The 259647-nt window shown below is 28.5% G+C and overlaps 9 protein-coding genes and 1 long non-coding RNA gene across 27 annotated transcripts; 3 read left to right on the top strand and 7 right to left on the bottom strand.

Moving 5' to 3' along the window:
• Positions 1-7179: 7179 nt before the first annotated feature.
• On the top strand, positions 7180-18677 carry LOC123266190 (hyccin). 5 transcript variants are annotated; one of them, XM_044730254.1, is made up of 8 exons: positions 7185-7265; positions 7320-7516; positions 7600-7853; positions 8002-8136; positions 10110-10453; positions 12325-12716; positions 16069-16509; positions 18114-18677. In XM_044730254.1, the coding sequence occupies exons 3-8, from the start codon at positions 7704-7706 to the stop codon at positions 18536-18538; spliced, it is 1887 nt and encodes a 628-aa protein (XP_044586189.1). In that variant the 5' UTR covers positions 7185-7265; positions 7320-7516; positions 7600-7703; the 3' UTR covers positions 18539-18677. The 5 variants fall into 5 exon arrangements, with proteins under 5 accessions (XP_044586190.1, XP_044586188.1, XP_044586187.1 ...); XM_044730255.1 differs by having other exon boundaries at positions 7180-7516; positions 16069-16555; positions 18114-18312; XM_044730253.1 differs by having other exon boundaries at positions 7182-7515; positions 7594-7853.
• A 5543-nt stretch (positions 18678-24220) lies between these two features.
• Positions 24221-29048, bottom strand: LOC123265616 (kinetochore protein Nuf2-like). Its single transcript, XM_044729409.1, has 3 exons — positions 28726-29048; positions 26676-27420; positions 24221-24289 (listed from the first exon to the last, which is right to left on the bottom strand). Exons 1-2 carry the CDS (start codon positions 28879-28881, stop codon positions 26749-26751), a joined length of 828 nt encoding a protein of 275 aa, XP_044585344.1. The 5' UTR covers positions 28882-29048; the 3' UTR covers positions 24221-24289; positions 26676-26748.
• A 6034-nt stretch (positions 29049-35082) lies between these two features.
• Positions 35083-47264, bottom strand: LOC123264596 (splicing factor 3B subunit 1-like). 2 transcript variants are annotated; one of them, XM_044727929.1, is made up of 6 exons: positions 46880-47264; positions 46429-46694; positions 43539-43665; positions 41806-41885; positions 39218-39388; positions 35083-38367 (listed from the first exon to the last, which is right to left on the bottom strand). In XM_044727929.1, the coding sequence occupies exons 1-6, from the start codon at positions 46905-46907 to the stop codon at positions 35086-35088; spliced, it is 3954 nt and encodes a 1317-aa protein (XP_044583864.1). In that variant the 5' UTR covers positions 46908-47264; the 3' UTR covers positions 35083-35085. The 2 variants fall into 2 exon arrangements, with proteins under 2 accessions (XP_044583864.1, XP_044583865.1); XM_044727930.1 differs by lacking the exons at positions 43539-43665; positions 46429-46694; positions 46880-47264 and adding an exon at positions 42241-42470.
• A 2426-nt stretch (positions 47265-49690) lies between these two features.
• Positions 49691-56327, top strand: LOC123264684 (centrosomal protein of 131 kDa). The gene is made up of 3 exons (XM_044728102.1): positions 49691-50225; positions 52759-53582; positions 55354-56327. Exons 1-3 carry the CDS (start codon positions 49941-49943, stop codon positions 56243-56245), a joined length of 2001 nt encoding a protein of 666 aa, XP_044584037.1. The 5' UTR covers positions 49691-49940; the 3' UTR covers positions 56246-56327.
• Positions 56328-56409: 82 nt separating this feature from the next.
• Positions 56410-61130, bottom strand: LOC123264685 (GTP-binding protein 128up). Its single transcript, XM_044728103.1, has 7 exons — positions 60936-61130; positions 60550-60849; positions 58362-58601; positions 58132-58300; positions 57927-58056; positions 56753-56875; positions 56410-56529 (listed from the first exon to the last, which is right to left on the bottom strand). The coding sequence occupies exons 1-7, from the start codon at positions 60975-60977 to the stop codon at positions 56427-56429; spliced, it is 1107 nt and encodes a 368-aa protein (XP_044584038.1). The 5' UTR covers positions 60978-61130; the 3' UTR covers positions 56410-56426.
• Positions 61131-63381: 2251 nt separating this feature from the next.
• LOC123266160 (surfactin synthase subunit 1-like) lies at positions 63382-81450 on the bottom strand. The gene is made up of 16 exons (XM_044730189.1): positions 81320-81450; positions 81128-81253; positions 79609-79819; positions 79068-79540; positions 77488-77665; positions 77210-77431; positions 74173-74402; positions 73937-74090; positions 71292-71311; positions 71087-71212; positions 69689-69899; positions 66593-67062; positions 66356-66533; positions 65352-65573; positions 65053-65282; positions 63382-63610 (listed from the first exon to the last, which is right to left on the bottom strand). The coding sequence occupies exons 1-16, from the start codon at positions 81338-81340 to the stop codon at positions 63446-63448; spliced, it is 3237 nt and encodes a 1078-aa protein (XP_044586124.1). The 5' UTR covers positions 81341-81450; the 3' UTR covers positions 63382-63445.
• Positions 81451-83464: 2014 nt separating this feature from the next.
• On the bottom strand, positions 83465-88486 carry LOC123265400 (luciferin 4-monooxygenase-like). Its single transcript, XM_044729123.1, has 8 exons — positions 88376-88486; positions 88188-88313; positions 87832-88042; positions 87298-87770; positions 85795-85972; positions 85490-85729; positions 85186-85415; positions 83465-83720 (listed from the first exon to the last, which is right to left on the bottom strand). Exons 1-8 carry the CDS (start codon positions 88397-88399, stop codon positions 83556-83558), a joined length of 1647 nt encoding a protein of 548 aa, XP_044585058.1. The 5' UTR covers positions 88400-88486; the 3' UTR covers positions 83465-83555.
• A 2114-nt stretch (positions 88487-90600) lies between these two features.
• Positions 90601-97758, bottom strand: LOC123265995 (cytochrome P450 6k1-like). Its single transcript, XM_044730022.1, has 5 exons — positions 97017-97758; positions 93730-93954; positions 92998-93272; positions 91077-91257; positions 90601-91013 (listed from the first exon to the last, which is right to left on the bottom strand). Exons 1-5 carry the CDS (start codon positions 97675-97677, stop codon positions 90826-90828), a joined length of 1530 nt encoding a protein of 509 aa, XP_044585957.1. The 5' UTR covers positions 97678-97758; the 3' UTR covers positions 90601-90825.
• Positions 97759-100695: 2937 nt separating this feature from the next.
• Positions 100696-254335, bottom strand: LOC123265993 (disintegrin and metalloproteinase domain-containing protein 11). Of its 13 annotated transcripts, none has more exons than XM_044730012.1 (25): positions 253842-254335; positions 196511-196561; positions 185720-185868; positions 185529-185585; positions 185370-185449; positions 174829-174898; positions 174547-174693; positions 172623-172829; positions 170081-170155; positions 169808-169980; positions 169314-169483; positions 165995-166158; positions 165604-165771; positions 163435-163739; positions 160560-160679; positions 160353-160431; positions 160051-160146; positions 158290-158458; positions 146260-146365; positions 125486-125638; positions 120286-120348; positions 119368-119519; positions 113933-114368; positions 102148-102348; positions 100696-101844 (listed from the first exon to the last, which is right to left on the bottom strand). In XM_044730012.1, exons 1-25 carry the CDS (start codon positions 253924-253926, stop codon positions 101187-101189), a joined length of 4134 nt encoding a protein of 1377 aa, XP_044585947.1. In that variant the 5' UTR covers positions 253927-254335; the 3' UTR covers positions 100696-101186. The 13 variants fall into 13 exon arrangements, with proteins under 13 accessions (XP_044585947.1, XP_044585943.1, XP_044585945.1 ...); XM_044730008.1 differs by lacking the exon at positions 146260-146365 and adding an exon at positions 136479-136617; XM_044730010.1 differs by lacking the exon at positions 146260-146365 and adding an exon at positions 136479-136617 and having other exon boundaries at positions 113933-114359.
• Positions 241390-251842, top strand: LOC123265996. The gene is made up of 3 exons (XR_006509709.1): positions 241390-241624; positions 247742-247745; positions 251830-251842. It is a non-coding gene; the product is annotated as an uncharacterized LOC123265996 (long non-coding RNA).
• Positions 254336-259647: the final 5312 nt, after the last annotated feature.

The following is a 259647-nucleotide window of genomic DNA, read 5'->3' as shown; positions in this document are numbered from 1 at the left end:
ATACAAGGTCATTTCTTAAATATTGACATTTTTAAATATATAAACTCATATTAATGTTACACTCATCAAGAGCTTTCATTTAAGTGTCCACATGGCATTTTTTATATATTTTATATATATGATATTTATGAAATATATAAATATATAAAATATATGAAAAATTGATGTGGGTACTCAAATGAAAGGTCTCGATGATTGTAACATTGGGATGAGCTTATATTTTAAAAAATATCAATAGTTGACAAGATACAATGTAATTTCTTAATTATTGACATTTTTTAAGATATAAACTCATTTCGATGTTACACTCATGGAGACCTTTTCATTTAAGTACCCAGATGGCATTTTTTTATATATTTTATATATATGGTATTTATGAAATATATAAATATATAAAATATATGAAAAATTGATGTGGGTACTCAAATGAAAGGTCTCGATGATTGTAACATCGGGATGAGCTTATATCTTTAAAAATGTCATTAGTTGACAAGATACAAGGTCATTTCTTAAATATTGACATTTTTAAATATATAAACTCATATTAATGTTACACTCATCAAGAGCTTTCATTTAAGTGTCCACATGGCATTTTTTATATATTTTATATATATGATATTTATGAAATATATAAATATATAAAATATATGAAAAATTGATGTGGGTACTCAAATGAAAGGTCTCGATGATTGTAACATTGGGATGAGCTTATATTTTAAAAAATATCAATAGTTGACAAGATACAATGTAATTTCTTAATTATTGACATTTTTTAAGATATAAACTCATTTCGATGTTACACTCATGGAGACCTTTCATTTAAGTACCCAGATGGCATTTTTTATATATTTTATATATATGGTATTTATGAAATATATAAATATATAAAATATATGAAAAATTGATGTGGGTACTCAAATGAAAGGTCTCGATGATTGTAACATCGGGATGAGCTTATATCTTTAAAAATGTCATTAGTTGACAAGATACAAGGTCATTTCTTAAATATTGACATTTTTAAATATATAAACTCATATTAATGTTACACTCATCAAGAGCTTTCATTTAAGTGTCCACATGGCATTTTTTATATATTTTATATATATGATATTTATGAAATATATAAATATATAAAATATATGAAAAATTGATGTGGGTACTCAAATGAAAGGTCTCGATGTTTGTAACATTGGGATGAGCTTATATTTTAAAAAATATCAATAGTTGACAAGATACAATGTAATTTCTTGATTATTGACATTTTTTAAGATATAAACTCATTTCGATGTTACACTCATCGAGACCTTTCATTTAAGTACCCAGATGGCATTTTTTTTATATTTTATATATATGGTATTTATGAAATATATAAATATATGAAAAATTGATGTGGGTACTCAAATGAAAGGTCTTGATGATTGTAACATCGGGATGAGCTTATGTCTTTAAAAATGTCAATAATTCACAAGATACAACGTAATTCCTTAATTATTTATCTAGAGATAGAGTATTTTTTGATGTAGCCTACTTATCATAAATTGACTATCGGTGAGAATGATATTAAACCTCGAAAAGGCACAAATTTAAATCAAGACCTTTGCAATGACACTAAATTTGCAATTTTTTTAAAAATACCGATTTTATCAAATGACTATCCTAGATACAAAATTTTTCTTATTCTCTCAATACTATAGATCTCAGAAACTATTGAAGAGTTATTTTGATAAATTGGCTTTTGTTTAGGATTTAACAACATACATAATAATTTTTGAGTTTTATTTTTTTAGTTAAGAAAAAAATTTGAAAAAATTTTCTTTTTCAATTTTAATTTTAAAAATAGCAAAAATAAATTTTTAACAAAACTTTTAAATTATAAATTTAACCATTTTTCAAATCAATCATAAATTTAATCCTTAAAAAAATTTTTTTTCCAAAATTAAATATTCTGACAAAAAAATTTATCCAAAAAAATCTAAAAAGAAAAATTAATAAATACTCCAAAAAATTAACGAAATAGTTTATTTCTCAAGTATTTATTACATTATAAAATTTATTACAAATCCCCTTAACATAATATCCTCCTTAAAAACCTAACTCCATTATCATAATATAATAAAAACATAATCTTACCTCCTAAAAAAACCTCACAATCTTGATAATTAAAAACTATAATACACACACATATTCCCTCCCTCCCTCTCAACTACCTAGTCCCCAGATCATCCTCATCCGCACAAAGCTCCCCATCTTCAAAATACGCCCTGAGCTTAACCGAAGCTTCATAAATCTCATCCATTAACTCAGTTTTCAGGGTAACTTCATTTTTCAAATCAATGACCTGCTTCTGGTACCTCATGAGATTAATCCTGAGCTGATTCCCAGTGAGCTTTTCCTTCCTGAGCTTCTCCGTAAGATCCCGGTTAATTTCCTCCAGCTGTTCTATCTGCTTGTCCTTTTCACTCAACCTCAACATCAGCTCTTTAGCAGAAGACTGGCTGTCCTTGAAGTTCTCCGCGGCAGAGATTCTAGACTGGAGCTCTATATCTTTGCTTCTTTCCTTCATCTTGTCCATCATACCCCAAAAAATATCAGCCATTATACTTACACTGCTAAATTGATTTCTTCTTGATTTTGTTGACTCTGTTGTAGTTGATACTAAATTTTCCGAAATTTCAAATGTTTTTTTATTATTACTATTATTACTACTACTGCTACTACTATTATAATTATTATTATTATTAATAGATTTTTTCTTAGGTTTAAAATTAATTTTTTCATCATTATTTTTACTCGTAAAATTAATTTTTTCCTCAAAATTTTTTCCCCCAAAATTAATTTTTTCCTCAAAATTTTTACCCCCAAAATTAACTCTTGAATTACATGCTTCATTTTTATTAAAATTATCCTGAATAATCTCATTACTCTCCATTGAATTATCAAGACTCTTAAGCTTTCCAGTTTCTTCACAAAATTTTCTGACTTTTTCCTTAAAATTTGTATCATTAAGCAATTTAGGATCCGCTGCTTGCATCTTAATAGTCATTTTTGGAGAAGTTTTAATTAAACCATTTAAATTAGCCCCTTCATTTAAATTCAATTTTATTTTAGGCAGCTTGTTGATGTCATCTATATTCTTGCTCACTCTCACTGGCTTTACTGGGGTATTTGTCGTGGTAAAAACTGGTGTAGTTACACCGTTAATACAAGGAGACTTGCTGGATGGATTGTCGTCGTAGGTACTCTTCGGTCGGACTAAAATTACTTTGTTGTTTAACACTTGCTCGTCGAGCTTCTTGAGTTTTGTGGGTTTGCGCCTTCGGGGAGGTCTTAGACGGTCGTTCAGGCGGAGCAGTGGCGAAAGCTCTTCTAGTAGATCGGTACTTAGTTCTTGCTCTGGGTCAGTTGGTTCTAAATACTCGAATGATGTCTCTCCTAGTGATTCGAGGTTGGTGGAGTTTTTGGTCATTTTTATTTGAATGTCTCCGGGAGGTAAAAAATCACACTCGGGCTTTCTCTTGGCCATTATTTAGAAACTTTTGGTAGATTGGTCTGAAATATAGTTTAAAATTTATTTAGATTTTTATAAAAGTTAAGTTAGACATGAAAATTAACTTAGTATATATTTAAAAATTTTATAAAAAATAAATTATGACCAAAAAAAAATTATTAAAAAAATTGACATGCAGAAATTAAATGCAATTTTTTTTATAGAATTTTTTTGTTAAATAAAATAAAAAAATTGTTAATGAAAATTAAGTTAGTCGACATTTAAAAATTTTTAGAATTTTTTATTTATTGAAGAAATCATTAGAAAAAAATAAAAAAAAAATTTTCACTTGTAAAAAATTTTAAAAACTAAGTGGAATTTTAAAAAAATATTTTTTTGTTCTAATTTAATTATTAAAAAAAAATCAAAAAATTAAAATCGTCGGCTAACTTATGAGAATTAAATTGTTAACTTTATTGTCATAAGTTAGACATTTTTATTTTTTTAATTATTAAATTAGAACAAAAAAATAATTTTTAAAAATTGCACTTAGTTTTTAAAGTTTTTTACGAATCAAAATTTTTTTTAATAAAAAAAAATTCTTAAAATTTTTAAATGGCTAACTTAATTTTTTAGAATTTTTGAAGATAAAAAGTATAAAAAAAATTGATGATATTTAAGCTAGCAGTCACTTAAAAATTTTCCAATTTTATTTAACAAAAAAAATTGTTTTAAAAAATTAGATTTTTTTTTTTTTTTAAATTTCTACATGTAAATTTTTGTTATTTTTTTGTCATAATTTATATGATATTAAAGTTAGTAGTTACTTGATCATTTTTTAATTTTTTTTTTAATTTATTAAAATTTCTACATGTCAATTTTTTTATATAATTTTTTTTTGCTGTTATTTATTTGTTAAAAAAATTATTAAAATTTAATAAATATCTTCTAAATTAATTTTTATATAATTTATTTTTTATAAAATTCTTAAAATTATTAAATACATGCTAAATTAATTTTCATAAAAAATTGACAATTAGAAATTAAAAAAAAATAGAAAATGCAATTTTTCGAAAATTGTTTTTTTGAACAAATTTGTTTATTAAAAACAATTACAAAATGATTAATTAACAGTTAATTTTAATGAAAATTAATTTATTAGAAATTTTATAACTTTAATACTGTAAACAATAAATTATGGTAGAAAATTGGCATGTAAAAATTTAAAAAAATAATAAATGCAAATTTTTGAAAAATAATTTTTTGGAACAAGTTTGTTTGTAAAAAATGAGTTAAAAAATTTTAATATTTTTTAATTAATTATTGTTATGTTAAATAAAAAATAAAAAACTTTAAGAATAACAATACTAACCTCTAAATAGTATTTTTATCAAATTGGCTCCATCTTGAAATCTAAAACTTGAATGGTAGAGTTAAAGCACACTTATTTAGTTAGTGTACACAAGTTTAATGATTATCTTTATTGTTTATTGCAATTATTTATTTTGTTAATTTTTTTATACAATAATATTTTGTTTTGTTGCTATATTCATAATGTAAACGATGTAAACTATCTGTTGAATCTATTTTATCTATTGGATACTCGGTTAGTAAGATTGGATATTTGCTTACCAACAAAATGACAGATGGTGGGAATTCCATTTTAAGGTAGTACCCTCGCCAGAGTCGTTTTCTTAGGATTTTTTTTTAACTTCGGCAGATTAATATTCATATAATTCTGCGTCGATTGGCGCAATTTGAAAATTTTTGACCATTTAGTTTCAGAGATATTTAATTTCAAAGTTTGAGTTTTGAACGCTCTTTTACATTGCGGTATACGGGATATCGAAAAGTTTACCTACAAACATTTTTATATCTCAGAAACTTTTCTTAGGATTCTTTTAAAAAACTAGAGTAACGTTAACTAACAACTAAACAATTTTTTAAAAATAATTTCATTGATAATTACCACACAGTTTCAGAGATATTTATTAATAAGTAATGAAAAATTTACCAGACTTTAGCCGAGGAGGGGATACGTTAATAAAACTGTGGCAACAACGCAAGTTTTGTGAGCCGCGAAAAAAATATGAGACGCGCATGCGCTGAAAAATTTGAAAAGTTTAATTTACTTTAAGTGTAACATTATAGTTATTAATTTTATTTATTTAAAAAAAAAGTAACAATGATTATTTTATGAAAATAAGTATTTTTCTATATTTATAAAAATTCAAAAAGTTAATAAGTTGAATATAATAATATATATTAATCTTTCATAAGTTATAAAAATAATAGTCAGATGAAATAATAAAAAATACTAAAATTTAAAATCCGTAAATACATCAACATAAAAATTCAATTAATGATTTTTCTGAAAAAACAAAACAATATTGTCAATTATTTTTTTTCTATTTGTTATTTGCATATTTGCTAGTGATTTCTGTCGTTTTTCAAGGACTTTTTTTTATGAATCGTCCTTTATAAGTCAATTTTTCAGACATTGTAATTATATTTCCGAATAAATGTATGTAAATAAATAAATAAACGCATGTGTCAAAACAGAGGTTAATCTACAGTTAGTCCAAAACACTACAGTATAACCACTATAAAATATCTTAACGCTCACGCAGTGTTGCCAGACTTTTCAAACGATCAGTTTCTCGTTTGTGATTGGCTAAAATAAGTACATAAACAGCAAAAAGTTTTAGGCTTGTCAATAATGACTCTAAAGTATATGTACCATACACTCTAGCACAAACTTTTGACGACGGAAGTCGCGAGGGTACTACCTTAAAATGGTGGAAATAAATATTTTTTGCCCTCCGGGCGGAAAGTGGCAGCTTTCGTCCCGCTGCGCTAAACAAAGTTGCCGCTTTCCACCTTCGTCGGACAAAAATAGTATACACTCCACGGGAAGTAAATAAAGCCTCAGATCACATGTTTGTTGACCTCGGCTTCGCCTCGGACAACAATTACATGTGATCTGGAGACATTTCTTACTTACTTCCCTAGGTGTGTAATATACTATTTACACGCTTTATATAAGCTTCACTTGTATGTCAGTTAGTCAGTATGTCAGTATGTAACTCTCCGTGGGTAATTTGCGCGCCTGAATATTTTTGATAATCAACAAATAATAGTTTAAAAACTAAAAATCACGCTTTTATAAATAAACCAAACTAAAAGTAAAAATAAATAATAGTTTAAAAACTAAAAACACGCTTTTTATAGAAAACCAAACTAAAAAATAGAAAATAAATTTAAATTAAGAATAGTGTTAAAAATTTCAATAAATATAAATTAATAATAGTGTAAATAAAAAAATGCATTTTATTTTAAAAAGCGTGGGGTGCTTTTTAAGATATTATCAAAATGATAATCACTCTACTCATATCTGTCAATAAAATATTTATAACTATTGACACCATGCACCTCACGCTTTTTTTAAAATAAAATACATTTTTTTTATTTACACTATTATTAATTTATATTTATTGAAATTTTTAACACTATTCTTAATTTAAATTTATTTTCTATTTTTTAGTTTGTTTTTCTATAAAAAGCGTGTTTTTAGTTTTTTTAAACTATTATTTATTTGAATATTTCGTTTGAATTCACGCTCTCATAATAGATGACGCTCTAATAACAGGTAGCGTCACCTGTTGGTGCATTACATAACAAATTTATTCCAGCGGGAAATTCAACAGAGTGAAGTTGTCAGTATAAAAGTGACCGTCAGCTGGTACAATCCACAAATGACAACAGCTAAGATATAAAAGTGAGTAAATTCAGTCAGAACGGAGTATAAACTTTGTTCATTACTGTTCATTAGTCAATAGGCCAACTATATAGGAGTCGTGAGCGGAGAGAAACGAGGAAGAGGAAGAGAGTATTGAGTATAGAGCTAGAGCAAGACTCGAGGTGAGAGGCGAGTGTCAAGTTAAGTTTCTGATATTTATTTTATTTATTTAATAACTCAGTGACAGAATTATGGAGATTATTTGTGTTTGCTAGCAGCCAATTAAAAAGTAAGTCATTAATATTTATTTAATTATAAATTATAAATAATTATTTTAATAATTAATTATATTTATTAATGAGTACAGGTTGTATTGGTCCGATCACCTGTCAAGGTATCATGATATTTTTCTGGATGATATTATAAAAAATAAATCAAGATTGAAATATTTAATAAGACAGGTTAAATAAAATCAAGATGACAGAAAGTCTTATCAATGAGTGGCTAGCAGACTACGCTGATGTATCACCAGCTGAGCTGTCTACCTTTGCAAATACTTTGTCTCAGGACAACGAAATAGTAAGAGCTCTGTACGTGCTTCTTGAGGAGCGGAACAAGTACTCAGAGGTGATTATTTTTATTTAACTATATACTTACCGGATGTTAAGATAAATAAAATTGTTAGTGGTTTATTTAAGTTTGAGACTGATGATTCATTCTTGACCACAGCCTATTTCTTTTTATTAGTAGTTGTAATTTTAGTTTATTTTTTCAGCTGATTGATCCTGTTTGTAATCAATTGTTCAACTTCTATCGATCGAGAGAAGTTCAGTTACAACGATTTACATTGCAATTTGTTCCTACGCTTATTTTTATTTATCTTAATGCTCTTGCACATGGTGATATTAAGGTAAGGTATTTTTTAAAATAAATAGAATTTTGCTTTATTAAATAAATTGCACGTAGTTTCTTAAATATTGACGTTTTTTAAGATATAAGCTCATCCTGATGTTAGACTCATCGAGAGCTTTCATTTGAGTACCCACATGCTTTTTTGATATATTTTTCATATATACATGTATATAATATATATTTTTAAAATATAAGCTCATCCTGATGTTAGACTCGTCGAGAGCTTTCATTTGAGTACCCACATGCATTTTTTATATATTTTTCATATATACATGTATATAATATATATAAATATATAAAATATTTGAAAAATTGATGTGGGTACTCAAATGAAAGGTCTTGTTGAATGTAACTTCGGGATGAGCTTATATCTTCAAAAATGTCATTACTTGACAAAATACAAGGTAATGTCTTAATTATTGACATTTTTTAAGATATAAACTCATTCCGATGTTACACTCATCGAGACCTTTCATTTAAGTACCCACATGGAATTTTTCATATATTTTATATATATAATATTTGTGGGATATATGAATATATAAAATATATGAAAAATTGATGTGGATACTAAAATGAAAGGTCTTGTTGAATTTAACTTCGGGATGAGCTTATATCTTCAAAAATGTCATTACTTGACAAAATACAAGGTAATGTCTTAATTATTGACATTTTTTAAGATATAAACTCATTCCGATGTTACACTCATCGAGACCTTTCATTTAAGTACCTACATGGAATTTTTCATATATTTTATATATATATGATATTTGTGGAATATATGAATATATAAAATATATGAAAAATTGATGTGGGTACTCAAATGAAAGGTCTCGATGAGTGTAACATCAGGGTGAGTTTATATCTTTAAAAATGTCATTGATTGACAAGATACAAGGTAATGTCTTAATTATTGACATTTTTTAAGATATAAACTCATTCCGATGTTACACTCATCGAGACCTTTCATTTAAGTACCTACATGGAATTTTTCATATATTTTATATATATATGATATTTGTGGAATATATGAATATATAAAATATATGAAAAATTGATGTGGGTACTCAAATGAAAGGTCTCGATGAGTGTAACATCAGGGTGAGTTTATATCTTTAAAAATGTCATTGATTGACAAGATACAAGGTCATTTCTTAACTACTGACATTTTTCAAGATATAAACTCATTTTGATATTGCACTTATCGAGACCTTTCATGTAAGTACCCGTATGAAATTTTTCATATATTTTATATATATGATATTTGTGAAATATATGAATATATAAAATATATAAAAAATTGATGTGGGTACTTAAATAAAAGGTCTCGATGAGTATAACATTATGATGAGCTTATATCCTCAAAAATGTCATTAGCTTGCGAGATACAATGTTATTTCTTAATTATTGACATTTTTTAAGATATAAACTCATTTCGTTGTTTCACTCATTGAGACCTTTCATTTAAGTACCCACATGGCATTTTTCATATATTTTATATGTATGGTATTTGTAAAATATATAAATATATAAAATATATGAAAAATTGATGTGGGTACTCAAATAAAAGGTCTCGATGAGTGCAACATCGGAATGAGCTTATATCTTTGAAAATGTTAATATTTCACAAGATACAAGGTCATTTCTTAATTATATTTCTAAAAAAAAGTTAATTTAATAAATTGATAAAGATAAAACATATTATAAACGATAAGCCTAAAAATAAATATTATGATGATACATATATAATAAATTACCAATTTTATTATTCACGATATTACATAATATAAATGACTAGCAAACTACAAAGATTAAAGTGCTAGTATATTAAAATATGAGATCACGTCATCTTGAATAAATACCACACAAATAAAATATAACAGTAATTAAATTTGTCCTTACAAATGACTAGTCAAACAAGCATTTATTTATTTTTTATAAAAAAAAAAAAAAAAAAAAAAAAAATAACAGAATTGCCGATCGGTGGAGACGCTGCTGATAGGACTTTACAACCTAGAAGTGGTGAGCGAGACAGGAGATTCAAAGACGGTGTCATTTAGGCTGCCCTCGCTGGCGATGCTGTCGATCTACCACGAGCCCTCGAGCCTGACCCACGCTTCGCTGACCGAGAGCGCGGTGAGACATTTTGAAGAGTGCAACTCCAAGCTCGTCTGCTGGGGACCTCTCCCGCAAATTGAGACCCTCAATGCTCAGAACCGACTGAAAGTTATGACAGCGCTTCTGTTTATTTACAATCAGCAGCTGAGTTACATCCAGAAGTCTGCGCTGGAACAGTTGTGCAAAGTTGCTACCAAGTGCGTTAATTAAATAATTTAATTAGCTTATCTATACTAAGTAATATAAGTCAAAAATTAATTTATATAATTAAGAGACTAAGAAAAATTTTTAACGGGTATATCTTTATCGTAAATTGGGTTTGATATTTTTTCAGCGATAGTCATTTATGATTTAAATAATTGAGAGAGTAAGGAAAATTTTTCGACGAGCATATTATTATTTTTAAAGGAATTTTTGTAGTTTAATTTGGTATCATCAGAAAGGTCGAGATAATAATTAGTGACTAGGTTTTATATATTTTTTAGAAAATTTTTTATTTAAAGTTTTTGGAGGAGTTTTTAATAGTTTGTTGGTTCTATAAATTTATCCCGTCACATTTGTCCATTAAATTCTTTTTAATTGATCTTGTGATAGCACTATTATTTTCAAAATTTATTTAAAAAGTACCCAGACTATGGATAGTGTCATAAATATCAAAAAAATCATTAAGCCTAAATTTTCTTAATTATAATCCGCAATTTTCGGTAGTCATGTAGTGACTGCCGTGACTTGTGAACTATAAATGAATAAAATTTTGCCTAATTAAATAATGAATTTTGTTAAATTGCACTGTACTTTTTTAAATATTGAGGTTTTTAAAGATATAAGCTCATTCCGATGTTACACTCATCAAGAGCTTTCATTTGAGTACCCACATGCATTTTTGATATATTTTTCATATAAACACATACATAATATATACTTTAAAGATGTAAGCTCATCCCGATGTTATACTCATCAAGAGCTTTCATTTGAGTACCCACATGCATTTTTGATATATTTTTCATATATACATATATATAATATATATAAATATATAAAATATATAAAAAATTGATGTGGGTACTCAAATGAAAGGTCTCGATAAGTTAAGTGTCAGGATGAGCTTATATCTTTAAAAATATCAATAGTTCACAAGATACAAGGTCGTTTCTTAATTATGTTAAATTGCACTATTTTCTTAACTATTGACGTTTTTAAAGATATAAGCTCATCCCGATGTTACACATATCAAGAGCTTTCATTTGAGTACCCACATGCATTTTTGATATATTTTTCATATATATATATATATATAAATATATAAAATATATAAAAAATTGATGTGGGTACTCAAATGAAAGGTCTCGATAAGTAAAATGTCAGGATGAGCTTATATCTTTAAAAATGTCAATAGTTCACAAGATACAAGGTCACTTCTTAATTATGTTAAATTGCACTGTACTTTCTTAACTATTGACGTTTTTAAAGATATAAGCTCATCCCGATGTTACACATATCAAGAGCTTTCATTTGAGTACCCACATGCATTTTTGATATATTTTTCATATATACATATATATATATAATATATATAAATATATAAAATATATAAAAAATTGATGTGGGTACTCAAATGAAAGGTCTCGATAAGTTAAGTGTCAGGATGAGCTTATATCTTTAAAAATATCAATAGTTCACAAGATACAAGGTCGTTTCTTAATTATGTTAAATTGCACTACTTTCTTAACTATTGACGTTTTTAAAGATATAAGCTCATCCCGATGTTAAACATATCAAGAGCTTTCATTTGAGTACCCACATGCATTTTTGATATATTTTTCATATATACATATATATAATATATATAAATATATAAAATATATAAAAAATTGATGTGGGTACTCAAATAAAAGATCTCGATGAGTGTATTGTCGGGGTAAGCTTATATCTTTAAAAATATCATTAGTTAACAAGATACAATGTCATTTCTTAATTATCGACGTTTTTTAAGATGTAAGTTCATCCTGATGTTGCACTCATCAAGAGCTTTCATTTGATTAATCACAATGTATTATTTTAATTATAGACTCGTAACTCAAGGATTCCCGAAGCCAGGTCACCATCAACGTGCTTCGTACAACGAATCTAGTTTCGTTCCTAGACTGTTACCTCGTATTCCTGTCACAAATCAATTTCTTCTAGAGTTCCTTCACGGAATTTACTTCGCGATGTACAACGACTGCTGGTACGTCGGATGTCAAGCGGTGGATGATATTCATAACCGCGTGTGCTATGATGGCTATGCTGATGTGATGCTTGTGACAAACGCAATACGTAACTCAAGCAGTTCTGGACCCTCTGGATTGCTGGGTGATGCTTCGCTGGGAATGAGTGTCGCCTTGTCACCGGCTACGACAACTCCCACGATATCCAAGTCTATGATAACTAATGCATCTTTCCGTACAAAAAAATTGCCAGGTAATTTTATTTTTTATTTTTTATTATTCTAAAAATTATTTGTGAAAAGTAAATATTTGCGGTAGAGTAACTAAAAAAAAAAAATTTATTTTTAAAATTTTATTTTTCAAGTTTTTATGCCAGAAGGTAAAAGCCCCAATTAATGACAGAGGTCTAAATATTGACACCCTAAATTATTTTTAAATATATTTAATCATCTGTAATAAGAATAACTATCATATAAATTTTTATATAATTCTAATTAATTAAAAAATTGAAGAAAATTACTGTCAGTTCAAAATATTAAATATTAATTATTAAAAAAAATAAAGTTACCATCAGTTCATCAAACCAGCTTACGAACGTTTATTTTCTTAACAACTTTGATTAGAAAAGCATTTTTTTAAATGCCGAGTTTAAATTCATTTCTTCATCTAATAATATCATCTTTTGTTTTTTTTTAATTAACAATATATGAAAAATTTATAAAATTGAATAATCGAAATTAATTGTATGCTTTATAATATTTAAATAATGGGTGTCAATAACTAGTTGATATTTTTTAAGTTGAATCTCATATTGACAGCCATTCGACAGCGCTATCACGCCTTTTTTGACTTTTATCTAAAAAATTAACTGTAAGAGTTTTAACTCTTCTGATTAAATAAATTATTTTTAAATCAATTTTTATATTTTTAAAAGTAATTAATTATTTATGAAAATTATCATTAATAAACTTTAATACAATTGATTATTTAGTAAGGTAAAAGCTCCCATTATTGACAGGGGTTTAAATATTGACACCCTAAATTATTTTTAAATATATTTAATCATCTGTAATAAGAATAACTATCATATAAATTTTTGTTAAATCCTAATTAATTAAAAAATTGAAAAAAATTACTGTCAGTTCAAAATATTAAATATTAATTATTAAAAAAAAATAAAGTGAGCAAACAACTTAACAACTTAACAACTTTGATTAGAAAAGCATTTTTTTAAATGCCGAGTTTAAATTCATTTCTTCATCTAATAATATCATCTTTTTTTTTTTTAATTAACAATATATGAAAAATTTATAAAATTGAATAATCGAAATTAATTGTATGCTTTATAATATTTAAATAATGGGTGTCAATAACTAGTTGATAATTTTTAAGTTGAATCTCATATTGACAGCCATTCGACAGCGCTATCACGCCTTTTTTTCACTTCGACCTAAAAAATTAACTGTAAGAGTTTGAACTCTTCTGATTAAATAAATTATTTTAAAATCAATTTTTATATTTTTAAAAGTAATTAATCATTTATGGAAATTATTATTAATAATCTTTAATAAGATTGATTACTTGATAAAAAGTTTGGATAAATAAGAATAAGCAGATGATTATAGGCATGCGAGGTATAAGTGTCAATAATTGGGGTAAAAAGTATGTCAATAATTAGATCAATCAGTTTTTTAACCTGCCAACAATTAGTGTATCCGGATAGTCAATTAAATTATTTAAAATTAGTTAGTCAATCAGTTGCAAGCCCCAATTATTGACCGGGGCCTAAATATTGACACCCTAAATTATTTTTAAATATATTTAATCATCTGTAATAAGAATAACTATCATATAAATTTTTATATAATTCTAATTAATTAAAAAATTGAAGAAAATTACTGTCAGTTCAAAATATTAAATATTAATTATTAAAAAAAATAAAGTTACCATCAGTTCATCAAACCAGCTTACGAACGTTTATTTTCTTAACAAATTTGATTAGAAAAGCATTTTTTTTAAATGCCGAGTTTAAATTCATTTCTTCATCTAATAATATCATATTTTTTTTTTTTTTAATTAACAATATATGAAAAATTTATAAAATTGAATAATCGAAATTAATTGTATGCTTTATAATATTTAAATAATGGGTGTCAATAACTAGTTGATAATTTTTAAGTTGAATCTCATATTGACAGCCATTCGACAGCGCTATCACGCCTTTTTTTGACTTTAATCTAAAAAATTAACTGTAAGAGTTTGAACTCTTCTGATTCAATAAATTATTTTTAAATAAATTTTTATATTTTTAAAAGTAATTAATCATTTATGGAAATTATCATTAATAAACTTTAATAAAATTGATTACTTAATAATAAGTTTGGATAAATAAGAATAAGCAGATGATTATAGGCATGCTTAGTATAGGTGTCAATAATTGGGGTAAAGGTATGTCAATAATTAGATCAATCAGTTTTTTAACCTGCCAATAATTGGTGTATCCGGATAATCTATTTAATTATTTAAAATTAATTTGTAAATATCAATGATTATCATTTTAAAAAATTTGATTAGTAAAAACATTACTTGAGACATTACCACAAACAAAATTCAACAAAATTGATATTTGATTGCTTAAAAAAAATCAAATCATAACTTTGTCTCTTATAGTGTCAATAATTGGGGCTTTTACTTTAGTTAAATTAATTTCAAAGTAAAAAATATAATTTTGTTGAATTTTTTATTCAAATTTTTCAATTATTAATTTATAGAGAAATTTTTTTTTAATTATGAAAAAACAAAAAAAAATTTTGTGATTTAAAAATTTGTAAATTGTAAATTTATTTTTAAAAAATTTGTAAATTTTTACGTTTACATTTTACATTTTTTTCTTTAAATTTTATATTCTGTATTAAAAACAGAATTAAATAAAAAATAATATTCCAATTTTTTTTAGACAAAAAAACTCAATAATTAAAAAAAAAAAAAATTAAGTTAGTACATGAATATTTCTTGAAAAAAATAAACATATTTATATAGCACGACTAATTAAAAATTAGTAAAAACATTACATGAGACATTACCACAAACAAAATTTAACGATATTGATATTTGATTGCTTAAAAAAAAATCAAATCATAATTTTGTCTCTAATGTCAATAATTGGGGCTTTTACCTCAAATAATTTTTTTTTAAGAAAAATTTATTGAAAAAAATTTCCTGAGTGCTTATAATTCCTCCAATTATTAATTGAAGTAATTAAAATAAATAAAATAAAATTTAGATAATTAAAAATTACCTACCGCATATATTTTCTTGTGAATTAATTTTCACACCGCTAATATATAATATATATAACCAGCACTTTAGATTTAGATTTAGCTTTAGATTGAACCCTAATTTTAAGATTTATTTTTAAATTTTAATTAAATTATTTTAAAAAACAATTAAATTAACTAATTAATTTAATTAAAAAAATTCATTTAATTTAAACTAATTAATTAAAATAAATAAATAACTAATTAATTAATTAAATAATTAAATTAATAAAAAAAAATTGAAACTATAAAAAAATGTAAATAAAATAAAATGACCGGAAAAATTAGACGACCTGGACATAAACTTATTCGAAGAAGAAGTAAAGAGCATAGACGAGAAAGAAAAATTACCGCGACCATCCCCGAGTTCCGGAAAGCGTCGTGCCTGGTTGAGAAAGCACATGCCCCAGTCGCTGGACGAGGACGAAGTGCTGCAGATCCGCAGCGGAGGCTCTTCAGTGGACAACTCCAGGCGAGAGAGCCTGGCTAGCCAGGCGAGCGGATCGCCGAGCCGAACTTCTCCGAAGAAATCTCGGGATCGCAAGGTCGTGTCCCAGGACGACGTGATCCGCAGGCCTCGCAGAGAGCGCAGTGACTCTCCAGGAAACGAGAGCCGACTCAGCGCTGGAGCGCGGCTCTATCGCGTGCTGGAGGAGCAGGCTCTTGGCGAAGTGATCGTTGCTTCCGCGGAGGGACTCTATATCAATGGACTCAGAGCCATTGAACGAGGCAAGCCAGGCAATATCACTGCTGGCGCACTATCAAGTCACTCACGGTACCAGTTGTTGTCATTTCCGAGGGTTCATCATTTAAACTCTCGCTATCAATTAGCACGCTACGAACAAATTTGTAATCAACGCTTACACGTTAATTTTTTCACAGCTGGGAGTAATTTATTTTGAAGCACTTCTGTATTATATTTTTTTAAAATATTTATATTGATGGATATTAATCGTGCATGCTAGTTTAATTACACGGTAATTATTAGCACGCTATTGAGATTTTCAGGTTCATGATGTCTAAAATTAAGACTATCATGCAATCGGCCGATTAGAAAAAATTTTATATAATTTTATACTGGCAATTTTGCAGTCACTACGTGACTGCAAGGACTTATGAAATTTTACTTCATTAAATAATGAATTTTGGTAAATTGCACTGTACTTTTTTAAATATTGACGTTTTTTAAGATATAAGCTCATCATGATGTTATACTCATCAAGAGCTTTCATTTGAGTACCCACATGCATTTTTGATATATTTTTCATATATACATATATATAATATATAAAATATATGAAAAATTGATGTGGGTACTCAAATGAAAGGTCTCGATGAGTGTAATGTCGGGATGAGCTTATATCTTTAAAAATGTCAATAGTTCACAAGATACAATGTCATTTCTCATTTATTGAAATTTTTCAAGATATAAACTCATTTCGATGTTATACTCATCAAGAGCTTTAATTTGAGTACCCACATGGCATTTTTCATATATTTCATATATATGGTATTCGTGAAATATATAAATATATAAAATATATGAAAAATTGATGTGGGTACTCAAATGAAAGGTCTCAATGAGTGTAATGTCAGAATGAGCTTATATCTTTAAAAATGTCAATAGTTAACAAGATACAACGTCATTTCTCATTTATTGAGATTTTTCAAGATATAAACTCATTTCGATGTTATACTCATCAAGAGCTTTAATTTGAGTACCCACATGGCATTTTTCATATATTTCATATATATGGTATTCGTGAAATATATAAATATATAAAATATATGAAAAATTGATGTGGGTATTCAAATGAAAGCTCTCAATGAGTGTAATGTCAGAATGAGCTTATATCTTTAAAAATGTCAATAGTTAACAAGATACAATGTAATTTCTTAATTATTGACATTTTTCAAGATATAAACTCATTTCGATGTTACACTCATTGAGACCTTTCATTTAAGTACCCACATGTTATTTTTTATATTTTTTATATATTTTATATATATGGTATTTGTAAGATACATAAATATATAAAATATATATAAAATTGATATGGGTACTCAAATGAAAGCTCTCGATGAGTGTAACATCCAGATGAGCTTATATCTTTAAAAACGTCAATATTTAAGAAAGTACAATTTAATTTAACAAAAGTCATTATTTAATAAATATATTTAATTATATAAATCTTTTTTACTCTGGTACACAAGAATATTTAAATATATAAAAGGGTATAGCAACTCCAATTTTTTTATCACTAGACCTCTCAAAAATAAAAATAAAAAATTGTAAAAAATATTAATAATAATAATAAAACATTTATTTATAGATGATATCCCAATCGTGGCGAAAGAAGACGGGACAGCTGACAAAAACTTGGTATCGATATCAGAAGAGCAGGATTCAACGGAACCAAGTCGCATTGGTTCGCTCCGCCAGGGTAAAGACAAGAGCTCCAAGATCACAAACTTCAGTTTGACTAAAAAGCCTCGAGAAAAGGACAGCAGAGCGAAGAATGGAATGGTAGAGAAAGAGAAGAAATCAGGACAGATTAAAGACTCCAAGAGCCGGATTGATGAAGAAGTTAATGGTGGAGTCAAGAAGAAAAACGACTCGATAATCAGCGACGGGAACTCGAGCTTCACTGAAGCGGGATTAAATGACACCGCTGACCTGGAGCTGGAAAGTGCCGTGGCTAGCATGAGAGCCCTCGATCCAGACCTTAATTCTTCTGTCCAAGTCAGCTCGGTTTAGTCTCTGTTTATTTTTTTTTAGTTAGGATTTCTGAGGCTCTGACGGGAACAATTAAATATGTTTTACGTAATTAATGTGCTGTTGGTTGTTGACTATTATAAGTGTTGTTAATGATGATGAAGATGATGATAAAGAAGAAGTTTATGATGGCAATAATCTATTTAAAGTCTGTAATTTAGGTTTTTTAAGTTTAATCAATGCATCCCTGGTGCCTAATATTTATTAATTAAATTAATATGTAGTTTATTTTTATTAATGTGTATATTACTATTATTATTATATTCAAGTACAGATGCCGTAAAAGTGTTCTTTAGGTTAGAAAGTTTATTAGTTAACTGGAACCAATCAGCGAAGCTGATTGGTTAATCATTGATCTGAAGTTTGTTAGATCAATGAAGAGACTTTTATTAATTTACACTCGAGTAAATTTTATTGTATTTAAATTTATTGAAAAATTGTTTTAACAGTCAATTTTTTAAGACCAGAAGAAAAATTAATTATTAAAGTACTGAAATTGAGGAAAAACTAGCAACGCAGTTCACAAGTCACATGGTGACTTGTGAACTATAAATGAATAAAAATTTTGATTTATTCAATAGTGGCTTTTGGTGAATTGCACTGTACTTTTTTGACTATTGACGATTTAAAGATATAAGCTCATTCCGGCATTGCACTTATCGAGACCTTTCATTTGAATACCCACATGGCATTTTTGATATATTTGTCATATATATATATATATATATATATATATATATATATATATATATATATATAAATATATAAAATATATGAAAAGTTGATGTGGGTACTCAAATGAAAGGTCTTGATGAGTGTAATATCAAAATGAGCTTATATCTTTAAAAATGTCATTAGTTGACAAGATACAATATCATTTCTTAATTATTGATATTTTTATATATAATATATATAATATATATGTATATAATATAATATATATATATATATATATATATATATATATATATATATATATATATATATATATATATATATATATATATATATATATATATATATATAATATATATAAATATATAAAATATATGAAAAATTGATGTGGGTACTCAAATGAAAGGTCTTGATGAGTGTAAAATCAAAATGAGCTTATATCTTTAAAAATGTCATTAGTTGACAAGATACAATCTAATTTCTTAATTATTGACATTTTTTAAGATATAAGCTCATTTCGATGTTACACTCATCGAGAGCTTTTATTTGAGTACCCACATGGCATTTTTTATATATTTTATATATATGGTATTTGTGAAATATATAAATATATGAAATATATAAAAAATTGATGTGGGTACTCAAATAAAAGGTCTCGATGAATGTAACATCGGGATGAGTTTATATCTTTAAAAATGTCATTAGTTGACAAGATACAATCTAATTTCTTAATTATTGATATTTTTGAAAATATAAGCTCATTTCGATGTTACACTCATCGAGAGCTTTTATGTGAGTACCCACATGGCATTTTTTATATATTTTACATATATGATATTTGTGAAATATGTAAATATATAAAATATATGAAAAATTGATGTGGGTACTTAAATGAAAGGTTTCGATTAGTGTAACATCAGGATGAGCTTATATCTTTAAAAATGTCAATAGTTCTCAAGAAACAAGGTCATTTCTTAATTATGTTTCTAGACCTTTGCAATGATACTAAATTTTACTAAAAAACCGATTTTATCATATGACTATCCTGGACACAAATTTTTTCTTTTTTTTCTTTATATAGGTTATATACTTTTAGATTATAAAAATTCTATGATACTGAAGTTAGCTGACCATTGTAAATTAAAAAAACATTTCCACTAATATTTTTTTGTTTAATTTTTACACGTGGAATTATTTTAAATAATATTTTTAGTGCTATAAAATTCTTAAAAATTTCAAAGTAAGCTAACTTAAATTTTAGATGATACTTAAATTATAAGACATTTAAAAATTTTTTTATTAATTGAATTACAATTAAAAAATTGTTCTTTAAAAATTGCACTCATAATTTTGAAATTTTTCTACAAGTGTATTTTTAAAAAAATTTTTTCAGCAATTTAAGTTACAATAAAAAAATTCTTTTTAAAAAATTGCACTTGTAATCTTCAAAATTTTCTATAAGCGGAATTAAAAAAAAAAATTTTTTTATTAATTAAATCACAATTGAAATTAAAATTAAATTTCCTATGAGTGGAATTAAAAATAAATATATTTTGTAATAAATTTTAACTAAAAAAATTCTTAAATTTCTACTAATAAATTTTAAACACATTTACGGCATCTGTTCTAATAAATAAATTTAGATCACTTTTTTTTTTTTAGTATCAGCCTATTATCACTGCCATCCGATCTAGCGTAGATGGTGTCCAAGACACATATTTTTATGATTTAAAATATCACAAAAAAATCAACTTGAATTTATCAGCAGAAAAAATATTTCAATAAAAAAAAATATCAATAACTATAACCATAAAATTGAATCATAATCACTCTTTAATTAAATGATTTTTATGATTGATATATTTTTCCTACTCGAGCTTAAAAATATCAAAACAAAAAAAAAGATAATAAATCTGGCGAAAGTGCAAAGTATCATGCTTATGCCATTGTTTGAAAACTTAATGAAAGAATTATTGATATAAATTTTCTCGATACGAATACAATAGGTGTATATAATCAATATGTTTTATGTTGTATATTTTTCTCCTATAGTCTATCACTGTAAAAAAAAAAAACAAAGAGAAAAAAAGTAATAATATTGTGCTCTAGTTTAAAAAATTGTTGACTCTTGTTCTATATTATATAATATATATTTATGAGAATGTAAATACGCGACTATTTCACAAATATATATATATATTTTTCTTCATATTAGCTTAGAAATTAATTGTAATTAAATTTAATTATTTTTAATCCGTAGCTGTTTCATTTTTCTTGCTACGGCTTAAAAATTAATTATAAATTTTAATTAGAGATGCCAAAATTTATTTATTTTTACAACTAAATATTCGGCTAGTTTTGTGAAATAAAAAATTTATTTTACTTTAATTACTGCATAATTATCTACTTAGTAAATTAAACATCTTCTAAGTGTTCGACAAAATGAAAGTTATTGTACTTAATTATTATTTTAAAAAATTTTATTTATGCACAGTAATTAAATATTTTTGAATCATTCCACTGTACTATGAAGGTTACTACCGAAAATTACTCCGATTAATTTTTTTATTCATAAAAACTCATTTCGATGTTATACTCATCGAGACCTTTCATTTAAGTACCCACGTGGCATTTTTCATATATTTTATATTTGTGGTATTTGTGAAATATATAAATATATAAAATATATGAAAAATTGATGTGGGTACTCAAATGAAAGGTCTCGATGAGTGTAACATCGAGGTGAGTTTGTTTCTTAAAAAATGTCAATAATTAAGAAATGACATTCTATTTTGTCAAATAATGATATTTTTCAAGATATAAGCTCATTTCGATGTTACACTTATCGAGACCTTTCATTTGAGTACCCACATGACATTTTTTATATATTTTATATACATGGTATTTGTGAAATATATAAATATATAAAATATATGAAAAATTGATGTGGGTACTCAAATGAAAGGTCTCGATAAGTGTAATGTCAAGATGAGCGTATATCTTTAAAAATATCATTAGTTGACAAGATACAAGATCATTTCTTAATTATTGATATTTTTTTAAGATATAAGCTCATTTCGATGTTACACTTATCGAGACCTTTCATTTAAGTACCCACATAACATTTTTTATATATTTTATATATATGGTATTTGTCAAATATATAAATATATAAAATATATGAAAAATTGATATGAGTACTCAAACGAAAGGTCTCGATGAACTGTAACATGGGAGTGAGCTTATATTTTAAAAAATATCAACAGTTCACAAGATACAAGATCATTTCCTAATTATTGATATTTTTTTAAGATATAAACTCATTTCGATATTACACTTATCGAGACCTTTCATTTAAGTACCCACATGACATTTTTTATATATTTTATATATATGATATTTGTGAAATATATAAATTATATGAAAAATTGATGTGGGTGCTCAAATGAAAGGTCTCGATAAGTGTAATGTCAAGATGAGCTTATATCTTTATAAATATCATTAGTTGACAAGATACAAGATCATTTCTTAATTATTAATATTTTTAAAAATATAAACTCATTTCGATGTTACATTCATCGAGACCTTTCATTTAAGTACTCACACCGAATTTTTCATATATTTTATATATATGGTATTAGTGAAATATATAAATATATAAAATATATGAAAAATGTCATGTGGGTACTCAAATGAAAGGTCTCGATTGGTGTATTCACGGGGTGAGCTTATATCTTTAAAAATGCCCTTATTTGACAAGATACAATATCATTTCTTAATTATTGATATTTTTTAAAATTCAAACTCATTTTGATGTTACACTCATCGAGACCTTTCATTTAAGTACCCATATGGCATTTTTTATATATTTTATATATATGGTATTTGTGAAATATATAAATATATAAAATATATGAAAAATTGATGTGGGTACTCAAATGAAAGGTCTTGATGAGTCTAATGTCGGAGAGAGCTTATATCTTTACAAATGTCAATAGTTCACAAGATACAATCTAATTTGCTAATTATTGACATTTTTTAAGATATAAACTCATTTTTATGTTACACTCAACGAGAGCTTTCATTCAAATACCCACATGGCATTTTTTATATATTTTGTATATATGGTATTTGTAAAATATATAAATATATATATTATATGAAAAATTGATGTGGGTACTCAAATGAAAGGTCTTAATGAGTGTAATGTCGGAGTGAGCTTATATCTTTCAAAATGACAATTTTTTACAAAATACAAGATCATTTCTCAATTATTGACATTTTTTAAGATATATTAATACTTCTCATTTATAAAAAGAAATAAAGAAAATTTATTTTTTAATTAAGGCAATTCATAATTAAATAATTATTCTAAAAACTTAATTTTAACCAGTCTGTGACCATCATAATTTTTACTTATTATTTAAACTGTATAATTATCACAATTCAAATAAACGCGATCACCCAGTATTAATTTTAAACTAACTTGATGAAAAAAAAAAAAAATATGATAATGTATAACAAAAAATAACAAGCAATATATCCCAAAAATATAATACTGGATAAAAAAAAAGTTAATCTAGAATTATTTACCTCCTATTAAATACATATAAAAATAAAAAAAATAATTTACTTTTAAACTAAATTTCAGGAACTGAATTGACTTTCGAGCTTAACTGCTCAAGAAATTCCTTTCGTTCATTCATAAAATTCCTAATCTCTTCATTGTACAACTCCTTACACTGCTTCAAAAATTCTTTTGTTTTGCAATTGCTCTCAGCAACTTTCCCTCGCATTTTATCTAACTCCGACAAGAAATCAAGCTGCTTGGTCCTGAGCTCGTCTATTTTTTCTTCAAGCACTTTCTTCTCCGAGGTTAACTTGGCTTGAACACCGCGCAATTTCATGAGATTGTTCTCGTGCTCGGTTTCATATCTTTTGACTTCTTCCTGCAACAAAGCTTCATCATCTTCGTGAGATAATTTTTCATCGTTGCTCACTGCCTCTTTTAATTCTTGCAGCTGACGATCCAGAACTTCAAAACGCTTTGATTCTTCCCTAAAATTAAAAATTTAGTTAATTAAAATTCTTTTCTAGTTAAAAAAAAAAATAATTTAATTATTGTTATTATTTTTAATATTTTTATTTTTTCTAAAGACTGATTTATAATACTTTTATATATACTTTTCTGACGTAAGTCATTGAAAATTTTCAGTTTATTAGCTATCTCTAATGACAAATTTAGATACGAATTGAAAAATAATTGTTTAAGCCTGGAGGGAATACAGGCTCACAATATTATGGATAATTAGAGAAAAAATTGCTGTATTAGACTGGATAGCCAATAAACTGAAAATTTTCAATGACTTACGTCAGAAAAATATATATAAAATTGTTATTATTATTATTATTATTATACCAATTTTATCCGAATTTTCATTATAAACTTATTAAGAATAATAATAACTAGCAACCCTGCAGTCACTATGTGACTACCGTGACTTGTGCATTATTAATAGATAAAATTTGGTTTTATTAAATAATGATTTTTGTCAAATTGCACAGTACTTTCTTAACTATTGACATTTTTAAGGATATAAGCTCATCCCGATATTACACTCATCGAGACCTTTAATTTAAATACCCACATAGCATTTTTTATATATTTGATATATATGGTATTTGTCAAATATATAAAATATATGAAAAATTGATGTGGGTACTCAAATGAAAGCTCTCGATGAGTATAATATCGGGATGAGCTTATATCTTTAAAAATGTCAATATTTCACAAGATACAAGGTAATTTCTTAATTATTGACATTTTTTAAGATATAAACTCATTTTTATGTTACACTCATCGAGATCTTTTATTCAAGTACCCACATGGTATTTTTTATATATTTTTCATATATAAATATTTATAATATATATATATATATAAATATGTAAAATATACGAAAAATTGATGTGGGTACTCAAATGAAAGCTCTCGATGAGTGTAACATCGGGATGAGCTTATATCTTTAAAAATGTCAATATTTCACAAGATACAAGGTAATTTCTTAATTATTGACATTTTTTAAGATATAAATTCATTTTTATGTTACACTCATCGAGATCTTTCATTCAAGTACCCACATGGTATTTTTTATATATTTTTCATATATAAATATTTATAATATATATATAAATATGTAAAATATACGAAAAATTGATGTGGGTACTCAAATGCTCTCGATGTGTGTAACATCGGGATGAGCTTATATCTTTAAAATGTCAATATTTCACAAGATACAAGGTAATTTCTTAATTATTGACATTTTTAAGATATAAACTCATTTTATGTTACACTCATCGAGATCTTTCATTCAAGTACCCACATGGTATTTTTGATATATTTTTCATACATAAATATTTATAATATATATATAAATATGTAAAATATACGAAAAATTGATGTGGGTACTCAAATGAAAGTTCTCGATGAGTGTAACATCGGGATGAGCTTATATCTTTAAAAATGTCAATATTTCACAAGATACAAGGTAATTTCTTAATTATTGACATTTTTAAGATATAAACTCATTTTATGTTACACTCATCGAGATCTTTCATTCAAGTACCAACATGGTATTTTTTATATATTTTTCATATATAAATATTTATAATATATATATAAATATGTAAAATATACGAAAAATTGATGTGGGTACTCAAATGAAAGCTCTCGATGAGTGTAACATCGGGATGAGCTTATATCTTTAAAAATGTCAATATTTCACAAGATACAAGGTAATTTCTAATTATTGACATTTTTAAGATATAAACTCATTTTATAGTTACACTCATCGAGATCTTTCATTTAAGTACCTACATGGTATTTTTGATATATTTTTCATATATAAATATTTATAATATATATAAATATGTAAAATATACGAAAAATTGATGTGGGTACTCAAATGAAAGCTCTCGATGAGTGTAACATCGGGATGAGCTTATATCATTAAAAATGTCAATATTTCACAAGATACAAGGTCATTTCTTAATTATGTATCTAGACCCTGATACTAAATTTCACTAATAAAACCGATTTTATCATATGATTATCCTAGAGACAAATTTTTTCTCATTTTCTTAATCATAATAATAATAATAATAATGACCGTCTAATTAGCAATTTGTCTAACTCCTTAATTTTTAGAGGGTGATTTTTAACACTTTGATGCAGCAATAATCCAATTATGAATTATTTGAATGATTCAAACCTAAATATTATATCTTTATCAGATATTAATGATATTAAATGGTTTTTTAAAGTAATAATAAATTGTGAACTAATTGTTTTTTTCGTACAAATAGAAGATTCTCTAAAATGGAGTTAGACAATTTGCTAATTAGAACGTCGATAATAATAATTAGAATTATAAAATATAATTACATAACACGTTTCTGCCATTTAAAAGTATCCGGAAGTTTACTGTGCGATTGCTGAATAAAATTAAGCAATTTTTTCAAAATGCAAAATAACAGGTTTCTTTTTGCTGAATAGCTTCCTCAGTAGCAGCTTTATTTTCTTCTTTCTCCACCTGCTCTTTCATCAACTCCTGCAACCGGAGTCGTTCTTTGCTAGGATCATCAACAATTTTAGCCTTCAGTTGCAGAGAAATAGACTCGAGTTTGCTGACCTCATTGCACTTGTTAGAATAAGCCTCCCTCAACTTACTGCAAGTCTTCAGAAGATCCTCGTTGTGTTTTCGAGTTAGTTCTATTTTTTCCTGTCTTCTTTTCATCCTGGCTTTAATTTCTTCGGATTTCTTGTTATTTGCCTCAATCTGAGCCATCATTGCAGCCATGTCTGCGGCCTTTTTGTTCATTTGTTCTTTCATCTCATCCGACTTCTTCTTGGTGTTCTCAATCTCCTGAGCCTTTGCAAAAATCTTGTCCGTCTCTTCTTGCATCTTGATGGACGCACCCTCGGCATACAAAGCGAAGTTAGCGAGGAATTTTATTATTTTCCGGGTGCGCTTAGCTCCAGGAGCTGTGATGTCTGTCACAGAAAAGTCTTTGACAAATATTTTTTCACCGATGATGCTGATCACTTCACTTAGGTTCAATAGAGCTATCACATGAGATGCGTTTTGATCACCGGTGACTTTTAGAAGCTCAACTTGCTCAAATGCCAGCTATAATTAATGAATAATAATTAATTTGTTAATTAATTGATTTATTGGATTTTAATAATATTAAAATCAGCTGACATTTGATAATTCTTGGAATTTTTATGACACATCAATTATTATAGAAAACATTTTTTTTTTTAATTTCTTCATAGGAAATTTTTCGTTTAATTTATAAAAATTTATTTAGCAGTTACTTAATAATTTTAAGAACTTTTTTTACTATATAAATTATGACAAGACAATTGACATGTAGAAATTAAAAAAAATTAAAAATATGACATCTAAGTAAGCTTACTTGACAAATTTTTAATTCTATTTAACAATTAAATTAATTTTAAAAAATCATTTTCAAAAAATTGCATTTATAATTTTTTTTTTAATTTCTACATGTCAATTTTTCTATAACACTAAAGTTAGCCCACATTTTTAAATTTTTGATTTTTTTTCAATAATTAAATTAGAAAAAAAAAATATTTTTTAAAAATTGCACTTAAAGTTTTTCAAGTTTTTTACAAATGACAATTTTTAAAAAAAAATTTTTGCAATAATTTTTTTAATGAAAAAAAAATTTTTTTAATTTTTAGATGTAGGCTAACTTAATTTTCATAATTTTTTTTTGCTATAAATTATTTGTTAACAAAAGTTTTAAAAATGATTAAATATCTGCTAAATTAATTTTCATATTAAAAATGCAATTTTTTGGAGCAAATTTATTTGTCAAATAAAATTAATAAATTAATCAAGTGATTGTTAACTTTAATGTCATGCAAAAATTTTTTTTTATTTTTATTTAACTGTCATAAAAATCTAAAAAATTAATGATACTGAAGTTAGATGACAATTGTCAATTTTTTTGATTTTGCAACAAATAAGATGCTTCTAAAAATTTTTTTTTATTTTCAGATATGAAATTTTTTTGTCAATTATTTTTCATAGTAATTTAATTGTCATAAAATATGATACTGAAGTTAGCAGACGTCTAAAAATTTTTGATTTTTTTTTATTAATTAAATTACAACTAAAAAGATTTTTCTAAAAAATTGCACTTATAGTTTTTTAAGTTTTTTACATGTGACAATTTTTTTTTAAGTTTTTTAATTGAAGATTTTTTAATAAAAAATTTCTAAAAATTTTGAAATGTCGGCTAACTTCATTTTCACCATAAAATTCTAAAAAAAATTATTCTAATTCATTTAATTTTTTCTAATAAATTTAGTCTAATTATAATTAGTCTGTCAACTTTAGTGACGACATTGTTAGGTATCTATTAAATCTACTATTATAAATTTTGTAAAAATAAAAAATTACTTGAGTCAGTGTCTGGGCATCAATGTGAAATCGTTGGCAAAAATCCGTCAGAAATTTAATCATAAATGGTTCAGTTGGATTTTTAAGATCTTCCATGGTAACTGGGAACCCGAGCTCAGTTAGCAAAGAATAAACAGATTCTGGTGAAAAATCCATTTTAATCAGCTGATTTTGTTGTTTTTACTATCACTTTTTGTTGTTTTTTAATTTTTTTTATTACGCCTTTTTTTTTTGGCTTTTAAAACTGTTTAATCACTATTTTTATCAAAATGTTTATGAGAGCGTTTGTTGTGACCGTTGGATTTGAAATAATACATAACCATAAAATCTAAGCAATGTTTTTGAATGAATTTTTAGAATTTACTAAAGTGACATCTGTTGTTAACTAAACGCGCGAAAATTTGAAATATTTGTTTTAAAAATATTTATTTAATTGTATTTTAAAAATAAATATTTTTTACACATTTTTTTTTAAATAATTAAAATATTTTATATTTACAATTTAAAAAATATAAGTGCAAGTTTGAAAAAAATAAAATTTATCATTTAAAATAATAATTATAACAAATCAATTTAAAATAATAAAATATTAATTATACAAGTTAAATTTAATTTTTTTCCAATTAATCAATTATTATAAAAGAAATATTTTCAAAAATTCTCACCTTTAATTTTTTTAAATTTCTACATGTGAAATTTTTCACAAAAATCTAAAAAATTTTTTCAAATTATAAAAAATAAAATTCATTTTTTAATATTTAATTTAATTTAAATAAATTATATTAACGATCGTATGATTTCAAATTACAGTAGAACCTGGTTATCCGAACAAAAATAGTTTCACTGTAAAAAAATCGCGCCAAGTCCACGTTCATAAGACTATTAAGAAAAAAAAAAATTTTTTTTTTCTTTACAAAAAGATATAAAATAGAAAAATTAAAAAATCCAAGTAACCGATATGATTGTATATGATTTTCGGAAATTAAAAAAAATTTTGTTGTAAATTTAAAAATTAAAAAAAAAATTTTGGAACGTATTTAGTGTGCGTGGTTGCAAAATATTTTACTTTTAATGAAATTCGTAAAATCTATTTACTAGGACTTAAAAAAAAATTGAAATACACAATGACGCACACCAAGTACATTCCAAAATTTTTTTCTTAATTTTTAAATTTACAACAAAATTTTTTTTAATTTCCGAAAATCATATACAATCATATCGGTTACTTGGATTTTTTAATTTTTCTATTTTATATCTTTTTGTAAAGAAAAAAAAAAATTTTTTTTTTCTTAATAGTCTTATGAACGTGGACTTATAAAAAAAAAAAAAAATCGTGAAGCGTTCCACATTTTTACAAATATAAATAATGCTGTGAAGCGGGAAAGAATAGGAGTTACGGTAATTATTACGTGAAGCGTTCCACATTCACGTAACAGGATATTGGTAGGGAAGGATTGAGAAAGGAATGTGGAGAGGATCATCTTAATGTGAGTTTATAGAATATGCAAGAAAAAATTATTAGATAGCTCGGACTGGGATTCGAACCCAGAACCTTCCGAAGACATGTCGGCTACTCTACTATTTGAGCTATCCGGTCTATACTAAATTTCCTTTCGCTTATTCTATATACATTAAGCCACACCGTCCATCTTACGGTAAGCACTTTTACAAATATAAATAATGCTGTGAAGCGGGAAAGAGTAGGAGTTACGGTAATTATTACGTGAAGCGTTCCACATTCACGTAACAGGATATTGGTAGGAAAGGATTGAGAAAGGAATGTGGAGAGGATCATCTTAATGTGAGTTTATAGAATATGCGAGAAAAATTATTAGATAGCTCGGACTGGGATTCGAACCCAGAACCTTCCGAAGACATGTCGGCTACTCTACCATTTGAGCTATCCGGTCTATACTAAATTTCCTTTCGATTATTCTATATACATTAAGCCACACCGTCCATCTTACGGTAAGTATTTTTACAAATATAAATAATGCTGTGAAGCGGGAAAGAGTAGGAGTTACGGTAATTATTACGTGAAGCGTTCCACATTCACGTAACAGGATATTGGTAGGAAAGGATTGAGAAAGGAATGTGGGAGAGGATCATCTTAATGTGAGTTTATAGAATATATGCGAGAAAAAATTATTAGATAGCTCGGACTGGGATTCGAACCCAGAACCTGAAGACATGTCGGCTACTCTACCATTTGAGCTATCCGGTCTATACTAAATTTCCTTTCGATTATTCTATATACATTAAGCCACAATCGTCCATCTTTACGGTAAGCATTTTACAAATATAAATAATGCTGTGAAGCGGGAAAGAGTAGGAGTTACGGTAATTATTACGTGAAGCGTTCCACATTCACGTAACAGGATATTGGTAGGGAAGGATTGAGAAAGGAATGTGGAGAGGATCATCTTAATGTGAGTTTATAGAATATGCGAGAAAAAAATTATTAGATAGCTCGGACTGGGATTCGAACCCAGAACCTTCCGAAGACATGTCGGCTACTCTACCATTTGAGCTATCCGGTCTATACTAAATTTCCTTTCGCTTATTCTATATACATTAAGCCACACCGTCCATCTTACGGTAAGCATTTTTACAAACATAAATAATGCTGTGAAGCGGGAAAGAATAGGAGTTACGGTAATTATTACGAGAATACAGTAATAGGCAAGCTACTTTAAGATCTGCAGTAATATTACTGCATTTAGACTTCTTTTTAAATGCTTATTATTTAACGAAAATATTTGTTTCTCTGATTGTTGATTTTATTTTTGGGTTAATGAGTCAAACTTTTGTTGAAAAAAAAAGTTATTATTATCTTGAGAAAATTTTATAAAATGCTTTCGAAGTGAGACTTACGAAAAAAACTGCAGTAATACCCACACTTACCCCAGTGGTTTTTTGTGTATATGTAGTACATATTAGAGTAACTTATAAAAGGACTGCGGGAATAATCTCCTCAGCGAGAACCGAAAAACGTTGTCAGTGGAACTGTAGTGAGGAAACCATCCCGAGAAGAGTGAAAAAAAATTGAGGGGAAGTAACTTATTTATTTATTTATTTATTTATTTCCTATTTTTAAACCCAACAACCCAATGGGCCATTAACAGGGTTACACTATCACATAATTATATGAAGGTTACAGAGTAAATAACAAAGAAAGTAATCTAAAAAAAAAGAATGAATACAAATGAAAGAGAGAAGTAACTGACATTATTAATTAAGTAGTTTTATGTAATGCTGCGTAACGATTGTACAATATTACTGATGCAGTTGGCAGTGATCGGATAACTGAAATCAAGGAGATCAAAGTCAGCTAAATTATTGTTAGCCGCAATATAATTACAAATATTTATTAGTCTATACAATGGTGATGACTGTTCAAAAGCTGACCTGGCAAGTGGACAGCGAAAAGGGTCTGTTGATCGCAGATTCCGTAGAGGTGAATCAAAAGGAAGAAGTCCCAGAAAGCTCGGGCAATATATCTTACCCTTGATAACACCAACTACAAAGCACTGCTGCACATGTCCTCCTCTCTTCAAGGGTGAGCATAAGAAGCACAGGAGCAAAGTGCGAGATAATCAGCACCACGCTCAGGATAGACACCATTTCTTTTGTACTCTAAGTATTTTAAGAATCTCCTCTGAATTTTTTCAATTTCCTGCATATGTTTTTTAAAAATCGGTGACCAAATTACTGATGCATACTCTAATCTTGAACGAACTAAAGCACAGTATAAGGTTTTAATAGTATTGAGGTTTTGAAATTTTTAGTCGTCCTAATCACAAATCCCAGTATTTTAACTGCTGAGGAAGTGATGGCAGCATAGTGAGCAGTAAATGTTAAACGATTATCGAAAACAACTCCAAGATCCCTACAGGTTGTAACATATTTAAGAGGGATAGAATTAATAGAGTAGGGAAATTCAATTTGAGGCTGTGTTCTGCTAAAAGACATTACTATGCATTTGTTTACATTGAGCTGAAGCTTGTTTTCTTTACACCAGGTTGCTAATGCTTCAAGATTTCTCTGAAGCACAAGACAATCAGACCATGTTCTAACACACAGGCAGTATTTAGCATCATCCGCAAAGAGCTCGAAGGGACAAGTTATTACTTTTTCAAGTGGATTGATAAATATGAGAAATAACAGAGGACCAAGATTCGAACCCTGGGGAACACCCGAGGAGGATCTAAAAGTGCTAGAGCGGAAGCCATTGAATAATACACTGTTAGATCTATTTGTGAGATAAGATATCAACAGTGTGAGCAAATATGATGGTATGCCCAAGTCACAAAGCCTGTGTATCAGAATAATAATATCAACTTTGTCGAAAGCTTTGGCAAAGTCGGTTTGAATAACGTCTACCTGATCACCGTTTTTCATATTACTATTTAGGTACTCAGTGTATGAAATTAAATTGGTCACTGTCGAGCGACGGCAGAAGAAACCGTGCTGCGCATTACTGATAGTGACGCTGACATACGGCAATAGTTGGTCGTAAATATACATTTCAAAAACCTTTGCGAATACAGAAATAACCGATATAGGTCTATAATTTGTGATTAATGTAGGATCATCAGCCTTGTGAATTGGACAAACCTTAGAATGTTTCCATAGTGAAGGAAAAACTCGATACTCAATGCAAGACTGAATTAGACGTGTCAGGGGAGACACGAAACAAGTAGCGGTGTCCTTGACTATGGTACAAGGTATGCCATCAGCTCCAGCAGACATTTTGTTTGGTAGTTGATTAATATATTTTAAAATGGTCGCCTCATCTGGTAGTAGGATGCCCCCCAGGTAGTCACTTTTGGGGCATATTTCATCAAGGTTGACGGACAAATCAAAAGGGTTGAATACACTACTGAAATACGTTGCAAATTCATCAGCAATAACTTGAGGATCAGAAACACTCTCATTATTTATACAGAAACTAGTAGGAAACTGATTCTGTCTCTTACCATTACTGATGAATTTCCAGAACTTTTTTGGTTCACTGTATAGACTTGCTTCAGCTTCTGTCTGGAAGTTCCTATGTGCAATTTTAAATCTAGATTTTAGTGAGCTTCTAAGGGCTTTATACTGAGCTTTATAATAACTTGTGGGATTTTTTCTTAATTTGAGTCTATATAATTCTTTAAGTTTGTAATCACTGATTATATCCCATGTAAACCACATGGGATACTTATTATTAATATAAGTAGAATATGCAGCAGTCCTTGGGAGCGACCGATCAAAGGCGGATTCAATTAATTGATAAAAAACTTTACACGCATCATCCGGATGCATATTATACATTAGATCCCAATTCAGGTTATTAAGGCTGTCAGTGAGTATATCTTTGTTATACCTATGAAAGTTGAACTTGCTCACTGACATCTTACAACTATTTTTACCACGATCAATAATAATCTGGAGTGAGATCGATAGTGCCGGATGGTACGGGTCAAGTTTAAGTATAGGCTCAGTGACGATCATGTTGACATATTTAAGAGTACTAAACACTAGATCAAGCAGTCTGTTAATTGAGTTTACAATACAATTGAATTGTTTAAGGTTGAGAAAGCATGCAAAGTAATTTATCACCTCAGCCTTTGGACAAACATAACCATCATTAACATAAGCTAGATAATTTGGTGAGTTAAAGTCACCGATCACCACCAGCTCATCTGCATCAACAGAAGGGTGCGTTAAAAGGACATCCAGGAAATCAGTGTATACCTGAATATTTAAATCTGGAGGTATATAGAGCCCAATAATATTCATAGAAAGATTTAATCCAACAGTTACACAAGCTATATCAATTTGTGGAAATTGCTCTATTATATCATCAAGGTTACAAGACCGAGCAGGTAATGAAGCATTACATGCTATTAAAACACCTCCACCTGATTTCCTGAATGTCTCACGCCGGTCGCATCTAAAAACATTAAATAAATTCGAATCAAACAATTCAGAAGAAAATATAGTACTATTAAGCCATGTTTCAGTAAAAATATAAATATCATAATCAATAATGGAGGTATTATACAATACATTACGCAACTTTGTCTTAAGGCCCCTCACATTTTGGTAATATATATGGTTTTGCCAGGTTGTACTGAACTTATAGCCAGGTTGTACTGTATAAAAAAAAAGTCATTATAATTTTCAAGTATGATTAGTTTATTTACCATAAATTAAAAATATAAGCTAACATAAATCAATTACAATAATAAATCGTATTAATAAACCATGTCTTGTCTAAAAGCTTGGAAAAATAATTAATATTACGCCTATACACTTTAACTTAATAATAACATAACCTCTACAAACCAAAAGTTACTTCTCAAACTTTCCAATTCACAAGACATAATCAAGCTCATATCGAATATATTGATTCTTCGGATCATTCATGATCCTCGGATACCCCGCCACAAGTGCGTCTTGCCCACCAATATAAAGCGAGTTATAAATCTTCCAATAAACATCCCTAACCTTCCTAGCAGGATGAAACAATCCCTGAAGGGTGTACTGAAGAATCTTGATAGGTCCCAGCGCCACCCTAAGTCCATCCACAGCATCCATGAAAGCCTGAACCAAATGCGGCGAAGTTTCAAATACATTCGGCCAAACGTGGTTCAACAAATGAATCAGCGCATCTTCGCACCCAAAGCCATAAACTCCAAGCGCCATGTGTTTGATAGCAGCGCAAGCGGTCTGCCTATGAACCAAATCCCGGTCCATTAATGCGTCTTCCAACAGCGGACTTACCGCGTAGATGTAATCCTTGCCCATCTCCCCAATGTACTCAAATAAAAACGAGAGCGACTTAAGCACTCCATTTTGGACATTTAGTTCCGGAACCCGATACTCGTTCATCAGCGCCGGAAGGACCGTGAACGGACTGCAAGTTTCCGCGACAATTGCAATAGCAACAGTGGTGCAAACTCTGTTCTGTCGCTCCTGAACCTTCAAATTGTTCAACAATGTCGCTAAAACATCATGTGGACCAATTGCCTTAGCAATGTACCCAAAAGTGTTAACAGTCGCCCGGCGGATTGCTTTTTTGTGTGCTTTTAACAATTCTAGAAGCTCGAAACAAATTCGCATCCATTCTCTAGCAGAAACATACTCCGGCCCGCGGTCAGCTATCCTTCCCACCAAATCAATACAATTCTCCTGAACCTTCTCGTGTCGGTTCTTTAAAATGGGCGTCAATCTAGGCAACAAGTCTTTAATCGGTGGCGTCATCTTTGTCATTCCAATGACATTAACTATAGCCTTAAGCGCTCCTAAAATGCTACCCAAAACCTCTGGGTACTCTTCACCGAGATATTCATACAAGACTACACCCAAATGGCCCATAAGCTTTTCTTCCTGACAGGTTTTCATCACTACCGCGATCCTAGAGATCAAATCAGCGGCCTGCTGTCTCACTTTAGCGGACTTGTTATTCAACCTCCACAAAATGGTTCCACAAATCTGAGGAAGGTAAGGCTTAACACGCTTTCCCAAAGTATTAACAATAGTTCCAAAGCCATTGAGCATAACAACGTCCTCTGTAGTCTGTTCCTGGAACGCGTACAGAATGCCATCTATCAACTGTTCCTCTAACCTCGAGTCTACATCAGCAGCTCCTAAATTCCCCATAATTTTCTCTATAGTCTCCATAACCATTTTCCGATACTGCTCATTCTCATCTTTAAGATCATCTACAACTCTGTTTATTATCTCAGAAGCGCCGACTTTATTCGCAATCTCTACAGTAGTATCTACCAACTGTCGGTAATTCCTTCTGTCCAGTGCCATGCGGTGGTTCCAGAAGTGCTTAAAAAAGTGCGGGAGAATTTCATCTTTTATATACTGAGCTTCAACTCCGTCCGTTCCACAACACTGCTTAACAACCTTAAGCACAATCTTTTTCATTTCCTCATCAGGAGACTGAAACTCTCTAATTAAAATCAACATTACTTCTCTGGTATAGTAATTAGCGTACTCAGCGTCCATTAAGGGAATCAAGTACCCAATGGCTTTTAAAAAAGCAGCCAAACCTTTTCCTCTATGGGTTCTAATACCCTTCCACAAGGGTTTCAGCACCGAATCAAAGCTTTCTATACCATAAGGTGTAGCAGCTTCGGCTAGCGCTGCGATCGCTAAGGCAGTAATCGTCCTTACCTTCTGCTGCTCATCGACTAATCCGTGCTCTATAATCTCTACCAAACTCTTTAAGTGAGGGAGAATTGCACACCCCATTAAGATAGCAATCTGCTGTACGATTTTAATACCAGTGTGCCTAGCCTGCCAGGATTTCTTGCTCCTGCAGACGGCTTTTAAGAAGGGGAGTAGTGAGGGGATTCCCAGGGCTGAAGCTACTACTGCAAAGGCTCTAGCCGTTGTGTTTCTTACATACTCATCTATGTTATCTATGTCTGGCCTCATTGTGGAGATCATAGTCGCTAATCCTGCGGCTTTAGCAAGGTTAGAAATGATCTCTCTACCTTCAACTCTAGCGTAGTAGTCTTCGTCAATTAGCAGCGGTTCTATCACTACCAAAATTTTGTGGACGTAAGGACGCACTAGATCATCAAGTTTGTAAAGAATTCGATCTATGACCTTGACTAACAGATGGCGCTCTTGGTCTTCTAAAGTAGGGGACATTAATAGGGGCAGAATTTGGTTGAATAAAGGACCAGCTCCGAATTCTCGGGCTTTGTCGGTAATTTGTCTCAAAGCTGCTTTCCTCATCGGAGGAGTTCCGTTTTTGATTTTAAGCAGTAGCTTCATTATTTTTCTCTCTTTTTGCTCCTCAGGGCTTAGAGACTCTTCATCAACGTCAACTAGAAGTTTATCGAAGTACTGAGCGTCTTCGGGCTTCATAAAAGGAAGGTTGCCTTTAGGCTGGTTGTCGACGTATTTAGCGCTTTTGTCTTCCGTTTGGATAAAGAAACCTTGGGGAGTTCCTGCCATTGGCGTGGGAGTAGCTGTTAGCTTCCTAGCGGGGGTTCGGATGGGAACATAACCTGCTGGAGGCTGGAGAATTTTGTACCCTGGAGGGAAAAGTGAGTCTAGCTCGTCGTCGGATAGGGGGCGGTTTCTTTCGTCGATTTCACGCTCCCAGCGATAAGCTTGGAGTTGTTCGGGGGTTAGGGACATTAGGTGGCCCGGTGTGGGGGTGGCGAGGCCCATGGCTTTGGGCCCGGTTGGGGTTACGGCGCTTGGGGTCATTATGGAGGTTTGGTGCGGGGTCGTTAAGGGTGTCGCTGGGGTCTGGGGGGTCATTGAGCCCGGGGTTTGGTTGGAGGGCGTTTCGTCCCAACGGCTACGTCGCTTGGAGGCGGAGGGTGTTGGGGTTTCTTGGATTAGATCGCCGGCTACGCGGTCGGTTCGGGGGGTCTCGGCCCAGCCACTGTTGTGGCCCGGGGTCTCACGCTCGGTTTTGGGGGTCTCGTCCCAACGGTTTCGACGGCTGGAGAGTATTTTGTCGTGCGAGGGAGTCTCGCGGCCGGGAGTTACTGCTCCTGGGGTAGCGTGGCTGGGGGTTGAGTCCCACATTCTGGTGCTGACTCCTGGGGTCGCGCCTGGGGTCTCACCGCCTTTGCCGTGGCCTGGGGTTTCGTCCCATCTTATTGCTGCTGGTGTTACCTGGAATTTATGATTAATTAGGCTACATTTGAAAATTTATCTCTAGATACTTTATTAAGAAATGATATTGTATCTTGTGAATTATTGAGGTTTTTAAAGATATAAGCTCATATTGATGTTAAGCTCATCGAGACCTTTCATTTGAGTACCCACATCAATTTTTCATATATTTTATATATTTATATATTTCATAAATACTACATATATATAAAATATATAAAAAATGCCATGTGGGTACTCAAATGAAAGGTCTTGATGAGTGTAACATTGAAATGAGTTGATATCTTAAAAAATGTCAATAATTAAGAAATGACATTGAATCATGTGAATTATTGACATTTTTAATGATATAAGTTCATCCTGATATTACACTTGCCGAGACCTTTCATTTGAGCACCCACATCAATTTTTCATATATTTTTTATATTTATATATATATATGTATATATGAAAAATATATCAAAAAAGCATGTGGGTACTCAAATGAAACCTATTGATGAGTGTAACATCGGAATGAGCTTATATCGTTAAAAACGTCAATATTTAAAATAATAAAGTGCAATTAAACAAAAGTCAATGTTTAACAAAGCAAAATTCTATTTATTTGTATAAGCAAGCTCAATATCAATTAATGGAATATTGAATTGAGTAACAAACTTTTTTGAAATAATAACTTAATAAAAAGACAACCTAGTTTCTAACCTGGGGATTTTTTTTTAAATAAAAAAAATTATTGTTGATTTTTTTCTGGCTAAATACTTAGATAATTTTTCAATACGTTAACAGTGTTAAGATGAGGAAATAATTTTTTAACTTGATATTTGAAAAAATAAAAAAAAAGAACTCTTACGTCAGTGTTATCCCAGGAATTAGGTGTTGCTGCAGTACCAGCAACTTTTTTGGCCGCTGGCGTGTCATCAGTTTGATCCCAACGGCCACGTTTCTTAGGAGCGGGTTTGGGTTCACCATTAGTAGCTTTGAGTGTTCCATCTTTAGCTTTTTCTATTATTTTTTTACGTATCTGGAATCATAATAAAAACTCATTAATTATTTTAAATACGTTAAATAAGTTTATATTTTACTGATTAGTAAAAAAAATTTTTTTTAATCAATTAGAAAATCAATTTTTCTCTCCTAGTAACTTTTCGGCCGTACTAACTTGTATGCGGGTCAAATGTTGTTTTAATAGTTTTAACAACAAATTCAATTTATGTTTGTTATTGACTAACATATTTATTATTATAGTTTTAAGAACAAATTTTGTTTATGTTCGTTATTAATTAACACCTAAGTTTATCAAGATCGTGTTGTCAGCATGCTAAATCCTTTATTTGTGTTTTTTAATTATCCTAAATAATTTATAGTTAAATATATAAACAATAATGTTTCTAAGGTTGAAATAATATAAAAGTCTTTTTAATAAACAACTTGATGTAGACATTTTGTACTTGTCCCGCCAGTCACAAATGCTTGTCCCACCAGTCACAATAAAAACAAATTTTTTTAATTGTTTCTACGTAGATAATCAGTCTAATTCTTCATAATATTGAATGTTTGTAGGATAAATTTTGTATTGAGGGAAGTATTTTTTAAAAGTTTAGTGGTCGAACTGAAATTGGACTTTAAGTATACCTTTGGTAAAAGAGAAGGATTTTTTTTATGTCCCACCAGTCACACTCAGTCAAATGATAATTACGAGAAATTTAAAAAGTAATGAAGGTTTTTGATAAACGGATATTGTTAATTAGTTATTCTTCTATATTATAAGATAAATTTTACTATAGGGGCATTCCATGCGAAATGGAAAAATGAATAAAATTTAAAAATTTCTCTGATTCATTCTAATTTAGTCCTGATGTATTATTAAAAGTTTATATTTTACTAATTTGTAAAGAAAATTTTTTTAATCAATAAGAAAATCGATTTTTCTCTCCTAGTAACTTTTCAGCCATACTAACTTGCATACGGGTCAAATGTTGTTTTAATAGTTTTAACAACAAATTCATTTTGTTTGTTATTAACTAACATATTTATTATTATAGTTTTAAGAACAAATTTTGTTTATGCTCGTTATTAATTAACACCGAAGTTTATCAAGATCGTGTTGTCAGCATGCTAACTCCTTTATTTGTGTTTTTTAATTAGTTTTTTTTAATTATCCTAAATAATTTATAGTTAAATATATAAACAATAATGTTCCTAAGGTTGAAATAATATAAAGGTCTTTTTAATAAACAACTTGATGTAGACATTTTGTACTTGTCCCACCAGTCACAAATGCCTGTCCCACCAGTTACAATAAAAACAAATTTTTTTAATTGTTTCTACGTAGGTAATCAGTCTAATTCTTCATAATATTGAATGTTTGTAGAATAAATTTTGTATTGAGAGGGAATTATTTTTTAAAAGTTTAGTGGTCGAACTGAAATTGGACTTTAAGTATACCTTTGGTAAAAGAGAAGGATTTTTTTATGTCCCACCAGTCACACTCAGTCAAATGATAATTACGAGAAACTTAAAAAGTAATCGAGGTTTTTGACAAATGGATGTTTTTAATTAGTTATTCTTCTATGTTATAAGATAAATTTTACTATAGGGGAATTTCATGCGAAATGGGAAAATTAAAATTTAAAAATTTCTTTAATTCATTCTAATTTAGTCCTAATTATTAAAAGTTTATATTTTACTTTGTAAAAAAAATTTTTTTTAATCAATTAGAAAATCAATTTTTCTCTCCTAGTAACTTTTCAGCCGTACTAACTTGTATCCGGGTCAAATGTTGTTTTAATAGTTTTAACAACAAATTCATTTTATGTTTGTTATTGACTAACATATTTATTATTATAGTTTTAAGAACAAATTTTGTTTATGTTCGTTATTAATTAACACCTAATTTATCAAGATCGTGTTGTCAGCATGCTAAATCCTTTATTTGTGTTTTTTAATTAGTTTTTTTTAATTATCCTAAATAATTTATAGTTAAATGTAGAAACAATAATGTTTCTAAGGTTGAAATAATATAAAGGTCTTTTTAATAAACAACTTGATGTAGACATTTTGTACTTGTCCCACCAGTCACAATAAAAACAAATTTTTTTCATTGTTTCTACGTAGGTAATCAGTCTAATTCTTCATAATATTGAATGTTTGTAGGATAAATTTTGTATTGAGGGAAGTATTTTTTAAAAGTTTAGTGGTCGAACTGAAATTGGACTTTAAGTATACCTTTGGTAAGAGAGAAGGATTTTTCTTAGTCTCACCAGTCACACTCAGTCAAATAATAATTACGAGAAACTTAAAAAATAATGGAGGTTTGTGACAAAGGGATGTTGTTAATTAGTTATTCTTCTATATTATAAGATAAATTTTACTATTATTTAGATTGAACCATAATTTTAAGATTTATTTTTAATTATTAGATAATAAAATAAATATTACCTCTGATTCTTCACCTCTGACCATCTGCTCTTTCATAATCTCGGTGTAAGTACGTGAACCAGCATCTGGAGTTTTACCACCTGTAACCAGGAATCAAACGTCACGCAAGCGTAACAATTAGTATGATTAATTAAATAATAATAATCATAAATATATTATAATAATATAATAAAAGAATATTAAGAAGAAAAAAAATTAATAAAATTGTTATTAATAAAATGACTTCCTAGTCCAGTTTAAACTTTTATGGTGTTTCAATGTCCGATAATTGGTATTGAAGCTACTGAATTCACTCTCGCAAATCATTTAAAGTTATTAAATAAAATAAACTCTTCCGATAAAATCTTTATTAAAATAACGATCGATTATTAAATAACAGTTAAAATAATTATTAAGAGTTTTGTCAGTAGCCCAGGGACATTATTAAATACGTACGTGAAGGTTTATGGCCATAGGGGAACACTCGCCTGCTCAAATGTCTTCCACATCGTTATAAACTTTTAGCCATCTAAAAATTAACTCATTCTCGTTATTAATAATATTTGCATTCAAAACCACTCATACTAAGAGAACTCAACTGAATTAATTTAACGGTTGAACCCAAGCTTGGAAATTTATAAAACTTTTCTGTCTTGGATGGATTTTTTTTAGGATAAAAAAATATTAAAAAAAAAAAAAAAAAAATTATTAAGAATAAATATTTTTAAAAATTTAATAAAAAATTTTTGATGAGATTTTTGGGATTAATTTTTAATTTTTTTTAATAAATATTTTTATATGCAAGAAAGAAAAGTTTGATTGCAAGCTTTGGTTAAGTATAACTACAATTCAATGCCGGTTTATGTTAACCTTCGACAAAGTATCCTGGGAAAGTGGATGATTCCAAATGTGTTGATCGTCACTAAGATTGAAAAAAAATTCATACATTAGTATGGTTTTCATTTGATAACAAACACACAATCATTCTTCGGGCATTCATACTTAGATAATATTATTGTAGTGGTGATGTAAATTATGAACTTTAAAAATTTTTATTTTTTTATTTTTTTTTAATTATAATATTAATTTGTTTTATCATATCTTTTTTTTTTATTTTAGGAGCTTTAAAAAATAATTTTTTTTTAAGCAGAAATATTTTGGAAAATTAATTAAAAATAATTTATTAAAATAAATAGTAATTTTTTAATACTGTGGTCCAAAAAACTTTAATAAAAAAATTTTTTTTTGTAAAATTTATTAAAAATAGAGTTAAAAAATTGTTTTTTTAATTTATTACCGATTTTATTAATGATTTTTGGTCGAAATAAAATTTTTGGTAGCATTAATAGCTTTAAAATAAATTAAAAAAATTATTTTTATAAATTTTCATAATTATTATTAAAGATCTACTTAAATTGTTGATTTTTTTATTTTTTATGACAAAAAAAAATCAGATGACCATGAAACTAAAAAATTATTTATAACTATTTTAAAATAAATATAAATTTCAAAATTTAATTAAATGTATTGATAAAAATTTAAGAAATAAAAAAAAATACAAATTTCTAAAATTCATATTACTCACTACTTACAATTGATAATTGAATAATTAAAACTTTGACTTAGAAAAAAACTCTAAAAAAAGCGTAAGATAAATTAGCGAAATAATTGAAAGTTTAAACTTTAATCAACGAGCTCTTTTACCTTTAGAAAATAAAAATAAAGTTTTGCGAATAATATAAAAATGTACAAACCATCAGCAAAAGGATCAACTCGATCCGGCGAAATGATCATGTGGCGACGTTTCTGACGATATTCATCTTCACGATCTGCTATTTTTGGTACTTTGCGATCGGCGAATGGATCATAATCTCTGTCGCTCTAAAAAAAATATAATTAAAAATTAGTAAAATGAATAATTAATCAATAACACTCAAGTTAGCCGAAGTTTTTAATTTTTTCATTTATTAAATTAAAAATGATAAATATTTTTTAAAAATTGCACTTATAGCTTTTCAATAAGAAATTGTTTTTTTTTTTAGGTAGATTTCATAGAAATCAATCTTTTGCATTGGTTTTCATGTCGGAATTTACTCGGAATTTTGTCGTAATATCTTTCAATTAGTCGAGTAAAGCTCAAAAATCTAGATGAAAATTGTTACACATATTCGTTGGATAATAACCTTGAATGAGCTCGAAGATGAGCGAAATCCATCAATAAGTTTAGAAATTCCAGCTCTTAAAAATTATCAAAATAGTGAAAATTTAATTTGACGCATATAACATTGATATTTGACAATTTTCAATTATTCTATCAAAGTTAAGAGTTCTATTGAACCATTTTCAGACATTGTGAAGTACAACCGACTTATGAATGTTATTCTGTCGAGAATCCTCATCAGGGTGACCGTCTTTTATTTCTCATGCAATAATTACCGACGACAAAATTTCTCAGCAAAAATTTTTTATGCAATATTTTATCCTAGCAATATTTTCTCACACACACAAAAACCATGATCAAAAGGCCATTTTATTGTTGAAGATATATAAGTATTTTTGTAAATGATGATTAATTTTCGTCAGATTAATTTATGTTGTGATAAATTTTGGTTTTGTACTTGAGATATTTTTGTATGAGAAATTTTGACATGGGTAATTTTTGCAGATTAATAAAGGCGGGGAGCCTTCTCAACAGATCCTAAAGAAATTTAGTATATAGATTCCTAGGGCAATTAGCTTGCATGAGCCTTAAAATGAGCGAAATCCTTCGATTAGTTCAGAAATAGTAGCTCTTCAAAATGATAAAAATTACGTTTTCGGTGACTTGATTTATGTATAACTTTTAATAGCAAAAAGATAGCTAATTTTTGATAAATTTATGTGAAATCTCATAAAATTACTTCTAATTTGTCGTATATAACGTTAACTTTTTGACAATTATTAGTTATTTTATCGAAGTTAAGAGTTCAATTGAACCATTTTCAGACAATGAGTAATACAACCTACTTATGTATGTTAAAATAAATTTCATTTATTTGAGACAAGATGATAATTCATTCTATGAAATCTACCTTCCATTTCGGGTGTGGCCGAATGGCGTATTTTTTAGTAGATTTCATAGAAATCTAACTATTGCATTGGTCCTCATGACGGAACTTTTGAAAAATTTTGCTATATTTCGACTCAGCTCGTCAAGCGGATTCAGAAAATGCATATGGTTCAAAAGTTTATATATATATATATATATATCTCGTTACGGTATAATTTTATAGACCAAAAAAAAATAAGTTTCTGAAACTTTTAGTTAAAAATTTAAATTTTGAAAGGTCGCTCATAATTTTTTTTTTTTTTCTTTAATTAGTCATATCGCCGACTTTAAGTGTTGGGAGTGGTACGTTGGGGTCTTTTTGGTTTGAAAAAATCTTAACCTACGCGGCAAGGTCAAATCTCAACCAAGCTGGTTTCTAAGACCAGCTTGGGATTCAAACCCACGCTTGGCAGTTGATTAAATAAAATTATTAATATTAAAAAAAAATTATATTTTCTATGTTGTGCTTGATTTTTAGTTCATTTCGTGATGTATTTTTATCGATTATTGTACTAAATAAAAAAAAAAAAATGCATGGAATTTTAATTTGAATAGTAAAAGGTCGCTTGAAAAAATCTAAACAAATGCACTAATAAATTGAAAAAAATTATGAGCGACCTTTCAAAATTCAAATTTTGAACTGAAATTTTCAGAAACTTATTTTTTTTTAGTCTATAAAATTATACCGTAACGCTGTCCTTTGGAGAGAGCTCTTAAAACATCAAAAACTAACATTTTTTTCACTCGAGACTTAAAAAAAAAAAATAGTCGGTTTTTTTGCGCCACCCTAATATATATATATGATATAATCGGCATTGTCTCTTCTCTAACTCTCGTAATTCTGTACGGATCTCAATAAAACGTAACATACTTATTCTTAGGACGATTTCCGAAGTTAAGTTCTAAGATGAACCAAATCTGTCGATTAGTTTAAAAATGAGAGCAATTCAAAAATTTTCAAAAATCGCAAAAAATTTTCACTTTTACCTTATTTCCGTGCAATAACAATGGAACGCGACATCCTATCGGATTTCTGTAAATTGCATTTGAAAGCTTATTTAATAAGCTTCAATTTGTGTACTTATTTATTTCTCTAAATTAAATAGTTTAAAAATAATAGCAATTCAAAAATTTACAAAAATCGCATAAATTTGCACTTTTACCGTATTTTGGTGCAATTACAATTGAACGCGATATCTTATCAAAATTCTATAAATGGTATCTGAAAGCTTATTAAATAAGCTTTAATTTGTGTACCTCATTATCAGTCTAGGCCAAAAATCACCTACTTTCTCAGACAGATATAATGAAATTTTACTTTTGCATTCGTTTTGACGTCATTGTTGTTTAATCAGACAGAAACTTTTTTTTTTTTTTTCGTATGCAACCCTAGTAGTATTTTTATTATCCATCATGAAATCTACTTCCATTTCGGCTGCCGAATGGCTTTTTTTTTTTATTTTGCAATAATTTTTTTATTAAAAAAATTTTTTAATTGTCGGCTAACTTAATTTTCATATTAACAGACAATTAATCAATAAAATAAAATAAAATACCTGAGCAATATCATTAAGCAAAGCAGCTGGTGGATTGTATCCAGCCCTTTTGTTAGAGCTGAATGTACTTGGTTCATAATCATCATCGTCGGCTTCATCATTAGTCGCAATAGATGTAACGTAGCCTTCAAATTTGTTGTTGGTTCCATCGTAAATATCTTGATCATAAAATCCCGTTTTTCCCAATCCGACTTGTTCTTTTTCGGTCACTGCAGTTTGGATTTCTTTTTTCTTGGACTGAATCTCCCGGATCTGAGCCTCGATATCTAGAAAAATTTTAATACAATAATTAATAAACTTAACCTCAATCTCAGACGTTTTAATACACAGTTTGTTTGTAAATTTTTTTCAGCAATTTTTCGAGTCAAACAATTGAAAAAAATATTCTTCAATTATTTAATTTACAAAAGTTGAGTTTTTAATTATTGAATAAAGAAATAAATTGAATTACCTTCGTGAGTACGTGGAATGGAGTCCATCGTAATGCTGTTTGTGGTTTAACCAATTACAGCGTCAAGTCACGAATTTATCTGGTTGTAATTACAGCCAAAATATTCGGCGATTAAATTGAATTTTAATTACTTGGTTTTTATACACTTATTATTGTTAGATTTATTGACTTGTAGCTAATTGTCCATCGTCAATTCTTCTGACGCAGATGCACAAATGCAAATGGCATTAAAACGTTTAGCTTCGTTTAATTTCACTAATTTACAGCCAGTGTGGGAGAAAGAAAATGGCGGGTTCGATTTTATTGGCTATTGGGTTAGTAGAGAGTGATAAGTTTTGGCGCCGCCACAGGTGGCGCTAGTGTCTTAGTCTCTATTTTATAACGTATTTTCTGTATTTTTTGACGACCTGTTAAAGTTGACAGTTACTAGATGAATTTTTTATTTTATTTAACAAAAAAATTTGTTCTAAATTATTTATTTAAAATTATATCACACTAAATTTGACATGATATTAAAGTTAGTAGTCATTTGACAATTTTTTAATTTTATTTAACAATGAAATATTTTCTAAAAAATTTTATTTTTAATTTTTTAAAATTTCTACATGTCAATTTTTTTTCTACGTTTTTTTTTGCTATAATTTAATTGTTAAAAAAATTGTTTAAATTATTAAATATCTGCTAAATTTATTCTCATGAAGTTGACAGATATTAAAAATTTTTTTAGAATTTTATAATAATTAAATTGTTATGGAAAAAATTTATGATACTAAAATTAGCCGACACTTGACAATTTTTGATTTTTTTTTTTATTAATTAAATTAGAACTAAAAAAATAATTTTAAAAAATTGCACGTATAATTTTTAAAATTTTCTGCATATAAAAATTTTTGTTTTATTTTCTAAAAATTATTTTCCAATAAAATAAATTATAAAAATTTTTAAATGTCGGCTAACTTTATTTTCATAAAAATTTAATAAAAAAATTCCACATGTAAAAATTAAAGAAAATTATCAGTGAAAATTTTTAGAAGCACTTTTAGTATTGTCATAAGAATTTTAAAAATTGACAGCTGTCAGCTAACTATAGTATCATTAAAATTATTTATGGAAAATTCCATTTTTAATTTTTAAAATTTTTATGTATCAATTTCTTTTCTAACAATTTGTTTTTAATTGATTTTCATTAATTTCTGCTGTCAAAAAAATATGGATTACAGTGTATATATGACCAATTCATTTAAATTATTTTTTTTTTAACAAAGAAAGTGTTTTAAATGAGAATAAAGTTAGCCGACATCTAAAAATTTTTAGAATTTTTTTTATTGAAAAAATTATTAAAAAAAAATTAATTGAAAAAATTTCATATGTAGAAAATTATAAAAATTATACATGCAATTTTGTAAAAATATTTTTTTTTGTTCTAATTTAATAAAAAAAAAAAAAATCAAAAATTGTTGAACGTCGGTTAATTTTAATATCATGTGTTTTAATTGTAAAAAATTTATTTTATTATATTTTTTAGTAAGTGAAGAAATGTTTTTTTTTTTTTTTTTTTTTTTTTTTTTTAATTTGTGGAATTATTTGAGTTTTTTGTCGGTGAAAATTGGTAAGTTTGTTAAACAAAGTTCATTACAACATTAAAAATCAAGTGATAATGAAAATTAAAAGACTTTTTGGATTTTTATAACTAAATTATTATGAAAAAAATTTAATAAAAAAAATGATAATAAAGTTAGGAGATATTCAATAATTTTTAGAATTTTTTTTAACAAATAAATTGTGGCAAAAAAATCAAGAAAAAAAATTGACATTTAGAAATTTAAAAAAATTAAAAATGCAATTTTTTCAAAATAATTTTTTAGAGTTAATTTAATTGTTAAATAAAGTTAAAAATTTGTCAAGTGACAGCTAACTTTAATGTCATATAAAAAAATTACTAGTACAAATTTTGAAAAAATATATTCTCTTTTTGTAATTAATTTTTATGACACTGGCCAACTTTTAGCTGTCAATTTTTTAATTTTTTTAATTTTTAGAAGTGGAATTTTTTTATTAAAACTTTTTTACAATAATTTAATAGCTATAAAATTTTAAAAAGATTTTCTAATGTCTGTCAACTTTTCAGTGTTAATAATTTTAATAAAAATGAAAAAATCTATCAGATGTCTTTTAATTTCAGTATCATAAATTGAAAAATTGGCTTATTAAAATTTATTTTATTTTTGTTTCAGTGAATTTATAAATTTTGGAAAAATTTATTAATTCTGACATTCGATCAATGATTAAGAAGGTATGGGATAATTTTTCAAAATTTTTATATATTTTTTTCATATAATGCATCAAAAAATAAGCAAGTAAGTATTTTTAAATTTTTCAAACTTGAAAAAAAATTTTAATATAAAATTTCATAAACTTTTTATAAAAGATTCACAAGATAGGTATAAAAAAAATTGCTGGTAGCTCAATTTTTTAATTTTTTATGACCGGAAAACGGTGAAGTTTCAATAATATTAAAGTTAGCCGAGATTTTTAATTTTTTTTCATTTATTAAATTAGAAAAAAAAAATATTTTTAACAAATTGCACTACTAGTTTTTCAAGTTTTTTCCAAATGAAAATTTTTCTTTATTTATTTGTAATAATTTTTGAATTAAGAAAAATTCTAAAAACTTTTAGATATCGGCTAACTTAATTTTCATCAAAAGTTTCATACTTGAAAAATTACTTTACTTTATTAAATGAAAAAATAAAACTTTTTCATAAATTTTATAAAATAATAACTCTATAATTATTAATACTAATAAAATAAAAACATATTGAATTTAAAATAACACCGATGACACATCACGATTAAAATTAAAAGCAAATAAATAAATTATTTGGCACGGTAACCTTAGCAACGGCGAACCCCATCGGTCTTCAATCTATTTTCTAAGCTGAAAAAAGAAAAACAATTGTCCGTTCACTTTCACCGGCTACCTCACTTACTCACTAACAAGCTTATTTATCAGAGTAAAGTAGAGAGTAGAGTGCAACTTGTTACACTGATTAAAATCACTATGATAAACATCGTGCACCAGAAAGTAACAAGCAAGCCGCCGATAAGCCAAAAATTTACAAAATCACCCCAAAATGCGGGGGCAAGAGAAAGAAGTAGTGAGAAAAAAACTAAAGAAGAAATCAAAGATTGCAATCAGAATATAATTGAGACTGATTCCTGCTCCTTGGACCAGTTGTGCAGTATGATAAGCGACCTGGAGCAGAGTCTTGTCCAGGAAGTAGTCGCTGTTGAAACTTGCACTTTTCCCGCGGAGAATCCTGCTGCTTTTATTGACATGGACCATGTGAGTAATTATAAAATAATTTTTTGATAAAAATAAAATTATTAAAAATATCTTTCAATTTATTACTGACTTCAATATTGACTTTAAGTTAAAATAAAATAATTATAAGCATTAATAGCTTTAAAATTCATTTTAAAAATTATTTTTATAAATTATTATATAATAATTATTATTATTTCATTATAATTATTATTATTTTATAATAATTATTATTATTATTATTATTATTATTATTATTATTATTATAATTATTATTATTTGTTGCTGTAAGATGGACAGCGAAGTTCTCGGTCCACCTCACTTACTCCCTCCCTGAGAATCAGGTAGGATCTCAGGGGAGTAAAGTAGGTGTAATCTGTAGTAAGTTAGCAATTAGCTATTGGCTACTTGCAACTGTCAAATTGCCATTAATTTGTTGCATTTATCACAAGTCCACTTGAATTATACATATTATTATGAGAACAAGAAAAATTTTGTCTCAAGGATACTCATATAATAAAAATTTTTTAGTGAAATTTAGTGTCATTGCAAAGGTCTTAACTTGAATTTGTGCCTTTTCGAGGTTTCATATCATTCTCACCGATAGACAATTTATTATGATAAGTATTTAGGCTGTATTCAAAAGTGCTCTATCTCTAGATATATAATTAAGAAATGACCTTGTATATTGTGAACTATTGACATTTTTAAAGATATAAGCTCATCCCGACATTACACTCATCGAGACCTTTCATTTGAGTACCCACATCAATTTTTCATATATTTATATATATTATGTATATGTATAGATGGAAAATATATAAAAATTTATGTGTGTACTCAAATAAAAGCTCTTAATGAGAGTAACATCGGGATAAGCTTATTTCTAAAAAAATGTCAATAATTAAGAACTGACTTTGCTATCTTATCCACTAATGATATTTTTGAAGATATAAAAGCTCATCCCGATGTTACACTCATCAAGACCTTTCATTTGAGTACCCACATCAATTTTTCATATATTTTATATATTTACATATTTCACAAAAACCATATATATAAAATATATAAAAAATTCCATGTGGGTACTTAAATGAAAAGTCTTGACGAGTGTAACATCGAAATGAGTTTATACCTTAAAAAATGTCAATATTCAAGAAATTACATTGTATCTTGTCAACTTATGACATTTTTAAAGATATAAGCTCACTCCGACATTACACTCATCGAGACCTTTCATTTGAGTACCCACATCAATTTTTCATATATTTATATATATTATGTATATGTATAGATGAAAAATATATAAAAATTGATGTGTGTACTCAAATAAAAGCTCTTAATGAGAGTAACATCGGGATAAGCTTATTTCTTAAAAAATGTCAATAATTAAGAACTGACTTTGCTATCTTATCCACTAATGATATTTTTGAAGATATAAAAGCTCATCCCGATGTTACACTCATCAAGACCTTTCATTTGAGTACCCACATCAATTTTTCATATATTTTATATATTTACATATTTCACAAAAACCATATATATAAAATATATAAAAAATTCCATGTGGGTACTTAAATGAAAAGTCTTGACGAGTTTAACATCGAAATGAGTTTATACCTTAAAAAATGTCAATATTCAAGAAATTACATTGTATCTTGTCAACTTATGACATTTTTAAAGATATAAGCTCACTCCGACATTACACTCATCGAGACCTTTCATTTGAGTACCCACATCAATTTTTCATATATTTATATATATTATGTATATGTATAGATGAAAAATATATAAAAATTGATGTGTGTACTCAAATAAAAGCTCTTAATGAGAGTAACATCGGGATAAGCTTATTTCTTAAAAAATGTCAATAATTAAGAACTGACTTTGCTATCTTATCCACTAATGATATTTTTGAAGATATAAAAGCTCATCCCGATGTTACACTCATTAAGACCTTTCATTTGAGTACCCACATCAATTTTTTATATATTTTATATATTTATATATTTCACAAATACCATATATATAAAAAATTCCATGTGGGTACTTAAAGAAAAGGTCTCGACGAGTGTAATATCGAAATGAGTTTATACCTTAAAAAATGTCAATAATAAAGAAATGACATTGCATCTTGTTAAATATTGACATTTTTAAAGATATAAGTTCATCCTGATGTTACACTCATCGAGACCTTTCATTTGAGTACTCACATTAATTTTTCATATATTTATATATATTATATATATGTATATATGACAAATATATCAAAAATGCATGTTGGTATTCAAATGAAAGCTCTTGGTGAGTCTAACATTGTGAAGAGCTTATATTTTTAGAAACGTCAATATTTAAGAAAGTACAGTGCAATTCAACAAAAGTCATTATTTAATAACGCAAAATTTCATTTCTTATAGTTCACAAATCACGGCAGTCACGTAGTGACTGCAAGATTGCTATTTAATTTTTTAATAAATTGGAATAAATCTAAAAAATCATGAAGATTATAAAATAAATATAAAAATTAATAATAAAATTCTTTTTTTAATTCTAGATGATTGATAAAGAAGATTGCGGACTTAGCGGAACTTCTGCTTCAACTTACGACGACATAATGTCTTTTTTAGGAACACTGGAGCAAGATTGTCCAGTAGTAGACTTCGAAAGCTCTCCTAGACCCGAAAAACTCCCAGAAGAAATCTACCAGCTGCAATCTTTGATAAAAAATCCCAACCAAGCTTTAAGCGACAAGACCAAAGACGATCTAGCAACTGCATTGCTGCAATTAGAGGACCGCGAGGCTACACTAAAGCTTCTGAAAGAAGAATTAAAGAATGAACGAAAAGCTGCCTGTGATAAGTTAGATTCCCAGAGAAAAGCTCACGTTACTGAATTGCAAACCCAGAAGACAAAGTACCAGAATATAATCCGCCGGCATCAAAAATTTGTCGAGCAGCTGATTGAAGAAAAGAAGCAGCTGAGTGACAAGTGTAATAATTTAGCGATTAATATTAAAGACATGGAGATAAAGTATCAGAAGGAATCAAAGCTAGCGATGGAAAAACACGCGGTGGAAATCCAGAGGACGAAAGAAATGTGTTTAGCGGGTGAGAAAGTTCGGAGAGAAAGGTGGCTTGAAGCTAAGAAGAATAAGATTAAAGAGTCGACTGTTAAGGGCCTGGAGCCTGAATTGAGGAACATGATTGACGCGCATCAGAAAGAAGTCCTGGAGATCCGCAGCGCGCATATGAAAGAGCTCCAGGATGTTGAATTAAGAGCTATTAGACGCGCTAATCAACAGCTGGAGGAACTTAGGTTGGAGTTGACTGCTAGCCATGATAAAGTCTTGGCTGGAGAGAAGGAAGCTATGAGGCTGAGGTACGTCAAAATTTTATTTTATTTAAGGTAAAAGCCCCAATTATTGACACTAAGAGACAAAGTTATGATTTGATTTTTTTTAAGCAATCAAATATCAATATCGTTGAATTTTGTTTGTGGTAATGTCTCAAGTAATGTTATTACTAATAAAATTTTTTAAAATGATAATCACTGATATTTACTAATTAATTTCAAATAATTAAATAGATTATCGGGATACACCAATTATTGGCAGGTTAAAAAACTGATTGATCTAATTATTGACATACCTTCACCCCAATTATTGACACCTATACTAAGCATGCCTACAATTATCTGCTTATTCTTATTTATCCAAACTTATTATTAAGTAATCAATTTTATTAAAGTTTATTAATAATAATTTCCATAATTGATTAATTACTTTTAAAAATAATTTATTGAATCAGAAGAGTTCAAACTTTTACAGCTAATTTTTTAGGTTTAAAGTAAAACAAAGGCGTCTTAGCGCTGTCGAATGGCTGTCAATATGAGATTCAACTTAAAAATTATCAACTAGTTATTGACACCCATTATTTAAATATTATAAAGCTGACAATTAATTTCGATTATTCAATTTTATAAATTTTTCATATATTGTTAATTAAAAAAAAAAAAAGATGATATTATTAGATGAAGAAATGAATTTAAACTCGGCATTTAACAAAAATGCTTTTCTAATCAGAGTTGTTAAGAAAATAAACGTTCGTAAGCTGGTTTGATGAACTGATGGTAACTTTATTTTTTTTAATAATTAATATTTAATATTTTGAACTGACAGTAATTTTTTTCAATTTTTTAATTAATTAGAATTTACTAAAAATTTATATGATAGTTATTCTTATTACAGATGATTAAATATATTTAAAAATAATTTAGGGTGTCAATATTTAGGCCCCGGTCAATAATTGGGGCTTGCAACTGATTGACTAACTAATTTTAAATAATTTAATTGACTATCCGGATACACCAATTATTGGCAGGTTAAAAACTGATTGATCTAATTATTGACATACTTTTTACCCCAATTATTGACACCTATACCTCGCATGCCTATAATCATCTGCTTATTCTTTATTTATCCAAACTTTTTATCAAGTAATCAATCTTATTAAAGTTTATCAATAATAATTTCCATAAATGATTAATTACTTTTAAAAATATAAAAATTTATTTAAAAATAATTTATTGAATCAGAAGAGTTCAAACTCTTACAGTTAATTTTTTAGATTAAAGTCAAAAAAAGGCGTGATAGCGCTGTCGAATGGCTGTCAATATGAGATTCAACTTAAAAATTATCAACTAGTTATTGACACCCATTATTTAAATATTATAAAGCATACAATTAATTTCGATTATTCAATTTTATAAATTTTTCATATATTGTTAATTAAAAAAAAAAAAAAGATGATATTATTAGATGAAGAAATGAATTTAAACTCGGCATTTAACAAAAATGCTTTTCTAATCAGAGTTGTTAAGAAAATAAACGTTCGTAAGCTGGTTTGATGAACTGATGGTAACTTTATTTTTTTTTAATAATTAATATTTAATATTTTGAACTGACAGTAATTTTTTTGCAATTTTTTAATTAATTAGAATTTAATAAAAATTTATATGATAGTTATTCTTATTACAGATGATTAAATATATTTAAAAATAATTTAGGGTGTCAATATTTAGACCCCTGTCAATAATTGGGGCTTTTGCCCCAATTATTTTTTTTCTTTACTCAATTTTCTTATTTTTCCAGGTACCAAGAGAAGTTTGATGAGCAAGAATCGATGATTCAAGCTCAGCAAAGGAAGTTTTTTGAAGATCTCCAGTTAGAAAAGAAGAAATTTGCTGAAGAGTTGGAGAGAAGAGATGCTGAGAGGGACGCTGAGCTTCAGCGGGTCATTAAGCAAAGCCAGGAGAAGGTAGAGAAGTTGACTAGGGAGTTTGAAGCGGATAGGAAGGCACTGAGGGAGAATTTAGAAGCTGAGAGGGAGATCTGGGTGGAGAATTTTAAGAAGCAGCAGAGTTCCAAGTTTGAAATGGCTGAGGCGAGGGTTAGAGACGAGTGCAACAGGGAGAGAGACAGACAAATTGAGCTCGCGATCTCGAGGATAGAGAAGGAGACGAGAGAGGTTAAAGTGAGCTTGCAAAAGAGTGCGGAGAGCAAGCTCAAGAGCTTGAGGGAGAAGTACGAGGCTGAGTTGGAGGTAGCGAGGGAAAGTGAGCGAGTTGTTAGGGAGAAGTTGGAGTATTGTGAAGGTGAGGTTGGCGGGTTGGAGAAGGAGTTGAGGAGGGTTGAGTGCAAGTTGAGTAAGTGTTTGGTTGAGCTCCAGGATTTGAGGAAGTCGGAGGAGAAACTTACTGAGGAGCGAGATCACGCGAAGAAAATTGCGAGGATGGAAATTGAGAAGGAGAAGAAAGCTTTAGAGGATAAAAATGATGAACTTTACAGGGAAATTGAGCGGATTAATTGTAATAGGGATTCTAATTTAGCGCAATTGTACAGTAGGATTAGGCTAATTGTTACGCAGAAAGATGTCGCGATTAAGAGTCTTAGGAGGGAATGTGATGAGGCGAGAAATAAGTGCGATCATTTGGAAAAATTGATAGATCAGCAGCGGAAGGAGTATGTGTTGAAAACTCTGTAATTTTAAGAGGGTTTTTATTACTGTAAATAAGTAAATTTATTATTTGTGCTTTCTTTTGGAGAGTATTTTTTACAATTAAAAGTAAGCTGGTGAAAAAAAATTTGTATAAACATTCAATGCTTGATGGTGATAGGTCAAGACTTGTTTCATTGATAATATTTTTAGGTGTTATCATTGTCATTCAGACTTTCTTTACAACTTGTACAACATCTTCGTCGCTTAGGACGTGATCTTTTCCGACTTTTTGGGGCTGGTGTTTTACTGACGATCCCCAGACCAGCGCGCTGAAAAATTATTTTTGTTATTCAAAATTTTTGACATCAATTTTAGCAATAAGGTAAAAGCCACAATAGATGATCAGGTACCAGTATATGATCATCTATGGGGATTGTACCTTACTTAAAATTTTTATTAATTTTTAAGTATAAAATTGCTTATGATCCAAAATTTTATGATAAAAATTTAAAATTTTTATAAATAAGATTATTTTTGTAAATGGAAACTTACTATTTAAATTCCTTAGCAATAGATCGATGGAGTTTGTTACAGAAATCTTCAACAGTTCGTCTTTCTTTATTCAACACAACAGGCGAATTGTAATCAGGAAGCTGACCTTTCGGTTTAGTGTAACTAGAAGAAATATTAATTGATAATAGTTATCTATATTAGTAGATAAGACTATCGACTTTTTCAAAGATATAAGCTCATCCCGACATTACACTCATTGAGACCTTTCATTTGAGTACCCATATCAATTTTTCATATATTTATATATTTCACAAATACTATATATATAAAATATATCAAAAATACCATGTGGGTATTTGAATGAAAAGTTTCGATAAGTGTAACATCGAAATGAGCTTATATCTTAAAAAATGTTAATAATTAAGAAATGACCTTGTATCTTGTGAACTATTGACATTTTTAAAAATATAAGCTCATCCTGACATTACACCTATCGAGACCTTTCATTTGAGTACCTACATCAATTTTTCATATATTTTATAGATTTATATATTTCACAAATACCATATATATAAAATATATAAAAAGTGTCATGTAGGTACTTAAATGAAAGGTCTCGATGAGTATAACATCGAAATGAGTTTCTTTCTTAAAAAATGTCAATAATTAAGAAATGACCTTGTATCTTATGAACTATTGACATTTTTAAAGATATAAGCTCATCCCGATGTTACACTCATCAAGATCTTTCATTTGAGTACCCACATCATTTTTTCATATATATATATATATATATATATATATATATATATATATATATATATATATATATATGAAAAATATATCAAAATGCATGTGGGTACTTAAATGAAAGGTCTCGATGAGTATAACATCGAAATGAGTTTCTTTCTTAAAAAATGTCAATAATTAAGAAATGACCTTGTATCTTATGAACTATTGACATTTTTAAAGATATAAGCTCATCCCGATGTTACACTCATCAAGATCTTTCATTTGAGTACCCACATCATTTTTTCATATATTTATATATATTATATATATATATATATATATGTATATATAAAAAATATATCAAAATGTATGTGGGTTCTCAAATGAAAGCTCTTGATGAATGTAACATCGGGATGAGCTTATATCTTTAAAAATGTCAATAGTTAAAAAAGTACAGTGCAATTTAACAAAAGTTACTTACATTCTAACAAGTTGGAGATAATCCCACATTTTTTCCAGTAAATCATCAAAGTTCCATTTATGATGAGCAGAAATTGGAACACAGTGAGGAATTTTATAAATAACATCTAGTTCTTCGATACTTATTTGATCTATTTAATCATAATAATTATTATAAATTAATTACTGATGAAAAATAATTTTTTCTACTAAAAAAAAATAACTACCTATTTTATTCAGTAAATAAATGCAGGGTACGTAAACACGGTTGCCTTCAATGACATCAATGAGATCATCAGCACTGGCGTCGTATCTCAAAGTAATATCGGCATTATGAATTCTGTACTCAGACAAAATTGATTTAACAGTATCTAAGTCAAGTTCTGACTGTGTACACTGGAATTTAATTAAGTTATTAATATAACTGGTTAATTTATTTAGAAAAAAGGAAACGTACCATAGTTTGTAAGTTTACACCTCCTTTTTCTTTCTTCCTGAATGTTATATTAGGTGGTTGCTTATTCAGTCTCAGACCGAAACCTTCTAACTCGTGCTCAATGAGCTTCTTGTGCCCTAGAGGTTTCAGTACGTCCAGGACTATGAAGATTAGACTGCAAGTACGTGCCACTGCTATTACTTGTCTACCTCGACCTTTACCATCTTTAGCGCCTTCAATGATACCGGGTAAATCTAAAAGCTGAAATTATTTTATTTATTAAAAAAAAATATTTTGGAGTCAAAATTATTTTAATAATATTAAATAAAATGCAATTTTAATTAACAAAATTTATTATGATAAGTATTTAGGCTGGATTTGAAGATGCTCTATCTCTAGATACATAATAAAGAAATGATATTGTATCTTGTGAACTATTGACATTTTTAAAGATATAAGCTCATCCCGATGTTACACTCATCGAGACTTTTCATTTGAGTACCCACATCAATTTTTCATATGTTTTATATATTTATATATTTCACAAATATCATATATATAAAATATATAAAAAAAGCCATGTCGGTACTTAAATGAAAGGTCTCGATGAGTGTAATATCAAAATGCGTTTATATCTTAAAAAATGTCAATAATTAAGAAATAACATTGTATTTTGTCAACTAATGATATTTTTAAAGATATAAGCTCACTCCAACATTACACTCATCGAGACCTTTCATTTGACTACCCACATTAATTTTTCATATATTTTATATATTTATATATTTCACAAATACCATATATATAAAATATATAAAAAATGCCATGCGGGTACTCAAATGAAAGCTCTTGATGAGTGTAACATCGAAATGAGCTTATATCTTAAAAAATGTCAATAATTAAGAAATGACTTTGCTATCTTGTCAACTAGTGATATTTTTAAAGATATAAGCTCATCCTGATGTTACACTCATCGAGACCTTTCATTTGAGTACCCACATCAATTTTTCATAAATTTTATATATTTATATATAGTATATATATGTATATATATATATAAAAAAATATATCAAAAATGTCATGTGGGTACTCAAATGAAACCTCTTGATGAGTGTAACATCGAAATGAGCTTATAACTTAAAAAATGTCAATAATTAAGAAATGACTTTGCTATTTTGTCAACTAATGATATTTTTAAAGATATAAGCTCATCCTGATGTTACACTCATCGAGACCTTTCATTTGAGTACCCACATCAATTTTTCATAAATTTTATATATTTATATATAGTATATATATGTATATATAAAAAAATATATCAAAAATGTCATGTGGGTACTCAAATGAAACCTCTTGATGAGTGTAACATCGAAATGAGCTTATAACTTAAAAAATGTCAATAATTAAGAAATGACTTTGCTATCTTGTCAAATAATGATATTTTTAAAGATATAAGCTCACCCCGACATTGCACTTGTCGAGACCTTTCATTTGAGTACCCACATCAATTTTTCATATATTTATATATATTATATCTTTAGAATATATATAATATATATATGTATATATGAAAAATATATCAAAAATGCATGTGGGTACTCAAATGAAAGCTCTTGATGAGTATATCATCGGGATGAGCTTATATCTATAAAAACATCAATATTTAAGAAAGTACAGGGCAATTTAACAAAAGTCATTGTTTAATAAAGTAAAATTTTATTTATTTATAGTTCACAAGTCACAGCAGTCACGTAGTGACTGCAAGGTTGCTAATTTAATTGTTAAACAAATTAATGTGAATTAATTTAGCAGATATTTAATAAGTTAAAAAAATTTTTTAACAAATAAAATATGGTAAAAAAAAATTGTCTTGTAGAAATTAAAAATACAATTTTTTAAAAATAATTTGTTTGTTAAAGAAAATAAAAAAATTGTCAAGTGACAGCCAAATTTAATGTCATAAGTTAGCCAACCTTTTCAATTTTTTTAGAAATGAAATTTTTTTATAATTTTCTCAATAAAAAAAATTCTAAAAACTTTTAGACGTCTGTTAGCTTAATTTTCATAAATATTTTGCTTTTTTAAAAATTAAAGTTAATTAAAATAATTATTGACATAAATTTTAATACAAATTTTTATAAAAAAATTATCAAATATTTGCTAAATTAATTTTCATAGCTAACTTTATTATTTCAATCTTTATATCTACCTGAATTTTAGCGCCCTTGTATTTAATACAACCAGGAACAGTTGTCAGTGTCGTAAACTCATAAGCTGCAACTTCGGAATAAACACCAGCCAAAGTACTCAGCAGAGTAGACTTCCCGACACTGGGAAACCCAACAAACCCAATCCTAGCATCTCCAGTCTTAGCGACTTCAAAGCCCTGTTCTCCGGCACCTCCGCCGCCTCCTTTTGGAGTTATCAGCTCGCGTCTCAATTTAGCAAGCTTTGCCTTCAGAGTTGCCAAGTGACCTGACGTAGCTTTATTTTTTTGCGTGCGGCTCATCTATCAAAAAAGTTTATAGAGTGTAAATAATTTTTAAAAATATTTTTAATTATTAACATTGTAATTTTAGGTCGTCTCTAGGTTACCTCCGACTCGATGGCCGCAATTTTCTCCAGTATTGTACTCATCTTGGATTTTTATTTATTTTAAACTCCCGGTATTTATATTCACTATAACAATTATTTTTTTCCGACAATTACTTATCTCAATAATAACATTATAATTTTTATTATTTATTATTTATTACACGTGTCCGCAATTATTGTGCGGTTGGAAACTGAAAAGAAGTAAATGAGCATAATAATGAAGTATGTGCTGCCATCTAGCGGCTAAATTTTGTAAGTATTTTTTTACCAGTTCATGATATTGCATGAAAATTAATTTAACAGCTGTTTAATAATTAAAAAAAAATAAATTATAGCAAAACAAATTTCAATTTAGAAATTAAAAAAAATTAAAAATTTAATTTTTTTTAAATAATTTTTTGGAAAAAAATAAAATTTTAAAATGGCTGCTAACTTAACTGTCATGCGCAGTTCTGAGAATTTTAAATTGAAAAACGGTCAAAAGTCTAGACTCTTACAATTAATTATAATTATTTATAATCAAAGTAATAAAAAAAATTTTTAAAGGTATTAATTGTAAAAAAAAGAAAAAAAAATTTTTTTTATTTGTTAAATTGATTTCTTTTAAAATTCTATTTTAAATATGAAAAGTTTCCGCGTAAAAGTCGTTGCGACGCCATTTTGTATTGTCACCGAACAAAAAGACGGGAACAAACGTACTGAGTGACGTTTCGCGTAATTTTTGTTGATTTTTTATTGTTGTCACGCGTAATTTTTGTTTAAATAATGTTTTTATCTAGTAAATAATGAGAAGATGATTTAAATTATAAATAAAAATGATTTAATTAGAGGAAAGTTGATGATACTCAAGTTAGCCGACATTTTTGACGTTGTGATTTTTTTTTAATTTATTAAATTAGAACTAAAAAATATTTTTTTTAAATTGCACTTATGATTTTTCAGGTTTTTTACCCACGAAATTTTTTTATTTATTTATTTTTAATAATTTTTTTAAGGAAAAAAAAATTATAAAAATGTTGGTTAACTTAATCTTCATAGAAAGTTGATGCTCCAAATTGATGGTTTGGTGTCGCTTCATCAATCTTTGTGCTGTTTTGAGTGTTTCGGTAAATTGAGTGTCAAATAATAAGTGTTTTATGAAAGTTGTTGATTAGTTATGTGTTAATTATTAGTGAGTGATTATTATTATTATTATTATTATTATTTTTGATTAATGTGCTGAATGATGAGAAGTGATCAAATCGGATACTTCAAGAACTCAAAATGGATACATGAAGAAATGAATCATCTGTAAAGCTGAATCTTAATCTTCAAGGTATTTTAAATTTATTTAATAAAAATAATAATAAAGTTAGCCAACATTTTTAATTTTTTTTTATTTATTAAGCTGGAACTAAAAAATATTTATTAAAAATTAATGAAAGTTAAGTTAGCCGACAGTTAAAAATTTTATAAAATTTTTTTATTGAAAAAATAACTACAAAAAAAAAAAAGAAAAAAAATTGTCAATTGTTAAAAACTTGAAAAACTGTAATATTTTTTTGTTCTGATTTAATTATTAAAAAAAATTAAAAACGTCGACTAACTTTAGTATCATTAAAAATTAATGCCGTTATTTTAGCAAATATTTGATATTATTGACAAATAAATTATTGCAAAAAAAATTGACATGTAGAAATTTCAAGAAATTAAAAATGCAATTTTTTTAAAAATAATTTTTCAAAATAAAAATGCAATTTTTTTAAAAATAATTTTTTAAAACAAATTTTTTTTTAATTTTAGGTTTCAAGTAATTCAATAAGCATCAGTAAGTGCTAGTTAAAAAGTTTTTAGTTTTTTTATGAAGTTATCGGTATATTTTTAGTCAGTGATAAAAATTAGTAGTAAGTGTAAAGTGTGTAAAGTAAAAAGTGTTTATTAATTAAAACTTTCTCAATGGATTACATGAAGAACTCCAAATGGATTAGACGAAGAACTAAAAAAAATGTCGTGCTGAATCCTGAAGGTAAGTAAAATTAGTATTACAATTAAAAATCTAATTTACAATCCAATAAAAAATCAGGGACTATATTTTCTAGACATATTAATTCTAAATGAAAATTTTAAGTACACTGATAGAACGATTTGTTTATAGTTAAAAATAGTTGTTAATATTTAACAAATCATTTATTAGAGCCCACTTTTTAGTCCTTAACAAATATTTCTTAGTATTTAAAAAGATTGAGTAATATTGAATGAAGGAATATCAGATTTATTAAATACAAACAAATCATTTTAAAGACTAAGAAATATTTGTTTGATACTAAAAGTGGTCTTCAATAAATGATTTATTAACTATTAACAAATATTATTTAATACAAATAAATCCTTCTATCAGTGTAATCAACTATTTTTATTTAAATAATTGAAGGAATAAGGAAAGAAAAAGCGGTAAGATAAAAATGAATAATTTTTATCCAATTATATTTATCAAAAAATAGTACTTAAAGTACAATAATACTACAAAAAATTCATGCTTTCTTCGCCATATTTTTTGCCATCGCTCGAAGTTCTCTTTTAGAAATTTTCTTTGAAATCGTATAAGGCATCTTGTCCAAGAAACAAATACCACCGCGGAGTTTCATTCTATCCTGTAAATTTTTCTCTACAGCCTCATGAATTTCAGTCTCGGTAACCTGGAACAAAAATCGCAATTATAAATAAAAATGAGTAAAAAAAATACTACTAAAGTTAGCCGAAATTTTTAATTTTTTAATTTCTTTTTATTTATTAAATTAGCATAAAAAAATATTTTTAAAAATTATACTTAAAGTTTTTCAAGTTTTTTGCAAGTTTTTCTCTTAAGAAAAAATTTAAAATATTTTTAAATGTCTGCTCATTTTCTTTGTAACGTTACATTTTATGTAGTGTTACAGTAGTAGTATATTTGTGTTATATCGTGAGTTTTATTGTGTGAGTACGGTAATTTCGGAATATTGGGAACTATCGTGAGAGTGTGCTTGTGAGATAGTTGTCTCGAGGATATCGAGCTGCACTGCGGAAAAGTGACCGATGTAACGTGTCTCCCGGTCAGTTACCGATGACTGAACTTAGGTTCAGCCTCTTGGAGCGAGGTGATTATCGCGGAGGAGCGACTGAAATGTCGTCGCCCCGAAGTACGGGAGTTTGGCAGGCTCATGCGGTAGCTTGCGGTTGACAGGCCTCGATTGCTGGATGCTCGAGGGTAGTCGCGAGTACTGTCAAGGCTCCCAGGGGAGCGGAATCGCTGGTAGGTCTGGGACACTAGTTGTGTGAGTGGGAATGAGTGTGGAGTTTGTATGTCTGGGAGTAGCGTGAAAGTGAGTTGAGCGCATGTAGCTAATGGTATGAATGTAGTAGGGGTACGGTGAGAGGCAGTCTGGCTGGAGTAGTGAAAGAGTAAGGTTTGGTTTTGTGTGGAAGTCCAGCTTGGGACCAGATTAAAGAAGGGTCTGGCTTTGGGTCCTCGTGGAGGACGGACGTGCCGTCGCTGCTAGGCAGCGTTAGTGATATACCGTGAAGGGAGTCAGTTACGAGCTCTCGTAGAGTGAGCATCGTGTTTGAGAGTCGAGTTGGTCTCTCGTATCGTAGCTGGCGTGCCTCACGCTTGCTATTTTCGTAGACAATGGCCTGAGCTATAGTCTTTGTTTCGTGTTCGTTTGGGACTGCTTCCGCGATATATTTTAATATCGATTTATTTTATTTTATCGGTTAATAAAGTTGGGTGTTAGTTCGAAGTACCGATTATGGTACTAGGTATCGTTTAGTCCCGTTTTGTAAAGAAATTGCTTCCTCTGAGAGACCGAATCACGACCCTCTCTCCATAACCTGCATAACTGAGCGACACCGAGGTATTCCGTTACCGTCGAGGCTGCTCTTGGTCTTCTGGGAACATAAAAATTAAGTTATCGTTTCCCTCTTGCCGATACCGGTGAAACAAAAGTCGGCTGGCGCCTGTCGGGGTTCCTGGGGATCGAGAGGTGGCTGAGATGGACGAAGTGTAACGTAGTGAATTATGAGTTACCGTGAAAATTTACCGCCTGAGAAAATCTACGTTACATCTTAAAAAAATTGTAGCAAAGAATTCTAGAAAACTAACCTGCATCCCAGGAACTCTGGTTACAAAAGCCATTGGAAGTTCTAGATCTTCAAAACTTGGCTTTGCAACAACAGCTACTTCAGCGATCCCTGGAAGCTCTTGTATCACATTTTCAATAGCTGCTGGGGGCACATGATGAAGGCGATATTTTATCAGCTCTTTTATTCTTTCAACAATGAAAAAATCGCCGTCTTCGTCGTAGTATCCTAAATCTCCAGTGTGGTACCATCCTAGAACCAAAAAATGCTATTTTATTCTTCTCTTGAAGCTTAGGGGATAATTAAATACTCGCAATGTACCTTCAGAGTCAATAACTTCTTCAGTAGCTGTTGGGTTGTTCCAATAGCGAGTCATTAGCATCAGAGTTCTGCAACACAACTCGCCTTGTTCATTTGGTCCCATGATTCTATTCGTTTCAGGATCAACCACTTTCACTTCTGTGTTGAAGAATACTTTTCCGCAGGAAGTTAATTTTGGAGCGTCGACTTTTCCACCTGTTGCAGCTCCGCATTCCGTGCTTCCTAATCGAATGAATTGTATGACGTCTAATTTAATATTCTAGTAAACTTTACAGAGTTCTATAATTACTTAAAGAGTTTTTAATTTTATAAAATTTAACTGGAAAAGAGTAAAATATTTTTTTTTTAATTTCACTTTTGCTTTGAGATAATTATTTTTAATTCAATAAATTCACTCATTAATTTAAAAAATACATTTTGAAGAAAAAATTTATTTTGAAACAAATGTAGCAATGCTCTAATAAAAAATTAATTTTATTTTTTAAGTAAAGAAATAAAAATTTTTTTCACAGTATAATTTTTTGATGACAAAAAGTTTCCTAGATTTGAAAAAAAAAAAACCAATTTTAAACAATTTGCAAATTTTCATTCAAAATTATTTTTTTTTTCTAGAAAACTATTTCTTCTGCTAAAAAATAAAATTTTTTTTAATTTCCAATAAATTAATTTTTTGTCATAAAAATGCTCATTTTTTTCAAAAGAAATTTTTTCTCTAATTGTAAAACAGTTTTACCAAAAAATCTGAATTTTAAATTTAAAAATTTTTTTAATTTATAAATTCTTTAAATTTACAAATTTCATTATTTTGAATCGAGTCCAGAAATTCACAAATTAAATAAAATTTACTTAAAATAAGAACAATTTTTTACTTCAATATTTTTTACTTGATTTAAAATGATCAAAATTTTCAAAACGATATTTTTGATCCAAGATTTTTTCTCTCAAATCAAATTTTTTTTTACGAGTGAACTCTCGTATAATATTGATAAATTAAAAAAAAATACCATATGCAACATAAATGTCTGCATTCTTAAATAAACTTTTCAAAGCTTCAATGACCTCTTTGATAGCAATTCCTCCTCCATAACTCACAATCTTCAGGGAAGATACATCATACTTCCAAGCTTCTTTAGTTTTGCTAAACCTATTAGCTGTGCTCGCTCCCATGGACATCCTCGTAACCTAAAACATTTTTTCTCAATTAAAGTCTCCCACTTTGCAAGCAAAAAAAAAAAACAAACCTTATATTTTTCAACTAGTCTGCAGGCGTCTTCTTCGCTCAAATTATGATAAACAATCATGGTGGCTTTGGCCATAATTGACCGAAAGACTGCTAGCAGCCCTGACATCCAGCAAAGCCCGGAAAACCAGAGAACAATTTGCGGTGTAGTGTCAGGCCGGTGGTAACTTATCATACTAACGAATGATTGATAAGTGTGCAAAGCTCCCTTGGGGTAGCTCGTTGTTCCCGAGGTGTAAAGAATAATCATCGGGTCCTCGGCTTCTATCTTGGTGCATTCAAATTTATTTACTTCTTCAGCGCTTGGAGCTTTTAGAATGTCTTGGAAAGGCATGTTGAATTTTTCACTGAAGAAGACTACTGGCAGAGAACTTTCCATTTTTTTTAGCGCTTTGATTATTGTTTCTGCGTTGTCTTCGTCGCAGAAGAGGACTTTTGGGTTAGTTGTTTTTACAAAATACATTACAAGGTCTGTTTAATAGAAAAATTGTTTGATTAAAAATTAACAATTAAAAATTATGTTTAATAATTATTAGAAACTAGACGACCCGGTGAACTTCGTATCACCTACATATATTTGTGAAAAGTATAGTCAAATCTTAATACAAAATTCTTATTTACATTCAATGCACTATAGTTATACACGGGAAAAAATTTCTGGGAAAAATTACGATACAACTATTGTAAAGCTGGACTATACTTTTATTACTATTAATTGTCAAATATTTTAAAAGAAAAAATACTATTTATTCATGAAAAAATACGATATTACTATTGTAAAAAGTAAGAGATGAAAATTTCCAGTGCTGCCTCTGTATCTATCCAATAGAACTATAGCAAATTTTACAATAGTTGAATTGGAATGTTTCTCAATTAATGTGAGTGATGGCCGTGCACAGCTCTAGACTCCGAGTTTATGTAAATGTTAAAGGATGTGTAGTGGGTCTTAGTTTACCTCGGATAGCGTAGAGGGAGAGTCTCTGGCTGCCAACACAGAGTTCTGGGTTCGAATCCCAGATAGCACGAAAAAGTCGGCTTCTTTTTTCGATTACTGGACAGGTACCAATTAGTCCAACCTTCTATCTCTCTCCCTCCCTAATATTTCTTTTAAAAAAACCAACTGTGAATTTTTACAATAGTTGAATTGTAAAGTTCACAAACACATATTGTATAATTTGCTCTATAGTATTCGACTTTTTAGAACTCTTGCTAGTCTTATTTGTTGGATAAAATTTACAATAGTAGATCGTAAAAATTACTAAATGAGAAGTATAGTCTACCGTTACTATTTTATTTAGTAAAAATTACAATAGTAAAATAGTAAAAACTCCTTCAATTTTCTTTCCGTGTACACTTAATCAATTTAAAGTTTTTTGATGGACTACATTTTTTATCTTTTTTGCGGTGCGTAAATATATAAAGATGATGGTTTTTCGATTCACGAACACAGGACGTATAATTTCCCATGCACGAAACAGGAAAATTCCGATTTGATTCCGCAAATTTTCAACGACTGGTCCGGCGATTTATTTATGATTGTCAGTGCGGTTTGAACGTGAGATAGCTTGTCCCACATCTCATTAACTTCGATGACCTTAGTCAGGTCGTCTTCTCCTTGGTATTTTGAAACAATAACAATAAAAAAGTTCTTGCGCACTGACAAACTGATGATAGATTTTATTAATTGGCTTGAAATTAATAATCAAGTGTTTGAAAAATGCATTCATTTTTAACCGCAATCATAAAATCGATTAATTAGTTATGTGATCAGCAAAAATAACATGTATGAACTATTCTTAGTCCGTTAACTGAATAACTACATGTCATGTTAAATTATGAAAACCTTACAATGACTTTTTCCCCGCTGCCAAAGAGACGATTGTTGTAAGGAAATTTTTATTAAATGTTATTGAAGTTTAATAGATATGTCCTAAATTTCATGTCTCAAAAAGTCCTAGTTTATGAACAAAAACATTTTTTTACATTCTATACTCACCACTCTGATACAACCTACGTATCAATTGAATTATCACGAAATTCGTTTTTAGTTGAAATCTAATCATTGAATAAGAAAAATATTTAACTCGGTTGACCTTGAAGGCCATCCCTGTAATATCCTGTATCTCTTGAGGTTCTTTAAATTTTATATGTAGGAACTGTATTTGAAGAACATGAATTTTTTGACAATTAATACCCCCGAACTCTTATATGGGGGAGGAATTTCGTAAGATCCTATTCGAGATGATTTTTACATTATAAATAAAAGATTCCTACAAAACTTCGACTCCATAGAAACTATTGTTTGGAAATGATAGTTTTTCATAGCTAACGCCCCCGCAATCCCTTTTGAGGTTAGAATTTGATAAAATCCACTCTTAGCTGAACTTAACATCATACACGAAGATTCCTACTAAATTTTGAGTCTGTAAAAGTTACAGTTTGAAAATGAAAAGTTAACATTCTACCACCCACCCCCGCAATCCTTATTGGGGGTGGGTTATAGTAAAATCCGCTCTCAGATCATTTCCGCATCACATATGGGAGATTCCACCTAAATTTGCCGTCTGAAGGATCTACAATTTGAAAGTTAAAAATTTTCATTGTTAATATCTACCCCCGCAACCCCCTGTGGAGCGAGCAATCGTAAAATTCGTTCATAGATTATTTCTATATCTCTTACAGAAGATTCCTACCAAATTTGGGAACTGTAGGAGCTATAGTTTAAGAACGGGAATTATTCATTGTTTACGCCCCCGTAATCCCCTTTGGGGGAGGATTTTTTAAAAATTTTTTTACATACAAACCTTCGCCTAACAATTCTGAAGGCAACAAAACAAAATTTAGCTCAATCGGTCCAGCCGTTCTCAAGTAATGCGTGGACATACATGCGGCATTTTATTTTTATTTATATAGATAAATTTATCGAAAGTTTTAATGTATAATCTTAAATTTAAAATTTTTAACTTAAAAAAATTTCTGCATTCCTTAAAAAAAAAATAAAATTTTTTAAAATTAGTTTCTTGATTTAAGATTTTTTCTCTTGAGCGAGATGAAAAAAAATTTCTTAAGACTAGATTAAAAATTAAATAAAAAATACCTTCATTTAAACAACTGTCCCACCAGGGGTTGGAAATGGCTCCCAAATAAAAAGAAGCTATCATTGGAATGCAACTATCCATATGATTATTCGAACACAACCCAACGACATCTCCACGACCTACTCCAAGTTCTTTCAGCCACAATGCGCATCTGATACTTCTGTCGCCCATGCATTCATAAGTGTCCTTTTTCCCACTTGCGCCATCAATCTGCAGAAAAATTATATTATTAAGAGAATAATTAAGAAATGACCTTGTATCTAATAAATTATTGCTATTTTTAAAGATATAAGCTCACCCTGACACTACACTGATCGAGACCTTTCATTTGAGTACCCACATCAATTTTTCATATATTTTTTATTTATTGATATATTTTACAAATACCATATATATAAAATATATAAAAAATGCCATGTGGGTACTTAATTGAAAGGTCTCGATGAGTGTAATATCGAAATGAGTTTATATTCTCAAAAATGCCAATATTTAAGAAATGACATTGTATCTTGTCAACTATTGATATTTTACAAAATATAAGCTCACCCCGATGTTACATTCATCAAGACCTTTCAATTGCGTACCCACATCAATTTTTCATATATTTATATATTTCACAAATACCATATATATAAAATATATAAAAAATGCCATGTGGGTACTTAATTGAAAGGTCTCGATGAGTGTAACATCGAAATGAGTTTATATCTTAAAAAATGTCAATATTTAAGAAATGACATTGTATCTTGTCAACTATTGACATTTTACAAAATATAAGCTCACCCCGATGTTACATTCATCAAGACCTTTCAATTGAGTACCTACATCAATTTTTCATATATTTTATATATTTATATATTTTACAAATAACATATATATAAAATATATAAAAAATGCCATGTGTGTACTTAATTGAAAGGTCTCGATGAGTGTAATATCGAAATGAGCTTATATCTTAAAAAATGTCAATAATTAAAAAATTACATTGTATCTTGTGAACTATTGACATTTTTAAAGATATAAGCTTATTACCCTATATATAAGAAATGAGTTTATATTCTCAAAAATGCCAATATTTAAGAAATGACTTTGGATCTTGTAAACTATTGAAATTTTTAATGATATAAGCTCATCTCAATGTTACACTTATGAAGACCTTTCATTTGAATACCCACATCAATTTTTCATATATTTATATATATGTATATATGAAAAATATATCAAAAATGCATGTGGGTAAAAACGTTAATATTCAAGAAAATACAGTGCAATTCAACAAAAGTCACTATTTAATAAAGCAAAATTTTATTTATTTATATTTCACAAGTCACGGTAGTCACATGGTGACTGCAAGTTTGTTAGTTATTCTCAATAAATTAATATTAATCACAAATTACCTGTGCAACGAAATCAGGAAACTTTTTAAACTGAGCGTAAATTTTTTCACCAATTTTAAAAAATCCTTCTGGCAAACTTATTTTAAAACCTTTCCAAATCCTATCCACACAAACCGGCTTTGGTATCTGTAATTATCAATTAATTAATAAAACACAATATTGTTTAAATTAATTAAATAAAAATTAACAATATTTTTCTACTCACTTCTCGAGTTTGCTGCTTCGCTGCCATGTCAGTAGCGTTTCAATTAGCGAGACAGTTTAATTAAAAAACTTTCAATGCTCGGTCGTCAGAAATAACTCGTCACTCAAGACAGATACAGTTCACGATACAGTTATCTTGCTTTTTATTTTATATTTTATTATCGTGCAAAGTTGTACTAATCTATAAGATAATTATTCATTATGATTTTAATATTTGTACTTTTTTTTTCCATATCTTTAATAGTACGATGATAAAACATGATTTTCTACAAACAGCCACCTCTTTATAAAATTTGAATTACTAGCAGAATTTAATCATGCGCAACATAAATTTATATTGTTTAAGTTAGATAGTGTTTATTTTTTATTGTAAAATCCAGTTAAATATTAATTGGATGATAAAAGTAAGTAATGATAACGATAACTCGTAAATGAAAACATATTAAGGTCAGAACAATGATTTATTTGTATGCAGTTTTTTACGAGATTAAATAATTATTATCGAGAAAATTGAGAATTTAAAAGAAAAAAATTTTATGCACATTTTTATCGCGAATGCAATTTTTTCATTAAGGCGATCCACGCGAAGTAGTCAAATTTTTTAAAACTTCCTGAAAATTTGTAAATTCAATCTACGTAGCCTAATAATTAATAAAAAAATTAAAAAACAGATTTCCGGGATATTTAATGAAATAATTAGGTTTGAAAATTGTAATTTTTACATGTGAATGGAGATTCCACCAGCCGTGTATTTGGTTAAGAATTTAATGCAATTAATGATTTTAAAAAAATATTATTTTCATTGAATTTGATTGAAAAAATAATAAGCTTGTATTACGGAGATATTTTATATTTTTTATGAAAAATCACTCGGAACTTCCGTCCTTAAAGTCGGATTGTTTTTTTAAAGGAGGCATTCCATAGTGACTGGTGGGACATTTGACTCTGGAATTCCATTAATTATAACCTACACGGAAAAAAAATCCTATGAAAAATTACTATAGTAACATCGTAATTCAGGACTAGACTTTCAGTATCTCGATTTTTACGATGCTGCCGTCTACAGAATACAATTTGAACTATTGAAAATTACGATGTTATTCAGTAAATTTTTTTTCCGTAAGAGCAAGTGAATAAGGACGCATACTATACGTTTTAATAAAAGAGAGACAGAGTCTAGTAGTTTGCGACGCCACCACCGAAAGATGACCAGCTACTGTAATGAGGGTCTTATTATGCGACTGAACAGAAACTTCAGATAATCCCTCCGATAGCGTGAGGGGATAAACCTTAGACTTGAGGCGGAGAGGACACCGGGTTCGATTCCTGGATACATAATTATTTTTTCGGTGACCTAAACTTCTTTTTAATTTGAGTGATAGAAATTTACGATGTTGCATGGTATAAACTACGATGTTTGAGTTCTGGTCCGGCACTGCAATATCCTACACTAAAAATTACGTATGTTTTCATTGTAATTTTTCGTACAATTTTCTTTCCGTGTATAATTATGTGAATGAAATTTATACTATAGTAAAATTTATCTTATAATATAGAAGAATAACTAATTAACAACATTCCTTTGTCAAAAACCTCCATTACTTTTTAAGTTTCTCGTAATTATCATTTGACTGAGTGTGACTGGTGGGACTAAGAAAAATCCTTCTCTCTTACCAAAGGTATACTTAAAGTCCAATTTCAGTTCGACCACTAAACTGAAAAAAAATACTTCCCTCTCAATACTAAATTTATCCTACAAATATTCAATATTATGAAGAATTAAACTGATTACCCACGTAGAAACAATTAAAAAAATTTGTTTTTATTGTGACTGGTGGGACAGACATTTGTGACTGGTGGGACAAGTACAAAATGTCTACATCAAGTTGTTTATTAAAAAGACTTTTATATTATTTCAACCTTAGAAACATTATTGTTTATATATTTAACTATAAATTATTTAGGATAATTAAAAAACACAAATAAAGGATTTAGCATGCTGACAACACGATCTTGATAAACTTAGGTGTTAATTAATAACGAACATAAACAAAATTTGTTCTTAAAACTATAATAATAAGTATGTTAGTTAATAACAAACATAAAATGAATTTGTTGTTAAAACTATTAAAACAACATTTGTCCCGGATACAAGTTAGTTAGGCTGAAAAGTTACTAGGAGAGAAAAATCGATTTTCTTATTGATTATAAAAAATTTTTTTACACATTAGTAAGATATAAACTTTAAATAATAAATTAGAATTAATTAGAGAAATTTAAAAATTTTAGTCATTTTCCTATAGTCATTCTTTATACTAAGAGGGTACTTGAATCTCCTTAAAAAAAAATAAATTCATAGTTTAATCAAAAAGTTTGGCGAATCCAAAAGTGCACGCTCATTTGTTCGATAAAAAAAAATACTTAATGTTTTGAAAAAATACTTTTTTTTTTAATTTTATTTTAAATATTACTTTCCTTTTTTTTATTTAAATATTACTTTTGCAATTTGCTATTTTTTTTTACTTTTTCAATACAATTTCTTATTTATTTATTATTTATAAATATATTGTTAAGCACTCTCTGATGCTTCGCTGAGTCGTGCAATAGAATGATATCTAAGAAAATTTAAAATAAAATTTATTGTCTAACAAATAGTTTTCGCCAAAGCGTAAAGTCGATGCTTAGCAATTTTTTTCGAAGGTGTACATGGCATTTTATCTAAAAAACAAACACCGCCTAAAAGTCTAACTTCGTTTGATAGATTTCTTTCTACAAATTCGATTATTTCCTTCTCCGTAATCTGAAATCGATAATTACAATTAAAAGTTATGAATATTTGTATTTATTGTTTGGAATGAAAATTTTTTAGTGTCAAAACTTGCATGCATTCCAGGAATTTTTGTGACAAAAGCCATTGGAATTTGGTAATGTTCAAAGCTTGGCTTAGCAACGACGGCTACTTCTGCCACTCCTGGACACCCTTCTATCACGTTTTCGACAGCTCTTGGTATTACATTAAATAAGTAGCATCTTATAGAATCTTTAATTCTGGTTTCAATGAAGAAAACCCCGGCTTCGTCATGATATCCCAAATCTCCGCTGTGGTACCATCCTGAAATAAAAAATATTCTTTTAGTCTGATTCGGGAAAAATCGGTAAAATAATATACTGAGAAAACAGGAGAGTATAGAATACACCTGCAGGACGAGAGCCATCAAGTACTGGGAAGATATACTGGTAATGAAAGAGGGTAGATGGCCGAAAGTATGTCTGATGGAGGAGATGAGATGTATTATCAATAACAGACCCACGAAATGGGGATGCAAAGTGATGGAGAGACTACAAGAGATGGAGACTAGAGATGGAAGTTTGTCATTGGATCTGGGAGGGAGGTAAAGAGGAAGCAGTAATAAGGAAGCTAAATGAAGGCCTCAATAAATGGTAGAAACAGGAGCTAGAAAAAGAATGGTGGAAGATCGTGGACTCGGAATACAACCCGCTATACAAAGAAATACTTCCAGGCCCAAGAGGAGGGAAATATTTAAATGAAGAAGCTGAGAATAAAGAAGACAAAGAGACCTGGGCCAGACTCAGGTGTGGAAACGTAGGTAGAGCGAGGAAAGGCTTCAAAGAATGGAGCTGCAGGTTATGTGGAGCAGCCACAAAGAATCTAGAGCATATATTCAGCTGCAATGAAATAATGAAGCTACAGAAGAAGCGGGTTGCAGAGTATATACACGCATAAAAAAATTTTGTTAAGATAACCTAAGATATGTTGTGGTAACAAATGAATTTGTTAATATAGGGATAACAAATTATAAGTTAAAATAACAAAATTTAGGTTATAACAAAGTTATTGATATGTTATAACAACAAAACAGTTTCGTTACTATAGCAAAATCTTTAAGTTGATTCGACAAAATCCTTTAGTTGGTATAACAAATTTTTTTGTTGAAACAGCAAAAAATTATGCTATTAAAATAACAAAGAGACATTATTGGAGTAACAAAGACAATTTGTTAAAGTAATTAAGAAAATATATAATTTAAAAATATGCTATAATCAGTTTTAGCTGATTTGGAAAATATTTTAGCAACAAATTAGTTTGTTTATTGCACCAAAATCATTTTGTAATAGCAACAAAGTCATTTTGTGACAGTAAAAAAATGATTTCGTTAGGGCAACAAATTGATTTTGTGAATTAACAAATTGGTTTGTTAGTACAACTTGAAACATTTTGTTAATGCAACTAATGGATTTGTTGCTATAACTACACTCATTTGTTACCAGAACAAATTTTTTAGTTATCCCGTCTTTTGTTATTTCAACAAAATTGTTTTCTCATCTCCGGGCGGAAAGCGTCAATTTTCCTCCCGCTGCGCTAAACGAAAATGCCGCTTTCCGCCTCCGTCGAGGAGAAAAATAGTATACACACCACGGGCAGTAAATAAGAAAGCCTCAGATCTCATGTTTATTGACCTCGGCTTCGCCTCGGACAACAATTACATGTGATCTGAGACATTTCTTATTTTACTGCCCTAGATGTGTAATATACTATTTATCAAATTGGAAAGGGGAAAAACTAGAAAATGAGTTGCGTTGGCCAGTAATAGAAATGTTGAGAAGACTAATGATTTAAGAGGTTTGTGAGTATATTAGGAAAGTAGAGAGTAAATGGAGAGAGAGAAACTGTTAAAGTGAGGGGAGAAATGTGTGTATGAGTGTATATCTGGTCATTATGATTTAAGACTAAAGATTAAAATATAATGTATAGTAGACTGTAAGAAAATTAATGTATCAGTAACATGTGTGATAACACAAAGTGTATTAAAACCATGTAAAATGTTGTAAGGAAAATGCAAATGCTCTAAGAGTATGCATTGAAAAATAAATAATAATAATAATATACTGAGAAAACAGTTTGTTTGATTTAAATTCGTAGATTTATTAAAAATAACTTAAAAATACGTATTTAATATGAACAAATTTTTTTGATTTAAATTTGGATTACTTTCAACTAAATACTATTTTTTTTTGGTTTATTTGATTGAATTCGCCCATTTACTTCATTCAAATAAGATTTGTTAATAGTTAACAAATCTCGTTTGAAATAAATCATAAGACGTTTGTGTCGCTACTGTCGCTATTTGAGTTATCGTAATTTTAATACCTTTATTCTCGCCTGTTATAATTGAGTAACTTTGTATGTATACATAAATTTTTGATGAATTTAATAATGAAAAAAAAACTATAAAAATCCAACTCGGATCTAATAATTTTAGTTTATTAGAAGATACCCAAATATAAATTATATAAATAAACTCATCCTCATTGCTTTGATAACCCTAAAAATATGTCAGATATTATTTACTATATTACAGAATTTCTCCGAAATTTTTCATCAAATCAATTTTTTTGTTTCAAATTTTTTATAGAACTCAAAAAACAACATCGATCGCCGCCAATCGCGTGAAAATCGGTTTATTTATTCAAAAGTTACAGCAGTTTGAAAATTTTAAAAATCGTGTTTCATCGAATTTTGATAAGATTTTTGAGCTCGAAGAGCTCAAAAACGTCATAAGTACAATTTTAAGCACACAGTAAAAAATTTTTGCGTCATTGCGTCAAAAAATTATGTGTTAAAAATTTTTGTGTTAAATATTTAACACTTTTATGTGTAAATTTAACATTAATTGTGTTAAATTAACACAGAAAAATGTTAAATTAACACAAAAAAGTGTAAAATATTTAACATAAAAATTTTTAACACAAAATTTTTTGACGCAATGACGCAAAATTTTTTACTGTGCACCTAGGTATGGAATTAGCGGGAAGTTGCAGGGATGGCCTTCAGGGTCAACCGTTTTTCTAATTTTTTTTTCAGTGTATATTTATTAAAAAATTATTACAATAACATACCATCTGAATCGACGATTTCTTCAATTTTTGCTGGATTTTTCCAGTAACTAATCATTAATTTCGGACTTAGGATGCAGAGTTCCCCTTTTTCATTTGGACCCAAAATTTTATTAATAACTGGATCGATAACTTTGATTTCTACGTTGAAAAATACTTTTCCGCAAGAGTCAAACTTATCAAATCTTGTTGACCCAATTGTCGCGGTACCAACTTCGGTAGCACCTATAAATTTTTAAAAATGAATAAAAATCTAAAAAATAAATAAAGATCAAAGATACCGTAACGAGCAGAAATATCCGCGTTCTTGAACAATCTTGGTAACATTCTTATAGTTTGTCCATTGGCCGCTGCACCGCCGTAAGATACCAGTTTAACCGATGATAGATCGTACTTTTCTATGTCTTTTATTTTAATGAATCTATTTAGTATTGGTGTTCCCATCCATAGTCGAGTGACCTACATCATTTTAAATAATTATTGTTTGGTAATTATATATTGTGAGGTTCAAATTATTTTTAGCTGTAGAAAAATCCTCGCTAATTTCACTACATTAGCGGGATAGTTATAAATTTTATGTCAAATCAAAAAATCTTCATTTTATATTTTTAAAAAATTTTACCGATTTCTATCTTTAATCCGTCTAAGAGTCAAAAATATTAATAACAATGAACCATTCTGAACGTTGTTTTTGAATCAAGTATTTTTCTCTTGATTCAAGTTAATTTTTTTTTTTCAGAGCATTTAATGTAAAGTACCCAGTACTTGAACACTTATAAAAATGGGACCAGTACTTGAACAGACTTTTCGAATTGTTATAATACAAAATCCGTAAATTTATTATGAGTAATATGCGCATATAATAATTATTAAATGATACAGTAAATGATTTCTGTAAGTTTTTTCAATTATAAATCAAAACAATTATATTTTTATTATCTTAAAAGTTGACATGTTGAGAATTGCCGATGGATGCTATTTTTTTCATCAAAAAAGTACTAAATCGTAAACCGAACAATCAGTAAAAAAAACGGTATATCATCATTTTAAGTAAAAAAAAAATTGTATTATCAAATGAAATAGTATTTTCTAAATAACATATATTTTTTGCAAAGACATAAACTATAATTTTTATATTAAATTTTAGCGTTCAACTATACCTCGAAATTTTCAAAGCGGTACCCATAACCTGAACAGGTTGAGGCCGTATAATTTTAACAGCACTATAACCTCTAATAGGTTTATAGACTAGTGATCAGCATTGTAATTTGTATTAATTACTGCAATTTAAATAAGTTTTATGACTAAAAATTAGTGTAGTTAAAAATTATTGAACGTTTTAAATAGAGTTTTTTTTATTTATAATTGAAAATTTGCTTTGTCATTCATAAAAAATGTAATTAAAAAATTAAATACAAATATTTATCATTTTTAAATGAACATATTAAATATTCACAGTATTATTTTTAATATCATTCAATAATATTTTATATTTGTTTTGATATTTCAATAAAACGTTGAAAATTTTTGGTGTGCCTATTGCCATATGTTTCATTAGTTCAACTACTGCTCCCGGAGTGTTCAATTACTGCGGCTTGTCAGAATTGATTGTTCAACTACTACTCCTTTCATAGTCTTTTTTAAAAACGTCGTCAAAATATAAATAATCAATTATCTGCGTTATTTTGCGCTTCAATCAATTTAAAATTGTTTATATTTTCATAAAAATCACTAATTTGAACTAATAATTACATCTTTATATATTAAAAGTAGGGTCAAATATGTTTTACTTTGAAACATGTTCAACTACTGGGTACTTTACCTTAACTATATTAAAAAAAAATTTTTTTATCTAAATGACCTTATACTTCTCGATGATTTTACAAGCATCTACTTCTGCCAAATTATCGCTAACAATCATGGTAGCTTTAAATATTATCGACCTTAATACCGTCCTAGTCCCAGATATCCAGCAGAGTCTAGAAAAATAGAGATCTATCGACGGTATGCCATCATCCGCGTAATATCTGAGCATATGAGCAATAGAATGATAAGAGTGCAAGACCCCTTTCGGAAAACCTAACGTTCCAGAAGTGTAAACTAAAAAGACTGGGTCTTTCGGTTCCACTTTCGTACATTCAAATTTCTCTACATCTTCATTAGTTTGCGTTTTCAGTAAATCCTCGAAAGATAAATAACCATTTTTTCTTCCAAAAATTACAATTTGTAACGAACATCGCATCTTAGTTATTGTTTTAATTATTACGTCTGCAAAGTTTTCGTCGATGAATAAAACTTTCGGCTGGGCCGTTTCGATTAAATTCTTCACGAGTTCTGTTGAGTAAAATTATTTTTATCCGATGGTTGTTAATTATTATCAAATCGAATTATAAATAACAAACCTTCGTCTAAACAACTGTCCCACCAGGGGTTGAAGATGGCTCCGATGTAAAAAGAAGCATACACAGGTATGCAACTGTCCAAATGGATTTTTGAACAAACACCAACGACATCTCCAGGAGAGACTCCTTGTTTTTTGAGCCACAATGCGCACCTTATACTTCTATCGCCCATACTTGCATAAGTGTCTTTTCTTCCCGTAATTCCATCGATCTAAAACACAAACTTTTTGTAAGTGATCAAAGTTTAATCTATATTATTAAGGGAATAAGCAAAATTTCGTGGCCAGTGTATTTACATGATTAGATGGGTTTTTATGGTTAAATTTGGTATCGATCAAAAAGTCTTGACCTGGAGTTGTGCCTTTTCAAGATCTCATATCATTCTCACTAATAGTCAATTTATAATGATAAGCATTTCGGCTGCATTCGAAAATACTCTATCAATAGATACATAATTAAGAAATTACCTTGTATCTTGTGAACTATTGAAATTTTTAAAGATATAAGCTCATCCCGATGTGACACTCATTAAGACCTTTCATTTGATTACCCACATCAATTTTTCATATATTTATATACATTATATATATGTATATATGAAAAATATATCAAAATGCATGTGGGTACTCAAATAAAAGCTCTTGATGAGTGTAACATCAGGATGAGCTTATATCTTAAAAATGTCAATAATTAAGAAATTACATTGTATCTTATCAACTATTGACATTTTTGTGGATATAAGCTTATCCCGAACTTACACTCATCAAGACCTTTCATTTGAGTACCCACATCAATTTTTCATATATTTTATATATTTATATATTTGACAAATACCATATATATAAAATATATAAAAAATGTCATGTGGGTACTCAAATAAAAGCTCTTGATGAGTGTAACATCGGGATGAGCTTATATCTTAAAAAATGTCAACAATTAAAAAATGACCTTGTATCTTGTGAACTATTGACATTTTTAAAGATATAAGCTCATCCCGATGTTACACTCATCAAGACCTTTCATTTGAATACCTACATCAACTTTTCATATATTTTATATATTTTACAAATACCATATATATAAAATATATAAAAAATGCCATGTGGGTACTTAAATGAAAGGTCTCGATGAGTATAACATCGAAATGAGTTTATATCTTGAAAAATGTCAATAATTAAGAAATTACATTGTATCTTATCAACTATTGATATTTTTGTAGATATAAGCTCATTCCAACATTACACTCATCAAGACCTTTCATTTGAGTACCCACATAATTTTTTCATATATGTATATTTATTATATATATGTAGATATGAAAAATATATAAAAATGCATGTGAGTACTTAAATGAAAGATCTTGATGAGTGTAACATCGGGATGAGCTTATATCTTTAAAAACATCAATAATTAAAATAGTACAGTGAAATTTAACAAAAGTCATTATTTAATAGTGCAAATATTTATTTATTTATATTTTACAAGCTAGTTAAATTATTAAATAATCTTATTAACATACCTGTCCAACGAAATCTGGGTACTTTTTGAACTGATTAAGTATCCTTTCTCCAATTTTGTAGTATCCATCGGGCATTTCAACTTTCCCGCCTTTCCAAATTCCATTTTCATAAGTTGGTTCAGGAATCTTTTATAATAGATCAAAGTTAATAAATTTTTTAGTTTTTAATGCCGTAGTCAAAAAAATACTTACTTGAATTATTTCTTCAGACATGTTAGCAGCGTTGTAGTTTTAATTTTGAAAAGTACAACTTTGGCTTATCTAAACTCAATCTGTGGCTTATATACTATTTCTAATTAGCTACTGCGCAAAAAATTTCTGTGCAAGCATTTGTTGGAAGTTGACAAACAAGTTTTTTTATTTTTATGGAGGGTAGAGCAGAGATAGACTTAATGAATTATAGCTTAATTAGCAGCTCGCCTTGAAAAACATGATTTTTTTTATCACTATAGCAATTATATTAGTATTTATTTCTGTGTAACATGCTTATTGATAGTTTTTTTTTTTTTTTTTTTTTTTTTTTTTCATTAAATCGTTCTTTAGTAAAAGAAAAACAAATTTATTAGTGAATAATGATGATGTGCAATAATTAGATAAGGAGGTATGTAAAAAAAAAGAAGTTATAAAACGACTTTTTAATAAGATTTCTTTCTTAGTGATCAGCTTTGTTGTTCAAAAATCAATTAACAATCATTATCACTTTGAGCTTTAAAATTTGTAATTAACAGAGCAAAAATTAACAGGTGGTAATTAATTGTCACATATTTTAAAGAGAATAAGGTAAAGCCCTAATTATTGTCAGGGGTCTAAATATTGACACCATAAATCATTTTTAAATATATTTAATCATGTGTAATAAGAATAACTATCATATAAATTTTTATTAAATTCTAATTAATTAAAAAATTGAAAAAAAATTACTTTCAGTTCAAAATATTGAATATTAATTATTAAAAAAAAAAATAAAGTTACCACCAGTTCATCAAACCAGCTTACGAACGTTTATTTTTTTAACAATTTTGATTAGAAAAGCATTTTTTTAAATGCCGAGTTTAAATTCATTTCTTCATCTAATAATATCATCTTTTTTTTTTTTTAATTAACAATATATGAAAAAATTATAAAATTGAATACTCAAAATTAATTGTATGCTTTATAATATTTAAATAATGGGTGTCAATAACTAGTTGATAGTTTTTAAGTTGAATCTCATATTGACAGCCATTCGACAGCGCTATCACGCCTTTTTTTGACTTTAAACTAAAAAAATTAACTGTAAGAGTTTGAACTCTTCTGATTCAATAAATTATTTTTAAATAAATTTTTATATTTTTAAAAGTAATTAATCATTTATGGAAATTATTATTGATAAACTTTAATAAAATTGATTACTTAATACGGTAAAAGCCCTAATTATTGACAGGGGTCTAAATATTGACACCCTAAATTATTTTTAAATATATTTAATCATGTGTAATAAGAATAACTATCATATAAATTTTTATTAAATTCTAATTAATTAAAAAATTGAAAAAAATTACTGTCAGTTCAAAATATTAAATATTAATTATTAAAAAAAAATAAAGTTACCACCAGTTCATCAAATCAGCTTACGAACGTTTATTTTCTTAACAACTTTGATTAGAAAAGCATTTTTTCAAATGCCGAGTTTAAATTCATTTCTTCATCTAATAATATCATCTTTTTTTTTTTTTTTAATTAACAATATATGAAAAAATTATAAAATTGAATACTCAAAATTAATTGTATGCTTTATAATATTTAAATAATGGGTGTCAATAACTAGTTGATAGTTTTTAAGTTGAATCTCATATTGACAGCCATTCGACAGCGCTATCACGCCTTTTTTTGACTTTAAACTAAAAAAATTAACTGTAAGAGTTTGAACTCTTCTGATTCAATAAATTATTTTTAAATAAATTTTTATATTTTTAAAAGTAATTAATCATTTATGGAAATTATTATTGATAAACTTTAGTAAAATTGATTACTTAATAATAAGTTTGGAGAAATAAGAATAAGCAGATGATTATAGGCATGCTTAGTATAGGTGTCAATAATTGGGGTGAAGGTATGTCAATAATTAGATCAATCCGTTTTTTAACCTGCCAATAATTGGTGTATCCGGATAATCTATTTAATTATTTAAAATTAATTAGTAAATATCAATGATTATCATTTTAAAAAATTTGATTAGTAAAAACATTACTTGAGACATTACCACAAACAAAATTCAACGATATTGATATTTGATTGCTTAAAAAAAATCAAATCATAACTTTATCTCTAATAGTGTTAATAATTCGGGCTTATACCTTATGTAAAGATTGAAAATTTTATTTTTTACTCTTATAAATATCCTGATAAGACCAGATCAATCTATAGGTCTGATATGAAAGTAAAATTGTTAGGATTTTTCAACTAGAGCTCTAGCCATTCTACGGAGTTCTTTTTTTGCAATCTTCTTCGATGCTGTGTAAGGCATTTTGTCGAGAAAACAAATACCGCCTCGAAGTTTCGTTTTGTCATGTAGCTTTTTTCCTACAGCTTCATGAATTTCATCTTCAGTTATCTAAAAAAAATATTAAGAAATCTTTAAAATTTCTAAACTAGAATTTATATAATTAAAAGAATAAGGAAAATTTTGTCTTCGGAATATTTATATTATAAAATTAGTTTCTTAAATTAAATTCAAGAATTGGAAAGGTCGAGATCTGAATTAGTGTCTTCAATGTTTCAAATGTTTCAACATTTCATAGAAATCAATCTTTTGCATTATTCTTCATGTCGGAATTTACTCGGAATTTTGTCGTTATATCTCTTAACTAGTCGAGTAAAGCTCAAAAATAACGTTAGTTAAAAAATTTATATATGTATGTAATATATATATATATATATATATAGTATATATATATATATATATATATATATATATATATATATACGTAATATAACGCAGGATGTTGCCGCGATTGTGTCTACAGTTCTTGACGGATCTAGATGAAATTTGTTACACATATTCTATAGATAATAACCTTGGATGAGTTCGAAGATGAGTGAAATCCATCAATAAGTTTAGAAATGGCAGCTCTTTAAAATTATCAAAATAGTGAAAATCACGTTTTCGGTGACTTCATTGATGTATAACTTTTGATTGAAAAGAGATACCTAATTTGTGACAAATTCATGTAAAAGCTCATGAAATTACCTTTAATTTGACGTATATAACATTGACATTTTGACCATTTTTAGTTATTTTATCAAAGTTAAGAGTTCTATTGAACCATTTTCAGGCAATGTGTAGTGCAACCGACTTATGAATGTTATTCTGTTGAGAATTCTCAACAGATCCTAATGAAATTTAGTATGCAAATTCTTTACACAATTAGCTTGCATGAGCATTAAAATGAGTGAAATCCTTCGTTTAGTTTAGAAATAGTAGCTCTTCAAAATGATCAAAATAGTAAAAATTACGTTTCCGGTGACTTTATTTATGTATAACTTTTAATAGCAAAAAGATAGCTGATTTTTGATAAATTCATGTAAAAGCTTACAAAATTACTTCTAATTTGACGTACACAACGTTAACTTTTTGACAATTATTAGTTATTTTATCGAAGTTTACAAAAAATTGAAATCTACCTTCCATCTCGGGCGGAGCCGAATGGCTTACTTTTTATATTTTGCAATAATCCAAATTTCTTGTGTGTAGTTTTTTATCCGTTAAAGTTGGGAAGTTAATATTGAAAAAAATAATTAAAGTCTCGATAAAAGTTTGTCCGCCATAAGAGCCCGTGTATAAGGAGATAAAATATGTGATTTTTAAAATTTAATATCTAACTAATTAAACGGTGAATCTTTTTTGAATTTTGGGATTAGATATATGACGTATTTATTTATACGTATACTTAATTTCAAAGCTCAAAGTTGGAATTTATTTTTTACATTAGATTCGCTCGAACTTCCTTAAATTAAGTAATGCAGTAATTAAAGCATAGTTACTGCAGGTTGCTAGGACCATATTATTGAAAACTTACTTCCATTCCAGGAACTCTAGTAACAAAAGCCATGGGTTGTTCTAGATCTTCAAGGTTAGGTTTTGCAACAACAGCTACTTCAGCGACACCTGGTAGCTCTTGTATCACATTTTCAATGGCCGCTGGCGCTACATGATGAAGGCGATATTTTATCATCTCTTTCATTCTTTCAACAATAAAAATATCGCCGTCTTCGTCATAGTATGCCAAATCTCCAGAGCGGAACCAATCTAAAATAGAAAACTATCATCAAAATGTCAATTTCACTATTGAATCCCAGGGCTGGGTACTTTTCTAATCCTACCATCCGAATCAAAAACTTCTTCAGTTGCCGAAGGATTATTCCAATAGCAAGTCAATAATGTTGGAGCTCTGCAATAAAGCTCTCCTTCTTCATTTGGACCCAAAATTTTGTTTGTTTCTGGATCGACGATTTTTATTTCCACATTAGCTAACGCTCTTCCACAGGAGACTAATCCTTTAGGAGCAATCACTTTAGGTGAATTGGGTCCTGTTACTACTGTTATTCCAAATTCGGTGGTACCTGTTGAATAATTTGAATAATTTGAAGTTAAATCATGAAATGTGGATAATAAATGTAATTAGTACCATAAACAACGTGAATGTCAGCGTTTTTGAACAGTTTATGGAGAAATTTAGTTATTTCTTTTGATAGAACTCCTCCGCCGACCATTAATAAACTTAGCGAGGATAAGTCATAGTTCCAAACGTTCAGTCTCTTGCTGAATCTGTTGGCGAAACTCGTTCCCATTATTATTCTGGTAACCTATAATGAAAAACATTGGGTTAAAGTATTTTTTAACATACTTAAATGTAGTTTGGTATAACATTTTATAAATGCACATTGAAAAAAAAAAATTAAGTGATTGTAGAGAAGGTCCTTTCAGAATTACTGTGACTCTTTTGTGATATCATCATTACGTCTTTAGTAGAAGCTATACCGATAGAACTATTAGATGCGAGTTTTCTAGATCTATTTAAAAAGAACATGTTTGAATATTTATTATCAATTGATCTCTAATGCCGATTCGACGCCTTTATTATAAATTTGCAATACATGCTATCTAATCTATTAAGTCAGCGATGTAGTTCAATTCAAATCTTTCTTAATTTAGTGCGTTTTTACAATAATTGGTCTTGTTTTAATCTTATTGTCTAAATTTTACTATTAAATCTAAATTTTATCTTATTAATCAAACTTTTAAATCAATTACCATGTTAACATTAATTTTGTACCTTTTCTATATTTTTATTTATTTATTTACTTATTCACTGATAGAAGGATTTGTTTATAGTTAAAAATATTTGTTAATATTTAACAAATCATTTATTAGAGACCACTTTTTAGTCCTTAACAAATATTTCTTAGTATTTAAAAAGATTTATTAATATTTAATAAATGAATATCTGATTTATTAAATACAAACAAATCATTTTAAATACTAAGAAATATTTGTTTGATACTAAAAAATGGTCTTTAATAAATGATTTGTTAACTATTAACAAATATTTTTTTAATACAAATAAATCCTTCTATCAGTGTTTATTTAAACGCCAATCGGCTTTGTACATATTGGTAATACAAAAAAATTTTTGAGAGAATTTAATATAAATAGAATTATAAAAGAAACTAGACTAATCTACAAAAGAGAGAGTATTGCAGAATTTCGGAATTACAATTTTGGAACCATCGAAAAAATTTATGTCAGTGTGATATCTATTAATGAGAGCTAATATTCTGTTTTTGGACAATTGGTGACATAGTTTTTATTGGACTTCGTTGTTTTCAGTACACGATTATGCCTGAGGTTGAGATTTTTTTCAATGAAGTCGAAGCAGTTTAATAAATAAGCAGTTTTATACTATTATAAGTAATCATTGTACTACTATTGTGTATATTTTTTTCAAAAAAAATTTTTTTCATTGAAAATACCTAAAAAAAACAATATTTTGTTTAAATTTAATCTAAAAGGTATTTGAAATTTATTTTTGAACGTAAAATTTTTACTGAATATTTAATAAATTAAAAAAGATCAAAATTTTGAGAATAAAATTTTTTTTTTATTTAACAAAAAAATGAATAAATCATACCTTATATTTTTCAATGAATCGACAAGCAACTTCTTCACTGGTATGATGAGAATTTATCATAGTATATTTGTAAAATATCGACCGCAACGTGACCATTATCCCCGATATCCAGCAGAGTGTAGAAAACCCCAGAATAATTTGTGAAGTGTTATCAGTCGGATAATGGGACATTATATGAGCTAATGATCGATTAGAGTGCAAAGCTCCTTTGGGATTACTCGTTGTACCCGAAGTGTACATTATTATCGCTGGTTCTTCAGCTTTTGTATCCGTACACTCAAAAGTTTTCACTTGTCCATCATTTTGAGCTTCTAAAATGTCTTCAAAGGATAACAGACCAGTTTTTTGTCCAAAAACAACAACAGGCAATGCATAGTTATTTTTTTCGAGTGTTTTCATTATTAATTCTGCAGATTCTTCATCGATAAACAACACTTTGGGGTTTGTTGTTTTCAAAAAATAGATAACCAGTTCTGTTGAGAAAAATATTTAAAATTTGAATGAATCTTAATTCAATAGAACAATCAAAAATACCTTCGTCCAAAGAACTGTCCCACCAAGGATTGAAAATTGTATCGATAAAAAAAGAAGCAAAGAAGGGTATGCAACTGTCTAAATGGTTCTTTGAACAAAAACCAATTACATCTCCGGGTTTTATTCCTTGTTTTTTGAGCCACAATGCACACCTTATGCTTCTATCGCTCATCATTTGATAACTGTCTTTTTTTCCACTCGCACCATCAATCTAGAGTTAAAAATTTAGCGTCATTTCGTCAAAAAAATTTGTGTTTAATATTTAACAAAATTTCTCGATGCAATTATGCTAATTTTTAAACTATAAAGCAGTCAAATATTTTTTAGTGTCTAAAAAAAATTAATAAATTACAAACCTGTCCTATAAAATCAGGATATTTTCTAAATTGTTCAAGAATTCTTTTTCCAATTCGATGGTACCCTTCTGGAAAATTAATTTTTGTTCCTTTCCAAACTCCATTTTCGAAAACAGCTTCCGGTACCTTTAGGATTACAAAATTTCAAATTACTTAGAAAAATTTTCGTGTTAAAAAAAAAAAATAACCTCTTTTCCACTTTTTTGTTCCATGTTTGTTAAAATCGGTCGATTAATTGTAACTGAATAATGCAACTGTTGCTACTTGGTATCAAAATAACTTATTGCATGATTTATTCATTTATTTATTACATAGTATAGTAATCATCTTTTTTTGTAAATCTTTTCGCAATACTTTATTTTGTTTACTCTCTGTTATCATATTAAATGTTCATGACTTTCATTTTTAACTGGTACGGTGATATATAAAGCCGATGCAATAAGTGTGACCTTGATCAGTGTAATCAAAAAATGAGTAACGTGAAAAAAAAATCCATTATTCAATATTTTTAATTTATGAATAATTTTAGAAGCACTTAACGATCCTTAAAGAATAAAAAGGTCCTACATTAATGATTGACAATAATTAATTATTATATAGGGGAACCTGGGGCACGAAGGCCCACCCTGGAGCACGACGGCCCCCCTCAAAAATTAGGTAAAATTTTTTTTTTCAATTTCCCTCAAGTTATGTGTGTGTGTGTGTGTGTGTGTGTGTGTGTGTGTGTGTGTGTGTGTGTGTATAAGTATGTAAGTATGTAAACCTCTCATAACTTTTGAATGGCTCGACCGATTCGATCGCGGTTGGCGCCATTCGAAAGGGCTTATCCAAACTTCGATTTTGGATACAATTTGGATCGATTCGGACCGATAGATTTCGAAAAATCTAAAAAAAACTGAAAAAAAAATTTTTTTCAGAAGTGGTTTTTTTGGAATAACTCGAACGGCTTTATCGATCATCTCCAAAAATTAATCAGCTCTTAACCTTAAAAAAACACGTCGATCGCCGCTAATCCGGTCAAAATCGGTTGATTTGTTCGAGATATATCGTGCAGGAGAGAAAACCCAAAAAAGTGTTTTTTCGGAATTACTTCGAAATTTCTAGTTTGATCAATTCAAACTTAAAAATTGTTCATAAGGCTTAAAAAACTGCGTCGAATGCCGCCAACCGCGTGAAAATCGGTTCATTCATTCAAAAGTTATTGCGGTTTGAAAACTCAAAAAATAGTGTTTTATCAACCTTCTATCGAACTTTTGAGCTTGAAGAGCTCAAAAGCATATAAAAGTTATCTTTTTGAGCTCGGAGAGCTCGAAACAACATATAAATTGTATTTTTGAGCTCGAAGAGCTCAAAAACGTCGTAAATGCAATTTTAAGCGCCCAGGTATGGAATTAGCGGGATATTGCAGGGATGGCCAGGGTCAACCGTTTTCCTAATTTTTTTAAAAATTTAAAAAATTTCAATGATTAATACCTCATATACTATTTATTTTTTAACTTTAGGAATTTTTATGGGTTTTTTATTTTAATTTATCAAATATTGAATACTACAGTTGTTGTGACTCAACTGGAGCGAAAGGACTTCCTTAAAGATCAAATCGTTGAATAACTAATTTTAAACAAATATTTGCATCCGTTGAATCCCATTTAATCAACGTTAAAATTGAACTGTTTTTACCGTCTGCTGTAAAATTTTCTAAATGTGGGATATGTATTAGAATGGCAGTATCGATAATTTACTATTAAAGCTTTGATTTAGTGAAGTAGCAAACTGGTTTGTTATTTCAACTTTACTAATAATTGTTAAAGAAACTAATGGATTTATTGCTTTAAGTATACTCATTTATTACAATAACATATCTTTTAGTTATCTCGTCTTTTCTTATTTTAATAAAATCGTTTTATGCATAACAACACCCATGGGTATGAAATTAAGGAGGGAAGTCTATGTAAAAGCCTCAAAATTGTTCATTTTTTAAAAATATTTTTGAAGGTGATAAAATAATTTTATTGTTTTTAAACTTTAAAACAACTTTATTGAACCTTTCTAGAGTACAAAAGTAATTTTTTTTTCCTGTCAAAATGGCGACTCAGGATAATATAACTTTTTGTTTGGTGCCACTGTTGTGAGGTCCCAAGCTGCTCTATTTATTACTCATTGACCATTGATTTGAAACAAAAAAATTAAAGTATTTTCTGTTTAGAAAATATTAACGGAAAGGATAAACTTTTAAAATTAAAAAAAAAATATAAAATAATCCTCTGAAAAAGAAATCAGAATTTGAGGCTTTTTTTGACATTTTTGACCTCAAAAAAGTATTTTATCAACTTAAAATATCTGAATTTTTGGTTTATCCTTCCGCTCCATTACAACAGCTATAACTTCGTTAATATTCAAGATTTTATTTTTTCCACTCGTCAGTACATGCTCAACATATTGAATTTTCAGATAAAAAAAAAAAAAAAAGTTGATTTGTTGAAAATTTTACATAGACTTTCCCCATGATGTATAAAGAATATATATTCAACAATTAGGTGAAATGAAACATTTTTGTAACTAAAATCACCAGATCAAGCTTTTTATTACCTTAATTAAAAAACTATACATAATTAAATTTAATAAAAAATTTGGAACGCATTCATAGATCAATAAATTTATTGCAGCATTTTTTCAATGGTATGAATTCAATATTGACTCCATTGGCAGATGCAGTGAAAGTTGACCGTCTGTCCACGTCATACATTTCTTCTGGGTTCCGATAGATTTCATACTCAGCCAAAATCTTGGAAAGCACGACTTTTACATGCATCTGTCCGATTTTTTTACCTGCAACACAATACGTCGGTATAAAGTCCCTAATTCAAGCCTATTAGATTATTAACTACTTACCGATGCACATTCTGGGTCCTCCGCCGAACGGAAAATAGGCGTCATTTAAATTGGCAGCGTCACTAAATCGTTCGGGGATAAAACTTCTCGGGTTTTCAAAGTGCTTTAGATCAGTATGCAAACCGTATACCGATACAAAAATAGGAGTCCCTTTTTTTAGAACAAGATTCGTGTCGGGTACCTGAAAAATAAAAATTAATATGACTGGTGGGACATTTGACTCTGAAATTCCATTAATTATAACCTATAATTATGTGAATGAAATTTATACTATAGTAAAATTTATCCTTATAATATAGAAGAATAACTAATTAACAACATCCCTTTGTCAAAAACCTCGATTACTTTTTAAATTTCTCGTATTTATCATTTGACTGAGTGTGACTGGTGGGACTAAGAAAAATCCTCTTTTACCAAAGGTATACTTAAATTCCAATTTCAGTTCGACCACTAAACTGAAAAAAAATACTTCCCTCTCAATACAAAATTTATACTACAAACATTCAATATTATGAAGAATTAGACTGATTACCTACGTAGAAACAATTAAATATATTTGTTTTTATTGTGACTGGTGGGACAAGTACAAAATGTCTAGATCAAGTTGTTTATTAAAAAGACTTTTATATTATTTCAACCGTAGAAACATTATTGTTTATATATTTAACTATAAATTATTTGGGATAATTAAAAGAAAACTAATTAAAAAACACAAATAAAGGATTTAGCATACTGACAACACGATCTTGATAAACTTAGGTGTTAATTAATGACGAACATGAACAAAATTTGTTCTTAAAACTATAATAATAAATATGTTAGTTAATAACAAACAAAATGAATTTGTTGTTAAAACTATTAAAACAACATTTGACCCGTATGCAAGTTAGTATGGCTGAAAAGTTACTAGGAGAGAAAAATCGATTTTCTTATTGATTAAAAAAATTTTCTTTACAAATTAGTAAAATATAAACTTTTAATAAAACATCAGGACTAAATTAGAATGAATCAGAGAAATTTTTAAATTTGATTCATTTTTCCATTTCGCATGGAATGCCCCTATAGTAAAATTTATCTTATAATATAGAAGAATAACTAATTAACAATATCCGTTTATCAAAAACCTTCATTACTTTTTAAATTTCTCGTAATTATAATTTGACTGAGTGTGACTGGTGAGACTAAGAAAAATCCTTCTCTTTTACCAAAGGTATACTTAAAGTCCAATTTCAGTTCGACCACTAAACTGAAAAAAAATACTTCCCTCTCAATACTAAATTTATACTACAAACATTCAATATTATGAAGAATTAGACTGATTACCTACGTAGAAACAATTAAAAATATGTGTTTTTATTGCGACTGGTGGGACAGGCATTTGTAACTGGTGGGACAAGTACAAAATGTCTACATCAAGTTGTTTATTAAAAAGACTTTTATATTATTTCAGCCTTAGAAACATTATTGTTTATATATTTAACTATAAATTATTTAGGATAATTAAAAAAAACTAATTAAAAAACACAAATAAAGGATTTAGCATGCTGACAACACGATCTTGATAAACTTAGGTGTTAATTAATAACGAACATAAACAAAATTCGTTCTTAAAACTATAATAATAAATATGTTAGTTAATAACAAACATAAAATGAATTTGTTCTTAAAACTAGTAAAACAACATTTGTCCCGGATACAAGTTAGTACGGCTGAAAAATTACTAGGAGAGAAAAATCGATTTTCTTATTGATTAAACAAATTTTTTTTTACAAATTAGTAAAATATACTTTTAGTAATAAATTAGAACCAAATTAGAATGAATTAGAGAAATTTTTAAATTTTAGTCATTTTCCCATTTCGCGTGGAATGCCCCTATAATAGAATACAGTTCCATAAATTTTGAATAAAAAAAAAAATTTACTTTGTAATCCTGGCGAGTGCACCGATCAAGGTGGACAACAGGAGGGTACAATCGGACACCTTCAGCGATACAGAGATCCAAGTACTTCATATTATCAAAAGCTTCGAAAGTCCATCCATGCTCAGCAACGGCTTTTTTAACATCTTCTCGGGCGCGGTCTTGATACTCTTTATTCTGTGCCAACTCCATCAAGACCACAGTTGCTGTTGTAGTACTTGATTCGAATCCGGAGAAGAATAATCCTGATTGGAAGAAAAGATTTTCACCTTCGAATTCTGTAACACAATTAATTCATTGTTATTCCATGGCTGTATGTTAAAAAATTAATCTCTGCGTTTTTTATTGCATCAAAATTGATTTATTAAAGTGCTATAGTTATCGAAAAAATTTGATAAGAAAGTTTTTTATTACATAACTTCGAAACTCCGCATTTTTAAAGTATTGTAGTTGAAAATGATCAAAAAAACAATTTTTCAAGACAGTTTCAAAATTTTCGAGCACAAAGTTGCATTTTGAGCGTGAAGAGCTAAAATTTTTGCAATGGAAAAGTTTTTGAGCGTTTTTTTGAATTTTAATATAACAAGAAGTTCCAGAGACAGCCTTAAGAGTCAACCATATCCAGGATTATTTAATTTTTACAATAATAAAAAAATTTTTAATTGTAACATTAGTGACAATTTTAGAAAAAAGGTCAGGATTTTACAAAATCAAAACAGATAAAAAAAAACTTACTCCAAAGAGGATTTTGCTTATCATTTTTTAACTCAATGATCGAATCAACGTAATCTCCTCTTTTACCACCGCTTTCTTCTCGAGATTTGATAGACTTTTGGAAAATATTTTGCAAGTATGTCGAGTCGAATAATATTTTGCAACCAATTATTTCTACAAGTTTGGGTATGAAGAACACCGTGACCAATGCTATCATGCGTTTAAATCCTCGGAAGAAGCTCATAACTGAAAAAAACACACTTTATTATCACCTAATAATTATCTATTGTATCAAATGTATACTTGTAAACTATTATCTTTATCTATTTTTGATGGTCCTGAAGGAGCTTAGAACTCCAGGATCAAACAAAATCTATTATCTATCTACCTATCTAATAATTATCTAGACGGAAAAAAGTAAACTGTAATAAATAATAGCTGATTTATAATAACGACGGTCTTATTAGCAATTTTAAACGAAACGCTAAAAATCAAGCTATAATTATTGATTTGCTTGGACTGGTAAAATATATATTTTAAGAATAGAATTTTTACTGTTTCAAATGTTAAATTCTTCGAGTGTGAGACGTTCCCCTTCTCCTCATAGTATAGACTATATATTGAAACAGTAATTTTTACTGTTTGAAACTGTAATTTTTTAAGATGAGAGAGTCGTTATTTACTATAGTGACAGCTACTAATCACATTTTCGATATTAAATTATAAATTGTGCACGTAAAAAAGTAAACTGTAATAAATAATAGTCGATTTATTATAAGTAATGAATTATTGGAAAAAATTACCATTTCAAACAGTAAAATCGTGATTTTAACAATCACTATAATATTTATCATTTAAATGCTACCATTTATTTTTTATATGGAAGAAAATACTATTTCACACAGTAATATTCGCTATATAAAAGTCAAAAATGTTAAAGTATAATAATTAAGAATTTTGACTTTGATATTTATCATTTCGTACCTTAAAAATGATCTTATAATATGTAAAAAATATAAACTACAGTTACTAAATTTCTATACAAGCAACGTCAATATTTACAGAGTAAAATGGTCAATTTTGAACGCAACGCTAAAAATCAAGCTATAATTATTGATTTGCTTGGACTGGTAAAATATATATTTTGAGAGTAGAATTTTTACTGTTTGAAATGTTAAATTCTCCGAGTGTGAGACCTTCCCCTTCTCCTCATAGTATAGACTATATATTGAAACAGTAATTTTTACTGTTTGAAACTGTAATTTTTTAAGATGAGAGAGTCGTTATTTACTATAGTGACAGCTACTAATCACATTTTCGATATTAAATTATAAATTGTGCACGTAAAAAAGTAAACTGTAATAAATAATAGTCGATTTATTATAAGTAATGAATTATTGGAAAAAATTACCATTTCAAACAGTAAAATCGTGATTTTAACAATCACTATAATATTTATCATTTAAATGCTACCATTTATTTTTTATATGGAAGAAAATACTATTTCACACAGTAATATTCGCTATATAAAAGTCAAAAATGTTAAAGTATAATAATTAAGAATTTTGACTTTGATATTTATCATTTCGTACCTTAAAAATGATCTTATAATATGTAAAAAATATAAACTACAGTTACTAAATTTCTATACAAGCAACGTCAATATTTACAGAGTAAAATGGTCAATTTTGAACGCAACGCTAAAAATCAAGCTATAATTATTGATTTGCTTGGACTGGTAAAATATATATTTTGAGAGTAGAATTTTTACTGTTTGAAATGTTAAATTCTCCGAGTGTGAGACCTTCCCCTTCTCCTCATAGTATAGACTATATATTGAAACAGTAATTTTTACTGTTTGAAACTGTAATTTTTTAAGATGAGAGAGTCGTTATTTACTATAGTGACAGCTACTAATCACATTTTCGATATTAAATTATAAATTGTGCACGTAAAAAAGTAAACTGTAATAAATAATAGTCGATTTATTATAAGTAATGAATTATTGGAAAAAATTACCATTTCAAACAGTAAAATCGTGATTTTAACAATCACTATAATATTTATCATTTAAATGCTACCATTTATTTTTTATATGGAAGAAAATACTATTTCACACAGTAATATTCGCTATATAAAAGTCAAAAATGTTAAAGTATAATAATTAAGAATTTTGACTTTGATATTTATCATTTTGTACCTAAAAAATGATCTTATGATATGTAAAAAATATAAACTACAGTTACTAAATTTCTATACAAGCAACGTCAATATTTACAACGTAAAATGGTAAATTTTAAACGCAACGCTAAAAATCAAGCTATAATTATTGATTTGCTTGGACTGGTAAAATATATATTTTGAGAGTAGAATTTTTACTAGTTGAAATGTTAAATTCTCCGAGTGTGAGACCTTCCCCTTCTCCTCATAGTACAGACTTTATATTGAAACGGTAATTTTTACTGTTTGAAGCTGTAATTTTTCAAGATGAGAGAGTCGTTATTTACTATAGTGACAGCTACTAATCACATTTTCGATATTAAATTAAGAAATTTTGATTGGAAAAAAGTAAACTGTAATAAATAATAGTTGATTTGTAATAAGTAATAATCAACTGGAGAAAATTACCATTTCAAACAGTAAAATTGTGATTTTAACAATAATTTCATAATATTTATCATTCAAATGCTACAATTTATTATTTATATAGAAGAAAATACTATTTCAAACAGTAATATTCGCTATGTAAATGTCGGAAATGTTAAAGTATAATAATTAAGAATTTTGACTTTAATATTTATCATTTCGTACCTTAAAAATGATCTTTTAATATGTAAAAAATATAAACTACAGTTACTAAATTTCTATACAAGCAACGTCAAAATTTACAGAGTAAAATGGTAAATTTTAAACGCAACGCTAAAAATCAAGCTATAATTATTGATTTGCTTGGACTGGTAAAATATATATTTTGAGAGTAGAATTTTTACTGTTTGAAATGTTAAATTCTCCGAGTGTGAGACCTTCCCCTTCTTCTCATAGTATAGACTATATATTGAAACGGTAATTTTTACTGTTTGAAACTGTAATTTTTTAAGATGAGAGAGTCGTTATTTAGTATAGTGACAGCTACTAATCACATTTTCGATATTAAATTATGGCTTTTATACTTTTTACATTAAGTTTTGTATTATTTACATTTACGCCACCCCGATGTCTGCTGTACAATTTGAAACTATAAAAATTAACCAGAATCCGCGTGAATTTTAGTTTACTTTTTTCCGTGTAACTTAATCAAATTTACTTACGGAATTTGGTGTAGTCAGAATCTGGATACTTAAAAGAATCAGTCTTAACTCCAAGTGCAATATTGCCTATAAGATCCGCTCCATATTTGTAATTCAAATCCTGAGCGTCAATAATTTTTACTCCCCGATTATCGGCAGGTTCGTTCCTCAGGAATTCCATCATAGGTTCCCCAGTTTCCATCATCAACGGAACCATCTGCCTCACGTTCTTCCGGCCGAATGATGGAACAGTTTTGCTCCACACGTATTTCCACGTAGGATTCTTTAATCCGAACAAATTTTTCATCCCAAAGCTGTCTTTCTGCGGCGATCCTGCGAAGTATCGATCGTTGAAATTTTCAGAATCACGGAACAGGATTTGCTTTATTATTTTTGGATCCTTCAACAAAAGGCAGGGCTTGTGGAAAATATAGAATCCGATATATGGAACATTTTCCGGCACCTCATGGTACAGTTCCGCCAAATGGTAGCCAGGCGCAGTGCGGAACAGTATTCCATTTTTGTAATCGCCGAAAATTAGGTTTGTCTGGCGAAATTGAGACACTCCGCGTTTTTTCCAGTAGCTTAGTTTGTAGCGACAGTATAAATAAAAAAGCAACAATGTTGCCAGGATTATTCCAATGTAATTAAAAAATTGTAAGTGTATTTTCTGTTCAAGCATGTTTACTGCTGCACAGATTAATGTCTACTGTTTCTGTCTAGGGTTTAAATATTTGGTACATCTAGAAGATCATTATTAGTGTAGGTAATGTTATATTATGAGGCTAAAGTATGTTATCATTCTAAAATGAATAAAAACTTTTTTTTTTTGAAGTAATTGAGTTATAATAACAAGGCTCTTTATTAAATAAATTAATAAATTAAAAATTGTCGAAAATCAGGAAATTAAATAAAATTATTTATTCACGATAAAACAATTTAGAATTAATAAATTAATTTCGATAATTTATACTCTTGAATTGAGCTTAACTCTACTTAGTTGAGAACCTTTTGACTACTACGCAGGCAACTTACCGGAAAATCTTACAATAAATATTAACCAATATAATTAATTTCTAATTTCTACCGGACATAATTTTATTACACCTATTAACCAAATAATCTTTTATTAATAACTGACGACAATTAATAAATTAAAGTCCGCCGGATTTAATTTAACATTAGAATCAACCTCGTGCGTAATTTATAAATTAAAACTATAATAAAGTATAACAATCGTATCAGCTCATAAATATTATCTAAAGTAAAAGCCCCAATTATTGGAACTATAAGAGACAAAGTTATGATTTGATTTTTTTGAGCAATCAAATATAAATATCGAATTTTGTTTGTGGTAATGTATCAAGTAATGTTTTTACTAATAAAATTTTTTAAAATGATAATCAATGATATTTACTAATTAATTTTAAATAATTAAATAGATTATCCGGATACACCAATTATTGGAAGGTTAAAAAACTTATTGATCTAATTATTGACATACCTTCACCCCAATTATTGAAACCTATACTAAGCATGCCTATAATCATCTGCTTATTCTTATTTATCCAAACTTATTATTAAATAATCAATTTTATTAAAGTTTATTAATAATAATTTCCATAAATGATTAATTACTTTTAAAAATATAAAAATTTATTTTAAAATAATTTATTGAATCAGAAGAGTTCAAACTCTAACAGTTAATTTTTTAGATTAAAGTCAAAAAAAGGCGTGATAGCGTTGTCGAATGGCTGTCAATATGAGATTCAACTTAAAAATTATCAACTAGTTATTGACACCCATTATTTAAATATTATAAAGCATACAATTAATTTCGATTATTCAATTTTATAAATTTTTCATATATTGTTAATTAAAAAAAAAAAAAAAAGATATTATTAGATGAAGAAATTAATTTAAACTCAGCATTTAAAAAAAATGCTTTTCTAATCAAAGTTGTTAAGAAAATAAACGTTCGTAAGCTGGTTTGATGAACTGGTACTCCTTATTTATTTTTAATAATTAATATTTAATATTTTGAATTGACAATAATTTTTTTCAATTTTTTAATTAATTAGAATTTAATAAAAATTTATATGAAAGTTATTCTTATTATAGATGATTGAATATATTTAAAAACAATTTAGGGTGTCAATATTTAGACCCCTGTCAATAATTAGGGATTTTACCTTATTAAGTAATCAATTTTATTAAAGTTTATTAATAATAATTTCCATAAATGATTAATTACTTTTAAAAATATAAAAATTTAATTAAAAATAATTTATTGAATCAGAAAAGTTCAAACTCTTACAGTTAATTTTTTAGATTAAAGTCAAAAAAGGCGTGATAGCGCTGTCGAATAGCTGTCAATATGAGATTCAACTTAAAAATTATGAACTAGTTATTGACACCCATTATTTAAATATTATAAAGCATACAATTAATTTCGATTATTTAATTTTATAAATTTTTCATATATTGTTAATTAAAAAAAAAAAAAAGATGATATTATTAGATGAAGAAATGAATTTAAACTCGGCATTAAAAAAAAATGCTTTTCTAATCAAAGTTGTTAAGAACATAAACGTTCGAAAGCTGGTTTGATGAACTGGTGCTCTTTATTTTTTTTTAATAATTAATATTTAATATTTTCAACTTTCATTAATTTTTTTCAATTTTTTAATTAATCAGAATTCAATAAAAATTCATATTAGTTATTCTTCTTACAGATGAATAAATATATTTAAAAAAAATTAGGAAAACGGTTGACCCTGAAGGCCATCCCTGCAACTTCTTCGAGCTCAAAAATACAATTTATATGTTGTTTTAAGCTCTTCGAGCTCAAAAAGATAACTTTTCTATGCTTTTGAGCTTTTCAAGCTTAAAAGTTTGATAGAAGGTTGATAAAACACTATTTTTTGAGTTTTCAAACCGCAATAACTTTTGAATGAATGAACCGATTTTCACGCGGTTGGCGGCATTCGACGTAGTTTTTTAAGCCTTATGAAAAATTTTTAAGTTTATATTGATCAAACTAGAAATTTCGGAGTAATTTCGAAAAAACACTTTTTTGGGTTTTCTTTCTTGCACGATATCTTTCGAACGAATTAATCGATTTTGACCGGATTAGTGGTGATCGACGTGGTTTTTTAAAGTTAAGAGCTGATTAGTTTTTGGAGTTGATCGATAAAGCCGTTCGAAAGTTATTCCAAAAAAACCACTTTTGAAAAAATTTTTTTTTTAAGTTTTTTTTAGATTTTTCGAAATCTATCGGCCCGAATCGATCCAAATTGTATCCAAAATCTAAGTTTGGACAAGCTCTTTCGAATGGCGACAACCGCGATCGAATCGGTGGAGCCATTCAATAGTTATGAGAGGTTTACATACTTACACACACACACACACATATATATATATACATACATACAGACATAGTGACACCCTCACGGGAATAGTGAGGGAAGCTTTCTGTGACCCTCAAACGTCGAGATCTGATGAAAACTCGATTTTTGTAAAACGGGGTAAAACCAATAACTTCTCGATTTTTGAAAATCTGAGATTTTCTTAGCGGAAAATTAAAAATTTAGAGTGTCAATATTTAGACCCCTGTCAATAATTAGAGCTTTTACCTTATATTTATAAAAAAAAATTTCTTAAGATACAAGGTAAAGGAAAAATAATCAAAACCACAAAATTATGAGTCAATCGTTTTACTAATGTTTATTAATAAACATTCCATATAGATAATTTAATTTATAATAATTTAAATACCAGTTGTCGCAATCGTATTTTTGTTTTGTTAAATCGTTATTTACACTATTCAGTATAAAATGCGAGTTCGAGATTAAATCACACCACTAAGGTAATGTTTTATTATTTTTTTTTTCATTTTTCAATTTTTTAAATCATTTAATAATAATTTATTAAATCTGTTGTTAAATATACCATTATCATTATCATTATAATTATCATTATAAATTATCATTAATAATTATCATTATCATTATCAATAAAATAAAACCAACAAATAAACAATTATTATTAAATTTAGTCATTCGATTCTCGTCTTGGACACTATCTGTCATCGATTATTAAATAATAATAATAATAACATTTTAAATTATTATTATTATTAATTTTAAATAAATTTATTTATTTATTTATTTATTTATTTATTTATTTATATCAATGCTTGTACTCAGGAAAATGCGTAGGGGGTAGTAGGGCAGTATTTTCGTTATCACTAGTGTTGGTAATTAATTCATTAGGGATATTATCATCGTTATTTATTATGTTACAATCTATTCTACCATCATCATCATCATCATCATCACCATCATCATCATTATCGTCTAGTGGGCATTTACTTTTTTTATTTTTATTTATATTTTTTTTAATAGTATCAGTATCAGTATTAGTATTATTAATATTAGGCAATTGATTCACATCGACTCCGGTACATACATCGGGACATTTTTTAACCAATAATTTACTTTTATTATTATTAATCATTATTTGTTGGTGGGATTGAGCATTTATGGCTTCGCCGTTAATTATAACCCGGCTATTTTTGCCTTGTCCATCAACATCTTGTAGTCCATTTAGATCTTTGGGCGCCAGTGATGACGGTGGTGGATAATATCCCCGATCTCGTATCGGCAGTTGATCTTTTGAAGTTGGCTGGGAACCCAATAGTTGTTGCGGCTGATGAAGATGAACTTGACGAAGATGAACAGCTGTCGATGGTGGCGGAGACGGTGGCGGCTGTTGTGGCGCCCGATGTTGGAGCCGATCCTCACTCGTCCACCGGGCTAATTGTTGTTGAGCTTGAATAAATGCATCACTAGAAAATAACAAGACTATGCGAGCCCGATAGGATCTATGGTACGGACACTAGTGCAGCATGCAAGAGACTGGACAGAGATTTTTAGGAGCATGTCGGCGGAAACCGCGGTCACGAAGTCTTTTTTATCTATACTTAATCTGTTTAAATCATATTTAAATGATACAAAAAGGCTAAATTACGAGCGTTTGTGACCTTAAGGCCGCAAAAGCTCGTCGTTAGGGTTTGACTTTGTTAAATAATGGAGATTTTTTTGACTACGGGTAGTTTTGGTGCGCATTTGATGGTAATTAACGCGGATACCTTTCGCTATCGGGCGTTTCGCCCCTAGTGTTTGAGCCTCTGTCAGGATCGGCTGTTTCATAGATTCCCTCCTCCTCGTGCATTTGGTGGGAATGCTGGTGCGAATGCTGGTGAGTGCCGTACGGGCTTCGCGACGACGGCTGACGATATCGACCGTAGACGAATCGATCATCCTCGCGACCGCGGCTGCACCTTCTGCTTCTACGCAGGAGGACACATGTCAGTCTAACATTTGTTTTGGACACTCTTTTTTACACTGAGAGAAAATAATAGAACTTATTCCTATGTAGAATGGTAACGATTACCATGCACTGTAAATCCAAGTGTTTTAAAAGTGACTATAAATGGGCATTTAATATAGGAAATTAAAACACGTGGAAGTGCTTTAAAAGTAACTACAATCCTTCAAGATAGGAACGAAACACTTTACGTGTGTTTTGTTAAAATACTTGGATTTACAGTGATGTTACATAGTAACGAAAATTTTTGTGAGAACCCTTTGTAAATTTGCTAATAAAAATTTTAGAAATTCTGATAAAAATATGAACAATCACTCATTCGATGCGGAATTAAATTCTGAAAATAATGTTTTTATTATTTTTTTATAATTTTTTTTTATTCATTTATTTTTTTTTTAATTATTTTTTCCAGCTAGAGTTCTGAGAGTCAAGACTTTTTTTCAAAAATTTCCTCCTCTTTAAGGATCTTTTTACCGATTTTTGATATCACCAATATTTATTGAGTTATTTACGAAAAACTGAGATTTTTTATTTTGCTTATTTTTTTTTTGTTAATAACAAATTGAAATTTTCATCGAAAAATTAAAAAAACAACAACATTATTTTCAGAATTCAATTCCGCATCGAATGAGTAATTGTTCATATTGTTATCACAATTTCAAAGATTTTTATTAGCAAATTTACACAGGGTTCTCACAAAAATTTCCGTTACTATGTAACATGGTAATCGTTACCATTCTACATAGGAATAAGTTCTATTCTTTTCTTTCCGTGTACATACGTAATTACTTCATTTTCATTATCGTTTTTATTTATTCAAATTAAATTACTAGAAAAATGAAAGAAAATGGGTTTAACGAGGAAGAGTGTGGAAAAGAGGTTTTTACGCAACGAGGAGCGATCTTTGGAGCGCGGGAAGTTTAATACGGCACGTTCTAAAAACATTCGGCTCGCCCGAAGGGAAAGTACGCGTTGCAAGTTTAATTTATAGATTTTTATGATTTATCATGTCTGATATAATTAATTTAGGGTAGATAATTATAAATTTAGGATAATTAACGGAATAAATTGTTATTTTACTTAAATTTTTGGGTAAAATTTTCGATTTTAAAGGATATTTATATAAAAAATTTTTTTTTTATTTATTGAATATTCTACTGGATTAAATTTATTTTTAAGAGAGTTGAAATTTTATAAATTTACGTTTTGTAATAAAAAAAGATCTAGACTCTTAAAAGTTTAGAGTTTTTACGGGGAAAAATAAAAATTGATAAAAAGAGACTCAGTAAAAATTAGATTTCAATTAGACATGACAAATCAGGAAAGCGCGGACAAATATGTACGATAAAAAAAATGAATATAAATATAAATCCTCTACTAAAAAAAACAACAAACAAAATTTGATGGTGTAGAAATTCACTGATTTTTTCCCCGAAATAACTATCAGAAGTTAAATCCCTAGTAGTAAATAGTAGCCCTGAGGATTATAGGTTTTTTCTCGTAAATCCGGTAGTGTAAGGTTTAATTAAGCTATAAAAAATTTGGTAGCCCTGCGGTTAAAAGTTACAACCGTTTAAAAAAAAACAAGTTTCTTTTTTATTTGTAATTCACTTTTGATTGCCGACTAAATGACTGTTTTTTACGATATCAATTTGAGCTGGACGTTTTTTTTTTCACTATACTATAAAAAATTTCCTGATGTGACTTGATGTGTCAATGCATAAATTTTTGATCAAATAGTTTTGAAAAACTTTGATAGAGGGCTAAACTATATTATTAAAAGAATAAGCGAAATTTTGTGTATATCTTAAGAAATGTCAATAATTAAAAAATGACTTTGTATCTTGACAACTAATATCATTTTTAAAGATATAAGTTAATCCCGTTGTTGCACTCATCAAGATCTTTCATTTGAGTACCCACATCAATTTTTCATATATTTTATATATTTATATATTTCACAAATACCATATATATAAAATATATAAAAATGCCATGTGGGTATTCAAATGAAAAGTCTCGATGAGTGTACCATCGGAATGAGTTTATATCTTAAAAAATGTCAATAATTAAAAAATGACATTGTATTTTGTCAACTATTGACATTTTTAAAGATATAAGCTCATCTCGATGTTGCACTCATCAAGACCTTTCATTTGAGCACCCACATCAATTTTTCATATATTTATATATATTATATATATGTATATATGAAAAATATATCAAAAATGCATGTGGGTACTTAAATGAAAGGTCCCGATGAGTGTAACATCGAAATGAGTTTATATCTTAAAAAATATCAAAAATTAATAAATGACAGTGTATTTTGTCAACTATTGACATTTTTTAAGATATTAGCTCATCCTGATGTTATACTCATCAAGACTTTTCATTTGAGTACCCACATCAACTTTTCATAAATTTATATATATTATATATATTGTGACGTTATTTTTCACATGGGGTCTGTGACAACTGAGCGTCACATCGAGCACTAGCTCAAAAGCTCAAAAATATTGTACAGCGATAACCCAAGATACTGTAAATAGAACGATTTAAAATTTTTTTTATTGATTTATGGTAATTGTGGATAGTTAGTTACAGGGTTAGGTAAAGTAGGAGGCCGCGATATCAAGCCTCGCGGTAATGCAGGATTTGGGGAATTAGTTCGCGAATTAGTTACAGTAAGATAGAGGAGTGATCATCGATCAAGAGAGTTCGAGTTCGACCGCCGTCCGAGACGGACGTGTTCCAGATAGTCGGTCTTCAACCGTTGTCCAGGTTAGACGCTACAGAAAAATTATTCAGTCTTCGTCCAGGATGGACGCGTTCCCGATAAATTTTTATTCGTCTTCAGAGACGATTATGCTACAGATTCTCTCTTTTTTTTTTGTTTATTTAATTAATTATTTAATTAGCTTCGAGTCGTTTGGGTTATAGCTACAGATTTAAGAGTAATAACGAGGAAAGTGATTGAGTTTTGTGTGAGTAAGGTAAAGTAAAGAGCAAAGTTATTAGTTGGCGTCTCGAGCTTGTGGACGAGTCTACGTTGCCGTGGAGCGGGACAATAAGTCACCCGGCCTCGTGGATGCTAGGTAACTAGCCCTTTTGAGACTCCTGGTGGACTACGGAAGTCCAGCTGTAATGCTGGCGCTCCAACATGGGAGGAGTCAGGTGTGAGTAGGAATCGGTTTTAGTAATTTTGCCCTTGTGGTGGTTTTGGTATTTCTGACGAGACTTGACCAACCTCGCCGAGAGTACCGCTGGTCCACGTTAATTTTGGCAGGCCACAGGTGTGATCGGACCATTGTGCCTGCGGAAGCCTTTGGTCAGTGTTAATTTTGAGGGTTAGAACCTCTTGTAAAATCCTTTTACGTTTCCCTACTTATACCGGCTCCAGGAGAGGTAGCCACCATGGACGATCCTGGCTCGGGAAAAGGAAAGAAGGTATTATTTAATTTATGTTATTTCTGTCGAGTTAATTTCGTATTCTGGGGAATAGTCCTCTTGTAAAACGTTTGTTGCGGTACGTTTTAAATTTATTCCTTTTCTTTGAGTAAAGTAAGAAGGATGCTTAGTTTAAGGTATATTTTATGAGTTTTTATTTTGTACGGTTAAGAGAGTTAAGGATTTTGTGAAGGGTATGTTTTGAAGCCCCAGGTCATTTTAGATATTTATACTTTAATTGGGTTATCGCTCCAGTAAGAATCAAATGTAATTAGAATTATTTAATTTTTGTATTTCTAGCTAAAAGTTATATTGAGTTCTGTACGGTTATATTTATTCGAGTTTCCGGTAATTAAGTTCCTGTATCTGTTTTGTTGTAACCCTTATAGTTAAAGTTTTGTTAAGTTTTTTTGGGACTTTGTTAATAAATCAGCTATCAATCCGAAACATCAGCGTCTTGATTTACACACGTTTCCCCAACGTGCAACCGGATCACCCCCTCTCTCCACAATCCACACACTGAGCGACACCGAGTATACCCGCCTTCTCTGCTGCAGCTCTCAGCCTTATTGTTACAGTTCTTTGAGTTTTGGTAATTTCTCGCAAATAAAATTATCTGGCGTCCTTACGGTTATAGATGAGGCAGTTCGCGGGAGTATGAGAGTCGGAAGTATAACGTTTGGGGTTAAATCTCTAGGTTTCCTATTAAAGATATCGTTTGTAGTTTAGTTCAAAGAGACCACCCACCAACCCCTTAAATCCCCAGATTTTAACGTTATAAAATGGCGCCCAACATCGAGGCCTGAAAAGCGCGGGAGTCCGCACCGATCGAACACCTGTATCGAGAAAAACGATGTGTAAATCAAACAACTACGCATGATTGCATAGCTGGATTAGGTTTTGTGGAATTATTTATTAAGGTATTATTTTTGGGTATTATGCTTTTCGCTTGAGTTAAAAATTTAAAGAATTTAGGAAAAATAGTTATTGCAGTTATTTATTCTCAGGAAGCACCTTAGATTATTTTTCTTTTGTTCAAGTAAAAATTCTGAGAATCTAAAATCTAAAATATAAAATTATTAATTTAAGTATTTATTCCCGGAAATACTGATGGTATTTCTTTTGTTTAGCTCAAGTAAAAATTCGTAGGATTACAGAAAAAGCTAAAGAAAGAATTTCTTTGTTACAGTCAAAATGTTACATTTACTCATACCTTTTTTTTATATATATATGTGCTTCATCTCTAAAAATTATATTTATATTGAGCATTGGAATTTCTAAACATTCGCACACGTGCGGGCTACAGAAAAAGAAAGTTATAGGAATGCATCATATTCCTAACTTAAGTAAATGAAATTTTATTACTTGGTTACGGTTCTTAGAAATCCATTGTTACAGCGTGGATATAATCCGCTCAAGAAGTGACAAATAGTCGGCTACAGTATTACGCAGAACAAAGGGATTTTTGTATTAAAACGCTATAGTGTTGCTAGGCAAAACAACCACTTAGAGGCGGCAAACACCACCGCACCTCTCTTTCTCACCTACAGACAAGAGTCCATGTGCTTGGTAGCACGCGCCACGAGAGCGCCACTCGAGCGTCCAAAATCTTCCAACGCACCCGAGAGTGGGGAGAGACAACACTACCGAGTTACGCACGGGAGAGGGTAACCCGAAAGGGGATAGTGGGCCTTCTAAGCGTTCTGATTGGCTAAGACGCTCGAAGAAAATTCGATTACCAATTAGAAACAACGACGAAGAAGAATTTCGGGAGACAGCGACATCCTCGGATAACCGTCGATCACCGATCATTCTCTCGTGAAAAATTTGTGAACTTCAGACGTATCTGCAAGTATCAGCCATTTTCAAGTCCTTTGTGCTTTATTGAAAAGTTAAACTACGTTACATATCCCAGTTACAGTATTTCCAAATTGTTTAATTAAACAAATTCAGTTGATTATAGACGCTACAGTTATTTTGCAATAAAATTGGAAAATCTTACAGTACAGTTACTTGTTTAATTGAACTTGTTTCAATTATTCAAAGAAATAAACTACGCAGTTAATTACTACTTAAGTTATCGAAAAGCTACAGTCTATCTTACCTTGTTAATTATTAACATTGTTAAGAAATTACGTACATAAAATTACAGAACAACAAATTAAGCTACAGTATTAAGTGAAATTAGAATCAGTGAAGTGAAGCTACAGAATTAATTTACGACACCTGATTGGTAAGTTTAGACCTACCGCTCTAGTAATCTATTCTATTATTCTCTACTTAAAATCCTTCTAAAGCCCTAGTTAGCCTATCGAGTTACAGTTGCCTTTCTTAAAAAAAAAAAAAAAAAAAAAAAAAAAATGTCTAACGACGAAGGTCAGTCAACGGACGCTGAGTTTAATCCCAAATTATTTGACGATACAGAAGATTTTATATTACGCTATCGTAACCCACCACCGGTAGGGGTACGTATACAAGAGAATGTAGCTACAGCATCGGGCGGATTCAACCCGAATACCGCTACCCCAGGACGAGGTCGAGGACGTGGTCTTCCCCCACCCGCGAACTCGGGAACAATACCGAAATCTAACCGCTACAGTAGATCAGATTACAGGCATTTACCGACCGACCACGTTACAGTACGACGACCAAGATCTAGAGACGAATCTCGGCGACACAAAGTTCGCCCGAGCCCCAGAGATTACGAGGTTCCAGAGGACGTAAGCAGTTCAGATCATGATAGCAGAGTCCCGGCGAGACCCAGTGTCTCAAATTTAATGAACGTGCTACATAAATGGCACGTGAGCTTTGGAGGAACACCCGAAGAAGATGTAGAGACCTACATCATGAGGATGGATGAAGCTCTAGAACTCGCCCCCGCTGATGGAACAGGCTTGCGTAAAGTCCTTCCATTTACGTTCCAGGGCGCGGCCCTAACTTGGTACCGCGGCCACTCACGAAATCTTAGATCGTGGACAGATACAGTTAAGGCACTACGTTGCAGATTTGCCGATCCAGACTATCAAATTTCCTTGAGGGAGGAAATTTCCAACCGCACTCAGGCCAAAGATGAGTCGATCAGCCACTATTTGGCTTGTATGAATGGCTTGTTTGAAAGAACTGACCCCCCATGGCCAGAAATTGAAAGAATCAAATACGCCCATCGGAATATGTTAGCCTCGTTCCAGTTAATATTGCCCTTGGAGTCGTGTACTTCAATGGAGGACTTAGAAGAGCGCGCGTTCCGCCAAGAACGTATTATACAACGATCCAACATCTACAGACCACCTCCATTACCGCGACACTCAATGTGCCCCTCGTTTGCATTCACGGGGTCGACAAATACGAGTTACAGTAAGAGGCGACCCCTGCCTTCCTAAACATGGGTAGAGAGCCAGAAGCTACAGTTACACTAAGAAGAGACCTCGAAGGTGATCCAGACGTCGTTCAGCGACCACCCCAAGAGTGGACTGAACGAATGAGACAGCTGGATTCTTTGAGGGGAAGTATAGTACACGCTCTAGATTCAGCATTCCAGAAGCAAGCTCATTATTACAATCTTCGACATCAAGACCGAGAATATCAAGCTGGAGATATGGTGTGGAAGAAACAATTTATTTTCTCCCAAGGTTCATTGTCCAGCATGGCAGATTCTAATCTTTCAAAAGAGATTCAGGATCTTGAGGAGATCCTCTTCATCGATCTGTCCCAGGATGACGACGATGAGTCGGCCGCGACCGAGGCTCCGGAACTCCCAATGGACGACGCCATGTCCGTTACAGCCGAGTCCGAACAACAGGACGAAGAAATGCCGTCCAGAGCAAGCACTACGCGCGGCGAAAGTTCCAGACAAGCAGGTTCCAATCAACGAGCTACACTCTGGGAGAGCCCCGAGGGGTTCTGGAAACCGCTACTCCCGCATCTTGAGACACTACGTTGGCTCAAAGAGACCGAGCCAGAGTTGGTGACAGCTTTGGCTAAGATGGCTGTCCGCATGAGCCACCGCCTAGATGATTCGTGCCCGCTACAGATTCTGAGTGGTTATAAGGTACGGCGATCAATCGAAAACCTACGCACCGTACCTACTGTCGACGCAGAACAACAAACCACGTCGACCACGGTAACGACCAGTGTCCAAACGGACCTACCGAAGACTAGGGTAAAAACCACGCCCGTTACAGCGGAGATCGGAACGCAAACCGATCCAAGAGATGAAGGAGTCCAGGTAGCCATGGAGGTTGTAGAGGAGGCTCTACGACAGGTGACCACAGCTCTAGGAAAAGTTCACGACAAAGAGAATGTCCTGCAGAACAAAAATAACGCTCAAGGAACGTTAAACAACGTACAAAACAAGAACGCTCCAGAATCTACGAAGTTCCAGGAAAAGCAGTCTAAGGGTGAGAGCCGAGGTACGATCCCTAAACACTCAAAGGACCCGTTACCATCGAGTGAGAAACCAACTCTCCCCAAGAGACCAGAGTATCCAGGAAGTCGATTCGGCCTGATCCGGAGTGAGCAAGAGCTCCAGAACCCGATGACCCCACCAGTTCCACCAACTAAGGAGAGGTTTAACACCTACTCCTCATCCGAATACCGGTCAAGTCCCAGACCGTACTCAGCTCAAGAAAGACTGAAGAGGGCTCGTGATCCATCATGCGAGTCCCCAGTGATCCTGGAAAACCAGATTCCAAGACGTTTCCAAGATCGACGAGTTCCAGAAAGTAGATTAGCCCAACAGCAACAGAGTACAGACTTCCAATGGATGGGGAAGCCGAGAAAATGCTGGAATTGCAGACGAGAAGGCCATCCATTTAGCTCTTGTCCAGAGCCAAGGCACATCTTTTGCCAGATGTGCGGTCGGGCCAACGAGACCGCACGGACGTGTCCAGCATGCGGCCCTAAATGGCGAGCCATGGGCCCGTATAAGAAGGAATATGGGGGCAATGTTCCCTGGGAACAGTTAAGAAAAGCACCCAGGAGGTCTGAGGCAGAGAAATCTCCTCCAAGAGACTAAGACTTGCCATGTAAGTCCCTCAAGCTACAGTACCGTTGTATTCGCTCCGGCGATTACGTTACCGTAGGCCATTGGGTCTAGGAGTCAAGCTCCACGAGTCGTAAGACGACAGCTACAGGCAGTTCAAAAACTGCAAAAAGTTTTTGCAAGTTCAAGTCAAAAGAACGTGCAAGTCCCCAGCCATTAACGCTAAGCCAGTCCGAGGTGGAGTAAAGTTCCAGTTGCTTGAGAAGTGGTTCAACATCAGAAGCAGCTCAAGAAGAGGTTCCAGTAAGCAGAGTTCAAGATCAGAGGAAGCAGAATGCAGACCCGGTAGACTCAGACCTCCCCCGGGGGGAAAGGGGTTGTGACGTTATTTTTCACATGGGGTCTGTGACAACTGAGCGTCACATCGAGCACTAGCTCAAAAGCTCAAAAATATTGTACAGCGATAACCCAAGATACTGTAAATAGAACGATTTAAAATTTTTTTTATTGATTTATGGTAATTGTGGATAGTTAGTTACAGGGTTAGGTAAAGTAGGAGGCCGCGATATCAAGCCTCGCGGTAATGCAGGATTTGGGGAATTAGTTCGCGAATTAGTTACAGTAAGATAGAGGAGTGATCATCGATCAAGAGAGTTCGAGTTCGACCGCCGTCCGAGACGGACGTGTTCCAGATAGTCGGTCTTCAACCGTTGTCCAGGTTAGACGCTACAGAAAAATTATTCAGTCTTCGTCCAGGATGGACGCGTTCCCGATAAATTTTTATTCGTCTTCAGAGACGATTATGCTACAGATTCTCTCTTTTTTTTTTGTTTATTTAATTAATTATTTAATTAGCTTCGAGTCGTTTGGGTTATAGCTACAGATTTAAGAGTAATAACGAGGAAAGTGATTGAGTTTTGTGTGAGTAAGGTAAAGTAAAGAGCAAAGTTATTAGTTGGCGTCTCGAGCTTGTGGACGAGTCTACGTTGCCGTGGAGCGGGACAATAAGTCACCCGGCCTCGTGGATGCTAGGTAACTAGCCCTTTTGAGACTCCTGGTGGACTACGGAAGTCCAGCTGTAATGCTGGCGCTCCAACATGGGAGGAGTCAGGTGTGAGTAGGAATCGGTTTTAGTAATTTTGCCCTTGTGGTGGTTTTGGTATTTCTGACGAGACTTGACCAACCTCGCCGAGAGTACCGCTGGTCCACGTTAATTTTGGCAGGCCACAGGTGTGATCGGACCATTGTGCCTGCGGAAGCCTTTGGTCAGTGTTAATTTTGAGGGTTAGAACCTCTTGTAAAATCCTTTTACGTTTCCCTACTTATACCGGCTCCAGGAGAGGTAGCCACCATGGACGATCCTGGCTCGGGAAAAGGAAAGAAGGTATTATTTAATTTATGTTATTTCTGTCGAGTTAATTTCGTATTCTGGGGAATAGTCCTCTTGTAAAACGTTTGTTGCGGTACGTTTTAAATTTATTCCTTTTCTTTGAGTAAAGTAAGAAGGATGCTTAGTTTAAGGTATATTTTATGAGTTTTTATTTTGTACGGTTAAGAGAGTTAAGGATTTTGTGAAGGGTATGTTTTGAAGCCCCAGGTCATTTTAGATATTTATACTTTAATTGGGTTATCGCTCCAGTAAGAATCAAATGTAATTAGAATTATTTAATTTTTGTATTTCTAGCTAAAAGTTATATTGAGTTCTGTACGGTTATATTTATTCGAGTTTCCGGTAATTAAGTTCCTGTATCTGTTTTGTTGTAACCCTTATAGTTAAAGTTTTGTTAAGTTTTTTGGGACTTTGTTAATAAATCAGCTATCAATCCGAAACATCAGCGTCTTGATTTACACACGTTTCCCCAACGTGCAACCGGATCACCCCCTCTCTCCACAATCCACACACTGAGCGACACCGAGTATACCCGCCTTCTCTGCTGCAGCTCCCAGCCTTATTGTTACAGTTCTTTGAGTTTTGGTAATTTCTCGCAAATAAAATTATCTGGCGTCCTTACGGTTATAGATGAGGCAGTTCGCGGGAGTATGAGAGTCGGAAGTATAACGTTTGGGGTTAAATCTCTAGGTTTCCTATTAAAGATATCGTTTGTAGTTTAGTTCAAAGAGACCACCCACCAACCCCTTAAATCCCCAGATTTTAACGTTATAATATGTATATATGAAAAATATATCAAAAATGCATGTGGGTACTCAAATGACAGCTCTTGATGAGTGTAACATCGGGATGAGCTTATATCTTTAAAAACGTCAATATTTAAAAAAGTGCAGTGCAATTTACCAAAAGTCATTATTTAATAAAGCAAAATTTTATTTATTTATAGGTCACAAGTCAATGCAGTCACATAGTGACTGCAAGGTTGCAATTAATCGCTTAATTGTCTCCCATAAGAAACTTTAATCTAAAATATAAAATTCTAATATAAAAATAATTTTTTTGACTTTTAGAAAATATATTAAAATATTTAATAATTAATTTTTTATACTCATATTTATCATACATGAAATATCAGGCCAGATTGTCACATCAAAAAAATTTTTTACAGTATATTCTTAGTCGGGTCTCGAACACGGATCTTTTCGGTTATTTATTTAATACGCTTCTCGTTAGTCCAAGGTTTGAATAATGGGCGTAATTTCTAATATTTCCTGTTTTTATCTACAGAATAAAATTTATTCTCACAATAATTGAGTTTCCATTTATTAATTAAAAACTGTCGAACAAATTTTTACTTAAAAAATAAAGGTAGTTAAAAAAATAATAATAAGATTGTACGATAATGAAAATAAAAAATTAGTATGTAATGCTAGACCGAAAAGGGAGGGACGCATAAAGCCATAGATAATGATATTGATAGAGGTTGATGATTAAGAATATTAAAAAAAGATGATGGAATATTTTTTTATGTAGTTAAAATTAATCCTCACGGTCTAAGAAGCGTACAAATAAATTATTAATATACTTAAAACCAATAATAAATTATTAAAACCAATAATTAATAATGTAAAAAAGCCAGGCGGCTAATAAATAAAAATAGTAATAAAAGTAACAGCATTATTACCATTACTTCCTCGAAATATTGGAAGCATCGAGGGTGTAACTTACCCCTGGGAGGACTCGCTACAGACAGAAGAGTCTATCCGGTAGTGCCGGTCCCCCTCGTTTTCGGAAATCCGCATGTCCTCGGATCCGTTCGGACTCATGTGCCGTGCGGAGTGGACCTCTAATTGCCGGATTATGTCCTCGAGGGTGCGGATCCTGATGGGGCCGCAGGTGGGAGGAACATCCTCCTCGTCGTCATCGTCCTGATTGTCGATGTTGTCCTGCCCTGAGTCCGCGGTCGCCTTTCGATATCCGTCCGGGTAACCACACTCTGCCAGCGACTTACGGATCATCTCGTCGTCCATCAGGTTCCCGGAACCTGAGGGAGTTCCTGACATCCCGCGGTGGGTCGTCGCGTTCCTCAGGGCTTCCATTAGTTCTCCGTGGTACCCGTTTAAGCTGCTCAAGGTTTGAGCCACCATGGCGCTGTCTGGTAATCCTTTAAAATTATTAGACTTTCTGTACTTTTTTTTTTAGGGGAGTTAAATGGTTATTCTGGTTTAGAATTTTAAAGAGGACACGGAGAAAATTTTTACGGGAAGCATGCAATTTATTTGGGACAATAAAATGATTTTTTTTTATAATTAGAGTATTGTTTTTTAGAAAATTAAAATTAAATTATTGTTTTTTAATTAAATAAGTGATTGTAAGAAAACATTCAGATTAAAAATCTAATTTTATTTTAAGAAAATTGGTTTTTTGTAATTTAAGAATTTTTCGCCGTGAAAAACTATTTTTTTTTTTTTCACTATTGTTTTTATTTAGTTTAAGGATTTTATATTTACTAGCTCGAAAATAAGTTAATTTAAAAAATAAATAATTACAAATTTTAAGAAAATTAATGGTTAGTATCTTTAGAACGTAATTTTAGATCTGCGCATGCGCTGGAACAGTTCTGACGCATGCGCGTAGAGTTTACGCAATTTTAAATGACGAATTATTTAAAATTCAAGATTATTCACTTTTAACTTTTTTTCTTTTTTTTTTGTAGAAAATAATATAAACTGAAAGATTTTAATTTTTTTTTTTAACAAGATAATTGTAATTAAAATCCAAAATTTTGGTAAATATTTACAAGTGGGGTGGACCATTTTAATTTTCATTTTTTTGAACGAAATTTCTATTAGATTTTATTGATATATTTTTTTTTCTGAAAAATACATAAAAAAATGAACAATTTAAAAAAAAATTTCGTTATCACAATTTTAAGAAATTTTCAAAAAAATTTATAAATTTTTAAGAAAATTGTGATATTCAATTTTTTTTTAATTGTTCATTTTTTATGTAATTTAAAAAAAAAAAAAAATATCAAAAACATCAAAAATAGAAATTTTATCCAAAAACATGAGAGCCAAATTTTTTTCTAACTTTTAAAGGCAAAAAAACTATTGAAATCTTTATTTTTTTCTTTCACGATATTTTTTATTACAAATGCGCCGTAAAAACAAACAGAATAAAAAAAAATGTTGATTTTTTACCTATTTATGGACAAAATGGAGTAGACCCCACTTGTAAATAATTACCAAAAATTTTAAAAGTCACAAACTTCGGACTGACTTATTATTGCAATTTTTAATCTCCAATAAATTAAAAGATTTGATTTTTAACTTTTAGTATTCCTTTTCAATATAATAAAAAAAGTAATTTAATAAATTAATAAAACTATTCAAAAAATAATTTAGTCAAGACTAAAATTGTGAAAAGATTATTTTTTTGACCACCTAATTTTTTTTTCCAGTATTTAAATATTATTTTCTAGTAAACCACGCATGCAATAATTCTTAAATTCCAAGAACAAATTTATACACTCTTATTTCAATTGTTAAGGCTCTAAATCTCTGGAAAATAAAACGAGTTCGAATTAACAATACACTTTCAATTCTCCGAGCGCAAGGTTTTAAATGTAGAACAATAAATTAAACATCTGTAGGTGAAATATTAAATAACTCCCTCTTAATCCTACTTAGCCATGCAATTTCAAATCTGCTGGGTAGGTACTTCATTGTTATGAGGTAAGTACAACCCAGAAGCTGATTTATTTATTTAAAAATGTCAGGATTAACTACTATGATTTCATCATTTTGTTGTTAACCTTAATCTTACATTTTTTTGAATATTTAATTAATGATTATTAAAAATTTTTAAAAAGTACCAAGATAGTGTAAAATTTTCACGTTTAAAAATGACCTTTTCATCCAATGAATTCGTGAGAAAAAGTTTAAATAATGTGAAAATGTAAATTACATAACAAAAATCGCAAACAGAGCAGCAGAAAAGCGTCCAAGTTTAAACATTTAAAAATAGAAGAAAAGAATTTAAAAACTTCGTGAAGTTAAAATACCCGTTTCGCTGCCAAACCACGCGTGAACAGTAAAATTTACATTATTACCGTAAGGTTAACATTTTGACTTCCTTTCAATATTTTTGTACTTCATAAACAGTGAAGTTGACTTTATAATCTCGAACTATTCTTCTCCGTGCTATTCTTAAGATTTTTATTACTGGAAAACTGATAATTTATAACCTTATGACCTTGATTTTTTGGCATTGTGCCAAATATACTTTAGAGAAGTTTTTTTTTTGGAGTAACACGCCTTTTTGGCACTTGAATTTTGTAAGTGGTATTTTCTTATTATAGATTTAATTAAATTCATAAAATTTGGCACCGTTTGTGATTAATGACTTAGTCAATTTTTAACTTTTGTCTTATAAATTACTTTTTATAAAAGAGAAAAAAAATTTTAATTAGTTCACTGAGAAAACAGTTTGTTTGATTTAAATTCGTAGATTTATTAAAAATAACTTAAAAATACATATTTAATATAGAAAAATTTGTTTGATTTGAATTTGGATTACTTTCAACCAAATACTATTTTGTTTTGGTTTATTTGATTGAATTCGCCGATTTATTTCATTCAAATAAGATTTGTTAATAGTTAACAAATCTCGTTTGAAATAAATCATAAGACGTTTGTGTCGCTACTGTCGCTATTTGAGTTATCGTAATTTTAATACCTTTATCCTCGCCTGTTATAATTGAGTAATTTTGCAAAAAGCTAGTTTTTACAAGATGTTAGTTAACTTTTACTCCAAATAAGAAATGGACTTATTTAAATCTCATTAAATTTAATCATAAATTATTACCAAATATACTTTTAAATTTATAATATTGTTAAGCTTAATTCATTCTTATATCACTTTATAGTTTTGTTTGTTATATACCTACACATGTTAATTTCATGTATAAATTGTATTATTTTGTAAATCTTCAGTTCCACAAGAATTATTGTATTCCATACCTTGCCATTTGGCCTGTGCCTTGGCATTTATTATTAATAAATAAATAAATAAATAATCTCATTTGATTCGAATAAATTGTTCTCTCAGTGCTGGTTTAAAATTAAAAAATTAGAAAAACGGTTGACCTTGAAGGCCATCCCTGCAACTTTCCGCTAATTCCATACTTAGGCGCTTAAAATTGCACCAATGACGTTTTTGAGCTCTTCGAGCTTAAAAATACAATTTATGGGTTATTTTGAGCTCTCCGAGCTCAAAGAGATTGCTTTCCTATGCTTTTGAGCTCTTCGAGCTCAAAAGTCTGATAGAGATTTGATAAGACACTATTTTTTTAATTTTTAAACCGCAATAACTTTTAAATGAATAAACCGTTTTTCACGCGGTTGGCAGCATTCGACGCAATTTTTCAAGCCTCACAAAGAATCTCAAATTTTGAATTGATCGCGCTAGGAATTTCGGAGTTATTCCGAAAAAACACTTTTCTCGGTTTTCTTTCGTTCACGATATCTCTTGAACGAATCAACCGATTTTAACCGGACTGGTGGCGATCGACGTGGTTTTTTGAGGTTAAGAGCTGATTAGTTTTTGGAATTGAACCATCAAGCCGTTTGAAAGTTATTCCAAAAAAACCACATTTGAAAAAAAATTTTTTTTCAGTTTTTTGAAGATTTCTCAAAATCTATTGATCTGAATCGGTCCAAATAGTTTTAAAAATCTAAGTTTGGTCAAGTCCTTTCGAATGGCACCAACCGCGATGAAATCGGTCAAGCCGTTCAAAAGTTATAAGCGGTTCACATACTTTTACACACACACACACATACAGACACCGTGACAACCTCGCGGGGATAGTCAGGGAAGCTTCCTGGGATCTTCAAACGTCGAGATCTGATGAAAACTCGATTTTTGCAAAACGGGGTGAAAACAATAACTTCCCGATTTTTGAAAATCTTCGATTTTCTTAGCGGGAAGTTAAAAAGAATTTTTATAAAATTTAGAATTTTAAATTTATCGTTGCATTCCCATCTTGGTACTTTTTTACTTTTTTTATTCACTAGACAGAAAAAAAATTAACTTTAATCAAGAAAATAATTTTAATTGCCTAGAATCTAGAATCAAGAAAAAATTTTTGAATCAAGTAAAATTTACTTAAACGAAGAAAAATTTTTTCGTTTAAGAGTTTTCTTACTCAAACACGGAAAAGAGTAAACTGTAATAAATAATAGTCGATTTATAATAAGTAATGATTAACTGGAAAAATTACCATTTCAAACAGTAAAATCGTGATTTTAACAATCGCTTTATAATATTTATCATTTAAATGCTACAATTTATTATTTACATGGAAGAAAATACTATTTCAAACAGTAATATTTGCTATCTAAAAGTCGAAAATGTTAAAGTATTATAATTAAGAATTTTGACTTTGATATTTATCATTTCCAATCTAAAAAATGATCTTATGATATGTAAAAAATATAAACTACAGTTACTAAATTTCTATATAAGCAACGTCAATATTTACAAAGTAAAATGGTAAATTTTAAACGCAACGCTAAAAATCAAATTATAATTATTGATTTACTTGGACTGGTAAAATATATATTTTAAGAGTAGAATTTTTACTGTTTCAAATGTTAAATTCTCCGAGTGTGAGACCTTCCCCTTCTCCTCATAGTATAGACTATATATTGAAACGGCAATTTTTACTGTTTGAAACTGTAATTTTTTAAGATGAGAAAGTCGTTATTTACTATAGTGACAGCTACTAATCACATTTTCGATATTAAATTATGGCTTTTACACTTTCTACATTAAGTTTTGTAATATTTACATTAGTACCACCCCGATATCCTTCTGTTAGAAACTATAAAAATTAACCAGAATCCGGATGAACTTTAGTTTACTTTTTTCCGTGAATCAAAATAATAAACTTGATTTAATTTTATTTTTCTGTGTAATAAATCACCAAAAATGAAGCATAAAACTATAAAAATAACTATATCTAAGCAACGTAATTTTCTCCGTGTAAAAAGAAACATTAACGTGAGGTATTGACGTTTTAAAAAAATTTGAAATTTAAATACGAGAGTAAATGAACAACCAAGTTAAATAAACTTTAAACTATTTAGGTATTACAATACCGTAACCACCGTGTTTCTTTAAAATTCCCTTCTCAGGTAACTTTGTCAAACTGTTAGGTGGTAGATCAATGACAGAGACAACGTCTTCGGCGCCCGTACCTCCATCCTCATCGTACATTCCTCCCATCCTCTTCATCGGCGTCTTGTGCTCCCTGAAACATAATAAAATAAAATTATTTACATTTTTATCAGTCCGTATTTTACCTTAGCAATAAATAGCGTCAAAAAAGAAAAAGAAGAACAGATTTTTCGACGGAACAGTAAATCAGAATGAGAGTAAGCGTATGGAACTTGGTTAAATCACGTTTGATGTTGACGAGAAAAATAAAAAGTTAACAAAAAAAGAGTTTATTGTTAAGTAAAAAAAAAGTTGTGAATTCTAGTTTAGTCTAAACTCTTTTAGCTCCGCTTCCTATTTCAGATTTTGTGGAACTTTCCTTCCCTTCATCCCTCTGCGGATCTCCTGGACTGTTATTTCTTTAGTTCTTAGTTTGTTCGTTCGTTCGTTCGCCATAGTCTTTCTCCCTTTCTTTAGATTTTTTATTATAACTTTGAAAGTTTAAAGAAAGTGTACTGAGAGGTCTTGTTGATTTTCCCTAAGGCCGTTTGAGCGATGAATAATAAAGCGCGGTGGCCAACTCTTTTCCGCCAATGTGGTTCCACCGTTTCCGCGTGTGTTTGTTTCTTCAGTATCTATATATAAATTTATATAGATAGGTTGAAGGTAAAACCCAGGATAAGGAAACGAAGAGCAACATTACGCGTAGACCAGAGTTAAGCCAAAGAAAGAAGAACCGAGAGATGAAAAGCCTCTTAAAACTTTAAGCCTATTTTCATTTTTTACTTTTCGATCTTTTTACTTTTTAATGGCATCCTAGAGCTTGCAACAGAAAAAAAATTGGAGTATTGGTTACTTACTTGAGTCGCGAGCCGTCTGCGGTCACGTTTGGTTGCTGCTGGAATAACACACGTTGGTCGCAGCTGGAAAATAGATTTGTTAGTTGGAATTATTTTTTATTTGCACGATTAAAAAAATCGATTCGAAAAAAATTTTACTGAGATATTCAGTTTGAATTAATTCAAGAAAATAAAATTCTAGGGTAGAGAGAAGTTTTTTATTTATTAGGTATAGTCACGAGCCAATTTATTAGGTATTAGGAGCATTCCATAGTGACTGGTGGGAAATTTGAGTCGGGAATTCCATTAATTATAAATAATTATATATAATTATGTGATTGAAACTTATACTATTATAAAATTTTTCTTATAATATAGGAGAATAATTAACTACATCCCTTTGTCCAAAAACCTCGATTACTTTTTAAGTTTCTCGTAATTATCATTTGACTGAGTGTGATTAGTGGGACTAAGAAAAATCCTTCTCTCTTACCAAAGGTATACTTAAAGTCCAATTTCAGTTCGACCACTAAACTGAAAAAAAATACTTCCCTCGAAAATACTAAATTTATACTACAAACATTCAATATTATGAAGAATTATACTGATTACCTACGTAGAAACAATTAAAAAAATTTGTTTTTATTGTGACTGGTGGGACAGGCATTTGTGACTGGTGGGGCAAGTACAAAATGTCTACATCAAGTTGTTTATTAAAAAGACTTTTATATTATTTCAACCTTAGAAACATTATTGTTTATATATTTAACTATAAATTATTTAGGATAATTAAAAAAAACTAATTAAAAAACACAAATAAAGGATTTAGCATGCTGACAACACGATCTTGATAAACTTAGGTGTTAATTAATAACGAACATAAACAAAATTTGTTCTTAAAACTATAATAATAAATATGTTAGTTAATAACAAACATAAAATGAATTTGTTGTTAAAACTATTGAAACAACATTTGACCCGGATACAAGTTAGTACGGCTGAAAAATTATTAGGAGAGACAAATCCATTTTCTTATAGATTAAAAAAAAATTTCTTTACAAATTAGTGAAATATAAACTTTTAATAATAAATTAGGACTAAATTAGAATGAATCAGAGAAATTTTTAAATTTTTGTCATTTTTCCATTTCGCGTAGTATGCTTCTATAGTAAAATTTATCTTATAATATAGAAGAATAACTAATTAACAACATCCCTTTGTCAAATACCTCGATTGCTTTTTAAGTTTCTCGTAATTATCATTTGACTGAGTGCGACTGGGGGGACTAAGAAAAATCCTTCTCTCTTACCAAAGGAATACTTAAAGTCCAACTTCAGTTCGACCACTAAACTGAAAAAAAATACTTCCCTCGAAAATACTAAATTTATCTTACAAATATTCAATATTATGAATTAGACTGATTAGCTACGAAGAAACAATTAAAAAAATTTGTTTTTATTGTGACTGGTGGGACAAGTACAAAATGTCTACATCAAGTTGTTTATTAAAAAGACTTTTATATTATTTCAACCTTAGAAACATTATTGTTTATATATTTAACTATAAATTATTTAGGATAATTAAAAAAAACTAATTAAAAAACACAAATAAAGGATTTAGCATGCTGACAACACGATCTTGATAAACTTAGGTGTTAATTAATAATGAACATAAAAAAATTTGTTTTTCAAACTATAATAATGAATATGTTAGTTAATAACAAACATAAAATGAATTTGTTGTTAAAACTATTAAAACAACATTTGTCCCGGATACAAGTTAGTACGACTGAAAAGTTACTCGGAGAGAAAAATCGATTTTCTTATTGAATAAAATAGTTATTTTCTATACATATGCGCAAATGGAAGGATTTTGACGGCTTGAAGTGACGTCACAAGTTTGAGGCTATGGGCGCGTAGTTTTAGTGAGATACAGTAAAATGTGACATCGGAAGACACTACTCTTCAAAACTAAAATAATATACTTTCAATATTTAGAAACAAAATTTCTTTTTGCTGAGAAGATTACTTTAAAGACAATGAATCAATCAAGACAATTTTGTTTTTGGATCAAAAATATTTTAAATCAACTAATTTTTTTCCACCGAAGAAATATTCAATAAATCTTTTTCTTTTCAAAAAAATTCAAATTTTTAAAACAGAACACTTCATTTTTTTCATTATGGAGGCATTCCATGCGAAATGGGAAAATGACTAAAATTTTAAAATTTCATTAATTCATTTTAATTTAGTCCTAATTTATTATTAGAAGTTTATATTTTACTGATTTGTAAAAAAATTTTTTTCTCACCTCCGGGCGGAAAGCGTCAATTTTCCTCCCGCTGCGCTAAACGAAAATGCCGCTTTCCGCCTCCGTCGAGGAGAAAAATAGTATACACACCACGGGCAGTAAATAAGAAAGCCTCAGATCACATGTTTATTGACCTCGGCTTCGCCTCGGACAACAATTACATGTGATCTGAGACATTTCTTATTTTACTGCCCTAGATGTGTAATATACTATTTTAATCAATAAGAAAATCAATTTTTCTCTCCCAGTAACTTTTCAGCCGTACTAACTTGTATCCGGAACAAATGTTGTTTTACTAGTTTTAAGAACAAATTCATTTTATGTTTGTTATTAACTAACATATTTATTATTATAGTTTTAAGAACAAATTTTGTTTATGTTCGTTATTAATTAACACCTAAGTTTATCAAGATCATGTTGTCAGCATGCTAAATCCTTTATTTGTGTTTTTTAATTAGTTTTTTTTAATTATCCTAAATAATTTATAGTTAAATATATAAACAATAATGTTTCTAAGGTTGAAATAATATAAAAGTCTTTTTAATAAATAACTTGATGTAGACATTTTGTACTTGTCCCACCAGTCATAAATGCCTGTCCCACCAGTCTCAATAAAAACAAATTTTTTTAATTGTTTCTACGTAGGTAATCAGTCTAATTATTCATAATATTGAATGTTTGTAGGATAAATTTTGTATTTTCGAGGGAAGTATTTTTTTTCAGTTTAGTGGTCGAACTGAAATTGGACTTTAAGTATACCTTTGGTAAGAGAGAAGGATTTTTCTTAGTCCCACCAGTCGCACTCAGTCAAATGATAATTACGAGAAACTTAAAAAGCAATCGAGGTATTTGACAAAGGGATGTTGTTAATTAGTTATTCTTCTATATTATAAGATAAATTTTACTATAGTATAAGTTTCAATCACATAATTATATATAATTGATGGAATTCCAGAGTCAAATGTCCTACCAGTCACTATGGAATGCCCCTATGAAAATGTTCCACAATGTTTCGACACAAACGAAATATTTTAATTTCATTTTTTTTTATCTTTAAAGAAGTTCGAGCGAATCTAATGTAAAAAATAATTTCCAACTTTGAGCTTTGAAATTAAGTATACGTATAAATAAATACGTAATTTATCTAATCCCAAAATTTAAAAAAGATTCACCGTTTAGTTACTTAGATATTAAATTTTAAAAATCACATATTTTATCTCCTTATACACGGGCTCTTATGGCGGACAAACGTTTTGTCGAGACTTTAATTATTTTTTTCAATATTAACCTCCCAACTTTGACGGATAAAAAACTATATACAAGAAACTTGGATTATTGCAAAATATAAAAACAATTTAATAATAATACATTACCGATATAATTTTTGAAATATTTAAAGTCAAATTTTATGTTTGTAACTCGTTTATCGTCAGCCATTTATTCGAATCCGAACAAAACAGTTTCACTGTAAAAAAATCGCGCCAAGTCCACGTTCATAAGACTATTAAGAAAAAAAAAATTTTTTTTTTTCTTTACAAAAAGATATAAAATAGAAAAATTAAAAAATCCAAGTAACCGATATGATTGTATATGATTTTCGGAAATTAAAAAAAATTTTGTTGTAAATTTAAAAATTAAGAAAAAAATTTTGGAACGTATTTAGTGTGCGTGGTTGAAAAATATTTTACTTTTCATGAAATTCGTAAAATCTATTTACTAGGACTTTAAAAAAATTGAAATACACAATGACGCACACCAAGTACGTCCCAAAATTTTTTTCTTAATTTTTAAATTTACAACAAAATTTTTTTTAATTTCCGAAAATCATATACAATCATATCGGTTACTTGGATTTTTTAATTTTTCTATTTTATATCTTTTTGTAAAGAAAAAAAAAATTTTTTTTTTCTTAATAGTCTTATGAACGTGGACTTGGCGCGATTTTTTTACAGTGAAACTGGTTTTGTTCGGATTTTAGTATTTTTTGTAATTATAATAAAAATTTGCAATTGGTACCAACTTAAATCTCAAGTTTGCTGCATTTTTTATAGCAAACTATCCCCTTGAAGCTACAGTTTATGTAAAAATAATTGCAGCGCACCCTGGCGGGTGTAGATGCAAGCTGTGAAATTTATTTTTTCAACTGTAGTTTTCCATCTATTGGACTATTACCATGCATTCTCGAATTACGTAATCTGTGGTATGTCACTTTTTACATCGAAAAAAAGTCAGGATCGAAATTTTTGAGCTTGCTATAGTTTGTGCTGATAAAATTTAATAATTTCAAGTAGATTAATTGTTATAATTGAATATAATTAATTGATATCAGTAAAATAAAGTATGAATTACTGATATAATATAAAATTTAGGAACAAGAAGTACCGTCGAATTAAATAAAATTTTGCAACCTCGAAATACCGTTCTGCTTACAGTAAACACACTCGGTAGTCTGGCGCTCCGTTTACAACGGATTTGAACGGAACTTGGCGCCAGATTCTACCGAATCTGTGGATAAAGATTTGACAACATCGCGTCAACAGCTGAGAAAAAACAAAAGGATAGAAATATAGTTACAGAGAGAGAAATGTTTAACTCACACACTCATCTACGTCTCAGTTATGGGTATAATCAAGCGCGCTATTGCCAAATCTGTTTATTTATTCCGGCAAGTTATAAATACTAAAGTCATTTTATTACTTTACTTTATTAAATAAGTAAAAATCCTCAATTATTAAATTGTTTGAATTATTTTAAATGAAAATAAAGAATTTTGACGAATATTGGGAAAACTAAAATTAAAAAAAAACTTTAACACTATTTTGACTCATTAGTTACGCTCGAACTTTCTTAAAAATAAATTCTTTCTCCAGTGGAGATTTTAATTTATAAAATTAAATAAACAAACATTTACCTGTAAGTAGGCATACTTCCAAAGGTAAGAATTTTGTTGACATTATCAAGCGCCACAACCTCCGGATGGTGATTGCTAGAGCGCTCACTGTAGGCTTTGGGCGCCGGTTTCTTCGAATAAGGAGGGTCGTATTTTTGTATAGTACTCTTGCGTCTGCGGATCATCATGTGCTCATTAAAATTAACCACTCGCTTCGACAGGGTTGAAAAAAAAATTAAACAAATAGACAAAAAAAACCAAAACACACAGGACCAAAGCACATGCAAGCTAACGTATCTTCCTCTTCCGTTATTTTTATTATCATTTTGTTATTATTACTATTATTATTAATATTATCAACATCATTTGTGAATTATTGAATTGTTAATTAAATGGAACGTATTGGTTATCGTACCTGCCGATAACTATTGTCGAATCGATGAAATATTTAACGGGAGAAATAAAAAAACAAAATAAACGTTTATTATATTATATGCACAATTGCATTCAATAGGGTTCGCTATCGAGTTTACCATCTAATCATAGATCTCGCATGCGTTTGTAACATAAACAGTCAACCAGTCAAATGGTACACCCGCAGCTCTGCCCCGATTCTAGGTTATGTAATCTTTTTAACTTTTCTCTGTTATTTATTCTGAAAGTTTTTTTATTTATCTATCCTATCTATTTATTTTTATTTTTATCCTCGAGTTTCGAGCGCGTTTTTATCCGCAGTGCCCTTTTATGCCAATCTACCAAATGCCAAACTAATAAATCAAATCATAAAAAATATTTTACATTTCCACGGATTTTATATTTTTAATAAAAGAGAATCCTAAATTTATGGATTCGTCAAAAAAATTACAGCTATTTTTCATTTTTATTCCAACTATTGAAAATAAATTATTTTTTTATCTCTTGGCCATTTTTATTTTTATAAAAAAATATTTTCTCGTTAAAAAATTATTGCGATAAAACTTCCAGCTCCGACATTTATTTATTTTTTTTTCAATTAAAAGATAATGAAGTCGAGTTTTCACAATTGAAGTTTAAAATTTTTTTGATTAGAAATCTTTATTAAAGTTTTAGTCATTAACAGGTCCGGATATTTTTAAAAGTTTCCTACTTAATTACAACCAAACAAAAAAATTGACTTAATTAAACACTCATATTATGAACTAGCTGTCAATCTACCGCTTTGCTCGGTTTGAGTTTAAATTTGTTTATGTTTTTTAGTAAAACAATTTTTAAACTTTACATCAGCATTCACCCGGAAATTATGTTCTCAAGGAGTTTTGTAAACGTTTATATTTTTTTATTTGCAAGGGTAATTGGTATCGATATTATAAAAATCCCTTAAAAGTTTATCCTTTTAAATAAAAATGATTTTTAGTTTTGGATATTGATAACTCTGTAATCGTAATAAAGATTCTATTCAACTTGAAAAATATCAAATTAGTCAATCAACAATACAATTATTACTTTTTATTTACTTTATTAAAATTACTAAAGAAACGATTTTGAATGAAAAGTTATTATTTACTCAACTAACAAAATATCGACGAAATATTATAAACTTGAAACATTAACTGAGAAACAATGCATTTAATGACATAAGTTTGATGTCTATTGCTTTTGTAGTTTTTTCGGTCAGAAATGTCTAAAAAACGTCTCTTTATTAACGAGCATAGATATAGATTATTGAAGATACATATTTAGTTTATTTAAACAGCATCTTATTCAAAAATTAAAAAACTGTTATAAAAAGTCAATTTGGTAACTTTGTTTCAGTCTGATATTTAAAATAAACTTTAAAAATTATTAATCATTAAAATTTTCTTAATTAGTAAATAAATTGATTTTTAACGCGTTTTGATGTGACGGAATTAATAACTATTAAAGTCCATCTCTTTCAGAGGTTGGTATTGAGTTTCATAGCTATTGCTCTCAGTTTCATCATTGCAAATTATTCATACTGTTATATTATCATGTAAATTTTCATTTATAGCTCATTATCTTTCAATGTTTTAATTTTCCGGCAATACATAATGTAAATTTTGCTATTGTTTCATTGTAACAATAAATTATTTACGCATATTAAAGTAAAAATACCAGAATGAATAAATACTTCTTTTAAACAAATAAAAAATTTTTTCTTTAATTAATAATATAAATATAATCTTCAGAGTGAATGAATTAAAAACTATCTACTCCGTAAATTTTTTACAGCGCTCCCAAGCGTGACTGTATAAGATTTATACTACCGGATAATTTTTAATAATGTCGAACTTGGATTTTTTTCGATCAGCAGTTTGTAATAATTTATTAACATAGAATTAAAAATTTGTTTTTGTTGCAATCGGTAATAAAAACTGAAATATATTTTTTAATACACGGAAAAAAGTAAACTGTAAAATTCATGCGGATTCCGGTTAATTTTTATAGTTTCTAACAGAAGGACATCGGGGTGGCACAAATGTAAATATCACAAAACTTAATGTAGAAAATGTAAAGGCCACAATTTATAATTTAATATCGAAAATGTGATTTGTAGCTGTCAATATAGTAAATAACGACTCTCTTATCTTAAAAAATTACAGTTTCAAACAGTAAAAATTGCCGTTTAAATATATAGTCTATACTATGAGGAGAGGGGAAGGTCTCACACTCGGAGAATTTAACATTTGAAACAGTCAAAATTCTACTCTTAAAATATATATTTTACCAGTCCAAGCAAATCAATAATTATAGTTTGATTTTTAGCATTGCGTTTAAAATTTACAATTTTACTTTGTAAATATTGACGTTGCTTGTTTAGAAATTTAGTAACTATAGTTTATATTTTTTACATATCATAAGATCATTTTTTAGGTACGAAATGATAAATAGCAAAGTCAAAATTCTTAACTGTTATACTTTAACATTTCCGACTTTCACATAGCGAATATTACTGTTTGAAATAGTATTTTCTTCCATGAAAATAATAAACTGTAGCATTTAAATGATAAATATTATAAAGTGATTGTTAAAATTACGATTTTACTGTTTGAAATGGTAATTTTTTCCAGTTGATCATTACTTATTACAAATCAACTATTATTTATTACAGTTTACTTTTTTCCATGCACAATTTATAATTTAATATCAAAAATGTGATTAGTAGCTAACACTATAGTAAATAACGACTCTTTCATCTTAAAAAATTACATTTTCAAACAGTAAAAATTGACGTTTCAATATATAGTCTATACTATGAGAAGAAGGGGAAGGTTTCACACTCGGAGAATTTAACATTTGAAACAGTAAAAATTCTACTCTTAAAATATATATTTTACCAGTCCAAGCAAATCAATAATTATAGTTTGATTTTTAGCATTGCATTTAAAATTTACAATTTTACTTTGTAAATATTGACGTTGCTTGTTTAGAAATTTAGTAACTATAGTTTATATTTTTTACATATCATAAGATCATTTTTTAGGTACGAAATGATAAATAGCAAAGTCAAAATTCTTAACTGTTATACTTTAACATTTCCGACTTTCACATAGCGAATATTACTGTTTGAAATAGTATTTTCTTCCATGAAAATAATAAACTGTAGCATTTAAATGATAAATATTATAAAGTGATTGTTAAATCACGATTTTACTGTTTGAAATGATAATTTTTTCCAGTTGATGATTACTTATTATAAATCGACTATTATTTATTACAGTTTACTTTTTTACGTACACAATTTATAATTTAATATCGAAAATGTGATTAGTAGCTGTCACTATAGTAAATAACGACTCTCTCATCTTAAAAAATTACAGTTTCAAACAGTAAAAATTACCGTTTCAATATATAGTCTATACTATGAGGAGAGGGGGAAGGTCTGACACTCGGAGAATTTAACATTTGAAACAGTAAAAATTCTACTCTTGAAATATATATTTTACCAGTCCAAGCAAATCAATAATTATAGTTTGATTTTTAGCGTTGCGTTTAAAATTTACAATTTTACTTTGTAAATATTGACGTTGCTTGTTTAGAAATTTAGTAACTGTAGCTTATATTTTTTACATTTCATACGATCATTTTTTAGTCACGAAATGATAAATATCAAAGTCAAAATTCTTAATTATTATACTTTAACATTTCCGACTTTCACATAGCGAATAATACTGTTTGAAATAGTATTTTCTTCCATGTAAATAATAAATTGTAGCATTTAAATGATAAATATTATAAAGTGATTGTTAAAATCACGATTTTACTATTTGAAATGGTAATTTTTTCCAGTTAATCATTACTTATTACAAATCGACTATTATTTAATACAGTTTACTTTTTTCCGTGTAAAATAAATCCGAAGAGTAATTTTATATGTTGATTTAATACCTCAAATGCAAGTGGCTTATTTTTTTTTTTTTTTTGACGAATGCATAAAAAGAATTCAGATTGTATGATAATTCGAAAAAAAGTTTTACGAATAATTTCTAGAGCATTGGAGTAAACCCAATTACTGTTTGCTCTTCTCATTTGTGACTTTAGTTAGATATTGTTAGCCGTGACGAGATCTACATTAGTAGTACGGGTTTATGCAGGAATTATTATGGTAGATGTAGAATTCCAGAGAATGGAGAAAAAAAAAACTTGAAAGTTTTGGATCAAGCCCTAGAGGAAGTTGAGAGCGAAGAATATATGTATATATATGTTCAAAAGTTCTGTGTATATATGTTTATATATTATAAAGTGTATGTATGTAAGTATGAGTGTGTATAAGAACGGATGAAAGTCGTTAAGTTGGCGTGTAGATTGATGGGATAATTTTTTAAGTCGGAAGCTGCTTGTTCAAGCTCGTCGGCCAACTTTTCGCGAGCGTCGTACACCCGTATAACACGAGGGTGGTACTACTTCTCTCTTAGCAGCAGCAGCAGCAGTAGCAGTAAAGGGTAAAAAATCGAAAAAAAAATATCTCGTTGAAGGAATGGGAAAAGGAAAGTAAAGTACTATGACGTTGAGAAAGACGTTATTTGCGCGCTTGTTGAAATATGTGACGTAAGTTTTAAATAATTAGTTTTTTTTTATTTAACTGAGTGACAATTGACGTTGACGTCATATGAATATTTTATTTATTTTTCATGTAATTAATTCGTGATTTTATTTTGGAGTTGATGAATAAAAGTGTTGGTGTTAAGAATTTTACTTTTGCAATAAGTTTTTTTGTAATTTGATCAATTGTATTTCATGTAATCATCATTACATCACGTATGAAATCCTATATGACCATAATGACATCAAATATGGTCACATGTGATCATAATGACATTACATATGGTCATATGTGATTAATGTGTAATCACGACGTCATATATGATCATTTATAAAATCAGATATGGTCACATATGATTATTGTGATGTCATATATATTATGTGTGACATCATGTATGATCACGACATCATATATTATCATTTATAAAATCAGATATGGTCACATATGATTGTATTGACATCACATATGGTCATATGCGATCAAATATGATATCACATATGATCATGACATTACGTGTGATTACTTCATCATAAATGATAATTTTTTAACATCATATATGGTCATATGTGATTATATATGGTCATAAATGACCATATGACATCATAGTGATCATATGAAATGATACGTGATCATTAGGGCCAGGAAGTTGGCGTTTTTTCTTTGTTCAAATTTGAGGTTAAACATATGAGTGCTCATTCAAACAACTGTGAAAGTCCTGGCCCTAGTGATCATATATAAGATCATATATGACATCATATGTTGTCATATGTGATCATACAAGGTGTCCCAGAAGTAACGGACGCCATTGTAGCATCTGATGAAAAAAATAATTCTGAGACGAAAAGTCCTTAGCCATTTTTTAATTAGACGCATAGATAATTAATTATTAATTAAAGTAACGTCGCTTTATGTGTTAGAGAGAGAGCGTCAGTGTCCAGTAAAGTATGTGGCAAACAAAGACACAACTAACTGTATGACTAACTAGCTACTATAGCTAACGTAGTCACACACATTTACTTACACATTCACACGTGCAAGCGTCTTCGTTTGGAACGCACTTGACTGGACACTGGTGCTCTCTCTCTAACGCATAAAAGGACATTATTTTAATTAATAATTAATTGTCTATGCGTCTGATTAAAAAAGGCTAAGGACTTTTCGTCTCAGAATTATTTTTTTTATCAGATTCTACAATGGCGTCCGCTACTTCTGGGACACTCTGTATATGCAATCACATATGATTATGACATCACGTGTGATCACCGTATCATACATGATAATTTTTTACATCATATATGATCATATGTGATCATTTATGACATCACATATGATTATGACATCACGTGTGATCACCGTATCATATATGATAATTTTTTTACATCATATATGGTCATGTGTAATCATTATGCCATCACATATGACCATTGATGACATCACAGTTCAGGTAAAATGGGCTTTTTAATTTTTTAATATCTGAAAATTCTTTTTTAACAAAATTTTGTCTAAAAAATTCAATAAAATAACATTATTACAACTTCAAAAAATTCTTTCATCAACAAGAAAGAAACTATAATTACAAAAGAATTCTTACATTTTTTATTTGCAAGAAAAATTTATCGTAAAATTTATACTTACGTCTTGATTTTCCTTAAAATTTATATTTTGTTAATATTATTATTATTAATATAAAAATTTTCTCATTTTTTTTTAAATTAAAAAAAACGCAATTCAGCAAAAGTTTTTTCCATGAATATATAAAATATATCATGAAAAATTAGCGTTACATAAAAAAAAGTTTTCTTGAAGTAAGTCTTAAACCGGGCCTATCTTACCCCAAAAACAATTTCAGAGGATTCATAAAAGTGGGATTTAAAAAAATAAAAAATTTCGTCACGGCTACATTGATTTTACAAGTATTTCGTTGCTCTTATTTTTGCGGCTTCTACGTGGCTCAAAATACGCTTGCGCGTTTTATATAACAAACATCCATATAATATAAATATATACATATATATTCAGAGTTTTCCGCCCGGTTTTACAGATTCTTTAGTCACATATTAAAAAATAAATAACAAAAAAGAGAGAATATAATCTACAACAGCAATAAAATTACAATGGGTAAAAAGTGTTGCAATAAAACATTTTCCTCCCCTTTTACTTATCTCAGCACAGTGCTGAGTAATATATTTAACGCTGTATTAAATTTACTGCTAGCAATAAAAAATAAATTAAAAAAAATATATATAAAAATTCGTATCTAAACAAACTAAATAAATATAAAAGTTTACGAACCACAAAATGGCTGCGCTAAAATTTATCAGGAAATTAATTATTAATTAACGTGCCCGTGGCTACGGTAATTAGTGGCGATTGATTAAATACTCCAAAATTGAATTGCCCGATAATTATAAACCCAGATACTAGATAAAATCCTAATATATAATTATAATTATCCATCGAGGTTATATTAACTAAAAACGCGCTTTTTTATATTTTAAATATTCATCTTCTTTATTTTCTACGCAAGGTGCCAGGGTGCTGACTCAAGTATGTGCAAGTGAAGCTACTTTTAAATAAAATAAATTTTTTAACTTTTTAAATCATAAACAAAATTTAATTAAGCACCAAGCGGATAAGGAGCTTCTAGAAGCGCAACTTATTCTTTATTGTTTTACTCTTAATCTTCCCCGTACTGCATATCGATTTTTTTTTAGATTAATTAACAGCAAAAAAAATCATATTTACTTCTTTTTAATATTTACTCACTCGTCGCTGCCTGTTGATTTTTAGTATCTTAACGCTTAGTTTAAAAAGAAACGTTCAAATTTGCTGAGAATGCGCGCGCATGGCTAAGATGCGCGCGCATCTGCCATTTTGTTGCGCGACGCCATTTAACGGTCGCTCGGGAACTTAAAATGTGCATTAAAGTATTTTTTTTCAATTCATTTACACGGAAAAAAGTAAACTGTAAAATTTACTCGGGATCCGATTAATTTTTATAGATTCAAAAAGTACAGCGGACATCGGGGTGGAATTAATGTGAATATTACAAAATTTAATGAAGAAAGTGTAAAAGCCACTATAATTTAACATCGAAAAAGTGATTAGTAGCTGTCACTCTAGTAAATAACGACTCTCTCATCTTAAAAAATTACAGTTTCAAACAGTAAAAATTGCCGTTTCAATATATATTCTATACAATGAGGAGAAGGGGAAGGTTTCACACTCGAAGAATTTAACATTTGAAACAGTAAAAATTCTACTCTTAAAATATATATTTTACCAGTCCAAGCAAATCAATAATTATAGTTTGATTTTTAGCGTTGCGTTTAAAATTCACCATTTTACTTTGTAAATATTGACGTTGCTTGTATAGAAGTTTTGTAACTGTAGTTTATATTTTTTACATATCATAAGATCATTTTTTAGATAGGAAATGGTAAATATCAAAGTCAAAATTCTTAATTATTATACTTTAACATTTCCGACTTTCACATAGAAAATATTACTGTTTGAATTAGTATTTTCTTCCATGTAAATAATAAATTGTAGCATTTAAATGATAAATATTATATAGTGATTGTTAAATCACGATTTTACTGTTTGAAATGATAATTTTTTCCAGTTGATGATTACTTACTATAAATCAACTATTATTTATTACAGTTTACTTTTTTCCGTATACAATTTATAAATTAATATCAAAAATGTGATTAGTAGCTGTCACTCTAGTAAATAACGACTCTCTCATCTTAAAAAATTACAGTTTCAAACAGTAAAAATTGCCGTTTCAATATATAGTCTATACTATGAGAAGAAGGGGAAGGCTTCACACTCGAAGAATTAAACATTTGAAACAGTAAAAATTCTACTCTTAAAATATATATTTTACCAGTCCAAGCAAATCAATAATTATAGTTTGATTTTTAGCGTTGCGTTTAAAATTCACCATTTTACTTTGTAAATATTGACGTTGCTTGTATAGAAGTTTTGTAACTGTAGTTTATATTTTTTACATATCATAAGATCATTTTTTAGATAGGAAATGGTAAATATCAAAGTCAAAATTCTTAATTATTATACTTTAACATTTCCGACTTTCACATAGAAAATATTACTGTTTGAATTAGTATTTTCTTCCATGTAAATAATAAATTGTAGCATTTAAATGATAAATATTATATAGTGATTGTTAAATCACGATTTTACTGTTTGAAATGATAATTTTTTCCAGTTGATGATTACTTACTATAAATCAACTATTATTTATTACATTTTACTTTTTTCCCTATACAATTTATAAATTAATATCGAAAATGTGATTAGTAGCTGTCACTCTAGTAAATAACGACTCTCTCATCTTAAAAAATTACAGTTTCAAACAGTAAAAATTGCCGTTTCAATATATAGTCTATACTATGAGGAGAAGGGGAAGGTTTCACACTCGGAAAATTTAACATTTGAAACAGTAAAAATTCTACTCTTAAAATATATATTTTACCAGTCCAAGCAAATCAATAATTATAGTTTGATTTTTAGCGTTGCGTTTAAAATTCACCATTTTACTTTGTAAATATTGACGTTGCTTGTATAGAAATTTTGTAACTGTAGTTTATATTTTTTACATATCATAAGATCATTTTTTAGATAGGAAATGATAAATATCAAAGTCAAAATTCTTAGTTATAATACTTTAACATTTTCGACTTTTAGATAGCAAATATTACTGTTTGAAATAGTATTTTCTTCCATGTAAATAATAAAATGTAGCATTCAAATGATAAATATTATATAGTGATTGTTAAATCACGATTTTACTGTTTGAAATGATAATTTTCTCCAGTTAATCATTGCTTATTATAAATCACTTATTATTTATTACAGTTTACTTTTTTCCGTGTACGACGTAGTTTAAGTGAAGTCAATTTTCTAAAATATAATAAAATTCGAGGCATTATTAAGCGACTCCATTTTCTTTCTTTGGAATTTTATCAATGGAAGATAACTGTTGCTGTCTTAATGGTTGTTTAATTTATATATTTTATATCTTTCATATTTCAAATAAATTTACTATACTCTATTTTATTACTATAAATATTTTATTTTTTCAATTTTCGGTAATTTTTAAATAGAAAATTTATTTACAGGATTTTATTAAAAATTTGCAATTTTATATTTTGCAGTTTTTTATTTTTCAACAATATTAAAGAGGGACAATATAATAATTCTTTTTTTTAATAAAAAAATATCTGAGAAAAAAAATAAATTAAATATTTTTTTATTGTAAAAATGAGAAAAGAAATTAACAAATTTTTTTCTATAAAAAAATTAGTATCTAAAATTTATTTTCTATTTTTTTAAATTTCATCAGGCAGCGAATGAAAAAATTAAACGAGTTTTAAAAGAAAAAAACCAAATGATTAGAAAAGATACTGCAGTACAGGTGTAATTATATTTTTTGCTTGTAAAATTCTTTGGTTGGCATGTTAAGGATGTTGTAGGTGAGAAAAATAAAAAGACGGGTCGTTTCGGGCGGGTAAAAATAATAAAAATAAAAAGAGGTTGATGCGCTGGCAAATGAGGGTGTAACTTTTACTCAAAGAGCAAAAAATTCTAAACGGAAAAACCAAACCAGAGGAAGATGATGATATAAAATATGAATATAAAATCTAAATTCGTACATACACATGTGCAAATATGAATTTACATATTTATATTTATATTTGTTTGTTTTTCATAGCTATGAATGTGAATAGAGGAATTAATGACATCCTTTGTTCGAGTCGTTGATTTAAAGATTTAGATTTACATTATTTATCAATCTATCAATTAATAATGTAAATGTTGTTATTAATTAAATAGGTTGTTAGTATTATGTAACATATTTACTTAATTAATGAATTACATTTATAATGATAAAAAAAGTAAAGGACATACAAAGAACGTTCTACGTGTATGTATCTGCACACTAACCTGAGACAGAGGGAGAAGTTTTTATGTACTACGACTGACCTGTAGCAGAGAGCCATCAGAGCAAATACTACGAAAACACCCCCTACCACCGACATGAGCATACCAACTAAAAATACAGTGTTAGAGCCGTGGTAGTTCTCTGGATCATTAAATAAATTTTTATTTATTTTATTTATTTTATTAGGTTCGATTTGGTTCATTTAATTTAAATATTTTTTTTTTTAAATTAAATGATTCGGGTGCATGCAAAAAATTAAGTTATTTTTATAAAATTAAGGATAATAATTATTAAAAAAAATTTTTAAATTATTAATTGAATTGTTAGTGTGGTGTGATGAAAATTTAATTGAAATTCATGGATGAGAGGAATAAATTAATGCGGAAAATTGGGAATTTTAATAGAAAAAAAATTGAGTGGAGTTTTTTTTATAAAAAAAAAATTGTTGGTTAAAAAAAGAATTTTTTAATTGGTAAAAATATGTGGAGGAAAATTAATTGTTTTAATTTATTAAATTTAACAAAAAAATGGATTGTTTTTTTTTATTAAAAAATAAAAGATTAATTTAAAAAAAAAATTTGTTTAAAAAAATGGAAAATTAATTTTTTTTTTTTAATTATTGTAAAAAAAAATTATCATAAAAATTGTGATTAAAAAATTATTAAAAAAAAAGGATTGTTTTTTTTTATTAAAAAATAAAAGATTAATTAAAAAAAAAAAAATTTGGTTAAAAAAATGGAAAATTAATTTTTTTTTTTAAATTATTATAAAAAAAAAAACTTATCATAAAAATTGTGATTAAAAAATTATAGATAATAAATTAAAAAAATTATTAAAAAAAAGGATTTTTTTTTATTAAAAAAAATTTTTTTTTTTTTTATTAAAAAATATAAGATTAATTTTTTGATAAAAAAAAATAAAATTTAATTAAAAAAATGGAAAATTAATTTTTTTTTAATAATTAAAAAAAAATTATTATAAAAATTGTAGATAATAAATTTAAAAAATATTAACAATTATTTATAAATATAAAATGTAGTATGTATGTTATGATAAATAATTAATAATTAATTAATAATAATAATTATATATATAAATAAAATGATAATTAGTAATTGTTTTTTTATATTGCCCGCGTAGGGGTAATTTTACCATGGTACGCGCATCGTTGCGGTATGCGGGGTGGTTATTTTTTGGTTATTCCGAGCGTCCCACAGCATGCAGACAGACAGAGATGCCAGTGACAGACAGAAACATACAAAGAAACAGAGAAGCCAATATCAGCACATTTATATTCCTTTATCGACATTTTCATTATTTTATTTTATAATACTATATATTTTTTTATCTATTCTACGTTCATTTTTTTGTCAACTATTCTAATCATAATTCTTAATTTAATCATCAAACAAGACTATTTTTAAACCTATCAAGTAAATTTAAGAGTATTGTAGACATTGAAGTTTGATACTGAAAATTTATATTGTTAAAATCCTATTTTTGAATTTTAGAATTTTCTACGCGTCTTTAGGATACTTTGAAAATATTAAAAAATTCCTGTAAAGTTTACATTGTAAACTTTTAAAGATATTATTCGGTTTAAAATTACGGAAGAAAAAAAAATTAGAAAAATTACAGTTTTTTTAATAAATTCAGAGACACGGTAGTGCTTCGCACAAATGATACGTTCGAACGCCATGATGTTATAGCGTAGAAGTACCGGTTTTCGCCATTTTAGGACCATTTTTAGCCACTTGACATTTTAATTAATTTATAAAAAATTTAACTTGATTCGAGAGGAAAATTTTTGAACCAAGAAAATAATTTTGAAGAAGGTATTTGTCATGAATCAAGACGAAAAATTCTTAAATCAAGTAAAATTTATTCAAACCAAAGAAAAATTTCTTAATTTAAGAATTTTTTTTACTCAAATCAAAAAGATGGAGTTCTTTAAAATTACACTGATAGTAAGATTTGTTAATATTTAACAAATCATTTATTAGAGACCGCTTTTTAGTATTAAACAAATATTTCTTAGTATTTAAAAAGATTTATTAATATTTAATAAATGAATATCAGATTTATAAACACAAACAAATCATTTTAACTACTAAGAAATATTTGTTTAATACTAAAAAGCGGTCTCTAATAAATGATTTGTTAATTATTAACAAATATTTTTTAATACAAATAAATCCTTTTATCAGTGATATGTACTCGATTCAAGAACATTTTTTTTTCTGTCTATAGAATTTATGAATTAGTAGATTTATACGAATTGAATTCATATAGTCTTATGAGTATAGAAATATTTATACAATAATTTGAAATTATTAAAGTGGCCAAAAAAGGTAAACTAGCCACAAACTGTACTTTTACCCTATTTTAAGCCCTGTAGAGGCTTTGAGAGGGTAATTTTTTTATATTTATTACGTTGTTTTATGTTTTAAGCTATGAAAATTGAAAATCTTCAAAAATTGAAGAATTGTTTTCAATTTAACTGTATAAAAAATTAAAGAGTGATATGCGGAGTGAATTTTCAATTTTTTTATTAAATAAAATAGAGAAAAAATAATTCATTTTAAAATTATAAAATGCGTATTTAGAAATTTAAAAATGTTTCCTTAATTTGATTTCAAAAATTAAATTTTAATTAAAAAAAAAATTAATAAACATTTTTTATTAATTTTTGCAAGCTCCATTTCTTCTATAATAATTTATTTGTTTCAAAATTATAAGAATTGCCGTATAAAGTCAAGTTCAGTGACATTAAATCAATTAATTTTATTTAATTAAATATATTAATATTAATAATTAATTATTCCTAACTTTTAACATCAGGATTTATTCACAAGACTCTAAAATAATTTTTATAAAAATTTTTTTTCAATATTTATAAGTCAAATTTGTTGAAAAATTTAATTAATATTTCTAAATTGAAATTTTAAATAAATTATTTGGATTATTTGTTAGTAATTTGGATCATAAAACTTGTTTCAGCTAATTAAAATTTATTTTAGTAATGAAACTCCGTATTTGGATGTTTTTTGGATGGAAATTTATATTCACTCCGCAGAAAAAAAAATCTAGATTTTTACAGAGAAAATTTTCAATTTTCATGGAATTTTTAAGAACATAAAAAAAAATTTGTTTTTTTAACCTTCTTTTAATTTTGCGGAGCCAAAAAAGATACTTAAACATTATTTAGGCGACATTAAACTGTAATTTTTCTTTTTACATTATTAAATTAAAAAAAAATGAAGATTTATCTTTCCTAATCCCGGAATAGGGATAAAAGGAATATTTTTAATATTTCCTAAAGTATCTAGATGGCGCAAACTGAAAATTCTCATCATAAAAATGATAGCTTGAATATCCATAGAAGAAATAAGTATATATATAAAATAAGTTAATAAATATGCAATACGGACGATCGGAGCGTTTTTGATGTCGATTCACTAAAACTTTTTATTTATGTCAGTTTTCATTTTAAGTACTCGAAGCAAGCGAACTAAATTGAACTTGTATCTATCGATAACCGGGTATATATTTTATATAATATGAAATATAATAAATAATAACTTTGGGCGTCTAAAAGTATCCTGCGCTACGAGAATTATTTTTCAAAGGATCCAATGTAATTTAAGTTCCAACACATGTTTTCATTCAATTTAGTTTTTATTACATCGACAGCGATAGTTCCTTTTTTTTTCTTCAACAATATCCTTCATTTTAATTAAAAATAAATTCCTTGTTCGATCACAAAGCTTATAAATTTTTCATCAAACATTGCAGGTATTTAATTAAATGTTCTAGTTTAGAAAAAAATGAAAAAAAATAGAAATATTGTTTTTAACTGTAATTAAAGTTAATCAATAAATTCAAAATCAATATTTAACTTTTTACGTACACGCGATTTCACTATCTCGATTGTTCCCTGCATACATAGTTACAATCGGGAGTTAAATCTACAATTGTGATAATAACGGTTATTATTGCAAATCTATTATGATAAATTATCGCGTGAATATTTTATGATAAAAATAAATGGCTTTTATTCGCTCGATTAATGATGTAAAAAAAGAATTCTTTTTTTCTAGCCTAAAAATTCTAAATTAATAGAATAAAGTTCTTCATAACCGGCCGAACAAGTGTCGCCATCTACAGAAAAAAATACTTTTTTTGGTTCATTTTCGCTCCGACCGTCTTAAGGAGATCCAAGTACCCTGCTAGTGTAAATAATGTCTATAAAAAAATTATACGTAGAAATACTTTTGTTATGCATCTAAAAATTAATTTTTAAATTAGTTAATAACATTTTTGAGGAATTTTCCGATAAATTTACTTATTAAATAATTATTAACATTTAATTGACTAATAAAAAATATAGCACTCTGAATTACCGGTATACACTTGACAACACCGCAAAAGTTCCCTAACTTTAAAATTTATTTATGTTTACTGTCTAACTAAAATTACTACACTAAGAAAAAAGTATTTTGCTACTAAGGATATTTTTTTTGATAATCAGAATACTTGGTATTGTGCTACTAAGAATACGTGGTATTTTGATTATCACAATAAGTATACTGATTTTCACAATACCTAGGTATACTGATTATCAGTATACCAATGTAACAGACTATTAGATGTTTATAACCTCACTTTACTGGCACAAATCAATTGACTTATAAAGCTAACAAAACAAATTAAAATTAAAATTAAAAGTGTAATAATAAATTTTTTTCAAGTTAATATAATAAATATTAGTTGAATTCTATTTTTACCAGTGCATAAATCAAATAAACTAACTGTTAGTGTTAAAACGTCGATGGCAGTGACAGCGCATATATTATAGTTTACTGCGCAGAGTATAGGTCTTGAACTGACTTATATTCTGATAATCATAATACTTGGTATTTTGATTATCAAAATACCAAGTATTGTGATTATCAAAATACTTTTTTCTCAGTGTAAGATCTTCTAGCATTTAAAAAACCGCGGTTACTTATGCGCCGAGTAACTGCGCAAGCGGTGTTGCCAAGTCAAATACAAGACTTTAAAGAACGCAAGTTCCGAGTGATTTTTCATAAAAATATAAAATATCTCCGTAATATGTTCGGAAAGCTACTTTTTTATTGTTTTAATCGAAAGCTTATTATTTTTTCATCCAAATTTAATGAAAATAAAATTTTTTTAAAATCGTTAATTGCATTAAATTCTTAACCAAATACACGGCTGGTGGAGTCTCCATTCAAATGTAAAAATTACAATTTTCAAACCTAATTAATTAAAAATCCCGAAAACCTGTTTTTTAATTTTTCTATTAATTATTAAGCTACGTAGATTGAATTTACAAATTTTCAGGAAGTTTTAAAAATGTTACTTCGCGTGGATCTCCTTAAAATGAATTTTTAAATTAATTAATAACATTTCTGAGGAAATTTCCGAAAAATTTACTCATTAAATAAATATTAACATTTAATTGACTAGTAAAAAATATAGCACTCTGAATTACCGGTGTACACTTGACAACACCGCAGAGTTCCCTAACCTTAAAATTTATTTATGTCTACTGTCTAACTAAAATGACTAAGATCTTCTAGCATTTAAAAAAACCGCGGTTACTTATGCGCCGAGTAATTGCGCAAGCGGTGTTGCCAAGTCAAATACAAGACTTTAAAGAACAGAAGTTCCGAGTGATTTTTCATAAAAAATATAAAATATCTCCGTAATACGTTCGGAAAGCTACTTTTTTATTGTTTTAATCGAAATCTTATTATTTTTTCATCCAAATTCAATGAAAATAAATTTTTTTTTAAATCGTTAATTGCATTAAATTCTTAACCAAATCCACGGCTGGTGGAATCTCCATTTACCTACATGTCAAGATTATAATTTTCAAACCTAATTATTTAATTAAAAATCCCGAAAACCTGTTTTTTAATTTTTCTATTAATTATTAGGCTACGTAGATTGATTTTACAAATTTTCAGGAAGTTTTAAAAATATTACTTCGCGTGGATCTCCTTAAAATAAAATTTCTTAACCCGCGTTCTAACCTCAAAACTTTCCTATTTAATAAAAAATTATTGATTTATAAAAAATATTCACGAGTAGGGCATACAAGCAGCTGGCACATTTGCGTGACCACCATTTTCCAATACACCAATTAAAGTCAATTAAAAATAAAAATCGAACGTATCTACTATACAAGAGGCATCGCGACGTTACTCGATCATTATTGTTACAATAATAAATCTACTTTGTCTATCACAAGCATTGGAATCTGCGATAGATCGATGGATCGTTAAAAAATAAAAAAAAATAAATAAATAACAATTATTGACGATCCATCGATCAACCGCGCGTGAGAATATTCCACAGTATATTCACAAATACATACAAATATAATTATTCATAACTATATATGTATGGATAAGTGCATATTTTTAATGAATATGACAATATTTTGCTCAAAAATATTATTCCAATAAACAGTTCCGTGGATAAGAAGTCGATGGCTCTATTCCTGCAGTACATGGACAGTACGCGTACAAAATACATCCATCTCATCGTACATTATGTGTGTACATACACGTGTACATACACCTGGCCCTTTTAGTATTCAAATTTATCTGAGTGGTTCAAAAATATTTTTTTTTTCACTAGTCTAGAAAGTTTTTCAGGTATAAAAATTTATTTTAAAAGCTCAAAAAGCAACAAAAAAAATTTTTGCTTTATTAAGTAATGACTTTTGTTAAATTGCACTGTACTTTCTTAACTATGGACATTTTTAAAAATATAAGCTCATCCCGATGTTACACTCATCAAGAGCTTTCATTTAAGTACCCACATGCATTTTGATATATTCTTCATATATACGTATATATGTCGTAGTCTTTTCGCAAAATCCGTCATTTCATGAAATATCTAGGCACTTCCAGAAGCGTCGGCGTTTAGTGAAAAATATTAAAATTGCATTATCAGCCTAGGTATTTCATAAAATAATTAATTTGTAAAAAAATATAACGAATATTATGGAAAACAATATAACAAACGACCGTATACTTCAGTTTACTTAAAAAAGGTCAATATTATGGGTAAAACCAACAACTACTCGATTTTTTTTAATTTTCAATTTTCTTAGCGGGAAGTTAAAAATTAATAATATTAAAAAATGAAAGTAATAAAAGCGAATAAAGATTTATTTGTAGATAAATATAATGAATGTTATGAAAAACAACCTAACAAACGACCGTATAATATTTACCTTTTTTTAGTAAACTAAAGTATTCGGTCGGTTTGTTAGGTTGTTTTCCAAAATATTCGTAATATTTTTTTACAAATTAATCTGTATTTGCTTCTATTCCTTCCTTTTTTTTAACGTTATTGATTTTTTCTTCTTTATTCAACGTGCCAAGATGTATAATAGGTATTACATGAAAAGCCCAACTGTTCTATACGTCTGATTATGTATCTTGGCTTTAAACACTAGATGCCGGCACAAAGTGGGCATCTCATGAAATACCTAGGCTGATAAGGCAATTTTAATATTTTTCACTAAACGCCGACGCTTCTGGAAGTGCCTAGGTATTTCATGAAATGACGGATTTTGCGAAAAGACTACAACATATATAATATATAAAAAATTGATGTGGGTACTCGAATGAAAGGTCTCGATGAATGTAACATCGGGATGAGCTTATATCGTAAAAAATGTCATTAATTAACAAGATACAGTGTCATTTTTTAATTATTGACATTTTTTAAGATACAAACTCATTTCGAAGTCACACTCATCAAGACCTTTCATTTAAGTACCCAGATGGCATTTTTTATATATTTTATATATATAGTATTTGTGAAATTTATATATATATATATATATATATATATATATATATATATATAAAATATATGAAAAATTGATGTGGGTATTCAAATGAAAGGTCTCGATGAGTGTAACATCGGGATGAGCTTATCTTTAAAAAATGTCTATAATTCACAAGATACAGGGTCATTTTTTAATTATTGACATTTTTTTTTAGATATAAACTCATTTCAATGTTACACTCATCGAGACCTTTTATTTAAGTACCCACATGGCATTTTTTATATATTTTATATATATTGTATTTGTAAAATATATAAATATATGAATTATATGAAAAATTGATGTGGGTATTCGAATGAAAGGTCTTGATGAGTGTAGCATCAGGGTGAGCTTATATCTTTAAAAATGTCATTAGTTGACAAGATACAATGTAATTTCTTAATTATTAACATCTTTTAAGATATAAACTCATTTCGAAGTTACACTCATCAAGACCTTTCATTTAAGTACCCAGATGGCATTTTTTATATATTTTATATATATAGTATTTGTGAAATTTATATATATATAAAATATATGAAAAATTGATGTGGGTACTCGAAAGAAAGGTCTCGATAAGTGTAACATCGGGATGAGCTTATATCTTAAAAAATGTCAATAGTTCACAAGATACAGGGTCATTTCTTAATCATATATCTAGAGATCGAGAATTTTCGAATGTAGCCTAAATTTTTCTTATTCTCTTAATAATATAGATTATCGGTGGAAAAAAACTTAATTTTTCAGTGCGGTTGTCAAGCGAAAGCGTAAAACTCTCCCTAAATCATTTCTATACCTGAAACTAACTTTAGACTTGTAATTATAAAACTAAAAAAATATTTTTAACCACAGTGACATCAAAAGATGTGAAAATATAAAAAATAGGTATCGTTACATCACTGGCATCAGCATTGCATTAGCATTTGTGATTACAACCATGCGCCGGCGAACCGAGGAGTCTTCTATTTTCTTGAATTAGCAGTTATTATCATTATTATTCTGTTGGTATTATGTTGGTTATAAATTTATAATTAGTTGGTAGTTAGTTAAGTATTTGGATATGTAGACGGCAAGAGAAGAGATAGAGACAGTAGAGACAATGATTAAATATTTGCGGTGTATACACGTATATATACACAATACTATTTGTTTGTAATAAATTTATGGATGGAGTTAAACATTTAGATTTTAAATAGAAAATTCTATCGTTTTTTTTTTTTTTTTATCTTTAATTACAATTTTAATTTCACCGGATAAAATTTCTTTGTGCTAAACAAAATGGCTGTAATATCCCCTTCTTTTCGCGCATGCGCACACATTATTGAATCTTTAAACGTTTTGTGATAATAAAAGTAATGATTTATGACTCTTAAGCAATAAAAAATTTTTTTACAATCTTAAGATCCATTTTTTCACACAATAATTTTTTATAGGATTAATAAAACTGAAAACTTTTCTTAACTTTTTTTTTGTCTCTTAAATTTATGTTACAAAAAAGTATTTTTATTAAAAATTTTCGCACAAATGTTTTTTATCGGTCTTTAAAAAAAAAAAAAAAAAAAAAAAATTAACGATAGAACTTTCTAAGCATACAAATTAATAAAACGAAAAAAATCCAAATAGAGCATTGTACGTAGTGGCCGCGTGCGATGCCTCCTTGATCATCCATCTAGGCACGATATATATTTATCAGTAAGACGATGACACCACAGACGTTAATATTATGCCCGCAACGGCCCACTGGCGCTGATTTTACACGTTCAAAAAATTTCCGTCATTTTTTTAATAAAAATTTGGATAAATTTATAAAAAGAGATTTAAGTAAGACGTGGAAATTCTAGCGACTCAGTGGGTCATTGGGAGACATAATGTTTTCATTCGTTGGTAAGTCAGTATTGCTACTATACCTGTAGCAACAACGTGCCACTAGTGCAAAACAAATGAAGACCCCCTTCACCACACACAGCAGGATTAATACCATCGCCAAGGTGCTAAGATTCGTGTTTACTTCCTCTGTAAATATCATATATAAAGCTAGTCTCTGGCCAGTCAAGACCTTTTAAGGCTTGTACATCCGACTCTTGTTTTTTTGGTTAGGTTGGTCCTTATGTCTTAGTCCTTTTCCTTAATTCTATGTTAATGTTCTATTACATCAACCTTTAGACTTCTTTTTCAATTTTTAGTGAAAATTCTGCAGCGATACTAAATTCAGCAATATTTTGGTCTGATTTAAAAAATTTTGATTCGAGTTTACAATAATTAAATAAAGTAAAATTATTTTTCAATCGATATTTTTTTATGTTAATGTTCTATTACTTCAACCTTTAGAGCCTTCTTTTTAACTTTTAGTGAAAATTTTTCAGCGATACTAAATTTGGCAATAATTTTGAATTTCCTGAAGCTTACTTCTGAAGGAATGAACTCAAAAATCTCAAGTGAGTCAAGTACTATTTTTTTTATTTAAAAACATTTATCGGAAGACGACCAAAAGATTGAAGAATATTTTGGTGTTGATTTAGAAAATTTTGATTCGAAAGTTTACAATAATTAAATAAAGTAAAATTATTTTTCAATCGATATTTTATATTTTTTTATTTCAATTTAAAATAGTGTTTTGTTGAATGAAATTAAATTTATCAACGCAAGAGTTATTTTACTTGCTTCAAAGCCAAATAACTCGACTCAAGAATATGATGTTGTTGGCTTCAGACGATTAGACCTTAGCGCCGCCTTTAGAATGCCGAAAAAATCAAATACTACTAATATATCGATAAATACAGCAATCTTTCGCGAGGCGTGCAATGGCTGAGCGGCTTGTGTGGTTGTACTAGGTCCGATCCGAGCAGAGTTCGAGCCCTACCAAGGGTATTTTTTCCGTTGATTTTCATTTATAAAAAAATTAATATTCTCAAGCCAAGATTGAGGAATATATTGGTCTGATTTAGAAATTTTGATTCGAAAGTTTTCAAAAATTAAATAAAGTAAAATTATTTTTCAATCGATATATTTTATTTTTTATGTTAATCTTCTATTACTTCAACCTTTAGAGTCTTCTTTTTAATTTTTAGTGAAAATTTTGCAGCGATACTGAATTTGGCAATAATTGTGAATTTCCTGAAGTTTACTTCTGAAGGAATGAACTCAAAAATCTCAAGTGAGTCAAGTACTATATTTTTTATTTAAAAACATTTATCGGAAGACGACCAAAAGATTGAAGAATATTTTGGTGTTGATTTAGAAAATTTTGATTCGAAAGTTTACAATAATTAAATAAAGTAAAATTATTTTTCAATCGATATTTTATCTTTTTTTATTTCAATTTAAAATAGTGTTTTGTTGAATGAAATTAAATTTATCAACGCAAGAGTTATTTTACTTGCTTCAAAGCCAAATAACTCGACTCAAGAATATGATGTTGTTGGCTTCAGACGATTAGACCTTAGCGCTGCCTTTAGAATGCCGAAAAAATCAAATACTACTAATATATCGATAAATACAGCAATCTTTCGCGAGGCGTGCAATGGCTGAGCGGCTTGTGTGGTTGTACTCGGTCCGGTCCGAGCAGGGTTCGAGCCCTACCAAGGGTCTCTTTTCCGTTGATTTTTATTTATAAAAAACTAAATATTCTCAAGCCAAGAACATCGATGTTCTTCAGTTGAATATTTACTTCTTGACTTGTCAGTATTATTTCTTAATTCAATAAAACTTTGTACTTTTCGACGAAAAAGTTTTTACTTTAATTTAAAAATACATTTTTTTTCAATAAAAAAGTTATTTGATTCATTAAAATTCTTTAATAATATTAATTTAAGATAAATTTGTTATTAAAAATAATAATTTTTATCAATAAATCTCTTTTACTGTTCAATATAAAAACTGAATAATTATTCCAAATATTCGACTGATATGCATTGAAAATACATTAAAATATTAAAAAAATATTTATTTAAGTAGTATGTACCTATAACATGTCATACACGTGAATTTAAATAACTGCGGTCTTTATTTAAGTTTATTAAATTTATTAAATTAAAAATAATAATTTTATTTTCACTAAAAATTGAAAAAAAAAAGATTTAAATTTAGTACAAAACTAATGTACTAAATTAATGCACTAGACTAGACAATATAAGATAAATCGCAGGATGTGCACAGCTGATGGTATGACCCCTACGGCGTTAAATGTAACATAATAACAAGTGTCATAAGTAATGACTCACTTATCATTGTCTCTTATCTCTCGCATCGTGACATAGTGAACCAGTAAAATAAAGAGCGAAACGTCGAGTTAGATAAACCTAATATAAGTTAAGATCTAGAACTTTATTTCTTCCGAGACTGAGCCGAGAGATAACGGGGAGGGTTGCAAAGACAATTGATTAAAAAGGAGCTTTTTCAAGAGTCGTGAGAGCTGGAAAAACAAGACGGTGATAGCTTCCTCTGATAGTTGATCTTCAAAAGCTTACGGATTGATTTTTCATAAAATTAGAATGACTTTTAATCAATGTTGGGCAGTACTGGTACTTTTGTTACACAGAAAAAAAGGTTCACTTGAGCCAAGAAAATATTTTTCCCCCTAATTATTTTCTTGAGCGAAAAAAAAATTTTTTTTTGACAAGAAATTTCACTTATTCCAACTAAATTAATTCTCTTGATTTAAGAAATACGTATCTTGATCCAAGAAAATTTATTTAAGTCAAGAAAATTTTGTTGTTTTGAGAAAATTCAGCCTCGGAGCTCCAAAAAATTTAGTTCTTGATAGAAGTAAATTTTCTTGTCTTGAGAAAATTTCTCTCTTGCTCCAAAAAATTAAATATAAAGATAGAAGTTAATTTTCATTGATATTTTTATTGATTAACATGTCAAATGGGAAGATCAAATAATATTTCATCATTTTTTTTCATTCAATATGTATAATTGCACGTTCAGGCTTGCAAGGTTTCAATGGCATTCTGAGAGAGATGCTTAAGAGTGTAAAATTGTGGTGATATATAACTGTTCAAATGTTGCGAAGAGTCAATGTTAATCAATGTTAATCTATGTTAATCAATGCTAACTAATAATAATAACTAATGGCAATTACTGACAATTTAAGCTAATCATTTTTGCATTTAGTCTTTTTGTTGTTTGCTTACCATTTTACTTATGTATTATTATTATTATTATTATTATTTTTATTAATATTATTATTATTATTATTATATAATGTACTCATTATAAATGTATTTGATTGTATGGCCCTTAGGGAGCACTTGCTCTAGGGTCAAAATTATTAAATAAATAAAATAAATAAATTGCACGCTAAAATAATATAAAATCGGTATCAAATATTCTCGAAAAAAATTTTCTCAAGATGAGAAAATTTTTTTCTCAGCTGAAGTAGGTGGCGCTGCTTCCCTAAAGTATCTAAAAATCCTGATCAAATATAAAAATTTATTGTATCAAGTATTAATGATAATTTGAATTAAGAAAAAATTACTTTCGCCAAGAATAGAATTTTAAGAAAAATTTTTACTTCGGCCAACACAACTTTGGTCTTCCTTCAGGTACCCGACAAATTTTCTTGAGCCAAGAATTTTGTTCTCCAGTCAAGAAATTTTTCTTTCTGTGTAATAATAACGTTGAAAATAAAGAAATTTCTTTGCTTTTTATATAAAATTTATCTATTCATATATTATGTATTTCGTTTGAGTAAAAACGACGCATTTTGCATTCAACTTGAATATTAAAATTAAAATAATTTTTTTCCTTGTAAAACCGCTTAACGACGCGTCTTTGGAACTTCACTGCTATTTAAACATCAGTTAAATTTTTTTCATCTAATGAGATAACAAAGTAACCTCTTTACTTTTTCGCGGTCGTTATTCTACTAATGATGTCTATTATATGTATGACAAAAAACATTATTCTTCAAATTCTTGCGACAAAAATGACGAGTATGGTAAAGGAAATTAAATCTCTATGGAAATTATTTAAATATTTATACTTCAAATATAACCGGATTTTCGTTTTACTTTTAAAGCTCTAGTATTTTCGGTCCAGTGATCGATAATCTTTTTTAATTTAGCAATTGATCTTTTTACGGTTCAGCTCCATGTGAACTTTTTGAGTTTGCCCTTTACAAGTTATGCCTTTTGTAATTATTTTTGATAAATTTGTTGCAAATTTAATCAACTAGAAGAATTGACCCTGCACTCAGTTAATTTTTCAACTAAAAATTTTATTTGATCTTCTTTATAAATGTAATTAGTGTAAAAAGCACCTATTCGAAGAAAATCAGCGGTAGGCAAAAATGAGACGCTTAAAATGTCCACCCGCATGAAAAAACTATACATGGCTGAACATGTATGGAAAGTTATATGGGGAATATGTGATCATATATAGCGGCAAAATTATATATATGAAATAATAAATGTTTTGTTAATATAATGAAGATATATTTGATTCAATATAAGTTCAAATATATTAATGCCGTATATTACTTAGTATATGTTATAAAATATACTATTATTATTTAAAAATTACTTATATAGAAAACTATATAATAGATAAATATATTTTTCGTAAAATATATGTTGAGATAGATTATTACTGTATACTTTCATTTATAAAATTTCAATTATATGGCAATATATATTATTTTATTATAAAATACCATACATATTACCAGATATTTATGATATGTCGAAATAGGTCAAAACGGAAAGATTAATAAAAAAAAAAAAAAAATTAATAGTTTGTCGTATATCTTAAGTTTCAAGAGCAACTTGATCAATCGAGTTTACGGTCGAAGCAAATCTGAATTTCAGTAAATTAGTAACACATCACGAAATATTTTCTTTTTTTTTATAACTTTCTTTCAGAGAATTATTTGGCCTCAGCATTCTATTGTAATTTTGGTACCAATGCCAATATTAAAATTATATTGAACATATAATTTAAAGTAGGGGAGAAGGGGGTCAATTGAACCAAAAAAAGTTTAGTAATTTTTTACTATTCGAATTAAAACTAAATAATAACTTTTTTTTTCTTGGAATGATAGTTTATTAAGTCTACTATCATTATCAATACATAAATTAGTTAATAAACAACGTGAATTTTTAAAAATTATTAATTTATCCAAACGCGTCGAATGGTTCAATTGACCCCCGCTCGGGGGGCAATTGAACCACTGCTCGGGGTCAATTGAACCAATGACATTTATAACTCAAACCCGAACTTTTAATAAATAACATATTAATTGTTACTTTCTAATATTACTGTTGCACATTTTTAATACACATATATTATATTTAATAAATTAAAAATCGATTTAAAAATAATTTTAATTACAAATTGAGTTTATCAAATTGTTAGGTTATTTCCCTGAGTATTTTTCACGTCGAGTCAAGATGCGCGCGCATGTCCCATGCTTCTCCGTATGGTTCAATCGTCCCCGGGACTGCTGGTTCAATTGACCCCGTATAATTTTAAAACAATTAATAGTAAATAATAAATAAATAAACCATTCTATCACTATAAACAAAGTTGAGGATTATAAAATATAAGTATATACAACTACTATAATTCAAATTTTATCAATTAATTCAAAAATTTAAATATTATTAAACAATTTGTCACCAGCCGAAAAGAAAGTTTGCATGCCTAAAAATAAGAAAATCTCAATTTTTCAAAATTTATCGATCGCAATGATTTCAAATTTTGATCATATCCAAGTTTAACATATTAGAATCTAATTCTAAGAGCATGAAGCGTTTTTTCAATTTTTTCGATTTTTTAAGTCGAGTGGTTCAATTGCCCCGTGGTTCATTTGACCCCCTTCTCCCCTATATTTTAAATTATACTGAAAAATACATTGTTCTTATACTATTTATAATATAGTGTTGATTATAATATGTACGATATATTTAATCATATATAGCTGAAAATATAATTGAAATATATGTTATGAGTATAATATCAATATATAATACTACATATATCATTATTGTATATATGAAACGGCAAAATTTTGCATATGGGTCCTTACATAATCACATATATTTTTATATATGTAAAATATAATTTTTTGTACATGATGAAGGATATATAGCTTTTTCTCACCTCCGGGCGGAAAGCGTCAATTTTCCTCCCGCTGCGCTAAACGAAAATGCCGCTTTCCGCCTCCGTCGAGGAGAAAAATAGTATACACACCACGGGCAGTAAATAAGAAAGCCTCAAATCACATATTTATTGACCTTGGCTTCGCCTCGGACAACAATTACATGTGATCTGAGACATTTCTTATTTTACTGCCCTAGATGTGTAATATACTATTTCATGCGGGTAATTAACACAGCGGCAGACGCGCTGTAAAGTAACACCAACAATGTGTTAAATTAACAAAAGTCACGTGTCACGGGTTAGTTATTTGTTAAAAATAAATAAATTCCTCAGACTTGGAAAGTTGTAACTAACCTAAAATAATTGAAAATAATTGAAAAATGAAAATTTATTTAAATAAAGTTAACCATTACAAAGGAAGAGCAGCGATGATTGATTTACCAAATAATTCATTGGATAGTTGTGTTATTTAGTTTATTATTCTTTTAAAATAATAAATTAATTAATTTTATTAATGCAAGCCACTAGCTAGTGGAATCTTCACATCAACTACTACTTATTTGTTGCTAATTAATTATTTATTTAACGTTATTAAATCATTTAGATTTATTTCTTTGGGCCGCTGATTAATAATTATTTGGTGATCTAAGTACACCATTTGGTTTATGGCTCGCGTTTGATTGCAATTAATTATTTTCTCAGTCTCTCGAAACACCTAAACAATCGGCGAAATCGACAGTTCGTTTGTTACTGATAACATTTTTTAAAAATTAACAAACTGTTCTGAAAATTTAGCGCATAAAAGGTAAAAAATACTTCAAAGCCGGTAGTACATAACCTCAAGGCGTGTCGAACAACCTGACAATCTACGAGCGTATTTATATATAATGCATATATGTTTAAACATGTCCGTATGCATACAACATTCTACCGCGGGTGCACCGCTTTGATTCGCGGAGGAAGCGCGAAATGTGTGTTGGAAATTAATTATTGCTGTGCCGCATGTCTATAAAAAATTTTGTAAAAAATTTAAGAAAAAATAAATAAAATCCAGCAATTCACACTTGTGTAAAAACTAATTACAAATTTAAAAAAGTTCTTTTTATAATCATTGAATTTGTTTCGAAAGTTTGTTTTTAAAAAGGAACTTTTTCTATTGAAAACTTTTAAACTTTCAATTACCAACCACCGATTAATCTGCACACTTTGATTCTAACTCTTTAAATAAAACTCCCAGTAAAATCGGTAAAAAGCTCCTGATTGCCCATTTTGTTTCGCAGCACTGCATTTTGCGTTTTAGGAAGTAAACAGTAAAACTCAGTACTTGATTCGTCTACATGCTATATAATAGTTCAAAGTATAAAAGTGTAGTGCCGTGAATAAAGAAGTACTGAAGAACGAGTAAGAGTTGGTGGAAACGCCCACTCATGATCGTTAAATCTTAAACTTTATTGCTGACTTATATTCTCCGTTCATCGATATACGAGCCAATTTATTAAGTATAGTAAGTTGAATTTACCGTCGTTTCAATGCTTAAAATAGGTTGTAACCCATAAAAATTGTTTTTAGTAATTATTCCTCTTATTTTACTTTATGGCAGTAGAAAAGTGAATCGGCAAGCAGTCTTGAAAAAATTTATACTCTTTAATGTCGACGATTAAATTTTATAGTAATTTTTATTCCTGTTTTTTTATTTATAGCAATATAAATTGGAAAAAATTGAATTCTTAATCATTTTATAAAAATTGTTGAGATTTGTTTATCAAGAATTGGATACAAGAAAAATATTCTAGAAAATTTGACTCTTCTTTTGAGTTATTCAGTTTGAATTAATTCAAAAAATTACGCAAATAAAAATTTAGGATAGAGAGAAAAGTTCTTCTTTAGAATTTTACTAATTCATCGAATTTTTGTATTATATTGAAGATAAATAAAAATATTTTTTAATTTAATAACTAATAAAAGTATTGTGATTTTGTTTCACATTTCAAGCTTCGAATATAATTAAAAAATATCAATAGTAATTTTTCTAATTCAAAAGTTTATGACTAACATTTTTTAGATAAATTTTTTCAATCCACAATTTTCTTGGTAATAAATTGAAATTTTTCAGAGCTTAAAATATTTTTCACAGGAAATTAAAGTTCTGTATTAATACAAAAAAGTTAAAAATAAATAAAGTTGTGAATTTATAAATGATTCGTCGTTTAAAATTGCGCGGACTCGGCGCACATGCGCTGGAACCGTTCCAGCGCATGCGCAGATCTACAGTCATGTTATAAAGATATTAATTTTTGATTTCCTCAAAATTAAAAGTTATTATAATCATTTATTTACTATTTTCAAACAAAATAACCTATACTTCATTCCACAATTTCTTTTTCTTGGATTGAAATACGCAATACCATTGATTAAAGACATTTTCGACTTGTTTAAAAAATACCAACAATCCTCCGATATCTCTCATTTTATATCCCATCAAGAATAAGTCTAAAATATTTTCAGAATGGCTCTAAGTAAAAAGTTTGTTTCTTTTTTTAAGTTTCTTTTTGTTATTTTTAATAAGAAAGTTATTTTTGGAACCAATATAAAATTCTTCAAGAAAAATGAAACAATTGTTAGTTTTTTAGAGTAGTATCTTCCGATGTCGCATTTTACTGTATCTCACTAAAATAATATACTTTCAATATTTGGGTGATTCTCTGTAAGGATGTTTTTTACTGTCTCAGGCATTTTTTTTATTAAAAAAATTGTTATTTTGTTACTAAAAAAAATTTATTACGAAAGTAAAAAAACATATCTATTTGGAGCATTGAAAACTAAAATGAAATAAATTTTGGTTTTTTTGCTATAAATTCGTAAACCACCGAAATAACAGTCCCTTGGGCTGTCCCATTCCCAAAATTAAAACTTTAAGATTAAATTTTAAGTTATTCGTCCATAATATATAATTTGGTCCATAATGTTTATAAACTTAATTAGTTAACTAACAATCTTCTTCAATAAATAGTACCGAAAATTAATTTGTTTCATTAAATTCATTAAACCAAAGTTTGTCCCAGGCATTTTAAGATCAGTCCCCTGCCAGAAGTTCAAAGCCAAAAAAAAAATCCAGCGTGTTATTGTACCTTTTGTAAGGTTTATAAGGACCTAACAAGCCTTGAGTTAATAACCATAGGGCTGTTAGCGCTTTATCGGCATTTTATTTAGTGTCAAAGCACCGTTTGTGCTGGAAATATGTGTCTGGGCCACTTTAAAACTCAGTCCCCTGGCAGCTATTTTTATTTATAATTTATTTATAAAATTGGATCCATAAGTTTTAATAATATTCTAATTAATGTAAACATTCATTGAGAACTTGAAAAGTTGAATGCATTGAAATAGTTTGCTTGATTTTTCTCAATTTGATAAAAAAAAACAGTCCCCTGGCAAGCTGTCCCCTGTCATGTTATATGGCAAAAGATACACAAATATCGAAAAAGCAAAAATTAATTCGGCTGTTTATTTATTATCCGAACAAAAACAGTTTCACTGTAAAAAAGTCGCGCCAAGTCCACGTTCATAAGACTATTAGGAAAAAAAAAATTTTTTTTTTCTTTACAAAAACATACAAAATAAAAAAATTAAAAAATCCAAGTAACCGATATGATTGTTTATGATTTTCGGAAATTAAAAAAAATTTTATTGTAAATTTAAAAATTAAAAAAAAATTTTAGAACGTATTTAGTGTGCGTGGTTGCAAAATATTTTACTTTTAATGAAATTCGTAAAATCTATTTACTAGGACTTTAAAAAAATTGAAATACACAATGACGCACACCAAGAACGTTCTAAAATTTTTTTTTTTATTTTTAAATTTACACTAAAATTTTTTTTAATTTCCGAAAATCATAAACAATCATATCGGTTACTTGGATTTTTTAATTTTTTTATTTTGTATGTTTTTGTAAAGAAAAAAAAAATTTTTTCCTAATAGTCTTATGAACGTGGACTTGGCGCGACTTTTTACAGTGAAACTGTTTTTGTTCGGATTTTAGTATTTTTGTAATTATAATGAAAATTTACAATTGATAACAACTTAAATCTCGTGTTGACTGCATTTTTTACTGCAAACTATCCCCTTGAAGCTACAGTTTATGTAGATGTAATTCCAGTGCACCCTGGCGGCCGTAAATGTAAGCTGTGAATTACTTTTTTTAACTGTAGTTGCTTTTCTATAGGAGGATTACTACACATTTTTATTTTATCTAGTCTGTGGCGCTGACCTTTCTCCATCAAAAAAAAGTCAGGATCGAAATTTGTGAGCGAGCTATAGTATGTGCTGATAAAATTTAATAATTTCAAGTAAATAAATTGTTATAAGTGAATATAATTAATTAATACGGTGAAATAAATTATGAATTACTGTTATGATAAACAAATTGGGTAAAAAAAGTACCGTAGAATTGATTAAAATTTCGCAGCCTCAAAAAACCGTTCTGCTTACAGTAAACATAGTCGGTCGTCTGGCGCTCCGTTTACAACGGATTTGAACGGAACTTGGTGCCAGATTCTACCGAATCTGTGAATGATTAAGCTGATAGTTTTGTAGCCCTTGTTAATTTTTTTTTCTAATAAAATCAAAAATAATTTGGTCGGACAATTTTGTACAGATTTAAGACGTCCTTACAGAGAATCACCGAAAATTTCTTTTTGCTAAGAAGACTACTTTAAAGACAACGAATCAATCAAGACAATTTTGTTCTTGGATCAAAAATATTATAAATCATCTAATTTGTTTTTCACCGAAGAAATGTTCAATAAATCTTTTTCTTTTCAACAAAATTCAAACTTTTAAAACACAAAACATTTTTTTGATTATGAAAATATTCCACAATATTTCGACACGAAATATTTTCATTTCATTTTTTCTGAATTGATTTTCAAAGCCTTAATCCGATAAGACACCCCTATTTTATGATCGCCAAGGGAGCTAAATATGCAAAGTATATATTATACAAAAATCAAAAACCAATCTGATAATATTATTTCTTCGCTCAAATCTTACTAAATTTTTTATCGACATTTCATTCAGTCATAAATAAAATTATTAAATTTTATTTCATTTTCTTGATCCTGTAGAAAAGCTTAAGTACAAAAACGTGTTTTATAAATTTATAGATATAATTCACTTAGCTAGTTCGATAGAAATATTCCATAATGCAGGATTGATATTCTCTATGTATAAAAAATGTAAACTGAAAATCCGGATTGTATATTTATCGATAAATAGGAATCAATTTCGCGCTCGAGATACGCGAAGCATTTTGTATTGTCTGTCTCTCATTTCGAATGATAGTTGGTTTTATAGGAGGATCTAAAAAGCTGTATCTATCCAATCTATAGCTCACAAATATTTTTTCGAGGGAACAATATATATAAATATATATATATAAATGTATGAAGCAGCTCTCACGCTCAATCTCTCATGGGGTTTGTCTGATGGGTAACCTCACATATTTCTGTAATCCTCTGCCTTTTTATCTCTCAGCTCGCCCGTTTGTTTTATTATTATTATTATTATTATTATTATTATCATTTTTCAGTCATACATAGATATTCATTCCCATGTTGGACAAAAACAAAATGGATTACGTATAAAAATCCAGTACTTTAAATGACAAACGGTTTGCATTTACGTAATATCCATGTTGAACATTTATCGAAGAGCTAACTATAAAAGAGCTATAAATCTAAAATTAATAGTTATCATAGTTAAGATTATCGACAGGGTGTTAAATTTTTTAATTTTTTAATTGTTCAATTGTAAATAATAATAAGAGGTTAGGACTTACCGTAGGGGGTCTCTTTCTTCTGGAGTTTGGTTCCCGCGGCATCCGCTGCTTTGCTAGGGGCGCCGGTGGTTGTGGTCAGAGGTTCTAGAGTTGGTATGTCCATTTGGATTGAACAATCTGTACCGCTCCAACCGATGTTACAGTAACATTTGTTCAGATTGGTGCAGACCTGGGACATTTATTCAAATTTTGGATCATTTGATTTTTAACTTGTCTTTTTGCAAGGTTTGTTCGATAGAAAAAAATTTTGTTTGTAGGTTTTTTGTTCGTTAGAATGTGTTCTTTGAGGTGATATCAATGATTAAATCGAGGATAATTTTTTTCACTAAGAAAATCCTAAAAATGCAATGGTACTATTTGAAAGTAACAATTTCGGGCAAATTAGACTCTTTTTAATTTATGATCTAGCTTTTAGTACTGTTCCTTTGATGAAAATGACTTTTTTTAATGGTCAATTTTTTTGTTAATATGTCTACTTTAAGGTGCTAACAATGATTAAATCGAGAAGAATTTTTATAACCAAAAAAATCCTATAAAAGCAATGATACTTTTTGAAAGTAACAATTTGAGCAAATTAGACTTATTTTAATTTTCAATCTTGTTTTTAATAATGTTTTTTCAATGAAAATGAATTTTTTGGGGGTCATTTTATTTGTTAGAATGTCTACTTTAAGATGGTAACAATGGTTTAATCGAGAAAAATTTTTTTCATTAAAAAAATCCTGAAAAAGCTATGGTTCTTTTTGAAAGTAACAATTTGAACAAATTAGACTATTTTTAGTTTTTAATCGTGATTTTAACAATGGTCCTTTGATGAAAATGACTTTTTTGGTAGTCATTTTATTTGTTGAAATATGTACTATTAAGAAATACCAATGATTTAATCAAGAAAAAATTTTTTCATCAAAAAAATCCTAAAAAAGCAATGGTACTTTTTGAAAGTAAAAATTTCGAGCAAATTAGACTCTTTCTAATATTTAATATTGCTTTTAATAGTGTTGCTTTGATGAAAATGAATTTTTTTAGTGGTCAGTTTATTCGTTGAAATATGTACTATTAAGAAGTATCAATGATTTAACCAAAAAAATTTTTTTTCATCAAAAAAATCCTAAAAAATCAATGCTACTTTTTGAAAGTAACAAATTCGAGCAAATTAGACCCCTTTTAATTTTTAACTTTACTTTCAATGCTGTTACTTCGATAAAAATGACTTTTTTTAGTAGTCATTTTATTTGTTGAAATGTGTACTATTAAAAAGTACTAATAATTTAATAAAAAAATTTTTTTTCATAAAAAAAATCCCAAAAAATTAATCATACTCATCAAAAATCGTGATTTGAAGCAAATATAATTTTAATTTTTAATCTTGATTTTAAAACTGTTCCTTCGTTGAAAATGACTTTTATTAGTAGTCATTTTATTCGTCAAAATGTATACTATTAAGAAGTTTCAATAATTTGATAAAAAAAAATTTTTTTCACCAAAAAAATCCTAAAAAATCAATCATACTCTTCAAAATTCATGATTTAAACCAAATATAATTTTAATTTTTAATCTCTCAATTAGTTCTGTTTATTTAAGAAAAATAGCTGTAATTTGCTATAATTTTGTTTATCTAAATATCCCCTTCAAATTAGTCCAAAAAATCAAACCAAAAAAATTTGTATCCATAAAAAAAATCACTTATAATATATGCAGAGGGAGTAAACCAAAACCGGACAATCAGAACTACTCTAAAATGTAAACAAACAAGGAACTTACGCCGTTGCCGGAACATTCGATATTGTCATTATTGCTTGGACACTTGCCCGAATCGATGTGTGGAAATGAGCTGGTGCAAGTTTGATTGACGCAAATCTGGAAACAGATAAATTACTTGGTTGGAGTATTCAAAGTACCCTGATGATGATTCATCAGATCATTCGGATAGGAGTTTGATTTATTAGCAGCATATGTAAATGAAACAACGTTAAACAGTTGGAGAAAAGAAGGGTATGGTGGAGGAAGTACAGGACGCCACCACGAGAGGGAGTAATTGATGAAGACAAACAAAGTAGTTTTACCGAGTGTTCGCCGCACGATGTACCATCACGTACGAGACCCATTCCCGGTACGTCGATCCCCTCGACTTTGCTGGTGGCTCTTAACAAAATAACAACAACCTCTTTAAGTTAAACGCTCAAAGATTTATTCTATTTATCCACCGGAATGTTAAACATCAACAGACCCTTAAATCTTACAGCACCCGTAAATCGTTTATTTGTACTCACTTGCACTCGTACTCAGTGCCCTTGGTGGATATAATGGTTCGTGTCCACGAGCCATGCATGCCATCGATCACCGGCTGTTTACTCCCCTTCTGACACTGGAGTGAACCGCAGCGGACGTTTCTGTAATATTAACAAATTACACCAATTAACGTCCTTCTAATCTGTTGGGGTCTAATCGTGGATCTAATCTAGCAAAGAGTTATTTAGTGGCTCGGTTAAATTGTGGATGACCCTAAAGAGCCCGCTAAAAATTAAGGAGATCCACGTTAAGTAGTCAAATTTTTAAAACTTCTTGAAAATTTGTAAATTCAATCTACGTAGCCTAATAATTAATAGAAAAATTGAAAAACAGGTTTGCGGAATTTTTAATGAAGTTCGAGCGAATCTAATGTAAAAAATAATTTCCAACTTTGAGCTTTGAAATGAAGTATACGTATAAATAAATACGTAATTTATTTAATTCCAAAATTTAAAAAAGATTCACCGTTTAGTTACTTAGATATTAAATTTTAAAAATTACATATTTTATCTCCTTATACACGGGCTCTTATGGCGGACAAACGTTATGTCGAGACTTTAATTATTTTTTTCAATATTAATCTCCCAACTTTAACGGATAAAAAATTATACACAAGAAAATTGGATTATTGCAAAATATAAAAACAATTTAATAATAATACATTACCGATGTAATGTTTGAAATATTTAAAGTCAAATTTTATGTTTGTAACTCGTTTATCGTCAACCATTTATTCGAGTAAAGATTTGACAACATCGCGTCAACAGCTGAGAAAAAACAAAAGGATAGAAATATAGTTACAGAGAGAGAAATGCTTAACTCACACACTCATCTATGTCTCAGTTATGGGTATAATCAAATGCGCTATTGCCAAATCTGTTTATTTATTCCGGCAAGTAATAAATACCGAAGTCATTTTAGTACTTGACTTTATTAAATAAGTAAAAATCATAAATTATTAAATTGTTTAACTGATTTTAAATAAAAATAAAGAATTTTAACGAATATTGGGAAAACTAAAATCCAAAAAACATTTTAACATTATTTTGACTCATTAGTTACGCTCGAACTTCCTTAATGAAATAATTAGATTTAAAAATTGTAATTTTTACATAAATGGAGATTCCACCAGTCGGTATTTGGTTAAGAATTTAATGCAATTAACGATTTAAAAAAAATTTTATTTTCATTGAATTTGATTGAAAAAATAATAAACTAAAGATTAAAACAATGAAAAAGTAGCTTTCCGAACGTATTACGGAGATATTTTATATTTTTTATGAAAAATCACTCGTAACTTGCGTTCTTTAAAGTCTTGTATTTGACTTGGCAACACCGCTTGCGCAGTTACTCAAAGCATAAGTAACCGCGGTTTTGTAAATGCTTGAAGATCTTAGTCATTTTAGTTAGACAGTCAACAAAAATAAATTTCAAGGTTAGGAAACTCTTGCGGTGTTGTCAAGTGTACACCAGTAATTTAGAGTGCTATATTTTTGATTAGTCAATTAAATGTTAATATTTATTTAATGAGTAAATTTTTGGGAAATTTCCTCAAAAATGTTATTAATTAATTTAAAAATTGATTTTAAGATGTATAACAAAAGTATTTCTACGTAGTATTGTTTTATAGACATTCTTTACAGTAGAATGGTACTTGGATCTTCTTTTAAGGAGATCCAAGTAAAGTAGTCAAATTTTTAAAACTTCCTGAAAATTTGTAAATTCAATCTACGTAGTCTAATAATTAATAAAAAAATTAAAAAACAGATTTTCGGGATATTTAATCAAATAATTAGGTTTGAAAATTGTAATTTTTATATAAATGGAGATTCCACCAGTCGGTATTTGGTTAAGAATTTAATGCAATTAACGATTTTAAAAAAATTTTATTTTCATTGAATTTGATTGAAAAAATAATAAGCTAAAGATTAAAACAATGAAAAAGTAGCTTTCCGAACGTATTACGAATATATTTTATATTTTTTATGAAAAATCACTCGGAATTTGCGTTTTTTAAAGTCTTGTATTTGACAAAAATAAATTTCAAGTTTAGGGTACTCTTGTGGTGTTGTCAAGTGTACACCAGTAATTTAGAGTGCTATATTTTTGATTAGTCAATTAAATGTTAATAATTATTTAATAAGTAAATTTTTGGGAAATTTCCTCAAAAATGTTATTAATTAATTTAAAAATTGATTTTAAGATGTATAACAAAAGTATTTCTACGTAATATTGTTTTATAGACATTCTTTACAGTAGAATGGTACTTGGATCTTATTTTAAGGAGATCCAAGCAAAGTAGTCAAATTTTTAAAACTTCCTGAAAATTTGTAAATTCAATCTATGTAGTCTAATAATTAATAAAAAATTTTAAAAACAGATTTCCGGGATATTTAATCAAATAATTAGGTTTGAAAATTGTAATTTTTACATAAATGGAGATTCCACCAGTCGGTATTTGGTTAAGAATTTAATGCAATTAACGATTTTAAAAAAATTTTATTTTCATTGAATTTGATTGAAAAAATAATAAGCTAAAGATTAAAACAATGAAAAAGTAGCTTTCCGAACGTATTACGGAGATATTTTATATTTTTTATGAAAAATCACTCGGAATTTGCGTTCTTTAAAGTCTTGTATTTGACAAAAATAAATTTCAAGGTTAGGGTACTCTTGCGGTGTTGTCAAGTGTACACCAGTAATTTAGAGTGCTATATTTTTAGTTAGTCAATTAAATGTTAATAATTATTTAATAAGTAAATTTTTTCAAAAATGTTATTAATTAATCTAAAAATTAATTTTAAGATGCATAACAAAAGTATTTCTACGTATTATTTTTTTGAAAAAAGAACTTACTCGGCTTCGCATTTGATGAAGTGTCCTTCAGCATCAGTACCACAGTGTCCATTGATGGATCCCTTGGAGTTGAACTGCTCGAAGCACTGCATGTCAGCGGCGCTGACATCATCGCCCCAAACTGCTTCACATTGGACATTCAAATCAGGACAGTAGCCCGCGAAGCAGAAGCTCCGGTTATTCGCACACGGTTTTCCGTTCTTCTTGTAAACGTCCGTCGGACATTGCCCTGATTCGCCGGTGCAGACTTCGGGGAGGTCGCACTCGTTCGTCGATTCACGGCAGACGTAACCGATTTGACGTAACTACATTATTATCATCATTAATAATGATTCATTATGTTTATCATCGAAAAATTTTCACATATTTTTATATATTGCCTGACATAAGCATCTTACAGGATGATATCGACGGTTTAATTAGCAATTGGTCTAACTCCTTATTTTTTCGAGGGTGATTTTTTAACATTTTGATGAAGCAGTAGTCCAATTATAAATTATTTGAATGATTCAAACCAAAATATTATATCTCTATTAAATATTAATGATATTAAATGGTTTTTTAAAGTGATAATCGATTTTGAATTAATTGTTTTTGTGTACCAATGGAAGATTCTCTAAAATGGAGTTAGACAATTTGCTAATTAGAACGTCGATATGATATATATTTTTTTTTAGGAAATTGAACGCTCTTCAAAAAAAGGTCGCTTTTATATTTGATAAAAAATTTCAAAGTTTAAAAATATTTTTTTATATGAGAGAACAATTTATTTGAACCAAATGAGTTTATTATAAAGAAATCTCTTATTTAAATACCACTAATACTTATTTGACACAATTAAATGAATTTATTTCAGACAAAGATATTGTTTCAGTGTAATAATTTAAATGAAATAGTTATTTGTTTATAGAACAAATATTCCTTTAATACTTTAAAATCATATATTTCAGTCAAATCAGATTTGTTAACTATAAACAAATGTGATATTTGAATGTCGATAAAGAAATCATGCTCTGTAATATAGTAAATAATATCTGACATATTTTTAGGGTTATGAAAGCAATGAGGATGAGTTTATTTATATAATTTATATTGGGGTATCTTCTAATAATCTAAAATTATTAGATCCGAGTTGGATTTTGATAGTTTTTTTTTCCATTATTAAATTCATCAAAAATTTACGTATATATACAAAATTACTCAATTATAACAGGCGACGATAAAGGTATTAAAATTACGATAACTCAAATAGCGACAGTAGCGACACAAACGTCTTATGATTTATTTCAAACGAGATTTGTTAACTATTAACAAATCTTATTTGAATGAAATAAATCGGCGAATTCAATCAAATAAACCAAAACAAAATAGTATTTGGTTGAAAGTAATCCAAATTTGAATCAAACAAATTTGTTCATATTAATTACTTATTTTCAAATTATTTCAAATAAATCTCCGAATTTTAATCAAACAAACTGTTTTCTCAGCGTGCACTTAGTTCAATGAAATAGTTATTTGTTTATAAAACAAATATTCTTTTAATACTTTAAAATCATATATTTCAGTCAAATCAGATTTGTTAACTATAAACAAATGTGATATTTGAATGTCGATAAAGAAATCATGCTCTGTAATATAGTAAATAATATCTGACATATTTTTATAGTTATCAAAGCAATGAGGATGAGTTTATTTATATAATTTATATTGGGGTATCTTCTAATAATCTAAAATTATTAGATCCGAGTTGGATTTTGATAGTTTTTTTTCCATTATTAAATTCATCAAAAATTTATGTATACATACAAAGTTACTCAATTATAACAGGCGAGGATAAAGGTATTAAAATTACGATAACTCAAATAGCGACAGTAACGACACAAACGTCTTATGATTTATTTCAAACGAGATTTGTTAACTATTAATAAATCTTATTTGAATGAAATAAATCGGCGAATTCAATCAAATAAACCAAAACAAAATAGTATTTGGTTGAAAGTAATCCAAATTTGAATCAAACAAATTTGTTCATATTAATTACTTATTTTCAAATTATTTAAAATAATCCTACAAATTTTAATCAAACAAACTGTTTTCTCATCGCAGGAAGATAATAGGACAAATAATTGAAACAGTTAGGGAGAGAAGTTTGATCTGGGCGTGACTTACCTTGCAATCATTAGTACAACAAGGCCCCCTGGCGCACTGAGCTCCAGAAGTTAGTTTGCATGTGATTGGATCACAGCACGGATCATACTTAGAACACTCGTCGATGGTCCCGCAATCACATTGCTCGCCATCGTCTATTACCCTGTTTCCGCATGATCTGCTTTCCAACTGGAACAGTGAAACCAACTTGAGTAGGAAGCGGGTTTATGGTTAGAGCAAACACACCAGCAATCCAAATCTGGATATCTAGGTGGGTATCTGCATCTGCTCTGCACCCTTTATCTCGAGCCTTTATCCACAGCGGAAAGGGCCGAAAGTTTGAATGCATAAGGAAGCAGATTGAAGCTGTCGTAAGACCCGAGAGATAAAAAATTTAAAAGGATATTCTCACCTCGTTCGGTTTGTTGAAAAGACAGATACCACGTCCGGCTTTCAAAGCCTCCTCGTAATCCGATTTGCTACACTCGGAGAATTTGTACGGCTGGACGTTTTCAGCTCCGACGATCGACTGGGCCATTATACACCCATGCCAGTCCCGACAAAAGCAATTCTCTCCTGGAAAGTACAACAGCTTGTTTACGAATTACACATTATTGTGTTTATTGGGCTAAACTCTGTCAACAATCTTGAACAACTACCGACAGATGGACTATAAGCGCTAAACTTTGGATATCTTTAACAAATCTCCGAACATATTATTAACATTCTTTTGGATTTCAAAGATTTTTCAAATGAATAAATCAAATCATAAAAAAATATTTAATATTTCCACGGATTTTATATTTTTAATAAAAGAGAATTCTAAATTTATGGATTCGTCAAAAAAATTACAGCTTTCATTTTTATTCCAACTATTGAAACTAAATTATTTTTTTATCTCTTGACCATTTTTTATTTTTATAAAAAACATTTTCTCGTTAAAAAATTATTGCGATAAAACTTCCAGCTCCGACATTTTTTTTTTTTATTTCAGTTAAAAGATAATGAAGTCGAGTTTTCACAATTGAAGTTTAAAATTTTTTTGATTAGAAATCTTTATTAAAGTTTTAGTCATTAACAGCTCCGGATATTTTTAAAAGTTTCCTACTTAATTACAACCAAACAAAAAAATTGACTAAATTAAACACTCATATTATGAACTAGCTATCAATCTACCGCTTTGCTCGGCTTGAGTTTAAATTTGTTTATGTTTTTTAGTAAAACAATTTTTAAACTTTACATCAGCATTCACCCGGTAATCATGTTCTCAAGGAGTTTTGTAAACGTTTATATTTTTTTATTTGCAAGGGTAATTGGTATCAATATTATAAAAATCCCTTAAAAGTTTATCCTTTTAAATAAAAATGATTTTTAGTTTTGGATATTGACAACTCTGTAATCGTAATAAAGATTCTATTCAACTTGAAAAATATCAAATTAGTCAATCAACAATACAATTATTACGTTTCATTTACTTTAATAAAATTACTCAAGAAACGATTTTGAATGAAAAGTTATTATTTACTCAACTAACAAAATATCGACGAAATATTATAAACTTGAAACATTAACTGAGAAACAATGCATTTAATGACATAAGTTTGATGTCTATTGCTTTTGTAGTTTTTTCGGTCGAGAATGTCTAAAAAACGTCTCTTTATTAACGAGCATAGATATAGATTATTGAAGATACATATTTAGTTTATTTAAACAGCATCTTATTCAAAAATTAAAAGACTGTTATAAAAAGTCAATTTGGTAACTTTGTTTCAGTCTGATATTTAAAATAAACTTTAAAAATGATTAATCATTAAAATTTTCTTAATTAGTAAATAAATTGATTTTCAACGCGTTTTGATGTGACGGAATCAATAACTATTAAAGTCCATCTCTTTCAGAGCTTGGTATTGAGTTTCATAGCTATTGCTCTCAGTTTCATCATTGCAAATTATTCATACTATTATATTATCATGTAAATTTTCATTTATAGCTCATTATCTTTCAATGTTTTAATTTTCCGGCAATATAGAATGTAAATTTCGAGATTGATTCATTGTAACAAAAAATTATTTACGCGGAGTGAAGAAATATTTCCTTTAAACAAATCATAGTTTTTTTATTTTTATTCAGAAAATAAAGAATTTATTCCACGGAGTTTTTTTTTTTTTTTTTTTTAAGTAACAGTATAAATATAATGCTTAGAGTGAATTAACTAAAAAATATCTGTAAATTTTCTACAGCGCTTCCGAGCATTACTACACAGAAAGAAAAATTTTTTGACTGGAAAACAAAATTCTTGGCTCAAGAAAATTTGTCGGGTACCTGAAGGAAGACCGAAGTTGTGTTGGACAAAGTAAAAATTTTTCTTGAAATTCTATTCTTGGTGGAAGTCATTTTTTCTTAATTCAAATTATCATAAATACTTGATACAATAAATTTTTATATTTGATCAGGATTTTTAGATACTTTAGGGAAGCAGCGCCACCTACTTCAGCTGAGAAAAAAATTTTATCACCTTGAGAAAATTTTTCTCGAGAATATTTGATACCCATTTTATATTAATTTACCGTGAAATTATACATATTAAATGAAAAAAAAATGATGAAATATAATTTGATCTTCCCATTTGACATGTTAATCAATAAAAATATTAATGAAAATTTACTTCTATCTTTATATTTAATTTTTTGGAGCAAGAGAGAAATTTTCTCAAGACAAGATTTTTTATATCTTGTGGGAGGATACTAGGAGTACTCTAAAAAATCGGCAGCCTCCAAGGACCCTTGAAAGGATTTTTTCATAATTTTTAAAAAAAACCTCTAAGTCTTTAGGGTGGCTGGAGGGGTAGTTCCGGGGGTGTTAGCCTCCTGATGATTTTTTATATCTTGTGGGGGGATACTAGGAGTACTCTAAAAAATCGGCAGCTTCCAAGGACCCTCGCAAGGATTTTTTCTTTATTTTTTTTTAATTTATGAGTCTTTGGGGTGGCTGGAGGGGTAGTTCCGGGGGTGTTAGCCTCCTGATGATTTTTTATATCTTGTGGGGGGATACTAGGAGTACTCTAAAAAATCGGCAGCCTCCAAGGACCCTTGAAAGGATTTTTTCAGAATTTTTAAAAAAAACCTCTAAGTCTTTGGGGTGGCTGGAGGGGTAGTTCCGGGGGTGTTAGCCTCCTGATGATTTTTTATATCTTGTGGGGGGATACTAGGAGTACTCTAAAAAATCGGCAGCCTCCAAGGACCCTCGCAAGGATTTTTTTAGAATTTTTGAAAAAAACTCTCAAGTCTTCGGGGTGGCTGTAAGGGTAGTTTCGGTTTTTAGAGGAGTCAATATATCATTTTTAGGGCTATTTGTTTTTATTTGGAGCCGAAAAACCATTTTCAGTTTCAAAAGAAAAAAAATTTTTTTTTTATTTTCGTTCATAAAAAAACGATCGGAACTTCAGGTACATAGAAAATTAACTTTTATTAAAAACTATATTTTTTGGAACAAGAGGCTGAATTTTCTCAAAACAACAAGATTTTCTTGACTTAAATAAATTTTCTTGGATCAAGATCCGTATTTCTTAAAGCAAGAGAATTAATTTTGTTGGAATAAGTGAAATTTCTTGTCAAAAAAAAAATTTTTTTTTGCTCAAGAAAATAATTAAGAAGAAAAATATTTTCTTGGCTGAAGTGAATCTTTTTTTCTGTGCATATAAGATTTATATTAAATTAAAAAGTAATACTGACTTCCATCGTCGTGACCCATGCCGATATTGTGACCTATCATGTGCGCCATAGTTCCAGCAAGAAGATGTGGCTCATATGTATTCAAATCTACGCTTATTCCAGCAGATTTCGTGCTGCAGACAGTTTCCGGCACAGCGATTCCCGATTCGCCGCCTATGAACGTCTCGCCCCTGAAATTGTTCAAATAAAAGCTTATTTCATCTTCATAAATATTTTCACAAAGCCAAAGCTCGCCAATCGAAGTAATATTTCGAAGAAGGAACAAAAATAGCAAGAAGGTGTTTTAGTTTATCGAAATTCCTCTTTCAACTGGCTCTTTTTATTTCTATTGAAGTAAAGTTGTGTGCTTTACGACGACGTTTACTCGCCCTCAAATCTCAAGACTATTTAGTTTGCTTTTGTCGGGAGCAAATATCGCTCAAGATTCGTCAATAGGAAAATTGGGAGAAACTAAACAGGACTTATGGCCAATGAAAACAGAGGGAGTTACTTACGTAAGCAACTGCGTCGTGTCCGAGGTCACTAGGTACATGTTCCGGAGCAAGTAGTCGTTGAAGTTCTGGAGTGCTCGGCCAATTTCCATGGTCGAGTCGATTGCGGCCTTGTTACCGCCCTGCCAGGTCTCGATGTAGACTACAGACACCCGCGTATTGAGACCTCGGAAGTACTGAGGGTAGAATATTTATAAAAAAGTAATGTGAGTTGTTAGAAGTAGCGTGACAAATTTTGTTTATCTGGAGCCTTTTATCGGAAAATGGGAGACTCACCAAATCAGCGATATTGGCAACTTGGATGGCGTCATGAACTACTTCCGATCGAGTGCTTCCGTTTCTCTTGTCAAACTGGAAAATATATTATTTTATTGCTTTTAAGTTAAGTTATATTTGCTTTAGATATATTTTGACAGATAAAAACAAGATAAATTGATGATTTTTTTTTTTAAATTCAATTTTTGTGTAAGGTAAAAGCTCCAATTATTGACAGGGGTCTAAATATTGACACCCTAAATTATTTTTAAATATATTTAATCATCTGTAATAAGAATAACTATCATATAAATTTTTGTTAAATTCTAATTAATTAAAAAATTGCAAAAAATTACTGTCAGTTCAAAATATTAAATATTAATTATTAAAAAAAAATAAAGAGCACCAGTTCATCAAACCAGCTTACGAACGTTTATTTTCTTAACAACTTTGATTAGAAAAGCATTTTTTTTAAATGCCGAGTTTAAATTCATTTTTTCATCTAATAATATCATCTTTTTTTTTTTTAATTAACAATATATGAAAAATTTATAAAATTGAATAATCGAAATTAATTGTATGCTTTATAATATTTAAATAATGGGTGTCAATATCTAGTTGATAATTTTTAAGTTGAATCTCATATTGACAGCCATTCGACAGCGCTATCACGCCTTTTTTGACTTTAATCTCAAAAATTAACTGTAAGAGTTTGAACTCTTCTGATTCAATAAATTATTTTTAAATAAATTTTTATATTTTTAAAAGTAATTAATTATTTATGAAAATTATTATTGATAAACTTTAATACAATTGATTACTTAATAAGGTAAAAGCTTCCATTATTGACAGGGGTTTAAATATTGACACCCTAAATTATTTTTAAATATATTTAATCATCTGTAATAAGAATAACTATCATATAAATTGTTATTAAATTGTAATTAATTAAAAAATTGAAAAAAATTACTGTCAGTTCAAAATATTAAATATTAATTATTAAAAAAAAATAAAGAGCACCAGTTCATCAAACCAACTTACGAACGTTTATTTTCTTAACAACTTTGATTAGAAAAGCATTTTTTTTAAATGCCGAGTTTAAATTCATTTCTTCATCTAATAATATCATCTTTTTTTTTTTTTATTAACAATATATGAAAAATTTATAAAATTGAATAATCGAAATTAATTGTATGCTTTATAATATTTAAATAATGGGTGTCAATATCTAGTTGATAATTTTTAAGTTGAATCTCATATTGACAGCCATTCGACAGCGCTATCACGCCTTTTTTGACTTTAATCTCAAAAATTAACTGTAAGAGTTTGAACTCTTCTGATTCAATAAATTATTTTTAAATAAATTTTTATATTTTTAAAAGTAATCAATCATTTATGGAAATTGTTATTGATAAACTTTAATACAATTGATTACTTAATAAGGTAAAAGCTCCCATTATTGACAGGGGTTTAAATATTGACACCCTAAATTATTTTTAAATATATTTAAGCATCTGTAATAAGAATAACTATCATATAAATTGTTATTAAATTGTAATTAATTAAAAAATTGAAAAAAATTACTGTCAGTTCAAAATATTAAATATTAATTATTAAAAAAAAATAAAGAGCACCAGTTCATCAAACCAGCTTACGAACATTTATTTTCTTAACAACTTTGATTAGAAAAGCATTTTTTTTAAATGCCGAGTTTAAATTCATTTCTTCATCTAATAATATCATCTTTTTTTTTCTTAATTAACAATATATGAAAAATTTATAAAATTGAATAATCAAAATTAATTGTATGCTTTATAATATTTAAATAATGGGTGTCAATAACTAGTTGATAATTTTTAAGTTGAATCTCATACTGAACTCTTTTGATTCAATAAATTATTTTTAAATAAATTTTTATATTTTTAAAAGTAACCAATCATTTATGGAAATTGTTATTAATAAACTTTAATAAAATTGATTACTTAATAATAAGTTTGGATAAATAAGAATAAGCAGATGATTGTAGGCATGCTTAGTATAGGTGTCAATAATTGGGGTGAAGGTATGTCAATAATTAGATCAATCAGTTTTTTAACCTGCCAACAATTGGTGTATCCGGATAATCTATTTAATTATTTAAAATTAATTAGTAAATATCAGTGATTATCATTTTAATCAAAGAAATTGATTAGTAAAAACATTATTTTAGACATTACCACAATCAAAATTCAACGATATTGATATTTGATTGCTTAAAAAAAATCGAATCATAACTTTGTCTCTTTTAGTGTCAATAATTGGGGCTTTTACCATACTTTCAATATTTTAGCCTGAAATGCCGTCGTAAAAAATCGACCGGAGGTCGATTTTTAAATGCAATTTCTGGCTAAAATATTGCAGATAATGTAAAATTGTCGTATCTCTAATAATTAACCCACTTTTCCAGCATCTGTTAAATTTACCGAGTAAATTAACCGTATCGGTGATTTTACCCCGGTAATTTTTTCAAATATGATCTAATTTAAATAAAATAAAAGAATTGACACATAAAATTGATTTTTACCATAGCTTTGTCGATAATCATAGCAGTTTCGATGTACTTGGTAGCCTCGCGAACATCTCGCTTGTATCGATCTGAGACAGTCTTGGATAGGCCGAGGACATGCTTCTGGCGTCGATTCTTAGCAAGACGTCGTTCAAGACCCCCAGCATTACCGCAGCCTTTGTTAACCTTTGTTCGAGCCTCAAATATAACGTGAGGATGTCTCTGCTAAAAGAGAGGTATGCATATAGTTCATTTTCTTCGATAACCTCTTTCAGTCACTTCAACCACCTACTTTTCAAACTTTACCCTGTTTTCCGTCTCTTCTCTCTAGAGCTTCCCCTCGCGGTTCAATCAAAGAGATCGAGTATCAAAAGAAAAAATTGTAAATAATATTCCCCCTCAATTTTACTTTTAATTTAATATTCTTCCTATTTTGTCCCACTAAATCATATCTGACAGTCGTAATGTACATAAAAATGATCTAAAAAGCACTAGTAGAAATAAAAATGATCCCTAATCTCATCAAAATTTTTTTTCAAATCTATTAATTACTATTTTTACCTAAAAAGTGGTTTTAATGGCTGGTGTGAATTTTTAAAGTATTTTTGGAGGTGTAAACACGATAACTTTTTAAAAAATAAAATTTTCAACTCAATTTATTTTTTAATCTCCTCGTCTGCCTCATGGAAACTTGCGGATTGAAAATTGCAGCTTAATATTCTTTTGTTTAATTTTAATTAATTTTTTTCGGCTAGCAGTTGGAGAAATTTTCTGTCCTTTGAGCAGCCATGTATAAAAATTTATTTCTAAACACACTTTCAAGACAGCTGATACTATACTCAATTGTTTCGCTGGCTGACCGCCGGTAATACACTCTTTAATTAGTTCTTTTTTTATGATTCACTTATCGGACCACAAGAGCGTTCAATTCGTATGAAAACAATCTTATCCGCGGGAGAATTTAAACGCGTTTTAAAATATAATCGTAAATAAAATAAATTTCTTGTAGTTTATTTATAATTGCCTTATCAAAATTATTTTTTCAATTCTTGCAGCATACATTAAATAATTATTTTATATCGAAATTTTCTTTGAAATTCCAAAATTATAGTACTAATGGTAAAAACTTGTAGATTCAAACTAAACTTCGATAAATTCCTACAAGCTCTTAAGGCTCATTTGGATTTACCAATTTTTTAATCTCTATTAATTAATTACTAGCAATCGTGCAGTCACTATGTGACTGCCGTGACTTGTGAACTGTAAATAAATAAATAAAATTTTGCTTTATTAAATAATGACTTTTTTTAAATTGCACTGTACTTCTTAATTATTGACATTTTTAAAGATATAAGCTCATCTCGATGTTACACTCATCGAAAGCTTTCATTTGTGTACCCACATGCATTTTTGATATATTTTTCATATATACATATATATAATATATATAAATATATGAAAAATTGATGTGGGTACTCAAATGAAAGGTCTTGATGAGTGTTACATCAGGATGAGCTTATATCTTTAATAATGTGAATAGTTGACAAAATACAATGTCATTTCTTAATTATTGACATTTTTTAAGATATAAACTCATTTCGATGTTACACTGATCGAGACCTTTCATTTAAGTACCCACATGACATTTTTTATATATTTTATATATATGGTATTTGTGAAATATATAAATATATAAAATATATGAAAAATTGATGCAGGTACTCAAATGAAAGGTCTTGATGAGCGTAATGTCGGGATGAGCTTATATCTTTAAAAATGTCAATAGTTCACAAGATACAATGTCATTTCTTAATTATGTTTCTAGAAATAGAGCATTTTCGAACGCAGCCTAAATATTTATCATCATAAATAGGGAAAATTTTTTCAAAATTTACAATGAAAATCTTTTATAAAAAAGACCTTTTTGAACAATTTGACTAACCGACAAATCGCCTCCGTAGAACGGCTGGATAACGAAGGTCTCATTACCCAGGTGAATGACACCGCTGACGCCATTGCACGTGTGGAAAGCAGCGCTGGCTCCTGGATAATCTTTAACCGTGCCGTGGTAGTAACAATGCTCGATTTCCTGGAATTAAATTTACCAAAGCTGAAGCTAAACTTTCTCAGACTCGAATTACCAAACATCTATAAATATGTAGCACACCGGAACAGTGATTACGATTCTGACCGACAATTTACAAAACTAAATTCCGGCTATTACCTGCTTTGTCATTTGCTCGACCCCGTTCCCCAGGAAGTCCTTTTGCATCAAATTCGGCGCCAAAAGTTGCCTGTAACAATTTAAATTTATTATTTACGGGCATCAATCATTCCATTACTGAGCACTAGTACATTCTTTGTTGTGCTATTGTATTCTGATCGATGGTATTTAAAATTCATTCGCATTCCATTGCTACATTGATTGGAAATTAATTATTCAGGTGTTTGGTTTATTACCTATTAATAACTTTGATCAAAAAAATTCTTTCTGAAGGGGGGTGTAATTACTTTCGAGTTCATTATGAGGAATAAAGTAAACTGTAAAATTCACTCGGATTCCGGTTAATTTTTATAGTTTTAAACAATACAGCGGACATCGGGGTGGCACTAATGTAAATATTACAAAACTTAACTTAGAAAGTGTAAAAACCACAATTTTTAATTTAATATCGAAAATGTGATAAGTAGTTGTCACTATTGTAAATAACGACTCTATCATCTTAAAAAATTTCAGATTCAAACAGTAAAAATTGCCGTTTTAATATATAGTCTATACTATGAGGAGAACGGGAAGGTCTCACACTCGGAGAATTTAACATTTGAAACAGTAAAAATTCTACTCTTAAAATATATATTTTACCATTCCAAGCAAATCAATAATTATAAGTTGATTTTTAGCGTTGCGTTTAAAATTTACCATTTTACTTTGTAAATATTGACGTTGCTTGTATAGAAATTTAGTAACTGTAGTTTATATTTTTTACATTTCATAAGATCATTTTTTAAGTACGAAATGATAAATATCAAAACCAAAATTCTTAATTATTATAAAAATGCTTGCCGTAAGATGGACGGTGTGGCTTAATGTATATAGAATAAGCGAAAGGAAATTTAGTATAGACCGGATAGCTCAAATGGTAGAGTAGCCGACATGTCTTCGGAAGGTTCTGGGTTCGAATCCCAGTCCGAGCTATCTAATAATTTCTTCTCGCATATTCTATAAACTCACATTAAGATGATCCTCTCCACATTCCTTTCTCAATCCTTTCCTACCGATATCCTGTTACGTGAATGTGGAACGCTTCACGTAATAATTACCGTAACTCCTATTCTTTCTTCACAGCATTATTTATATTTATACAAATTATACTTTAACATTACCGACTTTCACATAGCAAATATTACTGTTTGAAATAGTATTTTCTTCCATGAAAATAATAAATTATAGCATTTAAATGATAAATATTATAAAGTGATTGTTAAAATCACGATTTTACTGTTTGAAATGGTAATTTTTTCCAATTAATCATTACTTATTATAAATTGACTATTATTTATTACAGTTTACTTTTTTACGTACACAATTTATAATTTAATATCGAAAATGTAATTAGTAGCTGTCACTATAGTAAATAACGACTCTAATCTTAAAAAATTACAGTTTCAAACAGTAAAAATTACCGTTTTAATATATAGTCTATACTATGACGAGAAGGGGAAGATCTTACACTCGAAGAATTTAACATTTGAAACAGTAAAAATTCTACTCTTAAAATATATATTTTACTAGTCCAAGCAAATCGATAATTATAGTTTGATTTTTAGCGTTGCGTTTAAAATTTACCATTTTACTTTGTAAATATTGACGTTGCTTATATAGAAATTTAGTAACTGTAGTTTATATTTTTTACATATCATAAGATCATTTTTTAGGTACGAAATGATAAATATCAAAATCAAAATTCTTAATTATTATACTTTAACATTACCGACTTTCACATAGCAAATATTACTGTTTGAAATGGTATTTTCTTCCATGTAAATAATAAATTGTAGCATTTAAATGATAAATATTATAAAGTGATTGTTAAAATCACGATTTTCGGTTTGAAATGGTAATTTTTTCCAGTTGATCATTATTTATTACAAATCGACTATTATTTATTACAGTTTACTATTTTCCTTGCACAATTTATAATTTAATATCGAAAATGTGATTAGTAGCTGTCACTATAGTAAATAACGACTCTCTCATCTTAAACAATTACAGTTTCAAACAGTAAAAATTACCGTTTTAATATATAGTCTATACTATGACGAGAAGGGGAAGATCTTACACTCGAAGAATTTAACATTTGAAACAGTAAAAATTCTACTCTTAAAATATATATTTTACTAGTCCAAGCAAATCAATAATTATAGTTTGATTTTTGGCGTTGCGTTTAAAATTCACCATTTTACTTTGTAAATATTGACGTTGCTTGTATAGAAGTTTTGTAACTGTAGTTTATATTTTTTACATATCATAAGATCATTTTTTAGGTACGAAATGATAAATATCAAAATCAAAATTCTTAATTATTATACTTTAACATTACCGACTTTCACATAGCAAATATTACTGTTTGAAATGGTATTTTCTTCCATGTAAATAATAAATTGTAGCATTTAAATGATAAATATTATAAAGTGATTGTTAAAATCACGATTTTCGGTTTGAAATGGTAATTTTTTCCAGTTGATCATTATTTATTACAAATCGACTATTATTTATTACAGTTTACTATTTTCCTTGCACAATTTATAATTTAATATCGAAAATGTGATTAGTAGCTGTCACTATAGTAAATAACGACTCTCTCATCTTAAACAATTACAGTTTCAAACAGTAAAAATTACCGTTTTAATATATAGTCTATACTATGACGAGAAGGGGAAGATCATACACTCGAAGAATTTAACATTTGAAACAGTAAAAATTCTACTCTTAAAATATATATTTTACTAGTCCAAGCAAATCAATAATTATAGTTTGATTTTTGGCGTTGCGTTTAAAATTCACCATTTTACTTTGTAAATATTGACGTTGCTTGTATAGAAGTTTTGTAACTGTAGTTTATATTTTTTACATATCATAAGATCATTTTTTAGGTACGAAATGATAAATATCAAAATCAAAATTCTTAATTATTATACTTTAACATTACCGACTTTCACATAGCAAATATTACTGTTTGAAATGGTATTTTCTTCCATGTAAATAATAAATTGTAGCATTTAAATGATAAATATTATAAAGTGATTGTTAAAATCACGATTTTCGGTTTGAAATGGTAATTTTTTCCAGTTGATCATTATTTATTACAAATCGACTATTATTTATTACAGTTTACTATTTTCCTTGCACAATTTATAATTTAATATCAAAAATGTGATTAGTAGCTGTCACTATAGTAAATAACGACTCTAATCTTAAAAAATTACAGTTTCAAACAGTAAAAATTACCGTTTTAATATATATTCTATACAATGAGGAGAAGGGGAAGGTTTCACGCTCGGAGAATTTAACATTTGAAACAGTAAAATTTCTACTCTTAAAATATATATTTTACTAGTCCAAGCAAATCGATAATTATAGTTTGATTTTTAGCGTTGCGTTTAAAATTTACCATTTTACTTTGTAAATATTGACGTTGCTTATATAGAAATTTAGTAACTGTAGTTTATATTTTTTACATATCATAAGATCATTTTTTAGGTACGAAATGATAAATATCAAAATCAAAATTCTTAATTATTATACTTTAACATTACCGACTTTCACATAGCAAATATTACTGTTTGAAATAGTATTTTCTTCCATGTAAATAATAAATTGTAGCATTTAAATGATAAATATTATAAAGTGATTGTTAAAATCACGATTTTCGGTTTGAAATGGTAATTTGTTCCAACTGATCATTACTTATTACAAATCGACTATTATTTATTACAGTTTACTTTTTTCCGTGTATTTAACAATAATTTAAAGTTATTAATGATAACTTTGATCAAAACAAAAATTTTTTTTTTGAGGGGCTGCAATTACTTTCTAGTTCATTAATAAAATACATTAGCTATTAAAAGTTTCCAGTTTTGTGTAAATTTTTAAAATATTTATTACCTAAGTAAGTTATCAATTTTTACGGCAGTGGCGGTAATTTTTCATATTTAATGAAAAGATTACCTGTTACATTAAAAAAACATGGCCGCATCTCATTAATTTTCCATAATCCAAAGCATTAGTAATCCCTTTTAAACTTTCATCACGAAAGTGTCGAAAATCCTCGGTTGTAAAATTAAAATATTTAAATCCCTTGAAAGGAAAAAGAAATATGAAAACACGAAATATTTAAAGCAGCGCTTTTTTTTAATTAAAAATAGAAATAACGCAATTAAAATTAAATGTTATTACTGTTATATATTAAGCATTGCTGGAGAATATGGAATAATTACACTCGAAATAATTCATGAATTAGTTTAAAATCTTGTTAATTAGTTGAAAATACGGCGAATTTTTTTTTAATGTAAATTATAAACAATAGTAATTTTATTTTTAGAGTAGAGGATTTTTTTAATGATTAAATTTGATGTTTTTCTAATAATTTTTTAATTTTAATAATGTTTAATAATTTTTTTTATTCTTTCAATATTCTGCCCAAAATTTGACCGCTAATTTTTGAGAAAGATATTTATTTTTGTCTAACAATTTTTAATAAAAAAACAATCATAATTATTATACCATTAAAATATTTTTCTCACAAACAAATCTTAAAATTTTCCAGAAAATTATTCGTATTTTTTCATTCTTTCAATTTTACTCAAAATTGTTACAATTTTCTTCAACTTTTAACAATTAAAATTAAAGTTTTACTAAAATATTTTCCTTATAATACAATTTTTAAGTTTTGCTAAAGATTGTTACCAATTTTTTTCACTCATAATTTTCTGCCCAAAATTTGACCGCTAACTTTTGAGAAACAAATTTTAGTTTTGTCATACAATTTTTAATAAAAAAACAATCATAGTTATAATATCACTAAAGTATTTTCTTTCTAAAAAAAATTTAAAAATTTTCCAAACATTTATTGTCATTTCTTCATTATTTCAATTTTACCCATAATTATAACGCGCACTTTTATGAAAATATTTTTATTTTCAATTGTTACAATTTTCTTCAATTTTTAAACAATTAAAATTGAAGTTTTACTAAAATATTTTCCTTATAACACAATTTTTAGTTTTGCTAAAGATTGTTCCGAATTTTTTTCACTCTTATAATTTTCTGCCCAAAATTTGACCGCTAACTTTTGGGAAAAAAATTTTATTTTTAATTATGATACAATTTTTATCAAAAAAAATCTAAAATATTTTCCTCATAATGAAATTTCAAAATTTTCCAAAAAATTATTCACATTTAATTAATTAAATTTTACTCAAAATTAAAACGCGCACTTTAAAAAAAAATTTTTCTACAGCTCAAATTTTTTCGATCTTTTTCTATCAATTACTTTCCTTTTAATGGATTTTATTTCTTAAAAAAATACACTGATAAAAGGATTTGTTAATATTTAATAAGCTTTATTAACTATTAATAAATGATTTTTTAACATCATGGGATTTAATAAATATTTATTAACAGTTAATAAATTATTTATTAAAAACAATTTATTAAATATTAATATATATTTGTTAACGGTTAACAAATATTTATTAACAGTTAATAAGTATTTATTAAGTAGAATTTATTAACTGTTAATAAATATTTATTAATAAGGTAAAAGCCCCAATTATTGACGCTATAAGAGACAAAGTTATGATTTCATTTTTTTTTAAGCAATCAAATATAAATATCGATGAATTTTATTTGTGGTAATGTCTTCAGTAATGTTTTAACTAATCAATTTCTTTTTTGCCCTCTGGGCGGAAAGTGGCAACTTTGGTCTCACTGCGCTAAACAAAGTTGCCGCTTTCCTCCTTCCTCGGACAAAAATAGTATATTACACACCTAGGGAAGTAAAGTAAGAAATGTCTCAGATCACATGTAATTGTTGGCCGAGGCGAAGCCGAGGTCAACAAACATGTGGTCTGAGGCTTTCTTATTTACTTCCCGTGGAGTGTATACTATTTTTTTGTCCAACGAAGGCGGAAAGAGGCAACTTAGTTTAGCGCAGCGGGACGAAAGTTGGCACTTTCCGCCCGGAGGGCAAAAAAATATTATACAGCCCTTGGGAAGTAAAAAAGAAAACCTCAGATCACATATTTGTTGACCTCGGCTTCGCCTCGGCCAACAATTACATGTGATCTGAGGCTTTTCTTGTTTTCCTTCCCAAGGGGTGTAATATACTATTTTTAAAATGATAATCAGTGATATTTACTAATTATTTTTAAATAATTAAATATATGATCTGGATACACCAATTATTGACGGGTTAAAAAACTGATTGATCTAATTATTGACGTACCGTAACCCCAATTATTGACGCCCCTACTGCACATGCGTCGAATCATTTGGTTATATTGTTATTTATCAAAAACTTGATATAAAGTAATCAATATTATTAAAGTTAATTAATAATAATTTCTATGAATGAATAATTATTATGAAAAATATAACAATTTATTTAAAAACTTATTTAACACTAAAATACGCCGAGTTATTTGACAGTTAAAAGCCTTGAATATAATCGCGTATATAACGTATTTTATACTTAAAAATAATGAACTAGTTATTGTCTCCCATTATTTAAATATCATAAAGCATACAATTAATTTCGATTATTTAATTTTATAAATATTTCATATATTGTTAATTAAAAAAAAAATAGATCATATAGTTACATGAAAAAATTAATTTAAACTCGGCAGTTAAAAAAAATGCTTTTCTTACCAAAGTTGTTAAGAAAATAGACGCTCGTAAGCTGATTTGATGAACTGGTGCTAACTTTATTTTTTTTTAATAATTAATATTTAATATTTTGAACTGAATGTGATTTTTTTCAATTTTTTAATTAATTAGAATTTAATAAAAATTTATTTGATCGTTATTCTTATTACAGATAATTTAATATATTTAAAAATAATTTAGGGTGTCAATATTTAGACCCCCGTCAATAATTGGGGCTTTTACCTTAGTTAATAAATATTTATTTAGGATAAAAACCAAAAATAGCAATTTTCTTTTGACACTTTTTATAACCCTATAACTGGAATACATGATAATAATTCAATTAACTTAATAAATTAACGTTTTTAAATTTAAAAAAATAAAAGATAATTATGAGCTGTGATAGAATTTGGTAGTTTACAATAAATGTTATTATAATGAAATATAATTAATGCAAATAATTTATAAATATGATTTTTGTTTATAAGCAACCTTCATATCATATGACATTGCAAGCCAAACAAATTCACTCAACAAAATATTTATTAACTGTTAATAAATATTTGTTAACTATTAATAAATATTTATTAAATATTAATAAATGTATTTTTCTCCCAAATAAATATTTATTAAATGTTAAAAAATATTTATTAAAATTTAATAAATTAAATTATTATCTTCAAATAAATCAAATTATTAATAGTTAATAAATCCTTTTATCAGTGTAGTTAACAATTTAATTAGTTCTATAAATTTCGCAAAAATCAAATCGCTAATTTAAAAGAATGAATGTAAATCTGAGCGTGTTTTTGGCATTATAACCCAAAAATTACCACTCGAGTAAACACGATAACGGGGTAAGTAGTATAAATAACTTGGGGCAAGATGTTACCCAAGGTCATCACAATAAATTAAAGTGAAGTATATATACTTATAATTAAAAGCGTAGTATTATCTGGATTTAAAGCACTAAAGGACCCTCAGTGTGAAGTGTAACGAAATAAAATAAAGTAAATGAATGGTTTTTTTTTTCTCGTATTTTCCCAGAAAGTCAGCTAAAATAAATTCAAAGTTTCGCGGCCTGGTGACATTGCCTGGGCTAATAATGACCCGAAGTTAGGAAGTTAAATTAACTGTTTTTTGGTTATTCATCGGGTTTTCACCAGCGTATTCTTCATTCCTAATTAGGGTGTTCTACCGTTAATTAGGCCGAGTTTCAACGGATTTCGATTAAGCTCATCGTGGAAAATTAAACGTGTCCCGGCACCGTGAATACATTCTGGGTTCTAGTTGCCCTGAGGGTAAAAACGTGTGATCGATGTGCGGTACCACCTACGACAGCCTTTGTGGCATTGTGTGCATAGCAAACTCTAGACCGATGATGAGATTATTTATTTTTGGCCCTCTTTTTTTCGAACTGATTTATTGGTGAGGGACTCTACAACTAAACATTTTATTTTTCTTTTATTACGCTATTCATTCTTCATCCCTTGATAATTAACTTGTAAACATTGGGAGGAATTTTCAGGGGAGACTTTAACTCTAGTATTTTTGTTTGTCATAGATAAGACATTTTTTTGGGACGGTCCACAAGAAATTTGACAGTAAGTAATTACCATTAGAGTAATTACGTGTCCGATGTTTAATGTTTGTTGTTGTTATGCAACTAAAGAGTTTTTTAATTTAAAATTAAAAATGATTTTTTATTATAAAGCTTAATGTTTTTTTTTTTTTTTTTTTTTTTTTTTAAATTAAGTGGCTCTTAAGTAGAAATTTTTTATTTAGAAATTAATAAAAATCCGTTTTGCAAAATTGATCTGCAAATTTTGTCGAAAGTAAATTTTTTTAAAAGTAAAAATTAAAAAAAATTATTTAGAAAAAAAAAACTAAACAAATTTAAATATATGGGTGATTCTCTGTAAAGACGTCTTAAATCTGTACAAAATTGTCCGACCAAATTATTTTTGATTTTATTAGAAAAAAAAAACAAGGGCTACAAAACTATCAGCTTAATCATAATAAATAAACAGCCAAATTAATTTTTGTTTTTTCGATGTTTGTGTGTCTTTTGCCATATAACATGACAGGGGACTGTCTGCCAGGAGACTGTTTTTTTTTTTATCAAATTGAGAAAAATCAAGCAAACTATTTCAATGCATTCAACTTTTCAAGTTCTCAATGAATGTTTACATTGATTAGAATAATATTAAGACTTATGGATCGAATTTTATAAATAAATTATAAATAAAAATAGTTGCCAGGGGACTGAGTTTTAAAGTCGCCCAGACACATATTTCCAGCACAAACGTTGCTTTGACACTAAATAAAATGCCAATAAAGCGCTAACAGCCCTATGGTTATTAACTCAAGGCTAGTTAGGTTCTTATAAACCTTACAAAAGGTACAATAACACGCTTGATTTTCTTTTTGGCTTTGAACTTCTGGCAGGGGACTGATCTTAAAATGCCTGGGATAAACTTTGGTTTAATGAATTTAATGAAACAAATTAACTTTCGGTACTTTTTATTGAAGAAGATTGTTAGTTAACTAATTAAGTTTATAAACATTATGGACCAAATTATATATTATGGACGAATAACTTAAAATTTAATCTTAAAGTTTTAATTTTGGAAATGGGACAGCCCAAGGGACTGTTATTTCGGTGGTTTACGAATTTATAGCAAAAAAACCAAAATTTATTTCATTTTAGTTTTCAATGCTCCAAATAGAAATGTTTTTTTACTTTCGTAACAAATTTTTTTTAGTAACAGAATAACAATTTTTCCAATAAAAAAATGCCTGGGACAGAAAAACATCCTTACAGAGAATCACCCATATACTGATTAAGAAATTTAATTTGAAATTATTAAAAATAATTCAAATTGATTTGAGTTGAGTGTTTTAAGCTGAGAGAACAATTTATTTGAACCAAATGAGTTTATTATAAAGAAATCTCTTATTTAAATACAAAATACTTATTTGACACAATTAAATGAATTTATTTCAGACAAAGATATTGTTTCAGTGTATTTATTTAAATGAAATAGTTATTTGTTTATAGATCAAATATTTCTTTAATACTTTAAAATCATTCATTCAGTCAAATCAGATTTGTTAACTATAAACAAATGTGATATTTGAATGTCGATAAAGAAATCATGCTCTGTAATATAGTAAATAATATCTGACATATTTTTATAGTTATCAAAGCAATGAGGATGAGTTTATTTATATAATTTATATTGGGGTATCTTCTAATAATCTAAAATTATTAGATCCGAGTTGGATTTTGATAGTTTTTTTTCCATTATTAAATTCATCAAAAATTTACGTATATATACAAAGTTACTCAATTATAACAGGCGACGATAAAGGTATTAAAATTACGATAACTCAAATAGCGACAGTAGCGACACAAACGTCTTATGATTTATTTCAAACGAGATTTGTTAACTATTAACAAATCTTATTTGAATGAAATAAATCGGCGAATTCAATCAAATAAACCAAAACAAAATAGTATTTGGTTGAAATCAATCCAAATTTTAATCAAACAAATTTGTTCATATTAAATACATATTTTTAAGTTATTTTAAATAAATCTACAAATTTTAATCAAACAAACTGTTTTTTCAGTTCAAAAAATATATGTTACATATTTAACATAAATTTTTTTGATAATATCAAAAGTATAGGTAAATTTTATGTTTCTTTTTTATTGAAACACTTTAATTTGTCCTATACATAGAGTTTCTACAAAAAAGCTATAAATATAGATTTTTCATCATAAAATTTAATAATTTCTAAAAAGTTACTAAAAAAAAAAAAATACTTACGTATTTAATTCTAAATCTAGACGAAATTTGTGATTGAAGGCCTTTATCAAGAGGGAAGTTCGATGAAAATGTTTCCCCGCCTGTTGAAAGTAATAAAAAAGATAAACGTATAAAAAAATATCTAGTAGGATGTATGTACTTCTATTTTAATATACTTACTCTTGATCTCCCGCGAGCGGATTGATACCCGTCTCCATACCCGCCTCTCTGCGGATACTGTCACAAAGGAAGTTGTAAAACTCGTCGATTAAAAAACATATATCGGGAATTTAAATATGAGATGGGATTTCAGTTGATAGACAGATAAAATACAATATTATACACAAGAAATAAATTTAAATTTTTCGTACCTTCGGAGATCCGGCTTCACGGGTGGAAATCCCCATTTTCTCGTGATGCCTCAGCTGCACTGGATAAATAATCTGATAGTTGTGTGCCCCAATATCCCGTACTAGCTCCTGGTTTTGTCGATATTCGCGTAGCAGTCGTTCGACCTCGCCTGGAACCACAATAACCGCCAATTAAATAATATTATTAATGTTTTATCCTTTTATTACTTATAATAATAATAATAATAATAATAATAATAATAATAATAATAATAATAGCTTGGAGTTTATTATTAGAATCTGTTAATTGGGAAATTTTATTGGATTTAACGACTCGATATATTTCCGAGGATTCTATTTGCAGAATCCGTGAATATTAATAGCACACAGTCCTTTATTATTAATTACTTTACCATCGATTGAATAACTCGATACTAAGAACACAAAGTTATGATGTTATGAATAATAATAACAGAGGAATCAATTGCTTCGAAGAAGACGATGTACGAACGGGTTTATTAGTTACCTTTTCAAATATTAACAACATCCGATATTTGTTTGACAACTCGTTCGTTTCATAATTTTGATCAAAGGATTAAACTTATAATTATTCCCAATATCTTATTAAAAAAATGTAAACATGTCGCTTCGTTACAACTTTTGATTATTAGTTATAAAAAAGTTATTAATATCAATTTATAACTTATAATCGATAAAATTATATAAAAAAGGAGCTATTAATTTCTTATAAAATTTTCTTTTGTTTTTGTAGATTGGAAAAATTGCTGTTTTTTCTCTACATTAATTGAAATTAAGCAGGAGGCGCCATCAAAAATTAGGTAAATTTATTTTTTATTTTCAACAGTGCTTAACTGAATAAAAATTTTTTTTTACAATTTTATAAACTGGTAATTATTTTAACAATACAAACAATAAAAATTCAGCAAACTTTTATTAAATTTAAAATCCTTGATTTTTTGTCGGCGCCGAGAATCGAACCCGGTACTTTTAATCATCTCTTTCTTCAGTTTGTCATCAAGCTACGCTTAAACTTCTGAAGACGAAACAAAGTAAATAATCACTATTTTGGCACCTTAATACTGAAATTTTTCATATTTTGGCATTGAATTATATTTAATAAATTTTACCAGTTCATAAAATTCTATAAAAATAGAAGCCAATAAACAAAACATATTGAAACATTAGCGATAAGTTTATGAAACTCTAATAGATATCTTATACAATGATCGATCATTAATATTAGTACTCTTGAGAATACTATTAAATTGACTGATAAACAACGCGATAACAAGCCAAGAAGAAACAGTTCAATTAAACATTTGAAACTTTTTAAAAATACAGACCAACAATATTGATATTCAATATGAAAACGAGCGGGTGTAGAATTACGTAATAAAATCCGACGGTTCTATCCGCCATTTTGTTTAATTAATTACTCAGAAACGTTTTTTTTCTCCCTGAAGATTTTAAACTTTTAATATATTAATATGTATTTTTTTAAAATAGGGCAGTGTCGTGGACGGTTACGGAGAGCATCCGTATCCCAAAATGTTTCCTACAAGTACATACTATTTAATAATAATTAATTAATTCAATAATAATAATTAGCAGTTCCCGAGGGAGCTAAAGAAGCCTCAATATTTCTCATTATTTTCTTTTATGAAAAATTTGAGAAGAAAATGTCTAATTAAATCTCAAAAGTTCCATATTTGAGCACTTTTTAAAATTATTTTAGAACTTAGTGATGAAATATGGAAGAAAATAAGTTCCGTGGCGAAACTTGGAACTAAAACTTGGAACTTGTTTGGCGCCCTCTGGATCTACATATTCAACAACCGTCATTAGATCTAAGGTTTACAAGTATCGTTATTAAAGATAAATTAGTCCTTTTTTTGCGTAAGAACGTTATTATCAGATAAATAAAAAACAATGGTATTATTATTAATTATGATCATTATCATTTTCATTGTTGGTACGGTAAAATATTTTTCGTCATAATTTCGCCACAAAAAATTGTGTTAATCTTTGCATTACTTTACACAAAACGTTAGTGTTAATACAAATTTTTCACAATTTTTTATATTTTTTCCACGTTAAAATGTTGTTTGTTAGACAATAAATTTAAATGTTTTGCGTAGATAAGTAATTTTTTAAAGAAGTTTTTCTAAAATAACATCAATATCTCATTACGGCAAAAATTGCCTCTAATTTTTTGAACAAAGCAGCTTAGTTTCCAACCCTCCTTTTTCACCGTAATAACTGAGGGTCGGTACCTATTACCAAAAGGATTCATATCCAATTAATATTCAGAGCTTCTGATGATACTCCACCTAAAATTAGTTATTGACTACAACAGAGTGGAGACATCATACCCACTCAGAGAACTTCTCCTAAAATTGACGTTCCACGCTGAGCTTAATAGCAACTTTATTGCCGACCTTAATATAACAACAAGCTTATTGAGATTTTGATCACGCCCAAATTCATGCTTAATGTATTACACAATTTTCGTTGCAGTATCTTTTATAATACACAGGGTTTCCATGAAATTGATAGTGAAGCTTATCAAAGTACTCTCCATCAACAGTGTTTGAATTAATTAAAGATTTGTACTCATGCGATACACTAATCTATACAATTTTGGGTAAACAACTTTCCAAAATAAATTTTTTCCTTCAGTTAATAGCACAATTTATAATTTAATATCTAAAATGTGATTAGTAGTTGTCACTATATTGAATAACGACTCTTTCATCTTAAAAAATTACAGTTTTAAACAGTAAAAATTAGCGTTTCAATATATAGTCTATACTATGAGGAGAAAGGGAAGGTCTCACACTCGGAGAATTCAACATTTGAAACAGTAAAATTTCTACTCTTAAAATATATATTTTACCATTCCAAGCAAATCAATAATTATAAGTTGATTTTTAGCGTTGCGTTTAAAATTTACCATTTTACTTTGTAAATATTGACGTTGCTTGTATAGAAATTTAGTAACTGTAGTTAATATTTTTTACATGTCATAAGATCATTTTTGAGGTACGAAATGATAAATATCAAATCAAAATTCTTAATTATTATACTCTAACATTTTCGACTTTCACATAGCGAATATTACTGTTTAAAATAGTATTTCCTTCCATGTAAATAATAAATTGTAGCATTTAAATGATAAATATTATAAAGTGATTGTTAAAATCAGGATTTTACTGTTTGAAATGGTAATTTTTTCCAGTTGATCATTACTTATCAAATTGACTATTATTTACTACATTTTACTTTGTTCCGTGCACAATTTATAATTTAATATCGAAAATGTGATTAGTAGTTGTCACTATAGTAAATAACGACTCTTTCATCTTAAAAAATTACAGTTTTAAACAGTAAAAATTAGCGTTTCAATATATAGTCTATACTATGAGGAGAAGGGAAAGGTTTCACACTCGGAGAATTTAACATTTGAAACAGTAAAATTTCTACTCTTAAAATATATATTTTACCATTCCAAGCAAATCAATAATTATAAGTTGATTTTTAGCGTTGCGTTTAAAATTTACCATTTTACTTTGTAAATATTGACGTTGCTTGTATAGAAATTTAGTAACTGTAGTTAATATTTCTTACATGTCATAAGATCATTTTTGAGGTACGAAATGATAAATATCAAATCAAAATTCTTAATTATTATACTCTAACATTTTCGACTTTCACATAGCAAATATTACTGTTTGAAATAGTATTTCCTTCCATGTAAATAATAAATTGTAGCATTTAAATGATGAATATTATAAAGTGATTGTTAAAATCACGATTTTACTATTTGAAATGGCAATTTTTTCCAGATGATCATTACTTATTAAATCGACTATTATTCATGTAATGAATAATAAAAAAAACCCAAAATATCTCTTCAATATCAATTCATTAAAATTTCTTAATGGTTAACACGTATCAAGTTAATCTCGGCCTCTCCAGTCGAACAAACCCTATCTCAACTTCAAGTTTAAAGCCCCAGAAGTAAAAAGGTTCTGGTCGTCATTGATGTCAATGTCGAGGTGGGTGACCCCTGATGATCTTTCCTCACGATCCAACGGGTTGATAACGAGGCGTGGAGCGTGAAATTCCTTTGGTTCCCTCCGGGTAAATCAAGTCCCTCTTATCGTCCTCGTTTCTCGAATATTTTCCAATGTAAAAGCTGGCTCGAGCCCAGCCGAGTAGTAAAGTTAAGTAAAGCTGGGGGAGAAGGGTGCTGGAGGAGGTAGAAGGGGTGGAAGGTACACCAAAGCCCTAATGAACGCTTCAGCTGATGTAAGTCTTTTACAATCATGCTACTCAGCTCCATGGGGGCGTTTACTTATTGAGTCATTTAGGGACGACAGCTTTGGGTTGTTCTACATCTTCTGGTTATGACGTTATTCCTTCTCTCTCATGATTTTTATTAATAATCATAACTTATCTTCTCTTACTTAAATTTGGACCTAATTTTCTCGATTTAACTCAACATTCAGCGTCTCAGAAATAAATTATAAACTTTTCCGAGCGATCTCGAGATCCAAACAATTATCTTGTACAAAGTTAATATTAATCGTTATTGGTGTTAAGGGATTTGTATCATGTCAAGTTTATCACATTGATTTTATTTTCGAAGGAACGAAAACTGTTGCCTCACAAAACTTTTGTAATTCATTGTTATTACTCGCGGTTTCTAACCTAATTCATATTTATGAATTCCTTTAATAACCACAACTCGACCCCCAATGAAAGTTTTGCCCTTTTGCTAATGGTTGGTTACATTTTCAAAGACATTGTTGGAAGAAGGGAAAGGATTTGTGTTTGTTGTATTCAATTTACGGAAAAATCTCGGAGGATTTACGAGAAAATTATGCTTCAGGATATGCACGGTACAAACTTTCGATTGTTATTAATCTGTCGGAGAAGATGTTTCTGCGGCGATAAAATAAAGTGCTGAGGAATAAAAGTTTTGGGTCATTAAAGAAGCGTTAGATTGAATTGCCAAAGTAACGCTGGATTTATGAATAATGATTAAATTTATTTATCTTGTTATTAATAGAACTATCAAATTATAAATTAAATTACTTTAGGGGCGATCCATGGGAAAATGATTAAATTTTTTTAATTTCTCTAATTAGTCCTAATTTATTATTGAGTTTATATTTTACTACCCGAGTCAGAATAATGAACCTATATGAGCCTACATGAACCTACATGAGCCTACAGAATAATTTTCAATTGTTTTGATCGATATTATTCAATTTATAAATTGAATTTTTAAGTTTTTTTATCAATAAATTTTTAGTTACTATTTAAATTTATTTGTATTGTACTATTTAATATTGCTATAAGTATATTTTGCGAGGTTATATTGATCAATCAAAACAATTAAAGATAAAAATATCGATCAAAACAATTAAAAATTATCCTGTAGGCTCATGTAGGTTCATGTAGGCTTATGTAGGTTCATTATTCTGACTCGGGTAATTTGTAAAAAAAATTTTTTTTTAATCAATAAGAAAATCGATTTTTCTCTCCTAGTAACTTTTCAGCCGTACTAACTTGTATCCGGGACAAATGTTGTTTCAATAGTTTTAACAACAAATTCATTTTATGTTTGTTATTAACTAACATATTTATTATTATAGTTTTAAGAAGAAATTTTGATTATGTTCGTTATTAATTAACACCTAAGTTTATCAAGATCGTGTTGTCAGCATGCTAAATCCTTTATTTGTGTTTTTTAATTAGTTTTTTTTAATGATCCTAAATAATTTATAGTTAAATATATAAACAATAATGTTTCTAAGGTTGAAATAATATAAAAGTCTTTTTAATAAACAACTTTATGTAGACATTTTGTACTTGTCCCACCAGTCACAAATGCCTGTCCCACCAGTCACAATAAAAACAAATTTTTTTAATTGTTTCTACGTAGGTAATCAGTCTAATTCTTCATAATATTGAATGTTTGTACGATAAATTTTGTATTGAGAGGGAAGTAATTTTTAAAAGTTTAGTGGTCGAACTGAAATTGGACTTTAAGTATACCTTTGGTAAGAGAGAAGGATTTTTCTTAGTCCCACCAGTCACACTCAGTCAAATGATAATTACGAGAAACTTAAAAAGTAATGGAGGTTTTTGACAAAGGGATGTTGTTAATTAGTTATTCTTCTACATTATAAGATAAATTTTACTGCAGTATAAGTTTCAGTCACATAATTATAGCTTATAATTGATGAATTGATGACAAGAGTCAAATGTCCCACTGATCACTATGGAATGCCCCTTTTATTGATTTTTCGATTTATTAATTGCAAATATATATGATCTGAACTTTTGGAAATAATATTGCCATCGCAAGATCAATTAACTATTTTATTAACCAAATTATTAGAAACTCTTCCAAAAACTTGTTATAAAAAATTATTTGACCAAAAAATTTATAGAATCTTAAAAAAACCATATAAAGTTAAAATTTCCCGCGAAAAACATCAATTTTAAGTAAAAAAGATGAGAAATTTCGTATCCTACGTGATTCTAACACTTTCACGTTTTCACTGACTCACTTTTGTACTTTGAAAAATTTCTTCCTGGAACCGAAAAATTTAAGCTTTTTTTTAAGTTCGAGCTTTTGTTCGTAAGTCTTGTTAAAGTTAAAATATTTTAACAAATAAGAGATGATTTTAAAAAGTATATATCTTCTTTTTAATAAAATTATTATTATTGTTAATTTTATACACTCTAAAACATAAAAATTGATTCAATATAAATTTAAATAAAAAATTTGAAATTTTCCGGATTTTGTTCTCTATTATAATACAGCAAAAAACTTAAAATAAACTTGTAACTTAAATAATGAATTAACGTAAAATAAGGATTTTAAAAATGAATCTCAATTTTTAAAAACCATAACACATTAATAATATTTAAGTAATGATAAAAATAAAACAAATGAAAAAGTAACTATCAAACAGGGAAAATTAATTTAAAAAGTCCGCGAAAAAGAATTAACGTACAGCGACACCTGGACTACAATCACCGGCCTTACAATTTTGGGCATAACCGTTTAACGAGCTAGTGGCACCGCCACTCTCACCTGACAAATCGAGTACGGTCGTTATGTTTTTATACACAAGCGTCATATTTTATCTAACCAAATATCATTTTTATAAACAAACTCCACGGATTTGGCTGATGATATTCAATAGGCGCAACACTCACCAAATTTATCAAGCTAATTCAAAAAATTGGGTTGCTACCATAAGTTTCTCGGCCGCTATAATGTTTACAGCCATCAGACTAATTTATATCCAAAAATTACTCTTTTTCTCCAATAGACATCAATTTTTATAAACACCAAACGTATTTTTTATTTTTCCTGAACCTTTCAGATATTCTCTTCAAAGTAATAGGTCATAAGACTCAAACTGAAGTCTCAGATCTCAGCAATCATCAGCAGACTCGACATTATCTCGCTAAGCAACTCGGAAAAAAGAAAAGTTGACGTGTAACGTAATATCCCTCTTAGTGATAGCTGCTTCCTTAGACGACGTGCAAATAGATTCCAAGTTCCGCCGGAGTTAAATGGATTAAGGCTAAATATAAAACCCAGATAACCCGAATAGGATCCAAAGCAGAATAAGAAGGAGCTGGAATCTCTTTCAGAAAAAGGGGCTGAACCCCCGGACATTAATCATTCCCGGGCGGCATAAGAATCAAACCAAGTGGTCAAAGTTTCCATCTAACGTTCTTTTAGTCCCTGATTGTGTAAACATCGCTCCCTCCGGGACCTTTGGTCCACCGTTCCCTGATATATATCAAGTTTTATTCCATTTTATGGCGGACTGGGGTGGAGCGATCGATCTCCGATAAAACGATAATCGGTTTGGGGCGAAGGAGCGCCCACGTGCCGAAGGACAACTGTTAGATGATAAAATACTCCACCGGATGTTGTTATGAGACACGTCAAGCTACTCCCAGATTTACGTCCTGGAGAAGATTTATCGACTAGAAATGATAGTCGAGATAAAGGTGAGCTTTGAATGTTCTTCTTGATCAACTGACTTGTCCTGGAGCGGGTTCAAGATAAAATTCTACCGAGAACAATATCAACGATAAGGTACCACAGCCTTGCAAGTCGAAACGACCCAGATTTGGTTCGCATATGTTTACGTACATAATGTATAATGTGTTGCATTGATGGCAAGAAGACAACTGGGGCATTTCATAGTGACTGGTGGGACATTTGACTCTGGAATTTCATCAATTATAGGCTATAATTATGTGACTGAAACTTATACTATAGTAAAATTTATCTTATAATATAGAAGAATAACTAATTAACAACATCCCTTTGTCAAAAACCTCTATTACATGCGGAAAAAAATTTTGTTAAGATAACCTAAGATATGTTATGGTAACAAATGAATTTGTTAACATAGGGATAACAAATTATATGTTAAAATAACAAAATTTAGGTTATAACAAGTCATTGATATGTTATAACAACAACAAAATTTTGTTACTACAGCAAAATCTTTAAGTTGATTCGACAAAATACTTTAGTTGGTATAACAATTTTTTTTGTTAAAATAGCAAAATTATTCTATTAAAATAACAAAGAGAATTTGTTGGAGTAACAAAGACAATTTGTTGAAGTAATAGAGAGAATTTGTAATAATAACAATGAGAATTTGTTGCAATAACAAATAAATTTGTTACAGTAAATTTCATAAAAATACATTTAAAAATACGCTATAATTAGCTATATAGCTGATTTGGAAATTATTTTGGCAACAAATTAGTTTTGTTATTGCAGCAAAATCACTTTGTAACAGCAACAAAATCATTTTGTTGCAACAACAAAGTCATTTTGTGATAGCAACAAAATGATTTTGTTAGGAGCAACAAATTGATTTTGTGATTTAACAAACTGGTTTGTTAGTACAACTTGAAACATTTTGTTAATGCACGTGATGGATTTGTTGCTCCAACTACACTCATTTGTTACCACAACATATTCTTCAGTTATCCCGTCTTTTGTTATTTCAACAAAATTGTTTTATGCGTGTGGAAGAATAACTAATTAACAACATCCCTATGTCGAAAATCCCGATTACTTTTTAAGTTTCTCGTAATTATCATTTGACTGAGTGTGACTGGCGGGTCTAAGAAAAATCCTTCTCTCTTACCAAAGGTATACTTAAAGTCCAATTTCAGTTCGACCACTAAACTGAAAAAAAATACTCCCCTCTCAATACAAAATTTATCCTACAAACATTCAATATTATGAAGAATTAGACTGATTACCTACGTAGAAACAATTAAAAAAATTTGTTTTTATTGTGACTGGTGGGATAGGCATTTGTGATTGGTGGGACAAGTACAAAATGTCTACATCAAGTTGTTTATTAAAAAGACTTTTATATTATTTCAACCTTAGAAACATTATTGTTTATATATTTAACTATAAATTATTTAGGATCATTAAAAAAAACTAATTAAAAAACACAAATAAAGGATTTAGCATGCTGACAACACGATCTTGATAAACTTAGGTGTTAATTAATAACGAACATAATCAAAATTTCTTCTTAAAACTATAATAATAAATATGTTAGTTACTAACAAACATAAAATTAATTTGTTGTTAAAACTATTGAAACAACATTCGACCGGAATTCAAGTTAGTACGGCTGAAAAGTTACTAGGAGAGAAAAATCGATTTTCTTATTGAAAAAAAATTTTTTTTACAAATTAGTAAAATATAGACTTTTAATAATAAATTAAGACTAAATTAGAATGAATTAAAGAAATTTTTAAATTTTAGTCATTTTCCTAATTCGCGTGGAATGCCCCTATAGTAAAATTTATCTTATAATATAGAAGAATAACTAATTAACAATATCCGTTTATCAAAAACCTTCATTACTTTTTAAGTTTCTTGTAATTATCATTTGACTGAGTGTGACTGGTGGGACTAAGAAAAATCCTTCTCTCTTACCAAAGGTATACTTAAAGTCCAATTTCAGTTCGACCACTAAACTGAAAAAAAATATTCCCCTCTCAATACAAAATTTATCCTACAAACATTCAATATTATGAAGAATTAGACTGATTACCTACGTAGAAACAATTAAAAAAATTTGATTTTGTTGTGACTGGTGGGACAGGCATTTGTGATTGGTGGGACAAGTACAAAATGTCTACATCAAGTTGTTTATTAAAAAGACTTTTATATTATTTCAACCTTAGAAACATAATTGTTTATATATTTAACTATAAATTATTTAGGATAATTAAAAAAAACTAATTAAAAAACACAAATAAAGGATTTAGCATGCTGACAACACGATCTTGATAAACTTAGGTGTTAATTAATAACGAACATAAAAAGATTTGTTCTTAAAACTATAATAATAAATATGTTAGTTAATAACAAACATAAAATTAATTTGTTGTTAAAACTATTGAAACAACATTCGACCGGAATTCAAGTTAGTACGGCTGAAAAGTTACTAGGAGAGAAAAATCGATTTTCTTATTGAAAAAAAATTTTCTTTATAAATTAGTAAAATATAAACTTTTATTAATTAGGACTAAATTAGAATGAATTAGAGAAATTTTAGTCATTTTTCCATTTCGCATGGAATGTTCCAACTAGTTCTTTGGGATAAAAAGGTGCGAGGAGTTGCCTAGAAGCAAGATGCGCATGCAAACCAGACGAAGTCTGGTTTCTTTTCCATTTCTGCTCCTGGCAGTTTTCCTACTCACCGGCGGGGGTCTCTTCATTCCAGAAAGAGTCGTCCAAGGTGTAATCGGCTTCTGTAACAGAAAACGAAGAAACACTTATGATTTTTAATGTACAACACAATCATGATGGGCAAAAATGGTTATGAGCTGGCAGATGATTAATTTATAGGGGTTGTTCGGTTCAGACTCGGGCTTACTGGGTCAAGAGGTTAATTAAATATTTGGAGATACAAACATTTTTATCCCGAGGGTAAAAGGGAGCCAGCCAGATAAAAGGGAGCCAGACAGAGTTGGAAGAAAAAAATACAGCGAGCCAAAAAGGTGGAACAAGAAACTTGGGTCCCTCCTGAATAATCATCCCGAGGTTTTTCTCAACTTGGGTTCGTTCACAAATGCGAGGGCGCGTGACGTGAATTTTTCTTTTTCTCAGGGTCTTCTTGTCTTTTAAAAGTAAAGGAAAAATAACTAAAGCAGAGCTCATGAGTGAGCAGTACAACGCTCACACACATGCTCCTCAGGAGGAGGAAGAAGGATCGATAGCGGCTCACACCCGACAAGATGACACCGCGGGCAACTTTAAGAAAAGTACTTGTATGTAATATACAAGAGAGTTTTGTGATGTGTGTTGGGGCTCGAGCCAGCAAGTATGAGTTGAATAAAAGAGTGTTAGGCGGCAGACCGGGATAAAACAGTGTAGTGTGATAAAAATAAAAGGAATAAGAATAAAAGTTGGAGTTTCATTAGAGAACCCAAAGCGAAATCGACTCACTCATATTCTCCTACCCAACTACTCACCACTTCTCTCATCCGCTTGAGAAACTAAACTTTTTCATCTCTCTCGAGATTTCACCCTTTAGCACCCGTGATACTTGTAAGCTACTATCTTTAAGTTTACTGTTTTACTTCGCCCGATCTAGTTTCAAACTCGATCACCAGAATCGCACCAATTCCCTTTATGGATCAAAGGGAACAGTGCTTGGTGAGAAAGGCTGCTTGGCTATTCGAATTGAACTCCAACCACTTCTATCATTGGATTGTTGGAATTACTTCCTTCAAAAGGTGACCAGAAATAGGAAACTGCAGAAAGTTACCAACAGAATGAAGCAACAGGATTATAACTATTAGAACTAAGGTTACATCCAACCTAATGCATACTATCAATTCCTGGGATTGTTGTCACTCAATAGAGTTTCGAAAGCAGCAGCAGCCCTGGCAAATGTATGCAAGTCCAGGGTTGCCCCTGAAAGACACTGGATCGATACCGGATTAATTACTGGTGGACAAGTGAGAGTAGCCCGGTTCTCCCTTTGCGATTCCGCGATTGCGTGACGGACGTTGTCTTCCAATTAGCAATTTTAGACCCAAGTTTTTACCATTCTTGTGGATATTCATCTGTTTGAGTTGGACGCACGCATAAAACAATTTTGTTAAAATAACAAAAGACGGGATAACTGAAAAATATGTTGTGGTAACAAATGAGTGTAGTTGGAGCAACAAATCCATTAGGTCCATTAACAAAATATTTCAAATTGTACTAACAAACCAGTTTGTTAAATCACAAAATCAATTTGTTGCTATTACAAAATGACTTTGTTGTTGCAACAAAATGATTTTGTTGCTGTTACAAAGTGATTTTGTTGCAATAACAAAACTAATTTGTTGCCAAAATATTTTCCAAATCAGCTATATAGCTGATTATAGCGTATTTTTAAATGTATTCTTATAAAATTTACTGTAACAAATTTATTTGTTATTGCAACAAATTCTCATTGTTATTATTACAAATTCTCTCTATTACTTCAACAAATTGTCTTTGTTACTCCAACAAATCCTCTCTGTTATTATAATAGAATAATTTTGCTATTTCAACAAAAAAAATTGTTATACCAACTAAATTATTTTGTCGAATCAACTTAAAGATTTTGCTGTATTAAAAAAACTTTTTTGTTGTTATAACATATCAATAACTTGTTATAATCTAAATTTTGTTATTTTAACATAAAATTTGTTATTCCTATGTAAACAAATTCATTTGTTACCATAACATATCTTAGGTTATCTTAACAAAATTTTTTTCTGCGTGTAGTTGTAGCTTATAGACACGCATAAAACAATTTTATTGAAATAACAAAAGACGGGATAACTGAAAAATATGTTGTGGTAACAAATGGGTGTAGTTGGAGCAACAAATCCATTAGGTGCATTAACAAAATGTTTCAAGTTGTACTAATAAACAGGTTTGTTAAATCACAAAATCAATTTGTTGCTCCTAACAAAATCATTTTGTTGCTATCACAAAATGACTTTGTTGTTGCAATAAAATGATTTTGTTGCTGTTACAAAGTGATTTTGTTGCAATAACAAAACTAATTTGTTGCCAAAATATTTTCCAAATCAGCTATGTAGCTGATTATAGCGTATTTTTAAATGTATTCTTATAAAATTTACTGTAACAAATTTATTTGTTATTGCAACAAATTCTCATTGTTATTATTACAAATTCTCTCTATTACTTCAACAAATTGTCTTTGTTACTCCAACAAATTGTCTTTGTTACTCCAACAAATTCTCTTTATTACTTTAATAGAATAATTTCGCTATTTCAACAAAAAAAATTGTTATACCAACTAAAGTATTTTGTCGAATCAACTTAAAGATTTTGCTGTAGTAACAAAACTTTTTTGTTGTTATAACATATCAATAAATTTTGTTATTTTAACATATAATTTGTTATCCCTATATTAACAAATTAATTTGTTACCATAACATATCTTAGGTTATCTTAACAAAATTTTTTTCTGCGTGCGGAATTCACCAGATAATCTGAGATTTATCAGCTTTCTAGAAAAATACTATAGAAATAAAAGACAGGGGGTGATTAATTGCTCATCGCCCTTTGTTCATTTCGTTTCGAAATAATAGGTTTACCTTTTGGAGACCTTATCAGGTCACGTTTCGTTCTCCAGATCGAAAGATAAAGAATCAAGGTCTTATACTTTCCGCTTCATATCTTTCTTCCATACACTAAAACCAGAAGAAGATACAAACATAGACTCACACAGACTTTATCTATCTGTTCTTCTTTGTGTGTATATTCTCTCCTTTGCCTATCCGTTGGTGGAGAAGCCCCGGGGTCGCTCCATGGCAACCAGACTCTCGACACGCCACACCTTGATAAACCGGCTAAATCTCATCCTTTACCCCTCTACACTTTATACAACTCAACTTTATCCTGAACTATATTCTGTAAACTCACATCCCCTATTCTTTTTTATTATTCCACAATCGTGCGTTTTGTTTATCCCCTAGTACTCTGGTGTACAACAAGGATTCAACGGCCACCAACTTGAAAGGGATCAACGTAATCATCAGCAATAGAGTCCTTAACCAAGATCTTATATGAAGGACGAAATCCACCTACCTGACAAACACCATTGGGACCTGGTTAGAATCTTCTTAGAGCTTAGAGCTTGTCTCCAAGACAAAGTGACCAAGATGACTTTTTTCCGGAGCCAAATCCTATTAGCTCTACCCTGGGAGCAGATTGTCAGGGAAAGAATCAAGATGGGAATATAAGTGCAGGCCTACTTGGAACTAACAAGAAACACTTTGGGTTCATCAAGGAGATTATCTAGTTATAGATGTGTAAATGTTTGTGCAACTCAAGGGGAAATCACCCAACAAGATGATGATCTTGATATAGATGACGATAATGATGGTGGATAAGGTGAATGTAGAGAAAAAGTATAAAGAGAGTAACTCGGGCAACGGCCGAGCAACGTCCGGGAATCCCCGCTCGAACTCGTTCCCGGATTAATCAATGAATCGACCTTGCGTAACCAACCCCCGGGAGTTCCTCTCAGTCTTTCTCTCTCGAGGTCTATTTCTGTCTCGCTCAGTGACGCCAGGAGGTTGACGTACGTTTGCCCCAACGACGATTTACGTGGATCTCGTTTCCCACTCGAGCTCCATGGCAACCAGGAGCATGAGCATGCCAAGAGAGAGAGAGAGTGTCGTAGTGGGAAACGCAAATAGGACATGCTGCACACGGATTTAAAAGTCATTTCTGAGCGTCATTCTGATAAGACGTCATCAAATTACTCACCTCGTTTCATCAATTTAAATTGGACATCTGATCCAGAAGTGGATTCTGGAGAAGGGGACAACTGGCTGAAGATAGCGAAGGATCCTTAGGAAGAAACAGTCGTTGGTTGTGTTTCTTGGTGGAGCTAACGCAGATAGGGAGCGTTCTATCACCTACTGAACCACTGTAACGGAGGTAGCACAAGGTTGGGAGAAGTACCGTTGCATCCCGCACATCTCGCAGGTGCAGGGCGTGGTACCTTGTCGGCAATATCGATTACAACCCGGGCGGTTGCGCATTCACGTCGACACGTGGACGGACGCGGCCAGACTAAATTTGTGTTGCCCTATATTTTAGGTCCGCACTCATCTGCCTCTCAAAGATTGATTGCTCTCCCGATCTTCTCTCCCTATTATATACAACACTAGTAAGAGTTTCTCTCCCGGTATTCAGCATCCAGTTTCTATCCAGGGATCAACTGAATTTGTCTATTCTAAAGTATAACATCATTATGCTCTCCCCTATAAGCTACAACTACAATCTGAGAATCTATTTCACAGACAGGAAACTCTGCCGTTATTTATAAACTTTTTCCTTCTGTTTGTTGGGTGGACATTTTAAAACTACCCTTTTACTCCGATCGATGCTTTCATAAATTCAGCATAAAATACATAAATTTCATAAATTATGTCACAAAATTCTTGTTTACATAGTTCTTGAAAGAAAATGGATCCCATTTGAATTTTTTATCGCTCTTGGGGTTTAATTTCGTGGATCATGCTATCGTCTAATCGTAGACTCCCTATTTCGATCAGCAAACATCAGTTTCTTTGATAGCTGCCTAAATTTCATCACACCTCAATAAGATTAGACAGCAACCTAAATAACGCAATTTATCCATCGGAATTTGACAGAAAAACAACTATGAATGGTAACTTCGTCAACGATGCCAACATTTATCAACATCTCAACCGGTTGTTTCAATAGTTTCAATGGAAACTTAGAAGCTTCTGTATAAAAGCATTACTTAAGCTCTACAAACTTAACCAGTAAAGTAATGTAGCTTGCAATAAAGTCTTGTTGAAAACAAAAAACGTTTTCTCTGGTTTAAAAGGTCTTTATAGCGTGTTTAGAGACGTCTCCACGAAATAGAAAAGAGAAATTGGCTATTTAGCAGACCAGGGGGAGGTGTAACGACTCCAGTATGAAAACTCCTAATTCACCGGGCCGTTCTCAGCAGTCTGCTGATAGAAAACAGAGCTTTAGTGCTTTAGCAACTCAGAATTTCCCGCAAGTTGTCTCTTGAAGACTATGGACGACCGCTCAGGGAGTTCTAAGAAGGTTGTTATGTTCTCACTTGTCAGGACTGGCCATTATTGTTCTTATTCCCGTTGCTATTGTCTGTTATGTCTGCAGTCTACAAAAACAACATGTGGGACTTCTCAAGGGAACTCCCTATTCTGGCTCTGACGCTAAATAATTCCTCCAGTTAGTGCCCTAAAGTTGTTTACGGGCTTTTAAGGATCTGGGTGCTCTAAAAAGGGGATGAATTGGACAGCTAAAAGGCTTGCAAATAGGAATGGTGATGGATCTTGGGTTCTATCGACTTTATCGGTCACGTGGACTCTCATCTTGTCCCGCTTTCTTCTCTGGTCTAAGATGCACAAAGGCTGCGATAAAGATGAAGGCTAGGTCAAGCTAGTCAATGAAACTGACTAGAATAGGGCCGTGGAATTTATCTGGAAAGGGATTTGCTGATCGATCACGATACAACACTGCTCAATGATGAATGAGAATATTAAAGATTAACGCGATTAGCAGTAATAAATTCGGTGGCTTGCGGTGATTAATCGGGCCACTTTACGAGGATTGTGTTTTATTGTTGAGTATCAAACCCTCTGGGTAATCCAATATTAATGCCACCAAGATCTAGTATTTAGGTGGATCTTTTTTGTTATTGTTGGATCGATTGGTGACTTTTTTTAGGTAGTCATAGAAATCAATCTTTTGCATTGGTTTTCATGTCGGAATTTACTTAAAATTTTGTCGTAATTTCTCTTATCTAGTCGAGTAAAGCTCAAAAATAACGTTAGTTAAAAAATGTATGTATGCACGCATAAAACAATTTTGTTGAAATAACAAAAGACGGGATAACTGAAAAATATGTTGTGGTAACAAATCAGTGTAGTTGGAGCAACAAATCTATTAGGTCCATTAACAAAATATTTCAAGTTGTACTAACAAACAAGTTTGTTAAATCACAAAATCAATTTGTTGCTCCTAACAAAATCATTTTGTTGCTATCACAAAATGACTTTGTTGTTGCAATAAAATGATTTTGTTGCTGTTACAAAGTGATTTTGTTGCAATAACAAAACTAATTTGTTGCCAAAATATTTTCCAAATCAGCTATGTAGCTGATTATAGCGTATTTTTAAATGTATTCTTATAAAATTTACTGTAACATATTTATTTGTTATTGCAACAAATTCTCATTGTTATTATTACAAATTCTCTCTATTACTTCAACAAATTGTCTTTGTTACTCCAACAAATTCTCTTTGTTATTTTAATAGAATAATTTTGCTATTTGAACAAAAAAAATTGTTATACCAACTAAAGTATTTTGTCGAATCAACTTAAAGATTTTGCTGTAGTAACAAAACTTTCTTGTTGTTATAACATATCAATAACTTGTTATAACCTAAATTTTGTTATTTTAATATATAATTTGTTATCCCTATATTAACAAATTCATTTGTTACCATAACATATCTTAGGTTATCTTAACAAAATTTTTTTCTGCGTGTAGTTGTAGCTTATAGGAACGCATAAAACAATTTTGTTGAAATAACAAAAGACGGGATAACTGAAAAATATGTTGTGGTAACAAATGAGTGTAGTTGGAGCAACAAATCCATTAGGTCCATTAACAAAATATTTCAAATTGTACTAACAAACCAGTTTGTTAAATCACAAAATCAATTTGTTGCTATCACAAAATGACTTTGTTGTTGCAACAAAATGATTTTGTTGCTGTTACAAAGTGATTTTGTTGCAATAACAAAACTAATTTGTTGCCAAAATATTTTCCAAATCAGCTATGTAGCTGATTATAGCGTATTTTTAAATGTATTCTTATAGAATTTACTGTAACATATTTATTTGTTATTGCAACAAATTCTCATTGTTATTATTACAAATTCTCTCTATTACTTCAACAAATTGTCTTTGTTACTCCAACAAATTCTCTTTGTTATTTTAATAGAATAATTTTGCTATTTGAACAAAAAAAATTGTTATACCAACTAAAGTATTTTGTCGAATCAACTTAAAGATTTTGCTGTAGTAACAAAACTTTCTTGTTGTTATAACATATCAATAACTTGTTATAATCTAAATTTTGTTATTTTAATATATAATTTGTTATCCCTATATTAACAAATTCATTTGTTACCATAACATATCTTAGGTTATCTTAACAAAATTTTTTTCTGCGTGTGCAATATAACGCGGGATGTTGTCGCGATTGTGTCTAAAGTTCTTGAAGGATCTAGATGAAATTTGGTACACATATTCTTTGGATAATAAGCTTGAATGAGTTTGAAGATGAGCAAAATCCGTGAATAAGTTTAGAAATGGCAGCTCTTCAAAATTATCAAAATAGTGAAAATCACGTTTTCGGTGATTTCATTGATGTATAACTTTGGATTGAAAAGAGATGACTAATTTTCGATAAATTTATGTGATTGCTCATGAAGTTACCTTCAATTTGACGCATATAACATTGACATTCCGACCATTTTTAGTTATTTCATTAAAGTTAAGAGTTTTATTGAACCATTTTTAGGCAATTTGTAGTACAACCGACTTATGTACGTCATTTTATCAAGAATTTCATTCAGTAAAATCTACCTTCCATTTCGGGTGTGGCCGAATGGTGTCTTTTTTTTACTGGAGGACGAATGCGGTTCACTCAATTAATTTTAACACGAGGATCAATATTAAAAATCTGTTGACGGAGATTATACCTTTTTAGACTCATAAATATTTATCGGAGACAACATGTTGTGGGGAGGAAAAAACGTTACCAGTGAATTTTGAATATTGATCAACAATATCCGCTGGGCAAGTCGGCAAATCAACAGCCGTGATATTTCGTTTTAGCTGTGGCAAATGTGCGAGAGTGATCGTATTTATAGATATAGAATATGTGGATTGTGCATTGCTGAGTTTATTGGTTTTAAAGGTGTGCTAAAAAAAATAAATAATCAAAATCACTGGGACTGTTACTCAGCTATTTTATAAAAAAACATTAATATCGGCACAAAGGAAATGAGTGAGAAAAAATTTTTAATCTATTGGTACGGAGCTGATATTAAAATGATTATTAAAAATTGATAAGAGATTATTGTATTTTTTTATAACAGTAGTTTTGCTGATTAATGTTTGAGTAAAGAACGAATTTAGAAATGTGGATATTTTTTGTGATTTAAAATTAATTGGTTTGTAATTATCATGGTTTGTAGAGCCAGTGAGTGCCAAAGAAGTTTCAAATTCCTCCACGGAACTTTTTTTTCCATATTTTATTACTTACTTCTTAAATAATTTAAAAAAGTGCTCAAATATGTAATTTTTGAGATTAAATTAGATATTTTCTTCTCAAATAATTCATAAAAGAAATTTTGAGGCTTGAGAAACTGGTTTGTTCAAAATATTAAAGGCAATTTTTGCATTAATGAGACATTGATGTTATTTTAAAAAAACTTCTTTAGAAAATTATTTATTGAAACATTTAATTAATTGTCTAACAAACAACATTTTAAAGCGGAAAATAGGATAAAAAATTGTGAAAAATTTGTATTAACACTAACGTTTTGTGTAAAGTAATACAAAGATTAACACAATTTTTTGTGGCGAAATTATGACGAAAAATATTTTACCGTACCAATAATGAAAATTATAATGATCATAATTAATAATAATACCATTGTTTTTTATTTATCTGATAATAACGTTCTTACGCAAAAAAAGGACTAATTTATCTTTAATAACGATACTTGTAAACCTTAGATCTAATGACGGTTGTTGAATATGTAGATCCAGAGGGCGCCAAACAAGTTCCAAGTTTTAGTTCCAAGTTCCGCCACGGAACTTTTTTTCTTCCATATTTCATCACTAAGTTCTAAAATAATTTTAAAAAAGTGCTCAAATATGTAACTTTTGAGATTTAATTAGACATTTTCTTCTCAAATTTTTCATAAAAGAAAATAATGAGAAATATTGAGGCTTCTTTAGCTCTCTCGGGAACTACTAATTATTATTATTAAATTAATTAATTATTATTAAATAGTATGTACTTGTAGGAAACATTTTAGGATACGGATGCTCTCCGTAACCGTCCACGACACTGCCCTATTTTAAAAAAAAATACATATTAATACATTAAAAGTTTAAAATCTTCGGAGAGAATAAAATACGTTTCGGAGTAATTAATTAAACAAAATGGTGGATAGAACCGTCGGATTTTATTACGTAATTCTACACCCGCTCGTTTTCATATTGAATATCAATATTGTTGGTCTGTATTTTTAAAAAGTTTCAAATGTTTACTTGAACTGTTTCTTCTTGGCTTGTTATCGCGTTGTTTATCAGTCAATTTAATCGTGTCATCAAGAGTACTAATATTAATGATCGATCATTGTATAAGACATCTATTAGAGTTTCATAAATTTATCGCTAATGTTTCAATATGTTTTGTTTATTGGCTACTATTTTTATAGAATTTTATGAACTGGTAAAATTTATTAAATATAATTCAATGCCAAAATATGAAAAATTTCAGTATTAAGGTGCCAAAATAGTGATTATTTACTTTGTTTCGTCTTCAGAAGTTTAAGCGTAGTTTGATGACAAACTGAAGAAAGAGATGATTAAAAGTACCGGGTTCGATTCCCGACGCCGACAAAAAATCAAGGATTTTTAAATTTAATAAAAGTTTGCTGAATTTTTATTGTTTGTATTGTTAAAAGAATTACCAGTTTATAAAATTGCAAAATATAAGAACCAATAGAAGTGAGGACAACCACTTTTCTCTAAAACAACTGAATAATCTAATAAGTCATTCACTTACTCAAGCACGGAGAGCAATATCTGAACCGTATGCCGGAGAAGTACACAACCGCTTGTAGATATAACCTATATTATAATTAATTTACGTATTATACCATATATTTGCTTACAAATTCCATCTCTGCAGCGGTTTCTCTTTGTCTTGAAACAGTGAAATTCAAAATTATTTAAACATTTTAACTAGCAAACTAAGTTACGCAATCAAATAAAAAGCTTGTGCACAGACAAAGAAAAAATCGAGAGCAATTTACGGTTCGGTTAACATTTTGAAAGCCAAGTTTGGATTAATTTTGCCCAGTTTGACAACTGCTTTCAATTTTGCGTCCAAGCTCGAATACTGTGCCGAAGCGAACGTATGTGCGGCGAATTCTATATTATGTATATATGCATGTACGTATTTGAACTGTAAAAGGGTCTGTTTGACGTCACATCGACGACGAAACCCAGGAACGGCGTAAGGGAGTAGTAGAACGTAACAACAGGGTATAAAACAAGATGACGAGACTTTCCATATTCCCGTGTGTGTATTAGTAGTACACATGTGATACAAATGTGATCGACATATAAATACATGTATATATACTAAAAGCCGTTAACGCGTGTTTCAGACATGTGGCAACTGTGTACCCATGCGGCACCACAGCAATAATTAATTTCCAACACACATTTCGCGCTTACTCCGCGAATCAAATCGGTGCACCCGCGGTAGAATGTTGTATGCAGACGGACTTGTTTAAACATATATGCATTATATATAAATACGCTCGTAGATTGTCAGGTTGTTTGGCACGCCTTGAGGTTATGTACTACCGGCTTTGAAGTATTTTTTACCTTTTACGCGCTGAATTTTCAGAACAGTTTGTTAATTTTTAAAAAATGTTATCAGTAACAAACGAACGGTCGATTTGGCTGATTGTTTAGGTGTTTCGAGAGACTGAGAAAATAATTAATTGCAAGCAAACGCGAGCCGTAAACCAAATGGTGTACTTAGATCACCAAATAATTATTAATCAGCGGCCCAAAAGAATAAATCTAAATGATTTAATAACGGTAAATAAATAATTAATTAGCAACAAATAAGTAGTAGTTGATGTGAAGATTCCACTAGCGAGTGGTTTGCATTAATAAAATTAATTTATTTATTATTTTAAAAGAATAATAAACTAAATAACACAACTATCCAATGAATTATTTGGTAAATCAATCATCGCTGCTCTTCCTTTGTAATGGTTAACGTTATTTAAATAAACTTTCATTTTTCAATTATTTTCACTTATTTTAGGTTAGTTACAACTTTTCAAGTCTGAGGAATTTATTTATTTTTAACAAATAACTAACCCGTGTCACGTGACTTTTGTTAATTTAACACATTGTTGGTGTTACTTTACAGCCCGTCTGCCGCTGTGTTAATTAGACATTTTAAGCGTCTCATTTTTGCCTACCGCTGATTTTCTTCGAATAGGTGCTTTTTACACTAATTACATTTATAAAGAAGATCAAATAAAATTTTTAGTTGAAAAATTAACTGAGTGCAGGGTCAATTTTTCTAGTTGATTAAATTTGAAACAAATTTATCGAAAATAATTACAAAAAGCATAACTCGTGAAGGGCAAACCCAAAAAGTTCACTAATTTTTTCGGAATTCAAATTCTATTTATAAAAATCAAATTTAATTTTTTTTGAACAATTGACAAATTGCAGTTATAAGGTAAAAGCCCCAATTATGGACAGGGGTCTAAATATTGACACCCTAAATTATTTTTAAATATATTTAATCATCTGTAATAAGAATAACTATCATATAAATTTTTGTTAAATTCTAATTAATTCAAAAATTGAAAAAAATTACTGTCAGTTCAAAATATTAAATATTAATTATTAAAAAAAAAATAAAGAGCACCAGTTCATCAAACCAGCTTACGAACGTTTATTTTCTTAACAACTTTGATTAGAAAAGCATTTTTTTTAAATGCCGAGTTTAAATTCATTTTTTCATCTAATAATATCATCTTTTTTTTTTTTTTTAATTAACAATATATGAAAAATTTATTAAATTGAATAATCGAAATTAATTGTATGCTTTATAATATTTAAATAATGGGTGTCAATAACTAGTTGATAATTTTTGAGTTGAATCTCATATTTACAGCCATTCGACAGCGCTATCACGCCTTTTTTTTACTTTAATCTAAAAAATTAACTGTAAGAGTTTGAACTCTTCTGATTCAATAAATTATTTTTAAATAAATTTTTATATTTTTAAAAGTAATTAATTATTTATGAAAATTATTATTGATAAACTTTAATACAATTGATTACTTAATAAGGTAAAAGCTCCCATTATTGACAGGGGTTTAAATATTGACACCCTAAATTATTTTTAAATTTATTTAATCATCTGTAATAAGAATAACTATCATATAAATTTTTGTTAAATTCTAATTAATTAAAAAATTGAAAAAAATTACTGTCAGTTCAAAATATTAAATATTAATTATTAAAAAAAAAATAAAGAGCACCAGTTCATCAAACCAGCTTACGAACGTTTATTTTCTTAACAACTTTGATTAGAAAAGCATTTTTTTTAAATGCCGAGTTTAAATTCATTTCTTCATCTAATAATATCATCTTTTTTTTTTTTTTTAATTAACAATGTATGAAAAATTTATAAAATTTAATAATCGAAATTAATTGTATGTTTTATAATATTTAAATAATGGGTGTCAATAACTAGTTGATAATTTTTAAGTTGAATCTCATATTTACAGCCATTCGACAGCGCTATCACGCCTTTTTTTGACTTTAATCTAAAAAATTAACTGTAAGAGTTTGAACTCTTCTGATTCAATAAATTATTTTTAAATAAATTTTTATATTTTTAAAAGTAATTAATTATTTATGAAAATTATTATTGATAAACTTTAATAAAATTGATTACTTAATAATAAATTTGGATAAATAAGAATAAGCAGATGATTCTAAGCATGCTTAGTATAGGTGTCAATAATTGGGGTGAAAGTATGTCAATAATTAGATCAATAAGTTTTTTAACCTGCCAATAATTGGTGTATCCGGATAATCTATTTAATTATTTAAAATTAATTAGTAAATATCAGTGATTATCATTTTAAAAAATTTGATTAGTAAAAACATTACTTGAGACATTACCACAAACAAAATTAATATTAATATTTGATTGCTTAAAAAAAATCAAATCATCTCTCTTATAGTGTCAATAGTTGTGGCTTTTACCTTAGTAACTCAATATTAGGTTATGTTATGTCACACTAACTATTAATCTAACTCTAACAGCCGTACCAATAGCTTTCGATACTAAAACTGCAATGGCGCCCATTTTGTTATGATTACGAGCTCTGTACACAAAGTAATGCCAACCATACGAATAGTCGTATCGTAGATCTCTACTTAACCCATTCGCATCCGAGCAGTAGTAATGTTACTGTACAATGAATGTAACTATACATTTAATTTCCTTGAAAATGTAGAATAACCTTTTCTATTTTTATTTTTTTTTATCCTTTCCTTCCTCTACAGCAGAAAGAGAAGAAATGCAAGCGCTCTTTCTTACCTCGAGTTGTAAAATATATTTTTCATAAACTTGGCTCATTCAATTTAAATATTTAAATATTTATGATGACATCCTCCGGAAGAGATTTATTAAAATCCGTAATGGAGGACACAAAAATCTCTCGGAAAGGAATAAGCTAAAGCGTAAGAGGGCGAAAATTATAGGCAGGGTGAATACAGTACGTACCTCCCTCTTTTTTTTATTTTTTTCATAGCTCATATATATAAGTATAAGTATAAGCTATAAGCTATAATATAAAGCTCAGATTATTGCTTCAATCTCGGCCATTAATTTTTCCGTGTAATAATATTTTCTATTATTAAGGAAGTTCGAGCGTAACTAATGAGTCAAAATAGTATTAAAATTTTTTTTTAATTTTAGTCTTCCCAATATTCGTGAAAATTCTTTATTTTCATTTAAAATAATTTAAACAATTTAATAATTGATGATTTTTACTTATTTAATAAATTAAAGTAATAAAATGACTTTGGTATTTATTACTTGCCGGATTAAATAAACAGATTTGGCAATAGCGCGCTTGATTATACCCATAACAGAGACGTGGATGAGTGGGTGAGTTAAACATTTCTCTCTCTTTAACTATATTTCTATCCTTTTCTTTTTTCTCAACTGTTGACGCGATGTTGTCAAATCTTTATTCGAATAAATGGCTGACGATAAACGAGTTACAAACATAAAATTTGACTTTAAATATTTCAAAAATTATATCGGTAGTGTATTATTATTAAATTGTTTTTATATTTTGCAATGATCCAAGTTTCTTGTGTATAGTTTTTTATCCGTTAAAGTTGGGAGGTTAATATTGAAAAAAATAATTAAAGTCTCGACAAAACGTTTGTCCGCCATAAGAGCCCGTGTATAAGGAGATAAAATATGTAATTTTTTAAATTTAATATCTAAGTAACTAAACGGTGAATTTTTTTTTTTAATTTTGGGATTAGATAAATAACGTATTTATTTATACGTATACCTAATTTCAAAGCTCAAAGTTGGAAATTATTTTTTACATTAGATTCGCTCGAACCTCCATGCACTGATAGAAGGATTTCTTAGCATTTAAAAAATATTTCTTAGTATTTAAGAAATATTTCTTAGTATTTATATTTCTTAATATTTAAGAAATATTTCTTTGTATTTAAGAAATATTTTTTAAATATTAAAAAATGATGTTTAAGAAATGATTTCTTAAATACAAAGAAATCTTTTTAAATAGTAAGAAATCCTTCTATCAGTGTAAGGAAGTCCTTTCGCTCCAATTGAGTCACAACAACTGTAGTAGTCAATGTTCGATAAATTAAAATAAAAAACCCATAAAAATTCTTAAAATTAAAAAATAAATAGTATATGAGGCATTAATCGTTGAAATTTTGAAAATTAAAAAATAAAAATAGTTAAATACAAAAATTAATTTGAATCTTGTAAATCAGCTGTCAGTAACCTGTCCGTGATTTGGCAACGCTTTATTTCGGTAGTTTACATTTTTATTTGCACAATATAATCTTAACCATGTTTAACTTTTTGCAGTCAGTGTAAATAAATAAATTAATTAAAAATGTTTAGTCACAAAACCATAACATTCTAATGTCTCATGGCAGGAATGCTACTATTTTTTAATTATTGTTTTATTTTTCAATTATGAAATATGGAAATTTGTCAACAATAAATTAACTAATAAGTATGTATGAAAAACATAAGCGCGTTAAAGTTTAGTTTGAATTTATTGAATGGTCTGAAGCTCGCGCGCTACACAACGTTGCCAAATATTCTGACGCCATTTAAATGTAGGTTACTTAAAAATTTTCTTTAATTTTATAATTATAATTTCTCCATAAATTCCACGGCAACTTATATATTTTATTGCAAAAAATCAAACCTGAATATTTCGAAAACCTTATTTGGAGTTTTTTTTTACCCCACACTGATAGAAGGATTTCTTAGTATTTAAAAAGATTTCTTTGTATTTAAGAAATCATTTCTTAAACATCATTTCTTAGTATTTAAAAAATATTTCTTAAATACAAAAAAATATTTCTTAAATATTAAGAAATATAACTACTAAGAAATATTTCTTAAATACAAAGAAATATTTCTTAAATACTAAGAAATATTTTTTAAATGCTAAGAAATGATGTTTAAGAAATGATTTCTTAAATACAAAGAAATCTTCTTAAATGCTAAGAAATCCTTCTATCAGTGCATCTAATCGGTGGTTAATGCCATAATTCGAGAAAGTTTTTAAGGTCTGACTTTCTCATAAGACTCGGAAAAAATACTTACACTTTTAGAAATTTTTTTTCAAAAATTTCCACGGTGAAGAATAAATTAAACTTTACTAGTAGATAAATAAGAACTTTAACTATTAGATAAAACTTAATTTTATGCATAATCTAATATTTTTTATTTAGCATTGATGGCGAAAGGACCTCCTTAAAGACGATTGATATTTTTTATATAAATTTATATAGTGAAAGGAGTTTTTAAAAGCGATTTTAATTACTAAAAAAGGGGTAGCTGTGTTCTGAGTTTGATGAATAATTAAAATAAACGATTTAAAAATCTAAAGAAAATAAGTAAAGGCAGTTCGAATGAGATGAGAGAGCCGGAATGAAATCGTATTTAATTAAACATTCTTTTTAATTGTTTGTTTTAATTTGTTTTTGTCAAGAGGATTTTTTTTTTTAGTTTTTATCGAAGATGTTCGGGGCTGCGAGGGCACTTAAAAATTGGTAGAGCACTTGATTGGAATTGTGAGTAGGGTGTAAATCGAATTCGAGCCAATTAGTTCGGTTAATTATGATCGATGTGACATAGTTCCAAGTATCGGGTCCCGTTGCCAAGATAAATCACTGTCTCCCTTTCCAAAGCTGGATGTGTATATACGGATGGATGGATGTAGGTTAGCGTCAGTTGCTTGCAAATGTCTCTGAGACGATCGAGCTTATGTGTTTGGGCAATAAATTAATTTATTTAGGTAAATTTGTTTGCTATTGTCGTTATCAACTAAGTTGATATTTATTTTATAACTTGTGAATATTAGGTATTAATTCAATAAAATGTTTTATTTTTGAACCAGGAAAATTTTACTTCATTAAATAATGAATTTTATTAAATTGCACTGTACTTACTTAACTATTGACGTTTTTAAAAATATAAGCTCATCCCGAGGTTACAATTATCAAGAGCTTTCATTTGAGCACCCACATGCATTTTTGATATATTTTTTTATATATACATATATATAATAAATATAAATATATGAAAAATTGATGTGGGTATTCAAATTAAAGGTATCGATGGGTGTAATATCAGGGTGAGCTTATATCTTTCAAAATATCATTGGTTGACAAGATACAAGGTCATTTCTTAATTATTGACATTTTTGAAGATATAAACTCATTTCGATGTTACTCTCATCGAGACCTTTCATTTAAGTACCTACATGGCATTTTTAATATATTTTATATATATATATATATATATATATATATATATATATATATATATATATATATATATATATATATATATATATATAGTATTTGTGAAATATTTAAAATATATGAAAAATTGATGTGGGTATTCAAATGAAAGCTCTCAATGAGTGTAATGTCAGAATGAGCTTACATCTTTAAAAATGTCATCAGTTGACAAGATACAATGTAATTTCTTAATTATTGACATTTTTTAAGATATAAACTCATTTCGATGTTACTCTCATCGATACCTTTCATTCAAGTACCGACATGGCTTTTTTTATATATTCCACATATATGGTATTTATGAAATATATATAAATATATAAAATATATGAAAAATTGATGTGAGTACTCAAATGAAAGGTCTTGATGAGAGTAACATCGAGATGAGCTTATATCTTTAAAAATGTCAATAGTTCACAAGATACAAGGTCATTTCTTAATTATGTGTCTATCTTGGAAACATAATTTTTCTTATTCCCTTAATAATATAGATTTGCTGCATTTAAATTTTTTAATAATATTAACGTAGTTCCAGCGTGGTATAGTATAGTCAGAGCATTTAATATGGACAAAAATTTAAAAGCCTCGGCACACAGACGTTCACACATACAATTACATATTGTTAGTCTAGTGATCTGGCAACGTTGCTCTTGAAAACCGTGAAAGATTTGAATTTCCTGCTTTTTATGCTACACTATTTCAGGGAGCGTTGCGTACGGCGTTGCCGAATCGCTATAAATTGTTCAATGAGCAGGTTAGAAATGGATCGAAAATTATTTCTTCTAATTATTATTATATCTCGATAACAAAATGGTGAGGTGCTATTTTTATTTTTTTAACTTATTTTAAAAACATTTTTCAACACTTTCCTACAGTCGACGCTCTCTGTATTGGACCTCTCTGTATTTGACCACATTCTTCCTCTGTATTTGACGATTTTACACAGCTCTTATGGATAAGGACGAGTCAAATACAGAGAATGGTCCTGTACGGGCGAGTCAAATACAGAGAGCGTTGACTGTAATTTTTTTTCCAATTCTGTCGAGAGAATTTTTTAATATAATAAAAAATAGTTGGAGAGACCGGAGATTTTACATACTTTAAATGGCACATGACCCTCAAAATCGCCAACTTTGACTTTAAATATCTCGCGATCTAAACGGTCAAAAATTATGAAATTTTAGAAATTTATAAATAAAGCTGTCGAAAAGTGATTTCATGCTGGAACTACCTTAATAAAAATTTATTAAATTAAAATTGTTTATTAATTTAGCAATTTTGAATATTAAAAGAATTTTTTTTTCATTTTTATTATTTGCTACAGTGAAGAAAATTCAAAAAACATTAGCGAAATTTAATTATTGAGCAACATATGTTGATTTAAAAGCACCGGAATTTTAAATCGAGTATCATTTGATTTGTAAATTTCCGAGTGAATTTTAGTGAAAAAGTCTATTAATATATTTTAAAATGACGACTGGAGTTATTTAAATTCACTGGAATAACATGTATGACATATTATAGGTACATACTACTTAAATAAATATTTGTTCTATGTTTTAATTTATTTTAATGTATATCAGCTAAATATTTGGTGTAATTATTCAATTTATTCCATTTATTATACTGAAAAAAAAGAATTACAATATTTCAAAAATTCGAAATCTATAAATTAAATTTAAGAGAATTTTTATTAAATAATTTTATTAATTTAATCGAGCGATTTTAAAAGTTTTTTTTTCAAAATAATTGCTACACTGATAGAAGGATTTGTTTATATTTAATAATCTTTATTAACTGTTAATAAATGATTTTTTAACATCATAGGATTTAATAAATATTTATTGACAGTTAATAAATTATTTATTAAATGTTAATAAATATTTGTTAACAGTTAACAAATATTTATTAACAGTTTATAAGTAATTTATTAAGTACAATTTATTAACTGTTAATAAATATTTATTAATGGTCAATGAATATTTTTTAACAAACAAATATTTATTTAAAATAAAAAGCAAAAATAGCTATTTTCTTTTGACACTTTTTATAACTCCATAGCTGGAATACATGATAATAATTAAATTCACTAAATAAATTAACGTTTTTAATATTTAAAAATATAAAAGATAATTATGAGCTGTGATAGAATTTGGTATTTTACAATAAACGTTATTATAATGTAATATAATTAATGCAAATAATTTATAAAGATGATTTTTGTTTATAATCAATCTTCATATCATATGACATTACAAGCGAAACAAATTCACTCAACAAAATATTTATTAACTGTTAATAAATATTTGTTAACTATTAATAAATACTTATTAACTATTAATAAATGTATTTTTCTCCTAAATAAATATTTATTAAATGTTAAAAAATATTTATTAAAATTTAATAAATTAAATAATTGTCTTAAAATAAATTAAATTATTAATTGTTAATAAATTCTTCTATCAGTGTATTAATTTAATTTTTTTTATTCCTTTATTATTTAAGATAAAATAATTCCCACCATAAAAATTCCGCCCCATCATTTTTTCGTGTAAAATAAAATCCCCGGAACAAATGGGTGGAAAAAAAATTCAACGGCCACAAAAATAGAACGAAGCTCAAAGAAAATGATAAAGCGGACGAAGCTTGCTACCTAATAGAGAGTAAACTAATGCGAGTTTATGATCTTTAGTGTTTTGATACAGCCAACAGCCCCAAAGTAAGCCCGGCATCAGATATTTTATGCCGCGGTTAAAGCTAAACGGATTTGGCGCACGAGCCGCAACTTTACAGAATACATGAACAGCATCACCAGCGCCAGAGCGGTAACCATGTCCGTAAATTCTTCTATTTTACTGGTACCAACAGAACTTGCCGTGCAACTGCCTTAATCATGACCCAGAGTTGAACCTTCTACCTTGAGCCCCACCCTCTTTCAACCCCTTTTTTACCCTCTACTCAACTGCCCTCCAATTCAACTTTCAAAGCGCCTCATTCCGGATTCAATTCACCGACATACAATTTTTAAATTACTTAAACACTTCACAAGTGATAGTAATTATTACAATTGGATTTCTCATTCAACTTTTTTTCTTTACCAATCAACCAACCTCTTTTTCTCACTTTGCTCCTGATAAATTAGAAACAAGAGACTATCATTTTAGAGCTTGCCTATTTTATTAAAAATTAACTAGCATGTAACTTCCGTGACTTGTGAACTATAAATAAATAAAATTTTGCTTTATTAAATAATGACTTTAGTTAAATTGCGCTGTACTGTTTTAAATATTGATGTTTTTAAAGATATAAGCTCATTCCGATGTTACACTCATCAAGAGCTTTTATTTGAGTACCCACATGCATTTTTTATATATTTTTCATATATACATATATATAATATATATAAATATATAAAAAATTGATGTGGGTACTCAAATGAAAGGTCTTGATGAGTGTAATGTCGAGATGAACTTATATCTTAAAAAATGTCAATAGTTGACAAGATACAATGTCATTTCTTAATTATTGACATTTTTCAAGATATAAACTCATTTCGATGTTACACTCATCGAGACCTTTCATTTGAATACCCACATGGCATTTTTTATATATTATATATATGTGGTATTCGTGAAATATATAAATATATAAAATATATGAAAAATTGATGTAGGTACTTTAATGAAAGGTCTTGATGAGTGTAACATCAGGATGAGCTTATATCTTTAAAAATGTCAATAGTTCACGAGATACGTTGTCATTTCTTGATTATTGACATTTTTTAAGATATAAACTCATTTCGATGTTACACTCATCGAGACCTTTCATTTGAATACCCACATGGCATTTTTTATATATTTTATATATGTGGTATTTGTGAAATATATAAATATATAAAATATACGAAAAATTGATGTAGGTACTCAAATGAAAGGTCTCGATGAGTGTAATGTCGAGATGAACTTATATCTTGAAAAATGTCAATAGTTGACAAGATACAATGTCATTTCTTGATTATTGACATTTTTTAAGATATAAACTCATTTCGATGTTACACTCATCGAGACCTTTCATTTGAATACCTACATGGCATTTTTTATATATTTTATATATGTGGTATTTGTGAATTATATAAATATATAAAATATACGAAAAATTGATGTGGGTACTGAAATGAAAAGTCTTGATGAGTGTAACCTCGGAATGAGCTTATATCTTTAAAAATATCATTAGTTGACAAGATACAATGTCTTTTTTTAATTATGGACATTTTTCAAGATATAAACTCTTTTCGATGTTACACTCATCAAGACCTTTCATTTAAATACCCACATGGCATTTTTTATATATTTTATATATGTGGTATTTGTGAAATATATAAATATATAAAATATACGAAAAATTGATGTGGGTACTCAAATGAAAGGTCTCGATAAGTGTAATGTCGAGATGAACTTATATCTTAAAAAATGTCAATAGTTGACAAGATAAAATGTCATTTCTTGATTATTGACATTTTTTAAGATATAAACTCATTTCGATGTTACACTCATCGAGACTTTTTATTTGAATACCCACATGGCATTTTTTATATATTTTATATATGTGGTATTTGTGAAATATATAAATATATAAAATATATGAAAAATTGATGTAGGTACTTAAATGAAAGGTCTTGATGAGTGTAACATCAGGATGAGCTTATATCTTTAAAAATGTCAATAGTTCACGAGATACGTTGTCATTTCTTGATTATTGACATTTTTTAAGATATAAACTCATTTCGATGTTACACTCATCGAGACCTTTCATTTGAATACCTACATGGCATTTTTTATATATTTTATATATGTGGTATTTGTGAAATATATAAATATATAAAATATACGAAAAATTGATGTAGGTACTTAAATGAAAGGTCTTGATGAGTGTAACATCAGGATGAGCTTATATCTTTAAAAATGTCAATAGTTCACGAGATACAATGTCATTTCTTAATTATGTAATTTTGCTTATTCTCTTAATGATATAGATTAAAATTTAGTTCAATAATTAAAAGTCAAATTTTTTAAAAAATACAATTAATATTTACTCATTGTTTATTATTGTTGTTATCATTATTAATTATATAAAAATAAAATGTAGTGTTCCGTAATTATTCATTAATTTCCAATTAATTAACTTTTTTATTGTACACCTGCAATTAAATTACTGAACTGAATTTTATACTCAAATAATTATTCCTGTTTTTATTCAGTAGTTTTGTTAATTAATTATTGTGTTTATTATATACAAACACGTAATTAATATAAAAAAAAAAATAATTTAATAATTTGCATCATTTATTGATTTATTTTAATTAGATTTAATTGATACCAATTTAATTTATTTATTTAAAAAATGTTTTCAAACCAAACAAAATATTTAATTCACTATTTATCTTTAAATTTCCTTTAAAAAATTTAAAAAATAAAATTAAATAACAACTAGAGACATTTTACACACCATTAAACCGTGTACATACCGAGTGCAATAAAAAAATTTATATTTATTCCAGCATAAACTTTTTACAGTCCGTAAAAACTAATTCAAATGCGCTCGCATAAAAAAAAAAAAAAAATAATACATAAATAAATAAAATGTAACGACGGAATTATAATAATTTATCATACATTTCGTATAAAATATAAACGTCTCCTTAGAGCAGACTGAGACGGACGCAGTTCGATGAATTTATAAAGAACTGACTCTATAAATGTAAGAAATAGAAGTATAACGCATGATTTAAGTAAAAGCAATAGAAGCCGGGATCAAAGGCTTTGACAAGTACTTTAGTGCAGCATAAAATGTAAGCTATGAGTAATCTAATCCCAATTGCAATCACTGGCTAGAGCTCTTATATGTTTCCTTCGAATCGCTCTAATATCGCGTGTGCTAAGTCTATAGTCTGAGCGATATCAAAGAAACCTTCGATTTGTACGGTAATTGCTTTGCCGGGCTGCTTGTCATTACTTATACAAGTGGACTGACATTTTCTGAAGTTATTTGCTGTTAGTTGGTTGACTATTTTAAATTTTAAAAGAATTTTTAATACAATTTTGTGGATTTATTTATTAATATGCTCGCAAAAAAAAAAAAAATAGTTAATTTAAGAGAAATTTGAATTTTACAGTTTAAATTAATTATAAAAATTACGAATATAAAAATCTAGGGTAGAGGACCTTTTATTTGAGTACCCACATCAATTTCTCATATATTTTATATATTTATATATTTGACAAATACCATATATATATAAAAAATGCCATGTGGGTATTTAAATGAAAGGTCTTGATGAGTGTAACATCGAAAAGAGTTTATATCTTGAAAAATGTCTATAATTAAAAAAAGACATCGTATCTTGTCAACTAATGATATTTTTAAAAATATAAGCTCATTCCGATGTTACACTCATCAAGACCTTTCATTTCAGTACCCACATCAATTTTTCATATATTTTATATATTTATATATTTCACAAATACCATATGTATGAAATATATAAAAAATGCCATGTTTGTACTTAAATGAAAGGTCTCGATGAGTGTAAGATCGAAATGTGTTTATATCTTAAAAAATGTCAAATAATTAAAAAAGGACATTGTATCTTGTTAACTAATAATATTTTTAAAGATATAAGCTCGCCCCGACATTATAATCATCAAGACCTTTAATTTGAGTACCCACATCAATTTTTCATACATTTTATATATTTATATGTATTAAATATATATATATATATATATATATATATATATATCAATTATGCATGTAGGTACTCAAATGAAAGCTCTTGATGCGTGTAACATCAAAATGAGCTTATATCTTTAAAATTATCAATAATTAAGAAATGACCTTGTATCTTGTTAATTACTGACATTTTCAAAGATTTAAGCTCGCCCCGACATTATAATCATCGAGACCTTTAATTTGAGTACCCACATCAATTTTTCATATATTTTATATATTTATATGTATTATATATATGTATTTATGAAATATATATCAATTATGCATGTAGGTATTCAAATGAAAGCTCTTGATGCGTGTAACATCAAAATGAGCTTATATCTTTAAAATTATCAATAATTAAGAAATGACCTTGTATCTTGTTAATTACTGACATTTTCAAAGATTTAAGCTCGCCCCGACATTATAATCATCGAGACCTTTAATTTGAGTACCCACATCAATTTTTCATGTATTTTATATATTTATATATATGTATATGTATGTATGAAATATATATCAATAATGCATGTGGGTACTCATATGAAATCTCTTAATGAGTATAATATCAGAATGAGCTTATACACGGAAAAAATGTGATACATATTTTACGTCAGGTGATGCTATATTCGGTTCACTACTATAGAAAATGCTGTATCATAGTATAGTAAAGTATAGTATATAATAGATTAGATACAAAATTAGCGTCTACAATGATACAAATTTTACATCAGCTTTTTTTTCCGTGTATCTTTAAATACGTCAATAGTTATGAAAGTACAGTGCAATTCAATAAAAATCATTATTTAATAAAGCAAAATTTCATTCATTTTGTACACAAGTCACGGCAGTCACGTAGTGACTGCAAGGTTGCTAGTAAATAAAAATTATTTTGTTTTGTCTTGTTTATAAATCTTAAAGTAAAGAGTTAAAAATAATTTAATTAAATAAAATTAATTATTCAAATTAATTTTTATACGGCAATTTTTAGGATTTTTTTACAAATAAAATCTCAGATTAATTAAATAAAAAATGATCCTTAATTTTTTGAAATGTACTAATTTTTATAATATTCCTAAAATTACAAGAGTACAAGAAAATAATTAATAAAAAACCAGTGAACTATCCTTGAACAATGCTTACTTATAAGCATAAGTGTATCCATTGTTAAAAAAATCCAGTAATATAAAAAAGCGCACGTAATATATATATTCAAGCCTGTAAACCCTCGAGTGCTTAAAACCGCGGTAAAATAATTCTAAAATAATAATGAGGTCTAGAAAGAGCGTATGTGAAATCATCGAGCTCTCAGGGTTTATTTAGCCCGTGTGTAGTAGCACACATTGGCTCTACTCGATCCTCCTCAAATTCTCTCTACTCCCCACGACTATCACTAATTCAAAGTGTGATTACCAGTAGAAAATAAATGTAAAAAACGGAACCCAATATTCTCACCCTCAATTCATATCTCCGCCTCCCACCCAGCTGTCTGTTTTCCTACCCACGGTCTCTTTCAGCTCACTCGATTCTTTTTGCTCATCTCGTCCCTGCAATACAGAGAGATTTTGCGGCTAGAAGAGGAGAGCTGGGGCGCTGCGCCAGTTCTGAGTTCTACCGACAGAGCACTACCGGCGTTTATGTGCTCTCTTATGTACATCTCTAATTGAGTCCGGCGAAAGGGAGGACCTTATAGGTCGATATTTCTTTGTCCCGTCGTACATACTCATTGTTCCTCCCTCTTTTTCTCTTTTTCTCTTTATTTTTTTGCCTCCCCGCGAACCCCTGGCCCCTTTTTTTTAATCACAGAACCGCATCAAACTCACGACGTTCCACAAAACTCGTGGCCCGTTTTTAACTTTTACTCGAGCCTCGGGCTTATTGTTGCTGTCAAACTCCAAATCGTCTACTATTTTTATTTTCACTGACATGATTATTTTATTATTTTTACACCGTCAATTTTTGGATGAAAGCTGAAAAAAATGTAATTTTTAGTAACTGGAAAATTCACTCGGATTCCGGTTAATTTTGATAGTTTCAAACAGTACAGCGGAAATCGAAGTGGCAGAAATGTAAATATTACAAAATTTAATGTAGAAATTGTAAAAGCCACTATTTATAATTTAAGTTCGAAAATGTGATTTATAGCTGTCACTACAGTAAATAACGACTCTCTCATCTTAAAAAATTACAGTTTCAAACTGTAAAAATTATCGTTTCAATATATAGTCTATACTATGAGGAGAAGGGGAAGGTCTCACACTCGGAGAATTTAACATTTGAAACAGTAAAAATTCTACTCTTAAAATATATATTTACCAGTCTAAGCAAATCAATAATTATAGTTTGATTTTTAGCGTTGGGTTTAAAATTTACCATTTTACTTTGTAAATATTGACGTTGCTTGTATAGAAATTTAGTAACTGTAGTTTATATTTTTTACATGTCATAAGATTATTTTTTAGGTACGAAATGATAAATATCAAGTCAAAATTCTTAATTATTATACTCTAACATTTTCGACTCTCACATAGCGAATATTACTGTGTGAAATAGTATTTTCTTCCATGTAAATAATAAATTGTAACATTTAAATAATAAATATTATAAAGTGATTGTTAAAATCCCGATTTTACTGTTCGAAATGGTAATTTTTTCCAGTTGATCATTACTTATTATAAATCGACTATTTGCACGACTCATGATGCGAAGCATCAAAGAGTGCTTTACGATCGAAAAATTTTTTGCGCCTCATTTTGGCGTTTATTTTTATTATTATAGGCTTGTTAGTTCACGGAATCAAGATATTTTGCATACTATTGTCGAGATAATTAAATGGAGATTAATTTCATACTTTTTAAAAATTGATTTACTGCAATAGAATTGGAAAAAAACACCAAAATAGGTCAAAAAATTTTCCTGTCCGTCATGTGTGAAACCCGGAAACACTGTAACTTGTGAAAAAATCCATTATTTGAGGTAAATTTTTTTTTTTTAAATTCTAATCGACGATTGCAGGTCACTGAATGCGAATGATTAATTAATTCAGTGTCGTTTAATTGCAATTAATAAAAAACGAAAACTACAAGACTGTATATCTATATATATCCATGTAAAATTAACATGGATGGTGATATATCTATATCTATAGATATTATGTACATTTTATTCCACCAGGGGCGCTTGTGCAGTACTTTCCTACTACAGCTGTTTTTTCGGCAATTAATTTTGAACGAGTTAAGTTTTTTTTTTTTTTTTTATATTTCATAATCAAATGAGCATTATGAGTCGTGCACTTTTGGATTTTCCAATTTTTATATATTACTGTTTACTTTTTTCCGTGCACAATTGGTAATTTGATATCGAAAATGTGATAAGTAGCTGTCACTATAGCAAATAACGACTCTCTCATCTTAAAAAATTACAGTTTCAAACTGTAAAAATTATCGTTTCAATATATAGTCTATACTATGAGGAGAAGGGGAAGGTCTCACACTCGGAGAATTTAACATTTGAAACAGTAAAAATTCTACTCTTAAAATATATATTAACCAGTCCAAGCAAATCAATAATTATAGTTTGATTTTTAGCGTTGCGTTTAAAATTTACCATTTTACTTTGTAAATATTGACGTTGCTTGTATAGAAATTTAGTAACTGTAGTTTATATTTTTTACTTATCATAAGATCATTTTTTAGGTACGAAATGATAAATATCAAAGTCAAAATTATTAATTATTATACTTTAACATTTTTGACTTTGACATAGCAAATATTACTGTTTGAAATAGTATTTTCTTCCATGTAAATAATAAATTGAATCATTTAAATGATAAATATTATAAATTGATTGTTAAAATCACGATTTTACTGTTTAAAATGGTAATTTTTTCTAGTTGATTATTACTTATTATAAATCGACCATTATTTATTACAGTTTACTTTTTTCCGAGCACAATTTATAATTTAATATCGAAAATGTGATAAGTAGCTGTCACTATAGCAAATAACGACTCTCTCATCTTAAAAAATTACAGTTTCAAACTGTAAAAATTATCGATTCAATATATAGTCTATACTATGAGGAGAAGGGGAAGGTCTCACACTCGGAGAATTTAACATTTGAAACAGTAAAAATTCTACTCTTAAAATATATATTTTACCAGTCCAAGCAAATCAATAATTATAGTTTGATTTTTAGCGTTGGGTTTAAAATGTACCATTTTATTTCGTAAATATTGAAGTTGCTTGTATAGAAATTTAGTAACTGTAGTTTATATTTTTTACATATCATAAGATCATTTTTTAGGTACGAAATGATAAATATAAAAGTCAAAATTCTTAATTATTATACTTTAACATTTTTGACTTTGACATAGCAAATATTACTGTTTGAAATAGTATTTTCTTCCATGTAAATAATAAATTGAATCATTTAAATGATAAATATTATAAATTGATTGTTAAAATCACGATTTAACTATTTAAAATGGTAATTTTTTTTAGTTGATGATTACTCATTATAAATCAACTATTATTTTTACAGTTTACTATTTTTATTTTCACTGACATGGTTATTTTATTATCTTTACACCGTCAATTTTAGGCTGAAAGCTGAAAAAAAATGTAATTTTTTGGTAACTCTATTTGAATATTTTGTTACTTCTATTTGAAGAAATTAGTTACAGGTGAGTGACTTCCCGGCGATGCGTCACGCGCATTCGGTTCAGATTTCAAACGCTTTGCCATCTTAATAATTCGGTAAAGCGTAGGAATTCTAAAACAAATACAACGTTAGTTTTCTTGAATTTCATTAAACGACGTCTGCACTTTTTTCTCTTCTTCACTTCTCTTTCTTCGAAATTTTATGTCTGATTTCTTCTGTAAATATTTAGCTTTCTTGCGAAGCTTATTTAGTCCTATAACGAGCTTTTATTTGAATTTCTTTGGAACCAAAGTTTTACTAAACTTTGTATAGGTTTATTTTTATAATTAATTATTTCGGAAATAACTCAAGAATCATTCAAGGAATTTTTTGTAGGTTTACAATAATTATATAAAGTAAAATTATTTTTCAATCGATATTTTTTACCTTTTTATGTTAATGTTCTATTACATCAACATTTAAAGCCTTCTTTTTAATTTTTAGTGAAAACTTTGCTACGATACTAAATTTGGCAATAATTGTGAATTTACAGAAATTTACTTCTGAAGGAATGAACTCAAAAATCTCAAGTGAGTCAAGTACTATATTTTTTATTTAAAAACATTTATCGGAAGACGACCAAAAGATTGAAGAATATTTTGGTGTTGATTTAGAAAATTTTGATTCGAACGTTTACAATAATTAAATAAAGTAAAATTATTTTTCAACCGATATTTTATATTTTTTTATTTCAATTTAAAATAGTGTTTTGTTGAATGAAATTAAATTTATCAACGCAAGAGATATTTTACTTGCTTCAAAGCCAAATAACTCGACTCAAAAATATGATGTTTTGGCTTTAGACGATTAGACCTTAGCGCCGCCTTTAGAATGCCGACAAAATCAAATACTACTAATATATCGATAAATACAGCACTCTTTCGCGAGGCGTGCAATGGCTGAGCGGCTTGTTTGGTTGTACTCGGTCCGGTCCGAGCAGGGTTCGAGCCCTACCAAGGGTATTTTTTCCGTTGATTTTTATTTATAAAAAAATTAATATTCTCAAGTCAAGAACATCGATGTTCTTCAGTTGAATATTTACTTCTTGACTTGTCAGTATTATTTCTTAATTCAATAAAACTTTGTACTTTTCGACGAAAAAGTTTTTACTTTAATTTAAAAATACACTGATAGAAGGATTTATTTGTATTAAAAAAATATTTTTTAATAGTTAACAAATCATTTATTAGAGACCATTTTTTAGTATGAAACAAATATTTCTTAGTATTTAAAATTATTTGTTTGTATTTAATAAATCAGATATTCATTTATTAAATATTAATAAATCTTTTTAAATACTAAGAAATATTTGTTAAGGACTAAAAAGTGGTCTCTAATAAATGATTTGTTAAATATTAACAAATATTTTTAACTATAAACAAATCCTTCTATCAGTGTACAGTTTCTTTCAATAAAAATGTTATTTGCTTCATTAAAATTCTTTAATAATATTAATTTAAGATAAATTTATTATTAAAAATAATAAAGTTTTATCAATAAATCTCTTTTACTGTTCAATATAAAAACTGAATAATTATTCCAAATATTCGACTGATATGCATTAAAAATACATTGAAACATTAAAAACACATTTATTTAAGTAGTATGTACCTATAACATGTCATACGCGTGAATTTAAATAACTGCGGTATTCATTTTAAAATATAAATTCACTCTGAAACTTATAAATTAAATAATACCCGCTTTTAAATAAAGTCTAGTGCTTTTAAATCAACATATGTCGCTCAGTAATTTAATTTCACTAAAATATTTTTCAAACCTCTCATTTTTTTTTTTTTTTAATGATTTTTTAATATTAAAAAAATTTCAGCAAAAAAAATTACGGAGTTAAAATTAATAATTAATTTGAAAATAAGTCTTATAATTAATTATAATTAAATCAACAAACTTTCTTATAAAAAACGGGCAAATTTCAGAAACCTACCGCGTCACCCGAGTCGTTAACTTTTTCCGAAGCTAGTGGCGGCATTTGACAGTCAAAAACAAAACTTAGAAGCTAAAAAACTTGGTAATATTATGATAAAAAAGTAAATTTTATAACGAGTTGAGGTGAACAAGTCACGACTCAGCGTCTGGCCTTGTCTGGATCTCGGTAATTTTTCTTCCATTTAAGTCACCGGTCACCTCTCCGTCAGCGCTGACAAAGTAAACTGTCGGGGAAAGTTTGTAACCCCCTTAGGATTAAGAACCTCGGGAAGAGTTTATGAAAATATTATAAAACAAAAAGTAAAAAATTTACAAAAGAGTTAACTCGATAGAGAATAAATATGTTAAATTTTTTGTGAGCAGCTTCTAGAGAAAACACGTAAATTCAATAACATATAAATATGTTTAAAAGTTTTCGCACCTTAAGGAGATCCTAAGTACACGGTGAGAAATTTCTGTAGAAATTTACTATGCATACATAATAAGACTGAACCTTAATGACTCAATTCAAAATATTACCATAAAAATTTAAGAATATCATATTGTACACGCAGAAAAAAATTTTGTTAAAATAACCCAAGATATGTTCTAGTAACAAATGCATTTGTTAACATAGGGATAACAAACCATATGTTAAAATAACAAAATTTAGGTTATAGCAAGTTATTGATATGTTATAACAACGAAACAATTTGGTTACTATAGTAAAATCTTTAAGTAGATTCGACAAAATAATTTAGTTAGTAAGGTAAAAGCCCCAATTATTGACGGGGGTCTAAATATTGACACCCTAAATTATCTTTAAATATATTAAATTATCTGTAATAAGAATATCGATCAAATAAATTCTTATTAAATTCTAATTAATTAAAAAATTGAAAAAAAATCACTTTCAGTTCAAAATATTAAATATTAATTATTAAAAAAAAATAAAGTTACCACCAGTTCATCAAATCAGCTTACGAGCGTCTATTTTCTTAACAACTTTGGTTAGAAAAGCATTTTTTTTAACTGCCGAGTTTAAATTAATTTTTTCATGTAGTTATATGACCTATTTTTTTTTTAATTAACAGTACATGAAATATTTATAAAATTGAATAATCGAAATTAATTGTATGCTTTATAATATTTAAATAATGGGAGTCAATAACTAGTTCATAATTTTTACGGTGAATCCCATATTGACAGCCAGTCAACAGCACTATGACGCCTTTTTTTTTAAGTATAAAATACGTTACGCAATTATATACAAGGCTTTTAACTGTCAAATAACTCGGCATGTTTTGGTGTTAAATAAGTTTTTGAATAAATTGTTATATTTTTAATAATAATTAATCATTCATAGAAATTATTATTAATTAACTTTAATAATATTGATTACTTTATATCAAGTTTTGATAAATAAAAATATAACCAAATGATTCGACGCATGCGCAGTAGGGGCGTCAATAATTGGGGTTACGGTACGTCAATATTTAGATCAATCAGTTTTTTAACCCGTCAATAATTGGTGTATCCAGATTATCGATTTAATTATTCAAAATTAATTAGTAAATATCACTGATTATCATTTTAAAAAAAGAAATTGATTAGTTAAAACATTACTTAAGACATTACCACAAACAAAATTCAACGATATTTATATTTGATTGCTTAAAAAAAATCAAATCATAACTTTGTCTCTTATAGCGTCAATAATTGGGGCTTTTACCTTATAGCAAATTTTTTTGTTAAAACAGCAAAATTATTCTATTAAAATAACAAATAAATTTGTTACAGTACATTTTATAAGAATCTATAATTTAAAAGTATGTTATAATCAGCGATATCTGATTTGGAAAATATTTTAGCAACAAATTAGTTTTGTTATTGCAATAAAATAATTTCGTTAGGACAACAAATTGATTTGGTGATTTAACAGACTGGTTTGTTAGTACAACTTGAAACATTTTGTTGATGCTGCTAATGGATTTGTTACTATAACTACACTTATTTGTTACCAGAACATATTTTTCGGTTATCCCGTCTTTTGTTATTTCAACAAAATCGTTTTTATGAGTGTACCAATCAATATTTATTAGAGACCAGAGTAAATTTGACTATGCAACTGTTACATAAACATATATAAAAAATTTTCGTAAACTGACAGAACAAAAACTGTTAGTGTGCTTAAAACTTTTCATTATAGTTCCATAGTAAAATTTCTGTTGCTCAGTCGACAACAAAAATTTATAAAAAAGTTTCACATTTAGTCACGTGTACTCGGTTTAAATTTAAAATTGTGACTAAGGTAAAGTACCCAGTACTTGAACACTTGTAAAAATGGGACCAGTAGTTGAACAGACTTTTTGAATTGTTACAATACAAAATCCGTAAATTTATTATGAGTAATATGCGCATATTATAATTATTAAATGATACAGTAATTGATTTCTGTAAGTTTTTTCAATTATAAATCAAAACAATTATATTTTTATTAACTTGAAAATTGACATGTCGAGAATCGTCGATAGATGCTATTTTTTTCATGAAAAAGGTACTAAATCGTAAACCGAACAATCAGTCAAAAAAACGGTATATCATCATTTTAAGTAAAAAAAATTGTACCATCTAATGAAACAGTCTTTTCTGAATAACATATATTTTTTGCAAAGACATAAACTATAATTTTTATATTAAATTTTAGCGTTCAACTATACCTCCAAATTTTTAAAGTGGTACCCAGAACTTGAACAGGCTGAGGCCGTATAAATTTAGCAGCACTATAACCTCTAATAGGTTTATAGACTAGTGATCAGAATTGTGATTTGTATTAATTACTGCAATTTAAATAAGTTTTATGACTAAAAATTAGTGTAATTAAAAATTATTGAACGTTTTGAATGGAGTTTTTTGATTTATGATTGAAAATTTGCTTTGTCATTCATAAAAAATGTAATTAAAAATTAAATAAAATTATTTATCATTTTTAAATGAACATATTAAATATTCACAGTATTATATTTAATATTATTCAATAATATTTTATATTTCTTTTGATATTTCAATAAAACGTTGAAAATTTTTGGTGCGCCTATTGCCACATATTTCATTAGTTCAACTACTGCTCCCGGAGTGTTCAACTACTGCGGCTTGTCAGAATTGATTGTTCAACTACTACTCCTTTCATAGTCTTTTTTAAAAACGTTGTCAAAATATAAATAACCAATTATCTTTGTTATTTTGCGCTTCAATCAATTTAAAATTGTTTACATTTTCATGAAAATCACTAATTTGAACTAATAATTACATCTTTATATATTAAAAGTAGAGTCAAATATGTTTTACTTTGAAATCTGTTCAACTACTGGGTATTTTACCTTATGAAATTTTCAAATGTCCCATAGTAAACGTATGCGCGTCAGTCGCGACGCGCGCTCTTTCATTTTTTCGTGCTGCTTTGTTTTGTCCACATAAGTCTACAGACGCTATCAGTAGTGGTTAACGGTGTTATGAAAATTGCAATAAACATTAAGTTTTAAATAAATATTAGTTTATAAATCCATCAACACATGAATAGTTAATGAAAATTTGTAAGATTCATAAATAATAAAATATTTAATAATTTACCGTGAAAAATTAAAATGAAAACAAACATTTGATGGTTAACCTGCAACCGACACTTCTAATAATAATAAAAAATAATTTAAAAGTTATATATTGTGTTTATAATTATTCATAATAAAATTAACTGCCAAAATAAATCCTACGTTCATTGTTAAAAATGAAAAAAAATTATATTTTAAAAAAATATTTTTAAAAATTATTGCAAACAAAAAAAATCTTGTTTGGTTTGATATTTTTTTTGATTGCTAAAAACATTTTTTACTCTAAAATTTTTTATTTTTTACAAACGTTTTCTTATTTTTTTTGCTATAGTACATTCGGAAATTTAAATTATTGCATATTTCATTTTACTATGGTACATTTCAATTTCTACCATTTACTATGTCTGATTTCATTTGTTTCGGAAATTACTATGGGCCATTGTAAAATTTTATTCTGAGTCAATAAGGTTCACTAGTAATATGCACCATTGTAATATCTAAAATCCATGCAGAATAACAAATAATGGAAATTTCTCACCGTGTATTAAATAACAATTAATTTTATACATAAACTAATATTTTTTATTTAACATTGATGGCGAAAGGACCTCCTTAATTGTTAACAAATATTTATTAACTATTTAATAAATATTTATTAACTATTTAATAAATATTTATTAAATCCTATGATGTTAAAAAATCATTTATTAACAGTTAATAAAACTTATTAAATATAAACAAATCCTTTTATCAGTGTAGCAGGTTAAATTCTTCGACAAACTCCCTTAGAAAATAAAAAATATTGTTTTAGATTTAAAAAAATTTTTATCCTACAAAATTGAGCGTGAATGTATTGTATTTTTTGTGTAAAAATCACTTCGAGAGTGAGTGATCTTGCGGGTCTCGTGTTGATATTTATTTTTATTTTGAATGGTTGATGGGTAGGGATAGGCGATGAAAGGTGGGAAAACCGAATTGCGGGGATGACAGCTCATTTCTCCGGTCGCGTGTCCTCCTCCCGAATCGTTCCGGTCGCGTGAAAAATTACCCTTTGCCTCCTGCCCCGTTTTCACTTGCTGCCACTCATTCTCATTTCATCATCCTGCCGAGTGTTATACACAGTGTGGATCCCTACAATTCTGCTCTACTAACTCGCGATTCAACCCTCGTACTCCATTTCCACAGGCAATATACACGAAGCTGTGTGGGTGCTACGAAAATCCATAAAAATTTATATAGACATCCGTTAAGCTGTCAGGGATTAAATGAAAAATTTTAAGTTATTTCGGGCTGATGGAAGGACAGAGAAATATTAAATATCTTTTGCTAAGTTTTAATCTGATTTTTTTCTTGTTACGCTTCTGAAATAATTCAATCACTAGAATCATATATAGTTCACATATGATCCATACTTATTGATTACTCATATTGATAAATATACTTTTTGCCCTCCGGGCGGAAAGTGACAACTTTCGTCCCGCTGCGCTAAACTAAGTTGCCGCTTTCCGCCTTCGTCGGACAAAATAGTATACACTCCACGGGAAGTAAATAAGAAAGCCTCAGATCACATGTTGACCTCGGCTTCGCCTCGGCCAACAATTACATGTGATCTGAGACATTCTTACTTTACTTCCCTAGGTGTGTAATATACTTTTATTGCATGCCTTAAGCGCGTGCGTGATATGTTGTATTGTCATCTAAAAATCAAGATTCTATCTTATCACATTAAATCAGACAGCTTATTTATAATTTATAAATTATAAATTATAAATTATAAATTATAAATCAGACTACCATTCAGATAACTAAATTAATGTACATAAAAATCCCATAATAAAATTGAGATGAAATGTATGTGAAACCAATTTATTCGTGATGTGATTGGTTGAAAATATTTATTCTCATTCTGATTGGTTGAAAGTGAATATAATATACATAAACTATACATAAATATATTATGACCATAAATATGAGGCGCGCGCAAATTTGAATTCTAGTGATTTAAAAAGCGCCATTAGAAATAAAAATGATCCCTGAACTCATCAAATTTTAATTACTGTTTTTACTTAAAAAGAGGTTTTAATAACTGGTGTGAATTTTTAAAATATTTATGGAGATGTAAACACGATAACTTTTTAAAAAATACAATTTTCAATTCAATTTATTTTTCAGCTCTTAAGGCTCATTTGGATTTAGCAATTTTTTTTGTCTCTATTAATTAATTACTAGGAACCGTGCAGTCACTATGTGACTGCCGTGACTTGTAAACTATAGATACATAAAATTTTGCTTTATTAAATAATGACTGTTGTTAAATTGCGAGTACTTTCTTAACTATTGATATTTTTAAAGATATAAGCTCATCCTGATGTTACACTCATCAAAATTTTTCATTTGAGTACCCACATCAATTTTTCATATATTTATATATATTATATATATGTATATATGAAAAATATATCAAAATACATGTGGGTACTTGAATGAAAGGTCTTGATGAGAGTAATGTTGGGATGAGCTTATATCCTTAGAAATGTCAATAGTTCACAAAATACAAGATCATTTCTTCATAATCGACATTTTTTAAAATATAAACTCGTTTCGATGTTACACTCATCGAAACCTTTCATTTAAGTACCCACATGGCATTTTTTATATATTTTATATATATATATGGTATTTGTGAAATATATAAATATATAAAATATATGAAAAATTGATGTGGGTAATCAAATGAAAGGTCTTGATGAATGTAAGATCGGGATGAGATTATATCTTTAAAAATGTCAATAGTTCACAAGATACAATGTCATTTCTTAATTATTGACATTTTTTAGGATATAAACTCATTTCATGTTACACTTATCAAGAGCTTTCATTTCAAGTACCCACATGGCATTTTTTATATATTTTATCTATACATAATATTTTTGAAATATATAAATATTTAAATTATATGAAAAATTGATGTGGGTACTCAAATGAAAGGTCTCGATTAGTGTAACATCGGGATGAACTTATATCTTTAAAAATATCATTAGTTGACAAAATACAATGTAATTTCTTAATTATTGACATTTTTTAAGGTATGAAATCATTTCGATGTTACACTCATCGAGACCTTTCATTTAAGTACCCACATGGCATTTTTTATATATATTATGTATATGGTATTTGTGAAATATATAAATATATAAAATATATGAAAAAATGATGTGGGTACTCAAATGAAAGCTCTTGATGAGTGTTATCTCAGGGTGAGTTTATTTCTTCAAAAATATCATTAGTTGACAAGATACATTGTCATTTCTTAATTATTGACATTTTTTAAGATATAAACTCTTTTCGATGTTACCCTCATCGAGACCTTTCATTTAAGTACCCACATGGCATTTTTTATATATTTTATATATATGGTATTTGTGAAATATATAAATATATAAAATATATGAAAAATTGATGTGGGTACTCAAATGAAAGGTCTCGATGAGTATAAAATCGGGATGAGCTTATATCTTTAAAAATATCATTAGTTAACAAGATTCAATGTCATTTCTTAATACCATCGAAATTTTATCTAAAATTCCAAAATTAAGTACTATCAGTACTTATATTTTCAACCCAAACTCGTAAATTCCCACAAGCTTTTAAAGCTCATTTAGATAACCCAAACTTTTTCCACTCAAAAGTCAAACCATTAACACTTTAACCACTTCCTCCAATAGTCACCTGAAAAACACGCAAAGAAACATAATCCTCTACTATAAAACAATTACCTCCCTAACAAGTAACCCCTCTTGCAATAACAGTTCCGAACAAAAACTATTATAACCCCATAACATAAAGTTTAACCAAACAGAAATGGACAGTGGATAATTCAGTTAATGCACGAAAACTCCCCCTCCCTCTTTCCCTTAACATTTACCACCTAGAACATAGCACTAGTAACGAGTTTGCGTGTCGATTATAATGATCCCCTTAATGTTTCATTGAGTCGCATATCGAGGCACAGTGGCAATGCACGCGGGTCATAAGCAAATGCCATCGGATTGTTAATGCTAGGCTGCATACATCCTTGCATCATATCCATCCAGTCCTAAACCTCTTCCATACAATATAACTCGGCATACTCGGCGACCAACCACCCAACCACCCACCCACCCACCCACCCACTCACCCACCATCCACTCTATCTATATATGTCCGTCTATCTATCTATCTATTTATCTATACCAGGGCCAGAGTAACGCCATTGCCTGAGTCACCAATGATGGATGTCCGTGTAGATAGATAGAGGTCGGCTTGTTTTGTTTACCGCTTCTATGACGCTCTAGCTCTAGTTCTCTATCTCCAGGTCATGCTGAAGCTCGACGCATCGCTGGCATTCCCGGGGATTTACCTCCACGTATTCTACTAATTTCACGACCATTTTACCCCTGTTGTTGCCTGTAGTTCTCGTTTCTCATCCCCTGGATGAGAATGATACCTATCTTTCTTCTCTAAGCTTTGTTTCTTTGTTTTAAAGTCCTCTGGTTTATTTTTCTATCTCCAACCGACGAATAAAGCTTTGTTGTTGCAGCCGGACGGTCTCATAAATTTTCACAAACGATTATTTCGATAAATGCAACTCTCCAACTCTACTACTCAAGTATTAGACCAGTGCAATTGAATTTTCTGGTGTTCACGCCCCAGAGACTACTGCTGGGGGGAATTGAAAAATATTACGTGACCGCTGATAAAACTTTCAAATCTATATAAATATTTTTCTGCTTCTTGGACTTTACAGCTGAAATAATCCGATGACTTATTTCTATTGAGAAAATATAGTTTTTTTAAGAGGAAATGAGGTCATATGATGCGTTAGTTATTAAAAAAATTAGGAAAACGGTTGACCCTAAAGGCCATCCCTGCAACTTCCCGCTAATTCCGTTAATACCTGGCCGCTTTTTTGAGCTCTTCGAGCTCAAAAGTACAATCTGTGTGTTGTTTTAAGCTCTCCGAGCTCAAAAAAGCTCTTTGAGCTCAAAAGTCTGATAGAAGTTTCATAGAACACTATTTTTTGAATGTTCATACCGCAATAACTTTTGAATGAATGAACCGATTTTTACGTGGTGGCGACATTCTACGTAGTTTTTTAAGCCTTATAAATAATTTCTAAGTTTCAAATGGTCAAACTAGAAATTTCGGAGTAACTCTGAAAAAACACTTTTTTCGGTTTTCTTTCGTTCACGATATCTCTCGAACGAATCAACCGATTTTGACCGGATTGGCGGCGATCGACGTGGTTTTTCAAGGTTGAGAGCTGATTAGTTTTTGGAATCAATCGGTTAAGCCGTTTAAAAGTTATCCCAAAAAAACCACTTCAGAAAAAATTTTTTTTCCTACTTTTTTTTAGATTTCTCCAAATTTCTCAAAATCTATCGGTCCAAATCGGTTCAAATTAACAGGAAATCTAAGTTTGGCAAAGCCCTTTCGAATGGCACCAACCGCGATGAAATCGGTTCAACCGTTCAAAAGTTATAAGAGGTTTACATACTTACACACACACACACACACACACACACACACACACACACACACACACACACACACACACACACACACACACACACACATACATACAGACATAGTGACACCCTCGCGGGAACGGTCAGGAAAGCTTCCTAGGACCTCAAAACGTCGAGATCTAATGAAATCTCGATTTTCGAAAAACGGGGTAAAACCAATAACTTCCCGATTTTTGAAAATTTTCAATTTTCTTAGCGGGAAGTAAAAAATTGAGCTTGAAATTTATTTTAAGGAATTTCGAGCGTAACAAATGAGTCAAAATAATGTTAAAATTTTTTTTTAATTTTAGTCTTCCCAATATTCGTCAAAATTCTTTATTTTAATTTAAAATAATTAAAACAATTTAATAATTGATGATTTTTACTTATTTAATTAAGTAAAGTAATAAATTGACTTTGGTATTTATTACTTGCCGGAATAAATAAACAGATTTGGCAATAGCGCGGTTGTTTATACCCATAACAGAGACGTGGATGAGTGTGTGAGTTAAACATTTCTCTCTCTTTAACTATACTTCTATCCTTTTTTTTTCTCAGCTGTTGACGCGATGTTGTCAAATCTTTATTCGAATAAATGGCTGACGATAAACGAGTTACAAACATAAAATTTGACTTTAAAAATTTCAAAAATTATATCGGTAATGTATTATTATTAAATTGTTTTTATATTTTGCAGTAATCCAAGTTTCTTGTGTATAGTTTGTTATCCATTAAAGTTGGGAGGTTAATATTGGAATAAATAATTAAAGTCTCGACAAAAGTTTGTCCGCCATAAGAGCCCGTGTATAAGGAGATAAAATATGTGATTTTTTAAATTTAATATCTATGTAACTAAACGGTGAATCTTTTTTAAATTTTGGGATTAGATAAATGACATATTTATTTATACGTATACTTAATTTCAAAGGTCAAAGTTGGAAATTATTTTTTACATTAGATTCGCTCGAACTTCCTTAAATTTATGGGTTAAAAATTAAAAATTTGGAAAAATTATAAAAGGACTTTTGTGTATACGGAAAAAAGTAAACTATAATAAATAATAGTCGATTTATAATAAGTAATGATTGGGAGCAAGAATATAAACTAATGGCAACAATTTATTATGGTAAAGCCCGTGTATCGTGTAAAGTTGCTTAAATATGACGGGTACAGAATCGAATGTCCCATCGCAACCTCACTGATCACATTTAGACAATATGCTCAAATTCTTCTTTATCGCGAATATTAAAAATCGTCCAGCGCTGGCGCTACTATCACGTAGTAAAAACATCTCATGATTAAATGTCTCCTTATATGCCGGCGTAATAATCAGTTCTTTCAAACAATGAGGATTTATAACTTCTTGTTCAGGATCAGCATGTTTAGCACGTTGAGCTATACGCACCAAAGATTCAATTTTGGGCAATTGTGCTAAAACTGGAGATTCAACTTTGGCTAAAACTTTAGAAACAGCAGTACTCGTGCTCTGACGTCCCTTAGCAGCTTTTTTCTTGATATCTTCCTTAACTTTTTTACATTCAACGGCGGTGACATCAGCAGAATGATTACACTGTAAATCGAAGTGTTTTAAAAGTGACTACAACAGGGTATTTAACATGGAAAATTAAAACACATGGAAGTTCTTTAAAAGTGACTACAATGCTTCAAGATAGGAACAAAACACTTTATGTGTGTTTTGTTAAAACACTTGGATTTACAGTGTATGAGTATTTGATATATCAATAATATCACCTAAAACAACACAACAACATAAATGAGTATCGAACAATGTGCACTAGGCCATTAAAATACATACCAGTCTTCTTGTCCGAAGTTGTGTGTACAATCACTCTACACGAGCTTTTCTTAAACTCAATACATCGCCACGAGACGTTAGAAGAGTTAATACTTTTTAAAGACAATAAAAAGCCATCATGTAACAACAGCTTTCCACCCCCGTGTAAAAAAAAATTTCCTGAAAAGTTCCGGAATAGTTCCTGGTCCGGAACGTTCCTATGATAAGACAATCCGGAACATCCCCGGAATACTTCTGCAATGTTCTCGAAATAGTTCTGGAACATCCGTGGAACACTTCCGGAACATTTCCGGAAAATCTCCGGCAGATTTATAGAACATCGCTGGAATACTTCCAGAATAAATTAGGAATACTTCCGGAACATCTCCGGTACACTCCTGGAATATTCCCGAAATACTTCTGGAACAAATCGGGAATAGTTACAAAATATATCGGGAATACATCGGGGATATGTTTAAAATATTCCTGGAAAAATCCTCGAATACTTCTGAAACATTTCCGGTAAACGTTTGGATTATGTTCCGGAAGTATTCCTAATTTATTCTCGAAGTATTCCAGCGATGTTTTATAAGTCTGTCGGAGATTTTCCGGAAATGTTCCGGAAGTGTTCCATGAATGATCCAGAACTATTTCGAGAACATTGCAAAAGTATTCCGGGGATGTTCCGGATTGTCTTATCATAGGAACGTTCCGGACCAGGAACTATTCCGGAAATTTTCAGGAAACTTTTTTTTTACACGGGCCTCGCTGAGATTTAATAATTTTTAACGGCATTTTTTCAGTACTAAACCACGCATGAAACCAAATTAAGCAAAACTACTATGACTCATACACTGCATTGCAACTAAGTGATTGACTACCAATGACAGATACCTAGATATAGTATATGATTCTATAGTAGTAGAGTAGTAAAGTAAGAAGAGATCTAGTATAACTATACTTTTACATTGCTAATACTTATTCTACGCTGATGACTTACTGATATACCTTTCTTGCCATCTTTCTCAAATCAGTGTTTGTGTGAATAAGCTTAACGGTGAAATAATAAAAATCACAGATTGGTGCAGAACTAATTATCTAAAAATGAATCCTTCGAAGACGAAAGCAATTATTTGTGGAAGTAGAGCAAAAATTAGTAGTGATGAGTGCAGACTAGCCGACACAATCTTTGTGGAGGGGTGTGCTATTCCTTATAGTAGCACTTTAAAATACCTTGGGGTGACTATAGATAGTACTCTCTCATGGGAGAGTCAAGTAACAAATTTGTGCAATCGCGCTATGAGTATTCTAGCACAACTAAAAATAAACAATGAAATATTTAGTGAAAGTTTACGTATTAAGCTAGCATCTACTTTAATAATTCCTCTCTTTGATTATTGTTGTGCGGCGTATACGAATATGTCAAACAAATTATCATTGAAGATACAGCGTAAATTGAATTCATGTGTTAGATTTATCTATAAAGTACCAAAATATGAACATGTTACTCCATATTTCAAAAAGTTAGGTTGGCTAAAGCTTGCAGCGAGAAGAGATTATTTCATTGCTTGTTTGTTTTATAAGGAAATTCGACTAAATTATCGGCAGCTATTCAGCTCAAAACTAGACTTTTTGCCTGTAGCACTGCGTACATGGTGAGAAATTTCCATTATTTTTTATTCTGCATGGATTTTAGATATTACAATGGTGCATATTACTAGTGAACCTTATTGACTCAGAATAAAATTTTACAATGGCTCATAGTAATTTCCGAAACAAATGAAATCAGACATAGTAAATGGTAGAAATTGAAATGTACCATAGTAAAATGAAATATGCAATAATTTAAATTTCCGAATGTACTATAGCAAAAAAAAATAAGAAAACGTTTGTAAAAAATAAAAAATTTTAGAGTAAAAAATGTTTTTAGCAATCAAAAAAAATATCAAACCAAACAAGATTTTTTTTGTTTGCAATAATTTTTAAAAATATTTTTTTAAAATATAGTTTTTTTTATTTTTTTTTTCATTTTTAACAATGAACGTAGGATTTATTTTGGCAGTTAATTTTATTATGAATAATTATAAACACAATATATAACTTTTAAATTATTTTTTATTATTATTAGAAGTGTCGGTTGCAGGTTAACCATCAAATGTTTGTTTTCATTTTAATTTTTCACGGTAAATTATTAAATATTTTATTATTTATGAATCTTACAAATTTTCATTAACTATTCATGTGTTGATGGATTTATAAACTAATACTTATTTAAAACTTAATGTTTATTGCAATTTTCATAACACCGTTAACCACTACTGATAGCGTCTGTAGACTTATGTTGACAAAACAAAGCAGCACGAAAAAATGAAAGAGCGCGCGTCGCGACTGACGCGCATACGTTTACTATGGGACATTTGAAAATTTCATAGTCACAATTTTAAATTTAAACCGAGTACACGTGACTAAATGTGAAACTTTTTTATAAATTTTTATTGTCGACTGAGCAACAGAAATTTTACTATGGAACTATAATGAAAAGTTTTAAGCACACTAACAGTTTTTGTTCTGTCAGTTTACGAAAATTTTTTATATATGTTTATGTAACAGTTGCATGGTCAAATTTACTATGGTCCCTAGTAAATATTGATTGGTACAATATGATATTCTTAAATTTTTATGGTAATATTTTGAATTGAGTCATTAAGGTTCAGTCTTATTATGTATGCATAGTAAATTTCTACAGAAATTTCTCACCGTGTAGAGGTGATGTCCGACAAGACTATCTTCGTATACCGCAGGCTAATTGTGTCATGTATGATAATTCATTCTTAATACATGGCATACGTATCTGGAATGCACTGCCAGCTGAGACTGTGGCTGTAGATAATTTGGTTGAATTTAAAAATGCTTGCTTCAATCACTTTTTAGAACATGACAATTAACAATTGCAATCTTTATTTTGGATCTTATTTAAATATTTTTTCTTGGAGAATTATTATGACTCGAAATTAAGTTATTTGTTTGTATTAAATAATCTATTTGGATTTTATAACGTTTGAAATTAAATCTAATTGTAAACCTTTAATTAGTTAAGTAATTTTGTAACTTATGTAAACCAATGTAATTTAAATATTGATGGCTTTGAGGGAGCTTAGGTTCCAGAGCCAAATAAATTTTTTATCTATCTATCTATCTATATATACTAGTATAACTAGTATATCTAATATAATTATACTAGTATAACTAGTATATCTATAGTATAACAGTACTAGTATAACTAGTATAACAATAAAAATTAATAGAGTCATTAAAATGGGGGGCTCCGCCCCCCAACCCCCGCCGGGGCTTCGCCCCTGGACCCCATCAAAAATTGCACCCCTCCAGTGGAGATCAATTATCGTGAGGATCAAGTGTCGTGCGGATCAATCATCCACGGATGAAGTGTCGCGGATGAATTGTCTGCGGATGAGCGGTCGCGTCACCGTAATGATCAACTGAAAAAAATTACCATTTCAAACAGTAAAATCGTGATTTTAACAATCACTTTATAATATTTATCATTTAAATGCTACAATTTATTATTTACAAGGAAGAAAATACTATTTCAAAAAGTAATATTCACTATGTGAAAGTCCAAAATGTTAAAGTATAATAATTAAGGAAGTCTTTTCGCCGCCAATGTAAAATAAAAAATATTAGATTATGAGTAAATTTAATTTTTTTCTAATAGTTAAGGTCCTTATTTATCTAATAGTGAGTTTTTTTCTAATACTCGTTTTTTAATTTTTTCAGTAAAAGTATTAAAATTTATAAGCAGCCAAAATAATTTTTTTTCTTATTTAATTCCTTTAAAATTTAGTATAGAATTATAGAAAAGCAAAATTTTCAAATTCAGATAAATCTACTCCAATTCATAAAAACAATTACTAAAATGATTACACAATTCCCAAGATAGTAGAAGTTTCAATAATATTCTAGAAATACAACTTCACTCAGTTACGTCAGACCATATTTTGTAGTAAAGCTCTTATCTTTCTCTGTCTACATGCTTACATGCTTTGTATCGATTCTGTAAAACGGGTGTCGCGACAAAACAACCAAGTATACGTACTGTTGGTCGTAAATCAAAAAATTTCATTACAACACCAATATTTATCAAGTATGTACTTACAACATTAATCAATTATATTATAACAAAAAAAAAAACCATTAAAAACTTTTAACTCTGTTGAAAAATTATCAAGTTTAATAAATAATTTTTAATTTGTTATTTTTTAAGATTTTAAGCTCTTAAAAGAGTCACTAAAAATCAAAAAATTTAATATAAAACATGTTTTTTTCTATTTCTTAATGTTTTATTTGAAAAAAGGCGCTTTTTTAACTTGAAAAACGCCAATTTCATCTATAGTGTTAGAAAAAGTACCATTGGTGCCATCTCTCGGATTTTTTGCAAAATACATTGATAAAAATTTGGAATTTTAACTAGAATCATTAAAATAAATTATATTTTTTTCAAAAATATTTTGTGATTATTTACAAATATATATTTATTAGAAAATAAAATAATTTTTAAACAAATTTAAATTAAAAAAATTTTTTTTTTGGAAGTATTTATTAAATTTTAGAGAAATTAAAATTAATTAAGTTTCATTCGAAGTGAAGAGCGCGGTCAAGCGTTTGTTTAAAAAAAGTATTTTTAAAAACCAACGAGATCTGGAGCGATAAATTAGAACTGGCAGTTTGCCATTTCAATCAAGCAGATCATGGGAAGGGACTGGTAGCGACAAACCTCAGGTTAGGTTTTAGGTTATGTCGGACGCGCTTTCACCAACTCTTCTTTTGATTTTATTTATACACATTGTAGTACACGGAAAAAAAAGAATTGAACTAACATTTTCGTCCTTAATATTATTATATTAGATAAATTTATTATTTTTTAAAATAAATTTATCTTGAATTAATATTATTGAAGAATTTTAATGAAGCAAATAACTTTTTTATTGAAAAAAAAAATGTATTTTTAAATTAAAGTAGAAACTTTTTCGTCGGAAAGTACAAAGTTTTATTGAATTAAGAAATAATACTGACAAGTCAAGAAGTAAATATTCAACTGAAGAACATCGATGTTCTTGGCTTGAGAATATTCATTTTTTTATAAATAAAAATCAACGAAAAAAATACCCTTGGTAGGGATCGAACCCTGCTCGGACCGGACCGAGTACAACCACACAAGCAGCTCAGCCATTGCACGCCTCGCGAAAGAGTGCTGTATTTATCGATATATTAGTAGTATTTAATTTTTTCGGCATTCTAAAGGCGGCATTAAGGTCTAATCGTCTAAAGCCAACAACATTATATTCTTGAATCGAGTTATTTGGCTTTGAAGCAAGTAAATTATCTCTTGCGTTGATAAATTTAATTTCATTCAACAAAACGCTATTTTAAATTAAAATAAAAAAATATAAAATATCGATTGAAAAATAATTTTACTTTATTTAATTATTGTAAACTTTCGAATCAAAATTTTCTAAATCAACACCAAAATATTATTCAATCTTTTGGTCGTCTTCCGATAAATGTTTTTAAATAAAAAAAATAGTACTTGACTCACTTGAGATTTTTGAGTTCATTTCTTCAGAAGTAAACTTCAGGAAATTCACAATTATTGCTAAATTCAGTATCGCTGCAAAATTTTCACTAAAAATTAAAAAGAAGGCTCTTAAAGTTGAAGTAATAGAACATTAACAAAAAAAAATTAAATATCGATTGAAAAATAATTTTACTTTATTTAATTATTGTAAACTTTCGAATCAAAATTTCTAAATCAGACCAAAATTTTCCTCAATCTTGGCTTGAGAATATTTAGTTTTTTATAAATAAAAATCAACGGAAAAAATACCCTTGGTAGGGATCGAACCCTGCTCGGACCGGACCGAGTACAGCCACACAAGCCGCTCAGCCATTGCACGCCTCGCGAAAGAGTGCTGTATTTATCGATATATTAGTAGTATTTAATTTTTTCGGCATTCTAAAGGCGGCATTAAGGTCTAATCGTTTAAAGCCAACAACATTATATTCTTGAATCGAGTTATTTGGCTTTGAAGCAAGTAAATTATCTCATGCGTTGATAAATTTAATTTCATTCAACAAAACACTATTTTAAATTGAAATAAAAAAAATTAAATATCGATTGAAAAATAATTTTACTTTATTTAATTATTGTAAACTTTCGAATCAAAATTTTCTAAATCAACACCAAAATATTTTTCAATCTTTTGGTCGTCTTCCGATAAATGTTTTTAAATAAAAAAAATAGTACTTGACTCACTTGAGATTTTTGAGTTCATTTCTTCAGAAGTAAACTTCAGGAAATTCACAATTATTGCTAAATTCAGTATCGCTGCAAAATTTTCACTAAAAATTAAAAAGAAGGCTCTTAAAGTTGAAGTAATAGAACATTAACATAAAAAAATAAAAAATATCGATTGAAAAATAATTATACTTTATTTAATTATTGTAAACTTTCGAATCAAAATTTCTAAATCAGACCAAAATTTTCCTCAATCTTGGCTTGAGAATATTCATTTTTTTATAAATAAAAATCAACGAAAAAAATACCCTTGGTAGGGATCGAACCCTGCTCGGACCGGACCGAGTACTACCACACAAGCCGCTCAGCCATTGCACGCCTCGCGAAAGAGTGCTGTATTTATCGATATATTAGTAGTATTTAATTTTTTCGGCATTCTAAAGGCGGCATTAAGGTCTAATCGTTTAAAGCCAACAACATTATATTCTTGAATCGAGTTATTTGGCTTTGAAGCAAGTAAATTATCTCATGCGTTGATAAATTTAATTTCATTCAACAAAACACTATTTTAAATTGAAATAAAAAAAATTAAATATCGATTGAAAAATAATTTTACTTTTTTTAATTATTGTAAACTTTCGAATCAAAATTTTCTAAATCAACACCAAAATATTCTTCAATCTTTTGGTCGTCTTCCGATAAATTTTTTTAAATAAAAAAAATAGTACTTGACTCACTTGAGATTTTTGAGTTCATTTCTTCAGAAGTAAACTTCTGGAAATTCACAATTATTGCTAAATTCAGTATCGCTGCAAAATTTTCACTAAAAATTAAAAAGAAGGCTCTTAAAGTTGAAGTAATAGAACATTAACATAAAAAAATTAAATATCGATTGAAAAATAATTTTACTTTATTTAATTATTGTAAACTTTCGAATCAAAATATTCTAAATCAAGACCAAAATATTCTTCAATCTCTGGTCGTCTTCGTATGAATGTTTTTAAGTTACCTTAATAATACTTGAACCAATTGCCGTTTTTCTGTATGTACATTAAAATTTACACTTTGCTCCGCTATTTTGGCATTTAGCAGTTGTATGGTTATATAGCGTCTCTTTATCCCGAAAACCGCGGTTCCAATAATTCATTGCAGCGTAATAGTTCAACCCTTTGATGTCGATACGATAGAATGTTTTTTAGGAGCATAATTAATTTATCGGTTACGGAAAATTCATCAGGCTTGCCTGATGTTTATCTCGCTGCTCGCTGTACAGTTTAGTACAGTATAGTATGATATAGTACAGTATATGTCACGGAACACTACTACTAGTAGAGACTACTCGCCCAAGGGACAAAATAATTACATTTTCAGTTAGTTCCGGAACAATTCACCGCTCGCTAAACAAGTTGCCGAATACTTTTCATTGTATCTACTCTATACGTGTATTTTATATACATATACATATATATTTTATACGGGAGTTTTAGTCTACAGTCGATTGATTTACATATATTTGTCAACTAGTCAACAGTCTCGTTGACTTGTTAACAAATATATAGCCTTTGAATAATTTACCTTTTCAAATTGTATCATTATTTACAAATTCACCTATTACGTATTTTATCATTAATTGAATTTATAATTTTATTTTAATTTTATAATTTATTACTAGCAACCTTGCAGTCACTATGTGACTGCTGTGAATTGTTAACTATAAATTAATAAAATTTTACTTTATTAAATAGTGATTTTTGTTAAATTGTACAGGACTTTCTTAGATATTGACGTTTTTAAAGATATAAGCTCATCCTGATGATACACTCATCAAAAGCTTTCATTTGAGTACCCACATGCATTTTTTATATATTTATCATATATACATATATAAAATACATATTTTAAAGATATAAGCTCACCCCGAGATAACACTCATCGAGAGCTTTCATTTGAGTACCCATATGCATTTTTGATATATTTTTTATATATACATATCTGATATATTTATATATTTATATATATATAAATTTATATATAAAATATATAAATTTATATATATATTTATATATTTATAAATATTATAAATATTTATATATATTTGATATATATAATATATATAAATATAAAAAATATATGAAAAATTGATGTAGGTACTCAAATAAAAGGTCTCGATGAGTGTTATCTCGAGGTGAGCTTATATCTTTAAAAATGTCGATAGTTTACAAGATACAATCACATTTTTTAATTATTGACATTTTTGAAGATATAAACTCATTTAGATGTTACACTCATCGAGACCTTTCATTTACATGGCATTTTTATATTTATTATTTATATATATATATATATATATATATATATATATATATATATATATATATATAAATATATATATATATATATGGTGTTTGTGAAATATATAAATATATAAAATATATGAAAAATTGATGTGAGTACTCAAATGAAAGGTTTCGATGAGTATAAAATCGAGATAAGCTTATATCTTTAAAAATGTCAATAGTTTACAAGATACAAGGTCATTTCTTAATCATTGGCATTTTTTAATAAATAAACTCATTTCGATGTTACACTCATCGAGACCTTTCATTTAATTACCCACATGAAATTTTTTATATATATATATATATATATATATATATATATATATATATATATATATGTATAGTATTTGTAAAATATATAAATATATAAAATATATGAAAAATTGATGTGGGTACTCAAATGAAAGGTCTCGATGAGTGTAATGTTGGGATGAGCTTATATCTTTAAAAATGTCAATAGTTGACAAGATTCAAGGTCATTTCTTAATTTTGTATCTAGAGAAAGTATTTTTGAACGTAGCCTGAATACTTATAATAAATTGACTATTAGTAAGAATTATATTAAACATTGAAAAGTCACAAATTCAAGTTAAGATCTTTGCAATGACACAAAATTTCACTAAAAAAAAACCGATTTTATCATATGACTATCTTGGATACAAAATTTTTCTTATTCTCTTAATAATATTGATTAATTATTTAAATTTTACTGAAATGAATTTTTGTACGGCAATTTTTAGGATTTTTTTTTTAAATAAATTAATATAGAGAGAATTTATTAAAAAATACAACTTGTAGAAATTAAAGAAAAATATTTATACTGGTTTTGTTTTAAATATTTAAAATTATTTGTTACATCAAACGAAAAAAAAAAAAAAGTTATATTGTAAAAAAATATAAAAAACTGGGACAAATAAAAATATTTGTTTCATTACTTGTGCTTGGGCAGAGCTTTGTATAACACAAGTATTATTTATAAGCATGATTAACATGTTATTACTGTTAATTATTATATTTATTTTGATTTTATTTTTATGTATCTAAAACTCTGTACATCATACACTAATTATAAATGTATATTTGACGATGGTTCTGAGGGAGCCTAGGCTCCAGAATCCAATAAAATTATTATCTATCTATCTATCTATCTATCTATCTATCTACTTCAATTTTTAAATTTACATATGGAAAAAAAATGAATTTACAGTAAATTTGTCTCGGAAATATTTTATTTTTGTTCATAAACATGAAAAATATAAAAAAAAATTAGTAAAGCGGTAGGATGGCCGAGCGGGTTAAGTCATTATATCGTTAATTCGTTCGTACATCATGCCGTGAAGCGAGGGTTCGAGCCCCGACGGTTATTCGAATAGTTCCAAACCCACCGTCGGGGGTCGCTCCGGTAGCCGACTTGTACTGGCATGGGTTTTCTCTGTGGTTTCCCCATCGCCACTATTCCAACAGCCATTCGAAAGAGGTGAGGAATAGGGTAAATACAGTACAGGAAGCACAAGTCGGTCCACAGACGCAAGAGATACGCAGAGATTATAAAAAGTTGAAAGAGCAGGTTGCGATATCTAGGTGCGAAATTTGAAAGGCAGAAACTTTGAACGCAGTGAAAATTTGAAAGAAATTCGAACGCAGTGAAATAGAGAGAGGCAGTACAATTGTGATGAAAAAATTGTAAAAGGCAGTTCTTACTGCTGTACAATGTAACAAAAATCTATCTATCTATAAAAAAAATTAGTGAACCGAATTTTATTATTTTTAATCAAAATTTTTTTTTTTGTAGAAAAGACTTGTCTTCTGTCACGTCATATTCGTCAATATTTCCACCCGATTTAATTTAAAACTACCCTTTATTCATCGCATTAAAATAAAATTTTCCTATACATAAAACATGTTTATATTTTCATTTTTTTTCAATATTGTAACTTTATTTCTCCAAATATTAACACGCACCAGGATTTTCTCCTGTAAAAAATCTGAAGCGTAATAAAAGTGCTTGAGGGTATTTTCATTCAAATATTTTTTATTTTCCGCGGTAGAATAAAATAAATGAATACAAAAAAAATTTCAATCCCTTGAATAGTTCAAATGTTGGAAAAAATATTGCGCAATCTGAAAATAATAATAACAATATAGTTGGATTATTATTTCTCATAAATCATGAAATTTTTTTTCGAAATATCAATCCTCAAAAAACTGCAAAATAAATAATAATAATCTATATTATTAAGAAAATATCTCTAGATACATAATTAAGAAATGACGTTGGATCTCGTGAACTATTGACAGTTTTAAAGATATAAGCTCATCTCGATGTTACACTCATCGAGACCTTTCATTTGAGTACCCATAACAATTTTTCATATATTTTATATATTTATATATTTCACAAATACCATATATATATATATATATATATATATATATATATATATATATATAAAATATATAAAAAATGCCATGTGGGTACTTAAATGAAAGGTCTCGATGAGTGTAACATCGAAATGAGTTTATATCTTAAAAAATGTCAATAATTGAGAAATGACATTGTATCTTGTCAATTATTGACATTTTTAAAGATATAAGATCATCCAGATGTTATACTCTATAAGACCTTTCAATTGAATACCCACGTCAATTTTTCATATATTTTATATATTTATATATTTCACAAATACCATATATATATAATATATAAAAAATGCCACGTGGGTACTCAAATGAAAGATCTCAATAAGTATAACATCAAAATGAGTTTATATCTTAAAAATGTCAATAATTAAGAAATTACCTTGTAACTAGTAAACTATTGACATTTTTAAAGATATAAGCTCATTCCGACATTACACTCATCGAGACCTTTCATTTGAGTACCCACATCAATTTTTCATATATTTTATATATTTATATATATATTACAAATACCATAAATATAAAATATATAAAAAATGCCATGTGGGTACTCAAATGAAAGATCTCAATAAGTATAACATCAAAATGAGTTTATATCTTAAAAATGTCAATAATTAAGAAATTACCTTTTAACTAGTAAACTATTGACATTTTTAAAGATATAAGCTCACTCCGACATTACACTCATCGAGACCTTTCATTTGAGTACCCACATCAATTTTTCATATATTTTATATATTTATATATATATTACAAATACCATAAATATAAAATATATAAAAAATGCCATGTGGGTACTTAAATAAAAGATCTCGATGAGTGTAACATCGAAATGAGTTTATATCTTGAAAATATTAATAATTAAGAAATGAGCTTGTATCTTGTGAACTATTGACATTTTTAAAGATATAAGCTCATCCTGATGTTACACTCATCGAGACCTTTTATTTGAGTACATTCATCAATTTTTCATATATTTTTTATATTTATATATATTATATATATGTATATATGAAAAATATATCAAAAATGCATGTGGGTACTTAAATGAAAGCTCTTGATGAACGTATCATCACGATGAGCTAATATCTTAAAAAACGTCAATATTTAAGAAAGTACAGTGCAATTTAACAAAAATCACTATTTAATAAAGCCAAATTTCATTTATTCATAGTTTATAAGTCACTGCAGTCACGTAGTGACTGCATAGTTGCTAGTTTTATTTAATTAAATTATGCTAACTTCTTTAAGATTTATCAACAAGATAAAAATAATCTTTATCAAAATCCCTTTCAATGTTCCAAAATTTTTTATAAAAGAAACTATTAATTACAAACTTAAACTTGAAATAAATTATTTGAACCATTTATTAGTAATTTGGCACACGAAACTTATTTCAGCTAATTAAAATTTATTTTATCATAAAAACTCTTTGGATATTTTTCAAATTAAATTTTATATTCACTATAATAATTTAAGAATAAAAATTCCCTTTTTTTTCACAGTGTCAAACAAAAATCAATTTTCTTTTACCTAAAAATTCACTTTAATAAAACAAATTTTGCATAATTTAAAAAAATACACAATTTTTTCTATAAAAATTAATCATAATTCAAAACTTTTCTTCACAATAAAGACAAACAATTCGAACTTGAGCAAAAAAAAAAAAAGTTTCAAACTCTCTCCAAAATTTTCCTAAAATTCCTTGGGACTAAAACTCCAGCCCCCAAACAACCATTAACCGGGTAACAACTTCCGTGTAAAAGTTCCCGATGACAAGTTGGATCTCAATTACTATGCCTCCATAGAGTAGTTACGCAACCGTCCGGCAATCGGGGTGCACCTAATTGGCTCTTGAAGCGTGGAAACTACCCTCATCCCTCGTCCTCATCCTCCTCTCCTTATTCCTCTGGATATTCCTCCCTAGCTCCTCTAATCAGAGCCAACCCAGGAGCAAGAGTGAGAGCAGAAGACCTAGACCCTCTACTATATACTACAGATATGCATTAGCCTGGAGCAGAGCCCACCCGATACAACCCTTACCTATCCTCCCAACAAACCCTTATCTACCCCACAGACTCTTCACTAACCTCAATCCCAATCGCCGAACTTGCAAGCACAATTCTAGTCCAATAAAAGCTAAATTATAATTTTTAATTATTATTATTATATTACTGATTTACGCTTCCGTCACTATTAAACTTTTTTAACGCGACTTTAGAATTTTTTATGCTTAAAAAAAATAATTAATTTGAACCAAGAAATTTATTTTGAAGAATTTTATTGTCTTAAATCGTTTTAAAAAAATTTTTTTAATGAATTAGACTCTTTTTTAATGATATTAAAATTAACCGACGTTCAACAATTTTTCATTTTTTTTTATTAATTAAATTAGAAAAAAAATAATTTTACAAAATTGCACGTATAATTTTTAAAACTTTCTACATGTGAAATTTTTTTAATTAATTTTTTTTTAACAATTTTTTCAATAAAAAAAATTTTTTTAATTTTTAGATGTCGGCTAACTTTATTGTCATCTTTTTTAATGACACTAAATTTTTTAATTAAATTACAACTAAAAAGATATTTCTAAAAAATTGCACTTATAGTTTTTCAAGAATTTTATTTTTTGATTATTTAATCGAAATTTTTTCAATAAAAAATTTATAAAAATTTTGAAATGTCAGCTAACCATTTTTATCTCTTTTTTAAAGAATTAGAATTTTTTGTGCTTAAAAAAAAATTAATTTGAACCAAAAAATTTATTTTGAAGAGTTTTATCGTCTTGAATTGTTTTAAAAAAATTTTTTTAATTAATTAAAATTTAATTTTTGTAGTTTGAAATTTTTTTTTACTTGATTTAAGAAGATTAAAATTGTTTTTTAATTATTTTCTTGATTCAATTTAATTTTTTTTTTATACTTGGGAGCTGCGCAAACTATCAATGTCACATCCTAATGAATGATGAATGATGAATGATGAATTATTGTGTAGAATTTACATCATTAATCCTAAACTGAAATATTAACTGTTAGCAGAAAAGAATTTTGAGCCTTAGATAATTATTAAGATAAATTTTTTTTGGATAAAAAAATTTTTTTGCATTATTTAAGAATTTGAAATTGTCTTGTTTTTTTTTAACTTAAAATAATTTTAAAGAAAAAATTTATTTAAATATAGCAGAAAAAAATTTATTTTTTTGTAAATTTGAAGAATTTAAAATTCTTAAAAATGATCTTTTGTATTTAAATATAATTAATATTTCTCGTCCATATTTAAAATATTTAAATAAATTAATTTTAGGAATTTTGACAATAAATTATGTTAAATTATAAGAATTGCAATGTTTCGCTAATTTATTTTAGCTTTATTTATTGTCCAAATTTCCAAGATTAAGTTATTTAAATATTTAAATACAATATTTTTTGAACCTAGAATTTTTCAGGACAAATTAATCACCTTAAATATGGAAGAAAAAATTTTGAACGCTAAAGAAATTAATTTTTGTTTTATTCTAGATGATAAATTACTCTTGAGAAGCTTTAAGGGCTGAAAAAATTTATTTTTCAGTAAAAAATAATTTTTAAACAAAAAAATTCTTTTTTAGTTGCGCATCATTAAAATATCAAATTTTTAAAAATAATTTACGTTTCAAAAAAATTTTTGAACTTAGAAAAGTTTTCCAAAATAACTTAACAATTAATAATGCAGCAGATAAAAATTGTTCTTTGAATAAAAAATATTCTCACACTAAAAAAAAAAGTTCCAAATTCTTTAAAATAATCTTCTTAAGTCAAAAAAAAAATTTATTTAGGACCCAAAAGATTTTTTTAGGAGTTAAAAAATTTTTTTTCAAAGAATGATTTTTAAACAAATTTTTTTTCGATGTTTTTCAGCACAATTGAAAAATATCAAATTATTCAAAAAAATTTTTGAACTTAGAAAAGCTTTTCAAAATAATTTAACAACTATTAATGCAGCAAATAAAAATTGTATTTTGAATAAAAATTATTTCCGCTTTAAAAAAAGATTTCAAAATAATTTTCTTAATTAAAAAAAAATTTTTTTTAGAACCTACGCGAAAAGAACAAGATAACACTGGATATCATCCCAGATTATACTCAGTGATATCTAAATTACTTAATATTGAAAATTTGGACAAAAAATGAAGCTAAAATAAATCAGCGAAACATTCTTATAATTTAACATAATTTATTTTCCAAATTCCCAAAATTGAGTTATTTAAATATTTTAAATATGGACGAGAAATATTAATTGTATTTAAATACAAAAAATTATTTTTAAGAATTTTAAATTCTTCAAATTTCCAAAAAAAAATTAATTTTTTCTGCTGCATTTAGATTTGTGGTGAAAAAAAATTTCAGATAGTAACTATAAAAATTCAGATTATAATTATTGTAATCTGGGATTATACTGAGTATAATCTGAGATTATACTGAGTATAATCTGAGATTATACTCAGTATAATCTGGAATAATATACAGTATCATCTTGTTTTTTCCGTGCAGGTAACTTTTTTAATATTAAATCACCAAAAAAAAATATTTTTTTTTCCGAAAAATTAAAAAATTCTTAAATCGCTCCCAGTTTCAAAATTTTCAAAACTTACCTCGCTTGGACGTGCTGTCGGCACTGTTAATAAATCCAGGTACGGCAATCACGAGAACAAAGAGTCCACAGTGTACCCAAAACATGTTTATGTCTTAACAACATTGTTCAATTCCATCATACATAATAATAACAACAACTTCCGGTATTCGCAGGTAAATCTGCAACAACCACAAACTTATCTTCAATATTTTCTAAATTCCTTACAATTTTAGATTTTGATTCAAAGCCTCCCGTATCGAGCATAATTCCGCGACTCAGTCCATAATTTCGTCAAAAAATTCCAACCAACTCTATAACGGCACTGGAAGCTTAAATTTAGTTAAAATTTGAGATTTATACGGTTAAAATTTGAGTTTCTATCACGTGGCGACCATTTTCGACAAAGTTCCGTCAGCCGGCGGATTGCGGAGGTTTGCACGACGCGGCACACGTCACTCCACGGGAGGCATCTTCTTCTGCCGGTGGAAGGCTGGAGTATGAAAATATTTGTAGCTCTCTCTCCTCTCCGGGAGGTGGCGCAGGAGTGGGGGCTGGAGGAGTGGTGGGAGCACAAGAGTGCAGGAAAGTGATGCAGCAAAGGAGGGAGCTGCCCCCTCTTTGGCTGGTTGGGCAAGTTCGAAGGCGAAAAGAGGGAATGGCGCCCGCAAGCGCGAGCTGGCCAGACTCTCTTGGTCCTACCTCATCAGCATCATCTCTCAGCCGGTGTCTCGCTCGCTCCGGACAACTCACCCTTATCGATTCCTGCGCCATTCTACATATTGTCGAGGTCTCGCTCGCACTCCGCGGGTCTCTTTCGCCCTCCCAGCCAAACAATCAATAAAATCGGCCGCTCTAACTCCAGGACCGCGAGCAGGCGGGATTTTGAGGAAGCTGGATCCTGATTGAGGACTAGGAACAAGAAATCATGGAAATACGGCAGTAGATCTTAATCTAAGGCAGAGGGCGCTTCCATTGGGTTTTTTTATTTTGGAGGGAGATTGGAAATTTTTGAAAAAAATTTTTTGTTGGAAATTTTAAAAACTATTTTATTTTTTCAAATTTAGAAAAATATTTTTTTTAATAAGGAAAATATTTATTTCTTCAGTTAAGAAATGAAATTTTTAATAAATTTATTACTTATTAGAACATTGCGTATTGTTTTTAAAAAAAAAAAAGTTTTCTTAAGTGCGCATTTTTTCATTTCCAAAAAATGAATGATTGAATAATTGGAAAAAATTGAAGTTCTTTAAATTTGTAAAAATTGAAAGAAATTTTAAGAAAATAAAAATTTTAGATAAAAAACTTGGGAATTTTCATCCAAATTTTTTTTTTTTTAATTTACAAAATAATTTTTTTAATAAGAAAAATATTTATTTCTTCAGTTAAGAAATGAAATTTTCAATAAATTTATTTATTTATTAAAACATTGTGAATCATTTTTAAAAAAAAATTTTTTCTTAAGTGCTCATTTTTTCATTCCCAAAAAATGAATGATTAAAAAGATTAGATTGAAAAATTGGAAAAAATTGAAGTTCTTAAAAATTGTAAAAATTGAAAGAAATTTTAAAAAATGCCATTCGGCCTCACCCGAAATGGAAGGTAGATTTCATGTGATATGAGATTTTCTTTATTTATGTTATTTAATTTGTTCAATAACAAATGTTTATATAATTTTTTAATTTTCAATCCGCGATAACTTTCAAACGAGTTAACCGATTATCACGTAGTTGACAACAGTCGATGCAGTTTTTTGAATTCTATGATGAATTTCAAACCGTGAATTGATCAGATAAAAAATTTCGGAATTTGTTTGAAAAAAACGCTTTTTTCGATTTTTTTCGTCAACGATATCTCACAAACGAATCAAGCGATTTTAACCGGTCCGGCGGCGATCGACGTAGTTTTTTGATGTTAAGAGCTGATTCAAAAGTTTCAAAAGCTGTTCAAAAGTCATTCTAAAAAAACCACATTTGAAAAAAAGTTCATTATTTTCAAATTTTTCAATGGCCTATAAAATTAATGAAAATCTTCATAACGTATAAGTGTTATAAATCAAATTGAAGGTAATATAATCAGCTTCACCATGAAGTTTTCAAAAATGAGCTCTTTTCTGTCAGTCAAAAGTTATTCACGGTTAAAGTTACAAAACTTGAAATTTACAAAATTTTGAAAATTTTAAATGGCCGCCATTTCTAAACTAATTAACCGATTTTACTCATCTTCAAACTCGACCTCGTTTATTACCCAAAGAATATATGTACCAAGTTTCATCAAGATCGGTTGAAAACTTTTCGAGATATCCTGATGACAAGGCTGGTTATATTACATATATATATATATATATATATATATATATATATATATATATATATATATATATATATATATATATATATATATATATATATATTAGGGTGGCGCAAAAAGACCTTCTATTTTTTTTTTTTAAGTCTCGAGTGAAAAAATGTTAGTTTTTGATGTTTTAAGAGCTCTCTCCAGCTTAAAAAAAAAATTTTTAAGATGTCGCTCCAAATTTTTTTAAATTTTAAAAATCGTCAAAAATCGAATTTTTTTTTTTTTATTTTTTTTCTAGTAACGGTATAATTTTATAGACTAAAAAAAAATAAGTTTCTGAAAATTTCAGTCCAAAATTTGAATTTTGAAAGGTCGCTCATAATTTTTTTCAATTTATTAGTGCATTAGTTTAGATTTTTTCGAGCGACCTTTTACTATTCAAATTAAAATTCCATGCATTTTTTTTTTTTTTATTTAGTACAATAATCGATAAAAATACATCACGAGATGAACTAAAAATCAAGCACAACATAGAAAATATAATTTTTTTTTAATTTAATAATTTTATTTAATCAACTTCCAGGCGTGGGTTCGAATCCCAAGCTGGTCTTAGAAACCAGCTTGGTTGAGATTTGACCTTGCCGCGTAGGTTAAGATTTTTTCAAACCAAAAAGACCCCAACGGACCACTCCCAACACTTAAGGTAGTTGTTGCGTGATAGGCATTTCAACAGAAAATTATGAAATTTTTTTTATTGAAAGATGAGTAATTAATTTTCGAAATTGTATCTTTTACACGTAGAGGTATAAAGAGATGGTAAAGTTAGTATGAAATCTTTCGTACCACTCGAGTGGGCCAAAGATTTCATACTAACTTTATCATCTCTCTATACCGCTGCGTGTAAAAGATGCAATTTCAAAAATTAATTACTCAAAAACGGTGCGGTCAATTGATCTGAAATTTTGGTAGTGAATTATTAATATATTTATCTTTCAATAAAAAAAATTTCATAATTTTCTGTTGAAATGCCTATCACGCTACAACTACCTTAAAATCGGCGATATGACTAATTGAAGAAAAAAAAAAAAATTATGAGCGACCTTTCAAAATTTAAATTTTGAACTGAAACTTATTTTTTTTTGGTCTATAAAATTATACCGTAACGAGAAAAAAAATTAAAAAAAAAAAAAAATTCGATTTTTGACGATTTTTGAAATTTTAAAAAATTTGGAGTGACCTCTTAAAATTTTTTTTTAAGCTGTCCTTTGGTGAGGGCTCTTAAAACATCAAAAACTAACATTTTTTCACTCGAGACTTAAAAAAAAAAAAATAGTCGGTTTTTTTGCGCCACCCTAATATATATATATACATATATATATACATACATATATAAATTTTTTAACCAATGGTATTTTTAGAACCTACTCGACTAATTATAACATTTGATAGCAAAATCAGGTGAAAATTTCACCTTGAGGACTAATACAATAGTTAGATTTCTAAAGAAATCTACCTAAAAATTTGAATTTTAAAAAAAGAAAATTGAAAAATTTGAATTGATTTTTTGATGGATGGGGAAAAATTGAAAAAAAAAGGAGAATGTTATATATTTAAGTAATTTTGAAATTGAATTAAATTTTAATCTGTGTGGAAATTTTTTATATAAATTTTTTTTTTATTTTTATAAAAAGATTGTAATTATTGACAATTGCAAGAGATGGTTGTGACTATGACGATTGTTTGTATTTTTTGAATGTCAGACGTAATATTTGGTATCATATGACCATGTGTTTTTTGTTAAATATTTCAAGGCATTTTTTGCTTTATTTTTATGTTTTAATAAGTTCATTGTAATTGTTTGAATTAATTTTGTTAAATGTTTCACATAGGTTACCTGAAAAAATCCGAATTATGTTGATGAAACGTTGTAAATTGGAATAAATAAAAAGAAAACATAAAATATTTTTGGTTTACTATATCCTGATTTGGTTTTTGGAAATTATATAAAAAATGTTGTTATAAATTAATAATTTATGTGATAAGTTTATTTTAGTCTTAAATAAATTTTAATAATTGATAACTTGTAAGATATTTTTCAAATAATTTTTTTTGCAAATAATAAAAAAAAATAAGGAAAATTTCATCACTGGTATTTAAAAAATAAAAATCATTTTTTTAAGTATAATTGAGAAGATTTTGACCTTAATTTGTGCCTTTCAAGGTTTTATATTCTTTTCTAAAATAAATAATTTAATATAAGTTTTTAAAGTTTTTAGAAGACAGATAAATTAGAAATTACAAACTAGATAAAATTTTATTTATCAATTATTTTTGTACATATGAATATGATTATACGTCAAATATTAATCCATAATTAATATATTATTTAATAATTTCATAAAATTTTTCTGTACTAAATATTTTTTAAAAAATACTTACCTTAAGATTTATTTAAATATATTAAGATACATATTTAAAATATTTATCTCTAATTATTACTAATAATAAACAAATTTGAAAAATTCAATTAAAAATTTTTTGAGTAAATTATTATATTTTTTTTAAATATCTGAAGTAGTTAAAAAAGCTGTTTGTCAAATCAAATAATCCAATCTTTAATTTTTGCGGTATGTTAATTTTACTTCTGCAATATGTAAAATAATATTTCAATAATTACGAGAAAATTTTAATTTATTTGAGAGTAATTGTCATAAATTTCAATTTAAAAATAAATTTATCCCCACCAAAGTTAAAATCACTTTATTTTATCGGATAAAACTTTTTAATAAATTAAAAAAATTATCTCGCGGTTGTTTTTTAATTAATTTAATAACTTAATGAGTATAATAATTTTTTTTTTAATTTTTCATATTTTTTAGTTCTATATATTGTATCATATTTTTATTTATTTTTATTTTTTAGCTCTATAAAAAATACAATAAAATAAATTTCATTGTTTTTATTGAGAATGAAAATAAAATTACACTTACCTTATAAATAATTTAAATAAATAAAAGAAAAATGAAGAAAATGCAAGAGCATAAACGTTCCTGCGTTTTATATTTATTTATCAATTATCAATAAATATTACGTATTAGATACACATTAACCGACAACCTAACAATCTACTCGCTCATTTAAATCGACAAAACTCAATTAATCTCATTATTTTTATTAATTAATTAATTAATCAATCAATCAATAATTAATAATCTCACCCTATAACATTTAACCGGAAGAAACTCATGTAATTACTGATAAATATATCAGTAATTACATAAGACTTCCTCAATCGTGCAAAAATACAGTCTCACTCTCTCCATTCTCACAATTATTATTATTATTATTATTATTATTGTTAAATGTATTTGAGGATTAGACTTTACCGATTGAATGATTAGCGTATAAATAGATATCGAGTGACGTGTGTGAGCAACGTTCGAAAAACTTACAAACTACTTCTTTGTAATAATTGATTTATTTATTTATTAAACCTTTCATTTATTTATTTAAATCCATCACTGGCAGCC

This window comes from Cotesia glomerata, linkage group LG5 (genome assembly GCF_020080835.1).
Source record: "Cotesia glomerata isolate CgM1 linkage group LG5, MPM_Cglom_v2.3, whole genome shotgun sequence".
Taxonomy (NCBI): domain Eukaryota; kingdom Metazoa; phylum Arthropoda; class Insecta; order Hymenoptera; family Braconidae; genus Cotesia; species Cotesia glomerata.
This window is presented reverse-complemented; position numbering and strand designations above follow the sequence as displayed.

Bases quoted from the DNA above. Each gene is read 5' to 3' on its own strand.
- LOC123266190 (XM_044730253.1), top strand. From the start codon at position 7,704: ATGACAGAAAGTCTTATCAATGAGTGGCTAGCAGACTACGCTGATGTA. The intron at 10,454-12,324 runs GTGCGTTAATTA...TTTTAATTATAG, and splicing joins TTGTGCAAAGTTGCTACCAA to ACTCGTAACTCAAGGATTCC. The intron at 12,717-16,068 runs GTAATTTTATTT...CGGAAAAATTAG, and splicing joins CCGTACAAAAAAATTGCCAG to ACGACCTGGACATAAACTTA.
- LOC123265616 (XM_044729409.1), bottom strand. From the start codon at position 28,881: ATGGATTTTTCACCAGAATCTGTTTATTCTTTGCTAACTGAGCTCGGG. The intron at 27,421-28,725 runs GTAATTTTTTAT...CATTAATTATAG, and splicing joins ATGCCCAGACACTGACTCAA to CTGGCATTTGAGCAAGTTGA.
- LOC123264596 (XM_044727929.1), bottom strand. From the start codon at position 46,907: ATGGACTCCATTCCACGTACTCACGAAG. The intron at 46,695-46,879 runs GTAATTCAATTT...AAATTTTTCTAG, and splicing joins CATTCCACGTACTCACGAAG to ATATCGAGGCTCAGATCCGG. The intron at 39,389-41,805 runs GTAATATTTATT...TTATGATTCCAG, and splicing joins TCAGAGGTGAAGAATCAGAG to ATACGTAAAAAAATAATAGA.
- LOC123264684 (XM_044728102.1), top strand. From the start codon at position 49,941: ATGATAAACATCGTGCACCAGAAAGTAACAAGCAAGCCGCCGATAAGC. The intron at 50,226-52,758 runs GTGAGTAATTAT...TTTTAATTCTAG, and splicing joins CTTTTATTGACATGGACCAT to ATGATTGATAAAGAAGATTG. The intron at 53,583-55,353 runs GTACGTCAAAAT...TTATTTTTCCAG, and splicing joins AAGGAAGCTATGAGGCTGAG to GTACCAAGAGAAGTTTGATG.
- LOC123264685 (XM_044728103.1), bottom strand. From the start codon at position 60,977: ATGAGTACAATACTGGAGAAAATTGCGGCCATCGAGTCGGAG. The intron at 60,850-60,935 runs GTAACCTAGAGA...CTTTTTTGATAG, and splicing joins TTGCGGCCATCGAGTCGGAG to ATGAGCCGCACGCAAAAAAA. The intron at 58,057-58,131 runs GTAGTTATTTTT...ATGATTAAATAG, and splicing joins TTATTTACTGAATAAAATAG to ATCAAATAAGTATCGAAGAA.
- LOC123266160 (XM_044730189.1), bottom strand. From the start codon at position 81,340: ATGTCTGAAGAAATAATTCAA. The intron at 74,091-74,172 runs GCAAGTTTTGAC...TATCGATTTCAG, and splicing joins CAAAAATTCCTGGAATGCAT to ATTACGGAGAAGGAAATAAT. The intron at 69,900-71,086 runs GTAATTTGTGAT...ATTTTTCTGCAG, and splicing joins TTCCTGATTTCGTTGCACAG to ATTGATGGCGCAAGTGGGAA.
- LOC123265400 (XM_044729123.1), bottom strand. From the start codon at position 88,399: ATGGAACAAAAAAGTGGAAAAGAG. The intron at 88,314-88,375 runs GTTATTTTTTTT...GTAATCCTAAAG, and splicing joins AACAAAAAAGTGGAAAAGAG to GTACCGGAAGCTGTTTTCGA. The intron at 83,721-85,185 runs GTAAGTTTTCAA...TATTTTTTTTAG, and splicing joins CTAGAGTTCCTGGAATGGAA to ATAACTGAAGATGAAATTCA.
- LOC123265995 (XM_044730022.1), bottom strand. From the start codon at position 97,677: ATGCTTGAACAGAAAATACACTTACAATTTTTTAATTACATTGGAATA. The intron at 93,273-93,729 runs GTAAGTTTTTTT...ATTGTGTTACAG, and splicing joins TAAGCAAAATCCTCTTTGGA to AATTCGAAGGTGAAAATCTT. The intron at 91,014-91,076 runs GTAAGTAGTTAA...ATTGTGTTGCAG, and splicing joins AGGACCCAGAATGTGCATCG to GTAAAAAAATCGGACAGATG.
- LOC123265993 (XM_044730008.1), bottom strand. From the start codon at position 253,926: ATGTTTTGGGTACACTGTGGACTCTTTGTTCTCGTGATTGCCGTACCT. The intron at 185,450-185,528 runs GTAAGTATATTA...TACTTTCAACAG, and splicing joins CCGCTCGCGGGAGATCAAGA to GCGGGGAAACATTTTCATCG. The intron at 166,159-169,313 runs GTCAGTATTACT...TGTACTTTCCAG, and splicing joins CATGGGTCACGACGATGGAA to GAGAGAATTGCTTTTGTCGG.